The sequence below is a fragment of the Gobio gobio genome (assembly GCF_949357685.1).
Source record: "Gobio gobio genome assembly, chromosome: 13".
Classification (NCBI taxonomy): Eukaryota; Metazoa; Chordata; class Actinopteri; order Cypriniformes; family Gobionidae; genus Gobio; species Gobio gobio.
The window spans coordinates 28,157,083-28,418,114 of NC_137106.1; the positions used below are offsets into that span (position 1 = coordinate 28,157,083).

Sequence of the window (261,032 nt, forward strand, 5' to 3'; positions counted from 1 at the left end):
ATGTGCATGTGTTGAACTAAACTCTGGCCTAACTTTAGGTAATAATTACTCAGCTTCGTTATTTATTAAAATCATTTCTGCATCGAGGTAATTCCTGGCATTCGACAAATAAAATCTGATGATATGAGGAGGAAGCTAATCCCCATTTGACTCTTAAGGCAAGGAACATTTTGAAAGAGTCAACACTGCCCCCTAGTGTCTTTTATATGTGTAGACACGTGACTCGCCAGTACATTTTTTTATTAGAAAATGATTTAGAAATAAATTTAAAAAAAATGTATAATAATAATAATAATATAATATAAATAATATGTCATTATAAATATATTTAAGCTACTATATATTTTTCTATATTAAAACAAAAACACATACTACTTTTGATATTTAAAATGCTCTGTGTATAGAGCTAATTGACATTTCAGGAGTACACGGAACAAAAGAACCGGGCGCGTGAGGTAGGACCTAGTTTAATATCATTCACTGTCCATTTGTAGGTCCTTTTTCCAGGACTGAGAGAGTACTTTACTTGCCACTAAAACATCATCCTCACTAGTCCCCGCCCATACGCGGCAGGTAAGTATTAATAAAAGGATTTTGTTATGAAAACCCAGCAATTATAGTTAGACTCAAGCACCCTCGTCCAGGATCCCACCCCATCTGAATATGAGTCTAAACGCAAAGCACTTCTGATTCAATTTGTACAAGCGGCAGGGGTGTATGTGTTATTTTAACAGAGGAGGGAGTGGAGGACCACTCAACTTCAAACAGGACAGGGTCTCTCTGTGAATTTGTGTGAGAGAGATTTAGGAAGCTTACCAAAGAGGTGAGATCATCAGAACGGCACATCAGTCAGAATTGGGCTGGTTGCTAGGGTGATAGTGAGAGGGTTGTGTAGCTCTGTGAAAATGCCCCTTCAGAGGTACCGCCCACATACGGCTCTGTCACCAACAGAATCATGATCCGCAGAAGTGGCCGCTTGACACATTTTCAGCATTGTGAAGCATATGTTCCTCGCCCCTCTGTCAGGTAATTATTTTATTGTCTGGTTATTTTATTTCACAATTTACCGATACAAGGGCCTTAAAACTGAGATGACAGCTGAAATGATTTACCTAGGCATCAGAAGTCAAGTTACACATCATTAAAATGTATATAGGCCTACTGTATATGTCTAGTGGTGATCACACTGTCAGAACAGAGCTGGATATCATGTTCATCACAACATGATATTATCGTCATTACGATTTACTTAAAGGGTTAGTTCACCCAAAAATGAAAATTCTGCCATTAATGACTTACCCTCATGTCGTTGGACACCCGTAAGACCTCCGTTCATCTTCGGAACAGAAATGAAGATATTTTAGTGTAAATCTGATGGCTCTGAAAGGCCTCCATTGGCACAATGGCACGGTTCACTCTCAAGACCCTTAAAATGTACAAAGGACGTTGTTACAAAGTCCATCTCACTACAGTGGTTCTAAAATAACTTTATAAATCGGCGAGAATAGTTTTTGTGCGCAAAAAAACCCTAAATAACGACTTACATAGTGATGACGATTTCAAAACACGGCCTCATGAAGCTTCGAAGCGAAGTTAATAAGAAATTAACACTTTTATTCAGCAGGGCGCGTTAAAGGAATAGTTCACCCTAAAATGAGAATTCTGTAATCATTATAGGGCTACTCTTCCTCAACATTTTCAAAACCTGTGTGAGTTTCTTTCTTCATGCTGAACACAAAAGAAGATATTTGAAAGAATTTCAGTAACAGTTGATGGTCCTCATTGACTTCCATAGTAGGAAAAAAATACTATGGAAGTCAATGGAGACCATCAATTGTTTCTTTTGTGTTTAACAGAAGAAAGACACTCATAAAGGTTTTGAACAAGTTGAGGGAGAGTAAATGATCATTTTAGGGTAAACTATTCCTTTAACCTCTTAAGCTCTGGGACCATTTTTGGGATTTCCGCCTGAATTTGGCCTCCCCAAATTGAAAAGTTTCCCATACCCACACACGCTGATCTAAATACTTAATTTTAGTGTAATTTTAAAGGAAACCGTTTGAAGTTTCATAAACCACTGCTAAAAGTGATAAACATGTAAGTATATATTGTCTAAGCAGCAATAACTCCCCAACCCCCACACCCCACACTTTTTGTGTGTAGTGTGTAACTCAGGCCCTGTGTAGGCCTACTCTAGCACCCTGCAGACAGCGTTGGCTGTTTCCACTAGATTCCAGAAAATGTGCCATTTTGTATGCAAGATTTATACAAATGGATCTGAAGGGAAAGGTCATACCTCCATTCTGATTTTGAATAAATCTTCCATACATGATCCAGACAAACATCTTTTTTCCAGTATTTTCTGGAATATAGTGGAAACAGCCCAAACTGTCTGCAGTGTGCTAGAGCACACAGGGCCTGAGTTATACACTTTCAAAAATGAATTTATACCCCCAAAAAATCAAAAAGCGTCTCTTTTTTGGGGGGGGGTATTACAGCTCAGACAACATATACTTACATGTTTATCACTTTTAAGAGTGTTTTATGTAACTTCAAAGGGTTTCCTGTAAAATGACACCAACATTTTGAACTTAGACCACTGTATGTGGGTATGGGAAGCTTTTCAATTTGGGTAGGCCAATTCCAGGCGGAAATGGTACGAGTGTAATTTAGTTTAAATAAGTTACTTTGCAAAACAAATGCCAAAGTGACCCACATGGAAATAACCTATATGAGGATATATGTGCATATATATGAAACATATATGCAGTTTATATGCACATATATGCTGCATATATACAGAATATATGCACATATATGATAATATATACATATATGCTGCATATATGCCACATATAGGCAAAATGTAGGTGCAAATACAGGCAATATTGGTCTCCTTTATTTTATTTTTTTATTTAAATGTGCAAAATTTCAAGTATACAAACTGTACAAAAAACAAGAAAATATACAGTATGCCAGGAGGTATGTATATATATATATATATATATATATATATATATATATATACATTCAAACAATTTGCATGTAGTACAAATAGTTATTGTTTTAATAGTCGATTTGTTAATCGAAGCACTTGGTTAATGGTTTGCGGGATAAGTATTTATGAATGATTTTAAAAGATACTTTTTTTACCTTGTTTGTTTTTAGAAACTTATAAATAAATTAATTTAAAAAGATTTAAAAAAAAATTCTGTTCAGTTTTTTGTCTTATTTTTGTCCTTTTACTATATTTTTGTTCTTGTACTATTTGATTGTTCTTAAGTAAATAAATAATGTACATTTCTACATTATGGGCTTTTATTTATGTTGCCTAGCAGCTATCGATTTAAATAATTTTACTAATATAAAGGTGAACATATAGGTGTATATATATGTGCATATATGCACACATATATACGTGCATATATGTAGCTATATAGGTATATGGATGCACGTATATACAGGATGTACACATATATATATATATATGCGACGGCAGTGGCTCAGTGGTTCATGTAGGTTGTCTACAAACTGGAAGATTGGTGGTTCGATCCCCGGTTCCACCTGACCAAGTGCCGAGGTGTCCATGAGCAAGACACTAACTCCAGCTGCTCCCGACGAGCTGGATGGCACCTTGCATGGCTGACATTGCCGTTGGTGTGTCGCTATATAAATGCAGTCCATTTATATGTACACATATGTGCATATAATATAGGAAAACGGCCAATTTTATATATGTCACATATATTAAAAACCTATATCAAAACCTATATTAAAATATACCTATATTTATGTTCATATAGGTTATTTCCATGTGGGGATGCATATCTCCAGAAAGTAGAGACTCTACGCTTTCAAATGGTACCACATATGAGGTCAGAGCTCCTCCACGGACATTTAAAATGTAAAGTATATACATGATGATGTCATTCCGGACCCTGTGTACACTGATAAAAATCACATTGTTAAGAAAGATTTCTATTTCAAATGCTGTTCTTTTGAACGTTCTATTCATCAAAGATTCCTGAAAATAAGTGTCCCGACTTCCACAATGATATTAAGCAGCACAACTGTTTTCAGTTGTAACGGTGGTGACCCCCAAAACAACAATTCACAACTCAGTGTTCAAATAAATTGTTTTTGGTTTTTTACTCAAACTTGTTCGGGCGCCAGGCAGGTATAGGCCTGCCACCAAAAAACACAGGATAGTTTTTAATAACCACCCGTTACATTCAATAAACTCAAAATATTCAGTCTTTTGTTTTTCCAAGTTTTTACTCAAATGGGTTTACATAAACACCCACCACAAATAAGAAAAACCCTTTAAACTTAGTTTGATAAATATGAACAATACAGTCATAAACAAAAAAAAAACATCAACAACAAAATATATATAACTCATAAGGAACAAACAAAACAAAACAAAGACCAGATGAACAATTTCAGACCCCACTATTTATTCTCTTGGTTAGTGGTTTGCATTTAGACGTCACAGTTCATTCACATGCAATGTATTCACATGTCCATTTTAAACCCAAATTTGTCCATAAACAAAAACACTAATGAATAAGTAGTTTCGTAGAAAGGGTAATAGAATCACCACAACAAAAAAACAAAAATAAACCCAATCTGTATATGTTTGTGTATGTGTGCGTGTATGTATGTGTGTGCGTGTGGGTGTGTGTGGGTGTGTCGGAGAGAGAGCGCGTCAGTGCTCGATTGTTTGGGGAAATGAAAGGATTTTCGTCACTGACCCAAGTGCAGCTGATCACAGGGCTATTGAAGAGTGTCTAGGGACCGTAGTGGACTCAACGATGATCCTGGATACAACCAGCGTTCCCATTTGGATGGCTTAGCGATGCTTAGACGTGAAGGTAACTTTGCGCCAGTTCACAAGCTCGTGTAGCAGATCTGGAAACGTCCGGCCGACAGGAACACGAGCCACACTCCCCACGGTACCGGACTCGACTTCTCTCCCACCACTCACAAGTCAACTGTGTTCACTTGTGACGTCTCTTCCCCCTCCGGTGTGTGCGCTCCACCTTTATATTCACTTCCCTCCTTAATTGATATGCACACCTCCCTTTTACCGTTCGTGCAATGAAAGTGAAAGTAGAAGTGGCATCCGGATTTTTCCGTTCTGCCACACTCTCCCCTCCTTGAGAAGACAACGCATAGTTGAGAATTTTAAAATCCCAGGAAATCTTCATCCTCATCCGAGGTCTCATGGAAGAGTTCCCGGAGGTTCTCCAGAGTACGTTCTTCAATTTCTTTTGCAGTAGGGAAACAAGGTTTCATATTGCATACATGCACCGTGCGCACGTCTTCTCCTGTGGTTTCCAGCGCAACTTGATAGTTGAGAGGCCCCAACTGTTGAATTATCCGATATGGTCCCTTCCATTTTGGTGCCAGCTTAGCACTAAAATTACGTTGTGAACTAGATTGAGGGAAGTTTCTTACCCATATGCGATCTTTCTCCTGGAAGGAGACATCTCTTCTGTTTTTGTTATAACTTCTCAACTGTCTCGTTTGAGCTCTTTTGCAGTTTTCTGCTGCCTTTCTCTGTAGCTGGGACAACTGATGAACAACATCATATGAAGGACCAGAGGGAGAAAGGTGGTGTCCATGCAACAACTTGTCCACCGGACTCTGAAGTTTTCTGCCCAGATGGAGCTCAGCAGGCGTCATTCCAATTGTTTCCTGAACTGCAGTATTGAGTGCAAAACGAAACTCGGGAAGGTAGAGGTCCCAACCTTTGTGATTCTCTTCTATGAAGGAAGCTATCATACATTTCAGAGTACGGTTGACTCTTTCGGTCATATTCGTTTGCGGATGGTAAGCAGTGGTTAATTTGTGTGTGACATTCCACTTCGCACACAATTCCGTGAATACTGCAGAGACAAATTGGGTTCCTCTGTCAGACAGGATGTAATCAGGCACACCCCAACGAGTCAGCACTTCTCTTCGCCAGATTTCAGCAATCGTCTTAGCAGTGGCTTGCCGCATAGGAAATAGCTCGACCCATCGAGAAAAATAGTCAACAAAGACGAGTAAGTACTCCTGTTGTTTGGTGCTTTTTGGCAGTGGGCCCATTATATCTACTCCCAGCATTTCATTGGGTCGTGATGTAGTGATTGGTTGAAGTTTTCCTGCCATTTTTTTGTTATCACTCTTGAGAGTTTGACACTTTACACACCTCTTAACATGTTTTTTGACATCCGTCCACATGCCAGACCAGTAGGCAACGTCTTGTACTCTTTTATACGTCTTGAAAATTCCAAGATGTCCACTCATGGGATTGGAATGGTAGTACTGGAGAATGTTGGGTACAAGGCTGCTGGGAATGACAACACGGTAATGGACTCGGCCATCGCTCAGGTGAGTGGTGTGATACAATTTGTCTTCCAATACTGCATATTGTTCCTTCTCAGTGAGTTCATTCTTTGCTAATGCCTGAAATATTTTTCCAATTTCAGGATCCTGATGTTGTTCTTCCCAGATGCTTTCAGGGGTGATAGGAAACTCTGACTCCTCTTTCTGATTGGTGTACACACTACACCCAGGTAGGTAGTTCATTCGTGAAAGAGCATCAGGTGCTACATTCAACTTCCCTTTCCTGTACTCCATCACAAAGTCATATCTTTGTAGCCGAAGAGCCCATCTGATGAGTCGACTGGTTGTTTTTGTGGAACTCATCACCCATTGCAACGAGGAATGGTCGGTAATTACTGTGAACAGTCGAGGTTCTAGGTAATGCTGCCATTTATCCAGAGCCCATACCACTGCAAGACATTCCTTTTCGGTGGTAGCATAATTTGTCTCAGCTTTATTTAGAGTCCTACTGGCGTAAGCGATCACTTCCTCACCACCTTGTTCTTTCCGCTGAGTTAACACAGCACCCAAGCCAGTGTCGCTTGCATCAGTGTACACTGTAAAGGGGAGTTGGAGATTAGGGTGTCCAAGGATAGGTGGTGAGGTAAGGCATGCTTTTAGATACTCAAAAGCTTGTTGGCATTTTGATGTCCACTGAAATGATTGTCCTTTCTTTTTTAGGGTGTTGAGAGGCTCAGCAATCCTAGAGAACTCTGGCACAAATCGATGGTACCACCCAGCCAACCCTAGGAAGCGCTGGACTTCTTTAAGATTACGTGGAACTGGATAGGTGCGGATTGCTTCCACCTTGCTTGGGTCAGCGGTAATCCCCTGTCTGTTCACTACGTGACCAAGGAAGTTGATCTCCTGAAGACAAAACTTGCATTTTTTTAGGTTTAATGTCAACCCAGCTGATTGCAACCGTTGGAGGATGGTCTGGATGTGAAGGAAATGCTGGGTCATAGACGGGGAGTAAACGATGATATCGTCAATATAGACGAAACATATGGTTCCAAGCAATTCTCTTAGGACTATCTCCATCAGCCTTTGAAAGGTTGCTGGGGCATTTTTCAGACCAAAAGGCATCACATTGAAATGGTACAGCCCCCCCGATGTGATGAAGGCGGTCTTCGGCTTGCTCTCAGGTTCCATGGGTACCTGCCAATATCCGCTGTTAAGGTCAAGAGTTGAAAAAATGGCTGCACCAGAAAGCGACTCCAGGATCTCTGTGATATTAGGAATTGGATATGCATCACTCTCGGTGAGGGCATTGACCTTTCTATAGTCAACACAGAACCTGAGACTTCCGTCTTTCTTGGGGACCAAGACAACTGGTGAGGCCCATGCTGAATAAGAGGGTTCTATGAGGCCAGCTTTCAACATGTCTTCCATCTGTTCCTTTACTATGGCTTGCTTGGCAGGTGTGAGCCGATAGGGCCGTTGTTTAATGGGTACCGGATGACGAGTGTACAGGCAGTGCTGAAGAACTGTCGTACGTCCGGGTCGGCGGGTACACACTGTTTGATGGGACTCCAACAGGTGGCGTAGCTGAACTTCATCATTGTGAGGTAAAGTTGCTTCTCTCACTGCATTTGCAATTAAAACTTGATCCTCTGTGGTGGTAGTGTCTACATCTCGAGCTGCCCGTAGAGGTTGTGACGGAGGAACAGCACTTAGTAAGGAAAGATTCTGTTGGTACCCCTTGTATTTCCTTGGCTTTCTTTGGCATGGAACTCTACTTGTAGGTACACTCGCTTGTCCCAGTTGGAAGTAGTATTCCTCCTCCCGAGCACATTTGAATGAGTACTTCCTGTCTGCGACATTAAGTTGGAGGCCACTCAGGAAAATGAAATCTAATCCCAACACTGCTACATAAGTCAGGGATGTGGACGTAAGGACTACAGCTCGCATAGAAGTATTTGTGTCATGAAGGTTAATCTGCACATTTATCCACCCAAGTGGAACTTCAGCCTCGCCGTTTGCTAGGTATAGAGGCCCTAAGGTCCAGGGATGGAGACTCTCTTGAGGGTTAAGATCCTTCCATAAACTCTCATGTATAAGAGTATAGCTAGCTCCAGTGTCCACAATAGCTTTACCTTTCCAGGGCCCAATGGTGATAGGGACTACTAGCTGTTGGGGTACTGTGACCTGTTTGTGGTCAATAACCTGGTTCGTTTTCAGACTGAACGTGATAGGCGATGCAGTTGTGGCTGAGACAGTGTTGTTGGAGGGTAACCCACCCGGTTTTGGATTTTGAGGAGGTCGTTTGTTGTGAGAGGGTTGAGGCTGCTGGGATGGCTGACTTGAAAGGGATGTAAAATAAGGACAGTTCCCTGGGGAATGGTGTCCTTTACACCGCCAGCACTGAACTTGGGACTTGTCCACAGAGCGATTAACAGGAGGTCGTGGTGCCATAGACGGTTGTTTAGGGTGTATGCCTCCATCATACCGGAGTTGCTGCTCGAAGTCCTTTTCAAATTGATGACCCAACTTCACCAATTCTTCCACTGTAGACACACGACTGCGGAGTTGACTGGCGAGGTGAGGTTTGATATTTTTTAAAATCATTTTTACAATTTCACATTCTGTTAATGTGCTCTTCCATCTTTTGCACAATGCTCGGTAGGAGAAGGCAAAATCTCTGATAGGTTCTCGTTCTCCTTGAGTCCTAGTCCTGACTCGCTCTGCCAACTCATCTTCATAGTCCTCTGACAGGAAGGCGGAGAGGAAAGCTGCTTCGAATTCAGTCCAGGAGAAAATGGAAGAGCGAGCAACTTCCCACCAGTCACGTGCAGTCCCGTGTAAGACGGTGCGAAAAGTAGCCAGAAGATCCACATCCGACAAAGGGTGTAATGCCAAAAAATCCTGACATCTAGTTAAATAACTTAACGGATCTGCATCATCGGATGGCCTTCCAAATGTGGGGAATGTTAGTCGAAGATGATCACTTTTTGCTGCCGTAGCAATGGAAGATGTGGTGGTGTGCACTTCTGGGCTGGGTGGTGAGGAAAGGGAAACTGGTGTGGATAAGGATACCTCTTTTGGTTGATCCATCATCTCTTTTCTTTCAGTTTCAAATTGTTTTGTCAGGTCTGATTGGAATTTTTGAGTGTTAGTGCTAAGCTCTGCCACTTCCTTTTTACATTGATGAAGTTCTTGGTAGAGTTCATCTTGACTAGTCTGCAGGTTCTTGCGCATGACTTTCAGATCCTTTTGAATTTCTACCTGAAGCTGTTCAACCAAGAAACGTACCTCAGATACAAGGGCAGTCTTTACATTTGTCAGTTCATCAGCAATCATAAGTTTGGTAGCTTTGGTCCACTGATCCATCTCGCTTTCCACATATTGTTTGTTTTTAGAGATGCACTCGAGTAACTGTTGCTGGTTGTCCGCCATCTTAGTTACCACATTGGAAAGATCTGTTGTATGTTGAGCAGCCTTGTCCTTTACCTCCTGGGTAAGTTGAATAATTGCACTCCCCTGTTTTTGGCTAGACCCCTTTAAGAAGTCCAAATCTCCTTTTACCTGTTGGGTAAGGTGTTGTATCCCTCTGCCAGGTGTGGGAAGTTCACGAGGCAAATCCTGCAAATCCTGTTGTCCCACAGAAGATGGTGGAGAAGATTCAGGTGATGAGCAAAGCTGCATATGGTCTGCGCTGGGAGGTTCCCAAGTGAGGGTTTGTACTGGAGTGCTAACAGTCAAGGGGGAAGTGGCAAACCGCACACTGGTTCCGGTGGGGTCAGTTTGGGGCATAATAGGGGTGTAAGGGAAAAGGGTGATGGGGGCTGTTGCTGTCCACATGGGAGTTTCCACTTCAGGGACATCAATATCCACACAAATGGATGGAGATGGGGAAGGTGTGGAAGTCATGTTGATGGAAGTGTGAACTGTGTGTAACATAAAAAAAATCAGTAAATGGATAACTGGGTCTTTTTTTTAGGGGAAAAATAAACTGGGGCAAAATAACAAACCAGGGCAAAATAACAAACTACAATGTTCAAAAGGGGCAAAATAATAAACTACAAGGTTAAATAAACAGTTCCAACAACTTTTTTGAAATAACCCTTATGTAATTTCTTCAGAAGTTACACACTTGCCAATTTGCTCACACAATTGTTTCACCAAAAAGAGAAAAAAAACTTCAGTAATTTAACTTGATATAACAAGGATAACTCCTCACAGTTCAGTCAAACTATACGTCAGGCATTTGGGGACGTGTGTCATATACAATTTCCCCACAAATGAAAATTAAATGACAAAAATCCCAAAATCACAATAAACAGTTTTTTTTTTTTTTTTTTTTTTTTTAAACAATGAAATCAAAAGACATAAATCCCAACAAAGAGCAGTATTTCAGTTCAAACACAATCTCAGTGTTGTATTATTTGTAGTTAAAAGAAAAAACAATTTTTTTTTTTTTTTTTCAGACCAAGTTTAAATCATGATTCAGTTCAAGGTTCATAGTTCATGTTTCACATTCAGAATTCTTGATTTTTAATTCAAGTTTCACAGTTCAAGTTTCACAGTTCAAGTCCCTGTTCGGGCGCCACTCTGTAACGGTGGTGACCCCCAAAACAACAATTCACAACTCAGTGTTCAAATAAATTGTTTTTGGTTTTTTACTCAAACTTGTTCGGGCGCCAGGCAGGTATAGGCCTGCCACCAAAAAACACAGGATAGTTTTTAATAACCACCCGTTACATTCAATAAACTCAAAATATTCAGTCTTTTGTTTTTCCAAGTTTTTACTCAAATGGGTTTACATAAACACCCACCACAAATAAGAAAAACCCTTTAAACTTAGTTTGATAAATATGAACAATACAGTCATAAACAAAAAAAAAACATCAACAACAAAATATATATAACTCATAAGGAACAAACAAAACAAAACAAAGACCAGATGAACAATTTCAGACCCCACTATTTATTCTCTTGGTTAGTGGTTTGCATTTAGACGTCACAGTTCATTCACATGCAATGTATTCACATGTCCATTTTAAACCCAAATTTGTCCATAAACAAAAACACTAATGAATAAGTAGTTTCGTAGAAAGGGTAATAGAATCACCACAACAAAAAAACAAAAATAAACCCAATCTGTATATGTTTGTGTATGTGTGCGTGTATGTATGTGTGTGCGTGTGGGTGTGTGTGGGTGTGTCGGAGAGAGAGCGCGTCAGTGCTCGATTGTTTGGGGAAATGAAAGGATTTTCGTCACTGACCCAAGTGCAGCTGATCACAGGGCTATTGAAGAGTGTCTAGGGACCGTAGTGGACTCAACGATGATCCTGGATACAACCAGCGTTCCCATTTGGATGGCTTAGCGATGCTTAGACGTGAAGGTAACTTTGCGCCAGTTCACAAGCTCGTGTAGCAGATCTGGAAACGTCCGGCCGACAGGAACACGAGCCACACTCCCCACGGTACCGGACTCGACTTCTCTCCCACCACTCACAAGTCAACTGTGTTCACTTGTGACGTCTCTTCCCCCTCCGGTGTGTGCGCTCCACCTTTATATTCACTTCCCTCCTTAATTGATATGCACACCTCCCTTTTACCGTTCGTGCAATGAAAGTGAAAGTAAAGAAGTGGCATCCGGATTTTTCCGTTCTGCCACACAGTATTGATAATAATTAGAAGTTTCTTGAGCACCAAATTTCCTAAAGGTTCCATAGTTCACCCAAAAATGAAAATTCTGTCATTAATTACTCGCCCTCATGTCGTTCCAAACTCATAAAACTTCATTTTCAAAACACAAAATAAAATCTTTTTGATGAAATTTAAGAGATTTCTATCCTTCAGCTACGAAACTTTGACACTTCAAAAAGTTCATAAAGAGATCGTAAAAATAATCCATATTGAGTGGATTGGTCCAAAATTTCTGAAGAGACACAATCGCTTTATATGATGAACAGAATTTAGGCTTTTATTCTGATATAAACATTAATCAGCGAATATAAACAGAAGCTCAACCGAACCTGCTTGACGTGCAAGAACAAACCTCATTGGTTCTTGCAGAAGCTCAAATGTGCGTAACACACGAGAATGATCCTCATTGGTAACTTCTCGCACATCAAACGAACATCCAGATCTGATGTGTGCACTGATGAAAATTTGATTTGAAATTTTGACTAAACCACTAAATTCATATGGATGAGTTTTACGATCTCTTTATGAACTTTTTGAAGCGTCAAAGTGTCAGTTGCATAGCTGTCAATGGATGGACAGAAATAAGATTTCATCAAAAAGATTTTCATTTGTGTTCTGAAGAAGGACAAAAGTCTTAAGAGTTTGGAATGACGTGCGGGTGAGTAATTAATGGCAGAATTTTCATTTTTGGGTGAACTATCCCTTTAAGGATCACGTGACACTGAACCCTACTGTAATAATATTTCACAATATTGTTTAGTATGGTGACTGTATTGTATTTTTAATCAAATAAATGTCTCAGTGAACATAACAGACTTTCATAAACATTAAAAACATCTTACCAGCTCTAAACTTTTGAACGGTTTTGTATGTATTGGCCTATTTTAAATATACAGTGGCCCCAATAAGTATTTGGACACTTAAGTCACATTTGAAATGAATGAATTTCAATGCAGATATAAAATATCAAACCAAGTGGCATATGAAAACTGCAGTAATGGCTCAAAACTACAGTAACTTTAAAGCCATTAACTTCAGGTCATATAGTGTATTAACAAATTTCAATTTTGTAAAGTTTAATTTTATATTATAAATCAATAATGCAATTTGCTTTGATATATAGCTAATATAATATTTTTACATTTAGATTGTTTAAAAGTGTGACTTGTGTATCGAAATTTTTGAAAGTCTCTCTATTGTTTTACTTTTTTTTGTGAAATGTTCAGCTTGAAGAGCGTGCTTGCTTTCTTTAAAAAAAATAAAAGATAGATATTTCAGATATGAATGCAGTGATTTGCATTCATTCTTCAAGTGTGGCTAAAGCGTACAGCTCTTGACCACAGACCATTAAGGTTTACTAAGAATACCGAAATTGTGGCAAAGCCTGGACAAATCGTCCAGAAGCTTGTTTTCAAACTTTCCATTCTGCTATTCATCACGGGAACAGTGAAACATAGATGCTGTCATCCGGATATTTTTTTTTTGATAAGCCACTGTAATTACTGGAATCAGAGATCTGTGTTATCATTAGCTTTGTGCGCAATGAAGAAATAAGAAAAGATGAAGAGAACGAGTGACAGAGAGAGACGAGTGCGTATTTGTGGGCATTGAACCCCTCCTCTTCTCTTGCCACGGTTTAATTCAGATTCTAACACCATAATGCAGTTTTACTGGGAGCTGAAGCCTGCAGATTGTTCTGATGGGTATTGTGAGTTTTGATGGCTTAAATGAGTAAAAAGTCAGTGTGAATGCAAATGTACTTTGTTAGTGTCACCATGAAAATGGCAGCATGCCTTTTTAATGCCTTATTTTTACAGCTTTGATTATAGGTTGGGTATTCAAACAAGTGAATGAGAAAACAATGAGCAGGCAATCAGGACTTCATAAAGAGGAGAGCAGCATGGGACAGATTAATGAGAGTGCGTCACACACATACCCACTCAAGCAGCCTTTAGAAATGACACTCATGCTTGTGACATATTAAAAGAGGGCTTGCACTTTGAGCGGAGATGTGAAAAGGATCAGAGGACCGTTAACATGTAATTTAGAGCCCAATCTGACTGCTGTTTGCACAAAAGCAACAGAAATTCTGTCAGCATCAATATGGAGAGACGTTTCGCGAGTCACGTCGACCCTATCGCACAGACAGAGGCTTCAATGGACATGGATGGCTCATACACCCACATGTCACATACAACGGCGTTCAGATGAACAACAGTAACTGCTTTTAATTTGGGTGTTAAAAACAGTCTCAATGAGAAGAATGGCTTCAGGAGAGAAAAGCACTAGAGCTAATGGATGGGAGACATATGTTATTGACTGAGGATTATATGACCCTATAAATCATAAAATCAATAAGCATGTATTCATTCAGACTCTTTATTTAACTGCGTTCCGTTGGGGTTTGTGATATCACAAACAAAACTTTTTTTGGCTTAGAAACCATTGCAGCAATAAGTAAAGCTTAGAGTGAATATGTTCGCCATATGATATTGCACATTTGGTAGATGTGCCATTGAAGATGGCTACCACACTTTTAAAAGTGGGATATTAAACTAAATCATTCCAGGCAGGTGGGCCACTGGCAGGCTTTGTAAAAAGGCACAGAAAATGTGTGTCTTGAGAGTGTTGTCCACGTTAAAAGCCACCCTTTTAGTGTGCTTTTTTTGTGAAAGGGGTTGGGTAAAATTATTGCCCTGCTTCACAGTGAAACTGCAGACAGAACAAAGTGATGGTATACTGCCACCTTTTGCCCAAAACAACTCAAAACCCAACGCGAGAATACTGAGAGGTGACACTGTTATGAAAATCGAATCTACCTGCTCAAATATCGAATGCCAAAGCTGCCGGAAAAAAAAAACAGATAAATATACAAAGAAATGTAAAAATAAATAAATAAATGTGTATTTATACTTTTATTTCCTTATTTATGTATAATTGTATTTTTTCCACATTTATTTATTTTCACATTTATTTATATATGTATTTATGTCTACATTTGTCTATTTCCACATTTATTTATATATGTATTTATGTCTACATTTATGTATTTTCACATTTATTTATTCCTACATTTCTTTGTCAGTATGGTAATGAGGGGGCATGTTTTATCTCAGACATAGCAATTGAGCTCAGAGTGGCAAGGGCAAAGCTTTGAGATACTTGTGTTAATTACTCATTTTATCTTTAATGGGACATTCTAAAACACTTAATGTGACGTCATGTACAAAGAGAGTGATATGGTTTTCTCCCATAAAAACCTGTTATAAAGAAATCGCTTAATGTGTTTTAATCATACATATAACTGTAAAAAAAAAAAAAATGTTTTTGCATTTTGTACAGACAAGCAGAATAGTCCAGAATATGAACAAGTGTTTTCCTTCTATAGAAACCCATTATAAACAGCCCTCTGAGCTCAATGTCTGAGGTAAAACAATGTACAAAGAAATGTATAAATAAATAAATGTATAAATAAATAAATGTGGAAATACATGATCATGGAAATAAATGAACATGGAAATAAATAAATGTAGACATAAATACACACACACAGTAAAAAAAAAAAAAAACAGGTCTCCAACTGAAACTGTTCTAGTGACTGATCACATCTAATTTTTTTAGTTGGCCAAATTGAATTTCTGTTAATTAAATTGCATCAATTCACAGAAATTCAATTTAGCCAACTGAAAAATTTAGATGTGATCAGTCACTAGAAAATGTTCAATTGGAGACCTGAATATTTTTTTACAGTGCATAAATAAATGTGCAAATAAATAAAAGTGGAAATAAATAAATATATTAATTAATTAATTAATTAATTAAAAATTAATTAATTAAAAAGGAAATAAATTAGGGGAAAATACAATTATACATGAGGAAATAAAAGTATAAATACACATTTATTTATTTATTTTATATGTATTTATTTATTATGTATTTCTCCAGTTTGTCATTCCATGACATACCATGGAATTCCAAAGCTGCCAAAATTAAAAATAAATAAATACATAAATAAATATACAAAGAAATGTAAAATAGCAAAAATAAAGAAATAAATATACATAGAAAAGTAAAAAAACAAAAATAAATAATTACTTATACATTTATTTCCTTATTTATGTGTATATTTTTTCCACATTTATTTATTTATTCTTTTATATTTTTATATATATATATTTATTCTTTTCTATTTTAATTTATTTCCACATTTATTTATTTATAAATTTCTTTTTGACATTTATGTATTTATACATTTATTTATTTTCACATTTATTTATTTCTTCATTTCTTTGTCCGGTAGGGTAACGAGGAGGGCGTGGATTACCTCAGACGAGCTCAGAGTAGATGAGGGCGAAGCATTGAGGCCACAGTGACACTTTGTGGTGTGGCCGAAATACAATAAGGATAGCCTACTGACGTTGATACTGTCTGTGATGACTGACTTGGATTAGTATGGCCAAAGTCTTATATCACGGGTTAAAGGGTTAGTTCACCCAAAAATGAAAATTATGTCATTAATTACTCACCCTCATGTCGTTCGACACCCGTAAGACCTCCGTTCATCTTCGGAACACAAATGAAGATATTTTTGTTGAAAGCTGATGCTGAGAAAGGCTTCAGACAGGCCTCCATTGGCATTCAGTACATTTACACTCCCAAGACCCATAAAAGGCACTTAAAACGTCGTTACAAAGTCCATCTCACCACAGTGACTCTACAATAATTTTACGATGCGACGACAATAGTTTTTGTGCGCAAAAAAAAATCAAAATAACACCTTTATCCAACTTGTTCTTGTCTTCCGTGTGCCTCCACGACGCATGCGCGAGAATATGACGCAGATACGGCGTTCGGGAATCCATGAAATGCACACTTTAACCCTTAACCCCATTTTGAGAACTACGCCGAGACCTAAAGCACGATCAATGTAGAATTCAACAGCTGAGATACGCACGTCTTCCTCTGCTTGTAAACAAATCGCTTCTGGGTCATGTGTCCGAACGCCGGATCTGCGTCATATTCTCGCGCATGCGTCGTGGAGGCACACGGAAGGCAGTAACAAGTTGGAAAAAGGTGTTATTTTGATTTTTTTTTGCTTATGGGGGCAAGCTAAAGACTACCACGCTTAATAGAAAATAAGTTTGTTTCTGTTGCTGTCAGTATTGTTTTTGGAAGTTACATTAATATGCAGTTAGCTCAAAAATATGAGGGCACACGACAGGTGCTGTTTGAAAGAGGATGATGCATCTGTGCTCGCGTCGACTTCACTGTAGCCTATATGTGCGCTGCTTCCTTTCCGTGTGTTCTGACCGGTAATGGAAAATATCAAGCTCTTCCATTTCAGAGTCCCTGTTATCAGGTCTGTTGAAGATGTTGCTGTTCATGTTTGTTAGCCCAGAACATTTTACAAATCAAGTCCAGACGATGTTCTACGGCCATGTCCAGAATAAAGAGTAGCCTATCCATGTCACACAGTACAGTTAGGGTGATATGACTTAACACGTGATTTAAGATTTTGGCCATACTAATCCAAGTCAGTCATCACAGACAGTATCAACGTCAGTAGGCTATACTTATTGTATTTCGGCCACACCACAAGGTGTCACTGTTGCCTCAACGCTTCGCCCTCATCTACTCTGAGCTCGATTGCAATGTCTGCGGACAAAGAAATTAAAAAATACATAAATGTAAAAATAAAGAAATGTATAAATAAATAAATGTGAAAATAAATAAAAATAGAAATTAATAAATTTATAAATAAATAAAAGAATAAATGAATAAATGTGGACAAAATAAATATATACATAAATAAATAAGGAAATAAATGTATAATTATTTATTTGTGATTATTTTTGCTTTTCTGTCTATATTCTGCTTTTCTGTCTATATATATATATATATATATATATATATATATATATATATATATATATATATATATATATATATATATATATATATATATATATATATATAATTATTATTATTATTTATTTTATTTTTTTACATTCTTTGTATATTTATTTTTGTATTTATTTTTTTACATTTTGGCAGACTAGGCATTCCATACGCCCATCTAGAGTATTCATGTTCCTCAAGAGTTTGCATGTTCCTTCCGCTGAATTGTTTTTTTGTGGTCACGTGAGATGAAACTCACTTGAAAACTTACTAGTGCACGCACGCGTCGTGTCAAAACACATCTACAATGAAATCCTATCTGTGGGAATGACAAGGTTAGGTTTTATGATTTATATAATTACAGAATGCATGACTACAGCTTCATATGCATGGTGGACTGTCTTATACAAGCATATGGTTTGATCATCGTGCTTTAACGCTGATGCGTTTGCGGCAAATAGTTTTGGAAAGAATTATTCTCTAATATATGCACTTATATTTAGAGTTTTAAAATGCAGATTATTGCATATCGTCGTACAGTACATGCGCAGTGTGCATTTCTTTATGTTAATTTGGACCAGCGTGTGACGGTTTTGCTCGATAGTTATAGTTAGCGCACCGGCTAGAGTTACTAAATTACACGGGAAAAGACGAAATCTAAGACTTGTCCGTTAAGGTGACAAGACCACTTATTGTCTATTATTATACGAAGACTGACGTGTTTTAAGTCACCCAGTAAAGCAGGATGAGCAGGTTTGGACTGTACGGAAGTCACTAGGATATATGTTGCCAGATCTTTTAAAATACAATCACTATATTTGCTTTGTAATAATGTAACATTTTTAAATTAGGAAAGCGTACAGCGCCCTCTAGAGCAATATTGTAAGAAATTAATTTTATCTTGCAGCATACTTACAATAGACTCGAGACAAAATATACCGAATGGCATGTTACAAAGCAGAACTTGACACTGATCTGGCAACCCTACACTTCACGATTTAACTGAACACGAGGGGGCGCTCCCGCTCTGTGTTTGCTGTCGGTGGAACAGAGCGCTGTGTGATTGGCTGTGGACGCGACGGAGTGGGCCGAGCGGCTGCGTGTGATTGGCGGAGTGGAGGGACGGAGGGGAAAGGCTGAACTGATCAGCTGGTCTCTGCAGATATCCGACTCCTACAAAACAATGTAGGGAGAAAAAGTGCTGAATGTCACAATCGCCGGGAGGAGAAACAGCGGATCACACACACCGCTGCGGAACGACCGGATCCAGCACGCCAGATTATCACCGGCCTTGCCGCCTGTTTCATAGAGGATACGCGCAGGACTGCAGTAGAATATTTCCAGTCTCATCCGTGTTACTGTTTACCTTTGCTGTTTCACATTTCAGTGATGCGAAAAAGAAAAGCCACCGAAGACCATGACAGCTCATTTACGGGTACACTACTGGACGGCTCCGATCTAAAGCAGTGCCACAAAAAGACAGACGCTGCTTCTGATCCAGGAGACTCCGGGACAGCTATGGGAAGACGCTGCAGGAGGTGAGACTGACAGCTGATGTTACACATGTGACACTGGTGTTCTGTGGCTGACCTGTTTTTACCAGTATAAGTATCTGGAAAGCTTGCTCCAGACTTATCTTAGCTTTGCATCAGTGATTTTCAACTTATACAGACCCAGGGAACACTAGTATTTAAAAAAGCTGCATAATAACTTTTATTAAGAACATTAACAATTATGCATTTAGCTAGAAATCGGTTAATAATTAAAAATGGCATGACACTTTTTTTTTTGTATAAAATTTACCAATATTACAGCATCTTCGATGAACCCTGGTTGGAAACCCTGGCTTATGTTATGTTTCAGCATTATCTTTTGTATTTTCAGCATAGAGTCCCGTTTGATGTTCGTTAATATGTTATTGCATGCATTATTGTCATTCTGCTATAACCCTAGTGGTTTTAAACTCTTTTCTTTGAAGGCATGAAGCCACATAATTGTCTATTATTGAATCATAGTCCCATGTGACTCACTTGAGACTCTAAAAAGTATTTAGGCTGTCCCATTGCAAACTAGATCAGCAACTTCTGGGTGGAGTGTGAAGTGATTGTAAGTTTGGGATATTTGTGCAATAATAATGCTGCTTTTTTGCTTTGAGGCTTGCTACATGTTAGTGTACTCCTAAATGTTGACAAAATACACTTGTTACACAAAATACACAGATATACACCTAAAATATTGACTCATCCTGCACTTTGCAGAATTTTGTCTAATCAAATTGGGTTATTTATTTATTGAATAAGGCACAAGACCATCAATATCTCGTCCAAACATCCTGTCTCAGTAAGAAATGTCACCACAAGAATGCAAACTTTCACAAGGTCTGATCTGTTTGCAGGAAGTGCACAATCGTCTCTAGATTCATGTTGCATTTTATTGTTCACTGTAGTTCAAATTCCAGTTCAGACTCCACAAACACTAAAATGTTGTTTTACTCTTCCGTTGTTTGAGACACAATTGTCAAAGTATTGTGCTTTTTGGGAAGTAATTTCTGTTTTGTGTCACGGGTCGCAATCTTTACTGTTTCATAATAGCACTGACCTTGTACATAGTAGCTAGAGTATTTCTGTCGAGTCGAGTGGAAAGTTCTTAAAGCCAGATTTGGAGTTCATCAGATATCCCTTAAATGCAAAAAGAGAGTTAGTTTTCTAATGCATGGTTAAATGCTTCAGTGGCAGCAAAGTTATATCATCTGTTGACTTACTCAATGCAGAGCTGAGTCATACACTTTATGTTTTTACTGCTAAATTTAAAATAATGTAAGATTGCATGAATGTAGGAGGGGATTGGAAATAGTCGTGTCCAGCTGCTGTCCAGGCATATCTCTGCTCAGATTATAAGGTACAATATTAGGCCTAAATGTATACTGTTGTTTGCCAGCAAAACAGTCATGGTCGTGCCATGGCTGGGTTGAGTTTTAAGCAGTAAGAAAAAACAAAGGTGTGTGTGTAGTGATGTCATTCTTCTCAGCCAGGTCTTGTTCTGCAGATCAAAGTGGGAAGAAGGTGTGGTATTGCTGGATGTTCTGGTCCAGCAATATGGTATTAAAACATTGTACACTCAGCAAAGAAACAATAAGTACTGCCAGAACATATTGCAGAATTGGGAACCTGGAGGTGTTCCCACAGATCAGTGCTTCTCAGCTTCTCAGGGTCGCATCCACAAAATGCTTTTACGATAAGAGCATTGAATTAGGTTTCATGGTTGCCATATCACGTGAAAATAGAAACTGGGTTTGAGTGAATTGCCTCTGACCTTTGACCCAGGAGGTCAGTTAGAGATCTATGCCTCATGTTTGCTTAATGTTGCACTACCATTCAAAAGTCTGGGGTCAGAAAGATGCTTTTAAAGAAATTAATACTTTCATTCAACAAGGATGCACCAAGTTGATCAATAAAAAAGACATTTATAATGTTTAGAAAAAAACATTTCTATTTAATATATATATATATATATATATATATATATATATATATATATATATATATATATATATATATATATATATATATTTTATAATTCTTATATTAAAGTGCTCAAAAATATTAAGCAACTTGAACTGTTTTCAACATTGATATTAATAAGAAAAGTTTCTTGAGCAGCAAATCGGCATATTAGAATGATTTCTGAAGGATCTTGTGACTGAAGACTGGAGTAATGATCCTGAAAATTGAGCAATCAATCAATGAGTTTTTTAAATATGTTTAGATTGTTGTTTTATAGTTGTTTAATATTACTGTTTTTATTTTTTTTATTATAAAATATGGTGAGCATAAAATATTTTTTCCATAACATTTATAAATCTTACTGACTACAAACTTTTAAACGGTAATGTATGTGGCTATTAAAAATAAGCTAGAGTTCTGATTAATCGGATTTATAGTGGGATTTAGCTTTATGAGGAAACACTAAAGAGTCAGTTCACCCAAAAATTACAATTCTGTCATCATTTACTCACCCTCAAGTTGTTCCAAATCTGTTCGAGTTTCTTTCTTCTGCTGAACACAAAAGAAGATATTTTGAAGAATATGGGTAACCAAACAGTTGATAGGCCCCATTGACTTCCATAGTATGAAAAAAAAATTGTTTGGTTTTCGACATTCTTCAAAATATCTTCTTTTGTGTTCAATAGAACAAAGAAACTCATACAGGTTTGGAACAACATAAGGTTGAGTAAATTATGACAGAATTTTCATTTTTGGGTGAACTATGCCTTTAACTACAATAATGTTACAAAATATTGCAGTTAGTTTTAACTGAGCTGTTGTAAAAAGATGAAAGATTCCATTTAAAGATTTTAACGAACCTGTAAAATGTCCTGTTATAAAGTACATTGTTCGTCAAATGAAACTCTAGCAGGAAACGGTATGGTAAAGTTCTACCATCACATCTAATTTGAACTGAAATGCTACTCTACTATTGTACTGTATCCGATGCAGCAGTAATCGGACTCTCCTCCGGTGCTGTATGGGTCTGGGGTATTGGGTACTGGAGCCGGTCATGTGTCTGACACAGGAGCTGACGCTGGTTAGTCTGGTTGCAGTGACCTTTGTTTGTCTGGCCAGGTTCAAGGTTAACATGGTCAGTTCAGCTTTAATTCACAGGATTTGTGTAATTTATTAAATTAGCTGAAATCTCATGTCAAATTTTAGACATGGAAGTTAAAGACCCCATTACTTTGCTTGAGGAGCACAGTGTTGACTGTTTTTTTCTATTGAAACAGGATGGTTGGTAATACTTTGGTGTTTTTTCCTGTTATGGAAAATCGTACATTTAAATACATATATCTGTCTTTTTTTTACTAGCATGTAGGCCCTGTTTACACTTGGTATTAAGATGTGTTTTCATTGATTGAACAAGTAAGGGACTAAAACGTTTTGAGCTTATCCACTTTCAACCACTTCCAGAGATATTTTTTTCCAAACTCATTCGACTGGATTGCTTTCGTAGTGTAAACGAACACTCTCTGCCTACTAACCTAATGCCTAAATGGTATGGGAAGTGCGCTAACCAGACAGGATTTAAACTTTGTCGGCTGAAGACCCAAGTTTGGTTTGAAGAAGAAAATATAAGCTGTCAGAGCCGAACGAAAGCGTCTGCTCTCCGTATGTTTTTCTGTTGTCTTTCGTGTTCATATGTAAATTGCGTGAGCTTATATCATCCATTAGATCGAAAAATCTGGAAAAGGCCCATACATTTACCCACCCATAGACCCTCCCCTTGAGGAAATCAGGACAGAAGCAAGTAACAAAAAAGACGGATTAAAACATCAGGTGTAAGCAAGAATGTTTCTCCCTCGTCTACTTGTGAACTGATCGACCAAAACATCTTAATACTAGGTGTAAACGGGGTCTTAGATGACTTAAAGTCATCATGAAATAAAAGTTCACTGTTTTCTAAACGCATGTTATTGATCCTATTGCCAACTATTCATCCTTGCATTTGTTTCACTTGTACTATTTTTAATTAAAATATCATAACTCGATCGAATGACAGACTTCTCTCTGTGATGCATGCGGGACTTTAATCATTTTGTCCGCTTCCCCTTTCTTATAGTCGACTGCTTGGAATCAGATCTTCCTCCATCCTATCAACAACGGATGCATAGAACCATTTCATTCAGACGTACATCACAATCTGGAAGAAAAGCTCTGTTGCTACTTCCGTAGCAACATGACTAAAGCTAAAAGGCATAAAAAATCTCTTCATTTTATGGGGTCTTTGAAATAGGTTGTTTGGTTGCATTCCCTTGTTCTTAAAGACATCCATCTTAAGGGGGAGTGGAATAATGTGTCAGTTGTTCACTCTGAACATTTCAACCTGAAATTCTGGTCTTTTCTTACATCCTGGGATCAGGAGCTCTAGATAAAACGTAGACCCAAGAGGCATCCTAATCGTGACAATTTGGTGTCTTATTTTAGCTCTTCTTGTGAAAGTATGTCAGGTTTGATTGGAAAAAGAAGTCTTGACAAGGTGTCATCTTCTGAAATCTTTTTTTTGATTTCAGGAAGACTAATAGCAGATCTTGACAATGACTTATCGTTGAAACAGGCTAAGAGTGTGTTTAGCTTTTTCCTCGCCAGTGTTTTTGAAGAAAGTTGCCTGCCACCGCCAGCATTTTTGATAATTTTCACACAACTTTTATGGCCCCCAGAATATGTTGTTATAGGAATATCTGTACATACAATACATCAAAAGAAAGAATAGAGCCTCTGCTTTTAAACAAACAAAAAAAGTTTTATTCTAAAACTATTTTATTCTATCTTAGTGCATTCATTTTGATCAACAATGTAATGTGCGTGAGTTTAATTGGAAAAAATGCTGAGAAAGTAGTGTTTTGTCCATGACTGCAACATGTGTGTAAGCAATGCTTCTATCGCTTGTTTCTGCTTCTTTTTTCCTGTGTTTTGGTCCAAAGATTCTACACTTTTTTTTCAGAAGATGCATAATAGCGCCCCCTACCGTACAACAGTGAAAACATGGATTGTTTGAAAATTTCGGGCGACTTTTCCATACTTTCTCAGTTTTTTGTTTAAAATATTGCTTTTTTTTTCATTAAACTTACCCACATTCAAGTGTTGAGAACAAAGGAGGCACTAAGATAGAATAAAATAGTTTTGGAACAAAACTTTTTTTGTTTGTTTGTTTAAAAGCAGAGGCTCTGTTCTTTCTTTTGATTTAATGCATGTTCAGATATTCATACAACAACATATTCTATATTTTAGAAGATGGCACCTTGTCAAGACTTCTTTTTCCAATCAAACCGACATAACTTTCACAACAAGAGCTAAAATAAGACACCAAATAAGCATGACTGTGAATGAGATGGGTCACGATGGTCAGCTAGTCATCTAATAGCCACTTGATCATTCAGTGTTTTGTTTTTCCTTTAGTTTGCATAATAACTGTGCTGTTACACCATTTGCACCCTCTCAAAGATTTCATCTTCACCTATACAGTAATACACATGTAGTTGGATATATTTGGCTTTTGCGCACTATTTTTTGCCTGTCCAAAAGTTTAAAGTAGTTAAAAAGCGATCCATGTTTTTGAGATCCCTCTATTCTTTTCCATACGTTTTTTTCTAGCCCTTTTTTGTGCACAAAAACATCAAGTGACTCGAAGCCAGCCTTTACAGGCTTCCTTAAGATTGACTAGTAATTCAGGCAACCCACTGATTTGTTGATACTACTGAATGATACTAAGTTGTTTTGCGCTTCCCCTAACTGGGTTGGTGAAATGGCGGTGGTGATTCTTCTTGAGGTGGTTTGAAGAAGACTAACTAACTCTGGCATCTCTGTCAAAACTGCTCTTTCAACCTTCGCTGAGCGGTCAAAGACACTCATTAGGGCGAGCGAAAGGGAGGAAGAAAGGATAGGGGGATGAAGTAGAGAGCCTGAAATGTACCACGCGTCTATCTCATCCTTAGAGTGCGGTGTCTACAGTTTCACATACCCTTCACCTTCACATGCCCGTTTGGCCATTTCCATTATCGTTGCACAGTTCAATGCCACAGAAGACTGTGTCATACAATTCCATATCAGCTGTTGTTTAAAAACAACAGGAAATCAAAACTGACCTTTTTTATTTCCTTAATAAATGTCATTGTGTATAAAGCATTTCTTGTTCACAACACACAGTCAGCCATGATTCATTTAGTGTTTAATAAGAGGGGAGTTACCATCTTAAAGCTAGTTTACACCTAAATGTGTCACATTACAGAAGTTAAATGCATTATAAATACCATTTCATTTTGTCTAATGGGAGAAGCTAACAGTTAACTTCCTGTATAATGTTAAGATGTTAAGAAGATGCCATTTCTGCCGCGTTTAAAGCAGGAAGGCATTAGTGTCCTCTTCCCTAAGCTGTGTCTCAGTGTCACCCTAGTGCTCTCAGAGAGTCTTGTCCCTCAGACCTGTCATGATCTATTACATGTAGCTGCAGGTTTGTGAAAGGGCTCCACTTTTCTCTACTTCTACTGCTGCTTATTCATCATCTTCATTCTTCACAGTTTAACCTTCTATTGGAAGCCTGTCTTAGTCTCATGTCTAGTCCTTTTTTAGAATTCTTAGATCAAAAGGGACCGTTAAGAATTTTACATTTCAACTTTGTCATCACAGGAATGCATTACATTTTCAAAATATATTAAAATAGAAAATGGCACTTTTAAATTGTAACTATTTCACAGTTTTTACTGTATTTTCAATCAAATAAATGCAGTCTTGGACTTGAGGCATGATGCTGCGTTTAAACTGCAAGGTATAATGCACAGATCCGATCTTTTAACCATATAATTTTTCCCCCATCTGTTTATTATTCACACAATTTGTATTCAATATATGTGATTGCTTTTGCACTTAGGTTTTGAATGTCCACACTGTTTGAAATTATTTATGTAATTCACCTCCCCTTACTTTAATTTACCTGTTTATACCATGATCACTTGCCAGCATGAACAAGTTAAAGCTGTCATTCATGTTTGCGGCGCAAAATTTTATGAAAATAACATAGCAGATAAAAATAATGGTAATGTTTATAGTTTTAAGTTATTTTATCTATGATTTTGATGTGAAATAAAGTGGTAAGATTACACTTGAATTATTTCATTGTATTAGCGAGAAAATAATGTATGTGTGATTACCTGTGTGTACAACATTATCACATTGTTGCTGAGAAATGTAATGTAGCTTTCGGTTGCAAAGCTTTTTGTTTTTAAATACAGGGCAGTGGCTTCCTGAATGTTTCTATGTGCACAATCTCTTACCTATAGGCAAGACAAGTTTATTTATATAGCACAATGGTAATTCTTTACATAGAAAAGGAATTCAAATAATCTGAAAATAATTTAACTAAAGGCTAAAATACTATTCCTGACTACCTGAATCATATAAAGTAAAAGAAGCTTTGAGTTTGCTGAGCATAATACAACATTAAAGGTAGGGTAGGCAGAGGCTAGCTTTGAAAGCATAAGATCCCAGCCTCCCTTCAGCCTCCTTCAAAAACACATGAACGCACACAGCCAGAGCAAAGTCTTCAAAGCGTCATGAGAGACGCCGTTAATCAGGATGTGAAGAGAGTTTCAACCAGTATAACAAAACATGTTTCTGGAAAAACTACCCTAATGTACCCTATCTTTGTGGGCAAATATGTAACCTGCCTCTTGTGGTTGCTTGGAATTCTATACTTGTTTAGAGGTAGATCAGATGTCCATATATTGGATATGTATTTGATTTGCTGTAAAACCAGATTTGGAAGTGGCTCAGAACGGATGTGTAAAAAAAAATCTGATTTTGTGTTGATTTTTTTAGTTCACACGTGTGCAACAATATACAATCTATATCAGACGTGAATAAAAACTTTTCTTTTTTGTGCCAGAGTAAATGCAACCCAAGAGACTTAAAAATAAAGGTTCTTTATTGGCATCAATGGTTCCATGATGAACCTTTAGCGTCCATGGTACCATTGAAATGCACTAAAGTATATTGGAAAAAGTTCTTTAGATTTTATTAAAAAATTCTCCAAACTAAGAAAAAAAGGTTATTTTACTGTTCACTGAAAGGTTCTTTAGGGAAACAAAAAATAGTTGCCATCACTGTGTGAACTCATTTTTGGAAGAAAAATTTTTTTTTTAAGAGTGTGCTGACCTCAACCTTTTAAACACTAGTGTAAATGTATAATTTTTTAATGTATAACTTAATGTATAACTTTTATTATCAGTCATTGTACAAAACATAATTCAGGTACATTCAGATGTGTGAAAATAACTTTTCCAATTATTTGTTAGTATTTTAACTACTGATCTTTTAGCATCATCCAGTATAATGTAAAAATGTTATGTTTTCTAAGTCACTCCAGACGTTTGTCAGTCAGGACTCTGAATTGATCATGCTCGCTGATAGAGCAAGCCTTTGGCATTCGGTGGTCTGCAACTAGACTAGGATATTTAGGACATTGATTTGGGTAGCTGCAACTGAGAGCTCTAAAAGCATATCCTATGCCAATGTCTGCCACTTAGGAGCTGTTGTCTGGTACCCGAAGACAAGAGAAGGCTTTGGCGCCTAACAGAAAGAGAAGGAAGAGACAAAAATTAGATGTTTTACAACATCACAAAACAGTGTTTGGATGGTAAAATTCTTCAAAATATCTTATTTTGTGTGCTTCACTTATGTTTATGTTGTTGTATTGTAGTACGGGTATGAAATGTTGTTCAGTTTGTTTCTTGCATACTTCAGTGTTCTTGTGTAATTCTAGTTAATCCTAAAGTAGGCTTATCATTCAGTACAGCAGGATCTTATTGCCTGTCTGCTCTGGTAATGCACAGAATCATGCATCTGTTCCCTGCCAAATACGTCAACCTGAAAATGACCCAATCATTTATTCATGTAGAATCAGGCGTGCATTTAGGGTTTCACTTTTCCTGCATGGTTAATACCAGGTATATATAATTACACTAAAGTGGCTAAATAGTAGTCAAACAACTGCATAGTTTTATCATTGGAGCATTGCTTATGTCACATTAGGACTTTAGACTGATCAATGAAATGTGGAGGTATTCTCTTTTATAAATATTGAGTTAATAGCTAATATGTTATTAATGGGTTTTTGAATAACTATAATATTCTATTTATGATGACGGTCGACTGCTGCCACGCTGCAGACTTCTAAATAAAGTAATTAGTGGTTTTTAAAGTTTTAAAATCTAATTTCTATTTTAAGACGTATGCGCTTGACTTGGTGATTTCAGAGTGTGAATTGTTAGTGTGTATGAGTGTGGGAGTAGTGTGTTGGAGGTGATCATTTTTAGAGACTTGCTTCCTGTCAAATGCAGAGACTGAAACACACACACAAATAGAGATAAATTACCAAGATGGTGCGCTAAAGCTGTCCAAAACTGTCAAATTACAGTTAAAGAGCAATCAGCTCTGAAAAATGAATCATTCCCATCTCACCTACTGCCGTTCAGGGTCGCTAATATTTTTTTTACTGTTTTTGGAAGAACTCTCTTATACTATATATGCTACTATTTGATTACAAATACAATAAAACAGTAATATTATAAAATATTATTAGAATTTGAAACAACTCTTTTCTATTTTAATATATTTTGAAATGTAATTTTATTAGTGTGATGGCAAAGCATCATTACTCCAGTCTTAATTGTCACATGATCCTTCAGAAATCATTCTGATATGCTGATTTGCTGCTCAAGAAAAAATCTCATCATTATCCATGTTAAAATCATTTGTGCTGCTTTATATTTTTGTACCCTGCAATATCTGTACTCTACTATATATTACATGAGATTCTGGTTGTACAGATACTGTATAATGCATGAGGCAGACGTGAGACGTGAGACGTGTTTGAGAACGTGAGCCATTCTTTATTAATCTGTCAGTATCCAAAATGATTATATGCATTACATATACATTCTAGAGACTTAAATCAAATAAAGACAAACTTTCTGTTATCCAATCTGTTAACCATCTTCACCAAGATGTCACCATGTTTTCTCAGCTGAAACTTTGGTGCATCTCTCATTCCTTCCCATATTTTTGCTCAATGTACGACTCAGAAACTCTTTGTCCCAGTGCAGACTGGACTCCTGATGCCCAGACAGCCGTAATAATGTCCATATGGCATTGGATCAGCATGGCTTAACACATTAGTGTTACCCTGAAGGTTTAAATCTGTGGTTTGGATGCTCTGGGCAGACATGTACCTGCAAAAACGGCATGTACAAACCTTCTTATCTTATCTTATCTTATCTTATCTTATCTTATCTTATAACCTAACCAGTAAACGCACTGTAATCTATTAAGCCACAGACAAATAATTGGCTAGTTCCATGAGATACTATGAGATATGTGTATATAATCAATAACATACTGTAATGTTATACACACACATAAACAGCACAATGGCAGTGTCTATGTAAGCACTGTGCAGTAATGAGTCTCAGTGCAGCCTGTGTGTGCTGTATTTAGCTCTGCTGTTACACAATAGTCTTGCTCTCTCTCTTTATCACAATCACCTTGCACTCTCACACAAAAGCAAAAACTCTCAAACGGACCACATGGACACAAACACACACACACGCTCATATCAGACCTTCCGTGACTTACTGTCAGGTTACCAAACGTCTTATCTCTGCAGGGAATTTGAGATCAGCCGCCTGCTGCATTAATCACCTTGAATACGTTTACAAGTATATAATGCAGACGGAGCTGTGGCTTATTGGCTGTTGGCATGCTGACTCAATAAGATTGGAGAAGAGGATAGAGAACTCAAACCCACATCATTTCCTGTCTTCTCTCTACTACCCCTTTCCATAAATGTTGCAGTAAACAAACAATTGATTCTATTATTCAGTTTGTTCCAGTTTATTTACGTTCTAAATAGAAATCTAAGCATGTCTTTAGTTCTTCATAGTAGTCAATTACAGTACTATTTGATCAAAGTTAGCAGGTGTGTTCTGAAAGAGGCAAAGGAAAGGTCGTAGGGATGTTGTGGTGGAATTGATCCAGGATCAGCCGGATCAAACCGGATGCTCAGCTCTGGTTTGCTTCCTGGCTTGCTTTCTGACTCTTCTTTCACCCTGTCTGGGATGCTCTCTCTCTTATCTTTACAGTATTTCCTGTCATTAGATTTCATATGACTGCACCTTTATGGGTGCCACCATGTACTGCAAAGAAACTAAAGTGTATACTACTGTTCAAAAGTTTGGGGTTAGTATGATTTGTCTCTTTATGCTCATCAAGGCTGCATTTATTTGATTAACATACTGTAGAGTAAATAATGCATTGTATTGTGTTGAAATGTATGTTTTCCCTGTGATGGCAAAGCGAAATAATCAACAGCTATTACCCCAGTCTTCAGTGTCACATGATCCTTCAGAAACCATTCGAATATGCTGATTTGCTCAAGAAACATTTATTATTATCAATGTTATAAACAATGTGTGGTAGTTTTACACACACACACACACACACATATATATATATACATACAGTGAAAAAAATAAGTATTTGAACACCCTGCTATTTTGCAAGTTCTCTCACTTAGAAATCATGGAGGGGTCTGAAATTGTCATCGTAGGTGCATGTCCACTGTGAGAGACATAATCTAAAAAAAAAAAGTCCAGAAATCACAATGTATGATTTTTTAACTATTTATTTGTATGATACAGCTGCAAATAAGTATTTGAACACCTGAGAAAATCAATGTTAATATTTGGTACAGTAGCCTTTCTTTGCAATTACAGAGGTCAAACGTTTCCTGTAGTTTTTCACCAGGTTTGCGCACACTGCAGGAGGGATTTTGGCCCACTCCTCCCCACAGATATTCTCTAGATCAGTCAGGTTTCTGGCCTGTCGCTGAGAAACACGGAGTTTGAGCTCCCTCCAAAGATTCTCTATTGGGTTTAGGTCTGGAGACTGGCTAGGCCACGCCAGAACCTTGATATGCTTCTTACAGAGCCACTCCTTGGTTATCCTGGCTGTGTGCTTTGGGTCATTGTCATGTTGGAAGACCCAGCCTCGACCCATCTTCAATGCTCTAACTTAGGGAAGGAGGTTTTTCCCCAAAATCTCGCAATACATGGCCCCGGTCATCCTCTCCTTAATACAGTGCAGTCGCCCTGTCCCATGTGCAGAAAAACACCCCCAAAGCATGATGCTACCACCCCCATGCTTCACAGTAGGGATGGTGTTCTTGGGATGGTACTCATCATTCTTCTTCCTCCAAACACGTTTAGTGGAATTATGACCAAAAAGTTCTATTTTGGTCTCATCTGACCACATAACTTTCTCCCATGACTCCTCTGGATCATCCAAATGGTCATTGGCAAACTTAAGACGGGCCTGGACATGTGTTGGTTTAAGCAGGGGAACCATCCGTGCCATGCATGATTTCAAACCATGACGTCTTAGTGTATTACCAACAGTAACCTTGGAAACGGTGGTCCCAGCTCTTTTCAGGTCATTGACCAGCTCCTCCCGTGTAGTTCTGGGCTGATTTCTCACCTTTCTTAGGATCATTGAGACCCCACGAGATGAGATCTTGCATGGAGCCCCAGTCCGAGGGAGATTGACAGTCATGTTTAGCTTCTTCCATTTTCTAATGATTGCTCCAACCTTTTTTCACCAAGCTGCTTGGCAATTTCCCCGTAGCCCTTTCCAGCCTTGTGGAGGTGTACACTTTTGTCTCTTTGGACAGCTCTTTGGTCTTGGCCATGTTAGTAGTTGGATTCTTACTGATTGTATGGGGTGGACAGGTGTCTTTATGCAGCTAACAACCTCAAACAGGTGCATCTAATCTAGAATAATAAATGGAGTGGAGGTGGACATTTTAAAGGCAGACTAACAGGTCTTTGAGGGGTCAGAATTCTAGCTGATAGACAGGTGTTCAAATACTTATTTGCAGCTGTATCATACAAACAAATAGTAAAAAAAAATCATACATTGAGATTTCTGGATTTTTTTTTTAGATTATGTCTCTCACTGTGGACATGCACCTACGATGACAATTTCAGACCCCTCCATGATTTCTAAGTGGGAGAACTTGCAAAATAGCAGGGTGTTCAAATATATATATATATATATATATATATATATATATATATATATATATATATATATATATATATATATATATATATATATATATATATATATATATATATATATATATATATATATATATATATATATATATATATATATATATATATACATATATACATATATATATATATATATATATATACATATATATATACACATACACATACACATACACATACACATACACATACACATACACATACACATATATATATATATATATATATATATATATATATATATATATATATATACATATACATATACATATACATATACATATATATATATATACATATACATATACACAGTTTGTGTTTAATATTTGAGTGTTTAAGCAATCCGCTGGTCATGAGTTAGGTAGGAAAATTATTTTCTCAGTTTAAGATACAAAGGAGGAAACGAAACCAGTTCAATAGAGCAGCTTTTCACCACAAACCACTTAGCATTGGAAAGTCACACTTTAATTTGTATATCAGCCAGGCACAAGCTCTGGCAGTAAGTCAGACAGGGTGAGTTTGTTCCTCTAAGTGATCTCCTGCTTTTTCTCTCATTTTAATCATGACACTTTATACTCCCCGGCACAATGTAGAGGTCACAGCTGTCCGCTAAGATGCACACTGTCTGACCTCCGAGTGTGAGGGAGACCGTGAGATGACAGGCCTTGTTATGAGCACAGTTAACTCCTTGTTCCCAAACTAACACTTTTGTTCACATCTTGTACTTACATGTGTAAACCTTCCATGTGGTTTTTATTACATAAAACATGCTTTAATATGCCCTTAATATTTTCTTTAACTGGCCTGAAGTGTTTTATCCCATCAAATCTGAGGGAATGTTCTTCTTAACCAGTCATTGCAGGTCTTGTTGAAAAAATAGAACTTGGTGTGTGGTACAATTTAAATGTTGAGATCTTTTTTGTTAATCTGTACATTAATTCTTATATTTATGTGTGTTAAAGGAATCTGTTTTATATAATCAGTTCTCTCTCTATCTGCAGGGGTGGTCTGATGTGGAGGCTGAGGAGGATACTGATCTGGGTGCTAGGAATCTACATCGCCATTCCTGTTATCATCAAACTCTGTCCATCAATACAAGCAAAATTAGTATTTTTAAACTTTGGTGAGTATTTTCAACCAATCTTTTTAACTTGGCCAAACTATATATAAATGTTGGTATGAAGGCCAGTATTTGTAAAGTTTGCCCTATACTTAGGGCATTCTTTGTATACTTTGGAATTTAGACAAGAGTTCTTGAAGGTTTTTTGTGTGTGTGTTTCGGACATACTTTTGTTATATTAAGTGTTTTGGTCAGTCTTTGTAAACTTTCATGAGACAGGGATTCATGTCATTTTTTTCAAACTTAACTAATTATCGTGAGTATATTTTACGTTTTGCAAGTGTTTAGGTCAATCTTTGTAAAACATTTTTTGTGAGTATCTTTTTAAACTTTAAGCATTCTAGCCCGACCCCTTTAACCCTTTGTGCTTAGACAAATCATTTGCATTTTGTTATTCACGCAAAGGTGCCATGTAAGCTGTCATTATTTGAGTTGCTGCATCAGTTTCTGTTGATGTTTAAATTTAATACAGTAACTTAAACAGGTCAGTTTCCATTATTTTCTGCTGCTGCAAGGGCAAGCTTAGGACATTTCACCTCAAGGGAAATGTAGTATCCGAGGAGATTGTTGCACTGCTTTTTCCCCTGTGAAATATTCAGCATGCTCAGAACAACTCTTAAGACACATTCAGTCACACACACTTAAAGTCATCAAATAAAAACAGCATAGTGCATCTTCATAAAATCAAATATGCCTGTTTCAGATTCAAGAAATAACTACAAACTGTGGCATTTCAACTTTTTGGATTTCAATTTTTAATCTTGTCCTAATTTATACTTTATGTACCTCTTTCATGCTAATTAGTAAGATTTTTAAAATGTTGATTTGCTGCTCAAGAAACATCTAAAAACTGTTGTGCTTCCTAAAGTCCGCGTGAACCGGAAGTTGCAGTGTTGTGTGACATATTTCAAAGTGAAATGGAATATTAAATACAGGACGAGGTTGTATTTTGGCGCACTTCCTCTCCATCCCTCGCTCATAGCAGACCAAGTGATACTCACTGCAGAGTCAAATAATGTCCAGCTCCTCCTCTCTGGATGTCAAATAGGGTGGAGGGATAGAGTTAGGGTGTGGTTGGATATTCTGGCTCCACCCATTAGGCAAAAAAATTCCATTCGCTCCTCCTTGCTGGACATCTAACTTGGAGGAGCTAGATGTAAGACCAATTCATTTGTTCTGCAGTGAGCAGCCTCTCTAGAAGACTGACGGTTGGAGCGAACTGGTTAAGGATATTGTGCCCAAGCCATTCTGCCCAAACTGACATCATCAGAGAAGGAACGCCATTCCAGAGCAGAAGCTAATTTTGATTAAAGATTACCACAACAAACTATTCTTTCCCTGTGGATTAACTTGCATGGGTTAATTGTTCACCACAAGACTAGTAATGTATGCTAACAAAGTATTTGATTTTGTAGTATTTATTGATTTTGAACAATTACATAATCTCCAGATCAAAACACAGGCGAAGAAGGAGAAACAAGCGATAGAAGCATTGTTTATGTACATGTTGTTGTCTTTGGGGGAATTTTTTTTTATTTTTCTCAGCTTTTTGTTCAAAATGTTGCTTCTTTTTTTTTTAAATGAAACTTACCCACACTCAATTGTTGATTAAAAAAGGAAATGCATTAAGCTAGAATTTGTATTTTATTTTAAATGACCAAAAATGCTGGTGGTGGCTGGCAAGTGGCAACTTTTAAAAAAATGCTGGTGGGGAAAGAGTAAATAAATACAAAAAAAAAATATTTTGTAATAATGTAAAAGTTTTTACTGTAACTTTTGATCAGTAGTATGCATCCTTGCTGAATAAAACCTATTAATTTCATTCAAAAATCCTACTGACCTTAAACTTTTCAATGGTAGTGTACTTATGAGTGCACAGTAATGCACAATCGCTGATCCACAATCTGTACTTTGTCCTCTTCTGTGCTGAAGCCTCAGCACCTGTTTTGCAACATAATGTCTTTTGGTATAAAGTGGTGTCCATTGCAGAACAGACTCTGCTGGACATCATGAAATTAATAAGACATGTCAAACATTAAAGGTGGATACACAGTTGCAGTTTGGGCTTATAGTCATGCAGCCTTTTGTTGTAATGACCAAACAAAGCCGTCATTCATCCATCAGTCCAGTTAAATGCCCACTCTGTTCTCACAGCCTCTCACATGTCTCTCGGTCTTATCAGATTTTTCCTATGTTGTCACATCATAGTTTCATTTCTCTGATATTCTCATGTTCTGTTGTGTTTTGGGCTGATGTTAGCATTAGCATTGTCAGCAGTGTGACGCCGTTTCAGTCAGCTGATGTGTTTTTCCACACTATGTTCTGCTTCTGTTTGCAGACTGAGCTAATAGTGGAAAGAATCTGTGTAAAAGTGAGACTGTAAGCATCCCTGTGTCTGCTTTAGAGCGAAATCTGTGACTAAGGTTGGTGAACCTAGTCTAGTCATCAGTCTCCTGAGAAAGCTTGTGGCACACTTTCAGTTCTTAAATGGCAAACTTCTTGTTAGTCATAGTTTCTTGCAGCAAAGACAGTTGCAAAAACCTTTGTATGAAACGATTTACCAGCATGATTACTTAATTTGTAAATGTTCAATAAGGATGTATTTCATCAATTTATTGAAGAGAGTTTTAAATTAACTCCGCCATCTTAAATATCATCAGGAGTTTACTGAAGCTTTAAAGAACAGAAAATGTAATTTATAATTACAGTAGAGTCAAACTAGGATTAAACAATATTTTTTGCTTCTGTACCTTTAAGGCTCCTGTAAGTACAGTACCAATCAAAGGTTTGGTGTAAGTAAGATTTTTTTTCATGGTTTTGAAAGAAGTATCTTATGCTGCTTTTATTTGATCAAATATACAGTAAAAACAGTAATATTGTAAAATATTACAGATTTTCTATTTTATTGTTTTTATTGTTTTTATTATTTAATGAATTCCTGTGATGGCAAAGCTGAATTTTCACCATCATTTATCATCTAATATGCTGACATCTTTAATATGCTGATATCTTTAATATGCTGATATCTATAATTATCAATGTTGAAAACAGTTTAGCTGTTTAATATTATTGGGGAAACCATGATATTTTTTTTCCGGATTCTTTGATTAAATAGAAAAAAAAGAAGAAAAAAAACAAAATTTATTTTAAATCAATTTAAAGCCACAATATGTTTTTTTTTTTCTAGAGGTTGCTTATTTAAAACAAAGGTGTAGCTTGATGACGCCTTGATTTTGCAGAGCTTTTATAATGCAGATGACCGCTTCTGCGTATTCCGGTAACGCATCGCTGTGTTTATTATATTAGATACAGTACATTTGAGTGTGTTGAAAGTTATGTTATAATGCTACTCTGTTTGTTTACTTGGTGGCCCCTAAGAGATACTTGTTGCACACTGCAGTAAGCTAGATCGAAATTAGGCATGGTAAAACATGGTACTCACGGTAAATCAAGAAACACTGTGTTGAGCTATATAGCTATGATTAGTTTTCTGTCGATTAATGTATCCAAACATTTGCTCATGTGTCTAATAAAACACATAATATATTCTGCGTCTATAAGCTTCTTTGGTGTTTCCATGGTTTCTACAAAATAAAGCCGGAAATCAAGGGTAACACGGGTATGATGTCATTGATAGGCGATGCACGGGCACGATCCTGGTTAAAATAGCTTATTTCTCTGGATTTAACATTCTTGGAAACATTTGGGATAATGTAAAATGTTAATGTAATGTAATGTAAAGTACAAAAGTCAACAAAATATATAACATTGTTCTAGTGCGTTTTGGATATTTTAATCCAAAAATCTTACATATTGTGCCTTTAATGCACAGTATTAACTTCTTTAAAAAAAATTGTACTTACCCCATACCTTTGGGCAGTGTACATTACTTTTGTTATGATCTGATATTCTACATGTACTGGCATAGATTAAACTGACGTCTATTAGATAAATGAAAATTGCTGTATACAAATTATCTGCAAAATATGCTGCTATGTAACACAATGCAAAATTAAACTGCATTAATATTGTCATGCAGAAATTTCTTGGTAACATTGATGTGTAAATCTTAGTGGTCATATGTTAAAGGCAGCATGAAATAAAAATCGACACTATTTACTTTCTATTAAATTCATAATAGTTCCTAATCAAAATATAACTATATAACTTATTTCCTTTTTAACTGACGATTACATTCTGGTATCTGATGCCGACTTTCCAAGATCCCATCGATTCTCAGTGGATAAAATCAAGTCCTGACCTACTTTCTTTTTCCATTTTTTTTTTTCCTGTTTAACAGAAATGCATCAGATTCATCTTCACGTTGACTGATTTCTCTCTGTTTCACTCTCTTTCAGTGCGAGTGCCGTATTTTATAGATCTGAAGAGTCCACAGGATCAGGGCTTGAATCATACTCTCAACTTCTACCTGCAGCCGGAGGACGGAATCAACATTGGAGTGTGGTGAGAGCACAGACACAGACTACGGCTAAAATACAGACACAGGCTGGCTTACCTCCACTCTCCATCTCTCTGTCTCTCTGTACTCACATTCTCTCCCCTACAGTTTCTGTCCCTCTCTCTCTCTGCCTATGGCCATGGCTGTCTTTCTGAAGGGCGTACTTATTGAAACGCAGCCTGTGGCCCAAAGTATGTAAATCCGTAGTGACAGAGGGCTGCACAGGCCCGTGGCTGCTGGCCATTGGGTGTGACTGAATGTGTGTGTTTGACTTTCACTGAGTAACAGTGGGAAGGGCCATATAAGCCTCCTGCTGCTGATGTAGTTTTCTCTGCGTGAATAAGCTCATCTGTGCACTGGTCAGATTCAGTATTGAATAGGAGAGTCTTTTGATAAAAAAATTATTGGTGAAGTGGACAGGATATTTTTTTTGTCCATTACTATGTTTGGCGACTTTTACTTTTTAATAAGAAATTAATACTTTTATTCAACAAGGCTGCGTTAACTCTTTCCCAGCCAAACACAGAATTTTCCGCTATTTGTGAGAAAACGCTTCTCCGCCAAACACAGAATTTTCTGTGTTTCCGTGTTTCCACTGTTATACGCTAGGGGGCGCTATTACACATCTTCTGAATGAGTACAGAATCTCCTGATCAAAACACAGGCGAAGAAGACGCAAAAAAACAAGCCATCGTATGTAAGCAGATGCATATGTAAAACAACGTGATCATCAACAATAAACATCATATCAATAAAAACTGCCTAATGTTACTGAATGGAATGTCGACCCAGGACGAGCTCTAGGACTATGCAAGCAGTAGGGGTGTTGATGGACTCGATCTTCTCCATCTGTGTTTGATCATCGCTCTGAACCGATCTGGATATAGTCTTTGACAAAAACAGGATTTTTCTCACGTTCCCATATTTAAGTGTTGATAAAAAAGGAATGCATGAAGCTAGAATAAAACAGGGTTTTATTGTTTAAAAGCTGAGGGTCTGCTCTTTCTTTTGATATATTGCATGCTCAGATATTCATATAAAAAAAAAAATATTCTATGGGCCATTACATGTTTGTGAAAATGTTCAAAAACCCTGGCGGTGGCTGGCAACTTTTTTTTTAAACGCTGCCGGGGAAATAGTTAAAGGGATAATTCACCCAAAAATGACAATTGCCCCTTGATTTATTCACCCTCAAGTCATCCTAGGTGTATATGACATTCTTCTTTCAGACGAATACAATCAGAGTTATATAAAACAAATATCCTGGCTCTTCCAAGCTTTAAAAGCAGTGAATGTCAGCCCAAAATTTGAAGCCAAAAAAAGTGCATCCATCCATTATTAAAGTAATCCATGCGCCTCCGCGGGGTTAATAAAGGCCATCTGAAGCGAATCGATGGGTTTTTGTAAGAAAATATCCACATTTAACATGTCATAAAGTAAAATATCTAGCTTCAGAGGGATAGCATTCCGTATTCATCTGTTACGAAAAAAGCGTAACTGGCGTAACTATTTTGAACTGCTCGAGGAGTTAAATTTTTTTCGTAAGTTGAATACGGAAGGCGGTCCGCCGGAAGCTAGATATTTTACTTTATTAAGTTATAAATATGGATATTTTTCTTACACAAACCTATCGGTTCGCTTCAGAAGGCTTTTATTAACCACCTGGAGCCATATGGATTACTTTTATAATGGATTGATACACTTTTTTGGGCTGCCATTCACTGCCATTATAAAGCTTGGATTAGCCGGGACATTTTTTTAATATAACAACGATTTTATTCGTCTGAAAGAAGAATGTCATTAACACCTAGGATGGCTTGAGGGTGAGTAAATTGAGATAATTTTCATTTTTGGGTGAACTGTCCATTTCAGACATGTATAACGTTACAAAATATTCTATTTTAAATAAAAACTGTTCTTTTGAACTTTCTATTCATCAGAGCATCCTGAAAAAAAAAAACATTTTACACAAAAATTAAGCAGCACAACTGTTTTCAACATTGATACTTTTAATAATAGTAATGTTTTGAGCACCTAATCAGCATATTAGAATGATTTTTGAAGGATCATGTGACAATTCAATTTAGCCATCACACGAATAAATTACATTTTAAAATATCGTTAGCCTCATAGCATAATTGCCTAAGTCATTTGTTGGCCCAATTGAGATATCTGCCTAACTTTACTGTGAAAAAATACCTAAAAATGTTTTTTTTCTTGTTTACCAAAAACATTGAAATATGACTTAGGCAATTATGCTATGAGGCTAACGATATATTAGAATAGAAAGTGGTTATTTTAAATTGTACTAATATTTCACAATGTTACTGTTTTTACTGTATTTTTGATCACGCTGTGCCAGCTCTGGGAAGCATAAGAGACTTGTATGTAAAATATAGTAAAAATGTGACTGACCCCAAAATTTTGACCGCTAGCACGTCTACTTAGTATATCAAACTCTCCCTATTTCAAGTATTGGAAGCAGTGTTGTAACAGCTGTATATCATGATATCTTTTTTTCCATCTCTCTCTCTCTCTCTCTCTCTCTCTCTCTCTCTCTCTCTCTCTCTCTCTCTCTCTCTCTCTCTCTTAGGCACACAGTACCTGCAGTGCTGTGGAGGGAGGCTCAGGCAAAAAATGCTGAATGGTTCGACAAAAGCTTCCAGTCCAGTCACCCTGTCATCTTGTATCTTCATGGTAATGCTGGAACAAGGTACACAAACACTCAGGGACACCATCAGTTTGTCAGGTTCTGTTGGATCCGTGTGTTACCCATCAGCATCTGCTGGCGTTGTTTCCGCCCATGGACCCTTTTCACAGACTGTGATGACGCGTTTTAACGGTCATCAATATCGTAAATCCTGCAAAGTTTGTTGTATTTTCATTTTTTTTTTTATGTATGTACATTTATAACACTAATACTTTGTATGATATTACTTTTGCATCAAATTACAAAAAACAAGTTACGCTGCTGTGAGGGTGTTTCTAATACAGCGTCTATTGGAGTGATGGTAAAAAGAAACATCTTTCTCTCTTTTGACTGCCGTTATCAATCTCACTTTATTTTTTCTCTCTTTTTGAAAGTTGTGAAATCACTATTGTGGTGTTTTTCTTTTGCTATTTGAGCAAATGGGGACATAAAAAAATATATTTAATGTATTCTCTCATTCACCGCTATAAAAGTTAACCCAACTATGACGACTTCCGCTCTGAGAAACCCGGAAATGTGAAAAGGGTCTATTAAACATGAAACATTTCGCCTATGTTTGTTGTGTTGTGAAACTGATGTTCTGTAATCTGGTGATTGTCCGCTTTCTTCAACGTCTGTCAGTGCAGTGTGAATTGGCCTTAAGGCTGGAATACACTTCACAGCTTTTGCCCAGATTTTTCTCACAATTTACAGTTTGGAGGAGTTGATGCTTGTTACCAAATTTCAGAGCCAGTCTGCAGATTTGAGTCGACAGATTTCACAGAAAATATCATAGTGTGTGATGGGCACAGAATTTTTTTTAGCTTCAGACTACGATTCCATCCATATGAAGGATTCAAATATGTTATATTTTAAGCATTAAGAGTTTTTTGTTTCCAGAACATGATGTGATATGATAGTTTGATGCCCATTTTTCTCTGTAACAGTTTACAGAGTTGGCAAAAGTCTGATGCCTAGTGTTTTAAAACCTGTTCAAATGTGAAAAGTCATGTTGTGTATTCCACGATGTCAAATACAGTTAATCAGATGCTTGATGTTTGTTTGGTCAGTTTACTTGAATATGTTTGTGTGTGTGTTTCAGAGGAGGGGATCACAGAGTTCAGCTCTACAAGGTAAAAAACAACAATTTCTTTAAATTCAGTCAGTAAGATTTTTTTTTTTTTTTTTTTAAGAAATTAGTTATTTTGTTCAACAAAGATGCATTCAATTGAAAAAAGTGGCAATAATTGTACAAAAGAATGTCAATTAAATGCTGTTCACTAAGATAACTTTCTATCAATCTCTGAAGCTCAATTTCCAGGAATCAGTTGTTTTCAACATTAATGATAATTTCAAAATATCACTGCTTTACTGTATTTTTGGTCAAATAAATGCAGCCTTGGAGAGACACTTCTTTGAAAAAAAGAAGAAAAAAAAAGATCATCCCCAAACATTTAACGGTATATTTAATATTTGAAAGGGTTCCTACGCATTTTGGAAAAGTATGGAATTTGATTTGAGTAATTTCTAGGTTTGGATGAGTACGGTAAAATATTTGTGTTTCCAGACTATTGAGTTTTTTTAAATATAAAATTAAGAATTTCTGAAAAAAAAAAAAATTTGATCATAAAAGCAAAGTATTATTTTCCCATGGCGTTTGGAGCAGGCTGACGGTGCTAGACCGGATCTGCTGGACGGACTCTCTGCTGTGATTGGTTGTTACAATGAAGTGTAATTGTTTGTTAAACAGTGTTTGCACATATTTTTTATGCTTTATCTAACAGCCAATGAAGCAAAGTCAATGGACATGAACATTCCTTCTGTTGCGGTAGCGATTGAAGGTTTACAGTTATTTAAATTGAAATTACAAAAATGAATAACATTGCACTGTTTTAGCATTGCAGTTTTAATAAAATGCTCTGCATTGAACATTTCTGGGTTTGCCATTAATTTATTTGTTTGAGCCATGGGTGTAAATCGCTGGGGTGGGGGGTGTAGGGGTCGGGAGGGTCAGGACCCCCCCCCCCCCCCCTCCCTATCTGAGAGTTGTCCCCCCTTAAAAATAGAATTAAAAACCACATTATGTATTGTAAATAATATATTGATATATAATATTTAAATAATTGTTTAAGTAGTTAAACAATAAAAATGCAAACAGGGCAAAAATGCGTTTTAAAATTAGAAACATTTTGAGTCCCCCCTCTCTTGCCTCCCAGTGGTTTGGTCCATCACGCACCTCACCTAGACACTAAAGTCTTGTGGGAGAGAACAGGGCTGCGTTCAGCCCCGACAAAACGTTTTTTAAACGGAAACGGTGCAGCGTTGAACACCCTGTTCTGATGACGCAAGAGTTGTAACTATGGCAGCCGAGAAGGCCACTCACAGTGTTCTTTTTGAAAAATGTTCAGAGCCTGATGAAATCGATATAAATACGTGTTTAATTCTGCAAAATACATGCAATCACTGCCCTTGCTGTCCAGAATAAAAGACAACATCCCAATCCCATTTAATTAACTTTTGTATCTCCTGGTAATCAATTCTAATTTAAATCATTTTATTTCTAGTTCTTACTTTTTTAATAGCTTGTATTTTCTTTCTCATTTTATGTCAAGCACTTATACCATATATGAAATTTGGTATATAAATAAACTTGCCTTGCAATGAAGCTAAAGATATAAATAAATACATCATCATGTTGACTAATATATATATATATATATATATATATATATATATATATATATATATATATATATATATATATATATATATATATATATATATATATATATATATATATATATATAATATATAATATATAATATATATTATATATTATATATTATATATTATATATATATATATATATATATATATATAACTCTTACGACAATCATGTCTTCTAATACCTTCAATTATTGTGCATACTGAGCTGCAGCGGACACATTTGTAAACATCTTCACTTGGACCCATTGTGTGAGCTATCTCTTTAATACCGTGTGGTTTATATACATGTTGCTGCTGATTGGACTGACATATTTGACATACCCACCAAACGAGAAAAAACGCATCTCAAACCCGTTGCACACCGTTACACACCGTTTCCAGGAAACATGACATTCAACCGGAAACCGTAGCAAAACGTTGCGCACCGGTTTGAGCTTTGAACGTGCCCCAGTTCTTCAGTAGTTGTTGAACTCCAGTAAGGGCTGTTAAGGCTATTTTATTCACTTTAAACATTGGATGAAGTGATTATTTTCTCTTTAATACAGACGATGGGGAGTTATTAATAAATTAGCAATGACAAAAATGATGATAACCGATATTCTAATGATTTATTGTTTGGTAGCTTGTTGTAAATCTTCCACTACAACTAACACGGCGATAAGCCTATGTGTGAACTGATATTAGGCTAATATTGTAGATCTAGTGCTGTGTTTGGTTTTGCTCAGTATGTGGAAGAAGCAAGATAATTTAATAACTATATTACCGTGTAGTGAACATATGATAACCCATATTTAAGCAACTATTGCTTTGTGTTGTTGGCCAGATAAAATGACAGAATAGAAGAACGGAAATGCACCAAAACGCCACACATATCCTTACAAGTACAATTTTGGCTGTATTTGTGTCCCATTTTTAGTTTACTGCCCATCAACCCCCCCAACTTTTAGATGAAATTTACGCCTATGGTTTGAGCTACAGTAGTTAAAAACTTCCGGCAAATATTTGGCAACACAATAGCATACAATAGTTAATCTGTTAATAGTAAAAAGTTACTAGCTGGATTTTAAAGGAATAGTTAACCCAAAACATTTAATTCCCTGAATATTTACTCACCCCAATGCCATCCATGACTTTCAATCTATGTGACTTTCTTCCCTCATCTGAAGACAAATAAAGGTTTTGGAGGAAAACATTACAGGATAATGCGAGTGAAAGTTGCCCAGCATAGACCTTTTTTGACAGTCCCAAAATCCATATTTAGACAGCTTCAAAGGGCTCCACACAACCCCAGCTGACAAATAAGGGTCTTCTCTGGCGAAACGATCAGTATTTTTTAGAAACAAATAAAAAATTATATAGTTTTTAACTACAAATTCTAACCGTGGTCCCGCTCTATGAATAAAAGTCATATATCTTGGATGGCCTTGGGGTGAGTAAATACATTTTTTACTTTTGAAACTATTAATCAGATTTTAAACAAAATACAAAGAAAATACAATTAAAAAAAATAAATACAGAGGAGTCTGGAAAAGTATGGAATTTTGAATTGGAAAATGTGTAGGAAGTAGGAACCCTATGTCTCTCTCTCTCTTGTCCTTTTGCCTATTTAAGTAATGTCAGACATTTTCTATTCTTGTCTCTGCAGGTTCTTAGTTCATTAGGCTACCATGTAGTCACATTTGATTATAGAGGTATGTTGGATGTCATTTTTAAAGCATTATCCTATTACTCAAGTCAGAATCCCATTCCCAGTGCCGGATTGAAGCACCATGTGGTTTTGTTTGTTTGTGCAGGTTGGGGTGACTCTGAGGGCAGCCCTTCAGAGAAGGGGATGACGTCAGACGCCCTCTTCCTCTACCAGTGGATAAAGCAGCGGATTGGCCAGAAGCCCCTGCACATCTGGGGTCACTCACTCGGCACAGGGTGAGATGAACTTGCAGAGCTCTGAGGATGGTGTTCCTTTCTCTAGATGTGGAACTTCTAGTTCTTGGAATAATATTTTGGCATTCATTTGACATAAAGGAATTGATTGTGTAACTCCCTGAAGCATATTTGAGCTGCTGCTGATGCTGTACATTTCTGTTTTTCCAGAGTGGCCACTAACCTAGTGAGACGGCTGTGTGACAGAGGTACGTGATCATTAGTTTGTGTATACATATGGGTAGGGATGTCTGAGAGCTGAGAACAAACAGTAGCCAGCAGTGTAAAACTACAATATGAGAGCAAGCAGAAACAGCACCCATTTTCTACCTTCAAAAAAAATCACTTTGAATAATGGATGAATGCTATGTCACCTAATTATTATTCATGATCCAGGCTTCTTGTGGACATGTTCCCATGAAAAATATTGAAAATCCAAAAGTGTGATTTCCAGGGCTGGAAAGGTTATGAAAATGTATACAATACATTACAATTCAAAACTTTGGGTCACAAAGATTTTTTGGAAAAAATTAAATAATTTTATTTTGCAAGGAGGCATTAAATTGATCAGAAGTGACTGTAAAGACATTTATGATGAACCAAAAAACATATTTCAATAAATACTCTTCTTATGACCTTTCTGTTCATCAAAGAATCCTGAAACATGTATCACAGTTTCCACAAACATATTATGCAGCACAACTGTTTTCAACATTGATAATAATAAAAACATTTCTTGAGCTGCAAATCAGCATATTAAAATGATTTCTGAAGGATCTGGAATAAATGACTTTATAATTTTTTTAATATATTCAAATGGAAATCTGTTATTTTAAATTGGAACAATATTATCTTTTTAGTCTATTTCTGATTAAATAAATTCATCTTTGGTGAGCAAAAGACTTAAAAGATATTTTTAACAAACGTGTAATTTTTAGATATGCTACTAAAGTATTTATTTGGCTGTGTGTGAGTGTGACCTCTATAAAGCCATTTTTCAAAATCGTTCTAATCCTCACAAATGACTGGAAAAGTTATGGCTAATTCTGGAAATTCATTGGTCAGAAAGTGTGGGAACACTGAATGTCAAATTAGTTAACTTAATAATAATTACATTTGGCTCACATCAAGAACAATGAATGTGAACTGAAGTGCCCTGATCGCCAATAAGAGTTTAGGAATATTATTTATTTATTTCTTGTCAGTAAGGAAGCCGGTACTCTGATTTGACGTTTCAGAAATAGACAAGCTTTAATAGGCACTGACTAGATTAAGAGTGAATTTATGTAATTGGCAAGCACTTTTAATACTCAAGTCTTTAAGCCTGTAGTTGAGCCGCTGTTATAAACATGAAAGAATGATGCAGACTTCCTTCCCCTGTGTTTACAGGAACGCCCCCTGACTCGCTGATTTTAGAGTCGCCGTTTACCAATATCAGAGAGGAAGCCAAGAGCCATCCCTTCTCTATGGTGAGAAATCAAGTTCCTGTTCACTCTCAAGGTATCATGTATTGCCTTTGTGCCACAAATAAAAGCAAAACTGACCTTGGACATTTATGCATGTTCATTTGACAGGTTTACAGATATCTACCAGGCTTTGACTGGTTCTTCCTGGATTCCATAACTGCAAACGACATCCGATTTGCCAGTGATGAGAAGTAGGTGGTTCTTGTCTTTTATTTTGTCTCGTCTGATTGTTTGTTTACAATCTAGGGACACAATCTCCACCTAGGGACACTTTTGAGTGTTTACACAGCACTTTCCTTACAGCTGTGCTGAGATAATAATCTCAGCTCTTTTTCCTGTAGCATTTCACATGCTGTAGGCTTTATCGTTCTCTGAGAACTTGTCGTAGAAACAGATTTAATGTGAATGCTTGTATAAATTTAGTATTCAGCCCCATGTAGCCATTGATTCTTCAGACATAGAGGTAGTGATCCAGTGCATGTTCCCTGACTGTCATAAGACAAGACCTATGTCCTGAATCCCTATAAGGCTGTATCTCTTTTGAGTTTGGAGTATTTCAAACTCCTGAAATGTGTCTGCCTGTCTGTCTCTTAGTGTAAAGCACATATCCTGTCCGGTTCTGATCCTGCATGCAGAAGATGACACAGTCGTACCCTTCCAGCTGGGAAAGAAGGTAAAGCGTTAATGTCAGACAATGACAGGGTTCATTTAAGACTGTAGAATAGATAGTTCACTGACTCTAAATTCTGATTGGATGAGATATGCTCAATATACTTCAATCACAATCATTTTGATGTTGTTATAATAAAACCTGATTGCTGCTTTTTAAAGCACATATGGCATGTCTGATGATATTTTATTTATTCATTTACTTTTATCTGCCATGTTTTTCTGACTCCGCAACAAAGTTTTTCTGTATACATGCGGGGATGTGTATTAAACAACATGTTACATGTCAAACTAAATCATATACTGAATAAATTTACAGTAAAAATGGGTTTTGTTTTGTTCATAAAGAATCTAAACCTAAATATCTCTTTATTATAAACCATTGGTATCACTTTGTTACTTTTTTTAATTTTAACAAACATTATTATACTATATAGAACAGAACCAGAGTGTTACTCATAGCTGTTTGATGCAGGGTTATTATAGTTTACTAAAACCATTAAAAAAAATTGTTACTTGAAATAAATGGAATAAATGGAAATAAAATCTAAAAACCTAGTTGCCAAAACATTTCTCAAAATTTTTTTTGTTTATCTTGATGTACTAAAATAAGTAAAACTGAAATGAAATATAAAAAAGCCAAAACACACAACAAAATTGCGATCTCTGTGATACTAAAATAACACTGGTTATTATTAATAACAATATTATTATTATTATACAACAATAATACTGTGGGAAAGTTATGAAATTTGGCACACAGATTTTCCTCTTTCTTGGCTCAAGATGATTCGATTGCACCATATGATGTCATTTTCTGTAAGGAAAATTTCCCCGCCAAAAAACCATACATTTTCGAACTAGATGGTTTGTCCGATTTTCATGAAATTTTAACCAGATCATCTTCAGAACATGCCGACAAAAAGTTATGGAATTCAAGTTATTTGTTTAACCGTTCTCAAATAATGTGCGAAAGAATTTTACGGAGCACTTGTGAAAACGGATGCAAGGCTGTATCTCCGCAACGCTTTATCGTATTCAGACCAAACTTGGTACACATCATTACAAGCATATCCTGAGGCTACACCTACTGATCCAGAGATATGAAAAATGGCTATTTTTGCTTATAACTTCTGAATGGTTTGCCCAAAAATGATAGAATTGGTCTCTGATCTTATATATAATAATAATTATTGTTGTTATTACTAACAACAACGAATAGTAATATAAAATGGTACCTGCTAATATATTTGTTTTAAAGATGCTCTTCTCTCTGTTCATCCACAGCTGTATGATTTGTTTTAAAGATGCTCTTCTCTCTGTTCATCCACAGCTGTATGATTTGTTTTAAAGATGCTCTTCTCACTGTTCATCCACAGCTGTATGATTTGGCGGCTCAGAGTAAGAGTCTGAACGGACACAAGGTTCAGTTCATCCCGTTCCCCAGCTCTCTGGGCTACAGACACAAGTTCATCTACAAGAGCCCACAGCTACCAAATATTCTCAGGTGTGTACACTTTACAAACTGCTGCCATCTGTACTTTTTCCCAGTGCTGACAAAGCAACATTTTTCTTCTTTTTTTTATTCTTTGGATGTGAATACAGGCTATTTTTAGGATTGTGCCAGGTGGTGTTATTTTGATATTCTGCTCCAGGTCCCTGACCAACAGCCGTGGCAATAGTAATTCACTGAAGTCACTGTCTATATCATTCTGGTCTGTTCCAGTTTGTGCTGGTACTGAACCAACAAACAGATCTGGTTTTAGTTGAGTTGGGGTTGTTTAGGGAGACAGACCTTTACATTTCTTTAGTAAACACTAGAGGTGGGGTTCTCTAACATTTTTTCAACTGCACCGCTGTGATAGAAATTATTTATTTGAAGTAGCCTGAGATTTTAAGTAATGACCATTAGTTTTCTAAATTTATTAAATTTAGTTAAGAATTGAATGACTGATTTTTGCAAATAAGGTCAGAGGAAAGTGTTATTTTAATTTGTTCACTTTTTTAAAATTAATAATTATATTTTAAATATACTTAGATATACAGGGAGTGCAGAATTATTAGGCACGTTGATTTTCTGATCATATTTTTTTTCCAGGCACATTTGACCAATTCCAAACCACAGTAATCCTAATAACTACTATTGATTTAGTATTTAATAATGTATAAGTGATATATAATTGTTCATGAAGGCTGGAAATGAAAATCACCTTATATTCAGGTGTGCAGAATTATTAGGCATGTTTTCTTTTACAGATAAATTGAGCCAAAAAGAGATTTAACTCAGACTGAAAAGTCAAAAAGTATTAAATGCCCATGAGAAGGATGCAATACTAATGCAATACTAGACATTTCAGTTAAGGCATGACCATTGGACAGTGAAATGCTCGTTGGGTCAGCAGGATCTGACAAAAACAGGTGGTGAAGAAAAGACACCTGTTAACTGCAAAAGAATTAAGAATTAAGGTGAAGAATTAAGGGTGAAACCATCAGGAACCCTTTAGTCTCCAGCGCCACCATTTTCCAAAGCTGCAACCTACCTGGAGTCTCCAGAAGTGCAAGGTGTCAGGATCTCAGAGACTTCAGTTAGGTAAAGAATCCTAAAAAATGACCCCCACTAGATAAGAATCACAAGCTGAAGTGTTGTAAAATACATGAAGAAGGTTTTTTTATAGGCTTTATGGACAGATAGGTTGAGAGTGACTCTTGAAGGACCAGCACCACATCCTCTAGTACCACTGTTTGAAGAATTCATCTTCCAGAATCTGGCAGTACGTTTTGGGAGTTCATTTTTAGTCCATCTCTGCAAAACGGACTTCAGGATGGACTAAAATGAACTCCCAAAACGTACTGCCAGATTCTGGAAGATGAATTCTTCAAACAGTGGTACTAAAGGATGTGGTGCTGGTCCTTCAAGAGTCATTCTCAACCTATAAAACCTATAAAGCCTATAAAAAAGCAGGCTTCATGTATTTTACAACACATCAGCTTATGATTCTTATCTAGTGGGGGTCATTTTTTAGGATTCTTTACCTAACTGACATCTCTGAGATCCTGACACCTTGCACTTCTGGAGACTCCAGGTAGGTTGCAGCTTTGGAAAATGGTGGCGCTGGAGACTAAAGGGTTCCTGATGGTTTCACCCTTAATTCTTCACCTTAATTCTTAATTCTTTTGCGGTTAACAGGTGTCTTTTCTCCGCCACATGTTTTTGTCAGATCCTGCTGACCCAACAAGCATTTCACTGTCCAATGGTCATGCCTTAACTGCAATGTCTAGTATTGCATTAGTATTGCATCCTTCTCATGGGCATTTAATACTTTTTGACTTTTCAGTCTGAGTTAAATCTCTTTTTTGGCTCAATTTATCTGTAAAAGAAAACATGCCTAATAATTCTGCACACCTGAATATAAGGTGTTTTTCATTTCCAGCCTTCATGAACAATTATATATCACTTATACATTATTAAATACTAAATCAATAGTAGTTATTAGGATTACTGTGGTTTGGAATTGGTCAAATGTGCCTGGAAAAAAAATATGATCAGAAAATCAACGTGCCTAATAATTCTGCACTCCCTGTATTTGGACACTGAGACAAATCTTAAATTATATGTATTAGATAAAGTCTGCAAGACTTTTTTACAAGAACTAAATACTTCATGGATGTTTTTTTTTTTCTTTCATTTACTTTTAAATAACTAGTCCCAAGTTAATGTTTTCTGGCAAATTAGGCATATTTGTCTTAATTTTGAACTGTATGGTTTTATAATTGAAAACATTACAGTTTTTCTGTGAAATTATATTTTGCTATCTATCTTTAATATATATGACATTGAAGTGTGACTAAAGTGTCAGAATTCTAATATACATGTTTTTGATCCATTTTTATAGCTACATTTAATGTAATTTATATTGATTAAAATATATATTTTTGTTTAGTTTAATTCAACATTAGCATTTCTACAAGTTTTGCGAACCCCAGTCATGGTTTCCATTCGATTTTGAGAAATCTAATGTGTTTTTGTTCTCTTTGTCTCTCTGTCTCAGTGATTTTCTCAGTGCGACGCTTCCTCACATGTAGTCAAGATCATGTTACCTGACTGCCCTCTCTCACACGCTGTCAGTTAAACACACACACACACACAATGTACATGATCTGCACCGTGTACATCATGTGTATATGCGCACGCACACAAGCATGGACTGAAGATGCACCGGTTCCTTTTGCATTCCTTTGTTAACTCAAAACCTACGGAGGGAGAAAGTTATCATCTTTGAGAGAGTGACAGGACTGGGTGATTTGTTTCGCCGCCTCCTGTTGTCATGGTAACAGATCTGAAAGGGCAGCTGGAGCACAACGTATGCAAAGTTATATGCAAATATGCACTGAAATTAATGCTTAAGTCAACAAGCCACTTAAAAGCAAAGAAGTACAGATGAAGTTTTAACGCTGGCACTGAGAAGACCACACAAGCATCAAGGTCAAAGGGACGAAGCAGGACAATATAATGATGAACTTACAATAACAGTCTCATCAACAATATCATGGACCTGAAATCCACTCAATGTGAACAGCGAGTTGTTTTAGGTTGAACTTGAATTATGTATAATAAAATGTCTCTTCTTTCTTTTCTTTGTTTTCTCTTCCCATTTAAATATGTCTCCTGAATGATTTAAAGTGCAGATTTTTGTGCTGCCTTGGCATTAAAACTCTGTGACTTTTTATGGGGTTTATTATGTATTGTGTTTATGCTCTAGTGTTTGCTTGGTGCATATGCAACCCAGCTGCAATCAGAACTGAATGAGCTTTTGACATGACATTTCCCTCCCCGAATCCACAGAGGTTTCATTATTTTAATGCATTTGGTTGATCTATACTTGTTTGCATGCCTGTTACTGGAAAAAAAAAGATTGTTGCACTGTTAAAAGAGAACACTGTATGCAAAATAATGTTCTTTTCTTCGTTATGTGGGTTATATATTTTCTTTATACTCTCACTTTGCACATTCCAAAAATTATTCCAATTAATTACTTATTACCATCATATGTTGGATACCCAAATCAAAAACCTTAACGACAAATCTTGATAATTTATTTTTATTAATATTACATTAAAATGAGTTCCCTCCACTTTAATATAGACCTTTTATATAAATCAGCATCTCACTGATGTACACTACTGTTCAAAAGTTTGGGGTCAGTATGATTTTCTCGTGTTCACCAAGGCTACATTTATTTGATCAGAATACAATAAAAACAGGAAAATTGTGAAATTGTTGTTTGGTGGTCGTGCCACATCAAACTACATTTATAGTGTCAAACTGATGTGTCAGAGGTTAATATAAGACGTTCACAAAGCCTTTTTGGTTTCTTTTCATCATGCTAGCGCATGTTAAAACAAAACATTACAGTTGACTACTGTATACTAATTATAATGCTGAAAATAGTGTTGTATGAATTGTTTGTTAAATATGATCTGAAATCAAGAAGAAAACGTGTAGGAACCATGTCAATTTAAAATAACTGTTCTATTTTAAAATATCATTTTTTCCCTGTGATGGCAAAGCTGAATTTTCATCATCATTACTCCAGTCTTCAGTGTCACATGATCCTTCGGAAATCATTATTTTGATAGCTTTTGGGATGAATAGCAAGCTAAAATATATATAATTCTTTCAAAAGAAAAAAAAACACTGAACCAAACCTTTTGAACAGTAGTATACTTTGTTTACAGTTCTTGAAAATATAATTTTTCTCTAACAAGTCCATTTTGACACAAACTTCCCTTTTAGTCTATTTTCCAATGTCTTATAATTGTGTTCTCTAATTTGGCTGAATATAATTGTTATGGGTTTTAATATAGTGTATGTATAAGTAAATGAGGCAATACTCAAGTCAAGGACATGGTTGGACACCAAGATCCATGACGCTACGAAATTGAGCAATAATGACACATCTTTGAATATGCTCTGACATCTTGTCATATATATATATATATGACGTGTCGTGAATATTTTCTTCACAGTGTGCACTGGCCATCTGATAATTCTTATCTGCAAATACAAATAATTCTCACTGTTATTCAGCCCCTTTGAAAATCGAGATCTGCTGTATTGTTGCTCTGTGTTGGGTTATATTTGCCAGAGACTTTATTGGGGCTGATAGCAAGGTCGTGTGCATGCAAGCTTCAATCGTAGATCTAGACTGGCTCTCCTGTCTGAATCGCCTCAAAGCTCTGTTTGTACACTGTCAAAGTTATTCTCAGAAAGAAATTGTATGACAATGTTTTTTGTTTTCTTCTGCCAGTGTATGCTTATGATGGACTGATTCGCTGAAAGAAAAACACCCAAAATCTCTTAGTTTGTGAATGACTGTGTTGAAACGATCAAGATTTAGCGAGACTCCTAGAGAAGTGCAATAACCTTATCTAAAGTCGAAGGACAACCATATGTAAGACCAAAAACATATATATAGGTAGGCCTATAAATGAAGCCGCTCAATTATATTCTGTTGTGTTAGAATGTAAAAATGGACCACAATATATTTGGATGTCACTGCTCTCAACACAGACGTCTTTGTTGATGTTGACCAAACTTTGCATATTTGAATTTAACACTTCTATTTTAAAAAAAAATATTTTTTTGTAATGAAATGAAATACTGCCCAATTATTTCAACAGCAACTATTACTTTTTTTCAGACTATATCATGAGTGTTTTACAATGTTTGTTTTCTTCTAAGCTGCTAAACCTTACTGGATACATGCACAGATGTAAGTACAGTATGTTTGTTTGTAAACAATAAAGGCCTGAAAAAAAAAAATTCTGTTTTTAAACCTTTTTTTATACCGAATCCCAGGAGGACCTCACGGAATTACTTTTTTCATGTAGCAAAATACACATCTATAAACCACACAAACCACAACGTGAACAATTTTACTAGGCAGAGGCAAACTGGTCACATCCAGTTAAACTAGTTACAGTACAGGGAAGCGTGCTGATTTTTTTTTTTTTTTTAAGTGCATCAGGTTCAGGCAATACCTCACTACCAACCTTCATTTTTACCACACCCACCACCTGTTCAAACCATCCATTGCTGTACTGAGTGACATGAATGCAGCTTAACAAAACAACAGCCTTCGATCTTTACAACAATGAACAGATTCTCCAACTTGCAATTGGAATGGCCTTATTTAATCAATCAAGTCAACAGCATAAGGTTATTTATTTATTTTATTATTTGTTAACATAGTAAAATTCCATACATTACTTGTGTAAAATATAGCAAGAAAACAAGGCCTCGGTACGAGTGTGAATGTTCAATGGCGACGTCCATAAGCATACATTCAAATGACAGCCTGGAATCTGAAATGCTGTTTAGAGTTGAAAAAAGGCAGAGGCTGCTTTATGAAAAGGGTCAAAGTTCAAGCTACTCCGTCAATGTTAAATAGAGCACAAATTGACATCAAAACAGGCAATATAACACTATTTGATGGATTCCCATAAGTTTATATCAGCCAGCTGCCACTTATCCTCTATTCTAATGGTTTTATGAAATATTTACATTATTGTTGTTAATATTGCACAGTATGCACACAAGGCACCCTTTAACCTGCATCAGAAAGCTTTAATAAAAAGATAATTTGGACACTGAACCACATCGCATATTGCTGCACTTGTTCTGGAGTCATTAATGCCGTTCGCCACATTTGAGGCTGTCGTTTCTGACTGATTATAATGTGTTTTAGGGAAGGGAGACTAATTCTACTGAATTAAAACAAAGCAAAGGGGATTTCGGATCAAACATTTCCTGAAGCTACTAAGAAATTTTCCAAGATTCAAATGATAGTTAGGTCTCCAATGGTTTCCAGTTGCCGATTTCACTTCCCAATATACATAGCCAAGATTCTAGTTCAGTCCCATATTGTTAATGGAATTAGTGGCGTCCATAAAGCGTCATCTCTGTTATAATCAGTCAGAATGGCCACCCTTTAAAGTGATACAAGGAATGCACCAAAATTGAGAATTTACACATGCATAAATACATCTGTAAACTGAAGCTAGACCTAGCTTCAATAAATTAGTCTCAGATGACCAACAAATTGAATTGGCATATCCGAAACCATGATAACAGAGTATGGGCAAGTGAAAGTAACAGTGATTTTAAATGTACTACAGTGTAAGTGCACATGGAGGAGTTAGTTGTGTATAGAGGGTACACTACAGTCATGAAATTCAAAGAGGTTCCATGTGGTGTTATGCATAGTGAGAGAAACCCGAATCTGAATCAGGCCAAGCTAGGCAAGGCACAGACACGCTGGGAAAGGTTGAGGAACAGCATCAAACCATCATGTTCCCCGCTCTCATTCACGTGGTTCATTGGGTGGCGGGATCTTGACGTCAGACGGCTCCACTCCCCAGATCTCACGGGCATATTCTGTGATGGTGCGGTCACTGGAGAACTTTCCAGAAGCAGCAATGTTTCTGATGACCTTTTTGGTCCATTCTTTTGGGTTCTGAAGAAAAGAGTGGGGAATTTTACATATAATGAAGGACAGTCAAATTTGAACAAAGCAACTGCTTTTGGGAAACAGCTGTACAAGCTGTTCTGCCTATACATCGATTATCTGTTTTACATTTTGAGATATTTATAATCCAAGTAGATCATTCTGCCAGTATACAGTCATTTTTCAGATTATCACCCTCAGCTAACAATTTTAGCGCCCACTTGTGTCAATTACAAAAACATTTTCTGTTCTCAGATATTTTATATAATTATAGTTTAAAATCTATAATTAAAATATATATAATTGTATGTTTAATATAGAAAATAAAGAAACAAATATTTACAAAACAGCTATTGGCCACCCTGGTCTCAACCATTGAAAAAAAACATATTGGTAAACCACTAATGAATATCATAAATATAAATATATAAATATCTCATCTTAACTCACCTTGTAGAGTTCATTAACTTTTTCTTGACTGCTGATATATGATTCATAGTCTGCAAACACCTTGAACCTGAGAGAGAATTGTTGCATAACATTTCCATAAACATCAAGATATTAGCGTACATTAAAATGGGGAAAATATAAGTATTTTGTGGTAGAATATAATATATATCCTATGCAGCAACATATTACATTCAGACACCTCCACTCTTTGCCACCCACCTGTCATGATTCATGAGCATGTTGACGATGTCCTTGAAGAGTTCAGGCTCTTTGGAGCTGAAGAATCCAGTGCTGATTTGATCCATTGCCAGTTTGAGTTCAGGTAGACGATCGTAGTATTCCTTGGCATTGTATCTAGATCACAAAAGGCGTTGTTATTGTAGATTAAAACTTATTAAAAGTTGTTTTTTGGTCATTGAAATACCCATCAAAGGTAAATTTGAGTAAAATAGTAGTTATGACAGTTGTATGACCTTATAATGAAAACTAGCAAAAGTTTATGTCATTATCCTCACTTCATGCCTTTTAGGGTCAAAGTCCTGTTTAATGCCTGCCCCACCCAGCTACATGATATCACACCAATGAGGGAATCCAATTTTGTCTATGTGGTCTCACAGCTAGGGCTCAACAAAAACGTTTTTCTTTTCACTCATTACGTGAGAAAACAAACTCTGTATAGTCATACTATCCCATTTGACCTGATGTAATATAATAACACCCTATATAAATAACACTAAAATAAACACTGATCACAAAACAAATCCAGTCAGGAGGAAATAATTTCACAAATGTCACAATCAGGAAGTTATATCCATGTTTGGTAGCACTTAACAATAAGGTTTCATTAAAGGGTCCTAATATGCCCTTTTATGAAATCTTGATTTTGTTTTTGGGGTGTACTAGAATATGCTTTTACATTTTTACAGTCATATTTAATGGAACTGAGCTGACGAACAGATCAATTAACAGTTATACTTTTAATAACTAACATTAGCAAAGAACAATAAATACTATAGCTAAAATTAACCAACAATAAGCACTTAATTTGTTAATTTGTTCATCCCCTAATGGAACCTTATTGTAAAGTATTATCCTATGTTTTTATGTGTCCGTTTCATTTTATCAGTCCTCCCATCTATACCTACGTTCTCTCTCTTAACCGTTTTTTATCAATTCACCCTCTCACCCCTTTTTGTCCATGGCCTCCACATCCTCAACCCGCATGCCAAAGATGAATAGGTTTTCTTCTCCAGCTTCTTCTGCCATCTCCACATTAGCGCCATCCATGGTGCCGATGGTCAGAGCGCCGTTAAGCATGAACTTCATGTTTCCCGTACCAGAGGCTTCAGTACCTGCCGTTGAGATCTGCTCGGACAGGTCGGCAGCAGGGACCACTGAACACATGACACATTCAAATACCATTATAATCTATAACATCCAAAAACAAATAAATAAAGAACTATGATGCAACTATAGCAAAAATAATTATCAGATCATAATGCATGTTATCTTGACAAATATCTAATAATCTGATATTTTTATGGCTATCTATCAACAGTTGTTAATGCGTTTACTCACCCTTCTCAGCTAATGAGACTCTATAATTCTCCAGGAAAATGACCTTCAGTCTGTCTCCCACCACAGGATCATGGTTGACCACCTCCCCCACTGCAGTGATCAGTTTAATGATCATCTTTGCCATGTGATAGCCTGGTGCTGCCTGCAGGAGGCAGTGCAGGATAAGAGGGAAAAAAGCGTTTTAGCACAAGTCTAATTTAGTGGACATGATCAGCTGTCTGTGCTCCAGTATAACACATGCATTTCTGGCTTGGTACTACTTTTTTGCTGAAACTAAGTGAACCTCTCTGTCCTGGTTTGTTTGGGGGATTTCAGGTGAGCTTAGATTTATTAAAAGCTTAATTTCCTGTCGCTTGCAGTATTATTGAAATAGTTATTATTGAAATAGTCTGAGTTTTTAAACCGTGGTTCTCAACCTTTTTTTGACTTGGAAGGCCCACATAGTCCAACACAATTTTCAAAAGCTCCTCATATAAAAGAGCTGCTTGTTTTCAAACTTTTTAACAGAATCTGGGAATGTGAATATATTATATTAAGCAAGCACAATTATTTATTTAAGTGATTCCTTAAGTTTCCAAAACAGTTCTTTAATAAATCAATAGTTGTTGAGGGCTGGGGGGACGAAAATAAATATTTAGTTTATTCTACCTTAATTTTATGGGGTATTTATTTAACCTTAATTTTATCCCTTGATTTTTTTTTCTCCAGCACTTTAAATTTGATTAATTTAATATATCTTAATTGAAATATTTTAAGCTCTGCAGCCCCCTTAGAAGTTTGCTGAGACCCCCTATTTAAAACATGTCAATCTAAAGTACACAACAACAACAAAAAATCCCTTAAAAGTGACAGTTATCACATAATATTATTATTCAGAATGCCTTGAATAAATAAATAAATAAATAAGAATTTTAAGTACTTATTGAATTCCAATGGAACATACCTTTCCTCCAATCATTACGGTCCTGGGAACAAATTTCTTGTTTGGTTCTTTCTTTATCCCTTGAAAAGTGCAGAATAAAATAATTTATAAAATCACTCATGAAATCATTAATTAATCAGAGTTATTTTAAAAAGAATCTATGAAATAATTCGAATAAACAAAAAAGATTATACTCAAAACTCTACAAATAAAACTCAAGATAGTCAGCAAAAGAAAACAGCCATTGAAGAGACATCTTTAGATCCAATTGAAATGGGGGGCGGGGGTGGATGGTGGTCGACAATGTCAGAAAAAGCCAAACCAATATTAGTGAAAGTGAAATATTATCTTTGGTCAGTTCCTCAGTGCTCAGACAGGTGGCAGTGTTCATGCACTGATCCATCTTGAATACATTGCAGTGTTTTACTTTCTGCAATTTTCTTACTGTTGTATAAAGTGATGACATGAAGGCAGTTGAGCAGTTGTCTCTTGTACTCATGGATTCTTTTGACATGAATGTCAAAGATGGACTCAGGGTTTATCTTTACTTTGTACTCATCCTCCAGATACGCTGCAAACTTCTGCTTATTCTCCTAAAAATTACAACAACAAAAAAAACTTTAAAAATGAAGCCAAAAATGTTTAAATGTTTAAAAAGACTCCCGTACATCATAAATATCAATATCACAGAAGGCATTTCTTTATTTTTTGGTTTGTTTGATTGTTAATTTCAGAAAATCATTTAAATGTAGACCTGTTTCACTTTAGCCACATCCCGAATGAACATTTCGTCATCAATGAAGTCCAAAAGTTTTCTTAGTTGGAACAGATCTGTCAGGAATTCCTCACCAATTCTCTGAAAGAGAAACAAGCACAAGACATTGAGGGACAGAAAAAAAAACCTGTGGGGAAAGAACAAGCAAGAGCTCTATAAAAAAAAATTAATTAAACATAAAATCTAATAAACAAAACACAAAATCGCCACCTCAGCGATGATGTCAGCCAGGCCGGGGTTGCAGAGCAGCAGCCAGCGACGAGGTGTGATGCCGTTTGTCTTGTTCTGAAACTTCTCCGGCTCAATGTCACAAAAGTCCTTAAATCTAAAACCAGTTACAAAAAAATGTATAATACAAAAATATATATATTATCATTTGTAATAATAATTTCTGCAAGTTGTAAATGTAACTATAGCAAAGGAACATTGTGTCAATATACAATTGACCTAACTAGCATTAAAATAAAAATGCTTTCACGGCTCCCTGGAAATAATTCATGCTACTCACACAGTGGTTTTGACAATGTCTGAGTGAATCCGTGCAACTCCGTTGACAGCGTGTGACCCGACCACACAAAGATGAGCCATGTTGATCCTCTTTGGATCGCCCTCCTCGATCAGAGACATCCTGCGCAAACGATCATGGTCGCCTGGAAACAGCGCAGCAATTCTCTACAACAAAGAGTCCATCAGACCAACCAGAAATAATCTTGATGATCTTGAGGTTAGTGTATGTGCGTATCCTCACATCCAGATGTCGCTGGTTGATCTCATAGACGATCTGCAGGTGTCGCGGCAGTAGCTTCTCAAACATGTAGACAGGCCAGCGCTCCAGAGCCTCAGGTAACACAGTGTGGTTTGTGTATGCACAAGTCTTTGTGGTGATCTCCCATGCCTAAATACACAAATGCGCACTTTAATGCTAATTTTGGAAAGTTCTATTAAAACTAAAATAACAAAATATGGCTGAATGAACAATACTTTTCATTATATTACAAATGTATGTCTATTACTCATGCAGAAAAATACAAAATGTAGAACAATTTAACAGCTGTGAAGGAATTATCTTAACACGCAGTTTGACAGCCTGAACTTCACACCTTATCCCAGTCCAGCCCCTCTATATCCACCAGGATTCTCATTAGTTCAGGAATAGCCAGAGCTGGATGAGTATCATTCAGTTGAATCGCCACCTGAGAGAGTTGTTTTGAAACCGTTATACTTTGTAAGAACAAAAAACTCTGAATTTTTTGTCACAAATTTAAAAACAGTAATAGATCACCTTTTCCGGGAAAGCCTCAAACGAAGTGCGCACAGGATCCCTGCAGCCGAACTTTGAAGATTTGAAACGTCTGATGATGTCCTGCAGAGTGGCAGCTACCACAAAGTACTCCTGCTTTAAACGGAGCTCCTTCCCTTCGAAAAACTAACACATGCACATACAAAGAAATTCATTCATATGAAATACATACTGAAAGCTTTTCAAACAGCAAACCATTCCATTTTCTGCCAGTTTTTCTGACAGAATAACCAAGCATTGTATTTTCTGGCTGCATAGTTTAGTGTTATTGTGTGAATAACAACAATATACATCATGACACACAGACCCACAGTTGCTCAGAACATATTAGTCTTACATTTTCATACTTCCTCAATTTATTGCACATATAAGTGGCACTGTTGCATAAGATAAGAGTTTTCTCAGCTGCAATCAGCTTATGCCAGTCAGCTAAAGCTTATATTGCATATCAGCATCGACACAGTCTAAATATACACACATATGATTGTCAATGTGTTATTTTAGTAACAAATTCTTGCTCTCTGTTCTCTCTCTCTCTCTCTCTCTCTCTCTGTACATTCTGTCCATCAGACGACTCAGCAAGAGTTTTATAGCATTGAGAAGTGAGTGTACTTACATTGTCATTGGGGTAGAGCACCCGGGAGATGTTCTCTGCCAGGTTTCGGTCCAATACAGCCTGGATGTAATCTCCCACATTAACTACAATCATAAATAAAAACAGGGAGAAAAATGTGCAAAAACTTTTTAGCCACAGCAGTCTTATATGTTAATTTGAGTTCTGTCAATAGTGTGTATACACCGATCAGGTGACCCGTGAAGTGGATAACACTGATTGTGATTATCTCTTCATCACGGCACCTGTTAGTGGGTGGGATATAATAGGCAGCAAGTGAACATTTTGTCCTCAAAGTTGATGGGCAGGCGTAAGGATTTGAGCGAGTTTGACAAGGGCCAGGCGACTGGGTCAGAGAATCTCCAAAACTGCAGCTCTTGAGGGGTGTTCCCGGTCTGCAGTGGTCAGTATCTATCAAAAATGTTCCAAGGAAGGAACAGTGGTGACCCGGCGACTTATGCACGTGGGAAGCGAAGGCTGGCCCGTGTTGTCCGATCAAACCGACAAACTACTGTAACTCAAATTGCTCAAGAAGTTAATGCTGGTTCTGTTAGAAAGGTGTCAGAATACACAGTGCATATCAGTTTGTTGCGTATGGGGCTGCATAGCCGCAGACCAGTCAGGGTGCCCATGCTGACCCCTGTCCACCACCAACAACTGGACCACGGAGGAATGGAAGAAGGTGGCCTGGTCTGATGTATCACGTTTACTATCATATCAAGTGGATGGCCGGATGTGTGTGCGTCGCTTACCTGGGGAACACATGGCACCAGGATGCACTATGGGAATAAGGCAAGCCGACGGAGGCAGTGTGATGCTTTGGGCAATGTTCTGCTGGGAAACATTGGGTCCTGCCATCCATGTGGATGTTACTTTGACACGTACCACCTACCTAAGCATTGTTGCAGACCATGTACACCCTTTCATGGAAACAGTATTCCCTGGTGGCTGTGGCCTCTTTCAGCAGGATAATGCGCCCTGCCACAAAGCAAAAATGGTTCAGGAATGGTTTGAGGAGCTCAACAACGAGTTTTAGGTGTTGAATTGGCCTCCAAATTCCCCACATCTCAATCCAATCGAGCATCTGTGGGATGTGCTGAACAAACAAGTCCGATCCATGGAGGCCCCACCTCGCAAATTACAGGACTTAAAGGATCTGCTGCTAACATCTTGGTGCCAGATACCTCAGCACACCTTCAGGGGTCTAGTGGAGTCCATACCTCGACGGGTCAGGGCTGTTTTGGCAGCAAAAAGGGAACCAACACAATATTAGGAAGGTGGACATAATGTTATGACTGATCGGGTGTATTTAAAAACATATATACACACACATACATATACAAATAATGTAATGTATGTGTCTATATAACACAAAACCATACAAGTATGTGTCTTTTATAGAATGAGACATTGGCTGTAGAGCTCAGAGGCCCTGCAATAATGAAGGGCCCTCTCAAAAGCCAGCGTATCTATGGGTAACGCTGGCCTGTTGCCAGCTGCTCTCCGGTTTCTGTGCTGCTGATGCATTGCACAGGAGAAGAGGCCTATATTTAGTATTCTACACAGAAACCATTCTCCCAGGAAACAAGTTCACTTTTATATAAACTCAACTGAGAAGGTGAGTGTGGAGGTAATCAACTAAAACGACTATTTCAATAATACTGCAAGCGACAGGAAATTAAGCTTTTAATAAATCTAAGCTCACCTGAAATCCCCCAAACCAGGGGTAGGCAAGTTCAGTCCTAGAGAGCCGCTGTCCTGCAGAGTTTAGCTCCAACCCTAATTAAACACACCTGAACCAGCTCATCAGTGTCTTCAGGATTACTAAAGCTACAGGCAGGTGAGGGTTTTTCAGGGTTGGAGTCAAACTCTGCAGGACAGCGGCTCTCTAGGACCGAACTTGCCTACCCCTGCCCCAAACAAACCAGGACAGAGAGGTTCACTTAGTTTCAGCAAAAAAGTAGTACCAAACCAGAAATGCATGTGTTATACTGGAGCTCAGACAGCTGATCATGTGAACTGATCATTGTGTGGACTCACATTCTTGCAGGTTGAAATCATTAGGAGCTTTGGCAGACCACAGTCTCATTGTATTCACAGTGTTGTTTTTATAACCAGGCACAGGAGTGTCGTAAGGCATTGCAAGCACCACCTGCCAGAGAAAAGACAGAGGGGTACAGTAAAATATAGACATGAGCGGACTTTTAGCTGAATTCAAATTAAATTACATTTATTTAAATTTAAACAAGCAGCATGAGAATTAAATTTGCCATCCTATTTATCCACAATTACAGTACGTGTTATTTTTTTTGTTAAAGGAAAGCAAGGGCGCATTAATTTAATCATGTGTTACAAAAAAAAATTATATTTCAAATAAAGAGTGTTCTTTTTAACTTTCTATTGAAAAAAATGCATCACGGTTTCCAAAACAGTATCAGGTTTTCAACATTGATAATAATAATAACAACAAATGTTACTCGAGCACCAAATCAGCACATCAGACTGAGTTCTGAAGGATCATGTGACACTGAAGACTGAAGTAATGATGCTGAAAATTCAGCTTTGCCATCACAGTAAAATTTTTAAAATGTATTAAAATAGAAAACAGCTATTTTTAATTGTAATCATTTTATTTATTTATCAAATATTTAATAATTAGTAAAAAATGTGTTCAAATAAATGCAGCCATGATCACAGACTAATTTCAGAAACATTACAACAATCTTTTGAATGATAATGAATGTGGTTGAAGTGTTTTAGTTGTCTTTTAAACGTAGCTATGTTTTCCCCCTCAGAACAGAATCATTTTAGAATCACAACATACTAGTTGCGAGCCACGGCACTAGATCGTCACTGACTGACCTGAGTGTCAACCCACTTTGGTCCCTCATCTGTTTGCTCCACTCGGCCATAGAAATGCACCGGAAGCATGTACTCTGGACGGGCCTTCTCCCAAGGATTACCATAACGAAGCCAATCGTCAGCTTCCTCAACCTAAAAAGAAAAGTGTCCCAGAGTTACATCTTTTTAATATCTGACCTTTTGTCCTACAAACTAAATAAAAAGAAATGCAATGGTAAACTTTTACTGTAAATTAACATTATCAATATTATTTTTCAGTTTTGGTTTACCTGCCAGCCATTGGCGATCTTCTGATTGAAGATCCCAAACTCATAACGAATGCCATAACCATATGCCGCCAAACCCAGAGATGCCATGGAGTCCAGGAAACAAGCTGAGAGAGAAAGCAGACATCAAATGTCCAATATGACAGGGTCATGCCTCATGTACTTTATTTGAAGGTGTAGGGAGTTTTAAATTTTGGTACCTGCAAGACGCCCAAGCCCTCCATTTCCCAGTCCTGCATCCTCCTCAATCTCCTCCAGTTCTTCCAAATCCAGTCCAAGCTGAAGATCAGTGCAAGTCAAAGCAGATCATGTTAAAAAAAACAACACACAAAAGTTAAACGATTATGCAAACTTTGTACAGTTTAATGTTTCAGCAATTTCCGTGTTCTCTCATTTAAACAAGGAAGGGTTTAGATTAACAGTTTTGCAAGCCTGTGGCAAAGCCTGTGTACATCCCCCATGAGCGCTCTGTGGGTGAGCAGGGGAAAAACAACAGCTGTTTCTAAAGTTTCAGGATGTTTAAGTAATCGAGCTCTGAGCCTGTTCTGCAATTTAGTAACAAATGAACAAGTGTATTAAGTTTGCCATGTCATAGTGATGCACTTCACCTGGTAGATGGCCTCGTCACAGGTATTCTGCAGCCCAAGATTTATCATAGTGTTCTGTAGAGTTCTGCCCATGTAGAACTCCAGAGACAGATAGTGGATGCGCTGCAACAGAAAACACACAAATTGAGATATCGGAAGCAGATCATGTTGGCAGAAGACCATATAAAAGATGTGACAGTACAAGCTTAAAATGATTAGAAGATGCAACATTTTAAGCTCTTCTTACATTAAAATGAATCAGTATTTGAATGGGGAAAAAAAAAAAAAAAAAAAAGAATGGTCAACCAATATGGGATTTTTTTTTTTTTTTTCAAAGTGGCTGATTATTATATATTATATTATTTAATTGTTTTATAAACATATTTTTGATTAAGCATGAATTTGAATTAAATCATTGCTGAAATATCAGACTAACAAATTTCCAAAGCAGAAGAGGAGGGTAAAACACTCTAAAAACTGATTGTTACAGCTCTGCTACCCTGGATGACAAATGTATTGATTATTCTGAAACAACAAATAAATAATGACACATTAACATACACTCCCTATTGATTATGTTATTATATTAATGTACAATATGTTCATTTGCAATTAACTCTGTCAACTGCTTTGTCCTGTTGTCAAATATTTTAAATAAAATATTTAAACAAATACTAGGATATTGGGAGTAGATGGTTTTTTATTTAATATAATATAATATAGAGCCACTTTGTTCTCTAGAAAGGAAAAAACAACACATTTAAATCACCCATTAGTTATCTTAGAGCGATTTTATCAGTTACATCTTCTATTCAGTGTAAGCTTGTATTGTCACAGTATTTTATATGGTCTTCTGCCAACTTATACTCTGGTCATGTCTCTCCCAGGTTGCTGAAGTACAACATGCTTAATTTGATCTCTTTGGCTTGGGATCAACTTCTCATAAGAATTCATTCATAAGACGTCTGCACTGGGAGAAGTTTACAGCCTGCTGAATGCCTCAAATCCCCACTGAACATCTGAATACCACAGAAATAAATAAACGCATGCTTCAGTTTAACATGCTGAGATGGTGCTTAATCACTGCATACTGCAGGTTTAAATAAAGTGACAGTGTTTTACTGTTTTTCCAAGCAGGGGTCTGAACCTCAACAAGTGTAATGCTTGACAAGAGTGAAGTTCCTGGAAATGCTTCACGTATTGGTGTGCTCAACCATATAAAGCTATCTGGTGTCACTGGGCTCTCTTTACTGGCTGAAAGGACCTGCTGAAATGAAGCACACATATCTCTGGAAAGCAGTCGAGCCCAGAACAGGAACATTATTGCGCACATCTTTAAAGAAAACATATAAATAAATAAAATAGAAAATAAATACAAATTAAGATAAATAAATATTTAATTAATTACCAAAGGACAGAAAATGACAATGTAATGCTGATTTAATTCAAAATACATGGTTAGACTTCATGTTCAGCAATAAACGAGTCACATCAAGCTTCACGGCCACATCAGTGGTGCCACAAAAGACTGGAGAAGAAAAATAAAACACATTCTCTTAGTTACTCTCCAAAAAAAAACATGACATGACATCCCAACTCATTAAGCACCACAGTAATAGCTGTCTATTATTAGCCACAAGTGATTCTGTACCTGTCAGTGCATTAGATAAGGCCTATCTTCAACTGGGTTTGACCGTATAGTGTAATCTGTACTTGCCTTAGTGAGTAAAGAGAATCAAGTGGTTGCTAAACACTTAATAACTAATGATGACCCAGTATGACAAGGAACAGATCGCACTTTTTTAACAGGCCTGTAACTCTCCCCAGAAAACAGTGAAATTAATGAATAACTCACAATAAATGACGAACTGACTGTCCGGGTTATATTCACTATGAACATTTACAATGCATTGATTATGATTTATGCATGAACTTAAGTCACTTGTGTCATACAGTAGTGAGCAGTTCTGCAGGCAATTATGAAGGCCCAAACTTGCCAAATGCATTTAAACAAATGTACAAGTACGTAAACATTGATTCGACATTAAATGCATTTGATGTATCCCACTACTGCACAATGCCACTTCCTGCAAGAAGAGGAAGAGATCCGTACCTTCGGGTCTTTCTCATAGTAATACTGCTGAGTGCGGATCCAGCGGCCCACCAGGTGATCCCGCACCGTGTGAGCCAGGGCGAAGTAATAATCCCGCGGGGTGGCCACATTGCGGTCCTTCACTAGAGTGAAGTGGAGATGCCTGTTGAAGCTCTTTTTGATTTCAGCAACATCCCCTAGTCCAGCTATACCACGTACACTGATCTGCTTGCGCTTTTCCTGGTCGGTTAGAGGTTTAGACATAATGCCAATGCGTTTAAAAGGCAAAGAATGAAAGTTTGGACCCTTGACTTGTGCACAGGTTGGAGCGGTGTACAAGGCAAGGACTTTACACGCACGCACTGTTCCTTTGGAGACACACCCCTATGTCAAATGGAGAAGAAGGTGGGCGGGACTTATAGTCTGCCTGTTTATTGGCCAGTGACACCATCGTAATTGCGTTCCCATAGGTTGTGTGAGATGTCAATCATGTATGCAACGCTGACAAGCTACAATGTATTTAGACATATGATCTTTACAGTGGTTTTCTGTTATGAGAATGTGTTACAGGTCTGCTCATGCCACACTGTTTTACTGTGTGTTCGGGCGATTAGAGACCGAGCGCATTTAGGCCACGCCCACACCGGGGGGGAAAACAATCCAAACGCTCTCCATTGACTTTGCATTGCGTGAGGCGGCCTCCTTGTCATTTCGGACTTATAACAAAAAACAGAACAATGTTTAAACGCTGCTATGTGACAGGGTGTACAGCAAACAAGCCAAAAAAACACAGAAATAAGTTTTTATAAGCTGTCAACCCAAAAAACGAGCGTTTAAGGAGACAAAAGTGGATACAGCCAATAACACGTGAGGCATCAGCAGGAAGAATGGGTACATTTTGGGATCCTGACACTCGGTGTGCCTCAGCATGCCTATGTGTGCAGTAAACATTTTGTCACTGTTAAGTAAAATATCCAAATGTCAGTTTTATATATTATATTTCCTGTCGCTGATTACGTTCTAGTGGGTGTAGTTCTCAGCATGTCGTACTGTCTCAATTGCCTACTTTTGTGTCTTTAAACGCTCGTTTTGTGGGTCAAAAGCTTATAAAAACTTCTGGGTTACACTTTGTAACATATCAGCTTGTAAACATTGTTGTTTTTTTTGTTATAAGTCAGAAATGACAAGGAGGCCGCAATACAAATGATTGATTGATCAATCACATGATTGATTTAGATCCAGAATCAGGCAGCATCCAATAGAAAACGTTTAGAAGTGAAGGCTGAATTCTGCAAGTATGTGGGTATTTGGCATGCAGTAACAGACTATAATTGATCTAAAACTACTTTCAAACATTTATATAAAATTATACCCAACTTAACTTAGATACCATGGACCCCCAGGTATGATCATCATAGTGCAAAGGCTTCCCATTGTAGAATTTAAAAGCCATTGCGTATCTATCATACTACATTACAGTAGATGTATTATTTATTTAAATCAATTTATTTATTTACTTTAATCCTATTTTTATTTAGACTTTTCCAGCACTCATTGGCCCCCTGGAGCCCAGTTTGAAAACCTGTGTTTTATGGGATTTAGACAGGAATGCAAGTTGCTATGCTTTCAGGCACAAGACACTGTATTTTCAAACTGTTTACAATATATGGTCAATGGCTTCCACTGCCTCGCTGAGATACCCATCATTTGCCCCTAACGCTCACATCATTTGCCTCTAACGCTCACATCATTTGCCTCTAACGCTCACATAATTTGCCTCTAACGCTTCCAAGGCAAGTTATGTTCACAGACAAGGGGAAAAAAAGGAAACTCATATTTTGTAAATGCTATACAGATTAGGAAACAAAGTTCCTTTGTTAGAAAACTTACATCTTCAACATCCTATGAGTAAAACTGAGTAATATCCAATATTGTGACACTTGGGCTGCCCAACCCCCTGCAGGCCCTAGTGTTGTGACACCTGCTGGTGCCAAGAAAGAACAGCAGCATGTCTGTACAGTTGAAGGACGTGACTGGAGCTATGGACTGGAGCAAACGCAAGCCAGACCACATCCTGCTGTCTCACTTTCTGACCTTCTTGTGAACTTTGTGTAATTGCACTCTCAATACATCACACAAAGCAACGTTTTCAATACTCTCCAGTTATATTTATATGGCATTTCATATAAACATATTTCATACACTTAATAATACCAAATAATATGGCTACATAAAACAGCACCTGCATTTGAGAAAAGTACATTGGCATGGCAGTAACTGCTCTGTTCTTAGCAACATAAAACAATCCTCTGAAGTGTTTATATTTAATAATAAGCATTTGATTTGTTTGAACATATGCAATATATTAAACCAATCTACCAGCTACAAAATAATTTAATAAAAAATAATAAGAAACTAATACGATTCGGACATGCTGTAAACACCCAGACCAGTACATACATTTTACCTTCACACATAGCCTAACATCTTAGTAGGAAAACATTCAAAAAGTCAGAGGTATGTATAAAAACTCACATTTTTCCAATAAAGTTCAATGACAAAATGGTAAATACAATCAATGTAGATATTTTTCCCAGAGCATAAAAACCAGTCAGTTATTTGATGGGTTGTTTAGCGGAGTGTCTTTGTTTTCAGCACATTCCGTGCTTACGGAGTGACTCTATGCACTGGAAAGTGGCACCGAGGGCCCAGCTAGTCTCCACGTTATTTATTTGTCTTGCCAGCTGGAATTTAAACAGAATGATACGGTTAAAGAAAAATCACAGCATCGCACATGACATTTGTTCTTCAAAATATTACAGATAAATCACATATGTGTGTTCAAAAGTCACTAAGTAACTACTTCACAGTCCTATTAAGTCAGGAATCAAGAGTAAATCAAGAGTAGCACACCTTCAGCTCTTTATCAGGCGGTAAGTCAAGCTCCTGAAGAAGTACCGAGATGTAGGTAAGATCCAAACACAGGAACGGAGTCTCCTTTATCCCTCCGGCTGACATGTTATTGCACACTGCACCACAAAGAGGAGAATGGATTAATTTTTTGTTGAGTGAAGGTAACTGAGTGAATTCTTTTTAAAATCTAATATTACAGAAATAATGACACGCTGACAACGTATTAGTCAAGTCACCTTCATTTATATAGCGCTTTTCGCAACACAGATTGCTTCAAAGCAGCTTTACAGTGATAACAGGAAATGTATTTTGTTTTAGAAGAAAAGCTAAAGTAAGTTTTAGATTGATTAATTTCTGTTGTAAAACTGATTAGTTATTTAATTTTTGCACCACTTAAACAACCCCCATCCTCAACTTCAGCCTATAGGCAAGCGCGTTTGAATACGCATGTGTGCATATGTGTTTTTATATCTGTACAGAGGGAAAGGGAAAAAAAGGGAAGGAGGCCTTCACAGGGGAGAGTCTAGTTGAAACGGTCTCTGCCGTATTACAAAATGCTGGTAATTTTACACTACTGTTTAAAAGTTCGGGGTCGGAAAGATTTTGTTTTTGTAAAGAAATCATTAGTGCTCACCAAAGCTGCATTTATTTGATCAAAAATAGACAGTTATTTGTGAAATATTATTACAATTGAAAATATGAATTTTCTTTTTTAATATATTTAAAAAATGTCATTTATTCCAGTGATTCCAGTCCTTTTTTGAAAAATATTTTTGTGGAAAATGTGATAAAAATTCAGGATTCTGTGATGAACAGAGCTTTCAAAAGAACAGCATTTATTTGAAATTGTAGCAATGTAAAAGTCTTTACTGTCCCTTTTGATCAATTTGTGCATCTTGCTGAATAAAAGTACTAAAATAAAATACAGGCCCCAGACTTTGAAATGGGAGTTACTTGCACAAATACACACATTCAATTACAAAAACACTTACCATTTTTGGCACCTTCAATGTAATCACTGACTCTGACAGTCCCTCCTGTGCTTTCATCTGAGACAGAGGCACAAAGTATTTGTGATTGTTACTCTTAAAATAAAAAAAGACAATATGTTTGAATCAGATCAAATGACAACAATCTGACTAATCTCTCACCAATGAGGCCCAGATCCACAGCCCTGTCGTAGTAGTAAGAGAATGCGTAGAAGTCCATGTCTTTCACTTCCTCTGTTTTTCTCACCCGTTTGTAGATCATCTTTTCAACTTTTTTAAGACAAGACTCATAGATGGGTTCCCCTGGAACAGAGCACATACACAAGTGATTCAATAGAACACACGTTCACTGTTCATTGATAAACAGGACTGTTATTAAATGTTACACATACACTCGCACACCTATATTATATATGCATTTTATAGGGTCTTATATATAATAATGATACAATTCTGGGGAGTAATTAAATGTTGAATAAATACAAAAACCTAACCCAGACAGACAATGCATTTCATACCTGCTTTCTGGCCTTTAACAGTATAAAGTACTTCAGCATGCTCCCACTGTCCAGAGAAATCTGAGGCTAGACATGGACTAATCAGCTCTTGGGGTCCTGCTACTGAAGAAGAAAAACAAATGGCCACCAAATTATTTATTTATGTATATCAGCATTTTTACTGCCACTATGTGGAGTAACTTTGACACTGCTGAAGAAGACAAATCCAAACATGAGCTCTGCAGTGCCACCTGGTGGCCAAACATAAAACCGCGTTTACACAAATACATGCTCGTCTTTGCTCATAATAACCTTAAAACTCACTCAGAGAGAAGCGGGATGCACTCACACAACAAACAAAACTATAAACAAATAAATCTGATTACATTTGTAGTGTACTAAATGTAAATCTCAGTAGTAAACTGTACGCATGAGCTATTGCACTGACAGTAGTTTCTCTCTCTGGCCTCAACTAAATCAGAGCAACAGCTGGCCACCAAGGAATTAATCTTCAGTGTGTTATTAAGAGATTAGATAATGGCTTATTTATCGAGTGAATGAGGTCTTTAAAAGCCAAAGATGAAGAGAGATTGTAGACCACATACAAGGCTGTCCTTCAAACCCTCCTAACACAGCAAGTCTGGCTGACATCAACCCCAGGCCAAGGTAACTACAGAGAAAGAAGAGCAGAGACATTTAAAGGGATGAATATGCAAGATACAAAAAATACAAATACATTACTGATCAAAAGTTTAGGAGGTTTTTTTTTGTTTAAAATTTGTTTAAAGGAATTAATACTTCTCAAATGCTCTTCTTTTGAACTTTCTATACATCAAAGAATCCTGAAAAAATGTATCATGGTTTACACAAAAATATTAAGCAGCTCTACATTGATAAAAAAAAAAGGGGGAAATGTTTCTTGAGCAGAACATCATCATATTAGAATGATTCCTGAAGGATCATGTGACACTGAAAACTGGAGAAATGGCTGTTAAAACTCAGCTTTGCCATCACAGGAATAAATAAAAAATATCTTCAAATAGAAAACAGCTATTTTAAATAGTAATATAATATTTCACAATATCACTGTTTTTACTGTATTCTAATCAAATAAATGCAGCTCTGGTGAACAGAGGCTTCTTTCAAAAGCACCCTTTTGAACAGTACGGTATATATGTATTTTATTACATATAAATATAAATCATAAGTGATTCCTCATCCAACACGATCTTGCCTTTTAAATGTCAATGACTAAAGACTTTTTTTTTGTCGTGTTAAATCTCCTGCGGTGAATAACTAGTAATTCTAGTAATCTGGAAATGAGTCCTGCGATGGGATTGTAATTGGAAGCTTGTGTGATTACACTCCAATCAGGAGAGCAAGGCCAGGCCAACACACACTGCCTCATAAACACTACCGCCGTCGGCACTAATCATTGAACTAACATAACCTAGAAAGCCCTGGACACCCCTGACCAAGCAAAGGAACCAACGGGTGGTGGTGTCAAACATCGGGCAGAGGTTTGATCCCAGTGCTAGTGGACTGCAAGTTTATAAACGGATGGAGTAATATGCTGATCCCATATCTCCTAGTGTTTAGGATTCTTAAAATAGATGTACTGAAGGCTTGCATGAGGAATGCATGATGTACTATATCACTTATTCTGCAGATATAAATAGATTATATCTTTATTTATCATTATTGGTATCAGTCGATTTTGGATATTTAATTTTTCATGCTCATTTTCTATATTTTTACATTAGAGTAAAGTTTCTGCTGTAAATTAAAGGGGTACTTCAGCGCTTGGAAGATGAATGTGTATTTAAACTGGGTTATTTATGTAGTAGAAATGTGAAATTATTTTTGAATTTGGTGTCTTCTAGACTGAAAAAAAACAGAAAATGTATTTTTGTCTCATGTGGATAAAAGGCAACAACTCCCAGAATGCACTTGCTTCGCTGCTCAACGAGGCCACTCCCAAAGCCACGGCTACTGGTTATCACTTGCCCACCGCGGCACCGCCCCCACCGTAGTTTTGAGTTTCATAGTAATAAAATAATTTCGTTCTGTTAGAGAATACACACTACAATTCAAAATTGAACGTGTCTTGTCAATAAAGTGTGAGTGAGCCGAACGAAAGTCACGGCACAAATGCAGCAGGAGTCAGATTTCATTCATCATGAGAGCAAAGAGCTGAGCAGAGCTGAGGTAAGTGCGGCAGTCATTCACAACGCGTGTCCAGTCATGCCAATGGAAGCTTAACTTTCATAGGAAACACTCACTTTGCTCCGCAGCGCTCCGTTATTAATGCCCGAGCCGAGCGGCCGTGCGCATTTACATTCTATGAGTAAGATCCCACCCCTATGGGCGGGTTGAAACATGCGGAACTAGCTCCTACTACTGGCTGTAGTCTCTAGCCTCTGGCCAAAAAATCCTTAGATGACGCAAAATGACGATATTTGCGTCATCGGAGGATTTTTTCCAGAAATAAAATGCAAAATTCTCTCGTCTCAGGGGGACATGAGGGGGGAAAGTACCATAATTCGAATATACTACCGGGTACAATCTACTGATACAAAGCTTAATGCTAATCGCTGAAGTAACCCTTTAAGAACTACCATCCTCTACAAAGCTGACTAAACGGTAATCATTGAAAACAGTTTAAACATGTAATATTCAACAGATCTAAAAATGAATATCCATGTTTCATGCTGTACATTATGTTATGTTGCCTGAATTCACTTGTTAGCATTTAAATTAATAGATTTCTGTCTTTATACTTTTATTTATTTTTTACAAAATAGTTTAAAATGTATACGTTCTCAGATTGCTCAGTGAGAACATATGTACAGGTAAAAAATAAAGAAAGATAAAGAAAATAAAGAAAGATTTTACAGAAGGATCTCTTCTACAGAATTCAAAAGCATAATAAATGCTTTATTCGCTACTTTTTGCCCTGCCTACTTTACCTGTGAGAGTAGAGGGCGTGACTGATATTGAACATCTGAAACGATGTCACATAATCAATCGGTGAGGTCTGGATGGTCTTCTGTACAGGAACGAAACACAAAGAAGCAAATAGTGATGCATAAAGGTTGCATTCTTATCTTTTTAAGCAGGTAGAAGGACAAACATTACCATTCTAGTTTGTACTAGTCTCACCACTGCAGTTTCATGTCCAGAATACTTTTCAATACAATATTAGCCAGCAACTGCCTAGTGTAGCAGTTTTAAATCCAGACTATATATTTAACACAACATCTGTCAGCAACTACAAGTAAGCTGCAATCTGTAGAGCAGTTCCTCTCTGAGCTCATGTTTGGAACTAGAGCTCTCGGAGAAACTGTGTAATGACATAATAAATTGGTCCTTAATCCAAACCGCCTGTACAGGACCTGACCTAGTTCAAGCGAAAGAATCTCTCTAACTCTCTCAGCCCACTGTTCAACAACCTTCATTTACAAGGCCTATGGGATTAACAGGACATTTGCGGATTAATGGATGGGATGGGAGACCATCACGGTAGTTGTTAAGAGAGACATGACTTCATTAACATGGGTATACAGCTATTTGTGTATATGCATGTACATGGCTCACTTCATCCTGTAGAGCAAAGGTGATCTGGGTCGAGCCTCCTCCTAAATCCAGCATGCCTACTGTAGGAGTCTCAGTACCATGAAGACCACCTGTGAAGGAGAGACTTTTTAAATCACTTTGACTCATTCTAAGAACGAATCAAACATTTTCAAGTAAAAGTAAAGAAGAAAACAAAAGAAAAAAGTTTGCATGCGAGCAGGGTGTGGTTGAAAGGTAAAAACTAATATATTTCTGTCCAGATTAATCTTTGTTATTGTTCTGTTGATGTTCATTGACTGAATTGTCATGCCATATTCTGTGACTACTAAAATTGCTTACCTATTAAAAAGTTTATGGTGATCCAAGCTGACATGCCTGTGTAAATACAAATGTGCATTAATTGTTAGCACAATAATTACATTTTCCTTGAAAGTTTTTAGTTCAGATTGTACTATAAAAACATAATACTTTCTCGCAGTCCTACTGAAACTAAGCTGCAAAAACATTTCAGGCAGATAAATACATTAATCCTTTACTGCCCACACTTACACATTTATGGCTGGACCAGGCACAGATATATAATACAGAGAAAGATGGATCAATCTATTATTTTTAACAAAAAAAAAAAAAAGAATAAACCGTGGAATAAAGAGCATAAGAATAAACTCCTGGCTACGTGTAGCATCTGCAGGTACTATATGAAGATCCATCTGACAGATCCCAACATCAGAAACTAGCAGTTTTTATTTAACAAGATCTGAATTTTCAGCATCATTACTCCAGTCTTCAGTGTCACATGGTCCTTCAGAAATCATTCTAATACGCTGATTTGGTCCTTAAAATCTGTCATCATTTACTCTCCCTCAAGTTGTTCCAAACCTGAGTTTCTTTCTTCTGCTGAACACAAAAGAAGATATTTTGAAGAATGTTGGTAACCAAACAGGCCCAGGGCCCCATTGACTTTCATAGTAGAAAAAAATACTATGGAAGTCAATGGCTTCCATCAACTGTTTGGTTACCAACATTTTTCAAAATATCTTCTTTTGTGTTCAACAGAAGAAAGAAACTCAGGTTTGGAAGAACTTGATGGGGAAAGTAAATAATGAAATAATTATTTCTATCAGTGAACTATGTTTAAGAAACATTTCTTATTATCAATGTTGATACAGTTGAACCAGAGCTGCTTAATATTTTTGTGGAAACCGTAATGCGTTTTTTATTTGATGAATAGAAAGTTCAAAAGAACAGCTTTATTTGAAATAGTCTAATCTTTATTAACTTTATAAATGTCTTTACAGTCACTTTTGATCTATTTAATGTGTCCATGCTGAGAAAAAAAAGAAGAACTGACCTCGCTGACCTTTGAACAGTAGTGTACATCGTATACTGGTGGAATCCATGCATCTAAAGAGTTTATCATTAACATTTAGTCATGGTCCGGGCAGATTATAAAGTCTCTGGCAACGCGAGTAAGTGAGTGAGTGCATCATTGGATCTTTGTGCTAAAACTCTTATAAACTCTATGTTTGTTTTGAATGTAGGTTGCTTCTTAACAAAGTAAGGGGCTTTAGCTCTCAGAAATAACCAAACTCACTTAGTATCTATAAACTCCATCCCTGCCGTTCCCTCACATATACCACTTAGAAACAGCATTAACAATAAGTCTGTATGATTTGCTGTGATGGACTAATCTGGTCGGGTAAGCTGGTGCGTTCAGGAGAGTTCAGACTCATGCTGATAATGAGACTGAGATTATCCGGTTACGGGACTTTAAGCATTAATTTTACAAAATTTCAAACACAAATTGCAACCCATTAAGCAAATACAATTTGTACATCAACAAAAAGCAGAATTAACCTGGCTTTTGTTAAACGCTCAGTTTGCACATGCTAGTTTGTTCCTTTAAAAGGAATTTACTGCCTAGCAAATTAATGGCCGCTAATCTGTTTGCTGAGATTACAGTGCACACGGGACATTATCCTCTGGGTTCATTATTACTTGTGTGAACTATTTTAAAGGATTGGATTAAAGTCCCATATACGCATTATCTATCGTTAATATACACACACAGCTCAAGCTATTACTGAAGAAAATTTCAATTTACAACTTATATCTTTATGCCTGGAGCGCAAATGCTTGTCCGCAGTGACCAGAAGCTTATGACGAGCTTGAGATGTACAGTAAAACATCTGCTGGTTTCACATTCCTGGCGGACAGACTCCCGCATGGATCATAGCTCAGCAAAACACTGCAACATTACAAATCAAAGAAAAAAGAACTTGTCATCTGTTAGAATTTCCAGGATGTGCTTCCTCAGTTTTCCTAATATTATAACATTAACCCTAAAATGTTCAACACAAAACTCAGTTAAATTTGTTATCTGAGACTGTAAAGTCACGTTTTCGACTTCATGGCTAATATATATTTAAGTTACAAAAGTACATTAAGGTTGTTTAGTTTAGATTTTTTTTTACGTTAGACTCAAAACAAAAGTGACACTGCAACACTGACTAGATTATTCCTTTCAATATATGGTAGGTTACACAACGATGAAAAGATGTAGTATATTCGATTACAATTTGAAAACGAACACTCTGGTTTATTAAAAATCGGAGATTATTAAGTAGGGCAAAGGAGTAATTGACACAGTACCTTCATCTGTGCCATCCATGATTGACACACTGTCCGGTCTATAGAAGAACAAGGATCCGCTAAACACCTCCTTCACCTGCAGAAGAGAGATTTCAGGTTTAACATGGCAAGACATGTTTCGGAAATACTGAGACGACAAGCTGAACAAGAAATGCCTGAAGAGACAGCTCTCATCTATTAAAACTGTGTTGTAGTATTCCTCATTTGTAAGCTGCTTTGCAACAACAACAAAATAAGACAGTATACATTTAGTTAACTCAAAGCACTAGCCCTGAGTACTATTTGTGAGAGGGTATAGAGATTTTTATAAGGGGTTTTATTATAGGTTTCAAATCTATGAGTAAAATAAGATCTGTGGTAAACATAACTTGACGATACTTGAATGTTTTGTTCAACAATGTAAAACTGCAGACTCACGCTTCAAGCGTACTTAGGCCTTGTCCAAACTAATACGTTTTTGTTTGAAAACGCATCTTTTTCTCTCCGCTTTGGCCTTCCGTCCACACTGAGATGGCATTTTTAAATTTAAAGAAAACTGAGCTTTTTAAAAAAGCTCTCCAAAGTGGATACATATGCAAACAGAGGTATTTGAAAACGATAGCACATGTTTAGTCGTGTGACGCATATTGTATCAATAGATATTCATGTTTACCAGTATTGTGCTGTACACTTTTACACAGTTGCTAAAATGTGTTACTTTGAACACTCTGGAGTCCTGGAGAGATGACAGAAAATTTACTCGCATTTGCTTTCCTGCAGAAAAACATTTGAGCAATTGTCGGCACCAATAGCCCTCCGGCAACCCGAGTTCGATTCCCAGCTTTAGGTCCTTTGCCGATCCCGTTCCCCTCTCTCTCCACCCCATGCTTTCCTGTCAAATTCTCTACTGTCCTATTCAATAAAGGCACGAAAAGGCCAAAAACATAACTTTGAAGAAAAGAAAAAACATGAGGGCAGTTGCGTTTTAGACCAAACATAATGGTGAGTGAGTGCGACCTTGAAGCATCAGTTAATGGTGATAAAATGATCCTGCCAGAAGAAATTGCATGATAACTTTATGACTTGTTCTGTCTGCATCATCTAAGAGAGCTTTTATAAGGGTTTACGCATGCGCAGTGAGGTGAATTTTGCGTTTTCCGACATTTCAGTGTGGACGAGAGAATTCTGAAACGAAAACGCTGTTTTCAAATGTATCCGGATTAATGTAGATATAGCCTTATCTAGTGACTTATTAAAAACGTGCCCACACTTATGAAACAGTATGTTTTACAAAAAAACTGTATGTTTGTTAAAAAGAAAAAAATAACAGATTCAAAATTCACAATATGGGTTTGTGTAATTTACGTTGTAGAGCAAAACATTCAAGTATCTTCATGTTATGTTTGCCACAGACCTTAATTCAATAATAAATTGAAAACCCCAATAGGAAAATCTTGAGGGAACCACTGGCGAATTAAGTCTTCTGGGTTTTGACGTCATCCCTTCACCACTCTATACAGTGAAGGCTTGTTTGGCGACTGATGGTTCTCTGACCTTGTCCAGCAGGATGTTGGCCTTCTCACCAGGCAGCAGTCTGAGCCCTGCCGTGGCTCTGAGCATAAGAGGTGAAGAACTCCATAACGTTTCAGGAACCGTGTCTTTAGCAGCCTTTAACAGTTCCAACAGCCCCTCCTTACTCTGTAAAACAATAACATCGGCTACATTAATATGACCATCAAACTGCAGACAGAAAAGATACTATAACTTTTTCGCTATAAAGGCATTCGCGAAGTGTTCAAAACTATAAAACTTGATCACATTTTACTGGTTACCTTTTCTGGGTCATCAGCATATGCAGACAGTCCAGGTTTTATAGCTCTAAATGTCTCGTGAGCTAATTTTGGAGCTTCTGTTAACACACAAAGACAAATGTTAGCTTTTAAAAGTCATAAAATCATAACATTTATTTCTAAAAATATATTAACACACCACCTCTATTTTTGTTTTTCTTTTGTAAAGAATTTTACATTGTTACAAAAAATGTGTTACAGTTAATGCTGTTATTTCGCACTTATCACGATATAATAATAAGTGTTTCTTGAGGACCAAATCAGCATATTAGAATATTATGCTCATATGCTGAAATAAATTGGATCATGTGACGGATGACTGGAGTAATGATGCTGAAAATTCAGCTTTGCATCACAGAAATATATTACATTTAAAAATATACTAAACATAAAACTGTTATTTTAAATTGTAATAATGTCTCTTCTAATTTTTACTGTTTTTACTGTATTTTTTCTTATCAAATAAATGCAGCCTTGCTGAGCTTTTCACCAACCCCAAACTTGAAGTATATTCATAAAAGGCTATGTGTAACAATGATTAACTGCAGTAGTAGGGTTCCACATGGCTTATATCTAAGTTTGCAAAATGAACGTTATAAACAAATGTTCCAGCCACTGACAAAATCTAACCATAAGGTGTGACCTTTGACCGATCAGGCTTAGCTAGGATATGTACGTGCATGTGTGTGCGTGCCTGATAGCATAGACTACTTGATGTCCATTATAATATGACAATCATAGGTTTAACAATAAAGGCTAAAGCAGCACTTAACTGATTTAGCTCAGAATTGGGATGCAATAACTAAGCCATTGAGCGATCAACGCTACGCTAGGCAGTAAACCTAATATCTATGGATAACAAGCACACAGTCAACATACCCCTGGTTTTACTATAGTAACACTATGGTTTTGGCAGTAAGGTTGTAGATTGAAAGTAAATAATTAATTAAGTAAGTGTGCATTACATTACTAGTCAGCTACTAGTTTTTAAATATAACAATTTGTTTTATATATAAATAGATAAAGTGATCTAGCCAGCCCTTAAAAAAACACCATAGCCATATTTATTGGTACTAATACAAAATCATAATCATAATTTATTTAACATTAATTAATATTTATTATGATTGATCAGATTTATTGTAATATCTTTGAAATTTACCTTTTACCAATAACTTTAGTAACTATTATTTTGTGGGAAATATGTTCACCACAGTGCTATTTTAGTATTATTTATAAACTATTTTAGTATTTAATTACATTTGATTAAGCTTTTTTTTTTTTTTATCTTAATTTAGCTTTAATTTGTTTTTATTTCAGTTTTGATAATTGTAGCACTTCAACTTCAAAAGCAACGCATTTTTTCATTTTTATTTACATTTTATTTTAGATTTGTATCAATTGACGAAAACAACACAGCTTGCTATTCTGTTGTACATAAAGATTTGAAGACTACATATACAGAAAACATTTCTGAAGTCATTGTTATGAAAAAGTGAAATGTGGTCTTTTAGAGACCCTTTATGCCCTTAATTTGAACATTTTGATTATTAGTCTTTGAGTGTACTCAAATACCCCTTAAATTGTAACATACCATTTGGCTCCATCTGAAATTTGAAGATGTGAATCCTGGTTCCAGTGCTTCCAGCATCAAACATAATACCATACTGGAAATTTTCACTGACCACCTGAGCTGAGGTCGGATGTTTATGGGTATCCATCCTAAAGTTGGGCAGTTGGTCAGATACTGGTGGCTTGGAGTCATCATAATGATGTTTGACATAGGTGAGGTACAGCACCAGGCATCCCACAAACATAAAGATGAAAGCTAGCTTTGGGAACTTCATAATGGCAGCCAGAGGTACATGATGTGGAGTCAATTTCCCAATGCAGCAGGCTCAACAGTTCTCTCCACTACCTACAGAAAAACATAATATCCAAAATTTTAATTTGCTATGAGATAAAGATAAATATAAATTATGTGTTTACATTTTAAATGAGAAGTTATGATGACTAACAAAGCTAACAAAGATTTACACGTTAAAAACAGCTGCTGAATTAATGTACGCGTTATATGAAAAATAAGGTTATTTTGTCAACATTACAAGATTTTCTGACTATGAAGCTATTTAAGTTACAATAGCAAATATTTGACACATTATGTTTTGTATCTGTCATGTTGAACCATGATTGGCGATAGGCAAAAAATACACACTTTGGAACACGGTGAGCATATTCATCTAAAATAATAACTTTATATAAACACTTGTACTTTATTTTGTCTCATGTCTCGAGAATAACGTGAGAATAGATAGATACATCTTATTGTTATGACACAATGTCATTTTCCGTGTGTAATTTATAATTTTTAAGATCGCTATACCTAGTTCTCTGTAGCACGATCATATTCTCTCGGATGCGAGTCGTGTTTTCTGTATCGACGAATAGCCATGGTCAGATGTTGACATGTTATTCCTTTTGGAAAAATTGTCAAAACTCTTCTGGTCTCGTTTTGATTACGTCAGTACCGTGCAACGTGGAGATGAGATGACGTGAGCGGACACGTACGTCACGCGGTCGAAAAAACAGACGCGCCCTCGCACAACCACTTGCAGCAATGCTATAATTATAATAGATGATACTGCTTTATAAAAAATATAATAAATATGTTTTATGTTCAAATCCTTTTGCTAGAGAAATCCACAATTACGTAGGCCTCGTTGTTAAATCGGCTTGAATGTTTTTGTTACTTTGCTTTATTTTCTATATTCATCCTGACATGCCTTAAACGAACATTAATAGGCTAATGTTGGTTGTAATGTCATTTAGATTAGATTGTAAGCAAATGAATTGTTTACTTTACTTTTTTTCTTTATGATTCCCATTTGAGCCCATTCGTTTTGTTTAAGGGAATTACATGATGGAATTTACTGAAATTAAAATCCCAAGGAAAGTAATTGGTTCTGAATTGCAGTATCCAAAAAATGTCCACTTCCATATAGTGGTATTGTTTTTAAAAATGTAATCCTTTGATTCATTTCATTTAAAATGATCCCATCTGAATCAAGTTAAGTAGACATAGGGTGGGCCAAAAAAGCTTTTGGGCACTTAAGACACATTTAAAATGTATGAATTTTCATTGCATTAGAAAACAAAATTCATGCATCATGACTGCAAACAAATGATGGCATTAGTCCAAATACATTTCCAGTCCAATCTTCTTTTTTAACTGTATACATCTATTGTTTTGTGATTGACAACCAATCAATCTTCTATTTATGAAATGTGTGCTTGTTTTTTGTTTATAAGAGCAACAGTTTCAGCACATGTTTTACTGTTTAATGCTTCTCTCTTAACCTCCTGAGACCCAGAGAGCCAATTACACTTTCATTGTGCTGTTTTCAATATGGCACCAGCTGGTCTCTCCACTGAGGACCTGTGAGTTTTGTTAAAGTTTACCAGGCTGTGGCAACTATACATGACCTGTGGCGCATCTCCATTCATTACCTTAATTAACCATCATTAGGCCTGCTATATGGGCCAATCTGTGGTTCCCTCCTACACTTTCTCATGCAACATGCGACACCCCCATCTGAGCGTGAATTATTTCAGCCAATGAGTGACCTATAATGAGAGGTCCCTGTGAGGGGGTGGAGATGGTTTTGATGATATTCATTTGACGCTTTCCACTGAGTGTGTCTGCGAGCACAGTGCGAGCTTGAAAGGACCATATGCTCTCATTTTACATGCATGTGTGTGTGTGTGTGTGTGTGAGTGAGTGCATCTATCTAGGACACAAGGTCCAGCAGGGGGTGAGGGGCAACGGACCGCCTAATATAAGACTATTCTCACTTATCAAAAATCAATGAGGGCGGGCTTCTTGAGGGGGAAGGGGGCGATGGCCATCCCTCCAAACTGTTGCACTCTGACCGCCCCCCTCAAAGAGCGATGCATACATGACTTCCCCCATTATATCTTAAGCAGTCATTACAGACGTACCGCAACAGTTGCAGCAGAAAGCAAAACGCCCCCTCAGCCCTAATAAATGACCTAATCTCTGTCTTTTCACTCACCAATAATGGGCTGAGTGGCAGTTTGCATACTGCACAGGGATTGTGAAGAGAAAAAAGGGAGGGAAGATCAACAAATGTATTAGTAATACAAGGTGTTTTCACAAAGCTTCTGCTGTTCATTTTCTTCATTTAGCTGAAGAGATATTTAGCTGCATATTCTCCACCACAAGATTTATTCATTCATCTTCCAAAAACAGTGTTTGTTAAGTCTGTTAACTGTCAGTGTCCTGGTAGCAGGACACTTGGTGCACTTTTTAATCGCCTTTTTCCCCATTTCACATATAGTAGTCATCATACAGGTCTCATTCAAAAACTTAAGCATTTAAAATCCATCCTGTGAAAAACGTTTTGAAATTGGACATTGCATTACATGGAAACATTACTTCAAACCTTTTAGCAAACTATTTTTTTGTGAAATCAATTTAAATTTGGAACATGACTTGGTTAGACATTTGGCATTGAAATTATTTTGTAAAATATATCAGTAACACTTTAGTTTAGGGTCCAATTCTCACTATTAACTTGTTGCTTATATTCGCATGCATATTACTAGGATATTGGCTGTTTATTAGTACTTATAAAGCTCATATTAATGCCTTATTCTGCATGACCATATTCTACGTCCCTTAATCCTATCCAATACCTAAACTTACTTACTTTACTAACTATTAATAAGGAGTTTATTGAGGCAAAAGTTGTAGTTAATAAGTTAGTTAATAGTGAGAATTGGACTAAACTAAAGTGTGACCAATATACACTATAATTGCCAAAAGTATTGGGACACCCCTCCATATCACTGAATTCAGGTGTTCCAATCACTTCCATGATTGTGCGTGTGTATAAAATCAAGCACCTAGACATGCAGACTGCTTCTACAAACATTTGTGAAAGAATGGGTCGCTCTCAGGAGCTCAGTGAATTCAAACTTGGTACCGTGATAGGTTGCCACCTGTGCAATAAGTCCATTTGTGAAATTACTAAATATTCTACGGTCAACTGTATTATAACAAAGTGGAAGCAATTGGGGACAACAGCAACTCAGCCAAGAAGTGGTAGGCCACATAAAATCACAGAGCGGGGTCAGCGCATGCTGAGGCACACAGTGTGCAGAAATCGCCAACTTTCTGCAGAGTCAATAGCTACAGACCTCCAAACTTTCTGTGGCCTTCAGATGAGCTCAAGAACAGTGCGTAGAGAGCTTCATTGAATGGGTTTCCATTGCCAAGCAGCTGCATCCAAGCCTTTCATCACCAAGTGCAATGCAAAGCGTCGGATGCAGTGGTGTAAAGCACGCCGCCACTGGACTCTAGAGCAGTGGAGGCGTGTTATCTGGAGTGACGAATTACGATTCTCTGTCTGGCAAGTCTGGGTTTGGTGGTTGGCAGGAGAACGGTACTTGCCTGACTGCACTGTGCCAAGTGTACAGTTTGGTGGAGGGGGGATTATGGTCTGGGGCTGTTTTTCAGGGGTTGGGCTTGGCCCCTTAGTTCCAGTGAAAGGAACTCTTAATGCTTCAGCATAACAAGACATTTGGACAATTTCATGCCCCCAAGGCAGGCGTGCCAAAACTCTAGGTAATATAGTGTATCTTTTGTATGTAATTATAAATGTTAATTCAGTATTTGCTGTACAGTTAATGTTTTTACACTTTCATTTTTTGCTTCCACTTCTTTGAAAAAAAAAAAAACAGATTAACTTTACACTCTTGGAAGAATTTAGAACCCTAAAATGTTCTGTTAGGCACTTCATTAACCTTTTAAAGGTTCCCATCATGGGATCATTTTATGGATTTAGTTTTAAATAGTTTTTTTGTAGTTACATTTAATGAATTAAACGGCTTGTAAACATACTTTATCCCTAGAAAAAAAATGTTAAACATGAATGCATTATGCAAGTATTTAAGACATTTCTCCTTATATTTTGGGCATAAAGGAATCTTTATTCAGTCAAGAACCCTAATGTTTTCAGGGGTGTGTGCAGGCCGGAAGACGAATACAGATGAATCAAGTTCCAAACGTAGTTCAATTACAAATAATCTCAAGGCAGGCAGACAGGCAACAGCACAACACAGCACAACTTAACATAACGGTGACCGGACAAAGACTGAGTGAAAAGGGAAGAACTAAATAGCAGACAGAAACGAGATAATTAACAGGACACAGAACTAAATGAACTCAATGACGGTAACCAGGGAGACAGACGAGTGGCGGGAAACTGAACAAAGAAACATGTGACATATGAAAACAAACGGAAAGTCCATGAACAAAACTAAACAGAATGGTGACAAATGTTCTATATAGCACCCAATTGAACCTTTTTTTTCTAAGAGTGTAGGTCTGTATTTAAAAGCATTAAATTACAACCAGGGGATGACAGTTAACAGGTTAAACAAACCACTCATACTCCAAAATTCCTCCATACAGCATTAGAGTGTATGCAATTTAACATGTAAGCTCTTAATAGCTTTTAGCAATTTAATGTTTAATGGTCCCTTAATCTCTCACTCACATTTTTAACAATAATGATTAGACCATTAGTGATGTGGTCTGCATAACCATTCAAAGCAAACTCATAGCAATTACGTCACAATATTAAGAATCACTCTCTATAGTCAGACCACTAGTCCAGTTCACTTGGACCCAACTGACATAAAACGGGTGGAAATACACAGACATTCACTGATATACCCGCATCCATTAATCTGCCTAGTATTTTTTTAAATGGAAAGTTATTGAAAGTGAAACAGTGAAGCTGTTTTATAATTAAAGTAAACAAGTTCCCATAATCCAGATGGATTTTCCACAAAAGTCTAAATTTGTTAAACAATTTAAATCAATGAATGTGCATGTTGCATATTTAAACTTAAATGGCATGCAATGGATCATATAGTAATGTGATCGCCTCTGTGTAAACCTCTACTTTATCCTGATGTTTAAACCCCTTGTCCATGTACAAGTCTTTTGAATGCATTTCTTTATTAGGAATGCAATGTTTTGTTTTGTAATAGCTTAGATTACTTTTTTTCACAGCTTTAATGCACACACACACACACACACACACACACACACACAGAATAAGACATTATCTAAGATCTTCCTAGAATGAAACAATAGTCTAATCCCGCTGTCATTGGTTAATCTGAGAATACAAGACTCTGATGCCTTAGTGTGCATGTTTGGAGGGGGGATTGGTGGGCGAAATAACATTAGATCTGCTGTAACAGAATTAGTTATTGTTCCTTATTATCAGTGGGGGGGTTTTTTCAAGCAATGTTGCTGGAAATTCCCCGAAAATCCCATTGAACACACATTTTCATTTCATTTTTGTAGTTTAATCGTGTAGAAGGCAGCGTAAATAATCCAATGGGATTAGGTCATTTTTTTGTTGTCTTTTCAAATACTTTCATTTTAGACTCTTAAGAAACTGTCTAACACTATTGCTCTCTATGTAACAGAATGAGAAGAGACGAATGACACACACGCAATTACAACCAAACTGTACCACCACATATCTGAACATGAGAAACAGGCTTAGTCACATTTAATAATACTATGTGTCCTGCATGGTCCTTGGACAACATATACCATATACAACATATAATAACAGGAGGATAAATTGAAGAAAATACACATTTCTCGCTGTCCAGATGTTCTCCAACTGAGGATTTAAAAGATGTATAATAGGAATCATCGATTAACAATTATTCTACTTATTGTGAATGAAATCCTGCTCTAAATCCTTCCTAATAATCCTCCTTACAGCACCACGTGTATTACATGTATGCGAAAGAGTATACATGAAGAGAGTGGGGGGGGGTCACATGGTAAAGCCCCTCTTTCAGTATTTGCTGGTTAAGGCAAAGTATTTATAGATGTATTTAAAACGCAGAGGGATTTTTAGCTATATAGAACACATTCTGAAAGCATTTCAAAGGTTTCAACCACCATTAAAGGTTGATGTAACATTATCTGAGATCATCCAAGCACCTATAATTGTTAACAATTAAACTCACAGTCAAAGAAGACTTGTAACATTTGTCAAAGTATCTTACAGAAGTCGTAAATGATGAGGTGTTCGTTGAACTTTAAAAATAAAGGCAACAATTTGAATGGCTTTTTAAAATGGGACTTATTTACAGTATACTTATTTACATTAAGAAAATATCTTGACTGAATTTAAAATATGTAGTTGCAATGACTTAAAATTTGTGAGTAGATTAATAAATAATTAAATTATTCATGACTATCGAAAACCATATATTTATGCAACCTTGTTTTGCTTGGGGTTTGACAATTGATTCTATATCATAATAGAAAAGCTGTATCAAGATACATTAACTTGTGTACCTGAAAGTTGTATGTTGTTAGAACTTTGCAAACCAAACCTCAAAAGGCAAGCACATTTTTTTGCATTATTTACTTGATCATTTTTGGAGTATGCCACCATGATATGGTGTTTTTTATTTAAAAAAGAAAAAAAAGGTATCCATTTGTCCTTAAGGAAGGTAACAGCTCTGCGATTTCCCATGATGCTCTGCTGTATGTTAAAACCTCATCCAGACTCTCATTTGTTATGGATGGCATTAGCCTGTTCAAATCCAATTCTCATCCACCAACATACTACCTTTTATAGATGGAAAATAAAAGGATAAAGCAGCTAATGCCTTTTTGATTCATTATATAATGTTTTTCTGAGGGCAGACAAGGGAAATTATAATAATAATAATGGTATAATTTAAATAAATTTACTTTAGTTAATGTGCTCTGCGTGGGCTGGCTAATCTGAAGGAAACGTTCTGTAAATCACAAAAACAAGGGAGAATCCCAACTAAAAGCAAATCCTCTCTGACTCTCTCTCCACCAATCACTTTAGTTCATTTGGACAAGACAAAAAAAACAAAAAAAAACAACAAAAAACAGTATCAGTCCTACCAGCAAAAAACACACTAAAAGCCTGAAACACTGAAAGATGTGTGTTAAGTTTAGCATGTGATAACACTGAGGAACCCCAAATGAAGAACAGACTGAATTGTCAGGAGGTCAAAGGTGAATTTAACCCTTCTTTTTTGCCCTCTCCACACTGGGTGCAATTGATCTTCTTTACCAACCATTGATAGGATCAAACCAAAACAGTATTCTTATTGGCAATGGAGTCCAAGTAATTTTTTTAATATGAACTTGATACATTGAAATAAAATGGAAATTGTATAATTAAAATGACTTTATTAGCTTTTGCCATAATGCATAAATATTTTATTACCGATGATACATAGCATGTTGCTATGTGTCAGGGACCATTATAAAATATGATGGTCTGTCCTCTTGAACACCTATTTCCCTACCAATTTCATGCTTTACAACAACAGAAAAAAAGGGGAAAAAACAATGCTTTGGTATTAGCAATAAATTTATGAGGATTAGCTGTTCTTTGTTCTAATATGAAAGGACAGTGATAAAGGGGGTGATAACTGTCACTGTTTAAAATCCCCTTCACATGCACCAGGAAGCCACCCGGCAGACAAAGATAAGCGCTACTGCAGCAATCATATGACCTCAACTTTATTCATTAATTACTCACCTTCATGTCGTTCCTAACCCCCAAGACCTTCATTCATCTTCGGAACACAAATTAAAGAGGTCATGAACTGGCTTTTTTATTTTTTTATACTGTTGTCTGAGGTCAACTTATGACGTTTGTGTGGTTTTTACATTCAAAAACATCATAATGAATAAGTAATATGCTACTTTCTGCCTTGGTTTTGAGGCTCTCTGAAAAACGTCGATTTGGATGGGCGTACTGCACTGAAGACTTGGAAGTAAACGCCCACGGCTAGGATTGGATAAGATTTGCATATTTAATGAGCTTCTGCTCCCCTGTCAGTGACAGCGTGTGGCAAACGGCAACCTGAAGGAATCACCCGCGCGTCGGCAGGCCGGTGATAGCCCGTCTGAAAAGCACATAACCCCGGGACTTTGGGCTTTGCGAGCATGGCGTTGCAAGTCCGAGTCTGATCACGAATGAACCAATAACACCTTCTCCAGCCTGTGACAGCGGTCTAAGGTATGTAATCATAGATATCAAACAATCTGTAACAATGCAATACTAACATATAAAAAACGTGTTTTACTCACATAAGTGTGTGTTGCACCTTTCCTGTCAGATCCAATATAGAAGGCACAACATTGTGTTTTAATCTCAATATGTCTGCAAATCCAGTCTCGACCTCTATCCTGTTTACAATCGATTCCGCATCATTTAGCTCCACAAGTCGGTGGGCTACTATGTCAATAGTCGACATATTCTGAGATTTCTCGTTTTCTGGGCCTGGTGTCTATAAAATCTTTTCTTTGACTAACAAGGACGTTTTCAGTTCTGAAACATACAGGATATTCCTATATCACCATGAACTTTTATATACCAAAGGCTCAAAGGAAAGTTGATTTCTCAATTCATCACACCTTTAAGATATTTCTGATGAAATCCAAGAGCTCTCTGACCCCTCCATAAACAGCCATTTAATTACCACTTTCAAGGCCCAGAAAGGTAGTAAAGACATCATTAAAATAGTCCATGTGACTACAGTGGTTCAACTTCAATTTTATGAAGCAATGAGAATACGTTTTGTGCACAACTTTAATCAACAATCTCTTCTTGTCTGTGCCAGTCTCCTACGATGTTGACCTAGGGTAAACAGTGCAGCACTTCGTGGTGCTCACATGAACAGCATCGGCCAATGGTAAGCTGGCATTCTGGCGCTGCTCTGTATTTACTACGTCAACAGCGTAGGAGACTGACACAGAGGAGAAGAGATTGTTGAATAAAGTTGGGGGTTTTTTCGCACAAAAAGTATTCGTATTGCTTCATAAAATTGAGGTTGAACCACTGGAGTCACATGGACTATTTTAATGATGTCTTTACCAGTGTTCATTTCGTTGACGAATAATTTTCATCATAATTTTCGTCAACAACCTTTTTTCACTGACGAAAACGAGACAATAACTAAATAAAAATAGTGTTGGATGACAAAAACTATAACGAAAATCAACTGTCATTTTCGTCAACAAATAAAAACGAGACGAAAATGTTAGGGAGGGACGATTAGGGAAGAGATCCAGTCAGAACTGATGTCTTGTGTAACAGATGCGCACATTTGATTTGAACGGGCTGATCTAACGGCGGGAAAACACAGCGCTGTTTCACGCTCTACAGGCTCATCCCCAATACAGCACTCCAGAGCGGCTCACAATCAATGAATAGCGCACATTTATGCCAGGCAATTGTTTATGAACTAATGCTAATGAATAATGACAACTTTTACTTTACGATGTTAGTAATATGTTTTAGACGGTTGTTACAACGCATTTTTTATCTCCTGAACTTGAATGCGCTCCTGCAACTGCAATAGTAAGGCACAGACATTTCAAAATAAGAGTCAATGTGTTTTTCGAACTATATTATATATTTGTTTTTGGTTACACAATAAACTGTATTTATTTTAATTCCCATTTAATTCATAGTCAGGAGGAAAGACCAGAATTTTACATATCAATAAAGTATCAAAGTATCAGGGTTATAATAGTTAACTAAAAAAACATTTAAAAAAATCTTGAAATTAAATAAATGTTAACTGAAATAAAAATAAACTTATTTGAAGCTTTAGCAGCTTAACCTGATATGGCCTACTAACTAAAACAGAAATACAAGGTTATAAAAACGATATAGATGTTTAAAAAAAAAAAAAAAAAAAAAGTGAATTGAGCTCTCTTTCGTGTAGGCTATTTTTAATGTCAAAAACAAAATTATGTCAAAATATCAGTTCAAGTGACAGTCGGTTATGTAATGCTTAATATATCACAATTTAACTAAACTCATTCGATTTTAGGATACTAAATCTACTGTAGATTTAGTCGACTAAAATTGTATATTTAGTCGACTAAAACTAGACTAAAACTAAAAACAATTCAGGTGACTAAAATATGACTAAAACTAAATCAAAATTTGCTGTCAAAATTAACACTGGTCTTTACTACCTTTCTGGGCCTTGAAAGTGGTAATTAAATTGCTGTCTATGGAGGGGTCAGAGAGCTCTCGGATTTTATCAGAAATATCTTAATATGTGTTCCGAAGATGAACGAAGGGCTTACGGGTTTGGAATTACATGAGGGTGAGTAATTAATGACAGAAATTTTAATTTTTGGGTGAACAACTAACCCTTTAAATATGGATCCCTAACCCTATAGCCTGTCACTGTGTTACAGTGTTTTTCTTATATTAAGAGCAACAGGAGAGGAGATTTCACTGTAAAAGCTGCTCCCATCAGATTTCCAATCAGAAATTCCATTCAGAGCTTGTTATAGACATTGTAGAGTTTAGCTGACATTTACTGCAGTGGAACGAGACCTTCTGTTTTGGATGAAAAGTATGCTCTTTTACCCCTTTTTATTTTCATTTTTCCCAAATCTTTTAAAATAAATTGTATTCAAAGTCAATAAATATAATATCAAGCAGTTCAAAGAGTACTCAACCCCTAAATATTATAGCCCTCTCCCAAAGTCTTCATTCTTTTGTTCAGCTGGCTTTGCAACCCTATTGTCATTAACCCTGATTGAGCTCTGAACAGGAACAGTTTAATATCCGGATAACCTAGTCATTTCATTGTTAAGTCCTAACAGGGCTTTATTACAGTAATGAGAGCGAAATCAAATCACTTAATGCGTTACGGAGTGGGGCAGGCTCTCAGCAAGCCAGCCAAATCACTCTTCACATTTGCTTTTAATTTAAGCAATCCAGTAGAAGACTCATTAGTGGGTGAGAAGATTAACTCATAGAGATGTCTGCCTCCTGATGTCTTTCCTGTGACATTTTAATCCGTGTTAACTTGGATTTCTGGCCTGCAATGAGATAAGCTATAAAAATTAAGAGATATTCCATCAATAAGATACTCTTTAACATCGCCATTAAATTATATAAATATCGCTGACATTTCAGCTTTGCAAGCATCTGATGCACACAGTGAAAGAATCTGCTGAGGCACAGGCTTTTAGTCTATCAAATGGAAATGCTTTTAATTTATGCTTTCATTTTTGTTACACATAAAGAATAATTTATAGTGAGTTTCAAGCATTCTTTTGAACAAAACTGCCATATATTATAGATTGCTGGTGCGTCAATGTCACATCATCTTTCAGAAATAATTTGAATATGCTGATTTGGTGCTCAGTAAACATTTCTTATTATCATCGATGTAAAAACAGTTGTGCCGCTTAACATTTTTTTGTAGAAACTGATACTTTTTTAAAGAATGCGTTGATGGATAGAAAGTTGGATGAACAAAAAACAGCATTTCTTTGAAATAACAATGTAACATTCCTTACTGTCACTTCTGTTCAACGCTAAACAAAAATTTCTAATTTCAAGGGCTTCAACAACTAGGCATATTGATCAAATTGATTAATTATCGATAATGAAAATAATCCACAAGGAATTTGAGGATCGATTAGTTACGTCTGAGCGGCACATATTCTGCCCGGGAACCATCATAATTTTTTCTATGGAAAAAATGCCTATGGAAAATAACAGAGGACACAGAGTGAGCTGCTGCGGGAAAAGTACATGATCCAAGTTGTCCGAAACATGAGAATGCGTTATATTTATAAGCGCTTCAAACAAAAGCATAAGCTTTAACTGTGTCTTGCCCTCTCATGCTTTGACAGAACATGTGCTGTTTAATGCCTCTGCTCCGACACGTGATTTTTTTCAGTGCATAGTTTATATTTTATGGTTGTAGCCTTATCTGTACATGTTAGAAAGTCCCAGGAGTATTTCCATTTGGAATATTCTGACAACAAGCAAGTCTTGCAAAACTTCACAGACTTCAGTGAGCACCGGTGGGCGGCGCATGCGCATTTGTTTATCATTTCATGTCATGTCATTTTAATTTATACCTTAAAATAGTAAGCAATCAGTTCTTTTTAGGTTTAGAATGCAATGTTTGCATCTTAACACTTTTTTGCTTATAATGTACAGCATAGCCTTCATAGATACATTCACTAGGCCTGTTTTTTTTCATAGGCTTTATATTACACATTGTTTGGAGGACAGCATTGGGCAGGATGTGGAATAGCATTGTTTAAAATAATGGATTAAAATACATTTTTAATGAAAAATAATTTCCATCCAAATAATTGATTAATTGGAAAAACAAATCAACAGATTAACAAAATAAGCATAAATTGCATCCCTACTAATGCCTTTCAAAAACTTATGGTAGCACAAGAAAACGTCTCGTGAACACCCCTACTAAGTGTGTGTTTCTTTTGTTTTGAAGCCATATCTTGCATGGCCTATTTTTTATTGAGTTATATTTACAGGAGAATGTCCTTTCTGTCCAATTCATAAATTGCCTGATCACCATCTCTCTATCCTGGCAGCTGCATAGGATGCCGGCTGCCTGTCATCGAGCATATGTGCAAAATTAGCCACAGAGTGCCTGTCTTACCCCAGGGAGGGTGACAGACGGGTCTCTAACGCTGCCATAACTGCATGCCCCACTGCATCCTCATGCTAACCCTGCAGACCCCACTACAGACATGCAGTCTGACCAGTGTCACAACTAGTGCTGCCTCACTGGAAACATGAAGAGGAACCAGATCTACCGATATTCTCCCTTCACTCTTACTTCTGATTTTTTTTCTTAATATTTTAATTAGAGCGGTCACAGTTGGGGCGCAGACACAAGCGATTAATGTTACTTGTATATTTTGATTGCCTTTAATGCATTTACCAATTTTGACATTAAATTAATTTTATTCACCTTCGGGTGCGATAAAAACGTGTCCGTGGAACTGTGTCCGAAATCGCATACACTCTTGAGTATAAGTAGAATAAGTAAATGGACTGCATTTATATAGCGCTTTTAACAGACCTACGGCCATCCAAAGCGCTTTACATTTTGCCTCACATTCACCCATTCACACACTCATTCATACACCGACGGCGGTGTCAGCCATGCAAGGCGCCATCCAGCTCGTCGAGAGCTGGGGTTAGGTGTCTTGCTCATGGACACCAAGTAATTACTTAATAAACGCTAAGTATGTTCTATAGTCTAGTGTGAACATAATCTGGTCGTATATTCGCCATATTGTCATTATCATGTGACCAGTTGCATCGCTTCTCTGTCATTCACAACTTTTTTTTACGGTCTATGTTTACAACCTGGCTGGGATAGTAAAGTGTCCATCGTATCTCGGCGGAAGTAGTAAGTCATTGCGTTTGCCTACTGTTTGATGAGCTACTGTGAATTCGGACATACTCATTTTTACATACATACAAACATACACACATACTATTTTTCGCCTAACTACTAGTAGGGAACATAGACAGTGGGTAGGGAAGCGATCTCGGATGCAGCCACACCGTTACAACATTACAGTGATATACACACTACGCCTACACATAAGCAACTTAAAGGGTTAACGTTAGTTCACCCATAAATGAAAATAATGTAATTTATTACTCACCCTTATGCCGTTCCACACCCGTAAGACCTCCGTTCATTTTAGGAACACAAATTAAGATATTTTTGTTGAAATCCGAAGGCTCAGTGAGGCCTGCATAGGCAGCAATGAAATGTACACTCTCAAGATCCATTAATGTACTAAAAACATATTTAAATCAGTCCATGTGAGTACAGTGGTTCAATATTAATATTATAAAGCGACGAGAATATTTTTCGTGCGCCAAAAAAAACGAAATAACGACTTAGTGACGGAGCATATCGAATCAGAAAGTCGAATCAGCTGCTCGGAGCGTCAAAGTCACATGATTTCAGTTTGGCGGTTTGACACGCGATCCAAATCATGAATCGACTCGCTGATTCGATACCATACGCTCTGAAGCTTCATACAAAAATGATCTTAATTTGTGTTCCGAAGATGAATGGAGGAACAGCATGAAGGTGAGTAATAAATTACATTATTTTCATTTTTGGGTGAACTAACCCTTTAAACACACAACAACAACAGCAATTTCGAGTCTGTGATTGAGTTATGGATGAAGGACCATTTAATGCTAGGTTTTTGTATAATAAATAATAAAATACATTGCAGTCTTTCCATTGTGAATCAGTATTTGCATTTTTAAAACCGATTTTCTTCTTATTTTCCTTTTCCTCCTTTTTTTCAATCTGTTCTTAGCCTCATTTGGCCTAATCCTGCCACCACAGAGGGGTGGGGTGGCTGCAGCGGGTGAGTGGATGGTGGTAAAGCAGGGTGAGAGGGACTCAGAGGGCCGTGGCGACAGGCGCTCTCCAGTGCTTATGGTGGATTATGGGTAATGGCACTTAGCTGAGAAAATGAGCTGAATGTATCGTACATGCCCTCGTACATACGGGTTGTGGTTGGTTTAATTGCAAAAAATTTGCTTGCGACTCAGATGAGGTGAGCCATATTTACTATTACAATAATATTTATTTTAAAAGTATCATCGCTCTAAGGCTCTTCCATATTTGTTCCATATTTGTTCAATGATTTTAGACTCTGGATTGAGGTTCTACACCCTCAAAATTCACTAAAGATGCTTATGTTATCTTGTCATTCTTAGAGAAAAGATGCTTTTTATATGAGAATGAGGTGGATGGGATAGCCTTGGGGAAAGGGAAGCCTGTGCACTCATGGAGCCCCACTGTGACAGATTGGAGCCAGATTGGGAGACATTCTGAAAAGGGATAGGAACTTGCAAGGCTGTCTCACTCCTCAAGGTTAGTTATTGAATGTTAGCACATGACATCTGCCACTCAGCACCAAACGCCAGAGGGCTTAGGGCACTTCATCAAGCGCCATGTTCCCCTAATTAATGGAGTTAATGTGAATTTGTTTCATTCCAAGTTTTCTCATATCATGTCATTTAACTCTACCCTCATTTTACATTATTATTTATAAATATAAACGTGAAATATATATTTATTCATTCTCCATATGAGAATGAAATATTTACATAGTTTGTGGACGTTGAGCTATAATCACATTGTTGCGAGGAAAGATCCTTGCAGATATAAGTTTGTAATCCATGTTCTAGATTGCTCTTTCCTTTCCCCTTCACCCAGATATGAACCATATGCCTCATAACATATGTGATTATTTTTTTAAGATGGACATAAAAAAGGACAATAGTCGCTCCACTCTTTTAATAATCCCTCCGTTCAATTTAATATCAACTATTATTCAAATCAAAGGCAGATTTTGTTTTCATTGTTCTTTTATAATACTCTTATGATTTCTCCCTATCACTTTCAGAAAAGTCCTCTGCCAGTTAAAGCTAAACCCCTCCTCTCCTCCCATTGGGGACGGGGGTGTGCTGGGTCGAATTAAGTTCAGCTTTTCCAAATTTCTAATATGGCAAAAAGTGTACTCGAGCTATTACATATGTCTTTGCTATCTTTAGTTCATCTGGTCTTGCATTGCAAAATGTGAAGCCATACTAAAAGTCTGATTGTTTCAAGTTTATGCCTCTAAAATATACCTCATACTGTGACTCGGGAAGAGCAAAAGTGTTTTTATTTGACAAATGTCTAAAGTTTGTATATATTAAAGTAAATTTGCATAATTACACATAAAAGTTAACACTGTACACTTAAAAAAAAAAAAAAAAAAAGTCAGTAAAAATAGGGCACAATGTACTGTATAAATATAAAGGAATTTTGCGTATTGGTTTTTTACAGGTGTTACCTGTATTTTGAATTACACATTACATTAGTTTTTGTTTTTGTTTTAAGGGTTAGCAGAAATTTCCATAAAATTACTGGATAATGTCCTGGCAGAAAATTACCAGTACATTTTGCGTTTTTATTTTTTACAGTGTACCACTCAAATTTCTGCAAGATTTTAATTTTTTTCAAAGTCAAGTTTGTATTTATTTGTTACAAAAATACAGTAAAAGCAGAACTATTGTGAACTATTATTACAATTTTTAATAATTATATTCTATTTGAATTTTAAAATGTAATTTATTCCTGTGATGGCAAAGTTGAATTTTCAGCATCATTACTCCAGTCTTCAGTCACTTGATCCTTCAGAAATCATTCTAACATGCTGAGTTGGTGCCAAAGAATATATTTTTTATTATTATCTATGTTGAGAACAGCTGTGCTGCTTCATATTTTTATGAAACACATGATACCTTTTTCAGGATTCTTTAATGAATACAAAGTTCAAAAAAGCGCATTTATTTGAAATAGAAATCTTTTGTAACATTATAAATGTCTTTACTCTCTCTTTATTGTGTTTTTCCTGAATAAAAGTTTTTTTATATATTGAGTTAATATTAAAACTATTTTTCTTAGTTGATATTATGATATTAGAGATAGTGGACACAGAAGATCTTTTTATGCCTCATTTAGAGTGCATTGGCTCTTTTTCTCCATGGTGCAGCACAGTGACGGTTGGTTGTCTGGATAGCACAATGTGTCCCTGATCACGACCTCATAATGAGTCCCTATCTTATAATTGACCTGATTCCTTCTAATTAGCACACTTTAAGGAAGTGGGGAGAGAAAAGAGAAAGAAAGAGTGAGCGAGATAGGAGTGAAGGGGAGAGGGAAAGAGTAGGAGAAAGAAAAAGAGAGTGATCACTGTCTAATAGGTTAAGTGAGTCAGACAGGCCTGTGATGGCGTGTGAATAGTGTCTTTGTTAGCAAGGCTAACTGAACAGGACGCACAAAGGTCATTAGTGGACTGGCTTACTCGTTACACAAACCAGTGCTCAACTGGTAGTTATGGCATCCTAATTCCTACTGTTACCTTTATCTCTTCCCTTCTGTCCAACCTTTCTTGCTTTTCCTCCCCCACAGCTTTTGCTATTTTTCTGTCTGGAATAGTAAAATCAAGTGTCAGTAAGTTTTAACCAGTCTTGGAGTATAACAACACTTGGACCATCATCCAAGTTGCACTAAAAACCATAAACCATCAACATTTTAAGTTTAGCAATTCAAAGTTTAAGTAAGAACAACTAGCAGATTTATATTTTGTACTTGTGCATTTTAATTGTTCTTAACTTGAAATATTTAAGTATTTAAGCTAACTCAAATCTAATACATTTACTTCATGTAATATCAACTTATATTTTTAGTAGTGGAAACTTGGCTAGTTTTAACTAGTTAATTCAATAAATGCTAACTTACCAATTGGCAACAATGCTTTGATAGCATTAGCAGAGCATAGCAATTGTTGAATGAGTGCTGCATTCATTGTACTGCAGAACATTCGACATACCTGTTCTCAAATTAAGCTCGTGCTCCACTTGTCACCATGATGGTAACACCCCAAAACCCCAACATAACTAAAACATTAAACACTACTAAATCTCCAATTTAACATTAATCTTGCACACAAAAAACATTATATAACACTTCATTTTGACTCTCCCTTTCAAGTGCCATGGCAAAGCATGCTGGGAAATAGAAACCCCAGCCCATTTAAATTTAAGTTTGTCTAAATTAAAAGAAATGCAAAACAATGAAACAATTCAGATTACTTAAAATGTGTCAGTTTTGTTCAATTTAAGTTTACCCTACTGAAACCATTTCATTATTTTGAACATTAGGGATGATAGTGAAGTAACAAACTAAATGTATCTTTGTCATTTATCTTTATCTTTTCCAATAACATGTTATGTTTCTACAAATAGTGTTTATTGCATACAGCCTATCATCCCTACAGCTCAAAAGTTTGTGGGCAGCATTATCAAAAGTGCCTTATATGTGCCTTATATCACTGCCTTATGTAATGACTTTGCAGGCAGCGTTTGCGCGAGAAGGTACCTCACAAAACTGATTTCGGACAGACTTCTAAGGCAGCGTAAACAGTTTTATGATCTACAGCAAAATAGAGCGAGCTTTGGTGAGAACTAAACAAATATTTCATTACTAAAGTAGTAATTTCTCGCAGGAAATGACATCAGAAGGAGAAAACTAGGGTGACCAAACGTCCTGTTTTCAAGTCCTGTCCTGGCCCTAATATAACAATTGTCTATCTATACAGAGGGGCCATACTTTAAATGTATTGAAATTAATAAGGAATCTTTGAGTAAACTTCGAGTATCATTTGAGTATCTCATTGCCGTGTCCTGTTTTCGGTAATCAATATGGTCACCCTTAGAAAACATTGGGTCAAAAAATTACATTTAAACAAACTGACCACCATCCGCAACTTTCAGACGGCATCTTTCTTTTGGAACACATAGAATTATCGGATATCAAAGGCAGCGAATGACACATATGCTGCCTTCAAAAATCAATCAGGTGAAGGGATCTCAGGAGACAGGAAGTTAAGCTAACTTTGGATTCGGACGTGCCTTGATGCCTTCCTACATTGGAATGCGCTCTCCGAAGGCAGCATTTTTAAGATTTCAGATGCAGCCTCAGTGTTGATAGGTCCTTTTTGTTAGTATTTATTCAATAAAATAAATAAATTCTTCAATAGGTATATTTAAACTGTAATGAACCATTTTCAGTTAAGATTAGCTCTGAGATTAATTGCAGGTTAAAGCAAGTTGCAATACTACAGCAATAAGGTTAGAGGTCATATAGGTTTGGAACAACATTGGATTGAGTAAATTATGACTTATTTTTCTTTTTAGGTGGACTATCCTTTTACCTTTCCAAACTAGCCTCTTGCTTGAATCTAGCTGTGTACGGATTGCACGTGGCTTATTTGCATATTGCACATGATTACAATGGAAGGCTAATAGAGGTCTAACAATGTTTATAAAATGCCCCTGACCCTGTGCATCCTCCAGTAATCTTTAATCCTGAACTGTTACGCATAACGGCGAGTGCAGTTACATTGTTTATGTTTTTGACAGATTTATAACGTGTCTTGCACGCTGCGTGGCCTCACTTCGGATGTGAGATTACCACAAAACTATAAAGCTCTAAGGAGACCAAAACCCCAGACTTGCAGACATCAGAGATCATTAGTGGCCTTGACTAATTTACACAACTTTAATCCCACGACTACCCGTTGTTTACATCACTGAATTAGGTTAATCTACAAGGAGAGCTATTTGCATAAATGTGCATTTTTGAATAATTAGTGGGCCAGAGGCGGTGAATGGGGTGTGATTGGTGGTGGGGAGGGAGGGGGGTGACGCGTGGCCAGACTATTGTTGCCCCTTTATCAAGCATAAACAATGGACCAGCTAAACAATTAAAAACAAACTCAGTTGGGTCTGGTGTTTATAGGGCATTGTTGAAGATGACCCAGGACATAATCACTGTCTGGATATAGAATTATAGCAATTACTGCTATCGTTTACAATGTGCCACGCAAACATGCAAGATCCAAATTATGAAACAGTTCCTTTCCCATCTGCCAAATTGCCTTTAAACAATAAAAGCTTTTGTGGATTCTGTTGAAGGATATTTTAATAAATGTAATTATAAATTATCTTGCTATGTGTAATGATACACCTAAAGTTATATAGTCCATACAAAAATGTAAATTCTGTCATTATTTGCTCACCCTCATGTCGTTCCAAACTTGTATGATTTTCTTTCTTCTGTGGAACGTGTTTTGAAAAATGTGCTTGTCCATGTGCACAAGGAACAGTCACCTGTGAAGAATCAAACATTCAAAAAAGGACGGGGAACAAAACCTCAGAAGTCCTCAGATGGCATGTTCGTTACATGTCAGAAAAATGATGTTGTAGAGAAAACTTCTGACAGAATGAACCGCATGTACAGGTGCAGGTCATATAATTAGAATATCATCAAAAAGTTGATTTATTTCACTAATTCCATTCAAAAAGTGAAACTTGTATATTATATGCATTCATTACACACATATACATACATACACTGATATATTTCAAATGTTTATTTCTTTTTAATTTTGATGATTATAACTGACAACTAAGGAAAATCCCAAATTCAGTATCTCAGAAATTTTGAATATTACTTAAGACCAATACAAAGAAAGGATTTTTAGAGATCTTGGCCAACTGAAAAGTATGAACATGAAAAGTATGAGCATGAAAAGTATGAGCATGTACAGCACTCAATACTTAGTTGGGGCTCCTTTTGCCTGAATTACTGCAGCAATGCGGCGTGGCATGGAGTCGATCAGTCTGTGGCACTGCTCAGGTGTTATGAGAGCCCAGGTTGCTCTGATAGTGGCCTTCAGCTCTTCTGCATTAGGTCTGGCATATCGCATATTCCTCTTCACAATACCCCATAGATTTTCTATGGGGTTAAGGTCAGGCGAGTTTGCTGGCCAATTAAGAACAGGGATACCATGGTCCTTAAACCAGGTGCTGGTTGCTTTGGCACTGTGTGCAGGTGCCAAGTCCTATTGGAAAATGAAATCTGCATTTCCATAAAGTTGGTCAGCAGCAGGAAGCATGAAGTGCTCTAAAACTTCCTGGTATACGGCTACGTTGACCTTGGACCTCAGAAAACACAGTGGACCAACACCAGCAGATGACATGGCACCCCAAACCATCACTGACTATGGAAACTTTACACTGGACCTCAAGCAACGTGGATTGTGTGCCTCTCCTCTCTTCCTCCAGACTCTGGGACCCTGTTTTCCAAAGGAAAGGCAAAATTTACTTTCATCAGAGAACATAACTTTGGACCACTCAGCAGTAGTCCAGTACTTTTTGTCTTTAGCCCAGGCAAGAGTGGCTTGACACAAGGAATGCGACAGCTGAAACCCTTGTCTTGCATACGTCTGTGCGTAGTGGTTCTTGAAGCACTGACTCCAGCTGCAGTCCACTCTTTGTGAATCTCCCCCACATTTTTGAATGGGTTTTGTTTCACAATCCTCACCAGGGTGCGGTTATCCCTATTGCTTGTACACCTTTTTCTACCACATCTTTTGGGATTTTCCTTAGTTGTCAGTTATAATCATCAAAATTAAAAGAAATAAACATTCGTTTCACTTTTTAAATGGAATTAGTGAAATAAATAAACTTTTTGATGATATTCTAATTATATGACCAGCACCTGTATATGGAAGTAAAGTGCACTATAAAAAGTCATTCAGGGGACCTGTTACCACAACTTAAATAAATGCATGGTTGCAAGTTAAAAATTCAAACTTATTGTTACAATAAAGTTACAAACATTATTTTGTAGAGTTTTATTGACATAATAATGTTGATCATTACATCAACTTAAAGGGATAGTTCACCCAAAAATGAAAATTAGCCCATGATTTACTCACCCTCAAGTCATTCTTCTTACAGACGAATACAATCGGAGTTATATTAAAAAATGTTTTATAATGGCAATGTTTCTGTTTTGAAGTGCATCTACCCATCATAAGTAATCCACATGGCTCCGGGGGGTTAATAAAGGCCTTCTGAAGCGAAGCGATGCGTTTGTGTCAGAAAAATATCCATATTTAAAACTCTACACACTGTTATCTTTGACTTCCGCTAGCTGTCGTATACGTTCGTTCACGAGAGACTGCCGTTCCAGCGTATGACGTAGGACGCTCCTGTGAGAATATGCTAGTTCTTGCGAGAACAAAGTTTTGTTTTGCTCTATCCTCAATGCTTCCACGTTCATCACCGGAACTTACGCTACACCTGGGTCCTACGCCACACACTGGGGAAGTTAGCGGAAATTAGAGATCACAGTTTGTAAAGTTTTAAATATAGATATTTTGGTTACACATAGAAATTGTGTGTTCAGGCGCATTGTTGGCATGTTGCTTTTTTCAGCTGAAAACTAGTATTTTTTGTATTATTTACAAGGCGCGTAATATGCGCCTAAAGGCGGGTGCACAACGTGTGCACACTCTTATTACACACACAGGGACACGCAGCACACAAACATTTTTAAACACTAAAAATAAAAGGACTCCTCTCTAGAGAAGCATTCAGTCTTCCTGCTCACAAATTCTGCCATGTAAATAGAGAATCTGCCAAGGTGCAAGCGCAACTGGCTTTTAAAGGGAATGGGAGATGAGACTCTGATTGGTTTATTGCATGTTATGCCCAAAAAACACCCATGACTCATTAAGAGAATATGAACAACCCTTTTAGACCATTTTTTCCATCATTAAACTAGCAAAAGAGAATTCGGACACGCCCTCACTCTAAAAAATGCTGGGTTAAAAACAACCCAAGTTGGGTTGAAAATGGACTAACCCAGCAATTTGGTTGTTTTAACCCACACTCTAAAAAAAAAGGCTCGTAATCATAGGGGAACCTTTTTTAGTGCTATATAGCACCAATTTTGGTGCTTCAGTGGTTCTTCAGCGGTTCTTCAGAGGTGCTATTTAGCACCTTAGTCAAAGAACCGGTGAAGAACCTCTGAAGAACCGCTGAAGAACCACTGAAGCACCAAAATTGGTGCTATATAGCACTAAAAAAGGTTCCCCTATGATTACGAGCCAAGAACCAGTTTTGGTGCAATATAGAACCTTTTTTTTTTTAGAGTGCAGTGCATGGGACGTTTTAACCCATCGGTTGGGTTTAATGTTTGCTTAAAACAACCCAATCGCTGAGTTAGTCCATTTTCAACCCAACTTGGGTTGTTTTTAACCCAGCATTTTTTAGAGTATACCTGTGCCATGCGCTCAGAATGTTAAAATAGGGCCCTAAGTGTTAATCTATTTGTTTTTAGTGCAGGAAAAGACCTGTTAGTGTTTAATGCTGTTATGTTCGACATTTAAAAAAGTTTCTGTAATGTTGTAGTTTTTGTGGTTAAACACTACATTGACTCTATAAGCAATGACTGCGCTAATGCCAGTGACAAGGAATATCTTACTTGTTCATTAAATATACATGCTAAATAAGTTATGTTAGCATGTGCTATATGGTAGCTGTTGATTTGAACTGAAATGGATAAGATTAATTGGTTCTAGGGCTACAACTCTGGTGGTTGGAGCGACTTAATTTTTTGGAGTAATAAACTTAAAAAAATGTGTTTATGCTACAAATTATTAAGTTCCTCTAACTCAATGTAGCTTATTGGGTGAACATAACTTAACTCAAAATTGTCATAAAAAATAAAAATAATAATCTCAAATCTATTAATTAGAAGAATTTATTACTATTACCTTCACGTGGCATCATTAACGACAATCCTATATTGTTGAGCTACGTGGTTCAAGTGGCAGGGGTGCGACCAATTTCGGGAAACAATTGTGACAGCTAGTTTCTTTCAATTTCTACAATGATGCATGATAGTTAAACAATGAGTTGTGTTGTTGTACAGGAAATGTAAGTAAATGATGACAGAATTTTCATTTATAGTTGGACTATCCCTTTAAAAGGATAGTTCACCAAAAACCATCATTTGCTCACCCTTGTGTTGTTCCAAACATGTATGCATTTCTTTCTTCTGTGGAACACAAACTAAAAAGACACTGAATAGTTTATAAAACAATTTACTGAAACCCTAAAGTCTGCAGCTTGCTCTAAAACTAGCTACATTAGACGTTACAAACCCACTTTGTAGTATTCTCCAGCATGGGTACACAAAAATCCCTTTTAAAGCAGCATTTCAGCTTAATTTGGAGTGTCTTCCCAAGGGGCAGATTCACAACATGAGTGATTCACAGCTCTAACTGACTGGCCAATTTCTCTTTGCTTTTGTGTGTAATTGATCAAATGACCTCTGATATCCTTCTGTGTCTGCGTGTGAATATGAGTGTGTGGTTGCGTAAGGTTTTTAATTAACCCGGTTCTCTTAGTCCCAGGTGGGCTCTTCCGCCCTTTTGTACTTATTCCCCAGAGAGGGAGAAAACCGCGTCCCAACGCCTCACACGCTCTCAGCACACGTCCTGGCACAATGTGTCTTTTTGAGGGTGTGGTTGTGCATTTGTTTTTTGCCCATTTTTTGCTCTCAGTGGTTGGTAACAGATTGTAAATGTGTTTGTCTATAGCCGGAAACATATTTAATAGTGATCAACAAGTCTCACAACGCGGTCTCATGCATTAACATGTATTACAAATTTAAAGAGAGTCCACCTAAAATGTTTTATTCTGTCATCATTTACTAAACCCTCATGTTGTTCTAAACCTGTATGACAGCTTTTTTTTTTTCCTACGGAATTAAAAAATATATTTTGAAAATTAGTTTTTTGGTCCACACAATGTAAGTCAATAGTGTTCAATGATGTTTAAAAGTCTTCTTTTGGGTTCTGCAGGGGGGGAGTCAACATGAAGGTGAGTAAATGATGACTGAATGTTTTAATTAAACCTGGACTTTCATGGACTTTTTTCACCCGTATAGAGACTTTTTTTATTACTGAACTTTCAGAAGATCCAATGGAAATAAACGTCACAGTATAAATGTAAGGATGGTGAGGCAACAAAAGGCAAACCAATTTTGAAAACAGAGAAAATGAATTACTAAATCTCATAGATTTGTGTGTCGACAGATAAGCTGCCAGCAAAGCTAAGAATGCAAAAACCTAATCTCAACATAAATTATTTACCACTCGAGGATGAATACTTCTCTGGTGTGATTACGATTCACGGCATTAATGTGGCATACGTTCCAAAAAAGCTTACAAAATATTACCCCGTCAAAACGCAAATCGTTGCCCTTGGTAAGTTCGAAATTTTGTGCACAAATGCTGTTAAGCCTGTTTCTCCTCTAATACAGCAAAATGATTATCTGGCTGGTCTCCCTTTGCATGTTTGAAAGCAGCCGAATGGACATCTGCATTGGGTTTTCATTATTGTTATTATATAAAAGATTATATAGGGTTGGGATGAGGGCATTTCATTTTGCTTACAATTAATATACGCTTTATTTTGTCCTGATTTGGGACAAATAGGATGCAGGGATGCTCGTTTGCTATTTCAGGATGAAGTTCAACAGACAGCAGCTGACCTTGACGGCGCAGCTTTCTTCTGACTGAATTTCTTAGACTACCAAGTTATCCTCGCGACGTATTTGTGGAACATTAAACAAGTTCTCTGGAGGGATCATCCAGTGTTGTTGAAAAGCAGAGCGATGGGAAGTCGTTGTGATTTGCTCAGTTTAAATGGTGGTGTGTTGTGATGATTACAAATCAGCTGGGATCTTAATAGATTGGATGAAACATCTGGAGATCTAAGGGCCCAGATGTTTGCACAACAAACGCATAAGGCCTCCGATCGGCCCTTAAGCACAGACACACACAGCTACCCAGATTTGGTTTAGATTTGAACATCTGCCCAATGTTGTTAAGTGACAAAAAGCATCAGTGACACGGGGAATCCATGATTACGTTTTTGAGGGATCTTGTTCCCCCAAAGCTATTAAAGAAACATTTGAAGGTTGTGTGGTCCTTATAAGCTAAAACATTTGTTCTCCACCCTTTTGACTTGTAACATGTAAAACATGTAAACATGTAAAAGTCCCTTTTGCTTAATAGCCATTTTGCTGGCAGCCAGTGGACAGTTTCTCAGAGGTGGGTGATGGTTGCGCGTGCGGGGCTCCCAGTGGCGGGATCCTGTCAGAATTAGGGCACGTGGCATGTCTATTAGTCAAACATACTCCATGTGCCGTGCGCCACGGCCAGAGGAAATTAGAGCAAAGAGCGATTTTTTGATGTTACGCTCTTTAAGAGATTAAAAATCTTGGCGGTGGAGAATCGGTTGGAAATCTTCTCTGGAAAATAATGAGCGGAGAAACATTTACTGATTAGTTTAATCCAGGATTATCCTATCTGATGACACCATGAAACCCAGCCTTGTAATCTGGCCCTTAAAATAACATAATTTATTTCCTCGCTTTACAGCGAGCGCAGTTTAAGCGTGTTGTTCGATTCAGGTAGCCTACTTAGCGCCATGAATTATAGGCTATAGAAGGATTTGTTTTATTTGTCCGTTTCCATTGAGATGTGTTTGTTCCAGTCTGCTTAAAAACAACAGAAGGACCAGAAATCAACGGTCAAGTTTTGGGTTTAGCCTATTCTCTGAAGTAAAATGTTTTCAGAATTTCTTAACAAAAAACGTATTGACTATTTTGCTTGACAATTTACAACGCTGTTTTTTTGTGTGTGTTTTTTTTTGCAATGTTAAATTGCAAACTGTTGGTCACAGCAAATGTGTGTTTTAAGGAAGTAAAGTAATGATGTAACCAACAGGCTAAATACAAATAAATAATAAATCTAATAATAAAAAAAGATTAGCAAAATCATCCTTGAATTTTCGTGATGACAATTTTCGTTATTTCATAATGTGTGAAATAATTTCTACAAACAAACTAATAAATAGGCCTTAGGAATTTGTTGATCTAATACGAAATAATATATTCTTCATTATGTGTTCGCAATTCATAGCCAGTTCTTATAAAGTTAATTAGGCCTACAACACAGAAGGCTATATATTATTAATAATAATAATTTATTAGCCTAATAATTATTAGGCTATTATTATTAATAATAATAATAATTTGTTGGTATTGTTTCTGTTGCTGTCTATTAAAACACAATTATTATAGCCTAATAATAATAATGTAAATGCAATAGCCAGAGATTATTCTCTAGAATGATCACTAATGATCTCTCGTATGATCGCATTGAGTTTTAGTTAACGTTGTGTTATGAGGATTACTGCAGCGGCTCGCTTAAATGCCAGTTAAAATGCTGGAGGTCGTGGTGGAAACGGGCCCTAAAAGCAGATTTTGCAGAGTCGAGCTCTTTATATGACAGATTAATGTTGTAAACGAATTTAATGGACTTCATTTAATTATCTTGTGTAAGACGATTTCTCTAATTGCTTCTTTTTGAAACTGGCTGAGATGTTGCCTGCTGTTATTGAAACCCTCTGCTGCGTCATCTCGACCTGACAGCAGTAGGCTATTACCGTAACTTTGACCTCATTTCCCAAAATCTTACATACTCATATAGGGAGCTTCATTTTTCTTCATTGCTGACGCAATAATTCAATGAACGAAATAAGCAGATTCTGTGATCACGTCAAGATAATTACGGTTTAATAAATGCACATTATAACTATAGTTTCTTAGCTGTTGTTTAAGTCTTGTATAAATATAATTCATATTGATCCATTAATATTGATTCACTGATTAATTATTCATTAAATAGTTAATGATAGGCTAAATCTTATGATAATTTATAAAACTGTAATGTATGTTATTATAGGCTAATAAACATCAAAATAATATTAATACTTTATTATTATTATTAGGCTATTATTCACCAAAATAAAATCTTGGTAATGTTGCCATTTTTGTTATTGCTTTGCCTATGTTAAACGCTAGCCTGACACTATTCTTTTGGAAAATATATGAATCGTTGCATATAGCCAATGCAGTGTGCATTATAAGGCAGCGAAATCATTTCTTCAAAAAGCAAAAACGGCGATGAGAACATTTATTTAATCAAAATAAATATCTATAGCCTAGTCCAGTGCAAGTGGCTATGAGATTTAGTTTTTTCCTAATTGGTGTAGCCTAAAATTAATAATTAAGACTTAAAATAAGATAATATTATTATGTAATCAAATAAGTAGCTAGTGGGTAATATTAATTAGTAACAACATGTAGTAGAGTACTCAACAATATAGAGTAGGCCTACGGTTGGTTAGGGTTAGTATTTGTAATTATGCATAGACCTACTTTACTGTTTAGTAGGCTATGTAGTAGGCTAACTTGCAACTACTTCACCTTAAAATAAAGTGTTGCCTTCTTTATTAGCGAAGGTTTTTTTTCTGTCACCGTAGTAATTTAGCCATTATTAGAAAATATTTTAAATTAGATATACGACTATCGAACGATAAATAACCCTCTATAGGTTATAAACATCACTAAATATCACGAAACTGTGCTAGATAATTATACAGTGAGCCACTAAAATTATGAATATTGATCTTGTTCTGGTTTCTCGTTTCTAATAATGTTACGTTCCGATTCCAACTGAAATGCCACATATTAAACATAGTCAAATTCAATAACGAGAGGCTGCGCACATGAGTGAAATCTTCCATCTAAAGGGAAAAACTACTTAGGACCAATTCAGATAGCGGAGGAAAATCCTTATCGGATTAAAGGGAAAATTGGTGGCAATTAATCCTTTGTGATTGAAAAAGGGAAACGCCTCCTCGTGGAAGACATATCTGACGTTGGATCTGATTGGACAGTGAGATGATCTGCTGGATTGGACAGAAGGATAAATGGTCCCGCCAAGCCCTTAACCGTCCCACTAGCCTGACCTCCGCAGAGAGAAAGTGAATTAAACAAACTGCCACCATGACGGGAAGAGAAGACGCTATAGACGAAAAACCTAAGGTTAAACTGTATCCCTCATTCGGAATCGACAAATCACGCCTCAATGGATCTGGATTTAGGTCCAAGGGTTTCGCGATCACAGACCTGCTCGGTCTGGAGTCGGAACTTCAGCCGCATCAGTCCGGTCCTGGCGCAGGGGTCAATGGAGAGGGGCAGAGCGCGGCGGTCGGAGGATTTGCCTTCCCGGGAGGCTCTCTGCCGCTTGGTTTGGGTTTTCTCTGTAGTTTGGCAGCACAACAACCTCCCGGGGCCCCGTGTTTTCTCCCGAGCCACATCCCGCTCCTGCAGTCACGGACAGAGAGCCACTTCATGCAGAATATGGAACAGCAACGGGACGCCTATTCTGGTACAAATCACTTTATTTGCTTATGAATGAGCCGAAGAGCTGTTCACAGAAGCGGGTGCTGAAACTGGCCATGAATTGTTTTTTTGTTTTTTTTGTTTTTTGATGTAGCCAAATTTAGTCAGCTTGATTCAGTAATATAATTTTTTTTTTATTTGAAAAAGACCTGTTAACATAAAGTACATTTTAACTTTTTTATTTAGCTATTTGATGCATCTTTGTCTGCACTTTGCCCAACATATGTTTCAGTTAATTTATTTTTTATTAACAAAAAGCTGATTTATTTACAGATGATGATTGTCTTTCCGGGGATCACAATGATGGAAAAAACTCAGGGAACTCTCAAAAGAGGAAGAAGCGAAGGCACAGGTATGTAATGAAATGAAATGTTACATTAAATGTTAATTCTGTAAGGATCTGGCGTTTCAGTGTTTCACCCACACATTTTGTTTGGATTTTTAGGACAGTTTTCACCTCGCATCAGCTTGAGGAGCTGGAGAAAGCCTTCCATGAAGCGCACTATCCAGATGTTTACGCAAGAGAAATGCTGGCCATGAAGACAGAGCTACCAGAGGACAGGATACAGGTAGATGATTTTCAGGGTTTTTTTTCACAGTCTTTCTGTTTCTTTCTCTCTCTCAAATAGCTAATCCCCAGATTTGTTTTTTCCCAGGTATGGTTTCAAAACCGCCGTGCTAAGTGGAGGAAAAGGGAGAAGTGCTGGGGCCGCAGCAGTGTCATGGCGGAATACGGGCTGTACGGTGCCATGGTCCGTCACTCCATCCCACTTCCAGAATCCATCATCAACTCAGCCAAGAATGGAATGATGGGCTCATGCGCTCCCTGGCTTCTAGGTGAGCCAGCAGGTGGTTTTCCTATTTAGTACTCAAAGACTCAAATATGTATTTGATCACTTGAATACATAGCTGAGGTGTCTTGTGAATGTCTGTCTGATGTTGTCCATACTTGAATGTATAGACTTAAATGCATGTAAATTAGGCTTAAACAGGCCCTTGGCCTGACTTTAAAATTCCTATTGTAATTGTAATTAAATGAAGAGCTGTAAATATTCAACAGCTTAAGATCAGTTTTTAATTGTGCCTGCATTTTATTCTTTTAGGAATGCACAAAAAGTCTCTTGAGATAGCGAAAAAACCTCCCGGCACACCTGAATCAACGCACTCAGATTCGTATTCAGAGGAACACAAGGGGAAAGACAGCGACATGACATGGTCAAGTGGAGCCAATGGAGCAGACGACTCAGAGGACATGGCAATAGACTTGTCCAGCACTTCGAAACAAGAGAGTAAAAGCACTTTGAAAAGATCCCCACCTCGCACAGAAGACAGCAGCGCTTCTGAAAATGAGAGTTAAATATATGCAAACGATTATGGACAATTTTGAAGAGCACATACATGGACTATCAGTTTACAATATCTCACCTTTTGGCAATGGTTTTGTTTGTCAGCATTCCTGTGTTTTTTTTTTGTTGTTGTTTATCAAATATTTGAATACTAGAGACTGTTTTATTCTGAATTATTTTATCTTTGATGTGTAAAAAGGATTGACGTAAAAAGTGTTAAATTACATGTTTGTTACGTTCATGGGCATTATTCATAACTTCATAAACGTTTCTTTCTTTTCTGTCAAAAAATCTGTCGCTTCAGGGTGACCACTTGTTCAGCACCACTATTGTGAATGTCATAATATTTCCCCGTTGTAATATGGCATGTGTCCGGGGAACAGAAAGTTCCCAGAAAGGATTCTAAAGCACTTTACCTGCTGTGATGATGAATGTTTTGCATCGATCAATGTCAACAGAACAATATAGTACCAGCAAAAACAAATCCACATCAGGACAAAAAATTAAACATTTTATGCTTTTGATTCCTGCTCTCTGTTTCTTTAATGTTTCAGTAGAAATGTCATATAGAATTACCTTTACTTGCCACTGGAAGGTATAAAGAAGGCTTCCAGTATGGACGATGCTGACCCGTTAGATGGTCTGTAACACCCCTGCCATCTGGGGGAACAAAAATATTTAGGTACATTTAAGCCAAACAACAACTATAGGTTAAGCAGTTTGTTTCCCAGAAACTGTTAGACTATTCAACCTCCCACTCATCTTTAATTCATGTCAGCCTGCTTTTATGAGCTTTTTCCAGATATTTTTATTTAAACAACCTCGTCAAAGGCTCTACACCACTACAGATGTGTTAAATGCACAAGTGCAAGAACATCCCCTGTCCAGATCCACTTCAATAAAAAAATTAAAAAAAAAAAAGTCTGATTACAGACACATCCTACTGAAGGTCAATGGAAACCGATTTACACGATAAACACGTTTTGTCATAATATTATCAAATGTAGTTTATCATCAATTATAAATATCACTTCATTATCCAATTGTTTAATGTAAAGGCTTAGCTCTAATGCTGTAGCATAATCATCATCATAATTCATATTCTATCAGATCACACAAATACTTAAATGTATTTGCTTAAAAACAATTTACAATTAATTTAATATAATTAAGTCTTCAATAAAAAAAGTTAATAATAATGATTATTAGCATTATTATTTTAACTGGCATGTTAGTAAAATTTATATGAAATTTACTATCATTTATAATGGCTACATAAACAATTTGATAGTATCTAATCTCAATAACATGACATTAGGAAAATGATTGTTTTGTTAGGGCTTTGAAGAGAATAATAGAAAAACAGATTAGCAGAGGAGAGGGGCATGAAAACAGAGATTAAAAACACTTCAGCCTGAGACAAGCTCAGGACCTAGGAATTAAATCTATTAAAATATTATCAATCGCTGCTGATCCCAATAATCTTTCGTGCCAACTGCCCTTGACAAAATAACAATTATAGATGATGGGTCCATTTTATACTATTATGCGCAGGGTTAGACAGGAAGATAATCCTGCCTATTGTTGGAAATGGCATTAATGAAAAACAAAATTAAATAACCTGATTTTAGGGCATAGCTACCAAAAACAAATCACATAAACACCTGTAGGCCTAAGCACAGCGCGACTTATGACAAGGTTATTGTTTTCGTTGTCTGACAGTAGCCCTGAAATATCAGACAGCTGAATGTCGTGATTCAACAATCAGAATCAAGTAGGCCTATTCCAGAGAGCCGCGACTAAAAACAACCATTCAGTACTAGCCTATAGTAAAATATCTACACAAAACATAATAATAATAAATATCCCAATACAGCATCTGTTCTGTTGCTAGGCTTAACTTTAACTTCAAACATGGGATTTCCAGATGCTTCAGAGCCAAGCTAGTTGTAAAAATTAGCCATGTGTGTTGTAGGCTACTTTCTGTGCGAGGGCCAGAGAACGCAGAAGGGATTGGCAGAGATCAAAGCTGTGATGTTTATGATAATGATGAATAGAAAATATTATGTCCACTGCTAATTTGTAAGTAGCTTAGTAGCGCAAAAAGCTCTGAACATACAGATGCGCATTTGGCACACATCAGTCTTTTGGCAAGCCCTGTGGAATCACATATCTGAACAAAGCTGATTTGGTTCAGCGTTTCCCTGATGAAGTTGACGAGGTTGTCTGAAGCGAGACCATTCGGCGTTTTAATGCATAACTAAAGCACAGGCGCTAACCATGTTGCAATTTTCGCAGTTTAACTGCTAAAGATTCTCTATCAGACCGCATCTGTATGCCCACCTCAACTGGTAAACAAATCTACACTAATACATTTCTATATTAATTTTGGTTTGTGTTTGCGATCAGTGGTTTGGTGACAGACTAATAATTGATATATGTACAGTCTTTCAATGTTCAGAATCTATGCCAATAAGATGCAAAATAATGCAATAACGGTGTTGCTTCCATCTAGTGGTCATATGAAAGAAGGCCACAAGCCTAAATGCAATAAATCAAATATGTGTTGTATATGTGTTAATAAAGCTTAATATGACTATAATATAATATAATATAATATAATATAATATAATATAATATAATATAATATAATATAATATAATATAATATAATAATATAATTAATATAATATAATAAATAATAATTCATTTATTACTGAGCCTATTCATACAATAAAAAATAAAAAAATCTGGCTAATATTTAAAAGAAAACATTTACTCCAAGGGAACAATGATCCTGTATGAGTAACATTCTGTGCATTACATGAAAGTATCTCTGAACAGACGTAATATGAAAGATATGGACACAAAACCACACAAACAAAAGCAGATTATTTTCAACCAGTAAAAACATGTAACTCACACATCACAGTGAAGTGGAGTCCACAGCAGAGGATGCAGGCAGTAATTCTGTCTGATATGTTGTTTATTGGGATTAGCTCTAATTTGCGATTAGCATACAGAACATCTGCATCCGGCATCAAAAATGAATTAGGCCTAGTAATCCCTTACCACCCATCCACTAAACACTCTGCCCTTCCTGTTCCCTTTACTTCCCGTTTAGGCTTCAGTTGGGACTGCATCTACATGCATTATTCTGCCAGATGATTTTATCCGAATCATTTTATAGTGTATTAAAGGTATACAATTTATAGTATATATATATACTGTATATATGGGGAGAACAAATATTTGATACACTGCCAATTTTGCAGGTTTGCCCACTTACAAAGCATGTAGAAGTCTGTAATTTTTATCATAGGTACTCTTCAACTGTGAGAGATTGAATCTAAAACAAAAATCCAGATAATCACATTGTATGATTTTTAAGTAATTAATTTGCATTTTATTGCATGACATAAGTATTTGATACATCAGAAAAGCAGAACTTAATATTTGGTACAGAAACCTTTGTTGGCAATTACAGAGATCATACGTTTCCTGTAGTTCTTGACCAGGTCTGCACACACTGCAGCAGGAATTTTGGCCCACTCCTCCATACAGACCTTCTCCATATCCTTCAGGTTTCGGGGCTGTCGCTGGGCAATTTGATCTTTCAGCACCCTCCAAAAATGTTATATTGGGTTCAGGTCTGGAGACTGGCTCACTCTTAGAAGAGATTGAACCTTTGGAGTTCAAAAAGGAACTTTAAAGTGCAAATATGAACTTCTAACTACAATAAAGGTTCAAAGTTGAACCTATAGGTTCTATAATGATCCACTGATTATTTGGCACATGTTGTCGGTTCATTTTAGAACCTTTGTTGTGGCAGAAGGGTTCATATAAGAACCTGGCCTGTTATCAAGGTTCCTTTATGAACCTTAGATGGACTGTAAAGATTTGGTTTGCTTTTAGCCCCTGAACATACTGAACATGCACAAGAATTAACTTTTTAATAGTTTCAGATTTAAAAAATTGCCTTGAAGCACTTGAATCATTTAAGCCACTCCATAATTGTTTACCTGTTAGTTTACAAAAAGACTTTAAGCAACACTACAGCCCTGAAACAAAAACACTGCTTTCAGGTTGCTAAATGCAACATTTTTTGTAGAGAAGTCAATACATTATAAATCAGTAAACCTTCAAAGAAGATTTTAACTGTAAATTGTAAAGTGTAACTACAAACTATAGGGATACAAGTCCACGGTTCAATACATACCTTGGTTTTTAACCACGGTTTTCGGTTCGGTTCGGTTCTAATGGCTTGTCACATCAGTTTTTTACTATTCTATTCTTAGGCGACAGGAACAGCAAGAGGTTAAGGAGAAAAAATAAAAAAAAATTATTGCAATACTCTATAAAATATACATTGATTCTTATTAAAGTTACTGTATTAAAGTTTTTCAGTCAAGAGCAGTGAGTGATTTTCTCTTTGTCTTGTTGTTGTATTAACATTAAAGAGATAGTTCACTCAAAAATGAAAATGCTGTCATCGATTACTCACGCTCAAGTTGTTTTACACCTAAATAAAGTTATTTCTTCTGTTGGACATAAAATATATTTTGAAGAATGTTGGAAACCAAACAGATCTGGCCCCCTTTGTAGGAAATAATAATATGAAGTCAATGCCTACACTCTAAAAAAAAAGGCTCGTAATCATAGGGGAACCTTTTTTAGTGCTATATAGCACCAATTTTGGTGCTTCAGTGGTTCTTCAGTGGTTCTTCAGAGGTGCTATATAGCACCTTAGTCAAAGAACCGGTGAAGAACCTCTGAAGAACCGGTGAAGAACCTCTGAAGAACCGCTAAAGAACCACTGAAGCACCAAAATTGGTGCTATATAGCACTAAAAAAGGTTCCCCTATGATTACGAGCCAAGAACCATTTTTGGTGCCATATAGAACCTTTTTTTTTTTTTGAGTGTACCATCAACTGTCTGGTATTCAACTGTCTGTGTTCAACAGGAGAAATGAAAATATATAGGTTTGGAATAATATTAGAGTGAGTAAATAATGACATAATTTTAGAGGTGAACTGTCCCTTTAAGGACAGCGTGTTCACCCCAGCTGTCAATTTTAGACCTGCCCGCATCACAGAGACACACGCCGATTTTACTCTCACTTTAGACATAACCGACTGTGTTTATGTTAACGTTGTGTGTATTTGACAGTATTAGCGCAGTAAAACGACTATTAGTCCAGTAATCACGTGTTTGACAGGCGTTTAGTGTGCCAGATCGGAAAAGAGCATGATAACCGGCAAGTTGTTAAAACGCATTCAAATAATGAACTTTCGTGATTGTGAATAACTATAGTGTTCCGTGAGTAGGCCTATAACTCTACCACTAACGTGCAAAATGCAAATGCAAAACCGAAAAAAACGCAATTCACAAGCTCCTATTGAACCGTGAATGCCGTACCGAACGGTTCAATATTATATTGAGAATTGTGGCATCCCTACTACAAACCTTAGCTCTTATTACATTGTTTAAATTTTTTACAGTGTTTTATATAAAGATATAGCATAGTCTATTGCAACATCATGCTATTAATTAAAGAATAATCCACACATTTTTGGATTATTCTAGCAAAATGTCATCCAAGAAAGTAGTAATAATAGGCCTATCAAAAATAATAATAGGGTAGCCTAATAATAATAATTATTAGGCCTATTATTAATATTATTATGCCTATTATTATTATTGATAATAATTGTTATTATTATTTGTATTATGCATAACAAAAACAATATTGTTCTGGTTATTTGAAACAAAAAAAAGTATTGCTACATTTTCAATAATAATAATAATAATATGTATATACCCATTATTATGAAAAGTTTTGAAAATTGTAACAATTTAATTTTTTGTTTGTAGCCTAACACATAAACCTTAATAACCTTTTCATCTTTGTTTTTTAGCCACTTTAATTCTGCTAATACTGACATAATTCATTAGCAATTTAATTTCACTTAAGTTTCTAAATGTGATTCAAATTAAATTCATGTTATTTTCTTTTTGCTAATTAAATTGTGAAAGCTTTTCTGTCTGTGCAACGTAAATCACTGAATCTTCAATGGTCTGTCTCGCGCAAAAACCGTTACTTTGATGCGTGTGACGTCAGCAGATGGACGAGAGGATCGACGGGAATATATAGGTAAGACAAAATAAAGTGTCAAAATATCTATAAACCTTCTTGATATCTGTGATAATATAATGTGTAGTGTAATAATAAGGTTGGAGCTCATTATGTGACTCTTAGCAGTAAGATATATTTATTTAAATAACAAGATAGTAGGCTAATAGTCCAACGAGTTATGATTTGGCTTATGGATAGCCTATAACTGAAGGCCTAAGATACAAGTGGTTCTCAACTAAAATTATTAACTCATTTACTTTATTCATTTTAATTGTAAACACCTTAGCCTTATTTTTGCGCAATTGCTCAGGGAAAATTACACCATAGAGCCATCTAAAGTCCAACCAGTATTAGCCTACGTCTTTTTCTGTAGGACTTAATTTGTTATTTCACATGGGTCTCAACATCTCAACACATAACATTGCCCAAACAGTGTGGCCAGCAAATTATCAGCTACCCAAATTTCCTATGGCAATAAAAAATGTTTTTCTTCAACAGGACGGAGCAAATGGAGATAAAAAAAATTATTCAAACACTGTTTAATCATATGTGCACATATACATGGTAATTGTATATAGCATAATTAATTATTAATTTAGCATAATAAACTAAATTAATTAACTTATTTAGCATACTTTCATTTTAGAGCATGATGGATGACAATTTTTATCTCTCTTTTTCCCCAGGTCTCCAACAAGTGAACAATATAACAAGGTGTGTTCAGCCCTTGTTACCAAATACCAATTCTTGAGAGACAGGACAAGAAGGGGATATGTAAGAACATGACAGAGTTTTTTAATACTTCCTTGATATTGTTATCTGGAAGGTGATACATATTTAATTATTAAATGTTTTTAATTTAAGGGGTCATGGCATGAGATGCTTAAGAACAAATTCAAGAAAGAAAGATCACCCTTGGTTGACATTGAAGAGATAAGTCTGCTGCAGATTCAGCAAAGAACCACATGATTTTTCCAAACATCCAACAGACAACTAACACTATGAAGGCAACTAATAGAGAAGTATGCCACATTATATGACACCTTAATAGAAATTTATAGCAATGGATGTCTTTATTTTATTTTTTAGACTGAGGATCTATCTGTAATCCAAGACATGTATCAAAAGAGACCAAGGTCTGAAGAGGTAATAGTCACAAACAGAATAATCTAATTAAAATAATTTAAGAATAGGTTAAAGTTTACAGTTATTAAATGAGTGTATGTGTTTTTGTTGATATAATCAGGAGAAGATGAATACAGCATATAGGGATCCACTTGGAGAGAATGAAAACAGAATGCTTGAAGAGGACACCAAATGTCAGACTTTTACAAGACTACATGGGACGGACAAGGAATGAGAGGACAGACATGAAACATCATTCCACAAAATAAATCACGATATCCAGCCCTTTAAATCCCCTCTATTGTGAGTAGAATTGAATTCCAAATATGTATTCAAAACATTTGTACATTTTTGTTAATACTTTTGTTGTTGTTGTTAATAGCTTGTATTAGATTTGGAAAGCATATATGCAAATATTGAAAAGAACATTCTGACAAATCTTGCCCTGGTGGCACAGAAAGTTATCAATGAGTGCAACAGAAGAGAAGTCGGGGTGGATATTTGAGCTGAGTTTGGCTGAAGCGGAACAAAAACCCCATGTTGATTTGGCACACAAAGGTAATGATTATTAATATGAATGAAAATGTATACTGAATCTCTGTTTTATAATAATATACAATTCACAATTAACATAATATCCATGGATATTTTCACAATTTTATATTTAAGGTCTCTCAATGGCTGTTGCTGTCCTGCTGCTTCCACTTTTATTCAAAGAGAGTCCGAGATCTCTATATCTTATCAATGAGGTACACTATACCTATAAAAGTAGGTTTTTATGCCCTTTATCCTTGAATGTGTGCAGGTCCCACTATAGAGTGGTGCAGGTATGATGTCAAAACCCCACACCCTGGTTCCCTTGAGATTTTCCTATGGGGTTTTACAATGTTTGTTTTTTTCTTTTTTTCGGCAAATTACTCTTCTGGGTTCTGACGTCATACCTGCACAGACTATAATAGGGTTCTTGCAACCAAAACATTCATTATTATTTTTTGACAAAAACATTCTAGCATTGGGCAAATTTACCAGTTATGATGTCACAAAGTCATATATTTCTAAATGACCTTTTTTTTGTTTACTTTTTTTTTTCAATGTTTTGTTTTACAGATAGTATTTTAACTGCTATATCGTTATATCTAATATAACATTATCCTCTCTTTGTTTAGGAATCCTGTACATAAAGGGAGGTGTCTTGGGTGGAAGGGGAGAAGGTCTGTGAAGTGGATGATCTGACCATGGCTCTTGTTTTTTTAATGGCAATACACTTCATCTTCAACATTGAGTATGCTGCAAAGATGAGAAACACTGACATTTGTTGAAAAGTTTTTTAATGTGGCATAACGCAGAAACCAAAATACCACCCACCGTGATTAAAATGGCCATTTTTTTGTTTGACTGAATATATATATATTGGAATATATAAATACATGGAATGGGTTGTTGTAAGCATTAATATTTTCTGAATATATATACATATAACCAAAAGTGTGTGGGTGTGTAAATGCATGTAAATACATGAAATGGGTTGTATTTTTTCCCCTAAATACTGTGAATATTCAGTTCCATTCAGTTATTTTTTAATTTATTTTTTTTAATGAAAGAATATTCTATATTAGTTTTAATAAGTCTTTGTTTGTACTTTGTATCCAGTGCTAAAAATTGTATATGCCTATATAAAATAAATATTTAATGGAGAATAATATGTTTGGTATGTGTTGTGAAATGAGATTAAAGTAATGTATAATAATAATAAAAACAACAAACATGCATGCATGCTAAAAGCGTGTCTAAAAAGGTTCAAAATGGAACCCATGCGGTTCATTAATGCACCTTTAAGTAAAGGTTCCAATTAGAACCTTTTCCAAAAGGTTCAAAAATGAACCTTTAAGGTTCCCCCACAGTTGCAATTTCCAGGAACCTCAAAAGGTTCATTTTTGAACCTTTTCTTCTTAGAGTGTAGGCCACTCCAGGACCTTGAGATGCTTCTTACGGAGCCACTCCTTAGTTGCCCTGGCTGTGTGTTTCGGGTCATGCTGGAAGACCTCATGATCATTGATGCCCCACGAGGTGAGATCTTGCATGGTGCCCCAGACTGAGGGAGACTGACCATCATCTTGAACTTCTTCTATTTTCTAATACAGGTGCTGGTCATATAATTTGAATATCATCAAAAAGTTGATTTATTTCACTAATTCCATTCAAAAAGTGAAACTTGTTTATTATATTCATTCATTACACACAGACTGATATATTTCAAATGTTTTTTTCTTTTAATTTTGATGATTATAACTGACAACTAAGGAAAATCCCAAATTTAGTATCTCAAAAAATTTGAATATTGACCAATACAAAGAAAGAATTTTTAGGAATCTTGGCCAACTGAAAAGTATGAGCATGAAAAGTATGAGCATGTAGAGCACTCAATACTTATTAGGGGCTCCTTTATCTGAATTACTGCAGCAATGCGGCGTGGCATGGAGTCAATCAGTCTGTGGCACTGCTCAGGTGTTATGAGAGCCCAGGTTGCTCTGATAGTTGCCTTCAGCTCTTCTGCATTGTTGGGTCTGGCATATCGCATCTTCCTCTTCACAATACCCCATAGATTTTCTATGGGGTTAAGGTCAGGCGAGTTTGCTGGCCAATTAAGAACAGGGAGACCATGGTCCTTAAACCAGTTACTGGTTGCTTTGGCTGCATCTCCATTAAGTTGGTCAGCAGCAGGAAGCATGAAGTGCTCTAAAAATTCCTGTTATACGGCTACGTTGACCTTGGACCTCAGAAAACACAGTGGACCAACACCAGCAGAAGACATGGCACCCCAAACCATCACTGACTGTGGAAACTTTACACTGGACCTCAAGCAACGTGGATTGTGTGCCTCTCCTCTCTTCCTCCAGACTCTGGGACCCTGATTTCCAAAGGAAATGCAAAATTTACTTTCATCAGAGAACATAACTTTGGACGACTCAGCAGAAATCCAGTACTTTTTGTCTTTAGCCCAGGCGAGACGCTTCTGACGCTGTCTGTTGTTCAAGAGTGACTTGACACAAGGAATGCGACAGCTGAAACCCATGTCTTGCATACGTCTGTGCATAGTGGTTCTTGAAGCACTGATTCCAGCTGCAGTCCAGTCCTTGTGAATCTCCCCGACATTTTTGAATGGGTTTTGTTTCACAATCCTCTCCAGGGTGCGGTTATCCCTATTGCTTGTACACTTTTTTCTACCACATCTTTTCCTTTCCTTCGCCTCTCTATTAATGTGCTTGGACACAGAGCTCTGTGAACAGCCAGCCTCTTTTGCAATGACCTTTTGTGTCTTGCCCTCCTTGTGCAAGGTGTCAATGGTTGTCTTTTGGACAACTGTCAAGTCAGCAGTCTTCCCCATGATTGTGTAGCCTACAGAACTAGACTAAAGCCCTATTCGCACAGGATTAGTATTATCTGGGGACCTCTGGTGATTTGTAATAATTGCAGAGAATGTCTGTGATCTTAATCCCGTGCGAATCGGCCATGTCTGTAATTTGTAGAGTAAAAATTCCCCCGCAAATTACCTACTATATTTCGCCGAACACGAGGTCCTGTGATAATATTAGTCCCGTGCGAATCGGCATCTCTGTGATTTGGCCGGGATTAGGCGGATCGTATATAATTTTTACAAGGTTTTTGTTTCCTGTGCGCATTTTTATCTTTATCTTTCACAAAGAATGGAGCTAGGCTGCATATAATGCGCACTGTTATGAATTCCCGTGCGGCCGCGCGGATACTTTCACTTTAGAATGAGCACCAATTTGGGAGTAAATTGCTTGAATGGTGTGTTTAATATTATACTTAATGAAAAACACAAAAACAGAACAGTACAATGACAAACTCGCTTAAATGGGCGCTTTTACATTTAGCTTTGAAAAACTGAATCTTCCGCCGTATATTGTTATTATATTGCTCAGTTCAGTTTTTAATTGTAGCGTCTGTTCTCTAACTGAACTAAATTATTTTTATTACTATAAAACAATCAAAATGATATTGATACGACTGTTCATAATTTCATACAGCTATATCTATAACTAAAAAACATTAACAAGTCTTGACATCATATCCGGGAGATAAGTCTGTAAATACGAGTAAAATCACAGGCTTGCTTATCCCGTGCGAATGCGCCACGCAAAATTCAGATGTGGGGGATCTATATATATATATATATATATATATATACACACACATTTACGTGCGAACACACCTTCCAGTTGTTCCAAACCTGTATAAATGTAGTTCTTCTGCTGAACACAAAAGAATAATAATATCAATAACCAAACCATTGATGGACCCCATTGAATTCCATAGTACCGATTGTTGTCCGGGTGGCTGGTCTCAGAAAATCTTGGAGGTGAAGATGCTGGATGTGGAGGTCCTGGGCTGGTGTGGTTACACGTGGTCTGCGGTTGTGAGGCCGGTTGGATGTACTACGAAACGCCTTGAAACTATGAAACGCCTTTGGAGACGGCTTATGTTAGAGAAATTAACATTCTATTCACGGGCAACAGCTCTGGTGGACATTCCTGCAGTCAGCTTGCCAATTGCACGCTCCCTCAAAACTTGCGACATCTGCGGCATTTTGCTGTGTGACAAAACTGCACATTTTAGAGTGGGATTTTACTGTGGCCAGCCTAAGGCACACCTCTGCAATAATCATGTTGTCTAATCAGCATCTTGATATGCCACACCTGTGAGGTGGATGGATTACCTCGGCAAAAGAGAAGTGCTCACTAACACAGATTTAGACATATTTGTGAACAATATTTGACAGAAATAGGCCTTTTGTGTGCATAGAAAAAGTCTTAGATCTTTGAGTTCAGCTCATGAAAAATGGGGGCAAAAACAAAAGTGGGGCGTTTATAATTTTGTTCAGTATAATTAGATCACTCAAAGCATCCAGAATATAGTCAGCTTGCTTCTGTGTTAAACATAAGACACAATCTCTTTCCTCCAGGCACAAGAGCATACTGCCCTCCAGAGTATTTTGACAGGGGCAGGTATCACACAAACCAGCAACAGTGTTTTCACTAGGGGTGCTCTGGTTCACAATGCTGCATGGAACAGCCTACGATGTTCCAACAGGCTGTGTACCTCATTCACAATAACTCGTCCAAATTTGTCTTCTCACAAGGTGAGATGTACATCAAATAACAAATGATCAAAGATAGCAAGTGTAAAGTTGAAGATAATAATCAAATTTCTCTCATCTTTTTGTTCAGAATGCTGCCATTTGATGTGAGCTTGTCTGCCGTGTCATCCAGAGCACAGGCTTCTTCTAGACTAGAGCATATGCCTTGCCGTGTCTGTTTTTTGTTGGTTTAGCTGGAAAAAAAAGAAAACAACTCTCGGACACCTTTTCCGAGCTCAGTGCCCTCCCCTTGGACAGCACGCCAAATATGCATACTGTGATTATTTGCAAGTGTGAACTTGTGAAATGCGGTGAGATCACTGCTCTCAGGATGTAAAGGCACTTGATGATACACCCTCTCAAGATCGATTGTGGAGAAGACCGCAGATCCAGCTAGAGCAGTTAGTAATTGCTCCATGTAAGGCAAGGGTTAACTGTCGATTATCACCTCCTTGTTTGGTTCCCTGAGATCCATACACATTCTTATACCAGGGTTTTAACCACAATTGATGAAACCATTGATGAGATCCATCAATTTGCTCTATAACTCCAGCAGAAAGTAATCAGTCCAACTCAGCAGATACAGCTGTTTTTACAGAGAAGGGAAGGCCGTCATATTGGCATGACTAAATCTAACACTTTGACTTTATGCATGAACCCTGCAAGACATCCTACTGAGGATGAGTCCACTTAAATAGAGAGCTGTAACACTGGTTCTGAAGAGCAAGATGCAGAGGTTGTAGCAGGATCTGGCAGGATTGTATCTCCTTTAATGCACAGTTTAAGAGCTTTAATGAGATCCATGCCCATTAATGTAGTTCCTTTGTCCACCACAGAAATGCAGCATTTGCAGCCGTCTTTTACTACGGTTGCATGCAAGCAGCCGATAACATTATTTGGATTACGTGAGTAAGTGACTAAAAGTGAGGATACACGGGGCAACTTTTTGAGCAATGTTGCCGGGCGATGTTGCATTTTGCACTTTCCCATTGAGAATGGGCATCAAATTTCCATCTAAATACTTTAGATCTGTCATGCCCCTGTGTCTCATGCCCGTTGACAGCAACACTGGCCAGCAAAATTGCTCAAAAAGTTGCACCGTGTATCATCACCTGAAGGTGGCTGTCTCACTTCTCTCTTCTTCAGTCGTTAGCAAACGCTTGGATGGTATTTTTCCCGGAGCCAATATGCTGCTGTAGGTGGCGAAAATTTGGCTCAAGAAAATTGTGTACAGTGGTTTACCAGTCTTGGCGGTTAAGGTTTTTATATTTGTCATCAGGGAGGCTAAGGCTGTGTTCCCTTGATGTGTTTTTTAATAAGAAAAAGTTGACAAGAGTGCTCTATTAGTAAAAAAAAAAAAGCTGGCAGCGTTTGATTCCAAATAGCACCCGAGGGCATCTTTTGTTGCTATAACAACAGCAACCAGAGTACTGTGTGGTGCAGAGATACAAAATGTCGAGAAAGTTAGCTCTTGCATTGGCTTTTGAAAATAACGGGGAGGAGAATGTCAGTTCACAACAACGTTTGTGGGCGCACAACATTATACCGGGAAGAAAACAGTATGGTGCTTACAATAATTTAGCCCAGGAGCTCCGGTTCGATGATGCACAGTTTGCGGCATATTTTAGACTTAACAAAAGTCAGTTTGAAGACCTGTTACAAATCATTGCACCATTAATTGTCGACCTACCTGCACCTTTGTCAAAAAGGCACTTGACGTAGGGCGTTTTTAATCAGAAAAGTTGAACTTTTTTCAACTTGACAAGACGCTCTGAGCTGCAGAAAAAGACGTCTGCGTTGGCGTTTTAAAAAACGCTCACAGCTTCAAAAAGTGTACACCCCAAGTTTTTAAGCTCAGCCTCGTTCTGTTTTGCCCAGGTTTTCTTAGGGAGCCATTTGTTGAACCTTCCAGTTTGCGGGCCACTGCCGCCTGCACTTTTGGATTTCTTCTTCGACTGTTGGCTGATTTGTGCTTTAAGGGGGCTGTAAGGGTTATTACCCAAAATAATCATCATACATGCTCTTAGGCACACACAAAAGCACCAATGTCATAACTGGCCCTGTCCCAAAATGGCACCCTAAACCCTCACTGGCCCTGTCCCAAATGGCACCCTCACGGTCTTCCTCTGAGTTCACACTTTCACGAAGTAGGCCTAATGCCACTTTGACTGCCGGGAAGAAGTCCGCTGCGTAACCCGCACCAGTGCGGGCTCAGCTGAAGTACGCATCAAGAGCACATATCGACCTTAAAGGGGGCGCTCACGAGCACCCTTCTGAGACCTAAAATGACAAATGGGACACCCTGTGGTCTCATGGACTTAACGGACACGGGCATGCAGCAGCCATTGTAAGTCCACAAGATTGAAAGTGCACATGAAGTGTGCCATTTGGGACAGGGCCACGGTCTTCCTCTGAGTCCGCACTTTCACAATGTAATGCTGCTTTGACTGCCAGGAAGAAGTCCGCTGCGTAACCCTCACCATGCAGTGCAGGCTCAGCAGAAGTGCGCATCGAGGGCGCATATCAACCACAAAGTAGGCGCTCGAGAGCACACTTCTGAGACCAAAAATGACAAATGGGACAACATGAAGCCGAAGTTTAGAAACGTTTTTCAATTTCAATGGTACACTGCTAAGGGGGGTGGGGGGTCGATGATGATCTCTGTGAACTCATGAATCATGTGGATTCACCATTGAACAAGAGTCAAGAGAACAAGAAGTGGTTTTACCGGTATATGGTTTTACCCCTTTTTTAATTTTTTATACAGTCTATGGTTTTACCTGATCTCTGATCAGTTTTATACATTTGTAGACGTTTTAATGAGACATTTGTATAATTAAAAGGAATAATAGTAATAGTTCTCTGTTTAGCTGAGGCATCTATTGAACAAACAAGCCCTGATAAAAGAACTCATATTATACAGGCACTTGATATTTAATCTTTTTAGATGACTAGTTAATTGCATTTGATATATTTTATTTTCAATTAAACATTTGCAAAGGGTTTGTAAAAGGTGTTGTATGCATGTTTGACTGTTCTGGCCAGCAGGGGTCACCAGCGTGTGATGTTTCGAACGCTTCGAAACAGTGAATCGTTTTGCGAAACAATTGGTTCAATAGATTCGAAGCTTTGGAAAGCTTATTTCTCTTCACTATAGCAGAGCCACAGCAGTTGAAAGGGGTACATGTTTATTTTATTATAACTCCTAACACACACACAAACTCGTGCTCATCATTATCTCCTATATCTATTCGTATAGTATTACTTCCCCCTAGCGGTCTCAGTAACATAGGACACCACAATGTCTATTTTTTGTTGTTGTTTGTTCGTTATAATGATAAAAACGCCTGCGTTTTTGTTCAGTAACTTAAACACCTCTGATTAGACATTTCGTTCAAGAAATCAACAGATATGTTGATCGTTTTCCAAATCTGTTTCGCTAATATGCTATTATTATGGAGAAAATTGATCCTTGACCAGCAGTTATGGAACGCTTTCTCTCTAAAACAATCCCTCGTCATATCAGGTTACAAGGACTTTTATTTTGAATTAAACTTCCCTCATGTCCGCCCTCTTAATTTTGTTCTCTTCACATCCTCAGGCGGAGAAAAGAAGCGGAGATCTGATGGCTTTGAAAAGGATCCAGAAGGTAATATATGTATTTCTTAATAGAATAAATGTCTTAAAAGTAGACTAGCTTTACGACGATCCATGAGAGCTACACATGACTGATACAGTGAACTATCGCTCTGTCCACATTAGTAAGTCAGAAGATCAGAAGAATTTATTTTTCGGCCAGATGAAAAGATCTTGATGTCGAAAACAAAGCGAACTCAAGTCTTAACACACCAGTCAAATATTATATTATAACTGTTATAAGTATGCCATTGCATTGATTTAGATCTACGAGGGATGTTTTAAGCAGCTGTAGTTAAACAAGGCTAGCCTTTTTTTTTATAGGAAGGAAACAAGTCAGTTTACAGTCATAATAGACAGTGAGTACATTAAAATATAATGTTACATTATAATCATATAACATGTTATTTTTAAAATAAATATAATCCGAAAGTCTTGACAACATTATATAATGTGTGTGAATATATATTTATGTTGTTAAACTATTAAATATAAATTTCGTTAATTGAATTGAAGCTGAAATGATATTAGATGACATTTTTTGAATATTTGCCTTGGAAACTAACTGAAATAAAATAAGTTGAAGTACTAACTGTATTAAAAATGAAATAAACATATAAATATAAATAAGTATGGCAAAATGACAATGCAATAACAAGATTGACAAAAGCACAACAAAATGTACTACTTTAATATGAATACTTTAATAATATATAAATAATAATAATAGAATGGATTATAAATAAATAAATATATAGTTAAAAGATAAAAAAAGTCTTTAATTTAATTTTAAGACTAGGGTTGGAGCTCATGGATATTAATATGAATATTTCAACACTTGATTTCATTTCAACTGTCATAAATATGCACTTAAACCTTTAGCTTTGTTTAGCCTTTTTTTGCTTCTTAAATCAGGCTTTGAAGCATAGACATTGTCTCATCCATTTCTACTGTATTTGTAGGAGCTACAGGACTTGCAACGGGATCCACCCTCGCAGTGCTCAGCTGGACCACTCGGAGAGGACTGTAAGTAGTCCACTAACTACATACTCAATTATGGCCTTTAATTTGTTTGCTCAATATATTTTATTTACTCTTTCAGTGTTTCACTGGCAGGCGACAATAATGGGCCCAGTAAGTACGCATGAATAATTTCAGGTCAATTTTTATTTTGTGAAATTAGTAATTGGTTCAGTAAAACATAAGCTTCGGTCATACGTAACCTCTTTCTTTGTCTCCCCCCTAGGGTGATAGTCCATATCAAGGAGGGGTTTTCTTCCTCACAATCCATTTCCCGACTGATTATCCCTTTAAACCACCAAAGGTGAGAATTACATCTGTTCTTACCTCATCCATAGATTATTTGTTCTTTAGATATTTGACATTATGTTTCCCTGTCAGGTTGCCTTCACAACAAAAATCTACCACCCAAACATCAACAGTAATGGAAGCATCTGTTTGGACATTCTGCGCTCCCAGTGGTCACCTGCACTCACGGTATCCAAAGGTTAGAGAACACTCTTATCCAACCTGGATGGTCTTTTCATCATAAACATGTCCAATTTGATAATATCTACATCAGGGCTGAGCAACTCAGACCCTCAAGATCCATGCTGCATCCCAATTCGCATACTATCCATCCTAAATAGTATTTGAAAATAGAGTTAGTATGTCCCAAATCGTAGTATGTTGGAAAGAGTATTCCAAAGATACCCGGATGGTCAACTATTTCCGGTCATCAGAAATCGAAGTGCAGATCGACGCACACTCTAACGGCTGATATTGCCCACAGCCCTTTGCGAGTTCGAGGAGGATTCGATTAGAACTACACACGCGGATAAAAAGTTAAAAAAACTACAAACATGACGGAGGTGCGAGTCCGACGGTTAAGTAGAGAGGTTTAGATCAAGACGCCTGAGTGATCACTTATCAGTATTTAACCTGACAGAAAGATATTTATTCAATGTTATCCACATTATATTTCACCTGCAGCAGCATTGTGAACTTTTGTAATGATAAGTTTAGCCATTAACTTTTAAATGCATCATTATAATCAAATTGCAAACACATGAGAAGACCCACGGATGGCAGATCAACGTGCTACTACATTTCTTTCCAATACGGTTGGAAATGAAATTGAATGTAGAGGATTTTAACTGTGACGACTGACAGGGCAGTTTAAACAGTGATGGGATGCAAGTAACTAAGCGTCAGAGTCCGTTAAAGATGATGAAGTAGTATGTCCCAAAGCTTGCATACTCTTTTGCTACACACTCAAAAGTATGTACCTTTTCTTCAATAAAGCAGTACATACTTTTAGATCGTAGTATAAGTAGGCGAATTGGGACACAGCACCAGTTTCCTGCAGAGTTTAGCTCCGACCCTTATCAAACATACCCTGGTTTGATTAACCCAAATCTTGCTTGCTCGAGGTATGCTGGTTCCAAAAACACGTCCGGGAGTAAGTTCAGCCAACCCAGAGTATGTTCAAAATGAATATATAAGATAGAGCGACGAATCGACGAGTCACCATGGAAATGGACGCTAAGAAAAAGCACGCCATACTACTTCTTTCTTCTTCTTTGGTTTAATGGCTATTTACTTACATAATTTTGTGGGTGCACAATCATTTATCCATCTTTTCGTTTAATAATCTTTAATCACTGTGGATAAGAACTATATTGTTTGTCGCACTGCATCATTGCACCCTCACCCGGACTATCCTGCCCCCTCAAGTCAAAATGAATGTGAAATTAGATTTTAATGATGAAATAAGAATTGCCAAGTGTATAGGCTTTCTGGCATTTATATTATTAGGCTACTATAGCAACATTTTAGTTAATGATGGTCTGTTTTACAAATTCACATTTTGATTGCCACATAAGACACAGTAAATTATTTTTGCTGGTGGTAGTATCATGGTACCCTGTCTATATTCATGGTAAAACTGCTGAAATTATGCGTATTTACCGTATTGTTCCGAATATAAGATTCCCTGATTACAAGAAAATGCTTTTATTTGAAAATTATTTTATCATATTTAAATTTTTGTATCGAAAGTATGGTAAATACTGGTAAAATATACAGTGCATCCGGAAAGTTTCGACAGCGCTTCACTTTTCTACATTTTGTTATGTTACAGCCTTATTCCAAAATTGATTAATGTAATTATTTTCCTCAAATTTTCTACAAACAATACCCCATAATGACAATGTGAAAGAAGTTTGTTTGAATGCTTTGCAAATTTATTAAAAATAAAAAAATAATCACATGTACATAAGTATTCACAGCCTTTGCCATGACACTCGAAATTGAGCTGATCATCCTTGATATCCTTGAGATCATCCGTAAATGGAAGAAGTTTGGAACCACCAGGATTCTTCCTAGAGCTGGCCGCACGGCCAAACTGAGAAATCGGGGGAGAAGGGCCTTAGACAGGAAGGTGACCAAGAACCCGATGGCAGAGCTCCAGCGTTTCTCTGTGGAGAGAAGAGAACCTTCCAGAAGAACAACCATCTCTGCAGCACTCCACCAATCAGGCCTGTATGGTAGAGTGGCCAGACAGAAGCCACTCCTTAGTAAAATGCACATGACAGCCCGTCTTGGAGTTTGCCAAAAAGGCGCCTGAAGGACTCTCAGACCATGAGAAACAAAATTCTCTGATCTGATGAAGCAAAGATTGAACTTTCTGGCCTAAATGGCAATTGTCATGTCTGGAGGAAACCAGGCACTGCTCATCACTTGGCCAATACCATCCCTACAGTGAAGCATGGTGGTGGCAGCATCATGCTGTGGGGATGTTTTGTGGGGACAGCAATGTACAGAGACATCCTTGATGTAAACCTGCTCCAGAGCGCTCTGAACCTCAGACTGGGGTGAAGGTTCATCTTCCAACAGGAGTCAGGACCCTAAGAACACAGCCAAGATAACAAAGGAGTGGCTACGGGACAACACTTTAAAGGGTTATTCACCCAAAAATGAAATTTCTGTCATTAATTACTTACCCTCATGTCGTTCGACACCCGTAAGACCTCCGTTCATCTTCGGAACAGAGATGAAGATATTTTAGTTGAAATCTGATGGCTCTGAAAGGCCTCCATTGACACATTGGCACTTTACACTCTCAAGACCCTTAAAAGGTACTAAAGACGTCGTTACAAAGTCCATCTCACTACAGTGGTTCTAAAATAACTTTATGAATCGGCGATAATAGTTTTTGTGCGCAAAAAAACCTGATGACGATTTCAAAACAAGGCATCATGAAGCTTCGAAGCGTTATGAATCAGCGAGTCGAATCAGCGGTTTGAATCGCCAAATTTCAGCAGTTTGGCGGTTTGACACGCGATCCGAATCATCATTCGGCTCACTGATTCATAACGCTTCGAAGCTTCATGATGCCTTGTTTTGAGATCGTCATCACTATGTAAGTCGTTATTTAGGGTTTTTTTGCGCACAAAAAATATTATCGCCGATTCATAAAGTTATTTTAGAACCACTGTAGTGAGATGGACTTTGTAACGACGTCTTTAGTACCTTTTAAGGGTCTTGAGAGTGAACCGTGCCATTGTGCAAATGGAGGCCTTTCAGAGCCATCAGATTTCAACTAAAATATCTTCATTTCTGTTCCGAAGATGAACGGAGGTCTTACGGGTGTAGATCGACATGAGGGTAAGTAATTAATGACAGAATTTTCATTTTTGGGTGAACTAACCCTTTAAATGTCCTTTAGTGGCCCAGCCAGAGCCTAGACTTGAACCTGATTGAACATCTCTGGAGAGATCTGAAAATGGCTGTGCACAGACACTCCCCATCCAACCTGATGGAGCTTGAAAGGTCCTGCAAAGAAGAAGGGGAGAAACTGCCCAAAAATAGGTGTGCCAAGCTTGTAGCATCATACTCAAAAAGACATGAGGCTGTAATTGGTGCCAAAGGTTCTTCAACAAAGTAATGAGCAAAGGCTGTGAATACTTATGTACATGTGAATTTTTTTCTTTTTCTTTTCTCTATTGTTTGTAGATTTTGAGGAAAATAATGAATTTAATCAATTTTGGAGTAAGCCTGTAACATAATAAAATGTGGAAAAAGTGCTGTGAATACTTTACAGATGCACTGTAAATATATGCCTAAATGGGATGGAGTTCAGCATTAAGCACATAAAGTGACTTGATTTCATAAAATATGAGCAATATTCAGGTTACTTTTATCAACATCACTTTAAACATTTCTTTTGTTTTCTGTTGTTGTTTTTCCAGTTTTATTATCCATATGCTCACTACTTTGTGACCCAAATCCAGATGACCCTTTAGTTCCAGATATTGCACACATCTACAAATCGGACAAAGATAAGTAAGTGACCTTGTGTGGATGGCTCTTTCTCTTTCACTGTTTTTATTGCTAAAATAACTACTGCATGAACCGTTTTCTCCTGTGCGGTACAGACATAGCACATTTTCATATATTTTCTACATTTTCTTTTATTACTATCAAACAATATGTACAATTTGTAAGTACCAAATTACTCTAAATTTTCAGCTAAAACTGGCACTTCGTCAAGACTAATTTTAATATCAGAGTGCTTTTCTTTTGAATGAAGTTGGCTATTCCTGTCTTTTAGGTATAACAGACTGGCAAGGGAATGGACTCAGAAGTATGCAATGTAACTGGACGGCAAGATTTTGAAATGGTTGCACATGGACACTTACTGCACACAGCTCAACAACGCACCTGTACAGAAACGAGACGTTTACCAACAAATGAACCTCCCCCACCACGAAAACACACACACACACACACACACACACACACACAAACCCATACTTATTCAGGAGGCTGAGTCACTTGTCCCTGTTCACAGAGGCTTCCGGAAACAACCTGTCAGTTGACACATAACAAAAATATTGTTTTATTTTCAAATGGATTAGCTACATTTTAGTAATTTTATTGTATAGAAATAATACAATACTGGATCATTTTTATTGTTTTTGCATTAAAAGGTGTTATTATAAAAGATGTTTCTGACCGCAGCTTTTTTGTGATGATTCTATTATATTGTTTGAAAGAAAGTGAGAATGAGATGTTTTCCAAATGTGCGTAATTTGGAATTGGTTCACATCAGGGATCAAACTACACATTCCACATTCTGCATTGTAGATTTGTGCCGTTAGATGGCGACGTTACTCAGTTGTATTCGTTTTCATGCAGAGACGCTTATAATTGCGTTTTATAAAGTTTTCAAAGTATAAGTCCACATAAGTAAGTTTCAGACGCCAGGCTAATTAAATCTTTTAAAAAATTTAGTTTAAAAATCCATGTGATAAGTTAATATACAATAAATACAATGTGATAATATATATTATATCTCCCTCTCTGTGTTTGTGTGTGTGTGTGTTTAAATATCATGATATATACACACACACACGCCTGTCACATGACAAGTTAGGCCGCAATGCAAACGTTTATTTAAAAGATTCACTGAATAGTTTTAAGGGGTTTAATAAAAAAATACCAACTATCAACTGCCTGCGGATTTTTTCCCCCAAGAATGCCTGTCTTTTAAAGAAAACATATTAATCACAGAATCGTAGAGGTGCATGCAAAGTGGTAAGAATTGCATTTTTTCTTTTCAAATAAATTAAAATATTTTTTTAAAAAAGTTAGGTTTTATTTTCCGCGCATGCAGGAGAAACTAGACTCGCCAACTGGATATGATGATGAGAAAGTTTGGGAGGAGAGAGTGGGCGGTTATCCTGACACGTGAATGCTCCCATAGGAGCATAATCCATCCATGCATCCATGTCCTCCAACTATAGTGTGTTCTGGTCCTGGAGCCAGAGGAAAAGTGGAGGGGAGAGGAATCAAGGGGCAGATTGATTTTCTCGGGGGCAGTAACTGGCCAGAGGGGCTTTCAGGGACTTCAAAGGCAGGATAGGAAAAACTTGCTTGGAAAACGGAATGTTTTTCTCCTAAGGTTGACTTGCCGTTTGCCTCTTTTACATATAAACCCCGTTTAGTAAGTTTGAAACACTTTAAAGCGCCATGGCTGAGCCGCTGAGTTTCATGCATCATGATCATGGCTCCTGCAGCGACCGGAGTGACGACTCACCGTCTGCCGTGTCTGAGGATGACTCTAGCGGCCACTGCGGCCACATCTCCCCGCCTGATCCAGACTGGACGGAGGAGAGGTTTCGAGTTGACCGCAAGAAACTAGAAACTATGTTACTGGGTATGTTAACTTTTTAAAAACTCCCTAAAAGAACTGGGAAGACAGTTTGCTGTATTGGGAATACTTTTAGCTAACATTGCAGTGTTTTGCTTAGCGTCGAGTCACAAATAGTTCTGTCTAAAAATATCACCATGTTTCCTCGAAGTACATCTTGAAGGAGATGTGTTGACTACGCTGCTTGCTGTGTAGAGCATTTAGACTAGTAATGGGATGCTTTATTTATTAGCCAAGCACGACAGACATTAACATGAACTAACAATTTTTGGGTAACTTTGCATTTGAACTTAGGCTGTAGCATGCACTCTGTAAATATAATGTATAAGCCTATTACGTTTGTTTAGTACAAATATGTTGAGGTTAGACTTCATAACTGATCATGGTTAAGAAAGAAGTTCAGGCCTTTAATTTATTTTAGTGTCAAAATGTTTACATGAATACTTGCTCATTTTCAGTCATTTAGCAGTATCACAATACAATTCAAATGTATCAGCTAAGATGACCTTGATTTATCAGTAATATTGATCTCATATATGAGATCAATATTACTGATAAGTCAAGGTCATCACTGTCATAGTCTTTCAACAGGTTTCACTATCCCAGTGAGACAGTGATTTTTATACAGAGATGATCATTATATTTGCTATACCCCAAACCTAAAGGGATAGTTCACCCAAAAATTAAAATTCTGTCATCATTTACTCACACTTGCATCATGTCATTCCAAACCTGTTTTGTTTTGGTTGCCATTGACTTCAATTTTACGGGCAAAAAATACAGGGAGATTTCAAATATCTTTTTGTCTTACACAGAATAAGTCATACAGATTTGAAAGGACACGAATAAATGATCTGTTTTCATTTTTGATCATTATTTTCCTGTTTTCACCATAAAGCTGCTTTGAAACAATCTGTATTGTATAAAGCGCTATATAAATAAATGTGACTTGACTTGGCTTGACTTCTGGTTGAACTATCCCTCATAAAAACCTGTTTATGTAGATTTGAAGCAAAACATGATTTGGTTGATTTACTATCTGAGTCTGTCAAATATTTAGGACCCCTTAAAATGTCCTCAAAAGTCCGTTTTTTTTAAAAACAGGTTTCACTTCAAGGTTTGTGAGAATATTTAGGCCTCACTATAACATGCTTAGAAACAGACCTTTATATTTGTGAGGGCCTCAGTGTTGTTATACTAGGATAATGAATTTACTATATTCTAACCCTAAACCAAACCTACAAATGTAATAATGTCAACAGGTTTCTGTGAAGTAAAATTTGGCCGCTTTATAATTATTTTCATATAGTGAGGAGGACCACTTCACAAGTCACTTAACTATATTTTTGAGTACATTTTCACAAATGTGAAAAGTACAGCCAAACCTATACACACAAACAAATGTGTAAAGCTCAATTCAACACTTGCATCATATTCTACAGTCAGTCTGTCAGCAATGGACAGTTTACTTCAATGCAGAATTATGCTCAGTTCATTTTGTTTTTTCTTTTGTTGTAACTTCAGCTGAGTAGAAGTTTAAACAAGTTTAAGTATTACAAGTTGAGGTCAGTGGTTTGGTATTGGCCTATTCTAAACATGTACAACAGTTCTGTAGGGCCTCTAGTTCACAAAGACTACATTTGTTAAAATGCATTCAAACCATAGATGGTATTCATTTATATATGTGTATGTGCATTGTTTTGCGATTTATTTATTTTAAGTAGTTGTGTATTGGGGAAATGTGGAAAACCTAAGACACTCAGCACCCTTCTACCACATTTGAGTGTGTTCATGTGTGTGATTGCGTGAGTGAATGCTTCCCTGACATTTGGACCCCAGGTCAAAGGTGAGTTCAGCATGAGAGAGCTCAAGAGCACAAGGCAAACTTCCATAGCAAGGCTACCACATTTCCAAGACATTCAACAACAACTTCCATATCACACAAACTCATATACTTACTGTGCAATCATTGTTGTAGTGACGTAGACATTTTTCCCACACCTATGATTCAGTGACTCGTAATCATCCCTTTGCTCCGGATGATGTGCAACATCTGGAGGTGTTTGAACGGTTGTTGTTTTGATTGGTCGGATGAGCAGTAGGCGTGATCATAAATCCGGTGATGTGTGTTTTTGTGTGAAGGTTTATTGTGTGGCACAGTTTTGCTCCCCTTTTCCGGGAAATGGGATAGAGGCTGAGAGAAACAAGATAGAGAGGGTTACAATTAAAATAATTTCTCTTGAAAATAACATTGGCGAATGTAGTGAGGCAGAAATAGAGGGTACAACACCCATTCTTGTACTTTTCCCCTTCGGCCAGACCACAACTAGTTCGGCTCATTTTTATAGATTTATTCAGAAAGACTAATGGAGAGAAGTGGATCACCTATGATTCATGTTCACATAAGGGAATCTGAGAAGCTTTAGGGTTTTGTCGGAAAGCACCAAAGTAAGATAGTCATACTATTACGTCAAATAATCACTCACACAAGTGAAAATTAGGAGGGGAAAACATGCGAATGCACTTTAATGACTCTTTTCTTTTTTTCACTAACTTTTATAGGAATTGTTTGCATATTAGGATTCCTCTTTAACCCAATGGCTGTTACATCAGATGTCTGGTTTTGATTAAAAACAGAGGAATGTGTGTTGGCCTGACCTTTTATTCTGTGTGATAAGGAATTCTAAAAAGAATGTAGTGTTTGTTTAGCAGAGTTTATTCCAGCACTTAATGGAAATCATAAGTGTTTTGTGGGTTTCTCTCTGTCACAATAGGATGTGAAACCTCATATTAAGCTCTAAATGTCAATATATCTCACACCTGACAGTTAAATCCTTGTTTTTGTGTGTGAATGTGAGTGTGGGTCGGGTTTGTTACCACCACCAAAAGTTTGCTTCTATTTTAATAATTTGCTTATGAATGCTGCATGTTTTCTGTCATGTGGTTTTTATTTATTGAGTTGAATTTTGTCTGGGTGCATGTTCAGTGCATCATTCTTAACATGCTGCATGTGTCTGGCGTGTTGAGTGAAGCAACAGGAAGTGCGTTGTGTTTTGGGAATGTGCTCATGGCTCAACGTGCTGTTGCCAGGGAAACACAAGTCTGTTGCCTTGGATTTTGATTTCTTTATGTGCATACATGTGCAATTTGAATATTACAGGCACATTTGTGTCTTAATTTAGACGTTTAAGCAATAAATCAGACATTGATGTGTATTTATGAATTATTTATTAATCCCTCGTTGTAGTATTAGAATTTTGTAAGTAGTGTTGTCTTAACACACGTTTTAATTGGTGCAGTTTTCTTCCAAGAAGACTTCTGTTTTTATGTTTACAAATGTAAATCCATCTCTTGGGGTTAATACATCAGTTTTTACGTTGTTTTTATAAGATACTTAATACTTGAGAGATAAATCTTAAAGAACTGATGTATTGGATTACTAAGACTTGTGTTTGGCAGAAATACTCTAAATCTGGTGTGGGAGAGTTTTAGTTTGGCTGCAAACTTATCTGTGTTCTTAACCTGTAATACAAGGATACCGTTTCATTCTCGACACGGAGAGATGAGATGTTCACATTATTTAATTCACATTATAGCCTAATCCTTTTCAGTCAATACCTTCGGAGATGTTTTGTGTTTTCAGCACATCTGTAGTTTATAAACCAAATTGTTTTAGCTGTTTATATTGCCAGATTATTGTGCTATTTTCCATCTTAAGTTGAATAGTTTCACAGACTTGTCTTTTAGTGGTCACATTGTTTCTAAGAGGCATTTGGCCCTGAGTGTTTGACTTGAGCTCTAGAGTGTACATTTAGTTTCATGCAGACTGCTTTCTTTCGGAAGTTGCAAAAGAAAAGGTTGCAAATTGTACAACCAGTCTGCAATGGATGTGCTGTCTGCGGCGTGTGTGTGTGTGTGTGTGTGTAATCTCAAGTTTTGACATGGCACATAAATAGTTTGAAAAGATAAAAGCTCTGAATCTTTTACACAAGTGGCTGAGTACTTTAGTTTCGGCATTGACAGGGACGTGCGTATATGTAGCATGATTTATGTTTCCTGTTGTGAGAGGTTTTGCCGTAACCAATCAGATTATACTCCACATTATCTTACACTACTGTTTAGAAGGTTTTAAATCGGTCTGTACGATTTTTTTAATGGTTGTTGAATGAAGTCTCTATTTCTCAGTAATAATTTTGAAATATTATTCCAATAAAATAACTGTTTATATATATATATATATATATATATATATATATATATATATATATATATATATATATATATATATATATATATATATATACATATACATATACATATACATATACATATACATATACATATACATATACATATACATATACATATACATATACATATACATATACATATACATACACACACACACACACACACACACACACACACCAATCAAGCATAACATAATGACCATTATGACTGGTGAAGTGAATAACACTGATTATCTCTCAATCACGGCACCTGTTAGTGGGTGGGATACATTAGGCAGCAAGTGAACATTTTTGTCCTCAAAGCTGATGTGTTAGAAGCAGAAAAAATGGGCAAATGTAATGATTTGAGCAAGTTTGACAAGGGCCAAATTGTGATGCTAGACGACTGGGTCAGAGCATCTTCAAAACTGCAGCTCTTGTGGGGTGTTCCCGGTCTGCAGTGGTCAGTATCTATCAAAAGTTGCTAAAACAGTGGTGAACCGGCGACATCTGTCCATCAAATAACGTGCTCCACACGGCTCTGGGGTGTTAATAAAGGCCTTCTGAAGCGAATCGATGCGTTTGTGTAAGAAAAATATCCATATTTAAAACTTTATAAAGTAAACTTTCGGCCGACCGCCTTCCCTGTTCAATTTATGGAAAAAATGTTGAAAGTTCCTCTGCTGCTCGAAAGACTAACGCGACCAGGTAGGCTCGTCATGACGTCACGTACGCATCTTGAGTTTCACTTAACTTTCAACACTTTTCCACAGAAGGCGGTCGGCCGAAAGTTTACTTGATAAAGTTTTAAATCTGGATATTTTTCTTACACAAACGCTTCGATTCACTTCAGAAGGCCTTTATTAACACCCCGGAGCCGTGTGGAGCACGTTATTTGACGGACAGATGCACTTTTTATGGACTTCAAAAACAGAGCAACTATTAATCCAATTCTAATGCTTGGATTAGCCTGGACTTTTGTAACATAAAACTGAAAGAATGTCATATACACCTAGGATGACTGGAGGGTGAGTAAATTATGGGCTAATTTTCATTTTTGGGTGAACTATCCCTTTAATGCTGGTTCTCATAGAAAGGTGTCAGAATACACACAGTGCAACAGAGTTTGTTGCATATGGGGATGCATGGCCGCAGTTCATTCAGGGTGCCCATGCTAAGCATTGTTGCAGACCATGTATACCCTTTAGTGGAAACGGTATTCCCTGGTGGCTGTGGCCTCTTTCAGCAGGATAATGCGCCCTGCCCCAAAGCAAAAATGGTTCAGGAATGGTTTGAGGAGCACAACAACGTTGTGTTTGAGGTGTTGTGTTGTGTTGACTTGGCCTCCAAATTCTCCACATCTCAATCCAATCGAGCATCTGTGGGATGTGCTGAACAAACAAGTCCAATCCATGGACACCCTACCATGCAACTTTCAGGACTTAAAGGATCTGCTGCTAACATCTTGGTGCCAGATACCCCAGCACACCTTCAGGGGTCTATATATATACATGTCATTAATTACAACCATTACTTCAGTGTCACATGATCCTTATTAGAAATCTTTCTAATATGCTGATATGCTACCCAAGAAACATGTCTTATTGTTATCATTAATATAGAGAATAGTTGTGCTGTTTAATATTTTTGTGGAAGCTGTGATACTTTTTTCAGCATTATTTGAAAAAAATTTATTACATTTTTCAAAAATAGAAAATTTATTTGAAATACAAATCTTTTGCAAGATAAATGTCACTGTTTACTGTCATTTTGATCCATTTAATGTATCCTTGCTGAATTTAAGTATTCATTTTTGTCAACAAAAAAAAAAGTCTTACTGGCCACAAACTTTTGAATGGTGGTATAGGCCATGGCATCTCAGACTGTTAATAGTTAAGATTTGAATCCAGATTCTGATCGTGGTTCTGTTTCTCTGATCTCTCGCCCACTCTCTGAGCTCTGGGGTTGAAGGGAAGTTCCAGGATTATCCAGGAGAAATGCACTCAAATTATACAGTTTTATTCTTACACTCACGTACTCATCACATTCCTAACACACATATAGTTTACAGGAGCTGTGCTATAATCAAACACGACTCTGTATGTGTGTGAGAAGCTGTTTCATTAGAGCAGAAACTCAAACGCAGGGGAATTTTTGTGACCCATATCCTAAATAGAGCACAAGAAAGAGCTGAAATCAACATACACACTGCATTTAACATTTCTGTCTGGTTTAAGGATGGCTATTTTCATATTTTTCTCTGTGTGTGAGACTCAGTACATGTTTTTAATTGGATGTGGGTATTAGAATGTGAGTATGATATCTGAGAGAATCAGCTGTATGATATTAAAGTAACATTCTAGTGCTTGTATATAATATATTTGTGGAACACAGTGTCGTTTATGTGTCGGTCTGTCAACAGTAGAGACAGGTTCATTTCAGAGGTGTTAATCTGTTACATGCTGTACAGATGAGTGACCATATGCACAGATACTGCATAGTCCAAACATCTCATGAAACTGTTGATTTTACAATTTACTGTTCAATTTACAGCTTCTAACAGGAGAGATGTGAAATGGATTTTCTCAGATTTCACAACTTTAGAGAGTGAACTCTTGCATCCTCACTTTACCCTGAGCCAAACTTGGGATCAGACTTGTGTGAGCTATAATGTCTGTCTCCTTCCACTCATTTAAAAAAAAAAAAAAAAAAGGCTTACTTTTTAAGATTCTTTCATCCTGTTTACATTGTTGGTGCTAGTTATCTGGAAAATAACTTATTAAAATGGGGTACAATCAAAGTGTAATTAAGTAGAATCAATAAATTAAAATATTTAAATAGATTTTGTTTTGGGAATGCAGGGGTTTGGAAGATTAAAACCATTTCTGTCTATTTCTCTGTCCATCACTGTTGTTTTCATCTCTCTTTCTCTCCACTACATGCCAGATCTTACTGTGGAGAAATTGTGATGATACCATTTCTATGTTTTCCAAAAGAATCTCAAAATGTCATAATTGCCGTATAACTCCAAGCATTGCTTCTAGCCTGTGCAATGAGGAGGGTTCAACAAACTTTGGTTAAATGAGATGGGAACTTGTAATAGTAGCTCCTTCTATCCTTGTTTTGATCTGGAAATGTAGTGAATTTCATGGAGAAATGGGTGGATGTGCTTTTGCTTGTGATTTTAGGGTCATTTAGAGGTTTAGATGACAAGATTGTCTCATTTCTAACCCTTTTATTTCCTCCCATTTGGGGTGTGTTGTTCTGAACTCCTATGAAATCCATATTTCAATGTTATAGGTAAAGTAAAGTGCAGGAAAGCTCCCCATTCAGACACATACACATGAATGTTTAATTTCGTACAATGTTTAACTAATTTTCATACAATGTTTAACATCTGGAGACCCAGCGTCCCACCAAAGCAAACAAATTCTCAGATTTGCCTGTGAACCCAATGATTTTATCGCACCTGACTTTGAGTCATTACACATTTGAGTTTTTCAAAATCACACTTTAATTACGTATTACATATTTAAGTGATCTGAAATCTGATAATGGGCGAAAAATGTATCTAGATGATTGTAGTAGTTAGTTTTGATTGACTTTTTCTAGTGTCAAAAATCAGTTTCGACACATGCTTTACATGCGTAAGTCATATGCAAGCCCCATGTGGGATTCTGCAAGTGTGTGTTTATGAAGATTTATGAAGTGTTTTTTTGTCAGCTATTACTCATGATAGTGTGAGCTTGCATACAGTTGCTTGTGTGTGCGTGTGTAAAAGACAAGCATGCGTGTGACATATGAAATGCATTTAGTTTCAGCAGGCTGTGAGAATGCTGCTGCCGGATTCTTGTATGTGTGTGTTTTGTGGTTGTGTTTGAATACATCTTGTGTAAGTATGTGAATCTGGGATTGAAACTTGTGTGCTTTTCACATCGTGCCTAGCAGCACCTAAAACGAATTCACAATATAGCATGGCTTCTCATGCCTTTAATAATATTAAAAAATGTCAACAATTTAGTGAACTGAAATAATTGTGAAATAAAAGTCTCTTGCTCTTGGTAATGTAAACATCTCTCTCTTTTTTTCACACAGCAGCCAGTGAGGGAAGGATAAATGGAGGCGAGGATTTTTTTCAGAAGGTGAGAGTCAATTTGTTTATTTTTGTTTATTCCCATGAAATTTCAGGGGTTAAAAACTCGATTCAAAGAGTAAAGGTTATAGCAATTATTTAAGCCTCAAAGTCTTTTCACCTGTTCTTTTGATCTACACTACCATTCAAAAGTTTGGGGACAGTAATTAAAGGGGTCTTGAACTAGCTTTTTAAAAAAATGTTATACTGTTGTCTGAGGTCAACTTATGACGTTCGCATGGTTTTTACATTCAAAAACATCATAATGAATGAGTAATAGGCTATTTTCTGCCCTGGTTTTGAGCCTCTCTCAAGAAACGCTCGGTTTCTATGGGCCTACCGCACTGAAGTCTTGGAAGTAAACGCCCACGGCTAGGATTGGATAAGATTTGCATATTTAATGAGCTTCAGCTCCCCTCAGTACATGTGGGAATTGTTTTGAGAGCGTGTGGGGAAACGCTCACAGGACTCGCAAAATTTCTTTATCAAACAAACACAATTATTTATCTCTCATCCACCCGCGATTGATTGGAATGTTATTTTTTTATTACTTGGCCCGCCCGATCGGTGGATATAAGCGCAAACCGTGGCGTATACACACACACACACACGTGCAAGAAAGGAATCTTATTTCACTATTTAAGACAGCCCGTCGGCAGGCCGGGTTTCGTTTTGGTAGCCCGTCTGAAAAACACATAGCCCCGGGACGTTGGGCTTTGCGAGCCCTGGCCCATAACGTTACAAGTCTGAGTCTGATCACGAATGAACCAATAACACCTCAAATAAAGGATTCTCCAGCCTGTGACAGCGTGCTAAGGTATGTTCAGTTAGACACGTACACATAATCAGTACTATCACTCATAAAAAAACATGTTTTACTCACATAAGTGTGCACCAATCTTGTCTGATCCAATATAGAAGGCACACCATAGTGTTTTAATCTCAATATGCCTGCAAATCCAGTCTCGACCTGTATCTTGTTTACAAACAATTCCGCGGTGAAATTAAGCGAACAAACACGCAATGACTTACGCACATGAGCTGGAACCGTCATGTTTATTGCTCTGTAGCATGATCCGTTTAGCTCCACGAGTCGGTGGGCGGGCTTGAGGCGGCGTTTCAGCGTACGATGGCATCAAGGGTCGACATATTCTGAGATCTATCGTTTTCTGGGCCTGGTGTCAATAAAAGCTTTTCTTTGACTAACAAGGAAGTTTTCAGCTCTGAGACTTACAGGATATTCTTACATCACAATGATCTTTTATATATCAAAGGCTCAATACTTTTATTCAGCTAGCACAAATTAAATAACAGTACATTTATAATGTCTATAGTGGTTAAAGAGTACATAACACACAGTTTCTGCCAATCTCATGTTCATTTTCAGTACCTATAGAGTAGGGATGCAACCATACAGTTAGTCCATGGTTCAATACATACCTCGGTTTTAACCATGGTTTTCGGTTCGGTTCGGTTCTGATGGCTTGTCACATCAGTTTTTTGTTATTCTATTCTTAGGCGACAGGAATAGCAAGAGGTTAAGGAGAAAGAAGACTTATTTTTTTATTGCAATACTTTCTTTATTTTACTTAAAATAATTGAAAACCCTTACTTAAACTTAAAACCTTGTACAGATTCCTAGTGTATTGTAAAATATAAAATAAATATATATAAAGATTTACACTGGCAGCTCAGAGCAGTATTTAAGTATGAAATTGAATTAATAAATGTAAAAATAAAACACTACATAGACTTCACTATAAAATATACATTGATTCTTATTAAAGCTATACTTTATTAGTTTTTCAGTCAAGAGCAATGAGTGATTTTCTCTTTGTCTTTTGTTGTTGTATTAACATTAAAGGGATAGTTAATTAAAAAATGAAAATTCTGTCATCGAGAAATGAATAAAGGTTTGGAACAACATTAGAGTGAGTAAATAATGACATAATTTTAGAGGTGAACTGTCCCTATAAGGACAGCGTGTTCACTACTGCACTGCTGTCAATTTAAGACCTCCGTGCATCTAATATACAGACACACGCGATTTTACTTTCACTTTAGACATAACCGACTGTGTTTATGTTAACCTTGTGTGTATTTGACAGTATTAGCGCAGTAAGACGACTACTTAGTTCAGTAATCACGTGTTTGACAGGCGTTTAGTGCGCGTGCTCGGAAAAGCATGTTAAAACCGTGCACGCGAATGAGCGGCAAGGCTTTAAAACGCATGCAAATAATGAACTTTCTTGATTGTGAATATCTATAGTGTTCCGTGAGTATAACTCTACCACTAACGTGTGATGTGAATGTATGTCGCGTTGTTCAGTATTGGGATGGAGGAAAATGATAGAATTTGCAGAAAGATAATTAATTCAATGCAAAACCGAAAAACCGCAATTCACAAGCGCGTATTGAACCGTGAGTGCCGTACCGAACGGTTCAATATTATATTGAGAATTGTGGCATCCCTACTATAGAGTAGTATTGCATCCTTCATATCTCCGAAGAGTTTTTAGTTTTACCAGATTTATAAAAGACAGATACGCTATCCCGATTCTTTCCGAAAACAGCCAAACTCTCTTCCGTAACCCAAACGAAGCACATTGATGGGCATGCTCTTGCTCTAGTTCACATGTGTATACTCCATCATACGTCCAAATATATATATTTTTTTAATTTTGGCCATGTTTAGCATGAGAATCCAACTCTTTAACAGTGTAAATAAGTCAGAATGCATGAAATAGCATTAGACCCCCTCCCCCCTTTAAGTTTGTATGTACATAGTGAGATTATTAAAGGGATAGTTCACCCAAAATGTTTAATTACATGAATTACTCACCCTCATGTCATTCCAAACCCATAAGACCTTCGTTCATCTTCGGAACACAAATTAAGATATTTTTGATGAAATCCGAGAGCTCTCTGACCCCTCCATAGACAGCAATTTAATTAACACTTTAAAGGCCCAGAAAGGTAGGAGAAACATCGTAAAGTTGTTATTTTTGTTAGTTTTTGCGCACAAAAAGTATTCTCATCGCTTCATAAAATTAAGGTTGAACCACCGGAATCATATAGCCTGGCTCCGCCCTCCTACGTACTTCCTCTCAATTTTCATTTTCCTTCAGTACTCTGTCTGGGATTGCAGTATATTCTCTGGTTTTCTCTGGTCAAATTTTAACCGGTCCAGCGAACAGAGGGAGTGGCTGAGAACGTTGACGTTGATGTTGTGTGCTAGTTTGAGATGACATGTATGTCGTGACCAAACGTTAGCGACTGGTTATGGCAGGTCCAGAGTGCCTCTTGGCAGATCCAATAGTTTTAAACTTCAACTGAGTGCCCGCCTTCAAGGAAGTAAATGCTTGTCAAAGGAGAGTGGCCAGACTCTCTGTACAAATGAAATGTACAAGAGTCTGGTAAGACCAGACTAGGAGTCATATGGACTTTTGTAACAATGTTTTAGTACCTTTCTGGTAAAAATTTTGGGCGAAGTATCCCTTTAAGCTTAAGTGTCCCAACTCTATTTGCTTTACTTTATTATGTTCAAATGACCAATACATGGTGGTTGTTGTTGTTGTTTTTGTTGTTATCAATTTCAGCATTTGTTTCAAAGCAGGATGGGAGTATATCTCCCATCTCATGCATCACAGGCTGTAGCTGTTTAACACACAAACTCGATCACAACTATCATCCTTGTTTCAGTAGCATGCTGGTGTTTCTAGCATGTTTTTGTGTGTGAGAGAGCTTGCGGTAAGGCTTCTTCAAACACAATAAACCTGACCAAAGATGCTCGATGAAGGGGCCAATTCAGAATGATGATTGATTTGGCCCAAACAATTATCCCTGCTTAGGTTTCTAATAAACAGAGATAACAAGGGCCAATGAAATTGTCAAAATATTCTTGGTTTGGCTTAGATGATTTGAGGTTTGCATATAGTCTATGAACAGCACTACTCTGGTTGCAGTATTGATATGATCACTGGTTTCTGTCCTCACTTGCACTTTTGCTGTCTTTCCATGGTTGATCCAGAAAACCTCTGTGGTTATCTTTTCTTTGTAAATGCCAGTTCTCAGGCAGTATAAAATGGTACATGTATCCATATATCCATATCCATATCCATATATATATATATATATATATATATATATATATATATATATATATGGATATGGATATATGGATACATGTACCATTTTATACTGCCTGAGATATATTATATATATATATCATTTTTTTTTCTTGTATGTCATGTTATGTATATATTTATTTATTTTTTTCTTGTATGTATGTCATGTTATATATATATATATATATATATATATATATATATATATATATATATATATATATATATATATAATTTTCTTGTATGTATGTCATGTTTGCAATGATGTCTAGCAGAGAATTAGTCTTTGTTAGAGATCAAGTACCAGCAGACTTGATGATTCTGTTCTTCATGAATGATGTGTAAACAATGCCGACACAAGGATCACTTTTATTGTCAGTTTGCGGTTTGGTCTGTATGTAACCTGTTTTTTTTTTTAAGTCACAATGAAACTGCCATAGTAGCGGCCGATCATTAGGATATACTGTACGTCCGAAAAGATTATCAAAAAATGAAAGAATGTGGAGTGGCAACTTTGTTCTGTCCAGCGGTTGTCGCTATTTTGTCCTGTCAGATGGTGTCTATGCTTTGGTTTTCTGAGAATCAGCCACAAGCAAAGATTAATGGAGAAAACACACACAAATATCTGATGATTTTGATAGTGGGGAATTATTTTTTTTTGGGTGGGGGGTAGGCAGGCAGTTGAGAGTAATCATTTCAGTGATTTAAACCTTTTGTTGAGTTTCCCTTCCCTGCAGTGAAAGGGTTGGAATTATGCCTGTTGTTCAATTGTGCTTTTCAGCCATTCTCTGTCTCTTTGTCCGTCTTTGTCTCCATCATTATCATTATCTCAAACATAACCACAGCGGTAGTTGGTCTCTGCCAATCTCTTCACTGTTCTTTTACTGTTGTTTTACACAATTATTCTGCATATTTACTCAATTCACAAAAAAAGTTTTTTAAATATATAAAAAAGCCTGCTCAATTCTGCATTTATTTGATCATACAAGTACAGTAAAACAATATTTTAAAATATTATTTTTATGTATTATTTAGTGATTATGCATTTTTTATTATAAATATTTAAAATAACTTTTCTATTTTTAATATACTTTTAAATGTCTTTTGTCAATTATTTTAGGATTATTTGATGAATAGACAGTTCAAGACTTCACATTTGATCATTTTAATGCATATTTGCTAAATAAAAGTATTAATTACTTAAAATTAATCTTACTGACCCTAAACTTTTGAACGGTGGTTTATATAATAATAATAAGTCAGTCTGTCAAACCAAACACCACACATGTATGTTAAACTCAAAAATGTAAATTCTGTCATCATTTACTCCCCCTCATGTTGTTCTAAACCTGTATGACTTCTGACTGTATGTTCCTTTGTGGAACAGAAGAAGATATTTTGAGAAATGTCTGTGTTTTTACTTAATACAATGGAAGTCAATGGGCTCCAATGTTGTTTGGTTCCCAATTAAAAAGAAATTCATACACATTTGAAACAACATGAAGGTGAGTAAATGATGACAGAAATCAAGCGTAGCATCTTTTCTGGCTGGTCATGTTAGTCAAGCTTGCATCAGCTGATCACGTCTACCTATAGGAATACGAGGTCTATCACAGCATATATAAGCTCCTTCACTACTATCAGCAGCTATCATGTTCTCCAAAGCTCATTTACCCTCCTCCATCCCCAGCTCCTCCTCTTGTCCAGTCAGGATTTGGTATTCTGATTCCCCTTGAATCAGACTAAATTCCCAACTTATTTTGTACATTTAATATCGGCATTAATTATATCTGCAATACATTATGTTGGTTCTGTTCTCTTTACCCCAAGCGGCAACCTCCTGCAGTTTCTCTTGAAGCCAATACGGAAGTGCCTTAAACTGCAATTCATCGACTGGCCGCTAGGGACAGGCTCCAGAAGGGAGCAGAATCTCATTGAGCCCCATGTTAAAATGGCCAACTTTACAGCAGATTAAAACATGTTTACAGCCTGGTACAAATTGTGGTTTTGGTCTATACGGCTAATTTTGCCCTTCATGACAACTGTGAGGGGGGTGAATTTTTTTATAACTCATTCGTTTACATTATATGAAGCATTAAAGTTCTGCATAATTAAGGGCGTGGCCACTTGATAGCCATTTATCTGCTGTCTGTTAGTCATTGTGTCACTTAAGCTCCGCCCACGTCCCGCCTTTTTGCCCATTTTCTGTTATCCGGGAGTGACACGCGGCCAAGATGACAACGGCCATCTTGTCCATACTTTGCGCTTCAGAATGGCTCATCAGAATCCTATGGGTGACGTCACGGACACTACGGCCATATTTTTTTACAGTCTATGGTTTACCCTAAGGGGGGTTATTACTGCTCCCTATTCTTGCCCAGAACGGAACCATACCGCCAAACTGTATGCTATTAGTCAATCAATCATCTTTGACGATAGTGGTCCTGACAGAAATGTTTTTGGGAGGAGTATCCCTTTAATTCTTAATGTGCCACTAAAGCCGGATTCACACACTGTACGATTTTACCCGCAGTTTGGTCGTCTGAGACTAAGACAAATTTTGTCATTCCTAAAAGATTCCTCTGATCCTGGGCCAAAATCTGAAGTCTTTGGTCGTTAGTTTGACATGTTCACCAACAACCGATTAATGACCATTGCGATCAAATTTTACCTCTGAAGAATTTCTGGCAGTGTCAGACTCAGAAGATTTGATGCACAGGCCTGCAGTGTGACTTCTGAGACAACCGTTGAATCAAAAACCAACAGGAGTGCTGAACCTGATGATGAAATTAATGCGACAAAAACAAACTACCACTTGCTCCATACAGTTTTCTTTCAAGATGATCAAAATGAACGCTTTTGTTTGCTAGCCACTGTTTCTATCTTGCATGTAAATGCTGCTCACATCCATAGACCGTAAAAAAATATGGACGACGCGACTTCAATGGCTTCCCCTGCAGTAACTGAAGTCTCCGGAGGTCCAAATATGGCGCTGACATCTTGCGCAGATTTGGGACCGAGTCTGCGCAGTAGTGATCTCGGGACTGGAGTCTGTGCAGTAGAGAGCAGGAAGTAGAGGTGTGATATCAATAGCCCGCTCACACTCTCACAGATGCAGAACAATCCATTATGTTGGTGTGAAATAAACAGTTATGGAAATGTAGAAATTAAGGCTAAAGCTCCAATCTCCTCCCAAAAATCCCGAAAAAAGTCTCTTAGTGCCTCAGTCACAACTTCACTCAGAGAAGCCGTCAATCTCAGCTGTCAATCATGACGTCACACCCCCTGTTTTTATAGCATCAAATAACTAACTAAAACTAAACTTTAAAAAATTATGATTTTTTTAGTTTGATTGTTTTGATTGTTTAGTTTGTCCATTAGAAAACACGGAGGGGCGGGCTTATGAGCTATACTGGGACCAACCACCTGGGGGCGATCGAGGCGCGGAGGCTTCAGTTTCTGAGAGGAGTGCTGCAGGCTTGCTCACATTACTGACCGTGTCACGGATTGATGTAAAACTACGGATAAGTCTTCTTGTGTGCATCCGTTGTTAATGCGTCTTGATTGCCATACAGTGCAGTCTGACATTAAAGGGTAACTTCAGTGATTTAGCATTAAGCTTTGTATTTAAACTGGGTCATTTATGTAGTAGAAATGTGAAATTATTTTTGAATTTGGTGCCTTCTAGTCTGTGACAGAAAATGTATTTTTGTCTCATGGGGATGAAAGACAACAACTCCCAGAATGCACTTGCTTCGCTGCCCACCGTGGCTCCCCCCAACATCGGTTTAATTTTTATAGTAATACAATAATTTCGTTCAGCTAGAGAATAAGCACTACAATTAAAAACTGAATGTGTCTTTTCAATAACATGTGAGTGAGCCGAACGAAAGTCACAAGACAAACGCAGCAGGAGTCAGATTTCATTCAGCACGAGAGCACAGAGCTGAGGTAAGCGCGGCAGTCATTTACAGCGCGTGTCCAGTCTGGCATGTTCTCAGATCGCATAAGGAAGCTAAACTTTCATAGGAATTCATTGAAAAGTTGAAACACTCACTTTCTCTGCACGGCTCCGTTATGAATGCCCGAGGCCGAACTGTGCACATTTACATTCTGTGAGAGAGATGAGATCCCTCCCCTATGAGCGGGTTGAAAACATGCGGAAGAGCTCCCTCTACTGACTGTAGTTTTTAGACTCTGGCCAAAAAATCCTCAGATGACGCAAAATGACGATATTTGCGTCATCTGAGGATTTTTTCCAGAAATAAAATGCATAATTCTCTCGTCTCAGGGGGATATTAGGGGGGGAAAGTACCATAATTCGAATATACTACCGGGTTTCTACTGAAACAAAGCTTAATGCTAAATCACTGAAGTTACCCTTTAAAGACAACTGAGATCCCACAGTGTGACATGGCTTACAGCGGGAATCATGTTCATAAACAGTCTGACAAGCGACAGTCGTAAAGGACTATTCTAAATCGTACACGGCTTAAGAGCCCATCTTACAGATCAGTAAATATACTGCAGTCTGTAATGGATTTGGATTTGTGTTCAGGCTCAAGTGAAAGTACAGGCTTTCCCAACCCTTCCCTCGTTCCTTTTCCCTCCTTTTCTCCTCCTCACACCTCTTTTCTTTGCTTGTTCTTCTGAGTGCTCCTCAGCTGAATCAACAAAGGAAACAGGAAGCAGATCTCGATACACATGCTCTTGCACATGCACTCTCTCCTACACATCATTTGTCAAATATAAACACTCTGCTCTCCATCACTATGCCCATTTTTAATGACTTAATGAAGATCAGAGTTTGTGTGACTCTGGTACTTTGAAGTCACTTCCGTTTGAAACTCTTTTTCCCGAGTGTATACATTCCTGTGACAGAATGATTTTGGGTGTGGGGGAATAGGAAAGTAACTTTTTCAAATGTATAGTTAACCCAATTTTTCTGAATTCGTCTGACCCATTTGAGAGGTATGTGCTGGTCCGTCACAAAAATAAACCGCAAACCCTAAAACTGCTGTGTGGTCTGTCAGAAATCTCCCTCATCTGCAGATCGGAGCCAAAGAAAGCAGTCGAGAGAGAAAGTGAGAGCAGGTCGGGAATAAAGACCTATAGAATGCACAGCAGCATGGCAGCACAACACAAACACACAGAATGGAAATGGGATCTGGCTTTCTGCCTGTACAAACTTTAAGCACCGTTCACCTTTTCATCCCATCTGAAATGTTCAGGTTTCCTTCAGGCATGTTTGATTGTGTCTTCGTTTGGTTTCAAGGTCATTAGTGTAGCGAATTCTGACATTGTTGCATTGCTTAACTGAAACACCATGTTTACTTTAAACTTAACTGAAAAGTACAATGTAGCAAATATCACAGGATTGATTTCTACTGCTGCAGTCATAAAGTTGCTTTGTTTTTAGCTTACAAGTGTCTAGTTTCTAGTGTCTACAAGGGACTTTGGATATACAGTGGGGAGAACAAGTATTTGATACACTGCCGATTTTGCAGGTTTGCCCACTTACAAAGCATGTAGAAGTCTGTAATTTTTTTCATAGGTACTCTTCAACTGTGAGTGACGGAATCTAAAACAAAAATCCAGAAAATCACATTGTATGATATTTAAGATGAGTATGTATGATAAGTAATTTGCATTTTATTGCATGACAAAAGTATTTGATACATCAGAAAAGCAGAACTTAATATTTGGTACAGAAACCTTTGTTTGCAATTACAGAGATCATACGTTTCCTGTAGTTCTTGACCAGGTTCGCACACACTGCAGCAGGGATTTTGGCCCACTCCTCCATACAGACCTTCTCCAGATCCTTCAGGTTTCGGGGCTGTCGCTGGGCAATAAAGACTTTCAGCTCCCTCCAAGGATTTTCTATTGGGTTCAGGTCTGGAGACTGGCTAGGCCACTCAGGGACCTTGAGATGCTTCTTACGGAGCCACTCCTTAGTTGCCCTGGCTGTGTGTTTCGGGTCGTTGTCATGCTGGAAGACCCAGCCACGACCCATCTTCAGTGCTCTTACTGAGGGAAGGAGGTTGTTGGCCAAGATCTCGCAATACATGGCCCCGTCCATCCTCCCCTCAATACGGTGCAGTCGACCTGTCACCTTTGCAGAAAAGCATCCCCAAAGAATGATGTTTCCACCTCCATGCTTCATGGTTGGGATGGTGTTCTTGGGGTTGTACTCATCCTTCTTCTTCCTCCAAACACGGCGAGTGGAGTTTAGACCAAAAAGCTCTGTTTTTGTCTCATCAGACCACATGATCTTCTCCCATTCTTCTTCTGGATCATCCTGATGGTCATTGGCAAACTTCAGACGAGCCTGGACATGCACTGGCTTGAGCAGGGGGACCTTGCGTGCGCTGCAGGATTTTAATCCATGACGGCGTAGTGTGTTACTAATGGTTTTCTTTGAGACTGTGGTCCCAGCTCTCTTCAGGTCATTGACCAGGTCCTGCCGTGTAGTTCTGGGCTGATCCCTCGCCTTTCTAATGATCATTGATGCCCCTCAAGGTGAGATCTTGCATGGTGCCCCAGACCGAGGGAGATTGACCGTCATCTTGAACTTTTTCAATTTTCGAATAATTGCGCCAACAGTTGTTGCCTTCTCACCAAGCTGCTTGCCTATTGTCCTGTAGCCAATCCCAGCCTTGTGCAGGTCTACAATTGTATCCCTGATGTCCTTACACAGCACTCTGGTCTTGGCCATTGTGGAGAGGTTGGAGTCTGTTTGATTGTGTGTGGACAAGTGTCTTTTATACAGGTAACGAGTTTAAACAGGTGCAGTTAATACAGGTAATGAGTGGAGGACAGGAGGGCTTCTTGAAGAAAAACTAAAAAACTAACAGCCGGAATTCTTACTGGTTGGTAGGTGATCAAATACTTATGTCATGCAATAAACTGCAAATTAATTATTTAAAAATCATACAATGTGATTTTCTGGATTCCGTCTCTCACAGTTGAAGTGTACCTATGATAAAAATTACAGACCTCTACATGCTTTGTAAGTTGGAAAAACTGCAAATCGGCAGTGTATCACATACTTGTTCTCCCCACTGTAATTAGTAATATAATCATTTTATAAAAATATCACCAGTGCTAAATTTATACAAAAAGACGTCTTTCAAAAACATAAAAAGATCTTACCAACACCAAATGTTTGAATGGTAGTGCATATATCTAACATAGCAAAACTGCAAGAATTTTTAATAATAATAATAATAATAATAATTATTATTATTATTATTAATAACAGTAATATGTAAATAAAATATATTATAATAATTATATTTGGTATTATTGTATTTAAAAAAAAAATCTTGCAGTTTTGTTATGTTAGCTAGTTACATTGTTAGATTGGTGACATTCAAAATCAAATCAGCAAAATTTTCAACAACATTGTACAATACATTCGAAAAATCAGTGGTTGTTTGCAAGACATAAAAACACATGAACAAATATAAAAGAACATAAGATGTAGCTTTTTTTTTCATCATGTCACATATGCAGAATGATGCAGAATTCAGCATGATACCAGTAATTTTGTACACTTTAAAAAGGCTTGTCATTTTGAAAATTTTAAAATATTTTGATGGCTTAATAGTCAGAATTGTGTAATGGTAAAGTTGTGATGTTTTTGCATGTTGTAACATGGAAGGAAATGCAGCCTCATTCAAGCACACTGTAAAAAGGGTGTGTAGATTGCTGTTTTATTGTAGCTTTGTTGAACTTTGCTGTTTCAAGCCGTAATTTCACAACTTTAAATCACAGGATGTGTCAAAGTTGTGCGTGCAATTTACAGACTTATGAAGATCTGGAGAGATTAATAAACTTGTTCCCCTAAGTTAAAAAAAACATTCTCATGTTCTTTTGTCCTTTAGGGTGTCAAAACAAACTAAAAGCTGAAGCCTGCTGTTGAACCACAGGTCCAAGACTAATGAAACCTGGAAAAGTATGGGCCATAAATTTTAGAATAGCATGCGGGACTGAATGTTCCTAGTTTACGCACGAGCATGTGCAGGCTGGGGTGTAAACATGCAATATGTGCACTACTGAAGTATTTACTCTGCATGATTGTGTGCATGTCTTATGACATCCCTCACTGCTGCCAGCCATTTCTAAGGTCCATTGATGAGATTGTGTGGTATGGATTAAGACTACTGCTGGCAGAAGTAGGCCAAATATATATATTTTTTTTGTCTTCCTTTTTTTTGTTACTCATATGTGACTTGGGTGTTTTTTTCATAACAGTATGAACAGCACTAACCAATCTCTGGAATCTCATTTTTCTATTCTGAATTCTGATTTGGGTCACTTCCATATGTGGTCCAAATACAGATATAGGTCTGATGTTTTGCAATGTGGCCTCAGTCTGAACTGTCATATCGTAACTCAGCCGACTTTTACGTCACTCTAGATTGACATCCGTCACAATTCTGCACTGATGGGAATCTCTTCAAACATTTTACATACCATAACTTTGGTCAATAAAGACAGCAGGGACAGTGAGCTGTTAAACATACTCATCAGTATTAAAGGGATAGTTCACCCCAAAATTAAAATTTTCATCATTTACTCACACTCAATTTGTTCCAAACCTGTATGAGTTTCTTTGTTCTGCTGAATACAAAAGAAGATATTTTGAAGAATGTTTGTAACCAAGCAGATAGAGCAACCATTGACTACCATAGTATTTTTTCCCCCTTCTATGGTAGTCAATGGTTGCTCTATCTGCTTTGTTGAACAACTTGAGGGTGAGTAAATGATGACAGAATGTACATTTTTGGGTGAACTATCCCTTTAAGGTGACAGCTCTACACTGTAAACGCTAATGCTCAAAATAATTAATTGGTTTGAGTAGAGCCAACTCAAATCAAATCAGTACAGTCAAATTAACTTTTATGAGTATTTATAACATTCTTTTGCCTTCACAACTGACACATATTTTAATATTTTTCTGCAAGATTAATGTTAAGTGGGAGATTTAGTAATTGTAGTTGTTTTGTTATGCTAGTTTAGAAGAGTTTCTGTTATGTTATATGGGGGGGGGGGCTGCTATCATCATGGTGACGAGTGGAGCATGAGCTTAGTTTCAGAACAGATATATGTTAAATGTTTTATATTGCTGTACTCATTCAGCTAGTGCTATGCTATGCTAATGCTATCAAAGCACTGTGTTACCATTAAATGTATGCATTAGCTTACTCAAATATTTCAATTAAGAATAATTAAAATGTATGAGTACAAAATAAAAATCTGCAAGATCTGCTTTCTTGAACTTTACATTTCTTAACTTAAACTTAAATTTGATGTTACCTTATTATAACTTATTTGGGTTTACAGTGACTCGAGGGAAAACTATACAAGGAAAACTTTTCTCTCTTTGTCCTCTATCTTGGCTTCGTCTTTTTCATCATCTGTGCACAAATCCACTAGCTTCCGCAGCACATCACCTTAGAAATACATACTGTATGTGTAAGTGTTGACTTCAGTGGCCTGTATGTTAACATCCTTATGCAGTCTTTGTTAATCTTTTGCTCATGCGGGTCAGTTCAGTACTGTGACCAATTCGCAGTAAATGAACAATAAATAAGTAGCCTAAATGACTGCTTATTATAGTATATACAGTCAATCAGTCCGATGAGCAGGTGCAAATCTATGCTACGTTTATATCAAATGAATTTAATTCTAGTTAGTGTTAGCCCAGAGGATGAGATTCTCCTAAAGCTCCTGTGGAAAAATACGCTTGAGTTTTTTTGTTTAATTGCGGCAGTTTCATGGTCAGATATTTTTTTTTTCCCTGAAAGAAATTGGGTTTGTAGCCAAAACTTCTCATGAGAACTGCTGTACAGTAAAGCCTTTCTGACCATGAAAGCCAAGAGGTTTTTACAGGCAGGAAGATAGAGAGTGAGCCACAAAACGGGTAAAGAAATGTGTTTTCTATAGAGACAAAGGATTGTGTTGCCAAAGTTGCGGTTTTGTCTAAAAAATGAATTTACATGAAAGACAAAACCACTAAAAATAGTGAAGCGCTCTGCCTTCTTCCAGAGGTGGTTTGAGTTTTCTAAAACATTGAACCTGTATCTTCATGTAGCTGCAAATTACCATAAGTTTCTCTTTTGCGTATTTTATATGAACACAAAACGCATTACCATTCTTGCGTTCTCTCTCTTTTCCTTCACATGTGCTACTGGTTAGCACACTAGGCCTGTCAAAGACTCGTTGCCAACTGGCTGTTACATGTTTCACAGGTTTTTGAGCCAGCTGTGTGTATATGTGTGTGTGAAACCGAGAAAGTGGGGCATGTTTTAGCCAGAGAGAGCGATGATTGTAAGACCTCTATTGAAACAGCCTGAACATTTATGTCAGTGTGAATATTTTAGCAAAACTGAAAAATGTCTTGTGTTTGTTTGAGAATGACAAAACATTGATGGACAAAACCTGTTTTAATGCATATTTGAGTGTTCTAAAGTGCATTTGCATCCACTTATGTTCAGTTTTTTTTGTGTTTAAGGTCATGGATGAAACAAACACTCAGATAGCCTGGCCATCCAAACTGAAGATTGGAGCTAAGTCCAAAAAAGGTATACACACACGCACACTGACTGACAGTAGTTATGGCAAAAGTAGCTGCGCTAGTCACACAGCATAAACCTACATCTGTTCACGGCAGCCGTGTCTAATAGATAATGTGGTTATATTCAGTTGGTATCCTGCTGTCTTTCTCAGTATCACTATCATGTTTGTTGTCGTTTGTGTCATTTGTGGCCTGTCCTTTGGTTGGAATATCTTACAGCTTTAAAAAGGTAGTTCACCCAAAAATTACAATTCTGTCATCATTTACTCACCCTAAGTCCAGTCCAAACCTGTATGACTTTCTTTCCTTTGTGGAAAATGGATATTTTGACAAATGCCTCAGTTTTTCATTGACTTTCATTATAGACAAAGTTTTGGAAAGACGTGAGGGTGAATAAATGATGCCAGTTTTCATTTTTTGGTGAACTAATCTTTTAAGATTTTCAATAGATTCACAACATTGATTTCCCGTCTGGGAACTGCATGATGTTCTTCGATCTCTGATCAAAGATGCATAACTGTTAAAACATTTGAGGGTCAGATTTTGTTCTCTAAATAAGTTAGTACTTTTTTTCAGTTAGGACACATTAAACATTTATATGTTTATACTTTTAAAAAAGATTTCTATTCCAAATAAAGGTTCTTTTTATCAGAAAATCCTAAAAATATATCATGGCATGCCATTTTTCTTGAGCATCAAGTTAGCATATCGACCCTTTTCACATTTCCAGGGTATTCAGAAGCGGAAGTCATCATAGTTGGTTAACATTAATTCCTATTTTGTCATTTACTCCCATTTTAATATTAAAGGTCCCATGGCATGGCATTTTTCTATTATTTTATAATGTTTCCTGAGGTGTACTTATATTGTTAGTATGATTTTTACATCATAAAATGTCATAATTTAGAAATAAAAGGTATTTTTTCTATACTGATATTTGCCTTGTGGCTGAATGCCCTGTTTCAAGAGGCGTGTCTGCTGTGAGACTTCAGTAAAAACGGCCACTGTTGTGATTGGCTGACATCTTTGCATTTGAAATGAGTATTAGATCTTGTAGTGGAGGGGGCGTGGTTTAATGAGGTCTACCAGGCACGAGCAGGCACGAGCCTGCTGCCAGAGAGACGGATGGACCTGAGTTCACTTCTCATCAGTTCTCAGCACGTCTCAGTTCAGTGAACTGTTGTAGTTACAGCATATACTTCAGGTTATTAGTTTATTTCTAGTCGGAGGGGCTGACACTCATGTCAGAAAGTTAGTAACTTTATTAAATTATGGATCAGCGCTGACTGGAGACGGGAACGGTTTAGAACGATTCAGTCCGATTTGGTGAACTGATTCGGTTCACTAAAAAGAACCAGTTCAAAAGAATGATTAGTTCGCGAACCGGACATCACTAATGTACCACAGACTGAGCGATTGCTAACAAAGTTATTTATAGTAACTACTGAGTTGTGAGCGCTGTCAGTGCGAGTTTATTTTGTTTGTATCTGAGAGTTCTGAATAAACACGAGTCCCAGTCACACCGAGTCCGTCTTCATCATTATTCTACCAACTTTGTAACACATGTAATGTACCATTACAGCTGTCGAGATGAACGAGTTACGAGTAAGTGTTGATTATAGCATTATTTTTAGATATTTTCCTATCATATGAAAAGTGTCAGTGACCCGCATTGAGTACACAGCGCAAACAAAGACACAACAGCAGTAATCGAATGTAATCCAGTTTATTGTGGAGCTAGGCTGGCTAGCCCGGATACGCTCACGCTTACCCCCCTTCTACTTAATCTCGCGCCACATTTGGCGCCTCCGCTGTGGGCCAGATGCAGTACTGGGGGTCGGTGATGTTGAAGGCCGACCGGCCAGTGCAGCCCGAGCTTCGGCGTGCGTGAAGTTTATCTCTAAAGATGTGGCTCTGCCGATGTTTAGCAGAAACTCACGACGCTATGCACATTTTAGAACAGATAGACGCGACGAGGATGTACAAAAACACTGACTCACAAGACAGAAAACACGAAAACACCGCTCTGTCGGGAGAGAGAGAAGCCGCAGCGTGTGCCCGAATAATAAATAATTAGCTACACATCAGAAATCACTGATCACAGATCAGAAGGAACTGAAAAAAGACTGAGAAACTGCCAGCATTCAACTCGTTCACAAGCCATGATCTCTCGAGGACAAATATAGCGCTTGCATGGGCGTGCCGGATTCTCTGGGCGGAGGAAAGGTAGGTAACCGTTCCTGTTATGACTTCATAACAGGAAAATTCCAGATCAGCTCGTCTGGGCTGTCATTTTCTCAAAGGCAGAGAAAGACAGCCACAACTCGGTTTACACCGATTAAAATTTCTAGCCTCTTGGGGACAATATTCAGGCTAGGGGAACTCATATTAATGTTGAAAAACCTCATAAAATGAAAATTTCATGCCATGGGACCTTTAAACAAAGTATAGTGATATAAATGTATATACTAGAGGTCGACAGATTCATCGGTTTGCCGATTAATCAGCACCGATAGTTTTCGCGTCATTTGCTGGAGCGGCTGAGACGTGTGCGCTAGTGATGCGCGGGTCGGCTTTTTTTCCAACCCGCGGGTCCTGCTTTTATGAAATTATTTGGCCCGCCCCAGCCCGCACCGCACCAGTGTATCAATTTTAAAACCCGCCCCGCATCCGCGACCATTAATCATAAATCAGGTCATATTAATAACAAGATAATGATAAAGATTTTCAACCTTTAATTTTCACCAAAGTAGCGTTTGGATCTTGAAGGCTTAACCATTTTTTATTTCAGATTTGTATAGGCAGTTTATAGCCTACGCTACATAACCACTAAACTTTTGTTTTATTTAGCACACAGAAATGTTCATAGCGTGTTTACATTCGCTGTGCAAACAAAGAATGGCGTCCACTGTACCAGGGTTTAATCTATTTCGGCTAGACTCCAGCACCTCGTCTTCCATCTTCACTTTTATCTCTCCGTTTTTGTTGTCGTGGCTGCCGGTGGGAGCTGCTCGGCGCGCAGCTGTCATGACGTGCCGCGTGATGCCAAAGGCTTGGGGACATCATGCAAGTTACGTTGCTACGGCTTTCATATTGTAACCTTATCAAAAAAACCTAATAAAATATGAAAATAGATACTCCCAAATATTTTATATAGGCTATAGGGAATTGCAGGCAACATACATAGATTTTTTTATTTTGTTTTTAATGACCCGCCCCAACCCGCCCCGCAAATAAGTGAAGATTTCTTAACCCGCCCCAACCCGACCCGCAGGTTACCCGCGGGCCCGCGGGTTATGAGACGACCCGCGCATCACTAGTGTGCGCTGTTATTACACAGTACAAGAGCTCTGAGAAGGGCCTGCTGCCATTATAGCACGAGAGCGGCCTCTAGAGGCGAATAAAAAAAACCTCACTTGTGTTGTTTACATTACCACGTGAGGCTGCACGTTGAACGGAGAGCACACGCTGCACAGAGATCGCTGACACTTCAGATGTTTAAAACACGCCAGCGAAACGGTATGAATACAGAGCACTACAGTACTTGTTGCCAAATCATTATTAAGTAATTAATTTCTTGACTAGATGCTGCATTAAAAGGTAAATAACAGCAGTGTGTATGTTTGTCGACGAGGCTGAGAGGACGCTAATAGCAGTACGAAAAAAACACGCGCAAGTCCGACCCCTGCCGACAGAAATATAAACAAAGCAGAAGCGCATTCGTTTTTTATTAGATAATCTCCTTCTAAAAAAGTTTGGATTTGTATGAAATGGTAACACTACAATAAGATTCCATTTGTAAAATTAACTGTGGTTAATAAATGCTGTGGAAGTATTGTTCATCGTTACTATGTTAATTTCAACATTAAATTGTTTGAATTTTTATCTGTTAACCTTGGTTAATGCACTATGAACTAACATGAATGATCATGGTACAATTGTATTGCTCCTATTAATACATGCTGTAAAAATGTATGCATAATGCTTATAGTTCATGTAAGCTAATACATCCTTGTTGCATAGGGACTTGCATAGTGTTAACCATGATATGTACATGCATGTTTCTAGATTATAGGTAAAGAAACAAATTTGGCCTGTAATATTTTAATGTATAAATTATTTTCTGAAGAATTTATGTTAGAACTTATCATTTTAATATTCATATTTATATGTTTTTAATTTAGCAAATTTTCAAAGTTCAGCACTGTTTTAATTATTATTTTTTTTATCCAGTATCCATTTTAAAAACTATCGGTCGATTAATCGGTTATCGGCAAGTGAGGTTCAACCTAGTTATCGGTATCTGTAAAATCCACTATAGGTCAACCTCTAGTATATACATTTTGTTCAAAATGAAAATATGAAACATTTTACTAGATTTGCGAAGTTGATAACTGTGGAAACGCATCATCATCATCACAGTCTGTAAAAATGGTTCATTAGAATGATTTTCGAGGATCATTTGACACTGAAGACTGGAGTAATGATGCTGAAAATTCAGCTCAACACAGGAATAAATAAAAATGCTAGTTTGGATGAAGTGTTTTGAAACGAAAACCGTTTTCAAATGTATCCCAGGATTAATGTAGAAGTATTTTGTATTTTGATAAAATACAATTTGACCATTTTATATAAAATGGAAATGGTAACTAACATCTGATTGTGTAACAGAGATTAGGTGTAGCAAGTCTGTGAGTTCTCTAATATTCTGTGGCAACAGTTCAGACCAAAATGTTAGCTTTAAAAAGCCATAGAACGTAATCAGCCATAGAATCAGGCCCTTAAGGGATTTCTTAAATGATTAATGTGAGCGGATCTGGCAACACTTGGCAAAACCGAATCTAGTGCGGGTGAGGAGTGACATGGAGCTGGATGGATTAGGTCTCTCAAAAGAAGTTAGTGTTCTTTGCTACCTTGAATGTTTAAAAGACAGAGGCCAGTTTGCTGTAATTCTCGTAAGTCTTATTCAAAATATGACAGTCTTTTAAATTGTGCTTTTCCATATAACTGATGATATGAATGTACTTTTGGAGCTAATATTTCGTAACACTGTTTTTGTGCTTATCTGTCTGCCTGTGTACACGTTTGACACGTTTTTTGTGTATGTGGCTTGCACTTAGTAATTTTTTCAATTTAAAACCCCCAAATAAATTATTAATAATAATAATAATCCTGCTCAAAATCAGTAGCCTAGTAAATGCTGATTTATTTTACATGGTGCAGGTCACCTCATGGGGGCATCTAAATTGATCATGGCTGACTTTTAATGAACATTTCTAAAGTTAAATTGCTAACTTTAACTTTTGTGTTCACGTCGCTAGGCCTCAGTATAAGTCCAAGATACAGTAGCTGCCATATCGTCTAAAAACTGTTAAAACATTTAATTTGTTGGTAAATTTGTTGTAAATTAAAATAATTCAAATGTGCATATCATTCTGACTTTGTTTCTGACTTTGAAGTACCACACTGACTCCATATTTCTTCATAATCAGTCATTTTCCCCTTATATTTTCTTTGTGGATGTGCCCAAGATCTCTCTTTCTCTCCATCTCTGCACAATTTCCCTCCTTTTTCCTTCTTTCTGTATTTCTGTAAAGTCCCCTCTTCATCTTGTTGTAAATAATGGTCACTGTTAGGGTTAACGGTTAGACTCGCATCGCATGCTAAACTATATTTTACTTTCCCAGGTCTCAAACTGTTTTCTCATTTTCTTCTTATATTTTTCGGCCGCTGTAACAGATGTTATCAATCTGAGAGATGTCGGTTTCACTCTGCCCTGAGTCAGTAAAGCACTTTTAAACGAGGCTGTCGGACAAAACACAAAATCACTCTCAACTGAGGTGTAGATAGACCAGACAGTTTGGTTGACAACAGGAATAAATGACTTGATTGAAGCCATGTTCAACCTCCATGTCTATGTTTGTGTGTCTGTGTATGAATATGTAAACTACAATTCAAAAGTTTGGGCTCAGTAAGATTTATTTATTTATGAAAGAAATTAAATACATTTATTCAACACAGACACATTAAAGTGATCAAAAGTGACTTTTATAATGTTGGAAAATATTTCTTTGTCAAATAAATGTTCTTTTGAACTTACTATTCATCAAAGAATCCTTGAAAATTGATCATGATTAAAATAGTCAATAGCACAAGAAATAAATCTGCATATTAAAATGATTTCTGAAAAGCCAGCTTTGCCATCACCGAAATAAATTACATTTTAAGATGAAATGGAAAACAGTTATTTGAAATTGTAACAATTACTGGAACTAGTTTTACTGGAATGTGTGTGTGTGTGTGTGTGTGTGTGTGTGTGTGTGTGTGTGTGTGTGTGTGTGTGTGTGTGTATACCTTTATCCCTTTTATATTAAGCACTTCAAATGAAAGACAGACATTGGCATTGATTTAATAACCTTGTGTATGCACGCATTAACTATTAGATTCTTCACAGACATGCATAGACATTCTCCATTCATAACACATGCCACACATGCAACCCCACACAAACACACACATGCTGGAGCTGATGACTACCACATGGCAGGAAGAGAATAGTGTGGTGGGCTGGACAAGGAGACCCCTACTGGTGTTACTATAATACCTCCCCCAATAACAGTGTCATTTATATGTGTGTGTGGAAGACAGCGATCCTTCCTGTTTCATTCCCCCCTGCTCTTCTAGGCCCAAATCCTGACGTTGTGGGAGTGTTTTAGGGGGAGTGAGTAAGTCAAAGAATGTGTGTAGAGAAAAACAGATTTCCAAGAAGTTACACTACATGAGCTATTTTTAGAGAGCGGCAGTAAAGTAGCTATGTATTTCTCATGGTGTATGTTGGAAGTGTCTGTGTGGAAAACTGAAAGAGAAAAGTGTTAACTCTTGAGAACACTGGTTGTGATTTGTATTTATTGTAAAATAATAATGCAAATTGTGTTAGAAGCACCTTTGTTACTGGATGACTTTCTTCTCTTATCCTGTACTCATCTGCTCTCTTCCTCTGCTCCTCCTCCTCTTCCTCCTCACAGATCCACATATTAAGGTCAGCGGAAAGAGGGAAGATGTGCGAGAGGCCAAAGAGAAAATAATGTCCGTTCTTGACACAAAGGTAACCACTAAGCATATAATGTCATGGTAACTGCAGATAAAATGTGGTCTTTATGGGTTTGCTATATAAAACCTTTTATAAATCAGTATTATTTTTTCTTATTTTTTAACATAAGGAAGTTTAATATGTAAAGTTAAATTGCATATTAGGAGAGAATGTTTATTTTTCTTACTCCATTGAGAAATATTTTTTCTTGTTTTAAGCATAAATATTTATTTTTTTAAGAATAAATCTGGAAAAATTTGTTGCAAAACCCCAATGAAATGTTACACCGATCAGAAGATATTTGACATTTAATCTAGTTATGTGGAGAGGGGTGCTGGGTAAATAAGATTTAACCATGGGTGGCACAACCCAGGCAGTAGAAATGGGTATAAAGTTACTGAAAGACAGACGTACACTACCGTTCAAAAGTTTGGGGTCGATTAAATCCTTTTTTTATTTAATGTTTTTGAGAGAAATCTCGGTAACACTTTACAATAAGGTTCATTAGTTAACATTAGTTAACTACATTAGTTAACCTGAACTAATAATGAACTGCACTTATAAAGCATTTATTTATCTTTATTCATGTTAAAGGCACACTCCACTTTTTTGGGACTTTAGCTTATTCACTGTATCCCCCAGAGTTAGATAAGTCCATACATACCATTCTCATCTCCGTACATCCCATAACTCTGTCTGACGCACCCACCGTTAGCCTAGCTTAGCACAAAGACTGGAGGTATATGGCTCCAGCTAGCCTACTGGTGACAAACAACAGCAACATTTTCCTATTTACATTTTATGATGTGTATAGTCACAGCGTGTACAAATAACAAGGTTACATGAGACACAGCCATATTATAAACGTATACACACTTAGGACTATATTCTCAGAAGGCGCAGCACTGCTCTACTTCAGCGGAGTGCGGAGTGATTTGCTCGCAGGACCGGAGAAGCCCCGCTGTTACGTCTGTCAACAAAACCAAGTGACTAGGAAGATAGTAGTGAACGTGACCGTTGCATGGCTGACTTTGAGGAATTGTCAGAGGATTTTTACTTTGTATCTAACCAAAATCTAGAATCATATCGTTTTGAGCCAGAATACACACAAGGAGTTACAAACTTTTTAAGCTGATAGACAAGACTCCGAGTTACCTCTGGCACCGCTCATTTGTTACTGTGACAGTCAGAGTGCGTTCGTGACAACACAATACTAACATTACAGGGGATACATGGAGCACGGGAACAACTGGATAAGCTAAACTCCCAAAAAAACGGAGTGTTCCTTTAATTTCAACATTTACTAATGCATTATTAAAATCTTGTTACATTAGTAAATACACTGTGAACTAACATGAACAAACCATGAACAGCTGGATTTATATTAACTAACGTTAACAAAGATTAACTAATGTTGAACAGAGGTGTTGTTGATGATTAGTTCATGTTAACTTATGCATTAACTAATGTTAACTAATACAACCTTATTGTAAAGTGTTACCGAAATCTCTTATACTCACCAGGACTGCATTTATTTGTTTAAAAATACAGGAAAACAGTACTATTGTGTAATGTTACAATTTAAAATAATGTATTTCTATTTAAATACATTATTTTAAAGTGTAATTTACACTTTTAAATGCTTAAAAACATTTCTTATTACTATCAATGTTGAAAATTGTTAAATAGTAAAATAGTGCTTCTTAATATGTGATGCATTTTTTCAGGATTTGTTGATGAATAGCCTCTGTTGATCAATTTAATGCCTTCTGGCTGAATAAAAATATTAGTTCTTTAAAAAATAAAAAAATTACTGAACATTTTTAAATGTTTTGGACATTTTTTTGAACGTTAGTATATCTGAATGCAGTCTTCTAAGAGTTATGAACAGGGTTAAATTATTTTAATTCAGCTATGAAAGGTTTCCATGAATGCTGTGTGGTCTAATTTACGACCTTTGACACCAACAGAGTAATCGTGTGACCCTGAAGATGGATGTATCACACACAGAACACTCGCATGTTATTGGGAAAGGAGGGAATAACATAAAACGAGTTATGGAAGAGACGGGCTGTCACATACACTTCCCAGACTCCAACAGGCACAGCCAAGGGGAAAAGAGCAACCAGGTACACACACACACACACACACACACACACACACACACACACACACACACACACACACACACACACACACACACACACACTCAACCAAGACCAGCAACTAGTCATACATTTTTTTCATACCCATTTTCAGAATCATTTTTATTTTTTAGTTAAAGTTCACCATAAACTGATAATTCTGTTGTGTACTGGTGCTCCTGTTGTTCAAAACTACTACAGCAGAGAGAAGATTACTTATTACTGATTGCTCACAAAAATATTAAATGGAGGGTGTATTCCTGAAGGTGAAAACATGATGACAGAAGTTCTGTTTTTGCGTGAATAATCCCTGCTATGGGAAAATGTACTTTATGCTAATTAAGCAAGCACACAGCAAATATTTTCCATCCAGACAACTTTTGTTATCCAGCAGTGGCTGAACTCTAGCTGAATCATTTTATTGGCTAAGGGACATGAGGTAGTTTGTATTGGCTAGAGGATGAGAACGCTTTGGAGTATGATGGATCTGATTGGCTGTTGGACGGCTCTCAGGTTTAAATAGACTGCTGAGTGGTCTGACGAGGCGTGCAGACAGTTTGGAATGCTAGTAGCGTATACAAGCACACGCATGCACAAACACCGACTCCAGAGCCAAACCAGATGGACTCTCTGAACTGGGCAGAATCACCTGGTTCCAAACTGGGATTAATTCGCACAGGCCTTGATTAAACGTGTGGTCGCCGGGATGAAATGATGGGGGAAAAAAACTAGCAGGACCTGTAATTAAGGTTTTTTAGACTGGCGCACTGCCACACACAGACTCCTATTTAATGTTTCGATGGGTAATAAATCAGGTTTCTGGACGTGACACTACATCCTATTTAAGATTAACAAAAAATTCTTACAGGATGAGAGAAAGGAATAAACAGCTGCACATATTACAAAAAAAGATCATGAAGAACAATCGTTTCTTTGTCCCCTTCTTTTTCTGTCAGGTGTCGATTGCTGGGCAGCTGACTGGTGTAGAGGCAGCGCGAGTTAAAATACGGGTGAGATTTTGTTTTTGAGCTTGCTCTCTTCTTTTCTTTCATAGTCCCTTGTCACTGTGCGCAGGCCTGGGGTTTTAAAACTGTTTGATGTCAAGGAACCCCATATATGATGAACCCCTGGGGAAGAACAAACCATTTAGACAGCTATACTGTGTATATTTTCACTTATAAAGGTTTTTATGTCTCAAAAATAAATAAATGTTTTTTCTTTGTAATTGCACAAAATCCTAACAAATGTAAATATTTATAATTAAGTTGACAGCACTTCTTTTTTTACTGCCCACTATTAGATGTATAAACCTGAAGAGAAACGCTTTCACTTAAATTTAAATGTATTTTTAAGTGCTTATAACAGGAGTTTTGCAGAGAATTTTGCCTTAAAGCCCATATTTTCTCAAACCCATATCAATATATTACTACATCAGTATACTAAGCTATCTAATTAATAAGTTGAGTTAACACATAAAGCCCTAAATACACTTGTTTTTCCTTTCTAATTTTCTGTTGGCCCCCTTGTGGCCAAGTTTGAAAGGCCAATCATAGATTAGGGCTTTATCTGCTGCACCCTAGTGGTTAAAAATGTCATAACTTCTGTGTTGTCTTCAACCCGTCTGTTGTTTTCTACTCAAAAGTATCATTCTTCCCCATCCTCTCTGTAGGAGCTGTTGCCGTTGATGTTGATGTTTGAATGCAGTGGGGTGGTTCAGCATGTGGACTGTAGCTCTCCTGTAGTTCAGCATATCTCCCACACTTACAATGTCTCCATCTCCTTCAAACCACCCTCCCGTCTCTATGGCAACACTGCCATCGTCCGTGGCAACCAGAACAATGCCAGTGGCGTTAAGGTGAGGCTGGGAAGTGATAGACATATGAATTAATGCTGATGTTGAAATAGATGGGGACTGTTTTTATCAGTTCTTTATCAATTTTATTATAATTAATGTAATTATACACATTATTATGCAATATTATTTAAGGAATTAACTCTCTATCTATATTATATATATATATATATATATATATATATATATATATATATATATATATATATATATATATATACACATATATAATTACTTTATACATACAATATTGTTCAAAAGTTTGGGGTTAGTATGTTTTTTTTATGTTTTTGAAAGAAGTTTCTTATGCTCACCAAGGCTGTGTTTATTTTAATCCAAAATACAGTAAAAACAATGTGCAACATAATTACAATTTAAAATTACTGTTTTCTATTTGAATATAATTTTAAAATAGAATTTATTCCTGTGATGACACAGCTGAATTTTCAGCATCATTTCTCCAGCCTTCAGTGTCACATGATCCTTCAGAAATATTCTAATATGCTGATTTGGTGCTCATGAAACATTTCTTATTATCAAGTTTGAAAACAGTTGAGATACTTAACATATTTGTGGAAACTGATACTTATTTTTCAGGATTCTTTGAAGAAAAAAACACTTTTGAAGCAACGGAGAAGTAGAATGTTTGATCAGTTTAATGCATTCTTGCTGACTTTAAGTATACTTTTTTTTTTAATGTCTTAGTGACCCCAAGCATTTGAACGATAGTGCAATTTTTTTTAAATGAACTAAAATGAGTGGTAAAGGCATGGTAAAAAGACTGTTTTAAAATGATGATCTTCCTATATAAAAAAAAATTAAATGGTAAAATCTGAATTTATTAGTGAAAGTCAACCCTTTAAAGTGCAAATAGTGCACCCAAAAACATTCAAAACCTCCTACTGAAGTGGCGTTCATTAGCAGATATGAAATGAGCAGAGCTCTTGAGCAGGAGAAGGAATAAAACTAGGTCATTTCATGAAATGGAGAGATTTATTTTTTCGAGTAGAGCTGCCAGAAATTAAACTGAAAACAGCAGCCTCCACCACATAATATAAGACATTACAAGAGATGGGCGATGGTTTTATTAGTGTGTGTCTGTGTAAGCTCATATGCTGGAATCTTTGTGTGTGTTTGTGCAACTGCAGATCTATATCAAGTGTGTTGCTAACATATTTGTGTGTTGCAGCGCGGTACAGCTTTGTTATTGGAGCACCTCGCTGGGTCTTTGGCCGGTTCAGTGCTGGTCAGCACACAACTGGACATCGCACCCCAGCACCACCACTTCCTTTTGGGCCGCAACGGAGCCAACGTCAAGCACATTTCCCAGCGCACTGGAGCCAATATACACTTCCCCGAGCTCAACGCTCACAACACTAGCCGCTCTGCTGTCTACATACAGGGCAGCGTTGATGGTGTATGTACGGCTAGACAGCAGCTAATGGTATGGCAACAGTTTGTTTGTCTTTTTTCTATTCTGTCTTATGCTCTTTAATTTAATATCATATTTGTGGGAAATGTGAAACAGAACACATGTTATGTTGAAAGAGATGATATTGAGAGATGTTTGGATGAGTCACTATAAGTACTGACAGATGATGAGACTCATGCCGGGCTGGAAGAAGACCTCGAGGTTTTAGCAACGTGCCCTACCAGAGGGATTTCAATACTCTTGCCAGATTTATTCTTCTGTTCTTGTTTTTTTTTTTCCCAAAACAAGAAAATGCTGATTTAGCCACACTGCCATTTCAGACTACACTCACCTAAAGGATTATTAGGAATACCTGTTCAATTTCTCATTAATGCAATTCTCTAATCAACCAATCACATGGCAGTTACTTCAATGCATTTAGGGGTGTGTTCCTGGTCAAGACAATCTCCTGAACTCCAAACTGAATGTCAGAATGGGACAGAAAGGTGATTTAAGCAATTTTGAGCGTGGCATGGTTGTTGGTGCCAGATGGGCCGGTCTGAGTATTTCACAATCTGCTCAGTTACTGGGATTTTCACGCACAACCATTTCTAGGGTTTACAAAGAATGGTGTGAAAAGGGAAAAACATCCAGTTTGTGGCAGTCCTGTGGGCGAAAATGCCTTGTTGATGCTAGAGGTCAGAGGAGAATGGGCCGACTGATTCAAGCTGATAGAAGAGCAACTTTGACTGAAATAACCACTCGTTACAACCGAGGTATGCAGCAAAATATTTGTGAAGCCACAACACGCACAACCTTGAGGCGGATGGGCTACAACAGCAGAAGACCCCACCGGGTACCACTCATCTCCACTACAAATTGGAAAAAGAGGCTACAATTTGCACGAGCTCACCAAAATTGGACAGTTGAAGACTGGAAAAATGTTGCCTGGTCTGATGAGTCTCGATTTCTGTTGAGACATTCAGATGGTAGAGTCAGAATTTGGCGTAAACAGAATGAGAACATGGATCCATCATGCCTTGTTACCACTGTGCAGGCTGGTGGTGGTGGTGTAATGGTGTGGGGGATGTTTTCTTGGCACACTTTAGGCCCCTTAGTGCCAATTGTGCATCGTTTAAATGCCACGGCCTACCTGAGCATTGTTTCTGACCATGTCCATCCCTTTATGACCACCATGTACCCATCCTCTGATGGCTACTTCCAGCAGGATAATGCACCATGTCACAAAGCTCGAATCATTTCAAATTGGTTTCTTGAACATGACAATGAGTTCACTGTACTAAAATGGCCCCCACAGTCACCAGATCTCAACCCAATAGAGCATCTTTGGGATGTGGTGGAACGGGAGCTTCGTGCCCTGGATGTGCATCCCACAAATCTCCATCAACTGCAAGATGCTATCCTATCAATATGGGCCAACATTTCTAAAGAATGCTTTGAGCACCTTGTTGAATCAATGCCACGTAGAATTAAGGCAGTTCTGAAGGCGAAAGGGGGTCAAACACAGTATTAGTATGGTGTTCCTAATAATCCTTTAGGTGAGTGTATATTCTAATCTTAGAGGTCTCATTATAAGACATGTGCAAAACTAGGCCTACATCTTTTCAAAATCAATTAGTCGGTGGATCGCCTGAAGGACTAGTCGACTAATCAACTTATTGTTATTTTATTATTTATGTACTATTATAATATTTTATAATAAATAAAGGGTTGGTTCACCCAAAAATGAAAATTAGCCCATGATTTAAGAACTGTTAAGTTTTTAATCTAATATCTATATTTTATTTCAGGTTAACAAAAATATTTTTAATTGTTTTAGTTGTAGTTTTATGTAACAATAGCAATAAAAAAAGCAAATATTTGGATACTGTGAGATGCTTATAATGGAAGTCAATGGTGGCCAATCATAAGCGTTGAAATACTGACTGCTTAATAGTACAGCCACAAGAGTTGAAAAATATAATTATTAACATGATTTTACTTTTTCACCATTTCTGTGTAAAGTTATATCCACTTTTACTACTTTGTTGCCTTGACAAATATCACCTAAAGCCCTGAAATAACCATAAAAAAGACAAGAACAAGTTTACAGCTCAAATAATATGCAAGTTTTAACAATCAATGTAAGTGATTTTAAGTTATAATATTATAAGCTTCACACTTCTGCTTTTAAACCCTCCAAAAAATGTCCCCCTTCACTTCTATTGTAAGTGCCTCACCACAACCTTGATTTTTGCCTTTTTAAATTGATTTTTTTTTTTTAATTAGGTTGAGTTTAACCCAGTACATTACTTTAAGGAAACCCATTATAATCAAGCTGGTTTTAGGTTCATAAGGTAAAAGGTTGTGATTTTCGGAATTGATTTGTATGTGTGTTTGAATGCATGTATATTTTAGGGCTGTCTGCCGTTGGTGCTGCTGTTTGACATTAAGGAGGAGATGGAGGTGGCATCTCAGGTCGTCACTACACTTATGGAGCAGCTAGACGTCTTCATAAGTATTAAACCCAAACCGAAACAACCCAGCAAGGTAACAAAAGCCCACTTCTTTTGTGTATATGTGATACATTTAGCCTCTGTCACTGACTACATGTTTTCCTCACAGTCTGTGATAGTGAAGAGCGTGGAAAGGAATGCTAGGAGTATGTATGAGGTACGCAGGATCCTGTTAGGGCTGGAGTCCAGCAATGTGCCCTCTTCTATCAACCATGTCACTGTTAACGGACATGCACCATCCTCCCCTCCCCTGATTGGCTCCATTGGACTGGACACCCTAGCTTCAGCTGAACTGAGACTAAGAACTCTGGGTAATGTAGTTAGTGTGTGTATGTATGTGTGTGTGTGTGTGTGTGTGTGTGTGTGTGTGTGTGTGTGTGTGTGTGTGTGTGTGTGTGTGTGTGTGTGTGTGTGTGTGTGTGTGTGTGTGTGTGTGTGTGTGTGTGTGTGTGTGTGTGTGTGTGTGTGTGTGTGTGTGTGTGTGTGTATATATATATATATATATATATATATATATATATACATACAGGGAGTGCAGAATTATTAGGCACGTTGATTTTCTGATCATATTTTTTTTCCAGGCACATTTGACCAATTCCAAACCACAGTAATCCTAATAACTACTATTGATTTAGTATTTAATAAGGTATAAGTGATATATAATTGTTCATGAAAGCTGGAAATGAAAATCACCTTATATTCAGGTGTGCAGAATTATTAGGCATGTTTTCTTTTACAGATAAATTGAGCCAAAAAAAGAGATTTAACTCAGACTGAAAAGTCAAAAAGTATTAAATGCCCATGAGAAGGATGCAATACTAATGCAATTCTAGACATTGCAGTTAAGGCATGACCATTGGACAGTGAAATGCTCGTTGGGTCAGCAGGATCTGACAAAAACAGGTGGTGAAGAAAAGACACCTGTTAACTGCAAAAGAATTAAGAATTAAGGTGAAGAATTAAGGGTGAAACCATCAGGAACCCTTTAGTCTCCAGCGCCACCATTTTCCAAAGCTGCAACCTACCTGGAGTCTCCAGAAGTGCAAGGTGTCAGGATCTCAGAGACTTCAGTTAGGTAAAGAATCCTAAAAAATGACCCCCACTAGATAAGAATCACAAGCTGAAGTGTTGTAAAATACATGAAGAAGGTTTTTTTATAGGCTTTATGGACAGATAGGTTGAGAGTGACTCTTGAAGGACCAGCACCACATCCTCTAGTACCACTGTTTGAAGAATTCATCTTCCAGAATCTGGCAGTACGTTTTGGGAGTTCATTTTTAGTCCATCTCTGCAAAACGGACTTCAGGATGGACTAAAATGAACTCCCAAAACATACTGCCAGATTCTGGAAGATGAATTCTTCAAACAGTGGTACTAGAGGATCTGGTGCTGGTCCTTCAAGAGTCATTCTCAACCTATAAAACCTATAAAGCCTATAAAAAAACCTTCTTCATGTATTTTACAACACTTCAGCTTGTGATTCTTATCTAGTGGGGGTCATTTTTTAGGATTCTTTACCTAACTGAAGTCTCTGAGATCCTGACACCTTGCACTTCTGGAGACTCCAGGTAGGTTGCAGCTCTGGAAAATGGTGGCACTGGAGACTAAAGGGTTCCTGATGGTTTCACCCTTAATTCTTCACCTTAATTCTTAATTCTTTTGCGGTTAATAGGTGTCTTTTCTCCGCCACATGTTTTTGTCTGACCCTGCTGACCCAACGAGCATTTCACTGTCCAATGGTCATGCCTTAACTGCAATGTCTAGAATTGCATTAGTATTGCATCCTTCTCATGGGCATTTAATACTTTTTGACTTTTCAGTCTGAGTTAAATCTCTTTTTTGGCTCAATTTATCTGTAAAAGAAAACATGCCTAATAATTCTGCACACCTGAATATAAGGTGATTTTCATTTCCAGCCTTCATGAACAATTATATATCACTTATACATTATTAAATACTAAATCAATAGTAGTTATTAGGATTACTGTGGTTTGGAATTGGTCAAATGTGCCTGGAAAAAAAATATGATCAGAAAATCAACGTGCCTAATAATTCTGCACTCCCTGTGTATGTGTATATATATATATATATATATATATAACCACAGTGTAAGGTACATTTATGATCTAAAAATCTAAAAGTAATTCCTTGAATGTGTATTCTAAGCAAGGCCTGTTTGTATCAATACAACATACACAGTCCTGCTTTAGCTCTGCAGTCACTATAATTACTACTGTCTGTGTTCGCAGATTACAGCTCATGCTGCCAAACAGCTCCATAATTAGCGACAGCTGTGTGTGTATTTGTGTTTGCCTGTGTTCCACATTCACTCACACACTATTTGTGTGACTTAAAACAATCCTCTCTGTTGTTCTCAAGACTCAGACTTAGTTGTGCATGTTTGAATTACAGTTACATTTAGGATCAGTACAATAATAGTAATTAAAAGTTAACAATCATGCTGGTAAGAATAGCTTTGTTTAGCATGGTAGGTTAAATTATGTTGCCATGTAAGGTATCTCTTTTTGACCAAATCAAGGCAGCATCATATTTATGGATAAGACAGTGGCAGAATATATTATTACAACAAAAATGATCAAAGATTAAACAAGTCATATGGGTTGTGGGAAATGTTGAAAATAATACAATAAAATTATATAGTTTTTTTTTTTAAAGAATGTAATAAATTTTTTGATAATAAAGAATATATTTTTATTTATTTATTTTATCATTTAAAATGTACTATATCACCCAACATTCGTGTGTTTTAAAATTATTAGCTAATCAACATAATATTTGAAGATTGCTCATAAAATCAGTAATAAATTCAATCTGGGTTTCAATCAGGTCATAGTACTGAGACTGCCTTGGTTCGAGTTATGAACGATCTCCTTGTCTCTGCTGACTCTGGTGCACTTACTATTCTGGTGCTGTTAGATTTGAGTGCAGCCTTTGATACGGTGTATCACTCTATGTTGATTGAGAAACTGAAGACTTGGCTTGGTATTTCTGGTACAGTGTTGGAGTGGTTAAAATCTTGCCTTATTGATTGTACCCAGTTTGTTGTTTTAGGTAACAATAAATCGAACATTGGACAGGTTTGTTATGTTGTTCCCCAGGGGTCTGTCCTTGGCCCTATACTTTTTTAGTGTTTACATGCTTCCTCTAGGGCAGATTATTCGAAAGCATGGTTTGGGGTTCCACTTTTATGCTGATGATACCCAAATTTATATTAGCACGAATACTAATATCACAGGTATCTCTGCAACACTTTCAGACTGTCTGCAGGAAATTAAATTATGGATGTACCACAATTTTCTTAAATTGAATGGTACAAAGTCAGAGGTCCTTCGAGTTGCCACCCTGGCAGCTGCCTCTAATGGTAAAAAAAAATTCAGTTTGCACCTTGACAATAGTGTAATATTTCCATGTTTTCAAGTTTGTAATCTTTGTGTTCTTTTTGATTCTCAATTGACATTGTACACACATATCAAGAGCATTTCAAAATCTGCATTTTTTCATCGCAGGTATATTGCCAGGATTAGGCCTTTCTTTCATTATCTGATGCAGAAAGGCTTGTCCATGCATTTGTTACTTCCAGGGTTGACAGCTTTCTTGCAGATTAAAAACTATGGGTGAAAGAGCTTTTTCTGTTGCGACCCCTAGGTTATGGAATGCACTTCCTTTAATTGTTAGGAATACCCCCACATAAGGTAGTTTAAAGAAACAGTTAAAAACCCATCTTTTTAAGATATTGTCTTAACTGGAGATTTTGGACACTGGATGTATAATTGTACTGTACTTGTAGTTGCATTTTTGGGCTTTATCTTTTTTCTTTTTTATGGATGTATTTTATACTTGTTGTAGCGCTTTGGGTTTAAGAAAAGCACATTTATAAATAAAACGTATTATTATTATTATTATCATTATTATAAAATGACATGTCGGTGGCTGATTTCTTATGTATTTAAAGCTTGTATAGCTATAGGAACAAAACTCTTACTATAGCTGGCCTTTCTGCACATAGTAGTCTATACCTGATTCCTGCATAAGGAAGGGGGATGAAATACTGATAAAATTGTATGTGCCTTCCAGGGCAATTGTGTGCCTAATGAGCTATTGTTGTCTCTTGAAATTGCTTGTGCTGTCCCTCATTTAAAAGTTGCATTGGTGCTATATAAATAATAACAAAAAATGTATACACGTTATACACCAAGACATTTTGATCACTAATACTTTTGATATTCACGTTGCACTCTCTCTTCTGTCTCTATTTCTTCAGCTGGTATTCTAAGGTCTGTCAGCCCCATTCCTAATGGTTCCCCAAACCCAAACTGTGTTCTTAATGGACACGGCTCTGTGTTGAGCATTCAGAAAGGAGCAGTGAACAACATGCAACACATTCATACACCTGCTCACATGCACTCACACACATCTTCTCACATACATTCACATGCTCCTGGTCACACTGCTTCACTCTGGGCCAGTGCGCTTAGTTCAACAACTAACACATCAGGTGAGTGCAGGCTCTTGTAAACCTCATATATTTATTCATGATTATTATATAACCCTCGCTCTCTGTCCCCGGCTCAGGGTTTTCCACAGATCTGATGTTGCAGTCAGTGTCTCAGACAGTCAGTGGTCTTCTGCTCTCTGGGGTCCAGAGTCAAGCACACGCTCACACACCGTCCCCTCCACCTGGACTCGCACCGATACACAAACCAGCCAGTGCAGATCATCTCAACGGACATGTGAGGAACTTCTCTTTGTTAAAGTTACATTGTTCTGTTTTGCTTTAAACTCATTATGCTTCCTGTGTATGTTTCTGCTGGATGCTGTATGTTGCAGCTCGCAAATTCGGTGTACAGCCGAATCTCCTCTGTATCATTGAACCCTGCCCACTGTGACACGGCCCAGGAAGTCATTGGACACTCCCAATCAGAATCCATTTCCAATAAATCTACAGATGAAGGTACAGAACACAATCTTCCTCTATCTGTCTGTCTGTCTGTCTGTCTGTCTGTCTGTCTGTCTGTCTGTCTGTCTGTCTGTCTATCTATCTATCTATCTATCTATCTATCTATCTATCTGTCTATCTGTCTGTCTGTCTGTCTGTCTGTCTGTCTGTCTGTCTGTCTATCTATCTATCTATCTATCTATCTATCTATCTATCTATCTGTCTATCTATCTGTCTGTCTGTCTGTCTGTCTGCCTTGGTTCACTGTGTGCAGTATTGATTCATTATAATATTCACTATTTGTGTGTGTGTTTATATTAGGCTCAGATACGTTTGTTGAAGTGGGCATGCCCAGAAGTCCGTCTCACTCAGCCAATGGGAATGAGCTGAAGCAGATGCTGGCCTCTTGCACGGTGTCGTCAGGGAAACGACAAACCATGGAACTTCTGCAGAGAACCAAGAACTCACTTCTTCAGTATGTTCAGTCATAAAATGACTTTACATAATGGCAATTCTCTTTATATAAAAAGTTACACTGCAGCTTAAATTTTTTTTGTGTGTGCAGTGTTGAGTGTGTATTGGCCGATTCTGATTGTGAGAGTGCTCTGGCTGATAAAAGGGCACCAGGAAGTGAGAGAGCTGCAGAAAGACGACTTGGACCACACATGCAGGTTTATATACACATACACACACTGTACTCGTATAGAAGTGTTCAAAAACTACACATATTCACATGGTTTTTGTGTTTGAATGTGTTTCAGGCTTTTGACTATGAGAAAAAGAAGCTACTAGCCACTAAAGGTGAGCAAAGACTTGATCTCTTAATTTAAAATGTAAATGTTAAAATGTACATAAATAACATCCTAATATGAGATCACTGGTTAGGTTGTTGATAAACTGTTGCGCTGTTTTGTATAGCCATGCTGAAGAAGCCAGTTGTGACAGAGATTCGGACTCCCACAAATACATGGAGTGGATTGGGCTTCTCTAAATCAATGCCAGCGGAGGGCATGAAAGAGCTGCGCAGGGCACACCATGTGCCATATAAACCCAGCATGAGCACAACTTATGAGGTACAAACTCACCGGTGCACAGTCACATGCAGCCACAATTCAGTTCAGCTTAAATTAAGCTATATCTAAAGGTTTTGATAATGATCTCTTCAACATTTAAAAGCTGGTTTTCAAAGTTGCTTTTTTGTGTTTTCCAGAACTCTCATCTCTCTGTGTCACACTCTGGGGGCCCGGAGGGTTTGGGTAATGACACTACATCCGATAATTGGGGGGATTTGAATGGGAATGTTAACATCAATGGGAACGGACTGTCAGGAAATTCAGAATTTTCCCCAGCTGTCAGCAGCACAAAGAGAATCAAGAACAAATCTTGTAAGACTGAAGATTTTGTACTCATTGAACTTAACTAAACTAAACTAAACTAAAAGCAACAAATGTACTGCCTACTCACTAGTTCTGTCTTTCTCTTTATCTGTGTGTTTGGGTCAGTAGGTGAGCAGTATCTCAGCAGCAGTAATTATATGGACAGTATATCTATGCCTGGCAGTAATGGCTGCTCTCTCAGCTCCTCTCTCAAAGGAACAGATCTCCCGGAGCTCTTCAGCAAACTCAGTCTCGGCAAATATATAGACATCTTCCAGCAGCAGGAGGTAATTCTGCATACATGCTAATTAGTCTTTTTTTCAGCGAAATTCGCCCTACAAACAAAATTTGTAACAAGAATCAAAAATGGGCTAATTTCTCATAGACTGGAGTGAGACCATAGACGTCTCTCTTGCTGCCACAATGGGTTCATGTGAACCAACGCACGTGAACCGATTATTAACCAACTAAGTCTCTTCCTCTTAACTAGTTACAACACAAAATAAACATAGATGAACATCAGAGGGTATGTTGCAAGATACAGTAGAACTTTTGATGAAATCTGTATCGTGTCACATGTAAGCACTCATTCAGGGTTTGAACCGCGTCAATATACAATGTCATATAACGTCTCGTTTACCTCAGAAAAGACATTCAATGTCAGCTAGAAAGGGCATTTTGCTAAATATATGCACTATATTGCATATTCATTGTGTTTTTACCTGTTCTTCAATTAATGCGTTTAATAAATCAGTTTTATGACAGTCACTATTTAAATGTTTATATTAAAACAATTAGTAGAAACATAATTGTCATACATTTATTATAACGTTATTATAATAACTTCCTTATGTGTCATTTTTTGTAAGTAGCCTACAAATCAAATAATTTTAACCTTTAATATTATAATGATGTACCATCCTGTATAGTTTTAAAGTATTAGTTGTGAAATATTTTTTTATTTGAGGAAATTAACCATGTACTGTACCTGATAGGCCCCAAATTAATCAATATTGAATTTCGTAGTAAAAAAAAAATACACATTTATTGACACTAGGGCTGGGCATTGACACAAATTTCACTATTGGATTCGATTTCGATTCACACGCTTGCAATTCGAAATCAAATCCAATCGTGAAATTTGTGTCAGTGCCCAGCCCTAGTGTCAATAAATGTTTTTTTTTTTATATATAATTTTTTTACTTGAAGCAAATGTTGTCTTTTCCCTTTATTTTCTTGTCAGAGGGAACCAGAATGCTTTGTTTGCATGTTAAAATCATAAAATGTATCATAAAATCTCTCCTGGGGGACGATGCCCCCAGGCCCCCAACAAAAATATACTTCATAAACATGTCACCTTTTTTACCTCTTCTGAGTTTGCAGGTCTGTTTTAGATTTGCACGTACAAAAGGTAATACCAGTGTTTGCAATGCAACAAAAAAATCATTACTCAAAATATATTAATAATTATATTAAAATGTTTAGTAAAAACATTTAAATGTAAATTATATTTTGTGTTTATTTAGTGAAACGTTTAGTAGAAAAATTTAGTAGAAAAGTTGCCTTGATTTTTTTGTTTTTTTGTTTTTCCTTCTTCCATTAAACATTTTGAATCTATTTGGAAATAAAGCTAGTTCTCCTTGCAAGCGCAATAGACCCTTTTCACATTTCCGGGTTTCTCAGAGTGGAAGTCGTCATAGTTGGGTTAACTATTGTAGTTGTGAATGAGAGAATACATAAAATATTTTTTTGTGTACCCATTTGCTCAAATAGCAAAAGAAAAACGCCACAGTAGTGATTTTACAACTTTCAAAAAGAGGGAAAAAATTGAGTGAGATTGATAACGGCAGTCAAAAGAGAGAAATATGTAAATTTTTACCATCACTTCCTTGAGTTCCAGGCGTTTCCGTGTTGTAAATAAAATCATTTTTTAAATATTAAATGTGTCTTCTCTTTAAGTCACGCTCAGATATGTGTAATTTGCATATTATTTTATATAATATGCAAATTATATAAATTTTATATAAACACTGTCACCTTTTTTACTCTGAGGAGTTTGCAGGTCTGAATTTGATGCAAAAGTAATCAAATACAAAGTATTAGTGTTATAAATGTACATACATTTTTTTTTTAAATGAAAATACAAAAAACGTTGCAGGATTTACGATATCGATGACCGTTAAAACGCGTCATCACAGTCTGTGAAAAGGGTCTATAATAATGAACAAATGTGAATTAGTGGATTTTATAAATGTAAGTCTCTGTGTTGTTGTCTGATAGATTGATCTGCAAACATTTGTTACACTAACGGATCCAGACCTGAAGGAACTGGGAATCACAACATTTGGTGCTCGCAGGAAAATGTTACTGGCGATCTCAGGTCAGTCAACTTTGTGTTTGTGTCTAAGCTACAGATCAAAAGGGGAAAAAAGATTGATAAAGGATGTGGAAAGAATAGATTGACACAACAAACTAAAATACAATCATTTAAATTTTATTTATTTGTTAAATTAATTTACATAATCTCTATTAAGAACGTATTGTGTTATCTGTTAATATTATATATACACTCAGCATAAAATTAAATGTCCACTTTCAACTGCTTTTAATTCGTATTAACATAAAAAGATCAACAACTGAGATATAAACTGAACAAATTTCACAGAAATTTGACGAACAGAAATGGAAAAATGAGTCCCTGAACAGAGCGGGGGCCAATATCAGTATCAAAAGTCGGAGTCAGTAAGTGGCGTATAATATTACGTAAAGATGTCAGCCAATGACAGCAGTGGGTGTTTACATTGAAGTCTCACGGCAGACACGCCCCTTCAAACAGAGCGTTCAAGCCAGAGGGCTAAAATCAGAATAGAAAATGCCTTTTATTTCTAAATAATGACATTTTATTATGTGAAAATCATACTAACATTAAAAGTGGACCTCAGGAAACATTATAAAATAATAAAAAATACACTTCATGATCCCTTCAAGTTCTACAGTGCATCTCATCCTCCTGGACTGAGCCAGATTTTCCAGTTCTTGCTGTAAGATGTTACTCCTTCTCTTTCACCAAAGCATTTACAACTTCTTGAACATGTCTGGGGAGACATATGGTTTCACGTGGTTTGGCACTGCAAGGACTGTCCTTCCTGTCTCCTTGTAGCACCATCTCACACCGTGAAATGTCTGACCACACCAGAAGAGACTCGATGCACTCGCAACGAAATGGATAAATACTGTACATAATCAAATTCATGCTACATGCTTTGTGACTGAAACAATCTTTGTAATAGACTTGTTTGTTCACATTGAGGTCTCAGTTTGAATGTTGTTGTTTCCTTTCATCCTTTCATTCAGGGTGATAAGCCACAGTCATATCACCCTGTAGCCCAAGACTGGTTGTCCACTGAAGCTAAGCAGGGTTGAGCCTGGTCAGTACCTGGATGGGAGACCACCTGGGAAAATTAGGGGTGCTTCTCAATACTCAAATTGATGCTTCCTTTTTTCCTCACTCCTCCGTCCCCAGCCTGTGACCCGGAAACCGTTATCCATCTTGAAGGACATTTCAATTCTCTAATTGCACCGGGAGTAGGTGAGAAACGAGGAGTGAGGAGGCTTCCAAGGTTTCCCAGCAGAACATTGCCCAAAGCATCACACTGCCTCCGCCTGCTTGCCTTCTTCCCATAGTGCATCCTGGTGCCATGTGTTCCCCAGATAATGCGACGCACCAGGCCATCCACGTGATGTAAAAGGAAACGTGATTAATCAGACCAGGCCACCTTCTTCCATTGTTCCGTGGTCCTGTTCTGATGCTCACATGCCCATTGTTGGTGCTTTCGGCGGTGGACAGGGGTCAGCATGGGCACCCTGACTGGTCTGCGGCTATGCAGCCCCATCTGCAACAAACTGTGATGCACTGTGTATTTTGACTCCTTTCTATCAGAGCCAACATTAACTTCTTGAGCAATATGAGCTACAGTAGCTCGTCTGTTTGATCGGACCACACAGGCCAGCCTTCGCTCCCCACATGCATCAATGAGCCTTGGCCGCCCATGACCCTGTCACCAGTTCAGCACTGTTCCTTCCTTGGACCACTTTTGATAGATACTGACCACTGCAGATCGGGAACACCCCACAAGAGCTGCAGTTTTGGAGATGCTCTGACCCTGTTGTCTAGCCATCACAATTTGGCCCTTGTCAAACTCACTCAAATCCTTATGCTTGCCCATTTTTCCTGCTTTTAACACATCAACTTTGAGGACAAAATGTTCACTTGTTGACTAGTATATCCCACCCACTAACAGGTGCCGTGAAGAAGAGATAATCAGTGTTATTTACTTCACTCAGTCATAATGTTATGCCTGATCGGTGTGTGTGTGATATAGTGATATATAATTTGTATACTCAGGACATTCATTGCTTAATCTTTTAAATAATTTCTTTAGTATTATTTTAAAAGCACACTCTATACTTGGAAACACATGTAATTTAACCTGTCCTCAGCATGAGGTCACAATGTAAAACTGCCAAACAAAGTGTTTAAAAATGCAACAAATTAAAAAATACACAGTTACATTAAAAGGTGGAGAGCTTTAAGATATCAAACAATACAAGAAGTAAATATTGAATTATATTTTCCATTAAAAAATTGTCAACTCCATCATTGCAGTGTAATAGTTTCTGTGGGAAAGTTGTGGGATAAATCTTGCCATTTTTATATGTTTATTAAGGCAGCTACAACTGAGGAAATTGCTCCACTGTACAACATGGTTAAAGGTGAAATATGTAAGATTTTTGCTGTAAAATATCCAAAAGCCACTAGGCCAGTGTTATTTATTTTGTTCAGTGTAGTTCTTTGAATATCCCAAATGTTTCCAACTATTTGTAAATCGTGAGAAATTGCTATTTTAACCAAGGAACCGGGACGTGTGAGCTATGCATTTGAGGGAGTCGCCTGTCGATTGCGTCATATCTGCGTTACCCTCGGTTTCATTTAGCAGAAACGCTTTACTCTCACTGCAGTGTGAACAAGTGTCATAGCAGCCACCGAGCGAACCTCATAACTTCCTTTTCAACACACTCAGATATATCTAATACGATAAACAGAGTTGCGTTACCTCATACTCATGACTGGAAAAGTGGAAGTGGCGCCGGCGACCGTGTCATAATAAAAGTCCCGCCGGCGACTATGCCATAATAACAGTCCCACTCTTCAATCGCTCCTGCGGCCTTGCTCAGCTCCACAACACTTGGTCCTGCTGTGCTTCATATTACAGTAACCTTAATAATCGCATCCATGAACATGATTTCTGCCCGAGTCCTATCCTGACTCTTTTCCACTGGCTGTGAGGTAAAGACCACCTGTCCCAAGATTCTGCACTCAAACGTGGCGTCATCAAACTACGCCTTTGTTTTGAACAGACGACCTCTAGTGGACGGAAAAGTTACATAGTGTAGCTTTAAGGTGGAAAAAAAATCTATTTTGTCAACTCTGTCAGACGTCAACTCCATCATGTTTATGTCTGATGGTTGACAAGTGTTCTCAAAAAGTAATGTGATTTAATATGTTTTTTTGCATATGGGGATTCTTCTAATGCTGTGTCATGATTCTATTTACATATGCTGTATATTTGGCCTCAGCTCAACCTTTGTCAACTCCGTCAGTATTTTACACTGTCCGGTGAAGGTTATTGTTAATTTTTAAAAATAATGTCTTATTCTTTTCAATTTTATTGTGTAAAAATGTTAAAACATCAATGGAACTACATGATATTATGTCTTGATTACCTAAGAACATTGGTGATTTGTGTTTAATATTAAAATGAGGGAGGAGAATTAAGGAATTTAGAAACTGGGTTATTCATAATAGTGTGAAAACAAACCAAAAAATAAACAGAGAATGTATTTTATTTAGGTCCTTTACTGAAAACCAATATTACATAACTAAAGATTTTACATTGTTTTTAGATTGATTAAATAAAGTAATGGAGTGAATAAATATAATCTTTTAGAAAAAATATTTTGAAATAAACCTGTTCCCTTATATGGTTCATTATCTGAGACCTTTGTCTACAAAAATACACATTTTTAATAATCTAAAACATAATTTGTCCCTTATCTCAAGTGTTTATATATCAGTGATATATAATTCTGTCTGTCATCATTTACTTCTTGGTGTGATATGTGTTAGTTACTGTCCTACTAGTGTTCCATTTGGATTTCCTTTTGAGTTAGAAGAATGCGTCATACTGATCATATTTGAATGTCTCCTCAGAGCTGAATAAGAGCAGGAGGAAGCTTTTTGACACGCCCAACATTCGCTCCTCCTTCCTAGAAGGCGGTGCCAGCGGTCGCCTGTCACGCCAATTCCACTCAGACATGGCGAGTATCAGTGGTCGCTGGTAATCTCTTACCTGTAGGATTCTGGACCACAAACCACTTCATACTGGACTCTGGTTGATCTAGAAAGCCAAAAAGTGATGCAGATTCTTACATGTCTAAAAAAAATGTGTTGGGATGTTATTAGGGTTGCTTTTTGTTAGTGCCTAAAAATATACGAAGGGAATTTTTTCAATCTTGTTTAGAGAATGTGCCATTTAATATATGGTCTTGCATTTACTCTGGGAGAACAGGCAAAGCAAAAGAGTTTAAAACTAACCATACTGTCAGCAAGAGCGCTTCGGTATTGGTGTATAGCACTTTAATCTGTAAACTCTGCTGTTTTTGCCGATAGGTTGTATGCAACGTCTGTCTTTTATAACGTCGGACTGTCCAGTGTCAAAGCCAAACGTGTGCACTTATTTAGCAGGTAATTCCAGATCACACACAAAGATCATCTGCTTTGTAATCACAACCAGCTGATTCTTATGTTGTTTACCAAACTGTTATATTCATGTTCAGTGTTTAATTACTCATTGGTCATTGTGGTATCGTTGTATTTTAATACACTTTATTTTATAGTTTCTTTATGTTTTCATATTTTATGTTAATCTTTTTAAAAGGCATTATCAGTTTACTTTTTATTATTTTGACATTAAGTGTGTAGTCTGATTCATCAGAACGCCTCATAGTCATCTCAAACAGATGTCAGTAATTTTTTTGCTGTTGGTGTAAATGAAGTCTCTGGTTTTCTGAAGAATAGCAGGATGCCATACAATTCCAGTGATTTGTTTAAGAAAATCTGTTTAATCATTATTTACATTTACTTGTAGCACAAACATCAAATTTAATCTGGTACTTTTCAAGTCTAAGCGGTTTGATGCTTGCATGCATAATGGAATTAGTTTCCTTTTTTATGTGTAAACGTTACGTATCTGGCAGGTGTTTTGTCAGGTTTGTGTGAGTGTGTATGTGCGTGTGTACTTGTCCTTTAGCTCAAAGCCATAAAAGAAACTCGAGGGCTACTATTGGTAAATTTGATTAGTCAAATCATTAACCAAATAAAACTTTTCATTTATTAAAGTTTTTTTTTTGTTCTTTTCCAGCCAGATTGTGTATATCAATAGAAGTATTCACAGTAAATCAGTGTTACACAATGTTTTTGTTCTTGTTGTTTTGTTTACATTTGTATGAGGTCCGTAGTACATTCACGGTACAGCCTACAAAGATGAATGTATAACGCATAGAAAGAGCTATTTGAAACCATATGTTGTTAAATACTTCATAAGAAACCATGCTTATCTGTTTTATATGCTTTTGTTTTTGTTTTATAGAAGGAAAATAATGACAGTCTCTAAAATATTGCACAAACCACTTGTGGTACTCTTGTATTATTGCTCAAACCACTTGTGGTACTTTTGTATTATTGCTCAATGGTATTATTAATTGCTTGATTGTAGATCCAAAGTGAAAATCTCATAAGATTCATGTGCAAATTATGGACTTGTAGAGATTACATTTCTACCATAGTGGAACCAGTGTATATGGTGACAGAGCAGGGTTTGTGATCAAGGTTCATTATATTAGTATTTTTTATTTTTTGCATCTGACAAATCATGTTCATTCAGTTATTTTCCACTTGTCCTCTGAAATAACCACTGTTTTAACAGTGTCATAATTTTTTTTATTATTATTATTATTATTATTTCTTCTGAGGGAACAACTGTGTTGTTCTGTTTATTTGGTTGTGCTACCTTCCTCCTGGAGTGGAGCTTTATGGGAGGACTGTTTTCATCTTCTTTTGGATGTGACACAGGCATTTGTATCACATTTAAACCTTTGACAAAGGGAACAATGTTCATGTTTTTGCCTTATAAGAATGTTCTTTAAATCCAAATCAGTGTCTCCTAGAGTGTTGCCAGAGTATTTCTCTCTGAAAGTAACAGAAAAAAATGCATTTGAAACAAAAGCGAAAGAACAAAAATATCTGAAATGTTCTTTGTGGTTTTGTTCTATAAAATAAAAATGTTTGCAAGCCAAATCAAGTTTGCTTTATATTTTATTATAATTCTATAGTAGTTCAATAGGTAAAGCTATACAATTTATTTAGGAATGCAATCAAATGAATGAGAGGAAGTGAAATACATGTTATAAATGTTTAGATATTGTCTGTTGAATGCAAATTAAATGAGAGTTGCGGCCTAGTTGAGACCGTAAGAACACATTTAGGTTATGTGTTATATTGTGTGTTGGTGTAGATTTCTAGTGTACCCAAGAACAGAAATTCATACTGCCTCCTATTTTAACACAAATTGTATGTATAGCAAACATTAGTGTGCATTTATGCAATCATTAAATGACAGCATTTTGGTCAAATGTACTAATATATTTGGATTTGTACACCGTATAGGGCGCTAAATGTAATGTTATGTAATGTAATGTTAAGCCAAGGGGGGTTAACAGATGTTTATAAAATGTAACCAGTTTGTATCTAAATCTGATTCCATTCCAAAGACTAATCATGACCTAATTTCTTGCCTGCTATTAATGGCCAACGTAGCCTATCTATAATACGGCCTATCTCTATTTTAATTCGGTGCACTGACTAATATTTATCGCGTGTGAATTATGAATCTGTATAAAGTGTAAGGCTAATGACTCGGTGTTTTCCCCCCCTGAGGAATCGATTCACTCATCATCACTTAGCCTACTGGCACAAATGACTTATGATCATAAACAAATTTCGGTCGTGAATATTTGTGGGATTTTTTTTTATCATTAAACTCATAACACATCGCCTACTGTAATAAAGATATGTTGGACAAACCAGTTGAGGAATCTGAATGAATCTTTCTGCTAAACGGTTTCAAAAGATTCGAGTCACTGGGATGAATCGATATCCCCACCCTGTTCATGCAGGGGACGATTCGGTACCAAATAAGGGCATGAGCTCGAGCGTTTGAAGTGACGTCAGTGAGATGGATGGATGGAGGAAAAAGGCGTCTTTTCGCTCAGAGGCAGGAGCAAATGTGCAGGGGGTATAGAGTGTGCTGAAATTGAGAATTAACGTTAGTGTAGTAGACCATAATCTCGTTACATAAGCCTTCATTGAATGCGCATTCGTCCGTTCATTCGCGTTAATCCGTTATTCCACACATTATTCCGAAAACACTTGTGGCGTTCGTCAGAGCGGGAGAACTTGGATACGTTTCTATTTCTCGAGATGAGGAGAACCAAGTTCATTTTATCGAGTCACTAGAAGAAAATACTCCGCGTGTGCTTCTGTCTGCTTCTGTGTCTATGTCCAGTGGTGACGACCCGCCGACGCGGTTTCCACCACAACACCCGGGAAAAGAAAAGAGAGAAATCAAGGTGATAGAGCACCAGACTCACCCTATCTGGTTTTCCGAGCCGAAGATAAATACCATTTCCACAGATATCCACACGCCTCTGCAGACATGGAGGCGGCGAGTTTGGCACAAGGGGTCGCGAGCCCGCTAAGCCCGCGTGAGGGAATGATCAAGAACGTGAGCCTGGAGTCGCTCCAGCTGTGCGAAAGAGACGGTAAGAAACCGCTGGAACACACACTGAGTGATTGTAAACTTGACAGTTTTATCTACGCCTGTTTCCCTCTAATAACACATATTTTTTTTTATAAAGGGACATGTTTGTCATGTATTGAGCGCTTAAAAGACAGTAGTAATACAGGATTATATTGATGTAGACAATCCTGTTACATCCATGAAAAGCGGAATAGTGAGACATGGCAGGCTGCCTTTGTGTGTGCTGGCTGTGGTATCTCAGAGTGAAATCTCAAATGTCTGTGTGAGGGTTTCATTTCAGCACCATGGACACTACCCTCTCACAGTCATTTGAGAGAGGGTAGTTCCCTTTTAATCTCGTTTTATTTTCAGTCAGTCAAGCTGAAACCGAGAACCCGGTATTGTAAACATAATATATATATATATATATATATATATATATATATATATATATATATATATATATATATATATATATATATATATATATTATTTAATATATGTATTTAAATTATATAAATATAATATCCCTAAACTGTTTAAGTATGTTGATGTGGCAGGGGGTGAGGGTCTTTAACGGTGTGGTTTTTAGCACACAAATAACACATGCACTCGACTTGATGGTTTTAGACTTCATGGCAGAAGGTGAAGCATGAGCTTGCACACACACTGAGCAAGACCCATATTGGGAGGAACGTGCTGTGGCCTTCAAATGTACTATAGATGCTTGAAATAGAGGCTTGCATGAGGATGCAGTATTTGCATTTCATCTGATCCCTGCCTGTATGTCTCCATCTCATTTTGTTCATCTGGAATTGCAAGCTTATGAATATAAATCCATTTTAACTGAAGGAAGCACCTTTGTCTTTTTCATAAGCGTTACAATCATCAGTGTTTCAATTGTGAGCGTGTGTTTGACAATGCCAAAATGTGTCAATCCTCTTTAGAAATGACTGAAGCAACAACCTGCAGATACACAATTTGGCAGCCTTCAGAAGAATGCAGCGTTCCTCTAAGGGTAGCACAATGACTCACCAGGTTTTTGAGAGGGAGGTCATGTTTTTATCCTCCCTGCATGAATGTATTTGAATCAGCATTAGCCTGAATGGATTGCTGTGCTGGCAGCACATGCCTCTTATCTCTTTGAGTTGACACATGTACTTATCAGCGCTTGTTTCATTTTGTTTAATGGTAACAAACGGAGGGAGCGCATAATGCATTGTGTTTTTTAGGGTACTAACTGAACTCTCTAATTAGTTAACATGAGTGTGTTTCTCAGACATAAAAGAAAACATTCCCTTTAAACATCGTCCAGACTGCTCACCTGTTCGGATGTCCTAACCAAACACAGCTGTATCTGATCTTAAGAATCCTTATTTAGGATCTTTACAAGACGATGTTTTGGAGGTTTGAAAATTATGCTATAAAAGAAGATTTTAGCTTACACATGCATTCGGATGATGTTAGCGCTGGCTAATGCTAACCCATCAGCTGAGTGCGCAGTGTAAATATCTAAATCAGATTAGCTAGATGGCTGAATCTGTGCCATGCAGGACTTTGAACACCCTTGGAAACTCCTTTGTAACACATGATCAAATACATTTAGAGAAATGTTGCACAAATTACATAAAGATTAAGTTGGTAAAGTGAGCCTATATCGAAGGACTAATTAAAAAATTGTAGATTTGATCCCAGTTAGAGGTGACTGGTGAACTTTTTTTCACCATTGTGCCCTTGAGCAAGGGATAGGAGTATACGGGATGCATTGTATGTTTAATGTGAGGCTATGATGTGTACAATGAGTGAAATATAAGAAAATTAACAAACATTGAACTCTCTGAACAAATCACAACTGTTTAAAAGGAAAGGAAACATCAAGGAAAGACATTTGTTTTTAATTGAAATGGAATTACAGACATACATGCTTAATTAATAGGGAGACTGCTTGTAAAATCATTCTCTAATTAAATGCAAAGCTTTCATTCTGCATGATTAAGTGCTGTAATGATTATATGTTGCTTGTGGCTTATCTTGAGTTCATTTCCCTACCCTAGAGAAGCTCATAAACTAGAAAACAGCAGCCTACACTACCATTATATTATGTACGCAGCGCTCCTTGTGAGCTCTGCAGCTCATCTCAGCAAAAGTTAATTGCAAAGTAAATGTGTTTGCCTTTATTGCTTGCGGAGAAAAACAGATTATGTTCAGAGAAAAATGTTCCCACACATATTTGAAAAAGTATGACGAGCTACAAAAGTATGTTCTATATAGTATGAATGTGTGTAGTGTGTGTGATTATGAATATAATCTGGACGTACTACATTCGCCAAGTTGTCATTATCAATCACAAATCATTTCCTGTGGCCTCATGGGATAGTAAAGTGTCCATCGTATGCACACTTCAGAATCTTGCCCGAAGTAGTAGGCTACGTCACCCAGGTAATTCTTGCCTACTCTTTTATGAGTACTGTGAATTTGGACATACTTCTATTGTCTCATAATGTTTTTCGCCTTCTATTGGGAAATCTATCTATCTATCTATCTATCTATCTATCTATCTATCTATCTATCTATCTATCTATCTATCTATCTATCTATCTATCTATCTATCTATCTATCTCTCTCTCTCTCTCTCTCTCTCTCTATATATATATATATATATATATATATATATATATATATATACCGATCAGGCATAACATTATGACCTAATATTGTGTTGGTTCCCCTTTTGCTGCCTAAACCCTTGAAGGTGTGCTGAGGTATCTGGCACCAAGATGTTAGCAGCAGATCCTTTAAGTTCTGTAAGTTGTGAGGTGGGGCCTCCATGGATCGGACTTGTTGGTTCAGCACATCCCACAGATGCTCAATTGGATTGAGATTTGGGGAAACCATTCCTGAACCATGTTTGCTTTGTGGCAGGGCACATTATCCTGCTGAAAGAGGCCACAGCCACCAGGGAATACCGTTTCCATGAAAGGCTGTACATGGTCTGCAACAATGCTTAGGTAGGTGGTACGTGTCAAAGTAACATCCACATGGACGGCAGGACCCAATGTTTCCCAGCAGAACATTGCCCAAAGCATCACACTGTCTCCGTCGGCTTGCCTTATTCTCATAGTGCATCCTGGTTCCATGTGTTCCCCAGGTAAGCGACGCACACGCACCCGGCCATTCACGTGATGTAAAAGAAAACGTGATTCATCAGACCAGGCCACCTTCTTACATTGTTTCGGTCCAGTTCTGATGCTCACGTGGCCACTTTTGGCGGTGGACTGGGGTCAGCATTCCTGCTTCTAACACATCAACTTTGAGGACAAAATGTTCACTTGCTGCCTAGTATATCCCACCCAATAACAGGTGCTGTGATTATTCACTTCACCTGTCAGTGGTCATAATGTTATGCCTAATTGGTGTATATATATATATATAATATTTTCATCATAATTGGGAATAAATTAGCCTCGGACTAAACTGTTAAAAATATGAATTTGCTGCCCTGCAAAGCTTGTTAATGATAAATGTGGGTATTAATGTTATACAGTTCAATGTGCATTTTGGAATGGGTCCATAGCTCATTAAACAAACCCTAAACCCTGATAAGCTAGCATTCTTCCACAATAAAGAGACTATTGCAGCTTGAAGGTGCGATCTCGCTCTGCATTTATAGCTCATACAGGAGACGAGCCTTGTTTTAATTCACAAGGTCCACTACTCTTTTGTAGTCACGTTTGTCCACATTAAGACCTCACTATAGTTTTAGATTGTGTGGTTAACTGAGTGTGTGGTTTTTGTCTGTACAGTTGGGACGTTTCTGTTTTGTTTTGTTATGTAACACTGCCGTTTTCTGGGTAAGCTGCTCACACAAGCTGCTCGGATAATCTTGGGTATTTAAGTGTTTGTAAAGGATATATGCTGTATGGTGATACTTCGATTTATTTGATATTTCTGATGTTTTAGTACTCTAGGTTATGTTGTGTGTTGAAGGCTTTAAATAGACTATGGTACTACAGGAGGCATTTATCCCTTATTATAGTCAGATATAGAACCAGATCCTCCATGTTTTTCCTTCCTCTAACCCTCTCTCATGATTGAGCAGGTTCTGCCTGTACTCTCCTACATGTTTCACTTTGTTGTCTGTATATATACACTTCTGTTCAAAGTTTCTGATCAGAAATGTTTTTTAGCATTTTTAATTTTTTAATGTTACAGAAATGTTGTAATCTTTTGTAACATTATAAAGGTCTTTACTGTCACTTTCGATCAATTTAATGCATCCTTGCTGAACAAAAGTATTAATCTTACTCCACATTTTTTAATGGTAGTGCATGATATATAAAATCTGTCAGCTTTTTGGGGGAAAAAAATCTAGAAGCTTTCTATTTGAATGTTATAAATATGCCTGTATAAATATTTATCTTCCAGCACGGTCTCTTCTCTCAATTCCTGATCTGACTTTTGTTTACGATATTACAAGACCAAAACTTAAATGCTGATCACTGTAAAGGTTCTACCCATCTTCCTCTTTAAATTATGGTACATTGATTAATGGCCTTGATTTGTTTCCATGGAAACTGCAGTCTTTGTTAAAGACCTGTGGGTGTGTTTTGAAGCTGGCACTTTAGTAGAGAGATGCATTCTGCTGGTCTTGTTTTTAGTTAAAAGTAAAGTAATATGATTTTATTGTGAGTTATTTTACCCACTGTTTGACTAAAGCTTCAATAAGAATGTATTAATATTTGCTGAAAATACAAGAGTTTGTTTATGCTGAACATATGGCACGTCGAACCAGTTTCTTAAAGCATGAAGGAAAGCAGATTCTGTAGTGAGATGATGTCTGATGAACACACATGTGTTGTTTGTGTAAGGGAGGCTGTTAGCAGAGGCGGGGTTTGGAGGGGGTAGTTCTGGCAGGGCCAGTGTTGGTATTGTGCAGGAACATTTCTATAACTGAGCTGAGTCTTGTGAGTACCAGTATTTTCATATAAGACTTTTCACGGTTATATTTGTACATGTCTTCTTGGAATACCCTTTCTTTCTTTTGCTTTATATCTCATTAGTGACACTTTAACAACGTGGTGGGTGACGGGGCATTTTCTTTCTTTTTTTTTTTGTCCAAAACTATGAAACTCTCTTCCCTCTGAGATTAGACATGCAAAATTCTTTAGTGTCTTTACATCTTTACATTAAAACTTATTTTTTAGGGTTTCTTTGTATGTGATTATAATTGTTATTATTCCATATTGTATTATTCTTACATTGATTTGATAGCATGATTTCCCCCTGTATATTGTATTATTTTTATTTTATTCTTGTAAACCGCTTTGAGATGCAAATTTGATTTATTATTATTGTGACTTATTATATAACAAATATGGCTTTTTATCTCACAATGTGACTTTAAATCTCAAAATTTTGACTTTATTTCTCACAATTTTGACTTTATTGCTTATTTTGAGCTATTTCTCATAATGACATCTTTATATCTTTGAATTTCTTATTTAAGATTTTATCTCACAATTAACTTTTTTACTTTTTACGCAAAGACAGAAACAGGCTTTCATATGATTGCGCTTTGGTAAACGGAGTTCTGTGGCCATTTTCATAACATAAGCAGAGTTGCATGAAATAAATATTCAAAAGTTTGAGATCGATAAGATTTTCTTCATGTTTTTTAAAAGAATCTCTTACGCTCACCAAGGCTTATTTGATTTTAAAAATCAGTAAAAGCAGCAGTCTTGTGAAATATTATTTATAAAATATTGATATATATGATATATTTAAAAATGTGTTCCTGTGATGGCAAAGCTGAATTTTCAGCATCATTACATGATCTTTCAGAAATCTAATATGCTGATTTTCAGGATTATTTGATGAATAGAAAGTGCAAAAGAACAACATTTAACTGAAACAGAACATTATATGAAACAAGCTTTTAACTTTATAAATGTCGTTCATGTCACTTTTGTTCAATTTAAAGTGACCTTGCTGAATAAAAGTATTAATTTCTTTCAACAAAAACAAAAAATCTTATTGACCCCAAACTTTTTTGAAAGTTAGTGCTCACTAATTAATTTAGTGAATAGGCATCTGCTCATGAAACCTGCAATAAACAGGATAATTTGTGATTATTATACTCTTTAAGTTCATGTTAGAGTAACTTCTTTCCAGAGGAATATGTCAGCAGTAGTAAAGAAATCAGTTTAGGAGAGAAAGGGCTCGGTGTTTAGTTAACAATGAACTGAGGGTGCTTATTGTACAGTGTAATGAAGCGTTATCATGACCCCATTCATGGTTTTAAGAGGCGGATCAATTCTCACTGTGGTTTGTTTAGTGTGTGTGTGTGTGTGTGTGTGTGTGTGTGTGTGTGTGTGTGTGTGTGTGTGTGTGTGTGTGTGTGTGTGTGTGTGTGTCATTCTGGAATCCCACATTCCTGTTGTGCATCTCTGGACTATAAGATAACACAGTGCCCACACTGTAGTCATGCCAATACAACACAGCACATTTCTCACTCTCTGTGTGATTGTGTATGTGGGTTGGAGGCTATAGTCATGTGTAACAATATTTATAGAGAAACACTATCAATATTTTATTTCAGTCGATATCCTTTCTTTCTGTCAGGTAAAGCTGAAGACACTGGAGTGGTAGGAATGGAGGAGTTACCTGTTGCCCGCAACATCAAGATCAGTAACATCACCTGTGACTCCTTTAAGATCTGCTGGGATATGGATCCCCACACCAAAGAGAAGATCACACATTACTTTATTGACCTTAACAAGAAGGAGACCAAGAACTCTAACAAATTCAAACACAAGGTACTCAATGATTCAGTTCACAACACAAATGATTTACATACGTTGACATTTCTCAACAGAGCCTTGCCTGGAGTTTTAAAGTTTTTAATAGTTGTTTTATAATAAATGGCTTTATTTGCTTTGTCTGTGAGAGAGGTTTAGCATCAATTGGCTCTGTTTTTCGTCATAACTAAAAAATATATAACATTTACTAAATATTAAGTTCTTTCCTTGTTCACTCTTGCTCTCTGTCTTTAGGATGTGCCTACAAAGCTTGTTGCTAAGGCAGTCCCATTGCCCATGACAGTGCGAGGCCATTGGTTCCTGAGTCCACGGACAGAATACACTGTTGCCGTGCAAACAGCTTCCAAACAGACCGACGGAGACTATGCCATATCAGAATGGAGTGACATTGTTGAGTTTTGCACAGCAGGTTAATCAGCCAAGCACACACTTAAATATAAAAGACAACATAATACATGGCTAGTTTGTTTATATACAGTCATGTGAAAAAGAAAGGACACCCTATTGAATTCTATGGTTTTATGTATCAGGACATAATAAAAAAATCATCTGGTTGTCGGCAGGTCTTAAAATTAGGTAAATACAACCTCAGATGAACAACAACACATGACGTATAACACCGTTTCATGGTTTATTTAACAAAAACTAGGCATTAATTGTTCATCAGCAAGGGTGACCAACTCTATAAAAGCAGAAGTTTTGACAGTTTGGTCTGGACATTCAGGTTAACACAATGCCAGGGAGGAAAGATGTCCGCAATGATCTTAGGGAAGCAATTATTGCTGCCATCAATCTGGAAAGGATTATACAGCCATTTCTAAACTATTTAAAGTCCATCATTCTACAGTGAGGAAGATTAATCACAAATGGAAAACATTTAAGACAGTTGCCAATCTTCCCAGGAGTGGACATCCCAGCAAATTCACTCCAAGGTCAGACCATGCAGTGCTCAGAGAAACTGCAAAACACCCAAGAGCTACACCTCAGATTCTACAGGCCTCAGTTAACATGTTAAATGTCATGACAGTACAAGTAGAAAAAGACTGAACTAGTATGGCATGTTTGGAAAGGTTGCCAGGAGAAACTTCTTCTCTCTAAAAAGAACACATCAGCACGGCTTAGGTTTGCAAAGTTCTATCTGAACAAACCACTAAACCAAAAGTGGAGATGTTTGGCCATAATGCACAGCGCCACTTTGGTGAAAACCAAACAGCATATCAGCACAAAGACCTCAAAAAGTCAAGCACGATGGTGGAGGGGTGATGATTTGGGCTTGTTTTGCAGCCACAGGACCTGGGCACCTCGCAGTCATTGAGTCGACCATGGGTCAAATGTGAGGCCATCTGTCCGACAGCTAAAACATGGCCGAAATTGGGTCATACAACAGGACAATGATCCCAAGAACACCAGCAAATCTACAACAAAATGGCTGAAAAAGAAAAGCGTCAAGGTGTTGCACTGTCCCAGCCAAAGTCCAGACCTCACCCTGATTGAAATTCTGTGGCAGGACCTTAAGAGACCTGTGCAGTGTGCATAAACAAATGCCCACAAACCTCAAAGAAATTAAGCAATGTTGTAAAGTAGAGTGGACAAAAATTCCTCCAGAACAATGTGAGAGACTTAGTTATTGTTGCTAAATGTGGTTCTACAAGCAATTGAATCATAGGGTGTACTTAGTTGGTCACACATGGTTTCTCCTTTTTGTTAAATAAATAATGACGCAGTGTTATATGTCATGTGTTGTTGTTCTTCTGAGGTTGTATTAATCTAATTTTAAAAGGGTGTCCTTTCTTTTTCACATGACTGTAGCTCATTTAATAATACACAATGGCAATTTGCTGCAGATTTACATAATAACATAAATAATAAAATGAAATTAATACCCAACACCAAAATAACTGACTGTGAGAGAAAACAGATAAGAAAACTCAATGTTATGCAACTGCTCAGCTTTTTAGGTAGATAACATTGATCAAATTGCGAAGACTAATGAAAATTGATGACAAATAAAAATAATTCCCTTCGTTTTTCTAGATTATTCCTCTGTGCATTTGACGCAGCTGTTGCAGAAGGCTGAAGTCATTGCTGGCAGGATGCTCAAGTTCTCCGTCTTTTACCGGAATCAGCATGAGGAATACTTCCAACACTGCAGGTGATTCAGGAAAAAAAGACCTCAGTAAAAATGCTTATGATATGAGAAAGGGAAGGGAAAGAGATGAATGCTGGTGGAGGAAGACGATGACAATCTTTCTGTGCTGTAGAGATTCAGCTCATCGTTAGGAAGCAAACAGCTCCCTCGTGTGGAATAAAGTCCTCAATAATTGGCCAGGTTTCATTCAAATGTGTGGGGTTGATCAAAAAGTGACAGTAAAAACTTTTTCAATGTTACAAAACATTTCCATTTCAAATAAACACTGAAAGACATGCTTTCTACAAAGATATTAAGCAGCAGAACATTAGAAATGTTTCTTGAGCACCAAATCAGTAAATCACATTTCACAATATTACTGCTTTCACTGTATTTTTGATCAAATAAATGCAGACTCAGTGAGCAAGACATTTCCAAAAACATTGTAAAAAATCTTACCCCAAGCCTTTAAACAGTGTAATGAAAAAATGTAAAGTAATTAAGAAATGTCTCTCTTTCTCTCACAGAGATGTTCTTGGCGGTCGTATGATGCCTTCAGTAAAGGATAACAGCGGTAGTCACGGTTCACCTCTCAGCGGTAAACTGGAGGGGATCGTCTTCAGCTGCAACACAGAGTTCAACACAGGTCAGCCCCCGCAGGATTCCCCGTACGGCCGTGTCCGCTTCCAGGTGCCCGCCGAGGTTCTGTTCACCCCTGACACGCGCGTTTACTTCGGGGATTTCTACTGCATGTATACTGCCTATCATTACGTTATCCTCGTCCTGGCTCCTCGGGGCTCGAGCGGCGACCTTTACTGCAGCGATCGCCTCCCAGAGCTGGATGTGACGAACAACCGCTTTCTGACACGAGTGTGCGGGGAGGATGGGCGGGTGGTGTTTCAGCATGCGCAGGATGTGATTCTGGAGCTGATTTATACTGATCCGGTGCCGCTGGCACAGGGGTCCGTCTCTCAGATCAGCGGCCACCAGTTGATGAGCTTGTCGACTATCAACGCCAAGAAAGACCCCAGCTGCAAGACCTGCAACATCAGCGTTGGCCGCTAACTTTGCCACACACTCGCACACTGACCCAATTGTGCATAGGCTATAACAAAAATCCGAAGACCTCCTGAACAACTGAACAAATCAGACCCCTCAAAATGGTATGTTACAGAACCAGAACCAGAAACAGATGAACCCCAAGAAAAATAGCCCCGCAATATATGTCCATGTGGCGCTCAAACCCCTTGGGGGCTTCCCAAAATCCCAGCTTATGCTAGAAAATTCCGTGCTATGAAAATAATTATTGTGTAACAGAAGAAAGTAAGACAAAAAACAGATTCAAGGTTAAAAAAAAAAGATAGTATATCAAGACAAAAAAACAAAAGCAAGAGTAAAAGCTACTTTTCCAAAAACTTGAATCCCACTGTGAAACTTTCATATGTGTTCTTGGTGCTTTTTCTGCTCGGTAATTAGACCCCAGCCCTGTTCATCCTCAAACCATTTGTGACCATTTTTGAACACGCAAAGATGTCCTTCTCAGTTTCTGCAAAGGCTGTCAAACCGCCCGTGTTTCTAATGTCAGACCTGTACTGCATGAAGTCTGACCCTTTAAGCATCTACAGTACATACCTCAGCCTTTAAACTCTCTATATGGGGATTTTCTTCTCTCTCACAGATCATTTGCCCTTTGGCCACTTGCACTTCTATGTGCCCGCTCTATTCACCCTTGACATGCGCCTCTGAGGACTTGTACTGCATGTGCAGTATACTACCTATCATTACATTATCCAAATGGAACTGCTTTAAGAGTTTTATGCCAACCAGTCCTTTAAGCACCTGCCACCTCAGCCTTTAAACCTCTTTTACCCTCAGTCTTTTCATGTTCTACTCTGATCGCAGTTCTCCTTTAACCTTTCTTACTCATTGAACATGGTATTTTGATGATCTTGTTTCATGACGTTTGGTTTTTAGAGAACGTGTGTTGCAGTAGTAATGGTGTATGTTGATTCCTGATAGAACATCAAGCAGTGAGTAGAACTGATTTGTCTAAAACATATCCTTAACAAATCCATTGCAGGACACGGCTCTGACCAGGTTCTTGAGGGTTTGCACTGTCCTATTAGAGGCCCTCTGGTGGTGAAAAAGATCACAGACGCATGCCTAAGATGTTGTGCTGTACTGTATCTGAACTTGTTACTTGTTCCTTAAGCTCCAAAAATAGAAGGCAGTCACAATTTCTGAAAACTCTTAGCTGCCAGTACCCTAAAACCGGTGGTCGACATGTAGCTTTTGCTCAAAACGTTGAAAATATGTTATTTTTTACCCACTATAATCAATTCTACACTCTATATTCTCATACACTACAGTTCAAAAGTTTGGGTTCAATGTTTCTGAAAGAAGTCTCTTATGCTCACCAAGGCTGCATTTATTTGTTGTGAAATATTTTTAGATTATTATTTATTCCTGTGATGGCAAAGCTTGAATTTTCAGCATTATTACTCCAGTCTTCAGTGTCACATGATCTTTCAGAAATCATTCTAATATGATGATTTGGTGCTCAAGAAACATTTGTCATTATTATCAGTGTTGAAAACAGCTGCTTTGTGAAAAACAGTGATCAATTTTTCAAACAGAATTTTTGGATAAATGGATAAATGTCTTTACTATCACTTTTGGTCAGTTTAATGCATACTTGCTAAATAAAAGTATTAATTTCTTAATATGAATTACTACATCCAAACTTTTGAACAGTAGAGAGTGTGTTTTGTGTTTTCTGGGAGTTCGATTATATATATGGGTGTGCGTGTGTGTGTGTCTGCACGTTTTGTTTATACACTGTATGTGTATGTAAGTGTGTGAACGGATTAGACGTGAGTGTGCTGTGTCAGCTGGAGATGTGAGCGTTTGACTGATAAGCAACTCCCATTTACTTAGCTCAAGAATTTGAAATACTCTTGTCTTTTGGCAGAGGAAGTCTGTCATATCTCTGTGAACTTCAATAGAGAAGAAGGGATGAAAATGAAACAAAAAAATGTGTTTGACTCCACACATTCATGCCTCTTTTTCATCCCCTTTCACCAATCTTACCCTGTAGAAAACAATAGTTCAACTTTGGACTCATGCCCAGGTCAAGCGACTCGTGCACCCAAATCAAGTTCCCGCCGTGTGAATGTGCCTCAAACTGACAGACATGTTCAGTAAATATATTTTTGTTTTTCTTGTTGCCATGTTTATGAATTACCAAAATGTGACTGTTCAATAAAGATCATCCTTCAGAATGAGACTATACTGTGTGTGTTTACTATACAGTATACCCACCAATCTTTGAGATCATTTTTCTCCAACAATCACTTTTTCAGTTATCCAATCATTTTTATACCTTATAAGCTTTACATATTTATAGAGTTTATAGATTTATTCAGCTTTCCAAATATAAACTTGTAGGCATGTTGTACAAAGCAATATGTACAGTACAAACATACATACAAAATATATTGTTGTTAAATAAACACAACAAAGATATAAAATGACTAAAACCTCCAACAGATTTTTATTTTACAAAAATTCTCCTGATATAAAAAAATAAAACGTGCATATTAACCATGCCAATGAAAAAATCTGTTTTCATAACTATTTTCATAACATAAATGAGCAGGTGGGTGGAGCGTGAAACATAAAATAAACTGTTAAGCTTTCAGTTTTCTCAGTTCTGTGTTCCGTATTATCATTTATGGTGAAGATGTAGAGATTCTCGGGTCATTAATGTTGCTTGTAGTAGTTCATTCTGCATTCTTCATCCACGTTGGTCTCTCAACATCCCATAATATACAAGTTTCCTTGCGTACGTAAATCATTTTTAATTAGAAACATTTGATCTGACTCCCTAGACTCATCCCTGGCCTATACCGACCTTGACTATAGAGAGAAGCATTATTTGCAAGTTGTTTCTCACAGCATTTGCAGATTAAACTTGAAACAAGAGTCAGAGGTGAGATAAAAAAAACAATATATCTGAGTTTTTTACCAAGAGTGTGATGGAAGGAGTGGGCCTGTGCTCAGTAGTTATCTGAGACCTTGAATTTGTCAGTCAAAAATCATCAGTCAAGATCTAACCCTTATGGCATAACCTCAGTTGGGCAGTGACCTGCTTGACACCTTCAGATTTTGTCACCTTTACATTCTCAATAAGCAATTACTTTGTACTCCTCCCCTAATCCCTCTGTCAAAAGCATCATATATTGAGTATCAATAAAGGTAGAGAGTCTGTTTTTATTCAATACAAAGACTAATTTACGCACATATACTGTACATGTCAAAAACAAAATGTATCTTTCATGATTAAACGTTTATCTCTGTAATCTCTAACATGTGAGTAAAAAAAAAAATTATACACAGGAAAATAATATTTTATATACACTCACCTAAAGGATTATTAGGAACACCTGTTCAATTTCTCATTAATGCAATTATCTAATCAACCAATCACATGGCAGTTGCTTCAATGCATTAAGGGGTGTGTTCCTGGTCAAGACAATCTCCTGAACTCCAAACTGAATGTCAGAATGGGACAGAAAGGTGATTTAAGCAATTTTGAGCGTGGCATGGTTGTTGGTGCCAGACAGGCCAGTCTGAGTATTTCACAATCTGCTCAGTTACTGGGATTAACGCACAACCATTTCTAGGGTTTACAAAGAATGGTGTGAAAAGGGAAAAACATCCAGTTTGTGGCAGTCCTGTGGGCGAAAATGCCTTGTTGATGCTAGAGGTCAGAGGAGAATGGGCCGACTGATTCAAGCTGATAGAAGAGCAACTTTGACTGAAATAACCACTCGTTACAACCGAGGTATGCAGCAAAATATTTGTGAAGCCACAACACGCACAACCTTGAGGCGGATGGGCTACAACAGCAGAAGACCCCACCGGGTACCACTCATTTCCACTACAAATAGGAAAAAGAGGCTACAATTTGCACGAGTTCACCAAAATTGGACAGTTGAAGACTGGAAAAATGTTGCCTGGTCTGATGAGTCTCGATTTCTGTTGAGACATTCAGATGGTAGAGTCAGAATTTGGCGTGAACAGAATGAGAACATGGATCCATCATGCCTTGTTACCACTGTGCAGGCTGGTGGTGGTGGTGTAATGGTGTGGGGGATGTTTTCTTGGCACACTTTAGGCCCCTTAGTGCCAATTGGGCATCGTTTAAATGCCACGGCCTACCTGAGCATTTTTTCTGACCATGTCCATCCCTTTATGACCACCATGTACCCATCCTCTGATGGCTACTTCCAGCAGGATAATGCACCATGTCACAAAGCTCGAATCATTTCAAATTGGTTTCTTGAACATGACAATGAGTTCACTGTACTAAAATGGCCCCCACAGTCACCAGATCTCAACCCAATAGAGCATCTTTGGGATGTGGTGGAACGGGAGCTTCGTGCCCTGGATGTGCATCCCACAAATCTCCATCAACTGCAAGATGCTATCCTATCAATATGGTGTATATATATATATATATGTGTGTGTGTGTGTGTGTGTGTGTGTGTGTGTGTGTGTGTGTGTGTGTGTGTGTGTGTGTGTGTGTGTGTGTGTGTGTGTTTATACACCGAACAGGCATAACATTATGATTTTTCACTTTGTAATATAAAACAAGAATTCTCACCGTTTGTCAAAATGACCTTGGTGTGTTCTTAGGATTGCGTCCGCCTAGGCCGTCGTACTGTCTGTAAGACAACTCTCCTTCCCTCAATCACAGGGTTGAGCCTCAGATCCACTGTCTGGGGATGGTCAATCAGTTGTCCCAGTCATGACGGTCATCAGCTTAGCAATCCCATACGAAGGGAACACGGATTTTCTCTTCATCACGGCACCTGTTAGTGGGTGGGATATATTAGAGAGCAAGTGAACATTTTGTCCTCAAAGTTGATGTGTTAGAAGCAGGAAAAATGGGCAAGCATAAGGATTTGAGCAAAGGTTTGTTGCGTATGGGGCTGCATAGCCGCAGACCAGTCAGGGTGCCCATGCTGACCCCGGTCTACTGCCAAAAGGGCCAACAGTGGGCACATGAGCATCAGAACTGGACCACAGAGAAATGGAAGACGGTGGCCTGGTCTGATGAATCACGTTTTCTTTTACATCACGTGAATGGCCGGGTGCGTGTGCGTCGCTTACCTGGGGAACACATGGCACCAGGATGCACTATGAGAATAAGGCAAGCCGACGGAGGCAGTGTGATGCTTTGGGCAATGTTCTGCTGGGAAACCTTGGGTACTGCCGTCCATGTGGATGTTACTTTGACACGTACTACCTACCTAAGCATTGTTGCAGACCATGTACACCCTTTCATGGAAACGGTATTCCCTGGTGGCTGTGGCCTCTTTCAGCAGGATAATGCGCCCTGCCACAAAGCAAACATGGTTCAGAAAAGGTTTGAGGACCACAAAGAGTTTTAGGTGTTGGATTGGCCTCCAAATTCCCCACCTCTCAATACAATCGAGAATCTGTGGGATGTGCTAAACAAACAGGTCTGATTCATGGAGGCCCCACCTCGCAAACTACAGGGCTTAAAGGATCTGGTGCTAACATCTTGGTGCCAGATACCTCTGCACACCTTCAGGGGTTTAGTGGAGTCCATGCCTCAATGGGTCAGGGCAGTTTTGGGGGACCAACACAATATTAGTCATAATGTTATGCCTGATCAGTATATATGTGTGTGTGTGTGTGTGTGTGTGTGTGTGTGTGTGTGTGTGTGTGTGTGTGTGTGTGTGTGTGTGTGTGTGTGTGTGTGTGTGTGTGTGTGTGTGTGTGTGTGTGTGTGTGTGTGTGTGTGTGTGTGTGTGTGTGTGTGTGTGTGTGTGTGTGTGTGTGTGTGTGTGTTTTAATCTTTTGAATTTGCCTTTTTATACATTTCTATTTACCTTTGATACATTTTTATTTCAGTCTTAGTATTTCAGTGTAAACTTCTTTTGCTTTAGTTTTTCATCCAGTATTTAGATTTGATTGTATTTCAGCTTTATTTAAATTAACGAAAAGCTTTTTCAGTTTAGTTAACAGCGACAATACTTCTAAAAAAAGCATTGTTTACAGCAGTTTAACAAATACTGCACTTATGGTTTCACTTTGTCATAAAATATTATTGTTTGTGAATTTTTGCTTAGTAAAGAATAGCCTTCTCTTCCTATCAGAGCAAATGTTAACATAATACTTGGGTCACAGATTCAACTCCCTTTGCCAAATGAGTCTCCAGTGATGCTGAGCTTTCTGCCAGATGGTGGGAACTGTATATGTGAGGTAGAGAAGGCATTTCTTCAACTCCCTTATCCAGAGAAATATTACATCAGCTGACTCTGGCACATTCATTGTGAGTGAAAAAGGCACTAGCAGGACCAGAAACGTGGTGATTGTTCAGCTCTTCGGTGTTGGTATGTTGAAGAACAAGACATAGCACTATCACAGTATCTTGATTTTTACTAAATATGGCTTCTGTATCTCACTGAATATTGCCTTTTTCTTTTTAAAGGAACTGAGAAGGTCACTTCTGATGGACTTTTTAGTCCAATAGCAGCTGCAGCAGTGGGAGTAAGTCTGTTGTTTCTTGTACTAATTTCTGGATATGTATTTCATAAGCAACAACAGTTAAACAGATTCCCAAAACATGGGACAGAAAGAAAAAAAAACAGGGGAAAGGGAGCAGAGAAAGGGTAGAAGTCATCACATAATGAAGGATCTGTCAGCTCCAATAAAAGTGTCATCATACCTTGGAGTTTTCTTCTCTGAAATGTGTTATTTAAGCTCAGAATTTCATAATGAAATCTAAAAAATAATCTTAAAAAAAACACTGGCCATATTATATAGTGTTTACTTTTTTTTTTTTTTTAAGTTAGAGTGATTCTTAGAAGGTACACAAACAATCTGTCATGCTTTCTACAAATGCATTCTTTATGGTATAGCCTAAATATTTTTACGTACTTTATGGATACCAATGTATGAGGTTTTATATATGGTGCAATGGCAGATTTAAAAATGAAAATATTATAATAACAGCAAACTTTCATCAGATGTTGTATTAGACTGATGAATTGTTTTAATGTTTTGTCTTTGAACTAAATTCAGCTAGTGTTACCATTGTAACATTTTGCATTTGTCATGTTTGATAAATTAATATACAGTTATTATGCTCTATATATGTGCCCTATTAATAAGTTCTACTTCTAATTATCATTATTATTTGAGTATATTACTTCCTACATATTTTATATGTGAAATAACTGACAATATATACAGTGTATATGTAATATAATCTGTACTGAACTGCCATTGTTGCTGTTTTGTAATAAATTGACATAATGCAATATTCACTGCATTGTTGTTGTTTTTATTAAACCTTAAAGCAATAAAAATGAACATTTTTACAGATAAGATTTGAATTGACCGTAAAGACTGATAGCAGTTTAAAAAAACTTTTACAAACTTAAAATGATTATGACTGGATTGATTTCTCAAGATTTTAAAAGATTTTGTGCAGATTCATATTTGCCTCTGTACTAGCTACATTATGGATAATGGATTGTCTGGAATAAATTATTGGTGTTGTGTTTTTCTAGTGGTTGTTTATGATAAAACAAACAACCACCAAAGGAGGAGGGAAGGCAATTTGATTAACTGTAGCCTACTAAACAGGGTAGAACTGAAACGATACTCTCACACTGCTAAATGATATAGCTCAATAATCTTATTTTACCGTAATTTAAGAGAAAAAATGGCCAATAGAAATAATTACCGGTAGTTAATACTGCCCTCTACCGGTCACAAAAAGTTTCACACGATTCCTTTGTCACTGGAAGAACTGTAGGCTTCTAACTGCAGAGTCCAGAATGAGTGAAGTTTGAAATCCAGCTCCCCCTTGCTGGACGTAATGGGTGGAGCTAGACGGTCCAACCACACCCAAAACATACCCATAACAGCTATAATCGCTAAAGATAACTCCACCCATTAGGTCCACAGAGGTGGAGCGTGACCTAGTCCATTGCGTCCAGAAAGGGGGAGCTAGACGTCATTTGGCTCTGCTGTAAGCACCACTTGGAGAAACTTAGACAATGTTTTTTTGCTAAACTGTAAAGACAGCGTCCATATACAATAAACGTACTTTAAAATTGCACGGTATTGTAGGCTATACTAAATCTTTCGGGGTTCCTCCAGCAGTGTCTTCGGGACAAACATTTCACCTCTGTAAGTGATTTCACACGCTGACGCTGGTGGGAGGATTCAACAGAAACTGGGGACACTATAAGCGCACTTTTACACCCCACAAATCCGGGACACTGTTGCGTTCTCTTTACGATGATTTTAGTTAAATTCGTGTGCGCGTTCATAACCAGGTCTTTATTCATCCTGGTCTCTCTCATCGGCGTCTGGAGAGTGAAAACAGTGAAAAATGACAACATGTACTGGTTACTGACTGTCCTTTACCTTCCTCTGGTCGTGGAGATGATCATCACTTTAAAACGAAGGAAAGGGAAAGACTACAAATGGTGAGTGACACACTTTCAGACAGATTATTATACACGATTTACAGTACTACTGACAGACACACTTCTTATCAACAGCTGTTGATCATTTTCTGCTGGATGGATTCACACTCTTCCTGGCGCAAATTACTTCTATTAAATATATTTGAAGCTGAATATATGTTATGGCTTTTATTTTTTATTCTTTAGTTCTTTTTTTCGCGGATCTCAGGTTGCAGTTATATTTTTTATTCAATTTTCCTAAAAAGTTATCGACATTCCTCACTCCCTCCCTCCCTCCCCCTCACCAACATCCTGCTAGACCTATTGTTACTGCTGACAGAGTAAAGGGTGTGTGTGAAAGACACGAGTATTCTACAATCTGAGTGGTCTTCTCCAGCAAAGACCTCTGCTCACCCAAAAATTAAAACTCTGTCATTAATTACTCACCTGTTGTGTTCTCTTCAGTGTTGTTAGAGAATGCATTGAGTTCGTGTTCAGTGATGCATAAAGTTTGATTGTGCTGAAGCATTCTGTTATGCCTGACGAATGGATGGGCTCGGGCACTTGGGTCTGGAAGGCGCGTGAAAATAAAAGTAGAGACGATAAGTCGATGCAACTCTCTGTGTCTGTGTAATCCTTACCCAAACATAACATTGGCGACGAAGATGGCTGATATTGTACTACCACCTCCTGCTCCTTTCCTTGCTCTACCTGGCGAGCCTCCGATTCCATGGACTCGCTGGTTACGGTCCTTCGAGACTTTCATCTTGGCAGTGGGGCTGACTGACGTGAGCGCAGCCCGCAAAAAGGCGCTGTTATTGCATTGCTTGGGAGCTGAGGGTCAACGTGTGCTGGGAACGCTTGAGTCGGACACCATAAGCGATTATGACACAGCCGTGGAACTATTAACCACACACTTTGCGGCCCCACAGAGCGCACTCTTGCGCCGTTTTCTCTTCCGCCAAAGACACCAGCTGCCCGGTGAGTCTGTGCAACAGTACGTCGCCAACTTGCGGGGGTTGGCCAGCTCATGCAAGTTCGGTGCGTTGCAGGACGAAATGATTCGCGACCAGTTAATTGAACATACCAACAACGCAAAAATACGTGAAACTCTATTATTAGAACCGGATGATTTATCACTGGCCCGAGCAATCACGATTGCATTACAAATAGAGAGTGCAGCTGCATGTGCATCGGCTTTGACTAAACGGCAAACAATCACGGACTGCCCAGCCCCCTCCCCCATGCCCCCATCGATATTACAGCCCAGCCAGAACGACACATTGGCAGACGCAGACTCCTCTGTAGTTATGCAACTGAGACGCCAGCAGCGGTCTCGGCCACGCCCACAAACACAAACATCACGGCCCTGTGACAACTGTGGATCTTCATCTCATCCATCTAGAGCACAGAACTGCCCAGCCCGTGGCCAAACGTGTCACAACTGTGGTAAACGCCACCATTTTGCTTCAGTCTGCCGCTCTGCCCCAGCTGAGTCAGTCCAAGCACCCACTATCATTCACAATGTTTACTCTGGACCAGCCTCATTTAAAGCATGCTCAGTGCGCCTAAATGATGTGTGTATTCCACTGCTTTTGGACACCGGTGCCAGTGTGTCTCTCCTGAACATGCACACATACAACATTTTCTTCAGAGCGCTACCACTTTCGGCACCCTCTGCTTCACTCTGTGGCTATGGCGACTCAAAGATTGACCTAGTGGGTTCCCTGCAGGTGACCGTAGGGTATGGCAACAAGATGGTACCCAGCTTCACCTTCCATGTCGCCCGTCGCGGGGCCAACCTGATGGGTCTGGATTTGTTCTCGGCTCTGGGATTCTCCCTAGTGGACACAAAGGGAGCTGCGATCCTGACAGTCTCCATACCTTGGCAGCAAAAGTGGCCTTCCCTGTTTGAAGGTTTGGGTTGCCTTACTGCTTTTGCCCACAAACCTCTCCTGAACCCTGCCATTAAACCAGTCATCCAACCACTCCGCCGCATCCCCCTGGCTTTCCGTGATGGTGTCTCAGCTGAGCTTAAGCAGCTACTGGACGCTGGCATCATCGAACCAGTGGATGCATCGCCCTGGGTCTCAAACTTGGTGGTAGCTCAGAAGAAATCAGGGGCCCTACGGGTGTGTGTCGACCTGCGAGCAGTGAATAAGGCAGTAATCCCGGACAGGTTCCCACTGCCTACTTCAGAAGAGCTCATTGCTCAGTTCTATGGGTCAACCGTGTTCTCTAAACTGGATCTCAGACAGGGCTACCTACAAGTACCTCTCCACCCCAGCAGCAGAAACCTCACAGCTTTCGTGACCCATGCAGGTGTGTTTCGCTATACGCGTATGCCATTCGGACTTAGCTCCGCCCCCAGCTGTTTTCAAAAAATCATGGTGTCGGTGTTGGCTGGTATACCAGGGGTGGCCATTTACCTGGATGATGTGGTTATCCATGGGTCCACTCCCGAGAGCCACGACGAACGCCTCAGCAGAGTCTTTGCAGCCCTAGCTGAACATAAACTAACAGTCAATGCTGAAAAATGTGTTTTCTCTGCACCGACCATTGAGTATGTGGGTTTCCGACTGTCGGCGGATGGCGTCACACCGCTTCAGTCAAATGTAGACGCCATACTGGCAATTCCCGAACCCAGCTCAGCTGCGCAGGTCGCCTCCTTCTTGGGCATGACCGGCTACTATCTGAAGTTCCTCCCACATTATTCTGCTACCACTGCCCCACTACGGCGTCTGCTGCGTAAGGATGAGCCATGGGTGTGGTCACAGGCATGCTCTGATGCGGTGCGTATGCTCAAAGTGCAGCTCACCACAGCTCCAGTGTTGGCTCACTTCGATATCTCTAGCCCCACCTTAGTGACCTGCGACGCTTCGGCCACAGCCATAGGAGCAGTGCTGTCACAGATCCAGCGGGGCGTAGAGAAGCCCATTGCCTTTGCGTCACGGGCCCTCAACCAGACGGAGCAACGGTATTCGGTGGGGGAACGTGAAGCATTAGCTTGCATCTGGGCCTGCGAGAGGTGGCACTTATATCTCTATGGCCGTGCCTTCACCCTAAGGACAGATCACCAGGCCCTGACTGCACTGCTTTCCACGTCTGGGACAGGCCACAGACCACTGAGGCTACACCGCTGGTCTGACCGCCTCCGCCAGTATAACTTTGACTTGAAGTTCACCCCTGGCAGGGACAATGTTGTGGCTGATCTACTGTCCCGCTCAGCTCCACCCCACCCGGACACACACACACACGCCGACACGGACCGGATGGAACGGGACATTGTCCAAATGTTACACACACCCCTCCAGGCCGTCATATCATTGCAAGAACTGAAGGAGGCATCTGAACAGGACCTGGCCCTTTCCCAGCTCCGTGTATATATCCTGAATGGGTGGCCTCAGGAGGTACCAGAGGAGCTGGCAGCATTTTCCAGAATAAAGCAAGAGCTGTCCTGCTGGAACGACACCTGTGTGGCACGCGGCCTCTGCACAGTCATCCCCAGTACCCTGCGTGCACGCGTCTTGGCAATGGCTCATGAGGGCCACCTGGGTATTGTGAAGTTGAAGCAGCGCTGCAGAGACCGGGTTTGGTGGCCAGGGATAGATAAAGACATCGAGGCCCTGGTGAAAGACTGTGCCGCCTGTCTCTTGAGCGGTAAGACGGGTCACCAGGCCCCCCACCCTTACAACCTCTTGCTTGGCCATCGCAGCCCTGGGACCACCTGCAGCTGGACATATGTGGTGAGATACAGGGAGTTCCTCATCACCAACGCTTCCTAGTGGTTGTCTATGACCTGCACTCGAAATGGCCCGAGCTCATTGCCACCAGCTCTGTAACCTCTCAGGTCATAATTAACTTTCTGGACTCTCTGTTTTCCCGCTGGGGCCTTCCAAATACCATCACTACTGACAATGGCCCGCAGCTAATCTCGGCTGAGTTTACCACATATCTCAAAAACAAGGGTATTCGTCACATACGCACGGCATACTATCACCCCCAAGCTAATGGTGGCGTCGAACGCTTCCACCAGTCACTGAAAAACAGTCTCAGAGCACACTTGTTCCAGGGTTGGACCTTCTCACAGGCCATCCGTCACACACTGCTGCACTACAGGGCCACCCAACACTCTACGACGGGGGTCTCTCCAGCTTCCCTCATGCTTGGCCGTGAACTCCAGCTTCCCCTCGACAGGCTCAGCCCCTCACTACCTCAGGAACCACTACCGAGAGTTAAGGCTGCTGTTGCTCGCCAGCAGAGGCGGATGAAGCAGAAATTTGATCTCTCAGCACGTGCTAAGGTCCCTGACATACAGGCCGCAGATTGGGTCAGGGTCTGCAGGCCCCACAGAGACAACAAACTCGCATCATATTGGTCTTCCCCTCTCCAAGTTACACATCAGCTGGGCCCAGTCACCTTCCTGCTCAGTGATGGCACGCGGTGGCATGCAAGCCGCCTCCGCAAAGTGCCGCGCCCGGCACATACAACGGGTATCGCATCTCAAGCCACACCCCCAGCTTGGCAGGACACCCCAGGGTTTCAGCAGACACCTCAGATAGCTCCTGCACAGGCTCCAGACATGCCTATCAACCAGCCAGCTGAGATTTGTGCCTGCCCATCACAGGCTGCCCAGCCTCATCCACATGTTTCCCCACGGCCTGTTCGCACTCGTTCTCGGCCGGGGCACTTACAGGACTTTGTGTCAACATTTCATGTTTGAAACCCCGTAGGAGGGGGGGAAATGTTGTGTTCTCTTCAGTGTTGTTAGAGAATGCATTGAGTTCGTGTTCAGTGATGCATAAAGTTTGATTGTGCTGAAGCATTCTGTTATGCCTGACGAATGGATGGGCTCGGGCACTTGGGTCTGGAAGGCGCGTGAAAATAAAAGTAGAGACGATAAGTCGATGCAACTCTCTGTGTCTGTGTAATCCTTACCCAAACATAACATTTCGTTCTAAACCTGTAAGACTTTTGTTCATCTTCAGAACACAAATTAAGATATTTTCAAATGAAATCTGAGAGATTAGCTACTGTCCCTCCATTGACAGTCTACGCAACTACCACTCAAAAGGTTCATAAAGAGATTGTAAAACTGATCCATATGAATTTAGCGGTTTAGTCCAAATTTTCTGAAACGACACGATCGCTTTAGGCCTATATGATGAACAGATTGAATTTAGCCTCTTTTTTAAAAAAAATATCAACATTGATCAGCAAACATAAACAGAATCTGTCAATGGAGGGACAGAAATCTCAGATTTCATCTAAAATATCTTAATTTGTGTTCCGAAGATGAACGAAGGTTTTGCGGGTTTGGAACGACAGTAATTAATGACAGAATTAAAATTTTTGGTTGAACTAACCCTTTAACCTAAGTCCGCTTGAAAGAAACATACAATGAATAACATCATAGTTAATGTTCAGTAAAGTGTTTTTTAGGTTCTGTAAAAATTATTCAACCATCTTCTGTCATATTTCAGGTTTTCTCCAGCCATTCTATTGTTCCTCATTAGCATTATTCCATCCATATGGATTCTAGAGTTACATCATCAGGAAAACAAAGCCATTGACCCTCAGGTATCATTCTTTCAGTGAAATTTTGATGTGTATTTCTGTTTAGGGACAGTTCACCCAAAACTATTTAAATTCTGTCATTGTTTATTCATTCTCATATCGATCCAAACATGTCTGACTTGTAAAACACACAATTTTATTCACATTCTAATTCTGATTCATTTTTAAATGAGGACAGCAACTTTGTCCCAAAAATGGATAATTCGGAAATTTACTCACCCTCGTGTCATGCCAAACCTGTATGACTGTATGACAAAATTAGATATTTTGAAGAATGTTGACTAGTTTTGGTTCCAATTAACTTCCACTATATTTTTTCTATCATACAGGGAGTGCAGAATTATTAGGCACGTTGATTTTCTGATCATATTTTTTTTCCAGGCACATTTGACCAATTCCAAACCACAGTAATCCTAATAACTACTATTTATTTAGTATTTAATAATGTATAAGTGATATATAATTGTTCATGAAGGCTGGAAATGAAAATCACCTTATATTCAGGTGTGCAGAATTATTAGGCATGTTTTCTTTTACAGATAAATTGAGCCAAAAAAGAGATTTAACTCAGACTGAAAAGTCAAAAAGTATTAAATGCCCATGAGAAGGATGCAATACTAATGCAATACTAGACATTGCAGTTAAGGCATGACCATTGGACAGTGAAATGCTCGTTGGGTCAGCAGGATCTGACAAAAACAGGTGGTGAAGAAAAGACACCTATTAACCGCAAAATAATTAAGAATTAAGGTGAAGAATTAAGGGTGAAACCATCAGGAACCCTTTAGTCTCCAGCGCCACCATTTTCCAGAGCTGCAACCTACCTGGAGTCTCCAGAAGTGCAAGGTGTCAGGATCTCAGAGACTTCAGTTAGGTAAAGAATCCTAAAAAATGACCCCCACTAGATAAGAATCACAAGCTGAAGTGTTGTAAAATACATGAAGCCTGCTTTTTTATAGGCTTTATAGGTTTTATAGGTTGAGAGTGACTCTTGAAGGACCAGCACCACATCCTCTAGTACCACTGTTTGAAGAATTCATCTTCCAGAATCTGGCAGTACGTTTTGGGAGTTCATTTTAGTCCATCCTGAAGTCCGTTTTGCAGAGATGGACTAAAAATGAACTCCCAAAACGTACTGCCAGATTCTGGAAGATGAATTCTTCAAACAGTGGTACTAGAGGATGTGGTGCTGGTCCTTCAAGAGTCACTCTCAACCTATCGGTCCATAAAGCCTATAAAAAAACCTTCTTCATGTATTTTACAACACTTCAGCTTGTGATTCTTATCTAGTGGGGGTCATTTTTTAGGATTCTTTACCTAACTGAAGTCTCTGAGATCCTGACACCTTGCACTTCTGGAGACTCCAGGTAGGTTGCAGCTCTGGAAAATGGTGGCGCTGGAGAATAAAGGGTTCCTGATGGTTTCACCCTTAATTCTTCACCTTAATTCTTAATTCTTTTGCGGTTAATAGGTGTCTTTTCTTCACCACCTGTTTTTGTCAGATCCTGCTGACCCAACGAGCATTTCACTGTCCAATGGTCATGCCTTAACTGCAATGTCTAGTATTGCATTAGTATTGCATCCTTCTCATGGGCATTTAATACTTTTTGACTTTTCAGTCTGAGTTAAATCTCTTTTTTGGCTCAATTTATCTGTAAAAGAAAACATGCCTAATAATTCTGCACACCTGAATATAAGGCGATTTTCATTTCCAGCCTTCATGAACAATTATATATCACTTATACATTATTAAATACTAAATCAATAGTAGTTATTAGGATTACTGTGGTTTGGAATTGGTCAAATGTGCCTGGAAAAAAAAATATGATCAGAAAATCAACGTGCCTAATAATTCTGCACTCCCTGTATATTGGAAGTCAGTGGGAACCAAAAACTGTTTGTCTTTATCGTCTTTTTTTCATTTTGGGTGGACTATCCCTTTGCATACGTTTTTGCAAAGTCAGTGTAGCCTTAATATGCTCATATATAAGATGATATTCTTTGTGTCTTTTTCCTCACATTAAACTCTTCTCTGTAATTTTTGTGTCTGGCAGTGTAGGAAACTGGATTCTTGGGAGAATGTCAAGAGCATATTGCCTTCAAATGGCACTAAGGTTAATGAAACACTAAAGGTAATCTTGAAACTTATTATTTGCTTTTTTATTTTAGGTTTTTAATTCAAGGTTTACTGTATTACTGTATAAAAGTGACTGACACTGACTGTATCTGCTATATGTGTAAATAGCAGATCCTGTGACCCACAACACACACAGTTTTCCTCAGAATACAGAATAGGAAATGGAGCCCTTTGTCCTGCTTTTCACTTCCTCTGTCTTTCTATATAATTAGAATGTAACATTACTTCAGATTTAAATAGAAGAAATAATGATATATCACTAATATTTGTACTCCCCAACCTTTTGCTCTGGTTTTGGTGAGATTTCCTTTAAACATTGCCATTGTTTCATGGAGAGGGTGTCCAAAATGCATGTTGAATATTTAAAAGCTCTTGCAAGAAGTCTTTATTATGCTGGTTATTCATTCTGCCTCTATTCCTATAATGAGATATTATTATTATTGGACCTTATTATCCACCCTCTGCAGGTCCAAAGACCAGGAAAACTTGATATTTTCTCTTCTTTTTCACTTGGAAATTAGATCTCATACAAAATACAAATGATCCATTTATCTGATGTAATTTGCGGTCTGAATGTAAGTGCCATAATGCTGAACCCTTTTTTTACAAATATGATTCATACCCTTGTGATTGTGAATTTCGATTCATGTTTCTTGGAAATGAAGCGACTATTCCTCTATATGTTCGGTGGTTTGATGTGTTTAGCAATTTATAAATAATGTGTCTGTATAATTGTCAACGAGGGCTGCAATAAAAAAGGAAAATAGGCTATTTGCAAGCAGTTTTCTTTAATAAACTCAAAATAACAATACTCAGAACTGCAAGATAATAAACACAGCGAACAGAACGACCACATATATTAGACGAGATCAGACAAAGACTAACTGAAGGAAATGAAATGAGGGCTACATGGATAAACACTAGGGCTGAATCCGAAATCGACCCCTATACCCTTAAATAGGGCACTACTTGAAAGTGCACCCATTAATAGTGGTGTCTGAAACTATAGTGGACGTTATTGAGTGCACTCATTCTATCCGCAATAACAGTGTACAGCCGATGTACACACAACAGCTGTCCGAATTCGCTCACTTGTTTTCATTCACTCCTTCAAGTGGAACGGTATTAGTGGACTAAAGTAGGGAATAGTGAATGAGGGTTTAGGGTGTGCGTTTTCGGATTCAGCCTAGAGATGAAACTAGGTAATTCATTAAACACAGGTGTGACACATGAAGGCAAACCAAAAACCATGGTAACAAATAAACACAGACAAAGGAAACTGATCTAGAAACAGTGAAAACCAACTCAAACACAGACCAAGGTGACAATAATATTGTGTTGTGTCTTTCAGCACCTGGAGAGCATGCTCACCTCCGTCTGTCCGAATGACTGGATTCTTGCTCTTCATCAAGTTCTGCTTATTCTTCTCATCCTTGGAAAGTGGCTCCTCCCACTAGGGGGCGGAGTAACGCGTGACGAGCTGTCTCAGCTTTTGCTCATCTTCGTTGGCACGGCGGCAGACATTCTGGAATTCACTAGTGAAACACTCTCTGATGTCAAGTGGGTACTTCCTGTTCTCAGTCAATAGACATACACATATACACATATACTATTGTTGATGTGCACTACCATTCAAATGTAGGTTTTTTTTAAAAGAAATTAATACTTTCATTCAGAAAGGATGCAAAAATCATCGTATCACCGTTTCCACAAAAATATGAAACACTTTCAACTGCGATGATAATTAGAAATGTTTATGAGCACCAAATCAGCATATTAGAATGATTTCTGAAGGATCATGTGACACTGAAGTAATGGCTGCTGTAAAGCCAGCTTTGCCATCATCACAGGGATAAAACCCATTCTGGATTTGATGATGGTTATTTGTCCGGACCATTCTCAGGTGCCATTTGTGCCTGAAAAGATCCATTTCATTTGAAACTGTTATTGCGGAGCATTCAGTAAATCGTATTTCTCATACATCACTTATATCACAAATTTCACATAATAACTGAAATGCCATCCCAAAGAGGCACAAAATCACTTTCACTGACATTTACCTTTGACTTTTCCAAGCTGGTGGAATGACCAGCCTAACTCAAACTTAAAGGGATAGTTCACCCAAAAATGAAAATTAGCCCGTGATTTACTCACTCTCAAGTCATCCGAGGTGTATATGACTTTTTTCTTTCAGACGAATAAAATCGGAGTTATATTACAAAAGTCCAGGCTAATCCAAGCATTATAATTGCAGTAATAGTTGCTCTGTTTTTGAAGTCCATAAAAAATGCGTCTGTCCGTCAAATAATGTGCTCCACGCTGCTCAGGGGTGTTAATAAAGGCCTTCTGAAGCGAATCGATGCGTTTGGGTAAGAAAAATATCCATATTTAAAACTTTATCAAGTAAAGTTTCGGGCCGACCGCCTTCCGCGTTCAATATATGGAAAAATTGTTGTAAGTTCCTCTGCCAATCGAAAGACTAACGCGACCAGGTAGGCTCGTCATGACGTCACGTACACATCTTGAGTTTCACTTTCAACTTTCAACACTTTTCCATGGAAGGCGATCGGCTGGAACTTTACTTGATACAGTTTTAAATAGAGCAACTATTACTGCTATTCTAATGCTTGGATTAGCCTGGACTTTTGTAATATAAATCCGATTATATTCGTCTGAAAGAAGAATGTCATATACACCTCGGAGGACTTGAGGGTGAGTAAATCATGGGCTAATTTTCATTTTTGGGTGAACTATCCCTTTAACTCAAACGATGCATCTTTTTCGTCAACACTTGACCCATTCATTTTCTAACTTTCTTTTCTATTCAATTTCTATTCTATCTATTTTTTTCTATAGAAAAACAACTTGCTACTGTGCTAGACTAACTGGGACTTGTCACAGCCCTTACATATTGTTGCCCTTTTGTTGGCTTAACTGCTTCTATTGTTCTCATTTGTAAGTCGCTTTGGACAAAAGCATCTGCTAAAGATTAAATGTAAATGCAAATTTTGTGTTGTGTGGAAGGAAAACCAGTTACATTCAAAATGTAACTGGCATTTACTTGCAAATATTAAATGACATTTTCTCAGAAAATCCTTAAAGCATTTTAGGGGGAAAAAAGGCAGATTATAGTTTATTTTTTATGTATTTATATTTAATCCACAACAGTTTTAGGAAGAATAGTGATTTTATAAAAGTATTATTTTTTCTTTTGCATTCCTCACTAAATTAATTTGAATCAATCATATAATGTGACTACTTTCAGGGTCTTTCCTGTCAGTGATATCAGTAGTCATGTGCACACAAATTACCCGTTTCCTCAAAATAGGCGGTCGGATATTCAGAGTTGATTGTATTACGCCAACTGCTAGAAAACAGAGATACAGTAAGTATTGGTGTCTGAGAAAGAATCTGCTCTCTGTTATGCCAGTCATAATTCCCTACTGATTTTTAGGTTAAGAGATAGACTTGCATATAAATGCTAGTATATTTTGTGCAAATCTGCATAACACATTCTTCACTTTGTGTTATAGAGAGAACAACCATCAGCTGGTGTATATAATCTTGGCGGTGTGGACGTGGAGTATGTTGCAGTTTCCTTTGCATCTGGCAGGTTTGTGATAACGTGCTTAACTGTGTTAACATCTCAAAAGTCATAGATATTGCTTTGAAAAGCAGAAAATTAACTATAAAATGGTTCAGGATCCCTCAAGAACCCTGCTGTCCTATGGAATTTCAGTTTGAAGCTCAGATATCGTGAATCTTTCATCCTGCTCCATTAAAAGTATTGTTCTTACCCTTGGATCTCACACAAACTAGAGATTTGGGACGCAACTCAAAGTAGTGTAACAGCGCTTCAGTCATTTGTAGATCAACAGCATGTGTTTTTGTTTAGTTATGCTCTGTGCATGTTTTTGGTCCTTTGAGGAATGAGAGTTTTGGCAGCTACAGTACATGTATTTATTACCAAACCTCATAGAAAAAAGGAAGGGCTGGATTTTCTTGGATCTTTTGAACCATTTTCTATAAGTGCAACTGACTTTTAACTTCTGCAAACCTCTGCTCACTGCTCTGTAAAATGGTGTCATTTAAATTAAATATGTTTTTTGTTTTCTATAAACACCCAGAAAGGCACATAACTTTCTTTTCCAAACTCATAATGGATTAAAATCACCCATTAAAGGGGTGGTAAAACACATTCTTTCGAAGGCTTGACTGTGTTTGTGGGGTGCACTGTAACATGTGTTCATGCTTCGTTTTTAAAAAAATTCATTATTTTTCATATATTTTACCTTTATTCTACACTGCTCTGTCCCTCCTTGTAAAAACGGTCTGATGGTTTCCAGGTTGTGTGAAGCCGGTCCCTCAAAAATACGCAGTGGGCTCAGATTGGTTAGCTGGCCTGTTCCCCGCTGTCCATTATGTCACATTTTCCGGTCTTCTCCTCCGACCCCTGTCTGTCTCGTGCTTTGATTTATGATGGGCAGCATATATCTGCTGCAAATGTGACCTGTTCCCCGCTGTCTCATACACACATGCTTATAACATGTTGTATGTTAAACGCACTGCAACGCACCCCCGTCCCTAGGAAAGCTGAACAAAGTGGACCTGCAATCCGGATGAAAATAACAGCGTTTCGTCGGCATTGCGGCAACAACACTCCAGCCGAAACAAAATGGCCTCGCCCCCCCTTATTTAATATTCTCAGAGGAGGGGTTTATGTAAATATTGGGGCTGTTGATGTCACCAACCCTTGAGGAATGTCTGTAGTCCCTACCGGCCTTTTGCTGTAGTCCTTAGAAATTGATTTCTTTAAAAGCAAATATCTCCCTTTGCTTTAAACTTTGAACGTTGTAACTTTGCAGATGTTGATTATGCTCAAACAGCAACATTACACGCTAGCTAAAGTTAGAAAAGTGAAATTGTGGTTTACCACCCCTTTAAAAGAAATTGCTGTGCAGTCAGAAAGACTGTCATAGTGGCCCTCTGCCAAAACTGTAGAGACTGCCATATAAACTCTAGTAAAATCCAACAACTTCAACTTTATTGAAAAACTTTTTACAAAGTAACTTTTTATTGAAATAGTGACAACGTGAACTTTATACAAAGCACGATGACTTTTTACTCGATGATTAGCTTTGTCTAAACTTGGCGAGTAGGAGCATTTCCACCCAGATTCTCTGCTACACAAGCAAATGCATTAACACAGCATTTGTTTGTCACTACTGTTCAAAATTTGGGATCAGTAAAAAAAAAAGAGAGAAGAAAAATGAATGAAAATAAGTCTCTTATGATCACCAAGGCTGCATTTATTTGATTAAAAATACATTAAAAAAGTAATATTGTTAAATAAGTTTTCCATTTTAAAATGTTAATAATTCCTGTGATGGCAAAGCTGAATAATTTTCAGCATCAGTGTCACATGATCTTTCAGAAATCATTCTAATATGATTTGGTATTCAAGAAACATTTTTTTATTATTATCGATGTTGTAAATAGCTCAATTTTTGTGGAAACGGATACATTTGTTTTTCCTTCAGGATTCTTTGATGAATACAAAGTTCAAAACCACAGTTTTCATTTCTCTCTTTCATGTATGTTACAGTTGTGACATCTCGGCCGCAGAACCCAGATGAGCCTAAGGGTGGAGAAGGCTGTTGCAACGTGCTCTTGTTAAGACACAGTACAGATATTTGGAACATCGTGGAGAGTTTGTTTATCCAGGACGGGCCCTTTCTCGTGGTGCGTCTTATTGTGATGATATACTTTGATGTGTTCCACCAGATGTTGGTCTTCTTTGCTATCAAGAACGTCCTAGTGGTTGTCCTCAACCTCTACAGGCTCATTGTCATCTGTCAAGACTTTAGACCACTACAATCATCATCATCCTCCTCTCCCTCAGTCTGAAGGGAAAAAAGAAAAGAAGTTCAAATGAACTTCATCATCGTTTTACTCCTTTAATATACCAATGGATTCTATTAACTGTGCTGGATGGTTTGCTTATACCGGCTGTTTTCAAACTAGGGTCCAGGGACCCCTAGGGGCCCACAATTCAGTGATAGGCAGTGTTATTTTAGTATCATTGATAATTTGATTGTATAATTTATGCAGTTTTATTAATTGCTGATTTGAAAGCAATAGAAGTTACTAGCCTTACAAAAAATGTTATTCATAAAACTGCAAAAGATTGTTTTAGTCAATGACATCCACTTGTTTCTTCCCGGGAGGCGTAACTTGTTGTAGTAGGCTCTTCTCTCTTTTGTGGCTCTTCAAACAGTAGTAGTTTTCAACTACCTCTTTAAGTGGACGAGTTTAAAACTTTTTAGACCGTTTACGCCTGTATTTAGTGTCGTCCACTTGTGATCCGATCGATCAAAACGCCCCGTTTACACCTGGAGGACTATTATTCTGTTGCACGGAACTGAGGAACAACTAATGATGGCATGGTTTGATCTTTGGTCGACCAATCAGTGTTGGAATATTCAAAGATTGAATATTCAAGCTGTTTATTAATTTTCTACCCTAGAATGTAAAAATTAAGAATCATGCCAATCAAAAAACAAATGATACACTGGCCAAATACGATATTATTATAGTTTGTATTAATATTTTGAATTAGTTTTGATTTATGTTTAATTTGAGTAATTTTGTGTCATTTTCATTATTATCTATAGTTTATGTTTTTAGCTATTTTAGTACATCGAATTAAAATAAGTTAACATTTTTTATATTTTATTTCAGTTAAAATGTATTTCAAGTAACACATTTTTTATGTGTGGTTTTAGTAAACTGTAATAACCTTGGTGCGATGGGGTCCATGGAACAATTTAGAGAAAATCTGTGTAAAAAATAATAAATAAACAAAAATAAGATTAAAATGTATAATTAAGAAATAAAATAATTTAAAATGATTTAAGAATGTATTTTAATAAATAATACATCTAACAGTATAGTGAGTAGGGGGAAAAACAATGTAAAAATAAAAACTAAATATCTTCCAAATAACAATTTACACATATTTATAATAGTAGTTTTATAAACTGTATTTTTAGGATGGGAGCCCTCGCACCAGGACAAATATATTTAGGGGTCCATGGCATCTAAAAAGTTTGAAAACCCCTGGCTTATACTGCTCAAATACACATTTATGGATGACAGTTTGGTATATTTTGAATGTTGTGTACTACCAAACTTGGACCAATTGTAGAGTTTAGATTATGGCACTCATTCTTTGGTTCCTAATTTTAAAATATTACTTTTATTGAGCTTTCTTAGCATTTTACAATGTTTGTATACCTGTCAGTGTTGTGAAATAATATTCTCTGCCTCAAAAACATTGAGAACTTGTGTGAATATAAAGAGGCAGATGCATTTATCTGTTGCATACATGTGTGTTAAAAGGGGTCTGCCCATGCATGATTACTCAAACAGTGTGCATTCCCATATGACTCTGATACTGATACTCTTTGCGTCACTCTGACCTGAGTGACTGAGAGATTGTTGGCCTTTTAGTGGAGAGTCTGTAGTTGATTTACAATCGTTCCTAGATCATCCTTCCAAAGTACCCTATTAAACCAGAGATAGTTAAAGCACATGAACACAGCTGTAACCAGCATGTGTCTAGTAATATCTGCTTGTGAACCTATTAAAATAAATGTTTTTTTTTGTAGTTTGTCTCAAGCTGGATTCTGTTTATGTGGGATGATTAATGCTGGATATCTGACCTTTGGGTTTCCATGACTATTTTAACATTGTGGGGAAAAATTTGACATACATCACGCCTTTCTCACACAATATCTCTCTTGTCTTCAAAGTATACACACCGGGTTGGGTGGTTGTGTTTATGTCTGTCCGCATCATCAGGTTGTTCCTGAAACATGCACACATCCCCAAAGCAGGAAAACACTAATGACTGTTAAACATTTCATGCAAGACTAGTTTTCTATTTTTATCCAGTAGGGGAAACAGGATATAGCCACAAAATAAGAAAAAAGAATAAAACAGGATACCGGCAAAGAAAGTTAGATTTAAATGGACAACCGTGGCAGTTTGACCTACTATACGTGTATATATATATTTTTTTTTATGTTAAGAAAAAACATGTTACACTGAGACCTTTGATCAGGAGATCAACTCAGTTCTATTGGGTTAAAAATAACCTGTGGACACATTTACTAAACAACCCCTATTTTCTCAGCAATACATGGTATCTACTTACTAAAGGGGATGTAAGATGGTTATACATGTTTAGTACTGGTTGAGAAAGATAACAATAAAATAATCATATTTTGAAGCCTTTTCATGTTCTGAACCAGTTTAAAACAATGTCTTTAGATAAAAAATAATTTGAACCAATAGAAGCAGCAAAATATATCTACTGATAAAATAAATGATTATTAAATCAAAATAAAATGTCATGCAGTGAATTCTGATCACTGATGATGAAATCAAATAACTTAAATCTTTCATTAAAATTGATTTTTTAAGTCTCCACAAATACTCTGCACTAATAAAACTTCCATGTTCGTTCAAAAAGTGCCTGTGACAATTTGATGAAAAAACGCACAAGGGTTTTGTTGTTATGAATTGAAAAGGCTGTACAGTACAGTCTGGACTATTGTCTGCTCTCAATCTTATGAATATTCATGATGAGTGCGAGTCTTTTCTCTATAGCACCCTTTGTGAATCATTACATTGCAGAGCTCTTAGAAAAGTCTAAAATGTCAATGTGACTGATTTAATGACTATAAATATACTGATAATACGCAAATACATCAATTTCAAAGAGTATATCTGACAGACATGAGAACTGATAATGGGCTTTATTATTTAACATGGTACAATCAGGAGCTGAAAAAAGAAATTGGTTAGAAAGTGCTTTTAATTTGCAATATTTGTGTGTCCAAAGTTATTCAAAAAGGGGATAGGTTCATGTACACAGTCATTTAGAGCTTGCTGTGCAATGACATTTGGAGTGATATCTTTGGAGCGAGTGTAAGGATTTCTCTTATACACCCTTAATCACTCAAGTCACTGTTTAAACAAAGAGGTACTATCCATTTAAGAAAAAAAAACAATATTACATGAAATGTGATGTGGTCTGTAGTGAAGCTGCTGGTATTCAACGGTTTTCGGATTGGGCATGGAGAATCAAAAGATTTCATGAGGGAATATTATCAAATGCTTTTCTCTCCACATTTTTCTGGCCAACACTTTGGGAAAATTACAGAGAGCAAAAATGCTTTCATGCTGAAAGAAAAATGAATGGGTCGAGTGTTTGTTCTTCAGTGCTCTCTTTCACTGGACTGCAGAACACTAGTTCCTTACTGATGATCAAATGGTGTTGCACACCAAACACTGAGCTCATTACGTGAGGGTCAAGACGTTCTTAAAAGATCTGACTCACAAAACTACAATGGAGAAGTTAGAAAAACAACTAAGCAGATTTTATAGCCATCTTCATTTATGGTGAATAAGAAACACATAAGTTTGGATTTTCCCACACACACAGTAGTTCTGCAGACACACACCGTCTGCTCTAGTATGGACAGAGCGGGGGCGGGGAAGGGACGGGGAATTAAAGAATTTTTCCACAGAACAGTTTCACTTACTTACAGTTCACTTATAAATGTACAGCATGGCGTTAACAATGCCAATTGCATGAACAAATAAAATGTACAAACGGAATTAGGGGTGCAGTGGATCATATTACAGTGTTTGAATCATGGATTGGATCAGCAAAATAAATTACAATTAAAATTCCGGCACAGAAATGTAATTAAGTGTAAAATAAAACTGTCTAAATTAAATGTACATCAGTTGGTAACACTAAAATAAAGGGTTACACTATTTTAAGGTGTCACTGTTACAGTGTAATTATATATTTAAGGTACTGAGTAATGTTAATTAGGCTAGGAATAGGGTTTGGTTGAGGGTTAGTCGCATGCAATTATGCATAATTTTTTGTTATTACTATGGTAAGTAGATGTAACAAGGACACTGTAAAATAAAGTGTTACCAACCAATTAATCTTTGTTGAAGCTGTTTTGTTGTTTAACATTAATGGCAAACAGTAGCTGGTACCTAGTGCACGGATCCAATATAATGATACACATCAGGGGCCGTATTCACAAAACATTTTATCTTACCACTAAGAGTTCTCCTAAATGGCAGTAAAAGTTCTTAGTTATGAGATTTCTCTTAAAACCTATCCACAAAGCTGCTGAGAGCAACTTTTACTAAGGAATAGAGAGAAGTCTTAACCTCGTCAACACGCTTACTATGACCACGATGATTGGCTGATAGGGGAGGGGTCTCTGTCAGTGATTTAATTATAGAAATATTTTGTTGAACAAGGTTTCATGTTGCTATATTCAAATAAAATGTTTGAAATAAGAATGTTGCCATATTCAAATACAGATTTTAAAATAAAAATGTTGCCATATTCAAATAAAGATTTTATAAAGTAGGCCAAGTGTCACTAATTAAACTAGTATATGTTCAGCTAATTGTCAGCCTCTTACGTGTGAGAGATTGCAGAATTGAAGCGACAAACGATGTTTTATGAGTAGTTTGTGAGTAGTACGTTCAAATGGTCTATCTAATCAGTGCGAGAGGAGGTATATACACAGCTGAGAGCCGACTCACCTAGTTCCCTCGACAGTTTTCTGCATTCCTCCACCACCCCGTTCCTCACTCATGGTCTGCAAGCCGGGGCAGAACTCTGGGTTTGGGCTAAAATCCCAGCTCGGAGCCCTCAATCCCCTTGGACAGTGCCCCTAATATGCTTTTTTTTTATTGGTAAGTGTGAATCGTAAAAACAACTGCCACAGACAATTCTTTAATATACATTATCACTATTGCCTCAATGTTGTATAGTGTGTTTGGGCGGATTGCGGCAACAGCCAGTAGGATTGTTTGTGATTTGGTCTTAGTGACTTAGGAGTCACTACTCCTAGTGTTTCATGGATTTAGGAGCTAGTTTTAGTGCTAAAATACTCTTAGATCAAAAATTTAGGAGTCCTAAAAACCTAAAAAAAAAAAAAAAGAAGCCCATTATTTTTAAGAGCTTCTCCTAAATCTGCAAGTTAGGAGCTACTTTTAGCCTTAAGATGTTTTGTGAATGCAGCCCCTGATTTCTTTCTCCCCTGTTCACTTGAGACATAACATACTGCGTTTACAAAGTACTTGACGTGACAGGTATTTTGAGATCATTTTTGTGTGTCCATTGAAGCGCAAGGAGACGCTAAAGAGAACTCAATTCCATGTTTGCGGTTCTGTGAGCTTGAACGTTTAAATTGGCAGGACTTAGAAACACTTGCAAATGCTAAACTATCACTCAATGATGATTAAACTTTGCAACTAATCTGCAAATTACACACATGCCAAACCGTGTGGCCTGGTCTGCATATCAAGTGTATTCGTGTAAAACAGAAGACATCAGTCCATGATGGGATCCTACAAGTGCTCTTTATTGAGAACACCTTAGTTTATTCTTGTAATATGTAATTTCAGGTCCACAATACACGTTTTATTTACAAACGGGTGTTTTATGTAACATATAAAACAGGATAGGAAAAAGACATACAAAAACAGACAAACAAAAGTAGAAAAACCACCCAATAAACAAACAAACCTAAGGTTAATTATTGCATGTCAAAAGATTGCATTACTGCAGGTTGAGGAGTAAATCTACATCTCCAGGCATTCTGGACTCCCAGAAGTCTAGAGTCAGATTCATTATGACCCCTTAGTTCACATTGCTTTAGTATGGATGTGTATGTGTGATATAAGGGTATAAGATCTGAGGTGTGTTTATATCTTGAGGTTACTGGCTGGAAGACTGCTCTTATCCAAATCGTCAAAATACGGATGTGTCATTGCTTGCCGTGCCGAAATCCTCTTTGGAGGGTCATAAATCAGCATTTTCTAAACAAAAGAAACAAAGAAAATAAATATGTGAAGAGAGAAAAGGAGATAAACCCAAACAGATGAGTAGGACACCAGTGTGTCAGGACACACTCTTACCATTAGCAGGTCAATTCCATTCTTGTCTAGGTTTTTCACTGTGTTGGCCAGATTCCCAGATTTCCACTTTGGGAAGGTATTCTTATAATCTGGTAATGACTCAACATCTGGCCAGACCTCATTGTTAGGGGTTCCCAGAGTCCTGAACACAAATTAACCACAGGAGGGGGAACATTTTTTCACAAAAACGCAAAATATATATATATATTCCAAAAATAATAATAATTATAGTACTACATAAAAGTAACCAGTAACTGGTTGTAGCATCTTCACAGTATTGAAGCAGCACACTTTAACTCAGGACAACTAATACCGTTAAACCGATATAATTTAGAAAAATACTGTGATATAAATTTCTGGTCATACCGCCCAGCACTGGCGGCAAGTAAAACTGCATGAAATGTCTGTTTTGTTGATAATCTGCACGCAAGTGTATATCAATGTGATTTAAATATGTTTTAGTACATTAATGGATCTTGAGAGTGTAAATTGCTTTGCTCTCTATATAGGCCTCACAGAGCCTTCAGATTTCAACAAAAATATCTTCACTTGTGTTCCGAAGATGAACGGAGGTCTTATGGGTGTGGAACGGCAAGAAGGTGAGTAATAAATTACATTATTTTAATTTTTGGGTGAACTAATCCTTTAAATAAATAGCATTTTAGACTATCGTCTGTTAAAATTAAACCGCAAAAGACTATTTAAATATGAATTCTGAATGATCCTGTGTGAATGAATGGCACAGACGCGCAGTTTCATTTACCATTCACACACACAGCGATCTGAACTGTGCCCGAGCGCGTTTGACCCCCAAAGTCTGGTTCGTTTGACTAGTGAGATCGCTCTGTACTGTGCCCAGGCGCGGTTCGTTTAGCTGCCCCTGGCCCGCTTGGAAGAGGTGAGCCAGAGCACAGTTCAGTGGGACTCAGGCAAGGTACGCATGTAGTGAGAGCGCTAATCGTGCAGAACAGCTGCTATTCGTGTGCTCTAATAGACATTTGCGCCAGGGCACGGGACAAGTCGTCATATCATACACACACAGAAACTCAAAGGTCTTCACAGAAACCGTCAACTTTTAAGTTCAGTTTAATTTGAAATTCTGACAAATATATTACTGCTGTACTAGTTTATTGAGCATTTTCTTTTAACAGTTTTCAGTAAAATTCAGTGTAAAGAACGATTCACAGCGCTCTATTCTCCTTATATGCAAAACCACAGACCTTTATCTACAGAAGCACAAAAAATAAATAAAAGACTCAATTCAATGGCCAATTTGTGCTCTATTTGAGTTGAGTGCGCGCTGCTTTAAACCAAGCAAATGATAAACTTTAGTGAAGCACTGTCCGAGCGTCTTTCACAAGCTCTGTAAGGTCATTTAAACGAGAATGAACGCTTTGGCGATAATACATAGACTGACATTGTGTGAAAATGCGGAGAGTGTTAAAACAAATGCGCCTCCTAAATATATAAATAGCCTACCTACACGTATCGATTTGAATGCTTGGCATCGATGCATTGTATTGTTAGACATTAGATTGATGCATCGATCTTTGTTGATGTATTGTTTCCCCCTGCCCACAGCACACTGAAACCTGAAGTTTAATGTCAGATCTTAGATAGCCGAACCACTTCCACGCCATCGAATTAGTCTTTCCTTTCTTCTGCCTTCTCATTACTTGGAAGCTCATTCAATCACGTTTGTATTGCGGTCAGGGGTACTCATTTTGTAACTAAAACTTGCTGCGTTGGATCTTACTGTTGGATCTACTGCTGCTGAGCACTGGCTGCGTTTCTGTGATGTACGTCATCAAGCAAGTAGCCAATCGTGTTCAGGGTAGGGTTGCACCAGTCGTTCGTAAGTTCTTTCTTAAATTGGAATGTAAAGTCCACACTAGAGGCTTAGTAACTACTAGATAGTTTGTAACTAACTCTGTACTTTTTTCGGTTGCACCATTTGTTCTTAAGGCAGGACGGAACTAGTAGGTCGTAAGCTCTCCGTAAAGTAATGTGTAGTCGCATATGACGTTTACCCTCAATGATCCAATAGCAGCCTTCAAATACGTGAGCAGAAGTTGTGTTGAAATACTGTGAATTTCAGTGTCCTTCATTATTAAAACTTCTTTTGCCTCACTTAACCAATGGTAAAAATAAGTTTCCATTAAATATACTTAATCATGAATAACATAAGTGCTTTTATATATAAATAACATTCAGAAGCATTCAGTATATGAAACGACATTAACAAGGATCAATAAATAAATACTGAAAAAAAAAAAAAAAAAAAACCATAAGAAATTACATTTATTGATTATGACTGATTGCACATTTTTTGACATCATGACATGCACAACACGGACCGTTGGGACAGATTCACGCAGCGGCGCGCACAGTTTTGGATGGTTTCGTGTTGAAGAGCTGCAAATAAAGTAATCTATTCACATAATGTTTAAATGTCAGCATTATCATATATGTGTAAAGAATTGAAGTCTGTCATGTAAAACAAGAGCTTATTATGCTGTTCAGTCAGTCTGCTTTATTATTGCAACCATTACTCCTGATCGGAGGCTTCCGTAAATATTTAGTTTATACGTAGAGTTACGCTTCAACTAAGTTTAATTGTGCAACGCAAAAATATTTAGTAGTGCGCAAGTTGTAACTTAGTGCCCATTTACGTCAAAACTAGGCTAAGTTGTAACTCACGCACAACTGGTGCAACCGGCCCCAGCTCTTTCTGACGGCTGCGCCCTGAACGTCAAGTCAGTGAGAAGTGCTGTAATGTATATATTGAAATATCGGAAATGTGTTTAAAAATCATACGACCGTTATTGAAAAAATATATAAATCGCAATATATATTGATATTGAATTATTGTCCAGCCCTACATTAAATTTAAAAAAAATTATAATAAATGTATGCTTTTATGAATACAAATAATAAGACATGCATTTTGATTATTAAAATATAATCAAACCATTCAAATTAAATACAGCAGAAAAAACAAAACAGAATTGGGTAAAAAATAAAAGAATTTGAAAATGAAAATAAAATGGGGCCTCAAAATATGTAATTTTTGTTAATTTTTATAAATTGCTGTTAAATTGTATGTTTCATGATTTCAATTAATTAGACATGGTTTTTGATTATTAAAATTTATTTCAACCATTAAAATTGAGTCCAAAAAACATTAAAACTTTCACTATTCAACTATATATATCGGAATTTGAGAAAAATGCATTTCATAGGGCCCTATACAGATAAATAAAAAAATAAGAAAAAGAAACAACACAAATGGAAGCAATGTATTGCACATCCCTAACTTTTTCTGCAGGACAGTGGTCCTCCAGGACCGAGTTTCGACACCTCTAGTATAGGCCTACCTGAAGATCCTGAAAAGCTGGTCTATTTCTGAGTCTCCATGGAAGAGTGGTTTCTTAGTGGCAAGTTCAGCAAAGATGGTACCAATACTCCAGACGTCTACAGGTGTGGAATAACGTGAGGCCCCCAGCAAGACTTCAGGAGCTCTGTACCACAGGGTGACAACCTGTGCAATCACACAGTGAGTAGAAGCACGAAAGCCTCATTGATTACAAAACCCTTTGAGCAGAGAGAAATTGCTGTCATTCTGAGATGAGATGTGTGCATGTACCTCATGTGTGTACACTCTGACCGGGACTCCAAAGGCACGTGCCAGCCCGAAGTCTGCGAGCTTAATCACCCCTTTATTATCAATCAGCAGGTTCTGGGGCTTCAGGTCACGATGCAGAACTCTGCGACAGTGGCAGAACAGAATCCCCTCAAGGATCTGATACAGGTAACTCTACAAAGAGGACACACACACACACTTACAGTTACCTCCAGGTTCAGACTCTAACCTTGGGACCTACTGTAAAAGGCAGGAATAAATCAATATAACCCAGATGAAAAGTAGAATTTATTAATTTGAACGTGAAATAATAATCTGTATAGTATTGAACATACATTACCGTTCAAAGGTTTGGGTTTGGTGGGATTTTTTTTTCTCTTATGCTCACCAAAACTGCATTTATTTGACCAAAAAATACAGTATTATGAAATATTACTTCAATTTAAAAACACTTTTCTATTTAAATATATAATGTATTACTGCTCTCCAGATTTTCAGCAGCCATTACTCTTGAAATTGTTGAGCTGCTCAATTTGAGGAAACCTGCAATTTTTTCCCCCAAGATTGTTTGATAAATATACATTTCAAAACAACATTTATTTGAAACAATTCTTTGTGGCTTTTGACCAATTTAATGCATCTTTGCTGAATAAAAGCATGTCTTTCAAAAAATAAAATAAAACTGAATTTTGAAAAAGTGAATTATGGTGAGCAGAGCCAATCTAAAGCAATATAAAAGTAACTATATTACTTGTGAGTGGACTAAGTTTTCAAGTCCAGTGGGGTTCAAATGTCCATGTTAATAATAAAAAAGAGAATTTAAAATTTGGTTTAAATACTGGGATTTTATATATATATATATATATATATATATAAGGTTGGGATGTAAATGACAAAGAAACACGTAAGATTCTGCACCATCAAATCATAATTCTGCACTTAATAATCAAATAAGCTAAGCAAAAGTGTGACATTGATCATGTGAACTCATGTTATACACTATATAATGCACCTTGACCAGCATGGGCTCCATGAACTGGCCAGATGGGATGGAGTCCAAATACTTCTTCAGATCCATGGACAGAAACTCAAACACCAAGTATAACTTTGACTCCTGCATCAGCACATCTAGCAGGCTGTGAAAAGGGGAACAGAGGGTGAAAACATACAGAGGTGAGTACATAAAGTAGTATAAACCATAATTTTCCAAAGCAGTTGTTTTGTCAATCTGTGAATCGGAATCCAGATTCTGTAAGCTTACTTTGAGGTTTTGGTTCTGCTTTGTGTAGATAATGATGTTATGAAATCTCTTTGTATCATACCGTACAACGTTTGGGTGCTGAAGCTCCTTGAGGAGGGAGATTTCTCTGACGGCAGTGCTGGGCACTCCCTCCTCCTCACTCTCAAGGCGGATCTTCTTCATAGCCACCACCTGTCCAGTGGTTTTATTCCTGCCTTTATATACCACACCATACGTACCTAAAGAACACATATGTACATGGATTTATATTAGACGTCTACAGAAAAAATGACCAGAAACTCTCATGCAATCTTATATTGTACCTTAAAGCAAACTCTGCACACTGAGAGACCAGAGAACAATGTAAAAGGTTGTAACGTTATACATCTCAAATACTAAAGAAAATCACAAAGACTCAACTTACCTTCCCCAATTTTCTCTATCTTCAGATAGTCATCCATTCTTCCTCAACACACTTTTTGAGGAAAAACAAACGGTTGAAAAACTTTAATTTATGACAGCATAACATTTGCAATTAATCAAAAACTTACTGATCCCAACAAGAACTCGCAGACAAACGAAGTTACCTAATGTAATATGGCATTAGATGCATAACTTACATGTACTTAAATACATAAACATGAGGTATACAAGGCTGACTTAACACATTTTGAACTTTCCATTACAACTGTTAGCCTTGACATCGCAAATATAATCATAACATACAGTTACATTTCTGACTAATCATAATTTTGTACTTAAACACGGTCCCATTTTAAATTCATTTCTTTCAAATGAAAATGTTGCCACGTTAAATCAAAAGGAAACGGAAACCAGGGGAAAAGCGATAAAGACCGTGATCTGCTGTACTATATTAGCAAATCACATCATCTAAAAGATTATTTTCAAGTAAAAACTGCATATTAAAGTTAAATGACTAAGGAGATTTTTGCCCAGTGGGGCCTGAACAACTTTAACGTTCAACGACCAGGATCAAGATTGAAAACAGGCAATCACCTTCATATATTTAAAAACTCACCTTTTCTGTCACTATATCTAATCTGGATGAATATCCAAACCCTCCTATTTTCTATATTGATGAAGTTTTTTGAGAAGAGAAAGAGCGTGCGGATGTTGTATCTCGCTGAACTGCGAGTTCCTTGATTCAAACTGGCCGCTTAGACGTAATTCAAAAGCAGCCAATCGGAATTGTCGGTGGACTTCAAACTAACCAATCAGATGGTAGGGCGGCTAGGAGCGGGAGCATACGTACGTCCGTGTACGTGCGCGTGCACAGTGGTTTGTTTGTTCAATGCATGTGCAGGTAGGGAAATAAATTGTGACCCCCACCACAACGTTTTTCCACTATGACAGATGTCCGTTGCTACAAAATCGCTGGTAGTGTGGTCAGGAAAACATTTTTTAATCTATAGGTTGTCCTAAAAGACAGACTATCCAATGCAACAGACTAAAACGTCATGACATTCAGAAATGGAGATTTTTTTTGGAAAAATATATTTTATTCATATTTGATGCTATGTCCTCTGTAGAGGACACCAGGACCCCGTTATTAAGACAATAAAATAGACATGTATTAGCGAAAACAATGTTGTTGTTTTTTTAATTTACTAATACATTTTTATGTTTCAGACTTTTTTTAGCCAAACTTTGTAAAGATGATTATCAACTATGTAAGATATAACGGAATGGCTTGATATTTTACTTAATGCAATATATGTGTAAAATGGCCATAAATAGGTGGTCCCATTCTATACAATATATCTAATTTGCATATTAATGTATTCTTGGGGCAACATAAAAGAAGCGTATTAATGGAGGTAATAAAGAATATCTCATATTTCATAGGAATATTGATATATCATTTTATTTCACTATATAATTGTTGTCTCCCCAAAATGCTGATTAACATGCTATAAGCTTGGTGTCTTCTACAAAGGATATGCGATCGAAGCACTTCGTAACAAAGACATATTATAACGTTTTTCTGAGATTATTATTTAGGCTACGACAAACAATTTGAATGATTAGCCTATATTGATCATCATATTTCTACAAGAGTCCTAAATTTGTATCATTCAGTCGATGTCAGTCATTTTTAAAGACCGCGAGGAAAGTTGTCATGGTGAAACCTCCAAACATTTGGTATCTCTGAAAAAGCCCTGTTCTCTATACATCCAAACGGTGACATGTTTGGTCTCAGAGAAATTCGCTAAAATAAAATGTGCTCTACAGAGGAAAAAAGTCTAGGCCTCAGGAGGTTATAGTTTGTTAGTGTGTGTATGAGTGTCAGAGTCTAAACACATTTTTTACAGTCTGTGGTACACACACACACATGCACATACAAACATGCAATTCTCTGTTTGACCACGTGGCGTCACTGTTCGACCGCTGTATTTAGTAAATCGGTTTTGTACATCTGAGTGGTCATTTTCGTCCTAGACATTCTAATGTAGGCTTCCTCAAACTCGGTCCTGGAGGGCCACTGTCCTGCAGAGTTTAGCTCCAACCCTAATCAAACACACCTTCCTGAGATTTTATAGTGATTAGCTTGTGTGTTTGATCAGGGTTGGAGCTAAACTCTGCAGGACAGTGGCCCCTCCAGGACCGAGTTTGAGGAAGCCTGTTCTAATGAGAGAACAAAAAAAGTGTGGTATAGGCCTACAATAAACATGTTATTCTAATGTAGGCTACATGTATACCAGTATAGTACTTAGCATGTGTCTACACTATCAGAAAACTTTAACGTAAGGTTCTCAAAGTGAATACAAAAATTGTAATAAAGTTTGTTTTTTATTCAACTCCTCAAAAGAGCTATTTAAAAACTCTCAAAAGGCCAAATGAAGCATAACTAGGCTGTCTAATTACAGAGAAATAAAGGAGGCTTAGTCCCCAGGATAAAATCTCAATTCAAAACCCAAATCCTCAGAGGTAGAGACTTTAATTAAAGAAGTGATTAGTGGCAAATTATTAAGATGCATGTTTGAGCCGCCCTGATTGGCTGAAGGAATGAACACTTTAAGTGGAATGGAAGGAGTCAAACTGATGATGGGTGTTGTTGTTGTCATTATTCTTCTACCGCCACACTGAACGTGATTTCACCAAGTACAACATGTTCCTGGAACAACATCTTTGTTGGGACAGGTTTACATTTTATGTCAAATTTAAGCTTACAATCAGGGTTAGGTGCTTCTACGTCAGTGTTATTCACAATAATTTCCCTCTGATTTTAGGGATGTTATGGATAGGGTTAGGTATAGGGATTAGGACTACATTTTTGGACAGGAATGTTGTTCCAGGATCAACAAAATATGTAAGGGATAATATCATTATCCTGTTTTCGATTTTTATCACTCTGTTGAGTTTAATCTTTTGATAATGACTGTTCATTGTCCCTCTTATGGCCACTTTCCAAATAAATAATACATAAACATGAAACAAGTTTGAGTTGAAATGAGTGCTATGTGAGACAGACTGTGTGGTCGATGATATGATGATATGAAATATTTGGCACAGATTGCCCAACTGGCCAATCAGAATCAGGCATTCCAGAGTAGTGTTGTTTTAGTCTAATTGAGATAGATACTATTATAGTTTTTATTACTATATTGCAATGTATCATGTTTTAGTTAACTATAATGGCCATTCCAGAGAGCCATGTAACACATATTATTGCCATAATCTTTGTCTGTTAATACACCACAGTCTAGTCTGATGTCTGTGAGAGAGACTGAAACACACTGAGCCGTACTCAGCAGGAGTCTCCAGGGAGGAAGATGAGGATGTGTGTATGTTTACAAGAGCTTGTTTTTGAGAGAAAGGTGTGCTGAAAAAGAAGGTCATGATGAAGGGGGCTGAGAGTGGGGTACTGACCTAGAGACAGAGAAGTGGGCAAATGCTACAAATAGTTTTTAGGACACTGAGATTTTGGGGCAAGGGAGGGCTGTTGTGTGTGTTTGAGTGATTTTATGAATGCGTGTGCGTATGTCAAATGTAGGGCAAATGCAGGACCAAAGAGGATTCCCTCACCTAGATTTCACATGACCTTCATGTGTGATAAACTACAGCAATTAATGAGTGCATTTGGAAACTGGCTTATTATAAAGATGATAAGATAAGCCGTTTACGTTAAGCTTATATAACTGAACATTGCATGTAAACACACTCAATGTTGCATAATGTGTTTTGACCGAAAATAGTATACATATATTAAATAAATTCATATCTACATTTAAATAATGCTGTAAAACTATGATATCATAATATCCTGTATTGAATATTGTCCATTTTCTCTCTCCCTTTGCTGAACTGACTCTCTGACATTAGCATTCCTACCCAGGCTCAGTTGCCATGGTGAAAGCATGTGGTTTCCTGGCGTTGCCATGGGGATTTCCTCCCTGAACATTTCTTCAGCAATCATACACTTGCCTTTTCATGATTTATTCCTTTTCTCTCTCTCAATCACTCTGTCTTTTTTGTCTTTCCCTGAGATTGTCGGTCTCCCCTGCTGAGGATGCTGGCTGGCAGTTGGTGGGACTGTGTAAATGACAGTTGATGAGTCTTGATTCCCTTCAGATGAGGATGAAGGTTTTCTCAGGGTGACCTTGAGCAAGCGTGACCTCATTGGTTTTCTCATCTCAGATACGGACACGCAGATTTGCTCAAATGAGCGCACACCTTGGGCAGAAATGATCAGCTAACAGGCATATTATAGCACCCACTCACCCAGCCGCCCCCATGCGCACATTATATGAGTTTCTTGTGCTTGCATTCATCAGGAGGTTCCTGAGGAAAACATGCTGTTGTGCTAACGAGCCTCATTATGGCAGCAGTCTTATTAAATGCCCTCTGGGTTAAACAACACGATATCCTGTGATATGTGATCTCCCTGCTGCTATTTCCTATTAATAACAAAGCAAAAACAAAAAAATTCAGAAATATTTTATGGCCTTCACCTCACATCGGAGATTATTTCATTTAACACCCTTAAATTGAGAAAATAAAACGAAGTATAATGTGTAATTTGACCTTTTAATTATGTGTAAAATAAATTATAATCATTAGCCACAACTAGCATGCTGTTTGGATATTGACAGAGACAGTTGCAGGTAATTAGAGTATTCAGATATACTAATGAGCACAATTATGATTATTAATTTAATTGCATATGCATTTGATAGATGCTTTTTTGCATTCAAGGTACTGTACACATTTGATCAGTTCAGGCATTCCTTTTTATCATTAATGTACCGGTAATATGATTTCTGAATAATATTCTGGTAATTTTCTTTATTCTCTGAGAACTGCATGATCAATTCCCTGCTAAAAAGTGTATTTTTATTTGTTTTATATTTCAACATCCTTTTACAAAATTAAATTAAATAAAAACTACCCCACTGGCATTTTATTTTTTCTTGAAACAAAATGTTTGTGAGGTTTAAGCTTAAACAAAAATAATAAAGATTTCAACATTTTCAAATTCCAAATCAAGATAGGCCTACTTATAATAATTTGGAATTTGTTTTAATGAAGTGAAATGAAGTGTATGGTGACCCATACTTATACCCATAATTTGTGCTCTGCATTTAACCCATCCAAGTGCACACATACACACTGTGAATACACACCCAGAGCAGTGGGCAGCCATATTGCTGCGGCACCCGGGGAGCAGTTGGGGGTTCGGTGCCTTGCTCAAGGGTCTCACCTCAGTCATGGTATTGAGGGTGGAGGAGAGCGCTGGTTATTCACTCCCCCCACCGACAATTCCTGCCGGACCTGAGACTCGAAAAAAAAAAACCACATTTGATTTTACAGCACATTAGCATTTGGTATCTGAAAAATAAAAAACAAAATAAAATGTATTTACAGTGTTGAAATGACTGAAAATCCTGCTGCAAGGCAATTGAAACACATAAGGTAACTTCTTAGAGATATGCGTTATATACCTCAGCTGAGCTCTATAAATGATTTTCTCAAATGCCTGCAGATTTAGTCTATATTGGCAATCTGAAAGACATTAGGCCGGCAGTAATTTACAGCCTTATCACTGTCCTTTAGTTTGTATGTGTGTGTGTGTGATTTGTAAAGGCTCTTCACAGCAGGTGTAGAAGTGGACAAAAATAAACGTGTGTACCTCCCCCCAAACATTTTACATTTCTACTGAGGAAACCCTGTCATTCAAATTAGTGTTATCTTTTCTCGGCTCAGCTAGTTTCTTCTTGCTAGACAGTTTCTGTCACAAGGTATACGTTTTCACATATACTTCTGACCACTGGACAACCTTAACAGTTGGTGTATATTTGGGTAGCGAGTGTGTCCATGAGTATGTTGTTTGTGTTTGGAGTATATTTGAAGGCTCTGACCATGCCAGATCGACGGAAGTTCTTTTAACACTTCTATCAACACATACTTTCTCTCCTCCTCTCTTTCTGTCTCGGTTTGTCCATTTGACCTCTAATAAAGGTCACTTCCTCTTCAGTAATCTCGTAGCATGCGGTGTATGTGGGCTCAGGTTTTGTTTGCGTGTATGTCTTTCCCTGCTGAGTGTGTGTGTACATGTGTAAATGTGCATTTAGGAAGAGGGTGTGAGAGAGTCAACAGTGAGGACATAGATTTAAATGTAAAATGGTACATTTTCTGACTAACACTTTCAGAAAATGTGCAAAAATGTTACCTTTTGGGGTACAACAGCTTGTCACAGGGGCAGTATACCCTTAAAAGGACATTACCTAAAGGGATAGTTCACCCAAAAATTACTTTTTTATAATAAAAAATATCCTCGATCTTCCAAGCTAATGGCAGTAAATGGTCACCTCAAAAATTGAACCCCAAAAAAGTGCATCCATCCATCCATCCATCCATCCATCCATCCATCCATCCTTTATAAAAGTAATCCACAATTATTAAGGGGTTAATAAAGGCCTTCTGAAGCGAATCAATGGGTTTGTGTAAGAAAAATATCCATATTTAACAAGTAAAATATATAGCTTCCGGCGGACCCCCTTCTGTATTCAACTTATGGAAAAAGCGCAATGATGCGACGTATAACATCGGACGTAGCGTAAGCGTTTTGAACTGCGAGAGGCGCAACACTTTATGGAAGGCAGTCTGGCGGAAGTTATAACTGACTTTATAAAGTGTTAAAAGTGTTTTATTTTTTTATTTTTTACAAAAATGCATCACTTTGCTTCAGAAGGCTTTTATTAACTCCCCGGAGCCATGTGGAGTGCTTTTATAATGGATTGATGCACTTTTTTGGGCTTCAAAGTTTGGGCTGCCATTAGCTGCCATTATAATGCTTGGATTAGCCAGGACATATACATTTTGTATTCATTTGAAAGAAGAATGTCATATACACCTGTCATTTTCATTTTTGGGTGAACTATCACTATAAAAGTTACCTTAGAGTAGCAATATGTACTATGAACCTTTTAGGTGTAAAAAAAAAAAAAGTACAAAGATGTCCTTTAAAAGGTACTGCCCCTTTTTGTGAGAGTGTATAAGTCTATAGGTCTACTCTACTGTATATGCATTTATTTAATAGTTCTGGTACTGGATGCTGATTGGTCAGTTGATGCTATAGTAAAATACATATTATTAAACAGTTCAGACTCAACATTTTGATTGGATGTGCCACTTTCGAAATAATTGTAAAATAAATGCAAATGTGGTAAGTTGCTTGACAGCGGTGAATGATTGTTTATATATATACAGACATACACATCACACAGTATTAACACAATACTGTTCAAAAGTTTGGGGTCAGTAAGACTTTATTATTTTGAAAGAAATTAATAATTTTATTCAGCAAGGACACATTAAATTGATCAAAAAGTAAAAAAATTCAGAAAACATTTTTCCACAAAAAATACTTTATTCAACTTTGATAATAATAATGAATGTTTCTTGAGCAGCAAATCAGCATATTCGAATGATTTCTGAAGGATCATGACACTGAAGACTGGAGTGAAATGCTGAAAATGTAGCTTTGCCATTACATTACATTAAAATATATTTTTTAAAAAGAAAAGTTATTTTAAATTGCAATCATTTGTCACAATATTACTGTTTTTCTATTTTTTATCAAATAAATGCAGCCTTGGTGATCATAAGTATAATGTAATATATTTCAAAAATAATAAGAAATCATACCGACACAAAACTTTTGAACGGTAGTGTAGCCTATATTATCCTTATTAATTGTAAACTTTTGAGTAAACAATCAAGGAAACAATAAAATAGATGGTTGGCTTTTTAAAGTGGATTGAGATTTGTTATTTGGCAGTTTCACCCTATTTTTTCTATTGTCTATCTTCTGTTTTTCTTTCCTTTCCTCCTGCTGAACATTTGTCTGTGTGTGTCTTAACCACGCTATACTCTCTGACCTGACCAAACACATTTGGCTAGCATACATTAATCAGGATAGCTTTAGCTGACTCTCTCTCTCTCCATCTCTCTCTGACAGAACAGACCAATGTATTTCGTTTTGTGCTCTGCTGTGGTCAGCTCACCCAGCCACTCTGTTTTATCTACCTAGCCTTTGTCATGCACACTTACACAGTGCTTTATTAGGTTGTTCGGCGCTGTGAGAGAGTTGTGTTGCATTAGCTCTAGGTCAGCAGGTTGGGAAGGCTTTGTTAGGATTGTCAAACTGACCTCCCACTCCTTCCCTTAAAGCACTGCTCTGAAAACTTCCACGCCCACAGAGAGTTGGCAGCTTTATCATTTCTGCTCTCATTTTTACACCTCATATTGATGAAGAATTATAGAGGTTTTAATTAGCCTGCCAAAGGAGAACAGAACAGCTGAGGAAGCAGAATAGTGTTTGGACATTGATTATGAGAAATGCCTGCGCTAATAAACATGCTAAGTATGGTGGATCCTCTAGTAGGCTACAGAGGTCACTGCCACTGGAAAAAGTATGTGTTGCAATATAACAAAATAAACATAAAAAAAACCTTGCTCATGTGTAGTCTCACTAGTGCACCACAAAATAAGCATTCTATTAACTTTGGCCTATACTTTAGCAGAACCATGCACTTCATTTCTATTTCCAGGGCTTTATTGCACCTCGCAATACGCTTTTTTTTTTTAAAAAAAAGATTCTTTTTTTTTGCTCATTAATTTGAAAAGAATAAAGGTACACTACATTTTTTTTGTTTCAAAATTAACAAAATGTAAATAATGAGTCAATACATTATCAATACTTTTTCTGAAACACGTTTTTGTCTTAACCAAATTCATCTGGTATGGAAGCTTGTTTCCGCCACATAATACAAAATAAAAAAAAGCCAATTGCGACTTTTTATCTCGCAATTCTGACTTTTTCCTCAGAATTGCACGATAAAGTCGCAATTGCATGTTATAAAGTTTATAAAGCCTTTTTTCTCACAAATTGCGAGTTTATATCTCACAATTGAAAGAAAATTCTGAGAAAAGAAGTCAGAATTGCGAGATATAAAGTCAAAATTGTGTGTTGATATCTCACAATTCTGACTTTATAACTCGCAATTCTGACTTTATAGCTAGGCCTATATCTCGCAATTCTGACTTTATATCATGGTATTCTGAGAAAATTTTTTTTTTTTTTGAGATCTTTTAAAATATTTTATTCTGTGGCGTAAATAAGCTGGTCCTCTCGGGAAATTGCGTACTTTCGTCACTTGCCCTGTCTCGTCATATCCGTAAATAGAGAAAAGTTGCTCCACGGTGTGGGAGTGGCATGTTGTCAAAACGAGCGAGAACATGTTGCCATGGAGCAAAGCTCAAACCTCCGGGGAATCACCCGTTTATGCCAACCGCGATTAAAAGTAAAAGAAGAAGAATCACCCGTTTAAAAAAAAAAAAAAAAAAAAAAAAAAAACACTGACTGAACAGAGGAGAGTCTGCTGGCTAAAAGATAACACGACAGAGAGCTCGTAAAACGAGAATCAACATTGGCTCGGGTTTTCGGAGATAGCGAGTAACGTTAAATGTTTTATTAATCAACAGGTGAGTGAGTAACGTTAAAGTATTGTGTTCAACAGATAAATTGGATGGTAACACTTTATTTTGTTGGTCCCCTTAGACATTCATACGTGTCAACTAACTAACTCTCATCAGTATTAGTTCATATCTGCTAAAACTCTATTTTGAGGCTCCCCCGCTGAATCCGAAATCGCCCCCTATAACTTACCCTCAAGGGGACAGTCAGTCAGCCATTTGTAGTGGTGTCCGAAACCATAGAGGACGTTATTGAGTGCACTCATTCAATCCCACATGTCACCGCTATAACGAGTGTACAGCCGATGTACACACAACGGCTGTCCGACCTCACTTGCTCGTTTTCATTCACTCCTTCAAGTGAACTGGATTAGTGGACTAACGTAGGGAATAGTGGATGAGGGTTTAGGGGGCGATTTCGGATTCAACTAATACTTCTACTAACCCGAACCCTACCCCGGCCTAACCAAGATAACAACGCATAGAGTCGGCCCAGATCCGGACCACATCTGTTACATGTGGATTCAACACAGTTATCGCGTTCTGGCACTTGTATGACACGTGTCGCATGGATCATTCTGTGATACTTTGCTTCTTTTTTAAAAAGCTTGATTCTGGTCGCTATTCTCTGCCATTAAATGGACCAGCAGCGGAACACTTAAAAAAAAAAAAAAAAAAAACTCCATTTGTGGTCCATAAGAGAAAGAAGGGCATATACAACACCAGGGTTAGTAAATGTAATGATGACTTAGGGTGAATCCTTTAAACTTATTTATTTAATTTAGTAGCCAAAGCAACATTTCTATAATTTTTTTTTTTTTTTTTTTAGTTTTAGGCACATTATTTTAAGGGAGTAACTGAATGTGGCAACAAATACAAGGTTGCATGGCCAAAGCACATGTCCATTTTTATTAGCTGGTATTTTACAATCTCGCAAAGACCTACTATTTCACAGCACACCATTACATTAAAGATCAGCATGCTGGGAAAAATGATACCAAAAAAAACTAAAAACAGATGTACCTAGTCTGTAAACAAATAAATTGATCAAAATAGTGCTGGGTACAACCTGGTGACAGTGTGGAGCCATGAGCAATAGCAGCTCTGATGTGAGGGAACCAGTGGAACTAAAAAGAGCTTCAGTACTTTTTTTTCTCATCGCTGTCTATTAGTGATGCCTGTTGCCACGGTTACCCATGACATCTCTTTTCCTGGAAATGTTAAAGCACAGTCACTGGTTCCTTTCTTTTTTCGCTCTCTTTCTTGCAGCATCAGATCTTCCAAAGGAGGTAAGAGCCATCTCTTGTTCATCCTGACACTCTTCATGTGGCGGTCTCTCTCTCTCTCTTTCTCTGGCTGATGGTGCTAAGGGAGAATCACACATTATTCACAGGTTCCCAAAAGCATACAAGTGGGCTGGCAAGAGAGTGTAACCATGGTGATGGGCTAATGGAGTGATCACCGTAGCAACATGGCTTGACAGGTGGATGGAAGGACTAACAGGGCTTGTGATTATGTCTCTCTCTCTCTGTGTCTGTAATTGGCCAATTCCTGTCTCACACTTAATCAGAGACTGCTATATTTTTAACTAACATTAGCAGCACAAAAGGAAATGAGCCTATCAGCACTGATCTGCTTAGTATGGCCTCAAAGATGCTATTTGAAGAGCTACTTGAAGTACACCATAATTTTAAACCCACAATATTCATAGTACTTATACTAAAAATAGTCAAATATGACTTTGCATACTTTAAAGCTGTGATTACACAATAAAATGTGTAAAACTAAATAAAATGTAGATTATTTAAATTTAAATGTAGATAATTACAAAATATAAATATAATATAATGTAATTACAAAGTAAAATGTGAAGTGGTTGAATCTAGATATTTAGAGAAGGGATAAACAGAGCGATAGATAAAAAGATTTGTGAATGTGTGCCTAAGAGCGAGTTCATAAGTAAAAGCAGTGTGTGTGTGTGTGTGTGTGTGTGTGTGTGTGTGTGTGTGTGTGTGTGTGTGTTTCAGAGCTGACGGGGCACTTGAGCACTGAGGCAGAGCCAGACGGTCACTTTGGAAAATAAGCTGGAATAGGTGAATGGGTGAAAAAGGCTGAATCAAATCACAGAAGTTCACCAGAAAAGAAGTGAGCAGCATAGACAGACCCTGAGCTGGTGGTGTAACGCAAATCTTGGACCCCGACAGGAATCGTGAGGCCAGTGTGGTCACATAACATTTGTATAAAGGATGAAATAATTTTTCAGATGAATTAGGACAATTTGATAAGGACAGTTTAACCCTGCTTTATCCTTTCTGTGCTGTAATATTTTTTATTATGAGCTAGTTTTTATTTATTTAGGCTACTCGTATAGAACTTTAAAGTTGACCATTTAGAAGTTATCGGTCAGGAAAATATTTTTAGGCCTTTCGGTATAGCTAGAATTTTAATATCATTGCATCCCTATTAGGTGTTTTTTTTATTTTTTTTTTAGAAGAAGAAATGTCAGTTATATACACTACCCTTCAAAAGTTTTGAAAGATGTCTCTTATGCTCACCAAGGCTGCCTTTATTTGATCAAAGATACAGTAACAACAGTAATATTGTGAAATATTACAGTTTAAAAGCACATTTAAAATGTAATTTATTCCTGGGATGCCAAAGCTGAATTTTCAGCATTATTAATCCAGTATTCAGTGTCATATGATCTTTCAGAAATCATTCTAATATTCTGATTTGGTGCTCAGGGAACATGCATTATTATTATCAATGTTGAAAACAGTTGTGCTGCTTAATTTTTTTAAAATACAGGAATATTTGATGAATAGAAAGTTCAAAAGAACATTTATTTGAAACAGGTTTTTTTGTAACATTTTAAATGCCTTCGCTGTTACTTTTGATCATTTTAATGTGTCATTGTTGAATAAAAGTATTAAGCAGGGACACAAAACCATTAATCAATATTCAAGCTTTGGTGTGGCATAAAAATTATGTAAACACATACACTATATTACCAAAAATATTGGGACACCCTTCCAAATCATTGAATTCAGGTGTTCCAATCACTTCCATGGCCACAGGTGTATAAAATCAAGCAACTAAGCATGCAGACTGCTTCTACAAACATTTGTGAAAGAATGGGTCGCTCTCAGGAGCTCAGTGAATTCAAGCGTGGTACCGTGATAGGTTGCCACATGTGCAATTCATCCATTTGTGAAATTTCCTCACTACTAAATTTTCTACTACTTAAAATTCTTTGTGATATTATAAAAAAGTGGAAGCAATTGGGAAAAACCGCATCTCAGCCACAAAGTCGTAGGCCACGTAAAATCTCAGAGCGGGGTCAGCGCATGCTTTCTGCAGAGTCAATAGCTACAGACCTCCAAACTTCGTGTGGCCTTCAGATTAGCTCAAGAACAGAGAGCTTCATGGAATGGGTTTCCATGGCCGAGCAGCTGTATCCAAGCCTTACATCACCAAGTGCAATGAAAAGCGTCGGATGCAGTGATGTAAAGTACGCCGCCACTGGACTCTAGAGCAGTGGAGTGACGAATCACGCTTCTCTGTCTGTTAATCCGATCGGCGAGTCTGGGTTTGGTGGATACCAGGAGAATCGAACTTGCTTGACTGCATTGTGCCAAGTGTAAAGTTTAGTGGAGGGGGGATTATGGTATGGCGTCCCAAAACATTTGGCAATATAGTGTACTTGCTACTTTGATGCAGCTTCTATGCAGAGTAAAATTGTTCCATAATATAACAACAACAATATAACTGACTCATACTGCCACGAGAGGGTCCTCGCAAATGGTCAAGGTTCCCTCTTCACTGTTGATTAAGAGGAGCGTTCCAGATCATGCGGTAGAGAGAGATTCAGAAACATTTAGATGGGCTCTAGTGTTCTGAAGAGCAAGCGTGCAGTTGTCAAGCACTGTTATAGAGTGAGCTTCTTTGTGTTGTACCATTGTGCTGCTAAAAGCAGCCAAGCTGATTTATATCTGATGGTTTGCTTTATCCTACCATTGTTCGAGACAGGACCGGGGGTCACTCTGTCCCTCACTAACTATTTGCCATGGCACCAATTAATTTTTCCTGTTTGAGCTAGATAATGTCATCCAGGCCATTTTAAATAGTTATCTTAAACTATAATTAAATATAATGTGACCTTTTCTGCACAAATGAGCTGTTTATGGATTTGTACAATCGAATATTAACGAAATGCATTTACAGTAGATCTAAATTAAAATTCAGTCCCAGTTTAGGATATATTAGTCATATGTACTGTTTCTTAAAGCCAGTGAACAATACAACAGAGTGTCACTTAGTTCTGTGATTAGTCATGTTGTCACGGCAACTGCCGATTGGGATGCCCAGGTGGCCACACTGAGTGGGCTGAAATTCATGAAGCATTTACATACGGCAAAGCTTCCTAATGTTGGTATGAAATGATGTGAACAGGATTAGAGTGTCTAAATGAAGGTTTTATTTAACAGAGTTCAGCCAAACACAGCACAATCTATGAGAAAAGCACACATTTATGTGTACAACTGCTTGGCTGTGTCAACACTTTTGAATGACAGAACACCTCATGTTCATCCAGCTTTTGAGATTCTTTAGTGTGGCTTTCACACGATGAGAACCACAATGAGTTTTCTTCTGGATCTCAGCACACAGGTCACGTAACTACATTTACTTGCTTTCACTGACCTCTTCCAACTTTTGTTTTGTCTTTTGACCTGTGTGTTGAGCTCCAGAAGAAAACTCATTTCTATTTACTCTGTCCCCCTCTCTCATTTTATCATTCTTTCTTCGCTTCCTTAGTTTTTTTCTTCCAGTTTGTTTGGCAGATGTACATATACTGGGAATTTTCTTGCATATGTTTGCATTCTAGACAGACTGCATTAGTGGTGGGGACTTTAGAGTGAGTCTTTCACTATGTTACATTGTTATGCCAGTAGGTGGTGACTAGCTTTATAAGTGAGTCATAGATTAATTCATTCAAACGATTCGATCATTCAAGAACAAAACCAGTCTTTAGCTGTTTCCCAATTCAGAGGCTGCATCCTTCGAAGGCCATGAAGGTTGGACTGAGCATTGTTAAATGGGATGGTATAGCCTACAGATGACTGTTCTTGTCGCCTAACAACTATGACAGCTGTCGTTGATGAGTGGTACTATCGTTTGTACTGGACTTTTTTGAAAATTATATTAAACCGTCTGAAAACAAAAAAGTTTACAAACTGTCTAAATATGTTCGCCATGGCCCATTTCTATGTATAATAACGAGTATAAACTATATATAATCACATCTTAGTAAGATATGTCAAAGAACCGCTTTTTTATTTGTACATTTGTGTCATTAGATATTTGAGTAAGCTAAAACCCAATACTTACGTTTAAAAGTTAAATTCATACATTTCTTGGTGCGCAATGAATTTGTAGTAGAAAAGGCTTTATGTTTATGGGAAACGAAGGCTGCATTTGGAGGATGCATTTGAAGGAGACTTCGAATTGGGATTGCCTTCGTTGCAGCAGGGACGCAATTGGCTTCCGAATGCGGTCTTCGGAGGATTCAGCCTCTGAATTGGGATGCAGCTTCTATGATTGAGTCATTTAATCATTCACTCATCCTATTTGTTCAAAAATATTGATTCATTCAGGAACGAAACGTGACTTTATGAGCGAGTCATTGAATCATTTACTTAACCTATTAGTTCAAAGTTAGATTCATTTAGAAACAAAACACTGCTGTCTTGCTAGGAGACGCAGCTATTTTCGTTGGCCAAGCCAAAATAGGCAAAGGAACTAGAAATATTGTTTCTAAAATGTAAGTTGCACAATATTAACTTCTTGTTTATTAAAATGTTGTCTAAAAGCAATATCACATGTGCATTCATTCTGTTGATCAGAGGCCTATTGCATGAAGCTGAACAAAAAGAGTAGGTTTAAAATTGACAAAACGATACAAATCCAACCTGGTTTAGATCAGGTTCAGCGGACTCGCAACTGTCAACTCAGGTTTGATCCAGAGTTTGTGATTATATGAAAGAAAATATCTAACTGTAGCAATGCTGGTGAATCAGCTGAATTTAAATAATACGTTTTATAGGCTCACAAGAAGCTCAAAAGAAAAGAAACGTATATATATATATATATATACGTATATATATATATATATATATATATATACGTATATATATATATATATATATACGTATATATATATATATATATATATATATATACGTATATATATATATATATATATATATATATATATATATATATATATATATATATATATATATATATATATATATATATATATATATATATATATATATATATATATATAAATAAATAATTACCAACTATCTCAACTGTGATTTACCTGAGCTACAGCCAATTGCTTGTGGGATATTTCTTAACTACAGACTTATTTATTTCTATTTTGTAAAAATCATTAAGTTAAATCATTAATCATGTAAACTTGTTTGATATATTGTCATCTAGCTGGTCTAGAAGGTTCATTAATATAAATATGGAAATAGACTGCCAGAATGTTGCCACACCACGCGTTTTTACAAAAGACTTAAACTCACGTGATCAGTAATTATACGGTGAAGTTGCTGTTCGAGAGATACGCCCTGTAATTTGTGGCAAACCGCAGGGACACCTGAAAAGAAAATATTAACATCAGCACGCAACTGTATTCGTTCACGTATTGGCGCATTCTTCTCCATGTTTTGTCAGAAAAATTTTTGTATGTCAGGATTAGGAAATGCATCACATTATTTTGATGATTGTGTCTTCATTCTTCAGGCCCTGAAACAATGTTCCTGTCAAACAGAGGCTAATGATTTTAGCCCTAAACCTAAAAGCAGAGAAAAAAAACTCCAGACCTAAGTCTAAACCTGATCTTTTAACTATCGTTTCAAATCTGAAGTTTCTCATGTTCTGTTTCTCATTGTCAAGTATGGCTTAGTTTGGATTTTAAAAACATACCGAGATGATGTTGTATTATATCTTTGTTTATATTTTACAGTTACAATCCCCAGATGGGATGTCTGGAGGCTGGGGCGGTAAAAGTGCTTATATACTTCCGTGTTGACATAGAGTGACAGTCTTTGAGACTGTTTCAAGTTCCTCGCAGGATGCTGGTCACACTGTAGGACAGGTCAGTCTCAAAGAACACTTATTATTTATGGTGCTAACCACCAGAGGGCGAAACAAAGAGGCACTGGATTTGTGGGCGCTGAGTTTGTGTGTGTGCCTGAGTGCAGAATCGATCACTGCCGACTGGAGGTAGTCCCTCACGTCCCAGCAATAAACTGTGTACATCACACACAGAGAGATACAACGAGACAAATACAGACATTATAAATGATTCATGAGAGAGGTGGAAGTCAGTCACAGTGACACACAAAATCACTGACTAACGCCTTACAGATAAACAGAGCTTGTTTCTTTGGATGGTGGAGATCATTGATGTGTGTGTGAAACTGTGGGAGGTGCGTCTCTGTGTGTGTGTGTTTTCAGTGATGTGCTGTAGCCTAGGGCTAGCTTTTGCTTGGCCAAGCCCAGCAGTCTGTGACCAGATTACTTTCTGTCTTTCTCCTAATCCTCCCATTCCTCTCTGTTTTTTCACACTCGCTAACTATCTCACTCTCCTCCAATTTCCCTCCTCCCATTCCCTCTCTCTTCTCTTTCTCTGTATTCAGCACTCTGTGTTGATGATTCTCTTATCCAAATGGAGAGGGAGAGAAAGAAAGCTGGCTGTGGGGCCGCCATGTCTGTGCGCTCTCATATCATTCGCTGAAGAACGTTATATCACAAACCCCTTGAGAAAGAAACTCCATCTGATGCCATTGCATGGCTTTTCTAACAAATAAATCAAGGATGTGACCACCAGATACATCTACTACTAAATATTCAGGTTAATGGGTGATTCATAGAGGAATAGTTTATTTCAAAAACTAAAATGTTGTCATTTATTCACCCTCATGATGTTCCAAATAATTAGCCTATATCAAACATACTAGAAACTGCAACCTGTGTGTGAGAGTGCATATGTCATATGTGTTGTTTGAAAATTAATTAGCTGTTGTTTGAAAATAATTATTAGCTGTTATTATTATAACGTAGTCACGCAAAAGGCTAATCATATTAATTACCGTTATGTGTCCGACGTTGTAGAGAGTGATACCTTTGTGCAGTGTTTACTACAGTAACATGAGTTGACCGAGTGGATCTTTGAGCTGGTGTGAGTGAGTGGAGACGGGGAAAATGTGCATATTCATGGTTCCGCGTATGCTTAATGAAGCAAGGGTTAGAGTTACATTCAAGCTATTTTAAGGCATGAAGAAATTTTTTCACAGGGCAAAATGTTTAAATATGTCATTTTGATGATCAAAGATGAGTTTTAAGAGATACAATTATTGACTACAGGGGGACTTTAAATAAATGTCAAATATAAACATTTTTGGTCCCTATTGTACATTAATGTATGCACTTGCATACCATTCAAAAGTTTGTCATGATTTATTTTCGTCAAATAAATATTTTTATTCAGAAAAGGATGCATTAAATTGATCAAAAGTGACTGTAAAAAATTCAAATAATTGCGGTTCTTATGAACTTTCTATTAATCAAAGGATGATCACGGAAAAAAATGATCACGGTTTCCACAAAAATATATTAATCACCACAGCTTTTGTCAACATTGATAATAGTTGGAAATGTTTTTAAGCACCAAATCAGCATATGATTTCTGAAGGATCATGTGACACTGAAGTCTAATAGCTGCTTAAATTTCAGCTTTGAGATCACAGAAATACATGATAAAATAGAAAGTATTTCATAATATTATTGTTTTTACTGTACATTTACTCAAATAAAATCAGCCTTGGCTAGCATAAGAGACTTGAAACAACATCTTGAACTTTTGAACTTTAGACTATATCTTCAATAAAATGATGACGTAATTCTATTAATAAAATAAAAGTAAAAATAAAACCGTTTATGTTTCACTACACAAATGTTTCTAATATCCCCCCCCCCCCCCCCTCTCTGTTCCCCATCTCTCTCTCCCTGTTAACCTGATCTCTTGGCACTGTGCTGGAGGAGTCTTCCTTTTCTGGAAGGACCTGATGCATGCTGGTCCAGCCCTGCACATACACACACGTTTACACACCCTCACGCACACGTACACACAGCACAGAGGTGTCACATTTAATATTTCACTTCGTGCACACGAAGCGCTCATACATTCTCAGAGAGCACATGAGCGGAGTATTGGCAGCAATCTGAATGTATCGTTCCATTTACTGTGTGAGAATAAGAGTTTCTCTATCATTTACTGCTATTGTTCTTTCTTTCTTTCATGTCATTTCATTGTTCCCTTACAACTTAAAATTTTGTTTTGCTCATATTAAATGTGTTTTAATCTCTCTCTCTCTCTCTCTCTCTCTCTCTCTCTCTCTCTCTCTCTCTCTCTCTCTCTCTCTCTCTCTCTCTCTCTCTCTCTCTCTCTCTATGAATATTAGGAGCGTCTGTGTCGGTGTGCTTAACAGATCAAAGCAGGTAGGCTATTCAACAGGATTACTCCTCTGCTTTTCTTCTTTGTTCTGAACTAATCTGTCCATCAACATCTCATTCCTTTTTCCTGTCTCTCCATGTCTCCTCCTTCTCGCCCTCTCTCTCACTCCCTCTCTCTCTCTTTCGCTCCACTATCTCTCCACACTCTTTCTGGGGAACACCAGACAGAAGGCGAGTCTTCTGGAACATAGAGGGAGAGAGTTCACACGAGTGCGTGCGCACGCCTTTCAGCATCTCTCTCATTAACAAACAACATCAGTGAAGCTTTAATGGACTTCTCTGCCTGGTCCACGTTGATCCGAGTGGATGTTGGAATAAGGAGGATCGCTCAGGGAGTCTGATTGGATCAGCTTTCCCAAAATGAGTGAAGAAGCCAAAGAAAAAAGTAGCTCCAAACCAGCGCACCGCAAAAAGAAAGGAAAGAAGGTAAGATAGAATTGCAATATGTTGTGTTATTGTGGTTTTGGCTGTTGTTTGCTCAAGGGCTCATGATGGATTGATGAAGATGCTTTAAACCCACTAAGGGCTATAAAAGCCAATATGGGAAATGTATGTCAGGCTTTTGATTGGGAACTATGGGTATTTGATTTTTAGTATTGATTTTTTTATTGATCTGAAGACTGCTTTCCCAATGCATTGACTCTTTTGCCATTTCGGTTGGCTGTCAATCACAGTATATTTTAATAAAATAATAATAATAAATTAATATTTTTTACATTTTGTTTACCAAGAAAGACATTTGTTTCGGTGTGCATACTAATATATGTCTGCGTATCTTGCTAGAAGATTTCTTGGTATGTCAGAAGATGGTTATTAGTGGGTGTGGTTTAGGTCAATAGGTCGACAGTTAAATAATAATAATAAAAAAAAAATAGTTTAGAGGCTTGTGTGCGAATGAGATGAAAAGAGGACGTGCAAACGGTCATGCATTCATGACAGCATGCCCATCTCATGAAGCTGTGTATATGCTGAGCTTAATATTGCGTGTTTGTTTATATGTGATGTTATCAGACTCTGAGCACTTTGTGTTGTGCTCTTTTCAGAAGTGTACATTCAGGATTTGTGTGCCTGTGTGTGCAAGGACAAGTTTGTGCCTGCTTGTTTACGCATCTGTGCGTATGTTTGCCTCTCTATATCTGAATTAGCATATTGTGGAATGCTGAGGGATTGACAGGTCCTGTCATTCAGTTATTTGGGAATTTGAGGAAAAACAGCACAACTGCTTTAGCTTTGAATCATGTATGACACATACACACACACACTGAAATGAAACGAATATTTTAACATCATTTACAAACCGGATTATCAGCAGTGCATGACTGTTAATGTCAAGCATGTAGCCTGAAGTCTGACACAAATACTTTCAAGCAGTTGCTCTTCTTTGTTTTTGAAGCTGATGGGATCTTTGAGCCCTCAAGGGACAAACTCCCCCCTCCAACACACTCTTCAACAATTTAAGGATTTTCACCTTTTGCCAATGGCCCCTCCATTTTTGGCTGTAGTTCTGTGTGTGTATGAGTGTGTACTTGTTCTTAATGAGTCATGTGGTGTGTGTGGACATTCTTCTGTCGAACTAGCATTAATATCAAAGTGAGAGCAGCTGAAACGCTTACACATAGTGATGTTCACGGTACACAAACCAAATTTGTTAAACGATATGTAGCCTTTGTATTTGCAATCCTATTCGGACCAAGAACACAAGAAGCCTAAAGCTTTCTACACTGTAAAAACACTGTTTTTGTTTTGTTTTCATCCTTAAAATAAGATTTAAATGTACTCATTAATCAAAATCTCTTCATAACTTATCTTGTATGAAGTATTTTATGTTCTTTTTAATCTATTTGCAAATTTTTTTTATGATGAACAAAATGATTTTTTGCAGTGTAGTACAGGTTCCAAGGATATTTCATTACCCCTCAAACTGGCATCATTTACCTCAGCCATTAGTAAAAGGTTTTGGCATGGAAGGCATTTTGTCAGCGTTTTAATGGTTTGTGCCTGTGCTTGCATGTGTCTTGGCCTGCTTTGTTACTACACTGTGAAATAACCATGTGTTAATGATTGTAGTCATGGAAACAAGAGAAAGAGAGATTTACTCAGGACAGACAGACACAAAGTACAAAAGCTGTCATCAGAATCGTGCCTTTAAATAGCATACATTGACGTCATATGAAATATTTTTCGATGTTCGATGCATTTTTTTTTCTTTAGTAGCCCAATCAACGGTTAGAATAACAGCCCAATCAACAGTCATTCAAAATAAATGTAATTTACTTTGTCATATAAAAAACTGATTTTTTTTTCTCTTTTTCTCTCCTCCATATTTCCTACTTCTTGTTCCCTTCTTAAATGTCATTTTGTGAAATGGATGGTTTCTCATTTGCTCTGATTTCATCTCTCTTAGCCACACACAACTACACTTTTCTCACATGCTGTGCTTGTATAAGTGTGTGCTTTGACATTTGCATGCCCGTGGGCATAAGTGAGTCTGTGTGTGATGCTGATATGGGGTGTGGTGCTACATTATAGCCCCTCTGCCACCATCATGTCCTTTTGGCTGACACACACAGACACGCAGCGGCCAAGAGCATCATAACTGTAACACAGATGTGAATTCAGTTAGCAAATATGAGCGAACCGACCACTCAGGCCAGAGAGATCAGACCTGTCAAAAGCAAATAAAGTGTGTTTATATGGTAGGTGGGTTGGTAGGTAGGAAGGAAGGAAGGAAGGAAGGAAGGAAGGAAGGAAGGAAGGATGGAAGGAAGGAAGGAAGGAAGGAAGGAAGGAAGGAAGGAAGGAAGGAAGGAAGGAAGGAAGGAAGGAAGGAAGGAAGGAAGGAAGGAAGGAAGGAAGGAAGGAAGGATCGATTCAGGAAGGATAGATGGATGGATTCAGGAAGGATAGATGGATGGATTCAGGAAGGATGGATGGATGAATGGATGGATTCAGGAAGGATGGATGGATGGATGGATTCAGAAAGGATGGATGGATGGATGGATGGATTCAGGAAGGATGGATGGATTCAGGAAGGAAAGAAGGATTTATTGGTAAGTAAATAAAGAGGTATAAAGAAAAAAAATATTTAGAAAGGAAGGAAGTAAAGAAAGATTTTTGGTATGTTGGAAGGAAGGAAAGAGGAAGGGAAATTAAAGATTGGTACTGAAAGGAAGGATGGAGAAAGACATTAGGAAGGAAGGAAAGAAAGATAGTTGGTATGCAAGGAAGAAGAAAAAACATTCAGGAAAGAAGGAAAGACGGAAGAAAAAAACAATTTAGGAAGGAAGGAATTAAAGAAATATTGTTGGTGGAACACCAAGGCAAGGAAGGAAACATACAAGAGGGAAGGAAAGAAGGAATGTTCAGCCCAGTGTGAGAACAGAAAAAAAAGGATAAATGGCAAGCAGATTTCTGTAAGAGAGGGATCAAGAGAACAGACTGTTTTTCTGTTGATGAAGGTAGAGAGAATCCCAACAGATCTGACAGAAAGCATGGGAACATAAAAGTGTGATGATGTATCAGGAGATGATGTAAACAAAGAGAGCGAGGGAGGGTTAGTCTAAATGGAGAGACGGTGTATTTAAAGGGGCTGAGGGCACTAAATCATAACGGCTAAAAACCGTTGCCATGGAGCTTTCGGCAGAGGGGCAATCTATCAGTCTGCACAACTACACATGCTCTGACACACATGTTCACATGTGAATGCAATCCATAGATTTGTGCACATAAATACTTCCATTATTATGAACTTTTAAGGGAAAGCCGCCACTCTTCATCCCTGAAAGGCTACCCCCCCCCACCCCAAAAATGTTGTCATAATTTATTCATCTTAAAGGGATAGTTCACCCAAAAATGAAAATTTGCTGTTCATTTACTCCCCCTCAGGCAGGTGAGTTTTTTTTCTTCCAGTAGAACAGTAACGAAGATGTTTAGCTGAAACCGTGGTCCTCTGTGATTCATATAATGGAAGTCAATGGATGCCATCACTTTGAGATTAAAAAACATATGCAGACAAAACAAAAATAATACCCGCGGCTCCTGACGATACTGAAGAAAAAAATGTGCCTACATGTTGGATGGCCTGAGGGTGAGTAAATCAACAACAAATGTTGATTTTTGGGTGAACTATCCCTTTAATGTAAACTGGGTAGTAACCGATTTCATGTAATCTAGATTACGTAATCAGATTCCAAAAAAATAAGTACTTGTACTTTTTTTTTTACATTTTAAAATACTCATAATTAGACTACAGTTATTTTTTGGTTGATTATATGATTCCATGCTATTCTCACAATGGCAGTAAATTATTCATAATGCATTGATTTTTTTTCCTACTACTCCTATTTTATCTTTTAAAATGTTCTTCTATAAATGCCTACTGCTTATATATGTTCATAAGGTGTTCTTCTATAAATGCCTACTGCTTATATACGTTCATAAGGTCTTCCAGGATTGTGGAATTGCATGTGACTATCACTGAAAACTGAGAGCCACACGGCATTTGATCACTGGATTTACAGTTTTGAGTTTTCTCAACATTACAACCATGTATATCTAATCAACTATTTTGAAACTTTGAGGCTTGGTAGTACTCATGATCTCTACTGTGCTAGAAAGCCTCGCCCCAATCGACCTCATGGTGGCACTACAGTGATCAAAACAAATAAAAATTAGAAAAATGGCCATATCTTTTGAACTGTTTGTAACTGTTTGTGTCTTATATAATTTTGTTCAAAACCTACTTTTGCCAACTAGTACTAGATTTTCCCCTGATTGGTACCAACCAGAAAGATTCAGATGGAGCCAGAATATCAATAATTATCTAAAGAAAGTTGCATTTTCTAAAAGTGTACCTAAAATTAATCCAAAAAGTAGTCCGATTATATTGCCTTAAATGTGTAATATTCTGGATTACGTCACTAAATCAAATTGTCGTCATTTAGGAATCAGTAACTGACTATTTAATTTGTAAGTAATCTACCCAGGAAACAACATGAGACCCCTTTGGCCCACATGTTCCACAAAGCATCATGGGCGTGAGTAAATGATTCTCAGAATATTTGGGTGATGTCCCTTTAAGCTTCTGAAACCTTATCATATTTTAGCATTTGAAAAGAAAGAATAAATAAATATATAAAGCCAAAGTTATCAATAATACATTTCTAAAGCCATACTGGTGTTTCTGGGCCAGGCCGGCAGAACATGTAGGTTAGAAATGAAAGTGTGACTGATACTCGAGCAAAACTTTGTCGCTCTCTCTGTAATCATAATCCCACTTCTGAGAAAACAGACACGTTTTCCCAGCCTCTCCGGTGTCTGGTGGAGTATCCAACACACACACGGTTCCAAACGCCAGCCCGGAGAAATATTTAGCACACGGAAGGGCACCCCGAGACAGATCTGAGAGGAGAGAAACTGTACACCTGTCAGGGAGAGAGACAGAAGGAGAGCAGTTAGACCCCATGCTGGGCATATGCAAAACGGGTCTTAAACTAGGGGTAATGTATCTTCTGGCTTTCAGGCTATTTTGACCTAACACTCATTCATATTTATTACCATGATTGATTAGCAAATCCATATAAATAACCTTGTTATCAGCTCTGGTGTTAAAAAAGTATTACGGAATTATTGACAGCAGATCTAGATGTAGACATCTGGTGCATTTGTAGTAGTGTGCATGTGTTTGCATACAAGTGTAAATCCATGTGTTATATGTGTGTGTAAGTAACTGATATAACTCTTTCAGGAAAGAATCCGCAGCATTAGTGAGCTGTAACAGTCTGAAGTGCTGATGAGGCAGTCTGGGTACAAGCGCTGCTGGCCATTTGGCTCTGCAGAGATGAAGCTCTTTGGCCCATGTCACACATTCTGGACATTGCACTGTCTGCACCCTAAATGCACAGACTGTGCTAGTTAAACATAATTACCTTCAGTATTTAAAAATGCCAAATCTCCATCCATACATCATATAATAAATGGGAGTAAATTACATCAGTAGTAAATATAATGGATATATTTAAATAAAAAAAGAATCTATTAATACTGAAACCTGATCAACAAAACAGTTTGTCAAAATGTTCCCATGTCCCCATTTAAGTAGATAGGAGCTTCACTTTTTAAGTACTGTAAATAGAAGCTTTAACTATCACCTACAACTGCCTGGGGCTATTACCAATATGGCCGGAGAGTGAACTGACATGCTTTAAAAGGACTTTTAACTCGCCCTGTGCTGAACTCCAGCATTTTTACAGAAAGATAGATGTTACTTAGCAGTTGTCTTCATTTCCATTTATTCATTTAGCTCTCATCCAAAACAGCTTATAGTGCAATACATTTACAACAGAAACGGTCCCTTTGGAGTAACCTGGGGTTAAGTACCTTGCACACGGGCACATGGGTGTAGGGAAGCCCTCATGAGGGTTTGAATCTACAACCCTTGGGTTGCTAGCATAGATCAATAAACACTTAACCATCACACAGCATAAGTCTGAAACGCACACAATAGAAAGCTTTGAATACAGTACATAAAAGATCATTATAGGTGTGTAAACATTGCTTCAGCACAAACGGTTGCTGTTGCCTGAGGTTTCCATACTTTTAGTTTCATTCTGTTGCAATAACAGTAGTTTAACACTATGCATTATAGTGGAAGAACAAATTTGCCTAATTTTTCATTACACACCCTGTTTACTGAAACTACTACTAATAGTTACTGGAATAGTTGTTTGCTCCTTTATAATGAGTTGTTTTAAAGTCCTCATGAAATCAAAAGCGATCTTATTTACTTTGTTAGCTCACATTACAGGTCTTAGGGGGAACAACTAATCCGTGCAAGTTAATACAAATGTATGGAATGGCGTTCCCTTTCCGATGACGACTGTGTCACGGCTTGGGTTTGAATATCCTTAAACACTCCCCTCCAACCGTTAGTCTGCTATGAGCGAGAGATGGAGAGGAGGAGCGCTGAAGTAAAACCCTGCCCTCTGTTCAATATTCCGTTTCACTTGGAAATTCGTCACAGCACTGAAATAAAATCAGTTGCAACTTCCGGTTCACCGGGACTTTAATGTGCACTTGCTCCACCAGTGAGAGAACTAATTCATGACTTCAAATCAACAACGTGTCTCATGGACTGATTGTGCAGATGTGTGTATTTGTGCATAAAACCTGTGTGGAAACTTCACTTAAATGCATTCTGAATTTAGAATAAAAGTTCGAACAAACTGAAACCACAGATGCAACAAATAGAGAATCCTGGTGGCCTTAAAACGTACATGAGACCCATTGTTTTTGTCTTTTGAGAATGGATGAGGCAAATGTGGGTTTGTGAGTTTGGTTGTGGGTGTGAAGTGTGATTTACTTCATTTATATCCACGGTGGTGGTGCGAATGTGCAAATGCAACACCATTGGAGACTACAGACATTCCCCACTCATAACAGCTACATTGTAGTGTGCATAATTAAGTGTACAGATTATGTGAATATGAGCGTGGCAAAGGCTGTCGGCTAAGAGAGATGTGAAATATGAGTGTTAGAAAGTTTGTTTTTTAATTTGTTTGTGCATTGTTGCAGATATTGTAGTGGGTATGGTGATATTAAACTTTAAAATACTGTATATACTATACATTCAATTCAAAATAATGATATAATTAATATTATTAATAGAATTAAGAACATATTGAGAACTTAGTTGGGCTCTAACAGTCTTGATAATTAGATAATCTATTAAAATGAACAAAATGTAGAAGGAGATGGATGCTAAATGTCCTGTGACAGATCTAATGAGAACTGTTTGAAGATGTAGAAATGATTGAAGGGCTTCTGTGTAGTTGAGCGTGTGTTTTAGAGAGCTCTATTTCAGAAACATCACCAGAGAGATCTGCCTACATTTGCCTGTTCCTCCCTCTCTCTGTTTCTCTCTCTACATCAGTTGGCCAGGTTCCAACGCTAGAATCTCAGTTCAGAAATGCACCTGAGACCAGTGATCACCCTCACAAAGACAGCAGAAGTTCAAGAGAAAGAATTGGCAGTGCTAATGGTGTATTATGTTGGACTAAATGAGGAACTCCCACATGACTGAAAAGAGTTATATAAACATGGCTTGTGGATGTCATCGTGTGCACACACACACACACACACACACACACACACACACACACACACACACACACACACACACACACACACACACACACACACACACACACACACACACACACTTCATTTTGTTCTATTAAAGTAGTGTTCACTATTACTTTGTAGCTGTGCAGACAGAACTGGAATAGAAGTACACAGTAATGTCAACTCTCACACACTCCCACTAACATACAAACACACACAGACACTCTCTGTAAGTCTAATTTATAGGTGTGAAGTGCACAGAACTGGAGGAGGGAATTATTTTTTTTTTCAAACCAGAAAACTGATAACTTGAAGTTTGTTTAATCAAAATGTTTAACATTGTTGTGTACATTGAAAAGTGGAAACTTTCTTTATTTGAACGGGAGCTGTAGTGTATTCGGCAAATTCTGTGAAATGGTGCCATAAGCTTATTACAGGGACAGTATGCTTGGATAAACTGAGGGTTAAGTGCCTTACTTAAGGGCACAGTGGTGATGGCTGATGCGGATTGACCCAAAAACCTTACAGTTACAATCCCT

The 261,032-nt window shown here is 37.4% G+C and overlaps 9 protein-coding genes across 14 annotated transcripts; 6 read left to right on the plus strand and 3 right to left on the minus strand.

Annotated features, from left to right (window-relative positions):
* The first annotated feature begins 18,096 nt into the window (after positions 1–18,096).
* abhd12 (abhydrolase domain containing 12, lysophospholipase) lies at positions 18,097–54,461 on the plus strand. The gene is made up of 14 exons (XM_079832438.1): positions 18,097–18,257; positions 19,310–19,460; positions 33,601–33,722; positions 38,078–38,183; positions 40,772–40,891; positions 41,970–42,000; positions 45,240–45,285; positions 45,388–45,517; positions 45,686–45,723; positions 46,904–46,983; positions 47,089–47,171; positions 47,575–47,653; positions 49,029–49,156; positions 51,699–54,461. Exons 2-14 carry the CDS (start codon positions 19,312–19,314, stop codon positions 51,730–51,732), a joined length of 1,146 nt encoding a protein of 381 aa, XP_079688564.1. The 5' UTR covers positions 18,097–18,257; positions 19,310–19,311; the 3' UTR covers positions 51,733–54,461.
* A 21-nt stretch (positions 54,462–54,482) lies between these two features.
* Positions 54,483–67,992, minus strand: pygb (phosphorylase, glycogen; brain). Its single transcript, XM_079833904.1, has 20 exons — positions 67,623–67,992; positions 65,531–65,632; positions 65,123–65,201; positions 64,926–65,029; positions 64,657–64,788; positions 63,835–63,946; positions 61,798–61,880; positions 61,164–61,307; positions 60,982–61,074; positions 60,630–60,776; positions 60,390–60,553; positions 60,092–60,206; positions 59,861–59,962; positions 59,552–59,699; positions 59,128–59,186; positions 58,185–58,326; positions 57,793–58,000; positions 56,826–56,960; positions 56,607–56,673; positions 54,483–56,165 (listed from the first exon to the last, which is right to left on the minus strand). The coding sequence occupies exons 1-20, from the start codon at positions 67,863–67,865 to the stop codon at positions 56,013–56,015; spliced, it is 2,532 nt and encodes an 843-aa protein (XP_079690030.1). The 5' UTR covers positions 67,866–67,992; the 3' UTR covers positions 54,483–56,012.
* A 1,106-nt stretch (positions 67,993–69,098) lies between these two features.
* Positions 69,099–82,586, minus strand: entpd6 (ectonucleoside triphosphate diphosphohydrolase 6). Of its 2 annotated transcripts, none has more exons than XM_079833920.1 (14): positions 82,441–82,586; positions 81,652–81,975; positions 80,040–80,116; positions 79,762–79,905; positions 78,229–78,304; positions 75,916–75,951; positions 75,598–75,686; positions 74,970–75,049; positions 72,606–72,670; positions 72,022–72,123; positions 71,666–71,806; positions 71,507–71,563; positions 70,515–70,630; positions 69,099–70,345 (listed from the first exon to the last, which is right to left on the minus strand). In XM_079833920.1, exons 2-14 carry the CDS (start codon positions 81,902–81,904, stop codon positions 70,253–70,255), a joined length of 1,329 nt encoding a protein of 442 aa, XP_079690046.1. In that variant the 5' UTR covers positions 81,905–81,975; positions 82,441–82,586; the 3' UTR covers positions 69,099–70,252. The 2 variants fall into 2 exon arrangements, with proteins under 2 accessions (XP_079690046.1, XP_079690047.1); XM_079833921.1 differs by having other exon boundaries at positions 69,224–70,345; positions 72,022–72,120.
* A 27,047-nt stretch (positions 82,587–109,633) lies between these two features.
* Positions 109,634–112,613, plus strand: vsx1 (visual system homeobox 1 homolog, chx10-like). Of its 2 annotated transcripts, none has more exons than XM_079832620.1 (5): positions 109,634–110,730; positions 111,018–111,096; positions 111,190–111,313; positions 111,401–111,593; positions 111,848–112,613. In XM_079832620.1, exons 1-5 carry the CDS (start codon positions 110,346–110,348, stop codon positions 112,099–112,101), a joined length of 1,035 nt encoding a protein of 344 aa, XP_079688746.1. In that variant the 5' UTR covers positions 109,634–110,345; the 3' UTR covers positions 112,102–112,613. The 2 variants fall into 2 exon arrangements, with proteins under 2 accessions (XP_079688746.1, XP_079688747.1); XM_079832621.1 differs by having other exon boundaries at positions 111,401–111,581.
* Positions 112,614–128,097: 15,484 nt separating this feature from the next.
* ube2d1a (ubiquitin-conjugating enzyme E2D 1a) lies at positions 128,098–134,156 on the plus strand. The gene is made up of 7 exons (XM_079832944.1): positions 128,098–128,158; positions 129,108–129,171; positions 129,248–129,279; positions 129,392–129,469; positions 129,547–129,652; positions 133,398–133,491; positions 133,760–134,156. The coding sequence occupies exons 1-7, from the start codon at positions 128,135–128,137 to the stop codon at positions 133,803–133,805; spliced, it is 444 nt and encodes a 147-aa protein (XP_079689070.1). The 5' UTR covers positions 128,098–128,134; the 3' UTR covers positions 133,806–134,156.
* Positions 134,157–134,974: 818 nt separating this feature from the next.
* On the plus strand, positions 134,975–188,198 carry bicc1a (BicC family RNA binding protein 1a). 3 transcript variants are annotated; one of them, XM_079833091.1, is made up of 21 exons: positions 134,975–135,367; positions 143,686–143,732; positions 158,372–158,441; positions 165,460–165,539; positions 167,495–167,653; positions 168,625–168,678; positions 169,338–169,523; positions 170,710–170,964; positions 173,350–173,481; positions 173,557–173,758; positions 177,730–177,963; positions 178,041–178,198; positions 178,296–178,419; positions 178,726–178,879; positions 178,970–179,075; positions 179,166–179,205; positions 179,323–179,477; positions 179,615–179,789; positions 179,907–180,067; positions 182,061–182,160; positions 186,052–188,198. In XM_079833091.1, the coding sequence occupies exons 1-21, from the start codon at positions 135,181–135,183 to the stop codon at positions 186,180–186,182; spliced, it is 2,910 nt and encodes a 969-aa protein (XP_079689217.1). In that variant the 5' UTR covers positions 134,975–135,180; the 3' UTR covers positions 186,183–188,198. The 3 variants fall into 3 exon arrangements, with proteins under 3 accessions (XP_079689217.1, XP_079689218.1, XP_079689216.1); XM_079833092.1 differs by having other exon boundaries at positions 135,079–135,367; positions 179,910–180,067; XM_079833090.1 differs by having other exon boundaries at positions 135,079–135,367; positions 178,970–179,205; positions 179,910–180,067.
* Positions 188,199–189,121: 923 nt separating this feature from the next.
* On the plus strand, positions 189,122–201,922 carry phyhipla (phytanoyl-CoA 2-hydroxylase interacting protein-like a). Of its 2 annotated transcripts, none has more exons than XM_079833094.1 (5): positions 189,122–189,719; positions 196,319–196,512; positions 196,750–196,924; positions 198,550–198,667; positions 199,171–201,922. In XM_079833094.1, the coding sequence occupies exons 1-5, from the start codon at positions 189,614–189,616 to the stop codon at positions 199,706–199,708; spliced, it is 1,131 nt and encodes a 376-aa protein (XP_079689220.1). In that variant the 5' UTR covers positions 189,122–189,613; the 3' UTR covers positions 199,709–201,922. The 2 variants fall into 2 exon arrangements, with proteins under 2 accessions (XP_079689220.1, XP_079689221.1); XM_079833095.1 differs by lacking the exon at positions 189,122–189,719 and adding an exon at positions 194,628–194,661 and having other exon boundaries at positions 199,171–199,992.
* Positions 201,923–207,690: 5,768 nt separating this feature from the next.
* Positions 207,691–222,716, plus strand: tmem26a (transmembrane protein 26a). The gene is made up of 6 exons (XM_079832487.1): positions 207,691–208,179; positions 213,642–213,738; positions 215,790–215,867; positions 217,224–217,432; positions 219,406–219,485; positions 221,478–222,716. Exons 1-6 carry the CDS (start codon positions 207,989–207,991, stop codon positions 221,777–221,779), a joined length of 957 nt encoding a protein of 318 aa, XP_079688613.1. The 5' UTR covers positions 207,691–207,988; the 3' UTR covers positions 221,780–222,716.
* A 4,607-nt stretch (positions 222,717–227,323) lies between these two features.
* On the minus strand, positions 227,324–233,954 carry cdk1 (cyclin dependent kinase 1). Its single transcript, XM_079832486.1, has 8 exons — positions 233,822–233,954; positions 233,207–233,257; positions 232,865–233,021; positions 232,555–232,678; positions 231,546–231,716; positions 231,277–231,440; positions 227,900–228,041; positions 227,324–227,800 (listed from the first exon to the last, which is right to left on the minus strand). Exons 2-8 carry the CDS (start codon positions 233,241–233,243, stop codon positions 227,687–227,689), a joined length of 909 nt encoding a protein of 302 aa, XP_079688612.1. The 5' UTR covers positions 233,244–233,257; positions 233,822–233,954; the 3' UTR covers positions 227,324–227,686.
* Positions 233,955–261,032: the final 27,078 nt, after the last annotated feature.

Coding starts and splice junctions, on each gene's coding strand:
- abhd12 (XM_079832438.1), top strand. CDS start 19,312: ATGCGAAAAAGAAAAGCCACCGAAGACCATGACAGCTCATTTACGGGT. Junction 33,723..38,077: donor ATTAGTATTTTTAAACTTTG/GTGAGTATTTTC, acceptor ACTCTCTTTCAG/TGCGAGTGCCGTATTTTATA. Junction 42,001..45,239: donor ACAGAGTTCAGCTCTACAAG/GTAAAAAACAAC, acceptor TTGTCTCTGCAG/GTTCTTAGTTCATTAGGCTA.
- pygb (XM_079833904.1), bottom strand. CDS start 67,865: ATGTCTAAACCTCTAACCGACCAGGAAAAGCGCAAGCAGATCAGTGTA. Junction 61,881..63,834: donor TGATTTCAACCTGCAAGAAT/GTGAGTCCACAC, acceptor TTATGATTGTAG/TTAATGTGGGAGATTACATC. Junction 60,777..60,981: donor AGGGGCTGGACTGGGATAAG/GTGTGAAGTTCA, acceptor TTGTGTATTTAG/GCATGGGAGATCACCACAAA.
- entpd6 (XM_079833920.1), bottom strand. CDS start 81,904: ATGAAGTTCCCAAAGCTAGCTTTCATCTTTATGTTTGTGGGATGCCTG. Junction 75,050..75,597: donor CCTTTGCTCTACAGGATGAA/GTGAGCCATGTA, acceptor GTTCCTGTACAG/AAGACCATCCAGACCTCACC. Junction 70,631..71,506: donor CATTGAAGGTGCCAAAAATG/GTAAGTGTTTTT, acceptor TTTGTGGTGCAG/TGTGCAATAACATGTCAGCC.
- vsx1 (XM_079832620.1), top strand. CDS start 110,346: ATGACGGGAAGAGAAGACGCTATAGACGAAAAACCTAAGGTTAAACTG. Junction 110,731..111,017: donor GCAACGGGACGCCTATTCTG/GTACAAATCACT, acceptor ATTTATTTACAG/ATGATGATTGTCTTTCCGGG. Junction 111,314..111,400: donor TACCAGAGGACAGGATACAG/GTAGATGATTTT, acceptor GTTTTTTCCCAG/GTATGGTTTCAAAACCGCCG.
- ube2d1a (XM_079832944.1), top strand. CDS start 128,135: ATGGCTTTGAAAAGGATCCAGAAG. Junction 129,172..129,247: donor TGGACCACTCGGAGAGGACT/GTAAGTAGTCCA, acceptor TTACTCTTTCAG/TGTTTCACTGGCAGGCGACA. Junction 129,470..129,546: donor ATCCCTTTAAACCACCAAAG/GTGAGAATTACA, acceptor TTTCCCTGTCAG/GTTGCCTTCACAACAAAAAT.
- bicc1a (XM_079833090.1), top strand. CDS start 135,181: ATGGCTGAGCCGCTGAGTTTCATGCATCATGATCATGGCTCCTGCAGC. Junction 177,964..178,040: donor TTCAACAACTAACACATCAG/GTGAGTGCAGGC, acceptor TCCCCGGCTCAG/GGTTTTCCACAGATCTGATG. Junction 179,478..179,614: donor GCATGAGCACAACTTATGAG/GTACAAACTCAC, acceptor TGTGTTTTCCAG/AACTCTCATCTCTCTGTGTC.
- phyhipla (XM_079833094.1), top strand. CDS start 189,614: ATGGAGGCGGCGAGTTTGGCACAAGGGGTCGCGAGCCCGCTAAGCCCG. Junction 189,720..196,318: donor CCAGCTGTGCGAAAGAGACG/GTAAGAAACCGC, acceptor TCTTTCTGTCAG/GTAAAGCTGAAGACACTGGA. Junction 198,668..199,170: donor GAATACTTCCAACACTGCAG/GTGATTCAGGAA, acceptor TTTCTCTCACAG/AGATGTTCTTGGCGGTCGTA.
- tmem26a (XM_079832487.1), top strand. CDS start 207,989: ATGATTTTAGTTAAATTCGTGTGCGCGTTCATAACCAGGTCTTTATTC. Junction 208,180..213,641: donor AAAGGGAAAGACTACAAATG/GTGAGTGACACA, acceptor GTCATATTTCAG/GTTTTCTCCAGCCATTCTAT. Junction 217,433..219,405: donor GAAACACTCTCTGATGTCAA/GTGGGTACTTCC, acceptor TTTGTGTTATAG/AGAGAACAACCATCAGCTGG.
- cdk1 (XM_079832486.1), bottom strand. CDS start 233,243: ATGGATGACTATCTGAAGATAGAGAAAATTGGGGAAG. Junction 232,679..232,864: donor CAGCACCCAAACGTTGTACG/GTATGATACAAA, acceptor CCCTTTTCACAG/CCTGCTAGATGTGCTGATGC. Junction 227,801..227,899: donor ATGGAATTGACCTGCTAATG/GTAAGAGTGTGT, acceptor TCTTTTGTTTAG/AAAATGCTGATTTATGACCC.